Source organism: Pongo pygmaeus, chromosome 13 (assembly GCF_028885625.2).
Source record: "Pongo pygmaeus isolate AG05252 chromosome 13, NHGRI_mPonPyg2-v2.0_pri, whole genome shotgun sequence".
Taxonomy (NCBI): domain Eukaryota; kingdom Metazoa; phylum Chordata; class Mammalia; order Primates; family Hominidae; genus Pongo; species Pongo pygmaeus.
This window is the reverse complement of record NC_072386.2, coordinates 91,895,641-92,183,998: the sequence shown is the minus strand read 5'-3', so window position 1 is coordinate 92,183,998 and position 288,358 is coordinate 91,895,641. Positions and strand designations below refer to the sequence as shown.

The 288,358-nt window shown below is 38.2% G+C and overlaps 3 protein-coding genes and 1 long non-coding RNA gene across 8 annotated transcripts; 3 read left to right on the top strand and 1 right to left on the bottom strand.

Moving 5' to 3' along the window:
- Positions 1-53,378: 53,378 nt before the first annotated feature.
- Positions 53,379-235,253, top strand: GRIN3A (glutamate ionotropic receptor NMDA type subunit 3A). 2 transcript variants are annotated; one of them, XM_063649768.1, is made up of 10 exons: positions 53,379-54,747; positions 105,051-105,655; positions 120,303-121,350; positions 163,943-163,996; positions 164,756-164,901; positions 169,012-169,127; positions 178,457-178,608; positions 212,873-213,037; positions 220,565-220,641; positions 224,873-235,253. In XM_063649768.1, the coding sequence occupies exons 1-10, from the start codon at positions 54,049-54,051 to the stop codon at positions 225,210-225,212; spliced, it is 3,402 nt and encodes a 1,133-aa protein (XP_063505838.1). In that variant the 5' UTR covers positions 53,379-54,048; the 3' UTR covers positions 225,213-235,253. The 2 variants fall into 2 exon arrangements, with proteins under 2 accessions (XP_063505838.1, XP_054358112.1); XM_054502137.2 differs by lacking the exon at positions 163,943-163,996.
- PPP3R2 (protein phosphatase 3 regulatory subunit B, beta) lies at positions 196,808-197,805 on the top strand. Its single transcript, XM_054502139.2, has one exon. It carries the CDS (start codon positions 196,960-196,962, stop codon positions 197,479-197,481), a length of 522 nt encoding a protein of 173 aa, XP_054358114.1. The 5' UTR covers positions 196,808-196,959; the 3' UTR covers positions 197,482-197,805.
- Positions 234,974-266,594, bottom strand: RNF20 (ring finger protein 20). 4 transcript variants are annotated; one of them, XM_054500137.2, is made up of 21 exons: positions 266,221-266,282; positions 265,862-266,049; positions 264,664-264,817; positions 259,864-260,031; positions 259,597-259,744; positions 259,259-259,441; positions 255,998-256,116; positions 253,917-254,063; positions 253,670-253,747; positions 253,366-253,485; positions 251,087-251,266; positions 250,000-250,135; positions 249,557-249,678; positions 249,067-249,437; positions 247,705-247,822; positions 246,969-247,118; positions 243,638-243,850; positions 240,340-240,465; positions 240,036-240,176; positions 236,307-236,408; positions 234,974-236,072 (listed from the first exon to the last, which is right to left on the bottom strand). In XM_054500137.2, exons 3-21 carry the CDS (start codon positions 264,790-264,792, stop codon positions 235,896-235,898), a joined length of 2,928 nt encoding a protein of 975 aa, XP_054356112.1. In that variant the 5' UTR covers positions 264,793-264,817; positions 265,862-266,049; positions 266,221-266,282; the 3' UTR covers positions 234,974-235,895. The 4 variants fall into 4 exon arrangements, with proteins under 4 accessions (XP_054356112.1, XP_054356109.1, XP_063505839.1 ...); XM_054500134.1 differs by lacking the exon at positions 265,862-266,049 and having other exon boundaries at positions 266,275-266,594; XM_063649769.1 differs by having other exon boundaries at positions 265,862-266,284.
- LOC134737920 (uncharacterized) lies at positions 266,427-274,124 on the top strand. Its single transcript, XR_010123351.1, has 3 exons — positions 266,427-266,614; positions 268,625-271,671; positions 272,680-274,124. It is a non-coding gene; the product is annotated as an uncharacterized LOC134737920 (long non-coding RNA).
- Positions 274,125-288,358: the final 14,234 nt, after the last annotated feature.

Below are 288,358 nucleotides of genomic sequence, written 5' to 3'. Positions count from 1 at the left end.
ATGAGAAAATTCACAGTAAGCATTTAGTGAAAAGGAAAAAGAAAGAAATATAGAAATCTAATGTTTATTATATGTCAACTATTGCCAGATAGTAGGTATGTTTCTTCCCTACATGGCTTCTAATTCTCACACATGGTAGGCATGATACTTTCAGCTCAAAGGTTACGAGCCAAGAGTTCAGAATTGATTACTGATTGAAGTGCACACATACAGCAGTTGGTATAGTTAGGATTCAAGCCCAGATTTTCTAACTCAAAAGGTTTTTGTTTCATTATACTACAGTGCCTCCCAAGCAGGACAAACCAGTTGTGAATGTGGGCTTCTTGCCTTTATAGGGTTATTTGTGATTGTTTTAAAAAGATAAAAAATCTAAAGGGTTTAGACTAGTACTTAACACAGAAAAAGTACTCATCATCACAATCCCATTTTGCTTTCTAAAACCCTGGTGGAGAGTAGAATTCTGTCTTCCATACTCAAAATTGGTCAGTCTCCACTAAGCTATTTTTTGAAGTGTATCAAAGTAGAAATTCTCATTCTGTTTTAAATACCATGCAATATATAATATCATAAGTAAAATAGATGATACTGCTTTCAGTATTTCATTATTTTTTCCCAAATATACACATACCTCAGATTATCCTGTTACTTCAAATGAGCCAAGCCTGCGGGAATATCTCTAAGTAAAGGAGCCACTAGATTATGCAGATTAATATAAAAATATGAGGATAAAAATAGAGAAAGGGTCCATACCATCCGCAATATTTAATATATCTGAATTTGTTAAGATACTAGGCATTGAAATACATTTCAGAGCACAAATCTGGGTTTTTTTTCTTTTTCTTGTTTGTTTTGTTTGATATGATCTAGATCAGTGGTTCTCAACTGGTGGTAACAGTATCCCTCAGGGGAATTTGACAATTCCTGGAGAAATTTTTGGTTGACATAACTTGGGGGATGGAAAGTGCTATAGGCATCTAGTGAGTAGAGGCCAGGTATGCTGCTAAGCATCCTCTAGCACACAGGTCAGCTCCGTAACAAAAAACTATCCAGCCTGAAATGTCAATAGTTCTGAGGCTGAGAAACCCTGGTCTAGATCAGTAGTTCTAAACTGTGGCGGCACATGAGAATTACCTGGGGAACTTTTTTAATGGCAATTCTTCAGTAACCCCAAACCCATAAATTTGAACTTAAGTGGTCTGCGGTGGACCTTGCATACATGCAGCTGCCCTAGTTCCCCAGGTGATTCTAATGTACAGTGCAACCAGGATTGTGAAGCACTGGCGTAAATAAAGCTAACTAGTTTTAATAAGGAAATGGAAAAAATGGTTACAATGAGAGGAAATCCTTACTGGGATATTGCCAGAAGGATACCTGCCTTTCTCCCTCTCTAACTTACCAGGAAAGTCCTCAATTTTTTCAGAGATCCTACTAAATTCACTATTTGTTGTAGCATTTTCTAAAACAGCATTCTGACTAATAAAAATAAATCTTATTTTAAAAGAGCCAGACTCAAAAAAACAAAAGCAGGAAACTAGACCTCACCCACACACAAAATACCCCACTGCTGACAGCACCATGTATACAGCTTTTATGCACAATCCTTCCTGTGAACAGCCATGAGGTTAATTTTTGTCTCAAAAAATGTTTTTGTTTACCTCTCTTAACTTGGATCTGCAATGTTACTATCCTTCTGCAAATTCATTCTGTCCTTGGCTCTTTCTTCCCAGGTTCTCTTTGACCCACTGCTTCATTATCTCCTGCTCATCACAGAAACAAACCTCTTCCAGCTAGATTTTCTCGTGGGATCCTAAATCAATGTTCAGTAGAATGTGAGGTCCCCATTAAATTAAATATCAGTGGTTCAGAATCTCTATAGGATCTCCTCTCTGTACCAAAAGTAGCTTATTAAATTACCAGTTATTTTTTAATGGAAAGCCAAAAGGTATAGAATAAGAGGTTATTTAATTTCTCTAATTTCAGTCTATCCGCACAGATTGACTTAGAAATCTCACCATGCTGAGTGAAAGATTTAAAAATATACTATGGAAGATGATTTCAGGCACATTTGTAGTAGGGTTGATGATTGTATACAATAAATATACAGGTCATTCCTTCCTCTGGATAACAGCTTTGCCATCGGCTGCTGGAAGTCCAATTTCTGCCAGAGAAGGAAGGTTATGCTGAGCTACTTGACAAAATGGTTTTAACACCTAGAAATAAGACAAGATACTCTAATGCATATCAGCTGTAGACTTTACTGCCTTCTCATGTCACATGCTTCTGCAGAGTAAATAGAAAACTCCTACACTATATGGAACTTAGATGTTTTCTGTTTTTAAAAATGGCAAATGTAAATGGGAGAAGCAACATAGTTAGAAATTTCAGAATTCTGTTGGTTGCCATGCAGCCAAGGTAATCTCAGTAACACATAATAAGGAGAACACAGCATTAAAAATAATGTGATTTGTAGCATAAAACTATTGATCATTAGTGCCAAAGAGAATCTGAGTGTTTGAACAAGAAATAACTTGGAGTAAATAAACACCCACACTCATGAATTACAAAGGAACTATCCTTTTCTTAGCAATTTTATCTCTAAGCTCTTTGAATTGGGTAAACCTGAAAGGTATTATTTTATAGCAAAGGTCTTTTCTGTAAAGGACCAAATAATAAATATTTTAACTTTTCAGGACGCACTGTCTCTGTCAAAACAACTCAACTCTGCCACTGTAGTATTAAAGCAGGTACAGACAACACATAAACAAATGGGCTGGAATGTATTCCAATAAAACTTTGAATGTGTTCCAGTAAAACTTTATTTATGAACACTGAATTTTGAATTTCATCTAATTTTTACACGTCATGAAATATTATTCTTCCTTGATTTTTTTCCACCCTTTTAAAATGTTAAAATCATGCTTAGCTCACAGGCCATGCAAAAAGTAGTAGTAGACTCTTTGGCCCATGGGTCCTAGCTTGCTGACCCCTATCTTGCAGTATTTATTTACCATTATTGAATTTTTGAAACGTTTATTAAAAGTTGTTGGAAAACACTTATGGGACTTCCACTTCCGGCATAGGAGTATTACAGAGATGCTAAAAATATCCTGACACTGACACCTAAAAATGTGTAGGCAGAATTTTAAATGGTAGAATGAGGGAAAGAAATATGTTAAATAATTAAATGAGCCTACAAGAAAATAAGGAAACCTGATGAAGTTAGGAACGCAGTGGAAACCTTAATCAAGGAAAAAGCAAGCACAAAATCCACTGGAATATCCTGAAGAAAAATACAGATCCCTGGGTATACAGAACTTTAAAGTATGAGAGAGACTGGGCACAATGCTTCAGGCTATAGAAACTTGAACCAAGCCACACAAAGCTCACAAGTGTTTCACCTTCAGGAAAAGGGAAATAGAAAAGAGAGAAAGAGGCAGTCAGCAAGAAAGATTGACTTTCCAGCCTATACCTGTGTGAAAACAACAAAAAATTCTCACCAGTAACTTGCAGACACCAGCCTGGACATAGGTGGATTTGGGGACTGAATATAGACTATCTAATGGTTCCAAAAACCGCAAACTAATAATTGTAACTTGCAAGTTTGAATTAGTAACTGGCAGAGGCAAACACAAACCTTGGCAGTAGAACCCATATTCAGAGTTCACAGAATTCTCATACATGAAACTTCAACAAATAATTGCAATTATAGTAGTTTCTCATGATAAAAAAAAGATTTACAAAATGCACAAGGAAACAAGTCACAATAAGCAAGAAAGAGAGAAATAAAATATCATAGATATATATAATACATAAAGAATTCCCATATTCCTAGAAATTATCAGATAATAAAAGATAAGTAATGTTATTAGGTTTAAAGCAAACAAAGAAGGAATTGAAAGCAGGATCAATCAGTGAAAAGAGTCTCAAAAAATGACCAGGAAGTTCTTGAAAATGAACAAAATAGGATTTTAAAAAACAAAAATGTTAATAAACTGAAATTTAAAACTCAATGAAGGGATAAGATACAGGCAAAGAGAATTAGTGAACAGTAAGGCAGATTTTAAGAAATTGTTCAGAATATAGTACAGAGAGACAATAATTGAAAAATATCAGACTGCTATTACGTAACATGAAGAAAGAAGGAATAAATTCTAATAATTATCTAGCCAAAGACCCAGGCTGTCTGGATAATAGATATTATCCCTTTTATTTATGAATCCAAAAGATAATAAAAGTGAGTTTTTCAGAATTATTCAAAGATATCATTCATTGATTCAAGAAGCCCAGTAAATCTGAAGAAAGATAAACTTTTAAATTCACAAATAGATACAAAATGAAAACTTTCCTAAAAGACAAAATATGAAACAACTAGAAATCAAAGATAGATGGAATCTAGTGTCCAGATTGTGCTTAGATTTAAGGGTTCAAAAAATTCAACTCTAGCACCAGAAGGAAAAGCCAAGTATATGGGTGTACACGTTGGTGGGTGGGGAGATGTGGAAGAGGGAACTTGTACAATTTCTATTCTGAGAACCACTCTCTCCATACAGTTGGAAGCAAGGTCACCAATGGAGAGTAAGGTATAGATTGGTGGAAGAATTGGGGAGGGGGTTAAAAAAGTATGGAATTGTTAAAAGAGTTTAAGACTGAATAGAATTGGAAACTATATTATGAGTGCTGGCAGCATTAATAATCTTCCTGAGGTTTGAAGTCATTAATTTTAAGTAACATCATGTAGCTTCAGAAGTACAGGAAGAAAGTAGGCAAAGAACTGGATTTAACAAGGGGTGGGTTTTGACAATGTGAATAAAATGAATTAAGATAGGAATAAGGAGGACAAAGCTGTTTACAATGGAGTGATTATAATGATTTGGCTAGATAAAGAGAAAAGTGAGAACAGGAAATGGGTGAGAGGTAATTAAAATATGACCAAAACTGTAAATTGTAGGTGTTCATAGAGTCACATAATTGGAATCAGAAGAGGAAAGAGCTTGGAAAGACAGAAGGCAGTGGCCAGAAAGTGGCCTACTCAGAACAGTTTATGAGGGGCTTGTAGTTAGTGTTCATAACAAAGAACTTCTAGGAGAAGACTGTGGGGTTGATGAGCTGGGAGGCAAGTTCACTAATAGGAAGAACTGAGAGGCCAAGAATGTTGGAAAAATTTTCTATGTAGATATTGAAAGCAACAAGAACTAAGATGGAAATTTCTGGAGAGAATGACAGTGAACAAGAGGTAAATGTCCTAAAAATGAGAGGAAATGACCTAAGAGATATTAGGTGACTACAGCATAAAAAGACAGTGGATGTTAGAAATAGTTGACAACAGTTTCAAAGCTGAATTTTAGTGAGGAGGAATGGAGAATGGTCTGTATATATCAGTGAAGGCTGCTCTGTGCATTGTAAGATGTTTAGCAGCATTCCTATTCTCTATTGCCTAGTTGCCAAGAGCACCCCCTTTTCCCAGTTGTGACCATAAAAATATCTCCAAACATTAGCAAATGTCCCTTGAAGAGGAAAATTGCCTCAAATGTTCTATAGGAAAACCTCACACCAAGTTCATCATGCTTGCTCACTTCAATTCTTCTCTTGCTACTTTCTCACAGTTTTCTTATCTGTCATTCACTTCCACCACTCCACTAAATGTGCTTTTATTAAGGTCACTAGTGACCTCCCCATTGCTAACTTCAGTGTTCACTATTTGGCCTCCCTTATATTTCTCCAGGCATTTGACGGAGTTGATTATTCCCTTTTCCTTGAAACACTTTCTTCACTTGATAACAATATGCTTCACTCACCCAATTTTCATTCTCCCTCAGCAGCTTCTCCCTTTTACATTCTTTCTCAAACCTAAACTTGTTGGTGTGCCTAAGATTTGATCTTTCGTGCTCATTCTCTTTTCCAGTCTCACTTTTTGGTGAGCTCTTCCAATCTCATAGATGTTACCACGTACATATTGATGACACCAAGTCTTACGCCTCTAGCCAAGTCTTCTTTACAGCATGGAGACTTATACAGCCAGTTACATGACATATTCACTTTCATATTTAATTGGTATGTGAAATTATGTCAAAAATCAATCATCCAATATTTCCCTCAAACTTGTCTCACTGACAGCCTTTCCCATCACAGGTAATGGAAATCCCTGTCTTTCAGTGACTCTGGTCAAAAGTCTTGAGTCTTCTTTACTCCTCTATTCTTCCATGCCACCTCCAATCCATCAGAACATTCTGTTGACTTTAATTTCAAAACATCTATAATATAACTGTATTAGTCCGTTTTTCTGCCGCTAATAAAGACATACCTGAGACTGGGTAATTTATAAGGAAAAAGAGGTTTAATGGACTCACAGTTCCACATGGCTGGGAAGGCTTCCCAATCATGGTGGAAGGCAAAAGGCTGGTCTTACATGGCTGAGGCAAGAGAGAATATGTGCAGCAGAACTCCCCTTTATAAAACCATCAGATCTCATGAGACTTATTCACTATCAAGAGAATAGCACGGCAATAACCCACCCCCATGATTCAATTACCTCCCATTGGGTTCCTCCCACGCATGGAGATTATTACAATTCAAGGTGAGATTTGGGTCTGGACGCAGAACCAAACCATATCAATAACAAATTTCCACTTCTCTTGTGTCTACTCTCAATCCAACACATCATCTTCTGGGATCTGAATTATTTTAGTAATAACAGTGAGCAATAGTTTCCCAATGAATCTCCCCTCTCTCTACCTCTGCACCATACAGTCTATTCTAAATGCACCAGCCAGAGGAAATCTTTTAAAACTTAACTCAAATCTTGCCACTTCTCTGTTCAAAGCCCTCCTATGGCATCCCATCTCCTTCACAGCAAAAGCCAAATATGTTACTATAGCCTACAGAGTCCTAAATGATGTAGCTCCTTGTTTCTTCTTGTACTGGGTTGTAGAGTGTTTCCAAAAAATTCATGTTCACCTAGAACTTCAGGAACTGACCTTATTTGGAAGTAGCCTTTGCAGATGTAATTAGTTAAGATGAGGTCATACTGAAGTAGAATGGGTCCTAACCTATGACTCATTATATTAGAAAAAATAGAGAAAAAAAAAAGAGAGAGAGAGAGACATACAGGTGTGTGGGTGGGGGAGGAAGCTGGGAATGCCATGTAAAGATAGAGGCAGAGATGGAGTGAGGAGTCTACAAGCCAGGAAACACTAAAAATGACTAGCCCCACCAGAAACTAGGAAGGAGGCATGAAACAAAATCTTGCTCAGAACCTCCAGTTAAGGAATTAATCCTGCTAACACCTCTACTTCAAACTTCTAGCTTCCAAGACTGTGAGAAAATAATTTTATGATCCTCGGTACTTTGTTATGGCAGGCTTGAGAAAATAATACATTTCTTTTATCTTTTTATTTTCTCCTCTTTCACTTCCTCATTCTACTCCAGCTGCAACCTACTTGCTAGTCTTTGAATACCTAGGCATGCCTATGTCCCAAAGCCTTTGTATCTTGTGTTTCCTCTGCCTTGAACACCTTTCCCCCAGATGCTTTGATAGTTCCTCCATTCCTTCCTCGTGTCTATTTAAAAGTTACCTTTGCCTGGCTGGGTGCGGTGGCTCACGCCTGTAATGCCAGCATTTTGGAAGGCCAAGGCGGGCAGATCACGAGGTCAAGAGTTCGAGACCAGCCTGGCCAATATGGTGAAACCCTGTCTCTACTAAAAATACAAAAATTAGCTGGGCATGGTGGCGTGCGCCTGTAGTCCCAGCTACTTGGGAGGCTGAGGCAGAAGAATTGCTTGAACCTGGGAGGCAGAGGTTGCAGTGAGCCAAAATTGTGCCACTGCACCCCAGACTGGATGACAGAGCAAGACTCCATATCAAAAAAAAAAAGAAAAAAAAAAAAGAGTTACCTTTGCCTGATGTCTGATATATTTAAAACTGCTACAGCATTCCCTTCCTTCTCCCCACCTTTATTTATCAATCTGAAAGCTTTCACCTCCCAACAGTCTATGTAATTTAGTTATTTCTAAAATTGTCTATCTCCTTTTATCACAATGTAAACATAATGAGTGCAGGGATTTTTGTCTAGTTTGTTCACTCACATATCCCCAATGTTTATAACTGTAAATGGCACACAGTAACATGTACAGACTATCTGTGATACTTATCACTGATGATATTAATCTTAATCACGTGGATAAGGTAGTGTTTTCTGTGTTTTTCCACTTAAAGTTATTTTTACTCCTTTTCATTGTCTATTCTTTGGAAGCCAGTTGCTAAACACAGTCCACATTGTTGGGGGAAGGTGGTGGGAAGGGAGACAAGTTAAGTTTCACCTCCTGGAGGTAAGGTACTTAGATAAATTATCTGGAATTTTTCTCTAAGGAAGCCTCCACCATTTATTTATTTCAATCATTTATTTGTATCAGCTTGTACTCATGCAGATGTATTTTATACTCTGAGTTGTAATCCAATACTACATTGTTTATTTTATCGCTCAAAATGTCCTGGTTTGAGCCATCAGAAGCTCTTTCAGGATGGCCCCTGCAATGGACTACATTGTTTGCATTCCCCTAATGTTTATATGTCAAAGCCCTATCCCCCAATGTGATGGTATTAGGTGGTGGAGACTTTGAGAGGTAATTAGGTCATGAAGGTGGAGCCCTCATGAATAGGATTAGTGCCCTTTTAAAAGGGACCCCAGAGACCTATCTCACCTTCTTTCCTCCTTGTGAGGACACAGTGAGAAGAGAGTCATCAGTAAACAAAGAAGTGGCCCTTACTAGACACCAAATCTTTTGGCACCTTGATCCTGGACTTCCAGCTTCCAAAACTGTGAGAAGTAAATGTTTGTTGTTTAAGCTACCCAGTCTATAGTATTCTGTTATAACAGCCCTTATTGACTAAGACAGTCTCTATGACTTGATAAAATGCCCCTATCCTTTTGTTCCTTACTCTCTAGAACTATAGGATGCTCCAGTGTTGCATTTTCCTTTTCCATTCTTAGAGTCAGCCATATATCCAAGCACAGTGGGAGAATTTCATATATCTCTCTCAATAATTGGAAAAGAAAAAAGATAAAAGTCAGTAAGAATATAGAAGATGTGAACAGTGTAATAAAGATGCTTGATCTAATGGACATATATAGAATATTACAACAAAGAACTGTGGCTTTTACACATTTCCAAGCATGACAGAAATATTTATAAAGATTGACCAACTACCAGGCCACAAATATAGCTTTAATAAAATTTAGATAATTGTATCAAACAGATCACATTTGCTGAACACAGTACAACAAATTAGAAGATTAATTACAAAAATATGACTAGGCAATCTTATACAGTCATGAAAATTCAAAAGCATTCCTTTAAATGACTCATAGGTAAAAGGCGAAATCATAATGGCAACATTAAAACATTCATAGCTGAACAAAAATTAAAATATGATCTATTACAACTTGGATACAACTAAAATAGTTCTTTGGGAGAAATATAGAGCCTTAATCATTTTAAGTAGGAAAAAAATTTCAGAGTTAATGATCTAAGCATACACAGTAACACATTAGAAAAAGAGCATCAAAATAAAGCCAAAGAAAGCCGATCGAAAGAAATAAAAATTAGAACAGAAAATCACATGCTAGCAACCAAACATGGAATAATGAGATCACTAAGGCAAAATGTTGTTTTTTGGGGAAAAATGAATAAAACTAAGAAACAAGAATAACCAGAGAAAGTGAAAATGTGCAAAAAAAAAAAACCACAACAAAATTTTTAAGAATGAAAAAGGAGACATACCACAGATGCCGTAAGGAATAAACATATAATAAGAAGGTATTAGGAACAATTCTTTTTTAAAACATAGATGAAATAGACAAATTATTTTCAAATATTAACTGGCCAAAACTGATTTAAGAAGAAACAGACTATCCTAATAGTCCTATAACCATTAAAGAAATTGAACCAGCTAAAAATCTTTCTATGAAGAAAATCTTTCTATGAAGAAAACAAGAATTTTAGGTAGAAATTCAGGTGACTTCTAGCAAACATGCAGAGACAGGTTTTCCAGTCTTACACAAACTACTCCAGAGAATAGGAATAAAGCCAGAGAATAAGAAGAAAGGGGGAATTCTCCAACTCACTTTATGAGGCTAGTATAACCTCGATACCAAAACCTAACAAAGACGGAACCAGAAGACAAAATCGCAATTTCATTATGAACATACACATAAAAAAGTTTAAACTTTAGTGAAACAAATTAATAACACTTAAAAAAGATAAAAAGATAACTAATCATGACCAAATTGGTTTCTCTCAGTTCTACAAGCTAGTCTCATATTAGAAATCAAATAATGTAACACACCAGGAATAAATTAAAGCAGAAAAGTATGATCATCTCAACATATAAGAAAATTACTTTTGAAAACCTTATTATCTTTTCAAGATATTAAAACACGTACACACACATACACACACACACAAACACAGAGAGAGAGAGACAGAGAGAGAGAGAGAGAGAGACAGAGAGAGATAGAACAAGACTAGAAGTAATCATCTTTAACCTGATCAATGGTAGTTATCAAAAATCTACCATACATAAGGGTGAAATGTTAGAAACATTTGCTGTACTGTAAAATCAGCAACAAAATCTACAAAATCAATAATTCTATGCAGTTTTATATTAGAAGTCCTTCAGTTCAGAGTTTAAGATAAAGTAAATAAAAGTTATAAAAATAAAAAACAACCAAATTGCCAGTACTTGCAAATGCTATAATTATTAATAGCTCTGTAAAAAACCTGGAATGAATCTACAGACAAATTTTTGGAAATACTAAAAAATTTTAATAATGTTGCTCAATGTAAAATCAATACACAACAATCAATTGCATTTTTTAATACCAACAACAGTTTTTAAAATGTGGCTTTGAAATACAACCATTATTCTAGCAACAAAAATATAAATAGGAATAAATCTAGGAATAAAGCTAACAAAATAGTTATAAATAGAACTGTAAAACTTTATTGAAAGCTATTAAAAACAACCCAAACACATGGAGTAATAAACCATGTTATTGGATTAAAAAAACTCAAAATCATAAAGATGTCAATTCCCTCAGGTTGATCTATAGATTCAATGCAATTCCAATTAGAATCCCAACAGGTTTTTTTTTCTCTCTCATGGAACTTGGCAGCTGACTCTAAAATTCATATGAGAGAGCCAGAAGCCAAAATTATGTAAGACATTCCTATAGAAGAAGGCAAGGCTACAGACTAACAATACTTTATCATAAAGCTATAGGTATTAAGACAGTGTATGCTTCAGTACAGCTAGAGAAATAGACCAACAGAATAGGAGAAAGAGCCCCAAAACAGACCCACACAGAGATAGTATTGCAAAGCAGTAGAAAAAGGATAGACTATTTAATAAGTGGTGCTGCAACAATTGCTTAGTCATATGGAAGAAATGAAATTGGATCCTTATTGCATATCATATATAAAAATCAATTACTAGAGGATTAAAAATAAGTGTGAAAAGCAAACTCATAAAATATTTAGAAGACAATATAGGATAATTTTTTATGAATGTGTGATAAGACAATATTTCATAAAAAAGTAAAAAAAAGCAAACTTTAAAAATAAAATATAGATAAATTTGACCATTTTAAAATTAAAATTAAGAACTTCTGCTGATCAGAGTTAAAAAATATGTATACATATGTGGGTACACATAACAAACAAAAGTATTAAAGGATAAGTAGGCATAGAATATAAAACTCTCCAAATTGTTATGTAAAAGACAACTAAATTAGGGGCAGAAGGGAATGTGATGAAAACATGAACAGGTGTTAAATAAAAAAGAAAGCACAAATGGCTCATAATTACATAAAAGATTCTCTACCTCGTTATTCATAATTAAATGTAAATTAAAATCACAAATCTAGGCTTCATATTTAATATATTATTTGATATGTATGATAAAGTTCAGAAAAGCTTATTTTTTAAAAGTCACTCAGTAGCAAGGTAAAGAATTTGCTGCAGAAAAGGTAAGCCAATAGATTCACAATATTACTACCCTAAGCAAGAAATAATGAATGACTAAGCTCTTAACATAATACTAATGAGAGAAAAAGGAGGAGACATGTCAGTGAATTATATTAAGGAAGACGTTACCACTTTTATTCATCATTTATCCCTAGTAACTAGAGTAGTAACTAAAATACAGTAGATATTTAATGGATATTTGCTCAAATAGCAAATAAATGTAATGATTTATATGACACAAGAAATATAAGAAGTGAAATAACCGAAAGGATATATAGTAATGTCAACTTATTTTTTATTTTGTTACTTTTATGAGTATAAAATTTTACCTCCATACTTTTTGGTTTTAATTTTTGTACCTGAATAAATTAAGATGTTGAACAGTATTCCATATGTTTCTTTTTTTTTTTTTTATTTTCACTAATAATTTTTTAGTGTTTAATATACACCGTTTCTTTTTTTTTTTATTATTACTATTATTATTATTATACTTTCGGCTCTATGGTACATATGCGCAACATGCAGGTAAGTTACATATGTATACATGTGCCATGCTGGTGCGCTGCACCCACCAACTCGTCATCTAGCATTAGGTATATCTCCCAATGCTATCCCTCCCCCCTCCGCCCACCCCACAACAGTCCCTGAAGTCTGATGTTCCCCTTCCTGTGTCCATGTGATTTCATTGTTCAGTTCCCACCTATGAGTGAGAATATGCGGTGTTTGGTTTTTTGTTCTTGCGATAGTTTACTGAGAATGATGATTTCCAATTTCATCCATGTCCCTACAAAGGACACGAACTCATCATTTTTTATGGCTGCATAGTATTCCATGGTGTATATGTACCACATTTTCTTAATCCAGTCTATCATTGTTGGACATTTGGGTTGGTTCCAAGTCTTTGCTATTGTGAATAATGCCGCAATAAACATACGTGTGCATGTGTCTTTATAGCAGCATGATTTATCATCCTTTGGGTATATACCCAGTAATGGGATGGCTGGGTCAAATGGAATTTCTAGTTCTAGATCCCTGAGGAATCGCCACACTGACTTCCACAAGGGTTGAACTAGTTTACAGTCCCACCAACAGTGTGAAAGTGTTCCTATTTCTCCACATCCTCTCCAGCACCTGTTGTTTCCTGACTTTTTAATGATTGCCATTCTAACTGGTGTGAGATGGTATCTCATTGTGGTTTTGATTTGCATTTCTCTGATGGCCAGTGATGGTGAGCATTTTTTCATGTGTTTTTTGGCTGCATAAATGTCTTCTTTTGAGAAGTGTCTGTTCATGTCCTTCGCCCACTTTTTGATGGGGTTGTTTGTTTTTTTCTTGTAAATTTGTTGGAGTTCATTCTAGATTCTGGATATTAGCCCTTTGTCAGATGAGTAGGTTGCGAAAATCTTCTCCCATTTTGTAGGTTGCCTGTTCACTCTGATGGTAGTTTCCTTTGCTCTGCAGAAGCTCTTTAGTTTAATTAGATGCCATTTGTCAATTTTGGCTTTTGTTGCCATTGCTTTTGGTGTTTTAGACATGAAGTCCTTGCCCATGCCTATGTCCTGAATGGTAATGCCTAGGTTTTCTTCTAGGGTTTTTATGGTTTTAGGTCTAACATTTAAGTCTTTAATCCATCTTGAATTGATCTTTGTATAAGGTGTAAGGAAGGGATCCAGTTTCAGCTTTCTACATATGGCTAGCCAGTTTTCCCAGCACCATTTATTAAATAGGGAATCCTTTCCCCATTTCTTGTTTTTCTCAGGTTTGTCAAAGATCAGATACTTGTAGATATGTGGCATTATTTCTGACGGCTCTGTTCTGTTCCATTGATCTATATCTCTGTTTTGGTACCAGTACCATGCTGTTTTGGTTACTGTAGCCTTGTAGTATAGTTTGAAGTCAGGTAGTGTGATGCCTCCAGCTTTGTTCTTTTGGCTTAGGATTGACTTGGCGATGCGGGCTCTTTTTTGGTTCCATATGAACTTTAAAGTAGTTTTCTCCAGTTCTGTGAAGAAAGTCATTGGTAACTTGATGGGGATGGCATTGAATCTGTAAATTACCTTGGGAAGGATGGCCATTTTCATGATATTGATTCTTCCTACCCATGAGCATGGAATGTTCTTCCATTTGTTTGTATCCTCTTTTATTTCCTTGAGCAGTGGTTTGTAGTTCTCCTTGAAGAGGTCCTTCACATCCCTTGTAAGTTGGATTCCTAGGTATTTTATTCTCTTTGAAGCAATTGTGAATGGGAGTTCACTCATGATTTGGCTCTCTGTTTGTCTGTTATTGATGTATAAGAATGCTTGTGATTTTTGCACATTGATTTTGTATCCTGAGACTTTGCTGAAGTTGCTTATCAGCTTAAGGAGATTTTGGGCTGAGACAATGGGGTTTTCTAGATGTACTATCATGTCATCTGCAAACAGGGACAATTTGACTTCCTCTTTTCCTAATTGAATACCCTTGATTTCCTTCTCCTGCCTAATTGCCCTGGCCAGAACTTCCAACACTATGTTGAATAGAAGTGGTGAGAGAGGGCATCCCTGTCTTGTGCCAGTTTTCAAAGGGAATGCTTCCAGTTTTTGCCCATTCAGTATGATATTGGCTGTGGGTTTGTCATAAATAGCTCTTATTATTTTGAGATACGGCCCATCAATACCTAATTTATTGAGAGTTTTTAGCATGAAGCGTTGTTGAATTTTGTCAAAGGCCTTTTCTGCATCTATTGAGATAATCATGTGGTTTTTGTCTTTGGTTCTGTTTATATGCTGGATTACATTTATTGATTTGCGTATATTGAACCAGCCTTGCATCCCAGGGATGAAGCCCACTTGATCATGGTGGATAAGCTTTTTGATGTGCTGCTGGATTCTGTTTGCCAGTATTTTATTGAGGATTTTTGCATCAATGTTCATCAAGGATATTGGTCTAAAATTCTCTTTTTTTGTTGTGTCTCTGCCAGGCTTTGGTATCAGGATGATGCTGGCCTCATAAAATGAGTTAGGGAGGATTCCCTCTTTTTCTATTGATTGGAATAGTTTCAGAAGGAATGGTACCATCTCCTCCTTGTACCTCTGGTAGAATTTGGCTGTGAATTCATCTGGTCCTGGACTTTTTTTGGTTGGTAAGCTATTGATTATTGCCACAATTTCAGCTCCTGTTATTGGTCTATTCAGAGATTCAACTTCTTCCTGGTTTAGTCTTGGGAGGGTGTATGTGTCCAGGAATTTATCCATTTCTTCTAGATTTTCTAGTTTATTTGCGTGGAGGTGCTTGTAATATTCTCTGATGGTAGTTTGTATTTCTGTGGATTTGGTGGTGATATCCCCTTTATCATTTTTTATTGCATCTATTTGATTCTTCTCTCTTTTTTTCTTTATTAGTCTTGCTAGCGGTCTATCAATTTTGTTGATCCTTTCAAAAAACCAGCTCCTGGATTCATTAATTTTTTGAAGGGTTTTATGTGTCTCTATTTCCTTCAGTTCTGCTCTGATTTTAGTTATTTCTTCCCTTCTGCGAGCTTTTGAATGTGTTTGCTCTTGCTTTTCTAGTTCTTTTAATTGTGATGTTAGGGTGTCAATTTTGGATCTTTCCTGCTTTCTCTTGTGGGCATTTAGTGCTATAAATTTCCCTCTACACACTGCTTTGAATGCATCCCAGAGATTCTGGTATGTTGTGTCTTGGTTCTCGTTGGTTTCAAAGAACATCTTTATTTCTGCCTTCATTTCGTTATGTACCCAGTAGTCATTCAGGAGCAGGTTATTCAGTTTCCATGTAGTTGAGCGGTTTTGAGCGAGATTCTTAATCCTGAGTTCTAGCTTGATTGCACTGTGATCTGAGAGAGAGTTTGTTATAATTTCTGTTCTTTTACATTTATTGAGGAGAGCTTTATTTCCAAGTATATGGTCAATTTTGGAATAGGTGTGGTGTGGTGCTGAAAAAAAATGTATATTCTGTTGATTTGGGGTGGAGAGTTCTGTAGATGTCTATTAGGTCCGCTTGGTGCAGAGCTGAGTTCAATTCCTGGGTATCCTTGTTGACTTTCTGTCTCGTTGATCTGTCTAATGTTGACAGTGGGGTGTTAAAGTCTCCCATTATTAATGTGTGGGAGTCTAAGTCTCTTTGTAGGTCACTCAGGACTTGCTTTATGAATCTGGGTGCTCCTGTACTGGGTGCATATATATTTAGGATAGTTAGCTCTTCTTGTTGAATTAATCCCTTTACCATTATGTAATGGCCTTCTTTGTCTCTTTTGATCTTTGTTGGTTTAAAGTCTGTTTTATCAGAGACTAGGATTGCAACCCCTGCCTTTTTTTGTTTTCCATTTGCTTGGTAGATCTTCCTCCATCCTTTTATTTTGAGCCTATGTGTGTCTCTGCATGTGAGATGGGTTTCCTGAATACAGCACACTGATGGGTCTTGAGTCTTTATCCAATTTGCCAGTCTGTGTCTTTTAATTGGAGCATTTAGTCCATTTACATTTAAAGTTAATATTGTTATGTGTGAATCTGATCCTGTCATTATGATGTTAGCTGGTTATTTTGCTCATTAGTTGATGCAGTCTCTTCCTAGTCTCGATGGTCTTTACATTTCGGTATGATTTTGCAGTGGCTGGTACCGGTTGTGCCTTTCCATGTTTAGCGCTTCCTTCAGGAGCTCTTTTAGGGCAGGCCTGGTGGTGACAAAATCTCTCAGCATTTGCTTGTCTGTAAAGTATTTTATTTCTCCTTCACTTATGAAGCTTAGTTTGGCAGGATATGAAATTCTGGGTTGAAAATTCTTTTCTTTAAGAATGTTGAATATTGGCCCCCACTCTCTTCTGGCTTGTAGGGTTTCTGCCAAGAGATCCGCTGTTAGTCTGATGGGCTTCCCTTTGATGGTAACCCGACCTTTCTCTCTGGCTGCCCTTAACATTTTTTCCTTCATTTCAACTTTGGTGAATGTGACAATTATGTGTCTTGGAGTTGCTCTTCTCGAGGAGTATCTTTGTGGCGTTCTCTGTATTTCCTGAATCTGAATGTTGGCCTGCCTTGCTAGATTGGGGAAGTTCTCCTGGATAATATCCTGCAGAGTGTTTTCCAACTTGTTTCCATTCTCCCCGTCACTTTCAGGTACACCAATCAGACGTAGATTTGGTCTTTTCACATAGTCCCACAGTTCTTGGAGGCTTTGCTCGTTTCTTTGTATTCTATTTTCTCTAAACTTCCCTTCTCGCTTCATTTCATTCATTTCATCTTCCAGGGCTGATACCCTTTCTTCCATTTGATCGCATCGGCTCCTTAGGCTTCTGCATTCTTCACGTAGTTCTCGAGCCTTGGTTTTCAGCTCCATCAGCTCCTTTAAGCACTTCTCTGTATTGGTTATTCTAGTTATACATTCTTCTAAATTTTTTTCAAAGTTTTCAACTTCTTTGCCTTTGGTTTGAATATCCTCCCGTAGCTCGGAGTAATTTGATCGTCTGAAGCCTTCTTCTCTCAGCTCGTCAAAGTCATTCTCCGTCCAGCTTTGTTCCGTTGCTGGTGAGGAACTGCGTTCCTTTGGAGGAGGAGAGGTACTCTGCTTTTTAGAGTTTCCAGTTTTTCTGCTCTGTTTTTTCCCCATCTTTGTGGTTTTATCTACTTTTGGTCTTGATGATGGTGATGTACAGATGGGTTTTTGGTGTGGATGTCCTTTCTGTTAGTTTTCCTTCTAACAGAAAGGACCCTCAGCTGCAGGTCTGTTGGAGTACCTGGCTGGCCGTGTGAGGTGTCAGTCTGCCCCTGCAGGGGGGTGCCTCCCAGTTAGGCTGCTTGGGGGTCAGGGGTCAGGGACCCACTTGAGGAGGCAGTCAGCCTGTTCTCAGATCTCCAGCTGCGTGCTGGGAGAACCACTGCTCTCCTCAAAGCTGTCAGACAGGGACATTTAAGTCTGCAGAGGTTACTGCTGTCTTTTTGTTTGTCTGTGCCCTGCCCCCAGAGGTGGAGCCTACAGAGGCAGGCAGGCCTCCTTGAGCTGTGGTGGGCTCCGCCCAGTTCAAGCTTCCAGGCTGCTTTGTTTACCTAAGCGAGCCTGGGCAATGGCGGGCGCCCCTCCCCCAGCCTCGCTGCCGACTTGCTGTTTGATCTCAGACTGCTGTGCTAGCAATCAGCGAGACTCCGTGGGCGTAGGACCCTCTGAGCCAGGTGTGGGCTATACTCTCCTGGGGCACCATTTCCTAAGCCCATCGGAAAGGCACAGTATTCGGGTGGGAGTGTCCCGATTTTCCAGGTGCCATCTGTCACCCCTGGAAATGGAACTCCCTGACCCCTTGCGCTTCCCGAGTGAGGCAATGCCTCGCCCCTGCTTCGGCTGGCGCACGGTGCACTCACCCACTGACCTGCGCCCACTGTCTGGCACTCCCTAGTGAGATGAACACAGTACCTCAGATGGAAATGCAGAAATCACCCGTCTTCTGCGTCGCTCGCGCTGGGAGCTGTAGACCGGAGCTGTTCCTATTCGGCCATCTTGGCTCCTCCCATATGTTTCATAGCTAATGAAGTAGAAATCTCCCATATGTTTGTTTATATTGTTTCCCTCTCTTGTATGAATTATCTTTTTATGTCATCTGTCAATGTATTTATTGAACTTATATTTTGTATGATAATGTTGATGTAAATGCTTTGTCTTCCATTTTATGCAAAATGCCCAAATTCATTGATTTTCATTAAATCAATAAATTTATGATGTTATTTTAATTTTAGTCTTACAAATGTTTAAAATGTTTATATAGTTGAACTTGATTATATTTTTCCAAGTAATACATAGAAAAGTATTAGCTTTCCAAAATTTAATTCTGCTCAACTCTAATCAAAACTGAGTGGGTAAGAATCTAGATAGTCTTTGGCCTTTATACTTATTTTATCTATATACTTACACATAAACTTAGGTTTACAATACAAGGTGTGAATCTGAATTTTTACCCAGACTTCCAAGCTTTTCCCAATTCCACTGTATTGTCAGACAAGAAATTATTATATAAAAATCAAAACCATTTTATCAGTTTTCTGTGTTAGTACATTAATCCACATCTTTATTTTTGAACTTAATTGTAACTTTCCAATAGATCGTCTGATACCTGCTCTCTGTTCTCTCTTCTTTCCTAAAACCTCCTCCATTTTGCACTTTAAAATAAGCTGTTCACTACAGCTTTCTTCTCAGCCCACTTATTCATCCTGTGTATTCTCCTACTGTCAATCATATCTTGGGGACACTGACATTAGAATCTGTAGCCTAAATCTTTTTCTGAGCTTCATATTCATGGATCAAATGATCTACTGGGCATTTCTTCAAGATGTGCTAGAGGAACCCCAAGAGTAACACGTTCAAATAAAATCTGTTTTCCTTTCCTTTTTCTGCAAACATCTTTTTTCATACATTTTCTTTTCTGTGGAAGGTAGAACCTTTGCTTCTGTTACTCAAGAGAGATCAAAAACCTGGGAATACACCTTTATCTACTAACTACAAATGTCCATGCCATCACAAAGTTTTATCTATTCTCTCTCTAATTGCCTTTCAGATAGTAAAAACAAAACCAGCAATATATTTATTGAGCTCTAGGTCAATGACATGTTAAGTATTTCAACATATTATTTCACTGAACTATCATAGAATCTTATGACATGGGGATTAATTGAAAAAATTAAGACTGAAAGACTGTGTCAATTCAGTTCCCCCACAAGCTGGCATCAAGACAAGATTAGCAAAGGATTTCTTGGGAAAATCACCTGTGAGGGGGAAAATGGGATGGGAGACACAGGAGGCTGGGAAAGGTGTCAGATGAAGATGTCACTTCTGCAAATGAAGGAAAGAAGAAAGGAAAATTGAATAGGAAATTCTTAATACTGCACCGCAGTTATAAGAAGGTTTTGAAAAGCAGATGGAGAGTTCCCAACCTAAATTCACTGTCCAGAGGGGCTCACATCTTCAGGAAAGGGCCTGTTTTAGTATCCCTCCCATGCTCAGTCACTGGCCAGTGAAAGCCCAGGGAAATGTGGCCTCAGAGGGAATGCAGTGATGGATTCAGATCACAGTGGTTGGGGCTGCTACCCTCCCTGCAAGTCAGAGATATAGCACGCACATTTTGTAACCACCGTGAAGAGTGTAAATAATTTGCCAAGATTTCACAGATAAAACATATATAAAGCCAATATTCTACCCCATGCAGTGACTTCACAACTCAAACTGACTACCATGCAAATCTCCTTCCATCATCCCCACTTCAAAGGATGTTGGAACACTCATCTAACTCATTTCCCTGCTTCCAGCCTTGTCCCTAATCCATCCCTCCACACAGAAGCTAAGTAATTATTATGAATGCTACCCACCTTCTCAAAATTATTTAATGCCTTCTACACTCTCTCAGAATAAAATCTAAAGTTTCTAACACAGCATACATCCCTAATGATCTGGTTTCTGTCTACTCAAGTCTTATTTTCTGACACTTCCACTGTTTTTCAGCTCTACAAAAATATTCACCTCTTCATTCTTCACTCATCCGCTCAATAAGCATTTGTGGAGCATCTATCATATGTGACGAGTCTGTTTTAACAACAAGAAATTTCTCAAAGTTAGATTATGCCCCTATTCCCTTTAGTGAGATAATAAGTAGCAAAATTAAGAAATTCAGAGAAGGATAAATGCTATGAATCAAATGAATCAGAAAAAAAATTGTTATAGGAGTAACAAGATTGGAAAGATGGTCCAGAAAGGGCTGAATGATCATTTGGAGGGAGAAGTTTCTAGGAGAGGGGATGAAGATAAAGACTCTGAAGAGGAAGGAGGTCAGTACCTTCAAGGAACAGAAAGAAGGCCAGTGTGTCAGAAGGGGAGTAAGCAGGGGGAGAGCAGACCAGGAGAGACAAAAGGGCTTGACATTGTGAAGCTAAAAGAGTGTACCACGCAGAGGAATGACATAAAAATACTTTTATGTTTTAAAAGGAGCACTTTGGTTGCTGGGTCAAGAGTGAATTATAGGGAACAAATACAGGAGCTGAATTTGTAGGTTCCTGGGCATACCACGTTTGCTTACTCATCTCTATTACACCTACAGAAAATTTTTGCTCTATTACACCTACAGAAAATTTTTGCTCATACTTGAAATATCAGCCAAAATATTAGCATCTCTGTGACATCTTCTCTCATTCATCTAGGAAGATCTAAATACTTCTTCTTCTAGAATTCCACTGCATCAGGGGGAGTTCTAGCAAACTGCTAGAACCCATTATCCTTTGAAGAGACCAGAGAATCGTGTAGACTTCTGGTATTTGTACTATTTTTTTTTATATACTAGAGAAAATGCTGGTACTGTCACTGTGCACCAGTTAACTCTGGCTCCCAAGTTGTAGTTGGATGAAACAATTAGTCGGCCTTGGCCAGGCATGGTGGCTCATGCCTCTAATCCCAGCACTTCGGGACGCCGAAGTAGGCGGATCATGAGATTAAGAGGTCAAGACCATCCTGGCCAACATGGTGAAACCCCGTCTCTACTAAAAACACAAAAATTAGCTGGGCGTGGTGGTGCGCACCTGTAATCCCAGCTACTTGGGAGGCTGAGGCAGGAGAATCACTTGAACCCAGTAGGCAGAGATTGCAGTGAGCTGAGATCACACCACTGCACTCCAGCCTGGTGAGAGAGCAAGACTCCATCTCAAAAAAAAAAAAAAAAAAAAAAAAAAAGAATTAGTTGGCCTTTTAAAGAGATCATAATAATTTCTATTAAAACCAACATATATAAAAGGAGAACTTACCAATGGTAAACGCTAAAAGAAATGCCTATCTAATAACTAATTTTGATTTTTTGTTTGTTTGTTTGCAGCTTTTAATACTGATTTCAGCATTATATAACAGATGCTGTCTTGGGCATCTACAGGCATTATTTTATAAAACCTTTCCAATAGTCCTGAGAGGGAAGTCTGCCCTCTGTAATCATTACCAAGTTGATTTCTTTCAAATGCATCACAATCTTGACATATTTATAAAATTAATGCTTCCCAATTTTCAAACTCAGTCTTCAGCAAGAAGTAAAGTATATCCTTGATAGCTCCTTGTAGTAGAAATATTTTTCCTCTGACATTTTAACAAGTTTTCTATTTCACTCTCTTGTCCTCGGAATGCTGCCTTGAGGATTTTTTCATCTTCTAGCCATTGTCAAACCCTAATCCTTCTTACAGGCTTCAAAATCTATATTCCAAACCCATAGATAAAAAGCAATTTCTTCCTGAAGTTTCCTGATGGGAATCACGGTGGACTCACAAGAACCCACATTGGGAAGTATTATGGAAACCTATGAGGCATTACATTCTTTCCTCCAAGTCTGCAGAAAGTCTAAAAACAAATCAATACAGGTTGAGTGTCTAAATGCCTTCCTGCCAGCCAGTTTCTTTAGGATTAAAGGGATTCTCCAACCCCCTCCTTACAAAAAACAAGTGAAGAGCTGCACTGAAACTCTCTATGTCTAATTGACAAATGCATTACAGTGGGAATTCAAGTTCCTTGATTAACATGATGCTTCCCTTTCACCTGCCTTCTAATGACTGGGCCATCCATTGCTTCATTGTCGAATCGTTGCAACTTTGAGTTGCCACAAATGAGAAGTCCTTTGCATAAACACAGTTCCCTAAGTAAGAAAAGCAGCATAGACTCACCAAGTTATTCAGGGCCAGCTGTCAAATCAGAGATGAAATAACTGATTTTTTAGAAGTTCGCAGAGCAGATGAGGAAAACACTTTTAAAGTGCTGTCAAGGTGCAGCTGTCCTTGAAGAAATGGCTTCCTGACAGCTCCTGGTGCCTTCCTTCCTGCCAATGTTTAATTTCTCTGAGAGAATGAGGGCTTTAATTAGGTTCCTAGGGCGGCTAGCTCTGTATCTTTGACCTTATCAAGGATGCAGGATTTCAAAGCACAGGCTTAGATAGGTCTCCCTTCATTACTGATCAAAAGTCTCCCTAGGAACCCTCCTGGGCTCAGACTTCAGTTCCTCAGAAACCAAGGCTGCCTTTTTGTGCTTTCTTCTAAACGGTAGTCTTACACCAGCTTCCCTGACATCGCCAGACTCTTCAAGGGAGAAGGAAGTGTTCAGGTAGCAAAAATTAGATGCAATTCATACAAGAACTTTTTACGTCTAAATCTACTCTCATACATCATTGTGAAGGCCTTCTAAATATTGGAGGAGGTTTACATCTGGTTTACTGACTTGATTTTCAAATGAATAACACTCTGAGCTTAAAAAAAAAAAAAAAAAAAGCCTTCAATTGAGTACCAAGATTTACTTTCAACCTGATTGAGAGTATGTAATTCCTCTAAAAAAGACAGATGTTGAATTTTAATAATAGAATTTTTTGGCACATAAAATTAAGCATAGAGCATCTGCTTTTACAATGCCAGCATCTGTTTCTTTGACATCTCTGCCTTCCCTTCTGCTAATCCAACTGTGAATTTGGTATAGAACCTGATATGAAAAATAGATAAAATTGTTCATGATATGCTAGATTCTACAGGGCCAGCATAAACTAGGCAATCAGAATTAGACTGTCATTCTAAAGGAATAAAATCTTGTGAGTCACTCTTGCTCATGATACTCAGATTTCCAACTGAAATCAACAAATGCAATTTTTTTTAAGAAAACAGTGACGTAATTTACAAATGACATTGTGTGTTCTGGGGCTTTCTTTTGGAAAGCTTTTTGAAAAATTATTTAAAAGGCAGCAATTTAAGACTGCCATTAATACTATCACTCATTATATGTTATTCACATAACATCAAGAAAATTCACTCAAGGAAACAAAATTCCTTGATGATAATCTTTTAAAAAGGACATTCAGAAAGACTAAAATCACTTAAAATGGAGCATAGTTGTACAGTAAGAAGAAAATTATCATTAGATAACCATAATGATCTTCTATTGAAGGAAAACAAATACTTGGTTTAATAATGATACGCCAGACTCCCTATTCCTACATCTCTTTAATTCCCATGTATATATTTATTCATTAATCAGATGTTATTAAAAACTAATTCTGTACCAGCAAGGTTAGATATTAGGCATATAGAAGCTACTAAGCCAAAACTTAGGCCCTGAATGTAAGGTCCAGAGGGGAAAACATAGACTTCACATACAAGTAAATACACAATTTAAAACTCTGTTATGGGCGTTGAGTAGAAACTACAAATTATTCTGACATAAATTAAAGAGGGTAGTGTATTTTAGAATGATTAGTTAAGGAAGACATTCAAAGAGAAGGATGCTTAACTCAAAACCTGAAGAAGAAGTAAATGTTAATAATTAGGAAAGAGTAAAATCATCAGAAGAAAAAGATTAGAGCAATACTTAAGAAATTTAAAAAAAAAAAATCCAATGCAACCAGAAAGTATAATTAGTAAAGGCAGGGAAGATGAGATGAGACTGGAGAAATACAACTGGATCCACGTAGATTCCAGCAACAGTCTCAATCATGCCCTAGGTTCCAAAGCCAGTGTTGTTTTTGGTCTGGGAGAATGAGGAGACCCAGAGAAGAGAATCTCTGGCCCACTGAGTAGTGGCATGGCCTCACTGCTGGAGTCACACTATTCATGTGCCCATGGTCACAAGTCCAGCTTTACAATAGCTCACCTATCACTTTCTCCTTAATGGAGTTTTATAGTTAGGATTCTCATCAAGGTATCCAGCCCTGCTTGCCATGAGGTCATCCCAGCTCTGGCAATGCCCCGAGCTGGTCTTCAAACCTTCTACCATGGTTGAGCATTCTTCCACTATTTCTGTTATCAGAAACAGCAATTCATTCAAGTTCCTGCAAGCAATGGAAGTGGCACAGGAAAACCTAGACATACAGGTTTCAGGAACAGCAGAAACAAGAGACTTGTTTCTTGGTCTGTGGCAGCTGTATGAATCTCATGCCTTTTTCAAGACTCGACTAATTTCTCTCCCTCCTGCATCTCCCTGCTTCTCCACTAGCTTTGCTGTCCCCCAGTCCATAGCTTTTCTATACCTCCTTGTGCCTATTATCCATGGCTCCTGCTCCCTCATAACTGCGGCTCTACACGATTCTGCCATTTCCTCTCAGCATTCTCCAGAGATAGAATCTAATACACTCAATTTATCTTCTGCATTCAGGCCAGTTTATTGATTGGTTGATTTTTGGATTAGTCTCATCCCTTAATCCCATTGACTATGTCCCCAGGGCATAGAGCCTGAGGTCAAAAACATTGCTGCCAAGGGGTTATCTATTCAACATAGATTGTATTGATAGCATGGCTGCTTAGAAAGATCTGTACTGATTAAACACTTTTTACCTCAATTTCTTTATTTGCAAAATGAAAGCAATGCCATCTTTATCTCCTTCAAAAACATATTATGATTATAAAACTCCTATACTCGTGCCTACTAGGGAGGCTGAGGCAGAAGCAGTGCTTGAGCCCAGGAGTTTGAGGTTACAATGAGCTATGATCACACTGCTGCACTCCAGCCTGGATGACAGAGTTAGACTCTGTCTTTAAAAAATCATAAATAATTTTTTTAAATGTGATATGGGTTGTAAAATCACTTTAAGAAGTTAAAACTCACAAACTGTAATTCAGGTATTATACCTAAAATATTATTATCATTATCAAATTTAAAATATAACAACAGAATTCCATCATATTGCTATGATACATTAAGGAAGAAAGATATTTGTGGCCTTCAATATCTACTTTCAGCATCATCTCTCTCTCTTTTTTTTTTTTTTTTTTTTTGACAGAGTCTCTCTCTGTTGCCCAGGTTGGAGTGCAGTGGCAAGATCTGGCCTCCCTGCAACCTCCACCTCCTGGGTTCAAGTGATTCTTGTGCCTCAGCCTCCCAAGTAGATGGGACTACAGGTGTATACCACCATGCTCAGCTAATTTTTGTATTTTTAGCAGAGACAGGGTTTCGCCATGTTGGCCAGGCTGGTCTCCAACTCCTGGCCTCAAGTGATCCACCTGCCACCCGCCACAGCCTCCCAAAGTGTTGGGATTACAAGCGTGAGCCACCACACCTGGTTTTTATATCATTGTTTATATATCATTTATATCATTTACTATAATATAAGTTTATGTCCTTACTTTTCTCTACTAGATCCTTAACTTGGCAAATATTTCTTATTGATCCAGACACTATGCTAGGAAATCAGCATGCAACAGCAGGAAATATAGAATGGTCTGAACTAAAGTTGCTTATTGTCTAGCCAGAAAGAGAACTGAAAAGCCATACCTACAGACAGTGATAAGCACATGATAGCTTTATATGTCCTCATGAATAGAGAGCACCTGTTCATGGAAGGTGATGACCATGCTAATTCCTATCATCATCCCTTCCAGTAGATAACATCGTCTTGTCACCTACTAGGGCATAATAAGTTTAATAAGTTCAACCTTCTGGAACCCAGCCAGGAAAAGCAGAGTCCAGTCTGGAATTGAGAGAAAGAAATCTCAAGGAGAAAACCTTAGTCAAGGTAGAGGCCACTACCAAAGAATCAATTGCTCAAATCAAAGAAGTGATCAACTGGGTAGCCATTTTGGAAATATTGAACAGAAAGGACATAGAAGTGATAAAATAAAGGTCAAACCACCACCAAAAAAAAATGGAGATAATGGTAAGTAGAGGGCATTTTTCAGATTACTAACTCAATACTAACTCAAAACAGTCAAGCGCTAAATTTCTTTAATAGCGTTTTTCTGACACAATACGTGTGTGTGTGTGTGTGTGTGTGTCTGTGTATGTATTCTATAGAGAGTAATAGGCATATAGTAAGTAGTCAATAAATATTAACTATCATTGTTATTAGTAGTAATATTGCCTCTGGACTACAAATATGACATCATAGTGAAGAACTAAGCCAAGCATTTAGAGGCTTTTTACATTATATTATGAAAGCTACAACATAAACTATGAAAAAAAAGCAAATTATTTGACTCACATTATAATTGAATCAAGGCTAAAATGAGATCTCTCCTAGTGGGGGCTACAAAATCATTTTTATTTCCCTGATTGCCTTTGAAAATGATCCTGTAAATGTATGATAGAAACAATTAGGACAAAGAGGGAATGACCAAATGAGTTCTATTTTGTAAAAACAATGAATGCTCATTGTTTTTAAATTTCCAGGAACGTTATACATTGCATAACTATTGTTTTGCTCTCATTGAATTCTATTAAGTTTGGAAGATTTTTGGTTGGTTATGCTGAATGCTTCTCTTCATTATCCTTAGAGCACAAATAATAATTTGATTTTCAAACTACAAATGCTTTCTTTTTAATCAAGCTTTTGCAACAGCAGAGCTCAAGTTCAAGAGTTGTTATTACTTTAAAAATCTGTTTTAACAACACACATCACCATGGTTTCTAAACACTCTATTGCCTCCAAGTCGTGTTAACATGTGCACCCGGAAACTTGGGTTTTGGGCCAAGTCTTATAAATTTAAACAAAGAACAAAGCAAAGTTTAATGACTATAGCTTGAAAAACAAATATTATGAGTGCCCTGGTTTTAAACACTTTTGGTTATTTTAAAGATCATACAGAAAAATGTGAAGATATTTTATACATAATTGTTCTGAAATTACTAGTTCTGAAGAGTACAAAGAATATCTTTATTGGACATTGGCATGTATACTGATTTTTAAAAATTATTTTATAAGAATAAGATCCTCACAATTTAAGAAGACATCATATGAATAATCCTTTGCCACTATTGAACTTGGTTGCGTGGGAGATTTTAGGGTAACAGAACTCAGTTAATGATTAGCCTAGGATCTACTACCCAAGTTAATGGTACATTGCATTGCTTTCTCCAAAAATTCAAAATATACTACACCATATTTGACAACTCTATATGATTTTTGACTAACACTGAGAACTTGATGATTCTAAATTCTGAGATTGCAGGTCTCCCTGTGGCATCATCTAGGGTTTCCATTTTATCTGATTCCTGAATCTTCCCCATAACACCTTGAGAGGCAGTCATCCTGCCTCTGTTTCAACAGCCCCCAAAGTAAGGTGATTTCTACTGCTAAAGATAGCTATATCTGAAAACTGTCTCCTAAACTAAGCCCAGAACCTCCAGAGCTTACCTATGGAAAAAAAAATGTCCAAACAGGATCAGTGATTACATCTAGGTTCTCCTTAAGTTCTACCTTTCCCTCTTGGATCTCACCTTTGGACTTCTGCAGCCACCACCATATCAGCTGTTGGAGATCATACTGCTCTCTCTGGAGAAATATAATTGGATCTATTTAGATCCATGCAACTCAGGAATGGATGACAACCCTTCCCTACAATATCTCTAGGATAGCTGAGCAGTATGAGGATTTCAAAATACTCCCTAGTGTACGAGATAAGTGCACAGAGCGTACAAAGGTTGCAGTCTACATCTTTTTACAGCCAGTGCTCTTCCTGCTCCTTTTATACCAAGCCCAATAAGATGATGCTGTCACGTCTTCCTTCTGCTTCCATCATAATAGACTCTCAGGAGCAACTGGACAGCTTCCAATGCCTACAGAATAAAAAGGAGGCCTGTGGGCTATGAGGCCTTCAGTACAACAATCCTACTGCTACAAAGCCAAAATTGGTCATCATATTGAGAGAAGGGGAGAAAAAGGAGAACATTTAATGGAGGACTCAATGGCAACAATAAAATTATGACAATGCCTATAAAATAGTGTGTCATGATCATACTTGGTCTGGGAAACACATGTGTCATTTAGAAGAATTATTTAGGTCACTTTTGCAGCCATGTCCCATATTCTGGTTTTTAATTACCATAAGTATTTCTTGTGTTTTTCTCATCAATGTCTCCAGCATCACTTTCACTGTGTTTCCAGCTTTTTCCCAGGAAATGTCTGGCCTGGAACCTGGGAAACACATCTCATGTTATTCCCACACTGCTTTTTTCTCAGCTATTTAGTTCCCATACCTGTCCATTTCAGTTGACTGCTTCTTCCTTTCCCAAGTACTTGAGTTCCTTTGTAATAGTTTTCGGAAGTTCACAGTATTCAGAAGCCTGCCTGGTCTGCTTTAGAATCATGGTTTGTCCTGAGGTCAGAAACACAATATCATGGACAATCAAAGGGGCTATCAATGAGCTCTCTACAGGAACATTGAAAACTATTAAATAGACCACTGGAACATCCGGAGTCCAAGGCTCAGCCTATTTGGCATTCAGATAAAATAGCCAGGTTAAGGGAAAATAGTAGATTCAACATTTAGAAGGCCAAGCTAGGCAGCAGAGCAATATAGATAAGAACAGTGGGACTTAGGGCTTGGAAAATTATAATTTGATAAAGCAAGTTTCAGCTACTACTCCATTTGGTGTCTACGTGTATGGCATACATGTCCATGTAGAAGTTCATAATGTTGTGTTTCTTTTTTAGCTAAATTGATGCCTTTATTTGTCTTTCTAAAATTTGCTTTTTCAAATTACAGTGTATCTTGTGGATTTTCAAATGTCAGCACATGTGTATATTTACCTGATTGTTTGAAATTGTGAAACACATGGTGTTCTACTGATGTGAGCACTATGATTTATTCAAATAATTACCAATTGATGGATTTTTCTCTTATTATTAATGCTTTGGCACACATCTTTCTATTTACCTTCTACTACTGATTACTTCTCTAAGATAGATACCTAGAAGTGTGATTGGCGCTTTGAAGATTATCCATATGTAAGTTTTTATTAGATGCTGCCAAATTGTCATCCAAAAGGGCTGTACCAATTTGTACATCCAGCAGCAAAGCATGTATGGAACATTTCACTCTATAACTTCATGGTTATCAATCTTTCAAAATTTTGCCAATTTTTAGGTGAAAAAAATATTGTCTTGCCTTATTTGCATTGTCCTGATTATTATTAAGGTTGAGCATTGTTTTATATGTTTATGGAGCATTTATATTTCTTCTTCTGAGTCATGATACTTTTTATTATACATTCTCTATTAGCGTTGTTTTTCTCCTGAGAAGACAATAAAAGAACTGGGCTTTGAGGGGAAGAATGATATTTCAATGGGGAAATGAGTTCAGAGAAATGAAGAAGAAACTGTAGACAAACACATCTTTCATTGTTACTGAATTCTGTACCCAGAACCACTTCGACCAAGGAGAGTCAATGTCATCAATGACTGAATAGATTTAATGCACTAATATATAATAGTTAGAATGCTATGTGAGTTTCACTTAGTAGTATTTGGTAACCTTTGACAAATCACTTAATTTCTCCGTAGTTCAGTTATCTCATCTGTAAAATGAAGACAATATTACCTACCTGATAAGGTAATTTTAAATATTAAATGAGTTTGATATGTATAAAGTGCTTGAAATAGTACTTGGCACATAGTAAATCTATAGAAGTATTCATTATTATATTATAATTTCAGAATGAAAAATGTATAAATGTATAAATCACTGCACATACAGATTTTATGTTTTTTAAAAAGGTGATTTAAAAAGAGCAATGGCAGTCAACAAGCATATGAAAAAAGTTCAATGTCACTAATTGTTACAGAAATGCAAATCAAAACTACAATGAGATGCCCATCTCACACAAGTCAGAATGGCTGGTTTTTAAAATCAAAAAATTACAGATGCTGGTGAGGTTGCCAAGAAAAGGGAATGCTTATACACTGCTAGTGGGAATGTAAATTAGTTCAACCATTATGACAAGAAGTTTGACAATTTCTCAAAGAACTTAAAACAGAACTACCAGTTGACCTAGCAATCTTATCTTTGGGTACATAACCAAAGGAATATAAATCGTTCTGCCACAAAGGCACATGCATGCGTATGTTCATCGCAGCACTATTCACAATAGCAAAGATATGGAGTCAACCTAAAGGCCCATCAACAATATACTGGATAAAGAAAATATGTTACATATATATCACGGAATACTATGCAGCTATAAAAAAATACATGAAATCACGTCCTTTGCAGCAAGATAGATGGAGCCGAAGGTCATTATCCTAAGCAAACGAACATAGGAACATAAAAACAAATACCACATGTTCTCACTTACAAGTGGGAACTAAATATTGAGTACACATAGACACAAAGAAGGGAACAACAGACCCAGGGCCTACTTGAGGGTGGAGGGTGAAGATCAAAAACCTACTTATCAGGTACTATGCTTATTCCCTAGGTGACAGAATAACGTGTACAACAAATCCCCATGACACATAATTTACACAAACCTGCACATGTACCCCAAACTCAAAAGTTTAAGAAAATAGAAAAATAAAGTTAATAAAGTATTAATAACAAACATACAAATAAAACAAAGCAGAACCATCAAGCCATTTTAGACTCACAGCATCCCTCCTCCTTTTCACAGGCTGGTTTGCCTTCATACAAAGTAACACCCTGGCATCCACCTTAAAATAAATAAATAAAATGTAAAAATAAAAAACAGCAGTGCATGAATGTTAAAAATGTGTTCTTTTAGCAATTTTGAAATACACAATTCATTATTATTAACAATGATCACCGTGCAGTGCAATAACTTATTCCTCCAGTCTAAATGAAACTGTGGACGCTTTGATCTGCATCTCTCCCCATCCCTCCCTCTTTCCCACAGCCTCTGGGAACCACCTTTCTACGCTCTGTTTCTATGAGATTGACTTTTCCTACCATAAAAAAAACTAAGTTGGTGAGGTGAGGGATATGTTAATTAGCTTGATTGACTCTTTCTATAATGATGCATCTTTCTACATAGATCAAAACATCACATTTTACTTCCATAAATATACACAACTATTGTCAATTAAAAATAAACATTTTTAAAATAAAATAATTTTAAAAAGAAAGAACAAAGTAATGCAATAATAATATAATAATAATATGTATATGTATATATACATATATGAAATTATCATTATGCTAGTGGGAAATGGGGTAGTGAGGAATGATTATGATCCCCTGAGAGAGGAACAGATATCTAAGAAGTCTGCCTGATGCTGCTGTATTTGTCTTCCTGGGCTGCAGGTAAGTAAGTCAGTGGGAGGGCAGAAACAGCAATTAGCACTGGATATCCCAGGGAGAGCCAATAACACGACCAAGCCATCAAAGCCAATATCCTTGAGGGTGACGTGAAAGCTAGGAGCTCCTCAGACACAATGTAAAGAGTAGGAGAGAATCAGTCCAGTGGCAGAAACTGGACAGGAGTTGAGTCAGAACGAGAACAGACAGTGATAGGAGAAGAGGAGGCAGGACAATTACATCAAATTTGTTGGAACTATGTGCTTCACTATTCTGGGTCAGTGGCTGTTAGGGAGGCTTAAATGCAAAGGACGGAAGGGTTCACCTAAACCAAATGGAGAATGAATGATCATGACATAGATGGACTAAATTAGAACCACTACTACCTTGAATTTGTACATGGTTCCTTTGTGCAAAAGGTATGATATGCAGCAGGCACTCTGGATTCAGGGCTCTAATGACTCTGAATATGACCCTAAATATCTCTTCATCACACTAGAGTCTAGGGTTCAAAAACATGGACCAATTTTATCAGGTATCTAACCGATGGAAAATCCTACATCACCTTATTTCTTCTGCTCAAAGGAAATACTCCACCCCCAGTTGAAAAATGTAAATACGAAAATTATTTTAAAGCTGTAAATAATAAGAGGCTTCTATAACTAGAAAAAAATGGATACTAATGAGCGAGCAAGAGATTGTAGTTTCCCTAGGCCACGAAATGAAATAATTATGAATTCTCCCTAAAGTAAGACAAACACAGTGAAAAGTGTGCTTTTATGCCCTTCTCCTGTCACTTCTAGCCTATGCTTTGTATGCGCAGAAAGGTATCTTTTTTATTTTCTTTTTAAAATTCTGTCTTCATATTTCAGATTGACATATCCCCTGAATTATTTCTAGAGACTCATACTGGTATTGTGACCTTTCACATTTTGACATATTTGTGTGTGATTGCAACCTTCCAGGGGGTTTCCATGAGTTTAATTTTAGTTGTGGAATTAAGTTTGAGTATCAGGTTTATGCAATTGTAAAATTATATCAACAGTAAAATTTTTAACAGGAACTTGCCTATATTTTGTCAGGGGAAGGAAAGAAGAGACAGACAGGAAGCAGGTTGTAGGAAATTTGGGGTCAAAAGATCCATGATTCAGACAAGTATCAACACTTACCAGCTAGACAAATCACTGAGTCTCTTTTCTTATAAAATGAAGAACTGCGAAAGGGATTAAAACGCTCAAGTGTGTGAAATTTTCCCATAATAAAAGCTAACACTTCGGAGTGCACACTGTGTGCCAGGAACTCAGCTAAGTGCATTACATGGATCATTTCATTTAATCCTCACAACAACCCTGTGAAGTAGGAATTATTAGTTGCATCATTTTACAGATGAACAGCTTAGAGAAGTTAAATAACTTGCCCAAAGTTACAAAGCTTGTAAGCTTAGTAAGTGGGGTTTCAAGCTCAGCACTAACTCCAAAACTAAACTTAATCACTGTTTTATATACTAGTTCCTTCAATGTTTTACTGGCTCCTAATACACATGTCAGCACAAACTAAGTTTTAGCTGCTGTGCCAACTCTGACTCTCTAGAGTTCTATGTTTGGCAAGGAATTTTCTTAATAAACTACTATTGCTCAATAAAATTCTGTGCTAAGGGCTTTGCATATGTTTTCATTTAATCTTCAACAACTCTGTATTGTAAGATTATCCCCATTTTACAGAGGAGGAAAATGAAGCATAGAAAAATTAATTGAATTCTCCCAATCACATAGCCAGTTATGAGAGTACTGTGATTTGAGCCCAAGTTTACCTGACTCTGGGGTCCATTCAGATAAGGAAAATACTAAATGGAGTTACATCTTATCTGGAGGTTAAGTTCTAAAGTGAGCACATAAAGCAAAAATTGGATATAATCAAAACTAAAATTAAAAATCCCTTTAATCATGGATGAAGTACCATGCATGGTTGTATTCTATGCTACATTGGAGACCAATAAGATCAACACCAGAAATCTTCCTCCAGGATTTGAAAAGATTGCTATTTCTTCAATTCACCACAGATAAAATAGTTCATGTTGAAAGGCCATGTTTTGGAAAAGTAAGTATCTTTAACATAAGAATTATACCCAGCTCAATAAAGTGTATATATCATAAGAAGTAAATGGAAACTGAAGTCAACTGACTGAACAGCAAAGTAATATCTCCCATTTCATGCTCTCTTCAGGGCATATAGCCATTGAGTGAGATGGCTTGCTTGTATTACTAAATTTTTAGATTTTAATGTTTCTACTACATTCTGTGAGGCCACATTAAGAGTCAGGGGAAATAGGATCATCATTAATGATTCATGTAGGTTATGAGTGCTGGAGTGGCAGTTTTGGCCATAACTTTAGTAGGTACTTAAGTATTACCTAAATTTGAAACTCACTTTTTCACATAGTTTATGTTTCTCTTTTATAAAATTTAACACACTTTTCTTATTTGATCATAAGTTTAAAAGTGCAGGAACAACAACTGTCCTGATAATCACTTTATTTTGAAGTCCAAGAGAATAGATGGAACATAATAGCCCAACTCAAAAGTTTTCATTGGATAATGAATGAATAAACAAGTAAATGATCATGTTCTCTTTTAAAGTTAGAATCACGCTGCAATGTCAGAAGAACCCATAATATTTTATGGAGTTAATCTTCACCCAGTTTGATTATCTCATTGAAAAGTCATGGAGAACACAATCTATTTGATTTCCTGGACCTCTACATATCAAATACACATAGAACTTTATTATAGATAATGTTCAAAAAAGGCAAGAGAACAAACTCAATAGTCAATTTGCCTGTCAGTGTGTCTCAGCATTTAACTGACCTCTACAAGCCTCAGTTTCCTCATCTGTAAAGTGAATGAGACAATAATTATAACTAGTATTTAAGTATAAATTATATGATAGTTTGTGTGTTATTCCATCATAAATGCTTTTTACTATTAAGCTCATTTAACATTTCCAGATACTCTGTGAGATAGCGTCTCTAAGTTAAAGGATCTTGTTCAGGGTTGCACACCTTAGAATCAGGAAGCTATGCTGCTATTTTTTACCCAGGCACTTTGACTCCAAATCCTGAGTTTATAACCAGTTCTTTCTATTGCCTCACACAGTGATCATGCTTAAAGTGGCTAGCTTCATACAGCATTAGGCACAGTGCTCCATGCATAAATATGTCTCAATTAAATGCATAAATAGGTCAAGTTGTTAGCTCTGATCATTAATAAATAGCAATAATAATATAATAATTGTGTGCTCTGTATGCTGTGGTCAGGCCATCCTAGTCCTCCTTCAAAACAGAGACCTCATGATCCCAGCGCACTAGTCTCCAAAGAAACAGAACTAATAGGATGTACAGACAGTCCCAACTTACCATGGTTCAACTTCATGATTTTTCAACTTTATGGTGTGAAAGTGATATGCATCAGTAGAAACCATACTTGGAGTACCCATACAACAATTCTGTTTTTTACTTTTAGTATAATATTCAATAAATTGAATTAGATATTTAACATTTTAGTATAAAACAGGCTTTGTGTTAGATGATTTTGCCAAACTATAAGCTAATGTAGGTGTTCTGAGGATGTTTAAGATAGGCTAGGCTAAGCTATGATGTTTGGTACCTTGGGTGTATCAAACGCATTTTCAACTTACAATATTTTCAACTTACGATGAGTTTATGAGGACATAACCCCACTGTAAGTTTAGGAGCATCTATATTTATTATGAGGAATTGACTCACATGACTATGGAGGCTGAGCAGTCTCACAATTTGCTGTCTGCAAACTGGAGACCCAGAAAAGCAAGTGGGATAGTTCAGCCCAAGTTCAAAGTCCTAAGTATCAGAAGAACAAAGGTCTCATGTCTGAGGACAGGAGAAGCTCAAGTAGTCAAACAGAGAGCAAAGTCTCCCTTCCTCTGCCTTTTTGTTCTATTCAGGTCCTCAACACATTGGATGATGCCCACCCATACTGGGGAGGGCAATCTGCCTTACCCAGTCTACAGATTTGATGCTATTATAATTCAGAAACACTCTCACAGACATACCCAGAAGTAATGTTTAGCCAAATATCTGGGCACCCAATGATCCAGTCAAGTTGACACATACAATTCACCACTACACCAGCTATCGGGAATGCTGATGGCTGATAACTCATGACCAAGTCACACTCTGAGAAATGGCCTCTGATAAAGGGATCAAAGTTGCCCAAGGCTCACACCCTGTCTCACAAGACAGCCCTTTTCCCGTGTCTGCTTGATAGGAATGGTTGTGGGGAGGAGCAAAGGGCCTATCCACTTGCCTCAATTTGGGCCAACTCTTAATGGCCCGTCCTGTTGCAGAGCTCCCTGTGGGATCTGCTGAGGCTTCTGTTGCACCTGCATCAGCTTCTCCTTCTGCCTAATCCTGCTTCCCTCAACCCCAACAGGTGCTGCTTCTGAGCACATTTCCCAGTAAACTTCCCGCAGGCAAATCTCCATATCAGAGTCTATTTCTGGAGAACCAGACCTAAAACTGTAACAGAAGAACATACAGTGTCTCACAGCTTCCTGAAGCCATAAGGAACTCCATAAATGCACGGTTTCTCACAGAGAACTGTATTCCAGATCTCTTACAGACTAAGGAGAGTGGGACTCTTCTGTGATAGACCAACTATCTTACTGACCTCATCTTTTCTACCTAGCCTGTTACATTTCTACCCAAACACCTTTCCTAACCCACATGTCTCTCTATCCTCATATTCCAATATTGACATGGTCATAAATTTTTCATTGAAAAGCTGATAACAAAAGTATACAAAATTACTTTGAAAGCATAATGATATAGTTTGGATGTTTGTCCCCTCCAAATCTCATGTTGAAATGTGATCCCCAGTGTTGGAGATGGGGCACAGTGAGAGGTGTTTCAGTCATTGGAGTGGATCCTTCATGAATGGTTTGGTGCCATTCCACTTGGTGATCAGTGCATTTTCATTCTGTTAGTTCATGTGAGAACTAGTTGTTTAAAAAGCCGGGCACCTCCTCCCTCTCTCTTGCTCCCTCTCTTACCATGTGATACACCGGATACCCCTTTGCCTTCCACCATGATTGTAAGCTTGCTGAGGCCTCACCAGCAGCCAAGCAGATGCTGGTGCTCTGCTTGTACAGCCTGAAGAATTATAAACCAAATAAACCTCTTTTCCTTATAAATTACCTAGCTTCAAATATTCCTTTACAACAACACAAAGTGGACTAACACATATAGTATCAATTCATCTACTATAATAAAAATAAATAAATAAATGAAAGCATGCAAAAATTAGTTTCCAAGGTAGTGTAAAATTTTATGCAATTTAATATGTCTTTACATTTGTTTATTAAGTTTGGTGCCTAAATTGGAGCATCATCTTCAAAGTAATCTTGATTTGATGTATGCACAAATATTAGCTCTCATAACTTAAAAACTCAACTTTGTGTTATTAACACAGTTAGTAAATCATGTAATTTTCCTAATTTGTACTGTAAAAACAGAATCTCCATCTCAGATTAGTCCTTAATGGAGCCCAATTTAGGCGGCAATTTTATATAATCTGGGTTGGCCAAGTTGAGCTTCTGTGACCTGTGTTTAGCTGATCATAGAACAGTTGTAACCTGCTACAATTGCTGCAGGTTATACAAAGAGTTAAATATAGGCTAGTGGAATTAACACAAAGAAAAAAGAAAAAAAATCATCATTCTTCAATGCCTGAGTAGAAAAACACAATGATCTACTCTTAATTATGGCTGAAGATTTATGTGAGTCAACACATAATCTTGAGCAACAACACTTGCTCTGGCAAGTGATATAGTTTCACCTGAAAATTGATCAAGTCTGATTGGAATATTAATTTTTAACGGATCTTGTATTGATGTTATTCAGAAAATAAAAAACCTGTGTATTTTTATCTGTATCCAAACACTTCCTCATATGATAATAAAATAATTTTACACTAATTGGCTAACTGAACATGTGATGTGCTGAAGCGATACTAACAAATAACAAACCAAGAGAAAGAAAAGAGCAAACACAAGCTGTCGTCTCAAGATGCACTTTCAGAGAAAATGCAGCAGACATTTGTCCATGAAGAAATGCCCATGGTCTTCCACTTGGGGTAGACCTCAGCCTATTTTTGGTGCTGTTATAAATTTAAGTTGGGAGACACAAGGGACATTTTGCAGAGAGTTCTCACATCTAAAGATCTCTTCTCTAAACATCCCGCGGAAGCTCTCTGAAGGAGTAGTTTAAGTCTACCTAAAATAAATAAGTGAAGCCTTTCTGCATTTCTTTATCAGAGGAAGGGAATGTCACAACCATTTACATATTACTCAAGATTTCTTAGAATGAACTCTTTACACAAGGCAATTCATCTGACAAGGCTCACTGAATCAGGAATTGGATGATTCAAAGGGCAAGATTCTACAACAGCAACTAACAGTCTCAACACAGTCCAGTAAACCCAGCTGTGATGACTGCCCATTTCTACACAGAACCAACCATAACTATCAGTTTTATTTTCACTGGCAGCTACTTTTATGATTCAGATGTCCCCAGTTTCTCAGTTAGGTTTTCCAGGGCTGCTAAACAATCTTCCTATATTGTCTGCAACCTGACTGGGTAGCAGGGGAGGTGGGGCATAAGTAACTTAAAAACCACCATGAACTTTTGCTATCCTTTTCAGCTAAGCATGTACAGGTCATTTTTCTTGGGATTGTTTGCCAAGTTTATAAGTTTTTAAGCTTACTATATTTTGAACTCCGGCCCAAATTCAAATAATAATGAAATAAATTGCTGTACATTTTTTCAGAGTTGATGATCTCAGAAAAGCTTACAAAGGCAAAAATTAGATGTTATTTTTAGACAGCAAATAACTCTTATCTACCAGCACTTAGAGAAATAAAAAGTATTTAGAAACAAGTGGTTTAAATGAACCTTAGGATATTTACAAGTGTATAAATTATGGGAAAAATAAAAGAGATTAAAATACTTTTAGTTAAAATGATTTGATTTGCTGTGATGCACATTATCATTATTGAACATTTCTATCTTAATTTCAGTGAGCCTGTTTTTAATATGCTTATTTATCACAAGATATAAAAAATGGAATTATACTCTAAGCTCTGCAAAATCTTTAGAAAATACTATGCCAATGAGAATGCAAAAGCTAAGAGTCAGATTGAAAATGTAACTAGGTGACCTCCAAAATCCTTTCAATCCTAGCAGTTTAACATCTAGAAGTTCTTTGTTTGCATTCTGATTATTTTCCTCATCAGATTTAATAAATTTAGATAAATGCATAATGTGTTATTTGCACACTTCTTAATTCTAAGAGAATACACAGCATGGAATTGATATATTGATTGACTGAATTTCTGTTTACTCTTTTCCGTAAAGGACTTGAGGCAGCTGGCAGTTAGAAAAAGTGGGAGGGGTTGGGGAAGCATGAAATGCAGTAGCAAAATATACATGAATATAAAACATAAAATCGAGAAATTAATACCAAAGGGAAAAAAGAAAAAAATAGTGTCAATATATTTGGTTTACCTGAATTTCTAAGTTGGTCCTGAGCTTCCTGGTAAAGATAGTGAAACAGGTAATCAGAACCAATTATATTGCTCTTTTTTTTTTCAGAAAGGAGGGAGTATTATAGTTCTTAAAAGGAAACCGAAGTTTTTTTAATAAATTATTTCTAAGAGAATTGCTCACAGAAAATTTTGTATTAGCACACTAAGTTAGATAATAGAGAAAATCTTCAACCTCATTTCCAGCAAATGCTTTAGCATATTTTGTCATAAGACATGTGTAATCTTAACTATAATTTATGATGTGCAATTCTTCAAGAGAATGAACTAATGCAATCCAAATGTGCAGACTTGCAGTGATTCAATCTAATTGAAAAGGAAAGTAAACTGATCTTTGCCCTCTATCACACTCTATTGAAATGCAGCGATGATCTCAAAGACTTTTGAGTTGTATAATACAATTTGCCTATACACTGAAGCTCTATACTTTTCACAGTTCTCTTTTGGGGAAGGAGATTTTATGGTATCAAGTTTCTATTTTCAGTTAGTAATAATAATAGCTAATATTAATTAAGTGCACGCTAAGTGCCAATTTGACAATTCAGGAGTTCAGAAGTTTGATCCATTCAAAAATGTGAGCCTTCTCTCTTACCCATATGCTAGGGGTAGGGCCTAATGTTGATATATGACCCATTCCTTTCCCTCTGCACATCACATGAGTGAACTTTCTTGTTCTAAATTTGCCAAAAGTACCAGGAACATTCCCCAGCACTTGTCACCTTAACACAAAGAAATATATATGTATTAGAACATTTAAACCTGTTTGGGTCCCAGCTGTGGCTTAGTTGTCTATTTGGCCATAGTCTTAAGCTCATCAGTGTATCACAAAAGAGAAGACAAGGATGAGAGATTGTCAACATCTGTAGGCCCTGACCCCAGTAGCTTTTACCAGGTACTTGTTTGTTTGTTGGTGTGGGTTCTTGTTCTGTTGTTGTTCTTATTGTTTTGTTTTTGTTATGAATCAGTTTTATATTCTTGCAGATTGGGATGACGGGTGGGATGAAAGACCAGAACTGGAACCCCTAGTGGTGCATGTACCTATTCATTCATCATTCCAAGTATGTGGTATATCTATTTTTCTAATTGCCAGAAAGTAAGTAAAATACGGCATATTCAGTTATCACATAGTCTTCTGCAAGCAAGAAGGTCTGAATTTGCCATTAATTATTGCACGTCTGTTTAGTATCATACACCAGTTTGGAGAGGTACCAAAGAGTTAAAGCTTTACTTATCATCTAAGGAAGAGTGGATCCCATTATCTCTTTAGGCATACAATCAGACCTGCTTTCTTGGAATTAAAGTTTAGCTTATTAAAACAAAGACATATCAGAAATGCAGTACAATGCATTAAGGTAGTAAATGCCAAGGATGTGTGGTGCGTGTGACCGTGTGCACTTGTGTGTGCTGAAAAAAATTAACAGCACCAAATTATTTCCCTAAGCAGACCTTTTGTGGGTCCTGGATAACCTAGAAAATACCAATTAACCTGGCCAAAAGAACCTTGGAAAACATTAAGTACCCCATGAAGCCAAAAGACAGCATGAGAAGGAATAATGCGATGCCTTGAGCTCACTTCAAAGGAGTGCCATTTGACCCAGGTTAATATAGATCACAGAAGTCTTTTCTCATGATGGAAGCTTTTGATGTCCATTTTTGCAAGCCTTGTCTTCTTTGTAAAATCCATGATATAAAGCAGCACCAAGTAAAATTCCAGAAGTTTCCACTTATTGAGCTTTTCTGGCATGAAAACTGGCACTTTTATGTGAAAAATCTCAGTTTTGCCAACTTTTTTATGCCATGATTGGAATGAGAACCATGTAAACTAAAAGAACTGTGAAGACACAGAGTGGCAAGGATATTCTAAAAGAAAGAAATCAATTTCTATACAAATGTCCATTACAGTTATTTTTTCTTAAAACAATTTCAAACCCCGAAGTGGACATATAATAAACTGTTTATTCAATTTGCAAGCTAGAAGATGCAGTGAAAGTAAAGAGATTAATTCAAACTTAGAACACCTGTATTTAAGTTGTATGATCTGGGGCAAAGATACTTAACCACACGTATTCTTCTGTGAGATGAGCACAATAAAAACAACTCAAAGTTTTTGTGTGAATGAAAGGGAATATTTCATGTGAATGCACTTCATATAGTATAAGATAATGTATAGATCTTATTATTATTAAATTTCTGAGGTTTGCTCCCTCTCTTTTGATTATCTTGTTTAATCTCCTATGGTTTAGGAATCATGTTTGTTAGAATGCTCTGAGTGAGAGTTGGATGTGTTCTTCTACAAATAAAATGTGTGAACTTCAGAGCATTGACTCCAATGTATTTTTTGGCTCATTTGATATATATTTGTTTATTTTCTAGTTCCTAAATATGTTTTAAATATGAGAAGTAGCTGGGTAACTATTTGCTAGATTAGCTACACTTTAATTTGCTTGTTACTGTTTCATTTTAAATTGTGTAAATGTGGTACTACTAATGTTTAAAAATGGTAACCATTATTTTTATATTAATATTTTTCTGACCTCCATGTGTAAATTAAGAGTTGACATACAGAATTATAATCAAAGTATATGCAATTCATAGTTAATTTTTTTCCAAGGTGATTTACAAAAAACTAAAATTTTTATACTTATCATTTTAACTGACTGGGTGAAATTACATAGAACTAAAATGCCATGAATAATTATTCCCCTATCATTAAATATTTATATTGTTGTCCAGTTTTTTACAATGTTTGAATTGTGCTGTTATAAATATCTTTCTATATACACATTTTAGTGTTTTTTTTCTTTTTTTTGTATTAATTATCATGAATAGGGTAATTTTAACAAAAGGGATCAATAGTTGTGGGGCCCTTCACATGGGTTGATAGCTTGATTTTATTATCAGCATGGGAGTATTCCTATTTTTTCAAATCACCAACAATGTAACTCTGAGCTATATATTTTAATGTTTTTATGTGATTATACACAGCTCCTTAATCTCACTGAAGCATATTAGGTAAAAAGTGAGTTTTCTCAATGTTGACATGTAAGCTTCCAAGAAGCAGTCATTAAATGGTAATAACTGTCCCCACTGTTGTTATGCCTAGTGGGCAAGAATTATACTTTCAAATAACACCTGATATATTTTCCCCTCTTGATAATCAATTTTTTTTTAGTTAAGCAACTATTCCACCATTAAAACTAGATGGAGATAAAGTTTATTATTTAATTTAAGAGAGAACAAAGAGGATAAAATCATACTATTGACATTTTAGGTTCTGAGTATACTTTTGCAAAATTACAGCAAAAGTGATCACTCTTAAAGCCCAGATTTTAAAGAGCCAGGCTTGACACAGAAAAGTTTTGCTGTTGTATTTGTTTTGGAATTCTACAAACCTTAAAAGATCTAGAACCCAACCCCTGGAAAGGTTGTAAATTTTTTTCATAGATGGATTGAAGAAAGTATACATGATGATTTAGAAGTTAGCTGAGGGAAGAAAAGCATTACCGGCTAACAGGAAAGGGAGAATTAGAGGGGTTATGACTATACATTTTCTGCAGTGGGCCTCCAACTGTCGTCAGTTCTCCAACTCATTTTGGGTTTTGTGGTGAATAGACTTCAGAGTGGCTCCCATAATCCCCACATCTTGTGTCTATGCCCTTGAATACTCCCTCTCCTTGAGAGAAGGCAGGTCCTGTGACTTGGTTCTAACCAATAGAATATAGCCAGTTAACAGGATGTCACTCCTGTGATTAACATTTTACAGCAAAGGTGGTGAGATATCTCTCCTGTGATTAGGTTATATTATGTATTACATAAGGACTGTGTCTTAATAGAGACTCTCCTTGAGGGATTAATGAAATAAGTGGCCATATTGGAGAAGCACACATGGAAAGGAACTCCAGGTGGCTTCTAGAAACTACTGCTGGTCTCTAGTACCTAAGGACAGCCAGCAACCAACAGTCAACAAAAATCTAAGGCCCTCATTTTTACAATACCAAGGAACTTCATCCTGCCAACAACCTGAATGAACTTAAAAGTAGATTCTTCCCCAGTTGAGCCTCCAGGTGAGAATACATCCTAGCCAACAGATTGATTGGTAACACCCTGAGAAGAGTACCCAAGGAAACTGTACCTGGACTCTTGACCCATGGAAACTATAAGGTAATAAATGTGTGTTAATTTAAGCTGCTAAATTTATAGTAATTTTTTATTACCATTAATAGAAAACTAATACAGGGTTGAAATTTTCAAGGGAGAAACAGATGGACTACATAAATATTCAATTAGGCTAAGAGAAGCCCACATCAGAAAGAACTCTCCTCCAGCAACTTAGAGCACAGCTTATAAGATTGAAAGCCTTGTAGAGAAACCTCAAGTCTACAAATCCCCTAAGCGTTAGAACAGTGGCTCAAGGAAGCACCTGATTGAGGCCTAAGATCAATCTCCTCAAGTTTCACACTACCCAGTGTTGAATTGATGAGTCTCAGAAACTTCTCATCACTCCCTTAGAGAGATGTAAAAGTGACTGAAAGAGCCAATGGCCCAGAGAAGTCAGGAGTTGGAATAGGGAGGATACAGTACTTAAGGTTTCAACAGAAGGTGCAGGCCCACATCAGGAGTCACCATAGCAAACAAAGAAACCTCAACAAAGTCAACTCCCTTCCTTACACACAAGGACAATTCATAAACCCACTTCCATACTGCAGAAAAGATGAAGGAAAATGAGAGTGAAAGAACCCTAAGGGAATTTGTTTAATCCAAACAGACTAAATGTCTTTATATTTATCTATTTAAGTTTTCCACCATCAGTAGAAATGGATATTTGAAAGGTAAATTAAATTTTAGTTACAGAGAAGTAAAGTGGCATTTTTGCAACCAAAAAGGCCATCCACTTGGGGACTATATAATTTCGAAACCACTATATTTACTATGACAAATAGAAAAATATATATTTATGTATGCATACTTTTATTAATGGTATATTTTGTCTCTATTTTATCCTATTATTCTAATTTATGATTTCTGGCCTATGCTGTGATTTTCCACTATCCACCATCTTTTTTTCATTGATTCTTTTATGTTTGACATCCATACAAAGAACCCAATTGCAATTAAGAATGTTTCTTCTATTTCAAACCTTATTCCTTTATTCCTGTTGGAATGATAAAATTTTCCAGCACTAGTGAGGCTTCCAAGCAGGGACCTTTTTATTTATTTCTGAGTTCTACACCAAACATCTATCATCTTCCTAACACAGAGCTGATTTAGTCTCCACAAGTGATGTGTCGACAGTTATTAAATTATGCGTGTTCTCAGCCTCCATCCTAACCCAAGACACTAAGGAAGATTCTGGCTTGAAGTCCTCAGTCTCCTGTCAACTGAATTCAATCCATTCTCCTGAGGTTTGTTATGCAGAATCAGGAAGAAAGCTAGAGACAGAGAAAGACTGGGAGGCCACAGGCTACAGCTGGGGAAATCTTTAAACACGGAAAGGTTTGAAGATTATAAGTAAAGTTTAGAATGAAAAAAAAATGTAAAAGCAGTTGTAATGAGTAAAGAAAGTGCATGAGAGAAAGAGGAAAACTATTTTTAAATTACTGTGATACATGTATTTTTCTTTGTGCTATCTGAAAGTTACAAATAAAAGATTTTCATTTTAAGATTATCTTGTGACTGGATGTGTTTATTCTAAGCTAAATACCACTTACTCTAGGCACTATATGAATGTATGGAATTATTCTTAATAAATACAACATGCTGAGTATGTTCATTTCTTGATGGTTCAAGATCTCCATTGTGTTGGGTCATACAAAGATCATGAATCTGCACTGTATAAGGTTACAGATGTAAATATAAGTTCTTGGACTGCACATGGGCCATCTAGAATATGTCATAGAATGATTTGAAGATTTTTTCTTAACCCCCAAGTCTCTGATTTATCTTTGGACTATTTCTCCTAAAAGTGAACAGAATGCATCTAATTAAACCTTTTCCCCATAGATTTATACATGTAGATCAGTCACTTTGCTGCATAATAGAGAACCACAAAATATTGGGGATGTAAAACAGCATTTATTTCTTGCTTACCAGCCTGTTGTCCACTAAGGTCAGTTTGACTTGGATCTAAGCTGCAGTTGGATCCAGGTCTATTTACATGTCTCTCAAGGTCATTGGACTAGCAGCTATCCAAAGAATGTTCTTTGAATGCAAGGCAGGTGCTCAAGAAACAAAGCCCAGCTGTGCAAGTACGTTTCAAGTCTTTGTTTGCATCATGTCCACTAAAATCTTATTGGTCAAAGTAATATTCATTGACCAATCTTCAACTCAAAAACGGAGGACATACACCCCACCTAGCATAAGATTATACTACTACTATAGAGGAATGAAGATGTGAGGCTAATAATTCAACATATACGTTTTGCTAAATTACATTTTATTATACATATGGCATATTTTTCATTATCTTGAAGTGAAAACATTGCTAATGCCTTTCCTAATATACTCATAGGATTCCACGTAATCTTATCATTATCATCATAATTTCTGCTCTTGTGAAAAATATGGCTAAAGGTCATATTCACTAGTTTTATTTCTTAAAACCATATTCTCTGGCTATAAAAACAAATAAGACTTGTTAGCATTAGCATCATCAGTATAAAATGATATCTACAGAGCCTATAGACATTGTCAGCCTCTTGAAAACTGTATGTAAAGGAAAAAATGCTGTAGGCAACTTCCTGTACCCATCCCATACACCTGTCTGTGCCTGTACCACCAACTGTGGATGTTGCTTCATACTTATTTCTGATCCCCCACTTTTGGAGTGAAGGTGACTTTTGGCATCAGTTTTAAAAAAATCTTTAATAGCAAATTTAAACCCCATGATAGAGAGGCTGATAAACCCGGAAAATCACAGCTTGATTTAGAAAGCAGCAGGGAACTAGTAGGGAGACTTAAAGAGAAAGATTGAACTGCTGGTACAATAGAAAAAGAAGACTGCTTTTGCTAAAGACCATTTTTGAAACTCCACAGAAACATGACTGTGTCACCAACCAGAAGAAGAACTTCAGGAAAAAAAAACATACCAAGGCAGGAGGAAATTGCAAATATCCCGTTAGAAAGCATGAATGAAGATTCAAGCAGATATGGCCATTATAAACAAATGGACAGTCAGTGTTTTTATTACCAGAAAAGCTCAGCCACCAACTTAACAGCATTAAATGTCAGAATCAGACTAGGATCTTGGCTGAGAGCAGATCAAAGAAGAAACACCAGTCTACATAGTACCCACTTCTCTAGCAGTAGTAGCAGCAGCAGGAGCAGCAATAGTAAAGATTGCCTCCCAGTTTTGACTGGGAGGAAATTTAAGTTCTGCATCTGTGGAAACTTGGGCTATCCATTTATTGACTTTGTCTCAGGTACCACCTGTTAATAATTTATTTAAAACTACATAAATAGATTAATATGTCTACCCTCTTCTTACCAGAGAGAGATTAAGAAAGAAATCTGCAAAAACGTATTAAGCTCTTCAAGAGGGGTTTCAGCCCATCTCAGAAGACAGTAATTATTATTACTTACATTCTGTCTCTTCCAAATCTATCTCATTACACCAGTATTTTTTTTAACAGAGGAAAACGTTTTCCCATTGAGTTCTTGGTTGAGTTCCATGTGGTCATAAGCTAACCACTACTGCTGTTGTTTCAGTCTTCTTCAGTCTGCTCACCACTGTGTATGCTGCAATGATAGTACTGTTGGGGTTATGGGTTTTTTAACCCAATGATAGCACCCCAAATGAAAAAGATACAGGGTTTTTTGATGGGATTTCAAATTCGGAAAGAGGTCATTTCTCCTTCAACAACAATAACTAGATGACTAGCTCTCATTTCAGAGTGGCTTGGTTCCCAGAAGATACAGCCTACCCATGAGATTTTTTTCCAGCACCTAGAAATGGCAAGTCTGTTTAGCAAAAGCTCACACTTCATGATATAAAGTATGTCCAAGCTCATTTTTGAGTAAACTAGTTTATACCATGCAAACTCTTCAATCCTTTGATACAGATAAAAGTCTGTCAATTAGAGTATGTAAATAAGAGGCTACAGTCTACCTTATAGAGAGTAAGGGCTCCCCTAGAATTGAACTTTTTCCAGTGAGAACATTCCAGAAGCACTATCACAAATCATGCAGATTTTCACATATTAAAATATTTCTTCATATCCTGAGTATGTGGTTGCTGCACAGAGACCCTAAGGAAAATAATAAATTATGAGATCATATTGTCAATGAGATTAAACTGTAGCTAAGGTAGGAGTCATCACAGATGAAATGAACAAATGACATCTGGCTGTATGTTTTGTGGCCCAATAAGAAAATAGAAAATGATGATGATTTATGCCTATTTGTATTATTAAACAATAAGGAAAACTTTTTCTGAAATCATCTTAAATATTATAACTTTGAGTTTTCATTTGTATACTCTGATAAGTAATAAATAATCAAATAACTTTGTAATTATGTTTATCCCTGTACACTAGTCAGATAATGGTTCTACAGTCAGCCAAGACCGACATAATGGTTCCACTCATGCTGGAAGTAGAGATGAAAAAAGCATGAACTTTGAAGAAAGAATATAAAATCTGGCTTTGCATCCCATTTCTCAGCAAATGAATTGACCTCACCAACCCTCAGTTTCATCATCTATAAAATAAGGAGAGCTGTCTATTCATGAAATTAAGAAATCATGTATGCCAAGTACCTGGCATAGATGTCACTCAAGATAAAAGCTCTAGAATAATGAAGACTGCATAATTCTTGAACATCATCTGAATGTCTTTCTTGAAGTCTCTTTCTAAAGGACTAAAAACTATGTTTCTGTAGACTAAATGTTTTTATACATGCAAGGCATAAGATCCATGAAGGCAAATAAGCTTTTAGAAAATTTCCAAATTCTTTTGGCTGCAGTTATAAAACTAGTTCTGCAAATTAAGCACAAAAAAAAGTCCTTAAAAATGTCCCAGTCTGTGATGGGCCAAGTTTTATACCAAAGCTCATTTGGATAAACACTAAATTGGAATGATTATCACACACACAAAAAGAGAGTGATTGAGAAAGGCTGCCATATTAGCTTCTCCAATCCCTATCTGAGTTCCCTTTAGTATGTGGTTTAGAAAAGAAATCAGGAAATCCAAACACTCAGCTAATAATCCTGGTGGATGTTGAAAAGGCCAAGCACTTGTCACAGCTGATGACCAACTCCCCGACAATAAGTAGATTAAGGATACCATAATGTGCTTTTTCATAGCTAAAAGGTAAACAACTATTGGCAGATCCTAATTTACAGATAGGTAATAGCCCTGGCCTGAATTTGGTTTCTTGGGTGTAGGGGATTATGTGATGCAAAAGAAAAGACAGTATCCTTTGTGTTTTCCAGCATAAGGTCAAAGCATAGGCAATATTTTGAATTGGACAAAACAGACTAGATTTTTGCTTCCTCTTTGTCACCCTATTTCCTTAGTTTCTAAGGTCCCTTTTCTCCTGTTTCCAGTTTCTCAGTCTGCCTAGAAATTATTCAGGGAAGTTTCACCTGGATCCTGTATACAATGTGCCTGGTATGTAGAAGTTACTTAAGATAAAAGCTCTAGAGTAATGAAGATTTGTTGCACACCTTCTGAAATTCTTCCTTAAGATCTCTTGTGTTCCCAAAATCCTTTATAATGCAAAATAAACTTCTTTCCCTTCTCTTCCTCCAAAAATCCCAACAGGATATTAATTTTATACCAATCAGGATAAAATAATTTATACTAATCTGTGATTGACTGATAGTCCCAAAATCATGACAGTTATTTGCATTTTTAAAAGACAATAATTGCTGCCAAAATTAATGCCTAATTAGTAGGATGTAGAACGGTGGTACAAAGTATTGAGTGAATGTAGGCTTATTTTTAATTGGGGGAATGAGAAAAATTATTAGGCTTTGGACAGATGAGCCCTCAGGGTCTGCTCCTCTAAACTGACCTAATTTTTTCTAGATTCATTCCCTCCTAAAATTCTGCACCATAGATTCTCTAAGAGCTCCATGTATTTTTTGTTTGTTTGCTTTTATCCAGGAAGATTCACATGACTACAAGGTCCTTGGCAATAGAAAGAAAGGAGCCAATGTGGAAGACAGCATAATTGGAGACTCTGGATATGCACTAGCTAGGGGAGAACACATTTTTCATCTGAATATTGATAAAAATCTACATAATTACTATTGTAAAAAAAAAAAAGGCAGACCCAGAATTGGGGACATGCCATTTAATATTATGGCCATTTACAAAAACAAAGATAGATGTGAATGCAACTTGTAATAAGTTAAGGTATAGGAAAAAACACAAGATAGTTTTCCAGACTCACCAGAAGCCTCCCATTCCCATGGAACTTGGAAAGATTCACAGGAGGCTGCATACTGTTGCATCTATATAGCCAACTGTCAAGATCTGTCGCCACAACCACAGTACAGAGGAGGAAGCTTCAGCTGTAAGAGGTTAAATGTCATTTCCATAGGAAAAACAATACTGAGAAGAGAATCTAACTCCTAATTCCCACAGCATCCTTTACTGTAGCCTTTCCTTGGCTACCACCACAGCAATATATCTCAGCTTTTAGTCCATCCATTGCTGGTACCAGAAAACACAGACGTGAACAAAAGCACATGTTAAATTGCGAGCATTTGGATTTGTTCTGGTTTGACTCTCCAACATGGGTTCTTAGATCAGTAGTTCTCAATTTGAATCAGATAATAATTTTTAAAAAGCTTCATCTCTGAGTAAGCCAATTTTGAAATTTGACTGATTTTAGCTACCAACCACACAGCTGAGATGAACTTAAAATATTGAAGCCACAATGCCACTCAGTATATAATGATTTTGTGCAAATAACTCAACTTTTCTCAAATTCAATGTCCTCTTCTTTAGAATGGGGATGATCACAGAAACCTATTGAGGTTGATTTCTATGATTTGACAGTAGTGTTAATTTTCATGTGGCTTATTGCAATAGCCTCATCTCCTTTTCTCATCTTCTGGCTTCCACTCTTAACCACCGTTCATCTATTAGTAACAAAACAACTGTAGCGATCCCATTAAAGTATTAATTCTATCACTCTTCTGCCCAATGTCCCTGCCCTCATGCCTTCTCATCTCATTCAGAGTAGACGCCAAAGTTCTTCATTTGGTTACATTGTCCGCCACCTCTTCATTGCCTCTCTGACCTGACCTGCCACCACTTTCACCCTGGATCATTTTGCTCCAGCCACTCCAGACCCCTCATTATTCTTTAAACCTTCCAGAAACACTCAGAGCCTTGGCATGTAGTTTCCCCTGCTTGGGAATTCTTGCCTAGAGTATTTGCATGAATCACTCCCTTACCTCCCTTTACATCTTTATTCAAAAGCTGTCTTCTCCGAGAGGTCTTCCCTGGCTTTCTCACCTAAAATTACAACCCATCCTCTTCCTAATACTTCCTCTACACTGCTTTCTTTTTCTACTTAGCACAAACTAACATACCCCACATTTATTTACTTATTTGTATATTTTGTTGTCTCTTTCACACCAGAATATAAGCTCTATGTTAGCATTTTGTTCACTTATTGACTATGTGATGTTGTGGAAAGGGGAAAACTCAACTTTTATAGAGTTTATTCATCTGTTTCCAGGATGGTCCTACAACAATGCTTGACACATGCTAGGAGCTTAATAATTGGTTGTTGAATTTAAGTGAACTTTGAAAATGATCACCCTTGACACACGAAAAAGGTGGACAAGAAGGAGAAAGGGAAAAGGAAAAAGAAGATTTGGGGAAAGGAGAGAGAACAATTTTGTCAGATATGCTCAGATCACCATGATATGGACAAAGAAAACCAAGCAGCAAAAGGAAAACAGGAAGGATACCAGTGAATTATAATGGAAAAGCCCGGAAAGGAAAGAAACAAAAGGAAGCCCAAGAAGGGAGAGCCATTCTTCGTTGTTCACTCAGTATTCACCAGGTTTAACTAGAGTTTTATCACAACCTGGTGCAGTATTATCCTCAGAAACTTGGGAAGGTCTTCTGTGTAAGAGCAGTTCAGTTACTCCCTCAAGGTAGTCATGAACTTGTGAAAAACCTAATGCATATACAGTGATTCTAGGAGGCTATTAATGATCAGATCAAACTATTCTCCATCATCATGTGTTTTCTTGGGAACCTAATCTGAACATAAGTGTAATGCCAAGGACAAAGAGTACAAGGACTAAGCATGGTCATAACCTAGAATGTTACACATTATATTCTTCAAAACACACACTCGAGTACAGACAAATATACCTCCTTACTATACAATTAGTAGATACCCAATCTTCCTGCAATGCAAGGACCTCAGACTTCTACACTTTTATTATTCAGATCTCAATCAGTGGAATCCTCTGGAACAAGGGGGAATTTCCAGCACACTAGAGGCAGCTTTTCTCCATTCATGGGATGTTGTCTCAGGCTTCAGGAGGGTTTCTTTCCCTCCTCATTCAGCCCGCTGCTATGATTTTCACTTTTCTCTCATGGGAGACTTTTCTTCTCTAGCAACCCAGTCTTGCAAAAACGATGCTGAATGTCTGGTAAATTCGTTCTGAAATACCTTTAAAGATCTGGGCTGGGGAAAACAGCATTCACTTTGCAACCTTCTTGGGATTTTTACTTAACTAGGGTCTCTTCATCCCAGGATTTAAAACATGATGGAAACTTTAGCTCATGAATCAAAACAACCCTCCAGAGCTAAAAGCCAGCTGTATTTGCATAACAATTTAGCAGATCCAAACAGCAGGGCAAGGTCGGGTGAAATAAATTGCCAAGGTCATGGTCCTGAAGTCGTATTAGACTCAGAAAGGCTGATCCCCAGTGCTCCCTCCATTCCATGGATCTCTCCCACCCTCCTTCTAAACGATAATGTGGGATAAAATAAAATTAATCTACTGTGTATGTGCAAACCACAGGCCTGCCCTTAACTCTTTCCTTACCTTCTGGTTTCAGATTATTCAAATCACGGAGGAAAAGATTAGATGACAACACGTTGACTTCACTGTATTACCATACAAATGAAATAACTTAGTACAAACTGTGATCTGGGGACTCTTGATCTAAACTGGGAACTGCTGTTGACTGCATTTTAAACTCTAAAAGTATTTTGAAACCCTTTAATTTCTTGAACTAAAAAAATTGCTTTGAATTCACTTTGTTTTAATTCTGAGAACCTAAAAACAGGGATTCTTAAAAAAAAAAAAAAAAAAAAATGCAAAGGCCCACATGCCAGAGAGAAAGAAGCTGAGGAGATAAAAATGTGTAAATAATTCTTACTTTAATACCCTTAGCTGGAAAAACCTTAAAAGCGACACATCCAGAAGCTCGTTAAGTCACAGCCTCTTTGAACCTATTTCAGTGAATCGCCGAATTTCAGATCCCTCAGGTGCGACTCCGAATTCAGAATTCTCACCGGCTCAGAGTCTTTTTTTCCTTCTTAGGTTTTAGGGAATTTTGCAAACTACGACGCCCAGCCTTTGAGGGGAGAGGACTTTCCAGGGGCGCGGGATGTGCCACTCGGGAATCTCACCAACAGTGGGCGTTTAGCGCAGCCAAGCGACAGACAGGCGCCAGGGCTCAGCTACAGGGAGGCGCTGGCTGAGGCGGGGAGAACTTTGGCGCTCGGAGCAGAGCCACCCTTTGCTGGCCAGTCGCGTTGCTCCTCCTAGGAAGCAAGCGGCGGTGGCGACTCGGTGGAAAAATAACGAAAGAAAGGCAGAGAGGAAGTAGAGAGAGAAGAGAGAAAATGAAGTCAGCGCTGGGGGAGCCTGCAGGAGGGTGGCCGACAGTGGAGCAAGGTGGATTTGGCTTCTTTTCCGCACCCCGGGCGTGAACGCCCTCTCCAACGCGACCCCAGGAAATAAGTGGGTCTCGCCTGGGCAGAAAAGGAAAAGAATTCAAGCGAGAGCGCGTCGCTCCTCTGTCACTGCTGCCCCCGAGGAACTCCGGCTGCTTCTCAGCCCGGCCGCCTCGCGGGGCCGGACGCAGTGCCCGAGGCGCCCTGCAGATGGGGCGGGCAGGGAACGGGCGCTCCAGCCGCGGGTGACAGGGGCCGGCCCGCCCGCCTGCCTGCTCAGTGCAGTGACCGGGCGGGCAGAGGATGCCAGGCGGAGGGACCTGGGAGCGGGATCTGAGACTGCCGAGGGCGCGCTAGGCTCCAACTTGCATGGCCTAGAGACCGCTCCAGCTCCTGGGACCGCTTCACCGAGTGGAGTGAAGCTGCGCGCGGGACCTGGAGGCGGAGACCTCAGGCAGCGGCTGCAGAGGGGCGAGCCAGGCGCAGGAGGGGGCGCGCTTTCTCCCTGCGGGTCTCAGTAATGAGGAGACTGAGTTTGTGGTGGCTGCTGAGCAGGGTCTGTCTGCTGTTGCCGCCGCCCTGCGCACTGGTGCTGGCTGGGGTGCCCGGCTCCTCCTCGCACCCGCAGCCCTGCCAGATCCTCAAGCGCATCGGGCACGCGGTGAGGGTGGGCGCGGTGCACTTGCAGCCCTGGACCGCGGCCCCCCGCGCGGCCAGCCGCGCTCCGGACGGCAGCCGAGCAGCAACCCAGAGGGATGAGCCGGAGCCAGGGACTAGGCGGCCCCCGGCGCCCTTGCCGGGCGCACGCTGGTTGGGGAGCACCCTGCATGGCCGGGGGCCGCCGGGCTCCCGTAAGCCCGGGGAAGGCGCCAGGGCGGAGACCCTGTGGCCACGGGACGCCCTCCTATTTGCCGTGGACAACCTGAACCGCGTGGAAGGGCTGCTACCCTACAACCTGTCTTTGGAAGTAGTGATGGCCATCGAAGCAGGCCTGGGCGATCTGCCGCTTTTGCCCTTCTCCTCCCCTAGCTCGCCATGGAGCAGTGACCCTTTCTCCTTCCTGCAAAGTGTGTGCCATACCGTGGTGGTGCAAGGGGTGTCGGCGCTGCTCGCCTTCCCCCAGAGCCAGGGCGAAATGATGGAGCTCGACTTGGTCAGCTTAGTCCTGCACATTCCAGTGATCAGCATCGTGCGCCACGAGTTTCCGCGGGAGAGTCAGGTGAGAGGAGTCTGGCGCGTGGAGTGGAGATGGGCGCTTCTGGGGGCCGGGGCCATTGCATGAGGGGAGAGAAAACGGCTGGGTAAAGTCGAGGGGAGTTGTTGCTTTATAACTTTGATATTGCTTAACGACTGGGCCATGTTCGTAGGTGGTAGGTAGAAGGACCTTAGTAGAAGTAGAATAGAACATTTTAAGCGCGGATGGAAATAAAACGCACAGTAAGGTCGCGGCTGGAAGGAAAGAAGTGGGGAGAATATGAGTGAAAATCATATTTTGACCGGCGGGGAGAAATCTAGTAGATGCCCGACGGGAAGTAGAAGTCGAGGTTCAGGACCGTGGAGAGCGGTCAAGGTTCTGAAGAAGGACAAGAGCAGGGTATGGGGGTGGGGTATCCCTGACTCCTGGCTAGGTGTCACACTCCCAAGAGGAACTCTGACAGCATGTGTCGGAAAAGCAGCATCTGCTCTCTCTGACTTCTTCGGAAGGTGTGCCTGAGCCTTAGGCAATGGTGTAAGGAAGAAAGCACATCGCTCTGAATTCCTTTGGGTAAACAGAAAATCTGCACCTAGTACAGAAGCCATAGGTAAAGAAGAGTGGTCAATTAGTCTCGGATATTGGAAAGCATTAGAAATATATAAAAGTGTAAAGATGGACGGGGAGATTTATTTGGGGATTGTTTCTTTGTCCCTACTTTCCTTCTATGTAATGTGGACTCAGAGGCTGGTATTCAGTTGCTGTGTTCAGCCCATTTCTCTCCCCATCATCTAAGAATTTTTAAAAAAAAGGAATTAAATGATTTAGTTTCTTATTGATTAAAAAAGCTAAATATACTTTCAATGAAAGAGCTATTTGTGAAGTTGACGTTGACAAGTAATAATGAGGAGATGAATATTTAAGGACAAGACAGAGTCCTTTTAGTAATGAGTTTTCTGCCTTTTATATGTTACTTTTATCATAATCTCAAGCTGTGTTAAGCCTTGCATAAAGTATCTATGAAGCAAATAGGTAACTGGCATGGGCCCATTTTAAAGACTGAGAAACTGAGAAAAGTCCGGGGACTTGATCAACATTGGTCAGTGTACTAGTAAAAAAGTCCACATTCTGGAGGATTTCTGACTCTACATCATTTTCACTCAACTCTTGCAGCTGGAAAAATATGTATTTCCAATCTTCTTCCACTTCTATGTGCCGAGATAAAAACTAAAATGAGTAAAGGCAATATACAATGAAAAGTTTGATAGAATCTATGCATAAATTGTCAAGGGAGTACTAAAGATTTCTTTTTCTAGAAAAAAATAAATCTTACATTTTTAATCTTAGGAAGGTTGAGTACAAGCCATATTCAGCAGTTGCCCGGAAGATTCCTAGCCGAACTACAGAGATTTGATATGTACAGTGCAGGCTAATTAACTTTTATATAAAATATTTCTGTCACCTGAACCTGAATGGTGTAGGCAGCAGATGGGAAGGCATGGAAAACACAGGTACACAATGCTGCCAATGACCAAAGTGTTATAAACATGAAATTGCATCCATAGTGTGCATCATTATTAATATACATGCAGAATCAGATCTAACACAATGCAGGAGTCAGCATCACTTGCTTCTCATCATTGCTTCTTTATTACCTAATACTTCGTAAGTGGCCAATAGTGGTCACAGTCTCCAGACTCCTTTTCATTTGTAGATTGTTTGGCAAGAGTCTTAACTAGCAAGAATTCTTCACCAAAATTCATGTTCCTTAGTTAGAAGGGAAGTTGTGTTCTAGAATGGATGTGTGCAGCATACAGCACATTACAACAAGGGGACCAGAAAAACCATGAAGCAGAATCCAGAATCTGTAAACTTCAAAGCTCTAAGACCAGGGGTGGTGGGGGTAGGAATAAAGTCCTCCAGGGACAAGCTGACAATAAAATAAATACTCTGTCAAGCACATTTGCTTCTGTATTTCAACTCAGAAACATATTTTAAATCACTGTTGTCACTGTTACTTTCATAGCACACATCTTGAAAGGGAGAGATTATTATATTAACTCAGATCTAGTTCGTTCAACTGACTACATTTTCTTTCATCTCCCTTTTTATTTTAAATTCAAACATATCTAACTTGTCTTACTTTTGGTATATCATTTAAATGTCATTCTATAATATTCTGTATTAAGAATGTTCTGGTCAATGCCAAGTCACTGTAATATGTAATTTTAAGATGACCATAATCTGCTTTCAGTGAAAATAATAACTGATCTTTCCCTTGCTTCTCTGGAAAAGTGGACCTTCCTCTAATGCAGTGATGTGATTTTTAAAAACTTTCTACATATAAAAGGATGTCAAACTCATTTTACACGTTAAATAAAATTGACTTAATCTAGCCACCATCCTCGGAGTCTACTGCCCAGTGACTTAATTTGTTGGTTGTGTGCCACTCCCTGAATAAAGGATTCGAGAAGAAAGTGGACTTTTTCACACAACCAAGTAAAATGAAATTGTGTCTCTTACTTAAATCAAAATTGCTTTCAGAGCAAGAGCAGCAACAGCTGTTTTCTCTCACTTTCTTTTGGGCTGCTGATTACATTCATCTGAAGGTTTTAATTAAAGAGCAATAGTTTTGGTAACATCCTGCCACAACTCTTAAATGGAAAGAGCTGCCACTGAGATGGACCAACCCCTGAGAAATGCATAATAGTTTTATTTCAATAGATTATGTATTCAAAATAAGATAATCACATAAGATCATCACCTTCTAGGGGATCAGCTTCTTTCAGGTAGGGAAATTCATTAAAAGTAAGTTAGTTAACTACATAATTTTGGAAAACATATGTATAACTGCATAATAAAAGCTTAATAAAACATTAAACATAGGATGGAGTCAAAGTAGTTTTCCATCAAAAGAATTCTGACTTCACTACAACACTCAAACCCCACTTGAGGCTAACCTATTTTATTAAAATGATTACTTCTTTGTTCTAAATTCTATTCTTATGACCTTCAAATAATGATGCTGAATATGAACCTAATTCCATTTACACTTAAATTCCTGCAATTATACTTTCTTTCTCTCTCCTTTCCACATGACTTTTTCTTCTACAGGTTTTGTGTAGTTTCTTCAAAGTTAACTCCCTAAAGTTTACCTGCTGAAGTAGTCACAAGTATATATTTTTTAAAAAAATATACACCTCACGTTAACTTCATATTGGTTCTATTAGGCAGAGTTAATGATGTAATATAATTGGCTTAGATCCAAATCCATGCAATTCAAAAGTGACTGCACAGCCAGGCATGGTGGCACCTACATGTAGTCTCAGCTGCGTGGGAGGCTGAGGCAGGAGGACTGCTTGAGCCCGGGAGTTCCAGACTACCCTGGGTGACATAGTAAGACCCCGACTCTTAAAAATGTTTTTTTAATTAAAAAAAAAGGGATCACACTACTATTTTCAACACTTTGTTGAATACACCAACCACAACTTTGCCTGCTTCATGAGCGATATGTACTAACAAATTAATATATGCTTCTTTCATGGAAATACAAGTGTCTTAGATTGTGCATTTTCTCTGACAGTACAGGACTAAGCACTGAATCCTATTTATTAGAATTTGGCTAACACAGCACTATTTTTGCATGGCACAGGGATACCTCATGAGGGGAGCAGTAAGGGATATTTATTTTTAAAACATCTACTCTCAACTGTGTTGGTTTTCTTTGACTTGCTCTATGCAAATCACAGCTCTTTCTCCTCTGGGAGAAATGTATTCTGCAATTCATGATGAATAGCTGATAGTCGCATCTAATTGTTGCTGACTTAAAGAGAAACAATTTCAAATTAAATGTCAAGTGATGCAAAACTTTTTAAAGCAGTGATCTTCTACAGGTTCCTCTTGAAGAACAGAGATCTAGCATTAACTTGGAAGTATTTTTTAATTTAGTTATTTACTTACAATATGTATTCATTTTTCTAGATAAGTAGAGCAAAGGAGACTAGCAGGCACCATTTATTGAGCAATTAGTTTGTCTTTCCCACTTTACTTTGTGCTTGCCAGAAAAGTATCACTTAATCCATGAAGAATATATTTGCTCTTGATTTTGTCTGACAATTATATCTTAGAGTTAATTTATGATCGAATCAGCTGAGGTATCTGAAGACTGATGCCAATTTCTAATTCCTCGTATTTTATCTTCTGGTGCTGCAGAAGGCACCATGGATTTTGTACCATTAGATTTTATTTTATAAATAAACCCCCAGTCAAATTCCAACCACAATAGTTAAAAGAGCACAATGTAATGAAAAGCATATGAAATAGTGGCCAAAATGTTCCCAATCTGCCTCTTTCATTGCAGATGTTCCCAATCTATCTCTTACTAGCTATGTAATTTTGGGCCAGTGACTATCTCTGAGCATCTACACTTATCAATCAAAAGAAGGTACTTTACCAATCTGACAAAGATGTTGTGAATCAAATGAGAAAGTAAAAGTACTTTGGAAGAGTTATAGTGTTACCCAAATAACTAGTGGAGAGGTGTTGGTCATTATCTGATAAGAATCACTTAAGTGTTAAAGTTCAACTAATTTTCTATTAGAAATTACTAATCAAAATGAGATATGATTCACATGTAAAATGTTTCCATTCCCCCTCACACCTTCCTCTTTACCCTCTCCCTCATTTTTTTCTCTTAAAAAAAAGTGGGCTTAGAAATAAACAAAAAACTAGGTTCCTAAGTAGGTTGCACACTTGCCTGGAAAAAGAAGACATGCCACAGTACTGTTTCTGTATTAACAGCAACTTTTAACCTATGGCACATCTAACACAGCTTCTAGAGCCTTAAGTCCTGCCATAGAAATATCATTAAGATGCCCAAGATATTTGAGAAATGTTGGTCCTTCACATTGCTCATAAGTTTTTTCTATAGGCAAACTATCATTCAGGAAATTATGACCATACAGAGTCTACCCCACTCTCACTCCTATTCCGCCAACTACACCACAAAGCAAACATCCAAATTTTTTCATAGCAAGCTTTCTTGATAAGGAAAGCAGTGTGTTGATTCATGCTGACCTAAGCTCCTTATCTCATCATGGATATATAATTTACAAACCAGCTACTTTGAGTCCCATTGCCCTAGATAACTGTATACTCTCTTAGGAAAGTATCGCTCATTTTAGTGGCAACAGTAAATATAGAGATGAGAAATCTCATTGTCTTTTTTTCTGCTAGCTCTGGCTATTGCCACATATACACAAGAGTAGAGGACCTATGTAGCACCAGAAATATGATGCCAAATCCATATCTAGGCAAGAAGAAAGAACATCTCTTAGCATCTGCCATATTACTTTTTGAGTGGATGTATGAATGACAAACTAATAGAAATTTTTAACCTCTCAGTTGTCTTTTGCTGATATTTTCTCTATGAGATCACTGGAGAAAAGAGCAATGGGGAAGAGGTGAGCTAAGAGTAAGCCAACTCTCTCCATTTCCTTCTCCTTTCCTCAACCTGACACCTCAGCCAAATTCTCAGATATTTTGTTTAATTGTGTAAGATTCATGCACTTTCCGGGAGACTGTCAACTGTATTTGATCTCCTGCCTTGAAAAAGTGGGTTGACCCCTGACCTGGCTGGCATTATGTCATGAGGAGTAAACTCTGACATTGAAAGGCTGGTGTCTGATTGGCCAGGGCTGGTTTGTTTATGGAGATGAGCCTGCAAGGGTTCATGTGGTAGAGAATTAAGCAGGATGACTCCTTTTTTAGTCAGGATGAATTACACCTCATCGTTATTCATTTGAAGCATAGATTTAGGAAGAATTTTAATCGTATATATTTTTGCAGCATTTATGTTTTTCAAGGCTTTTTCACAAATGTGCTTAAATAATCTCCTAACAGCCCTGTAAAGTAAATGACTATGTATAGACAAAATATGGAGAAATAGAAAGAACTATGCATTGTAGGAAGTGAGAAGCCATCCAGAAGAAAAACAGACTAATAGCACCTTCTTAACTTAGTCTATTTGTCAGCCTTCAAGCAAAAACAGATTGGATCCATCACAGCTTTTGTAATATCCCATAAAAAAAAGGGATAAAAGAGAGAAGTATCTACTTCCAGGCTGGACTATTAAAAGCATATTATATAATAATGTTCAAAACAATGGGAATTTAATTAATTGAATCATAATTTTTTAACGGAGTACAATGTACTCATTCAAAATGAGGATATATTTGACACAGAAAAATAGAAAAATTTTACAAAAATGTATGTAAAGTGTGACCTTGTTCCTGTAAAATATGAAGTTTAGAACTGTATTTATAAAAATCTTAACAGGGATTATAGAGGGTAAAAGTCTACATTTTTCTCTATTCATGCTTCTATTTTTCTAAAAATAATCATTTTTACCTACAGAATTAAAAAATAATAAGAGAAAGAAGATAAGTTGTCTTTATACTTTCTCATCTAGACTTTCAATACTTCAGTATGAAAATACATATTTTAGAAAGAATAAATTGTAGTGTATGTTTAAATGTATCAAAGCCCTCTCTCATCTCTCTTATAATTTTATCTTCACAGTTACTTTGTGAGGAGAGCCAGACAAATATTATTACCGTTATAATGTAAATGAGGTAATTATAACATATGATGGCGGAAATATAAGGTGGGAGTTAAGAGATTACATTTTTGAGAAGCTCAGAGCTATGTTAAAATCTTGGCTGTACAACTTTTTAGACATCCTACCTTGGAAAACATACCTGATGTCTCCATGTTTCAATTTATTAAGTCATAAAATGTGATTATCTTATAAGTTTATGGTGAGGACTGCACCATATGTACCTAGAGTAGTGTGTTCTTATGATGTTGATAATTGTTCTTTTAGCATAAAGTGTTGATGTGGCAAGATTCATAAAAACTAATGAGAAAAAGAACTCAAATATTCTACCTTATTATGCATTCGCAATGTGTCTATAATATTCAGGCTTAGGACTTCCAGCTCCAGCAAACTAACCCTGAGAAAAATGAAAAAATCTGATGTTTTGAAGTCCCACTTAGAGTTCTGGTTCACTGAAGTGTAGCTGCAATTTAAGTGTGTGCAAAGTAGGTCAGCAAAGAAGTGAAGTTTGAAGTCCAGTTTTACCTAGTTGCTCCTTTATATGGGTTCAGGGTGGTTGGAGTTTTGCAGCAGTTACATCAAGGTTAAGAAGAAGCATGTTTTGGTCTATTAGATGATCTTAGTGAGGAACTCATAAGTCTTTCCTATCTATTGCTATAACTTCTCCTAGGAGGCTCTGAGGAACTAAACTCAGGGAACAATAGAACAGAAATGAGTTTCATTTTATTAATAAATGCATTAATGCCCAGTGCCCTGCTGCATAGGTCTTTAGAAAAAGATTGAGTTGGGACATATGACTTGGGCTTCAGGTTTGTGTGGCATTTCTTAATTCTAAATCTTGATCTTCCATCTCAGCAAACAAAAGAAAGAAGTGGCAGAAGAGATGGAGGACAACAGATATGAGCTTATGAGATAGGAGTGAGCTTGTTTTGGTGTGGTAGGGCTGAGTCCCTGAAAGAGTTCCAAATCTGAATCCTCAAAACCTGTGAATATGTTATTTTTTTATGGCCAAAAGGACTTTGAAGATGTGGTTATGTTAAGCATCTTGAGATAGAAAGGGTATCTTGGATTATCCAGGTGTACTCAATGTCATCACAAGGATTCTTATAAGAAGGAGGCAGAAGAAGTCAAGGTCAGAGGACAAGGCTATGTGACAATGTGATAAAGGAAGTGGAGACTGGAGTGACACACATTGAAGATGGAGAAGAGGCCATAAGTCAAGGAATACAGGCAGTCACTAGAAACTCAAAGGCAAGAAAATGGGTTTTCCCCTCAGAGGCTCCAGAAAGAATGCCACCCTTGACTGTAGCCCAGCAAAACATATTTCAGACTATGACCTCTAGTCACAAGTAATAAGAGAACAAGTGTGTGTTGTTTTAAATCACTAAGTTCTTGGTAGTTTGTTACAGCCACAACAAGAAATGAATACAATTGCCCACACAGACTTATGCAGGGAGGAGGTGACAAAAAGATAGAAAGGGATCTAGCCCACCTTATCCTCGGAAGGCAGGTTCCATTTCAGCTTATACACTTTGCATCTGGAGAAAAATGTCGAGCAAGGTTAAGCTTGGTGATTCCACCCACTGGTAAGTACAACCCAGCTGATATCTGGGGATTCTTGTTAGAAAGGGCAGAGTCTACCTGGACATGGATTGAAGGTTCAGCAGTCTCCCCTTTTTCATACGGGCTTTAGCTGTATCAAAGTAACAATATGGCTTACAATAACCCAAAGATTAAGGGAAAGTAGCACTGCTATAGGCCAGGGCTTTCAGAAATGGGACACCTCATGAAGCAAAATCTCCATGTTTTATTGGATGCAGACTATATCAAAATTGATGCACACAACTTCATGGGACTTTCTAGATGCATATTGCTTTTCTGATTATAAAAGCAGTGCCCATGCACTACTACCTGCGCATTTACACAAATTAACCCTGAGTCGCATTTAATGCTTTTTATTCTTTCAAGGATAATGGTTTAAATTTCAGTAACAGTGGAGTAGAATTAAGAAAAACCCTGTTATCACTCTAACTGGGCACTGGCATCAAAGAACAGGAGAAATAAACAAGTAATTTTTTAAAAATTTTCTGAAAATGCAGATTTAACATGGCTTTTGAAACTTGAGCATTATGCTATTTCTATTTAAAAGGCAGGATTTTCCTTTGTGTTTGCAGTCTATATTTTCATCACACTGCAAGTGGCTGAGTCTCTACGGTTCCAAACAATAGCTCAACTTGTACCTTTCAAAAACATTCTGAGGAGTAACTTAGAAATGGATTGTCACTCCTCTCCTCGCCGTTAGGGGTGGTCATTAGCTGAACTTACTGAACATTTGGGGCAGTAGCAAGCACTTTGATGGCAGTACAACCTGCATGCAATCTATGGGTGTTTTTGGATAGAAGGCCTCAACTAGAAACCAAACAGAAGTTGTGTTAATACTCTCCAGATTGAAAAGAAAAGTTTTTGTTTTCATAAAGTTCAACATTCAGCATGTCTTTGTCTAACAGAATCACAATCTGGCTTAGTTGTGGAGTGCTATTTTTTCAGTCCCAACCATACATTCTTAAACAGAGATTCCTTTAAACAAATAATTTGCTTCTATATATTGTAAATGTAATAATGGGAGCAGATATATACACAGATCCACACACAGAGAGAAGTTATTGTGTTGCTGATACAGGAGGAGTTAATTTGAGTCTTCACACATTGTGTTATACACATAAAGAAATGCTTCAATGTGTACCTGAACATGAATGATAAATCTAGATCCGAATTTATCTAATGTGCCTTCACCTGGCCACAGACACAGAGAGCCATCTAGTGGTTTCCAAAATACAGCTTTAGGCTGAAGCATCCTAGGAATCCAGTTTCACAAGACAAGAAAGGATTCCAAGCAGCTATTAGTTCATTCCTGGTCTTTTGACTGTGGAAAATGTAGATTAATTCACCAAAAAGAAGATCTTCTTCTGCCTTCTACTAAGAAGAAGTTTCATCAACTTCTGCTGTACTGCCAGCCTATCTATAATTGCAGTTAACAACTATAAAGCAAGATATCTCAAAGTGTGTCCAGTGGGGTTGGGAGAAAAATGAGACAAATTCTTACTAACTTTAGAAATGTAGAGTCATTAATTCTTAGTAGCTGTATTTGCTGTCACTTTCATTCATAAGGCAAGATAAAGAGATGCAGCCATTTTATTGTGCTAAGCACATCATTTATTCCTTTATTTCTGATTATAAAAAAATCTGTGCTCTTTGTGGATAATTCTAAGATTTAATAAAATGCCAAAGAATTCAAATCACCTATAAATACACAACCAAAAGATCTACTCATATATGTGTGTTATAAAATTGGGGCCATCCTACTTTATGGATTTTCCTAGCATATTCACACATTATAAATGGCTTCCCATATCGCAAATATTTTTCTCCATTATTCGTAATGGCTAGATAGTTTGCCTTTGAATGGGTTATTTCTTGATTTGTTTACCTAGCCCTTGCTGTTTAAAATCAGATTTGCTTCCATTAAAAAAGAAAAAAACACTGTTACCGAAGGGATTTTACTACACTCATCTTCCTCAACATTTTGTAGTTACTTGTGCTGCGGAACACCCTCTACTTGAGTTTTGTGACACTGTCATTGTTTTCCTTGTTTTTTTCCCCTGTCCTTTCATTGTCTTTTACTGATTATGCTTCTTGTCCTTGATCCCTTATAATAATCACCATTGTACTATGCTGTCTAATATTATAGCCTCTACCCAAATATGGATACTTGAATTTAAATTAAGATTACATAAAATTTGAGTCAGTTTCTCAAGCACATGAATCACATTTCAAGTGTTTAAAACATCTTATGTACTCCATAAATATATATGCCTACTATGTACCCACAAAAATAAAAAACTTTTTAAAAATTTAAATTTAAATTTAAAATAAATTTTATTTTAAAAATTTAAATTTTAAAAAAATTTTAAATAAATTTTTTTTTTAATTTTAAATAAAAATTTTTAAATGGGAACATATGGGTAGTGACTACTATATTGGACAACACAGATATAGAACATTTTCATTTCCATGGGAAGTTCTATTGGATTGTTATGTCAAAGGATGTTCTGTTGTAAAGGAAAAGAAACTCCCACCATGAAGCTCAAAAGCAGGGAATTTGTGCTGCAATCTTACAGGAAAATGACATGAAATAGAAATGCATGAAGTATAGCTGAGCTGTACCACCAGAAGGTGTTTGGGTAGCACCTCTCTTTTTCCCTTGCTCTGGGGCCCAATGGCTCTTCTCTCAGTTTCTCACTTCACATCTGCTACAAACTCCTCTCGGGATACCAGCTGATTCTTCTGCCTTGCCATAGCTTCTCCATGGATGTGGTTCTTATGATAGGACTTAGCCTGACTCTATATGACTTTACAACTCTAATCAACTTATCTGACTACATTTCTTATATCTCTTAGTTCAGATTATCCAGATATCTGATTGGTTTAACCCATATTGGTTTCCCCCATCCCAAATTATATGTCCTCCCTTAATCCAATCAGAAATGCCCAGATTCTTAGGTTGCATGCTCAATATGAGACTGACTTAGAATACAGCAGTAAATAAAATAGCAAAGCCCAGGATCTCAAAGAACTCCCATTCTAGCAGGGAAGATGGAAAATAAGACATGCAAACAAATAAATATGTAATATATTATCATTAGACAGAGACAAGTGCAATGGAGAAAAATAAAGCAGAATATAAGATTAGAGAATGACTACAGTTGGTAAAGTAAGGTCTGTCTGACCATGGCATTTGAGAAGAGAATGAAGTAAGGAGTGACCCATAAAATCTTCTAAGGAAGGAGCATTGCAAGCCAGGCCAACAAAAAATACAAAGACCCTGAGATAGGAATGAGCACAGTAATAAATAATTGTTGAATAAGTGGACTATTCTTAGTACTATCCATAACACAACTTTTAGTGGGCACTATTTCAAAGGAGGTATCAATAGTCAACCAATAACCAGATCTAGTACGCCCTTTCATACAGGCCTTTTCCATAGTGTCAGCTACTGAATTTATCTCTTTGTGTGTGGCAAGGCCAGGAATTTCTAACTTGAAATTGTGGTTATATCTCCAATTCTCACCTTAAGTTAAAAATACTTAAAGATGTCTTGAAAAAGTGTTTTTCTCTCACCTACAACAAGACTTTTCATAACATCTTTGACTTCACCCTTTTCTTGTTACCAGGTTCTGTTGCTTTCCTTCATATATTTCTCATAGCCCCATTCTTCCTTCTTATTGTCACATTACCTTCTTGCATCAATTCTTTTGAATAGCCTTTTAATATCTAGCTTCTTTCCACCAGACCATTCTGCACACTGCTGCTAGATAAATTTTCTTAAAGCAATTTTTATTCTTTCATTCATTCATTCAAGAAATACTTATCAAATATAATGCCCTGAGCATCATGCCATTCCCTTGCTCAAAAACCATTTTACTATAACAATATTCCCTTTCTTTTTCCATGACCCAACACTTCTGTGGGGTGAAATACACACCTTAATAACAATGACTCACTACAGCATTAATTCACAGAATTGGAGTGGGGTGTGCCACACTCAAGAAACTGTATTAAATTATCTAGATTTTGAGAGTATAATTCAATAAAGCATTCCATCTCCTACTGACATGCCAAGATTCAGACATGCTCCCCATAAAGTCAGAGAAATATAGGTTAATAATCATCAGCAAGTTATAGAATCTGGCCCTCAAGGCCATCCACAAACATGTACTGTATTAGTTCATTTTCACGTGCTGATAAAGACATACCCAAGACTGGGGAAAAAAAAGAGATTTAATTGGACTTACAGTTCTACATGGCTGGGGAGGCCTCAGAATCACAGCCGGAGGTGAAAGGCACTTCTTACATGGTGGTGGCTAGAGAAAATGAGGAGAAAGCAAAATCAGAAATCCCTGATAAACCCATCACATCGTGTGAGACTCATTACTGAGAGGTGACAGCGTGCTGGCAGTCCTCACAGCCCTCGCTCGCTCTCGGCGCCTCCTCTGCCTGGGCTCCCACTTTGGCGGCACTTGAGGAGCCCTTCAGCCCACCGCTGCACTGTGGGAGCCCCTTTCTGGGCTGGCCAAGGCCGGAGCCGGCTCCCTCAGCTTGCAGGGAGGTGTGGAGGGAGAGGCGCGAGTGGGAACTGGGGCTGCCGGCGGCGCTTGCCGGCCAGCTGGAGTTCCGGGTGGGCGTGGGCTTGTTGGCCCCGCACTCAGAGCAGCGGGCCAGCCCTGGGCAGTGAGGGGCTTAGCACCCCGGCCAGCGGCTGCGGAGAGTGTACTGGGTCCCCCAGCAGTGCCAGCCCACCCTCGATTTCTCGCCGGGCCTTAGCTGCCTTCCCGCGGGGCAGGGCCTGGGACCTGCAGCCCGCCATGCCTGAGCCTCCCACCCCCTCCGTGGGCTCCTGTGCTGCCAGAGCCTCCGCAACTAAGGCCACCCCCTGCTCCATGGCGCCCAGTCCCATCGACCACCCAAGGGCTGAGGAGTGCCGGCGCACAGCGCAGGAGTGGCCGGCAGCTCCATCTGCAGCCCAGGTGCAGGATCCACTGGGTGAAGCCAGCTGGGCTCCTGAGTCTGGTGGGGACGCCGAGAACCTTTATGTCTAGCTCAGGGATTGTAAATACACCAATCAGCACCCTGTGTCTAGCTCAGGGTTTGTGAATGCACCAATGGATACTCTGTATCTAGCTACTCTGGTGGGACCTTGGAGAACCTTTATGTCTAGCTCAGGGATTGTAAATACACCAATGGGCACTCTGTATCTAGCTCAAGGTTTGTAAACACACCAATCAGCACCCTGTGTCTAGCTTAGGGTTTGTGAATGCACCAATCGACACTCTGTATCTAGCTCCTCTGGTGTGGCCTTGGAGAACCTTTCTGTCCACACTCTGTATCTAGCTAATCTGGTGGGGATGTGGAGAACCTTTGTGTCTAGCTCAGGGATTGCAAACGCACCAATCAGCACCCTGTCAAAACAGACCACTGGGCTCTACCAATCAGCAGGACATGGGTGGGGCCAGATAAGAGAATAAAAGGAGGCTGCCCGAGCCAGCAGTGATAACCTGCTGGGGTCCCCTTCCACACTGTGGAAGCTTTGTTCTTTCACTCTTTGCAATAAATCTTGCTACTGCTCACTCTTTGGGTCCACACTGCTTTTATGAGCTGTAACACTCACCGAGAAGGTCTGCAGCTTCACTCCTGAAGCCAGCGAGACCACGAGCCCACCGGGAGGAACGAACAACTCCAGACGCGTGGCCTTAAGAGCTGTAACACTCACCGCAAAGGTCTGCAGCTTCACTCCCGAGCCAGCGAGACCACGAACCCACCAGAAGGAAGAAACTCCGAACACATCCAAACAGCAGAAGGAACAAACTCCAGAGGCGCCACCTTAAGAGCTGTAACACTCACCGCGAGGGTCCGCGGCTTCATTCTTGAAGTCAGTGAGACCAAGAACCCACCAATTCTGGACACATTACTATCACGAGAATAGCACGGGAAAGACTGGCCCCCATGATTCAATTACCTCCCCCGCGTCCCTCCCACAACACGTGGGAATCCAGGAAGATACAATTCAAGTTGAGATTTGGGTGGGGACACAGCCAAACAATACCATTCTGCCCCAGCTCCTCTGAATCTCACGTCCTCACATTTCAAAACCAATTATGCCTTCCCTACAGTCTCCCAAAGTCTTAACTCATTTCAGCATTAACCCAAATTCAAAGTTTCAAAGTCTTATGTGAGACAAGACAAGTCCCTTCTGCCTATGAAGGTGTAAAATCAAAAGCAAGCTAGTTATTTCCTAGATACCATGGGGATACAGGTATTGGGTAAATACAGCCATTCTATATGGGAGAAATTGTCCAAAACAAAGGGGTTACAGGGCCTATGCAAGTCCAAAATCCAGCAGGGCTGTCAAATTTTAAAGCTACAAAATAATCTCCTTTGACTCCAGGTTTCACATCTAGGTACCGCTGATACAAAAGGTATGTTCTCATGGTCTTGGGCAGCTCTGCCCCTGTGGCTTTGCAGGGTACAGCCTCCCTCCCAGCTGCTTTCACAGGCTGGCATTGAGTGTTTGCAGCTTTTCCAGGCACATGGTAAAAGCTGTTGGTGGATCTGCCATTCTGGGGTCTGGAGGACGGTGGCCCTCTTCTCACAGCTCCACTAGGCAGTGCTTCAGTAGGGACTCTGTGTGGGGGCTCCAACCCCACATTTCCCTTCTGCACTGCCCTAGCAGAGGTTCTCCATGAGGGCCCTGCCCCTGCCACAAACTTTTGCCTGGGCATCCAGGAATTACTATACATCTTCTGAAATTTAGGCAGAGGTTCCCAAACCTCAGTTCTTGACTTCGGTGTACCCGCAGGCTCAACACCACATGGAAGCTGCTAAGGCTTGGGGCTTCCACCCTCTGAAGCCACAGCCTGAGCTCTACTTGGCCCCTTTCAGCCACAGCTGGAGCAGCTGGGGCACAGGGCACCAATCCCTAGGCTGAACACAGCACAGAGACCCTGGCATTTTCCTCCTGAGCCTCTGGGCTTGAAATGGGAGGGGCTGCCATGAAGGTTTCTGACATGGCCTGGAGACATTTTCCCCATGGTCTTGTGGATTAACATTAGGCTCCTTAATGCTTATTCAAATTTCTGCAGCCGGCTTGGATTTCTCCCCAAAAAATGGGTTTTTCTTTTCCACTGCATCATCAGGCTGCAAATTTTCTGAACTTTTGTGTTCTGTTTCCCTTTTAAAATGGAATGCTTTTAACACAACTAAGTCACCTTTTGAATGCTTTACTGCTTAGAAATTTCTTCTGGCCAGATACCCTAAATCGTCTCTTTCAAGTTCAACGTTCCACAAATCTCTAGGGCAGGGGTAAAATGCCTCGTCTGTTTGCTAAAACATAACAAGAGTCACCTTTGCTTCAGTTCCCAACACGTTGCTCATCTTCAACTGAGACCACCTCAGCCTGGACCTTATTGTTCATATCACTATAAGAATTCTTGTGAAAGCGTTTCAACAACTCTCTAGGAGGTTCCAAACTTTCCCACATTTTTCTGTCTTCTTCTGAGCCCTCCAAACTGTTCCAGCCTCTGCCCATTACCCAGTTCCAAAGTCGCTTCCACATTTTCGGGTATCTTTTCAGCAACGCCCCACTCTACTGGTACCAATTTACTATATTAGTTAGTTTTCATGCTGCTGATTAAGACATACCCCAGACTGGGAAGAAAAAGAGTTTTAATTGAACCTACAGTTCCACTTGTCTGGGGAAGCCTTAGAATCACGGCAGGAGGCAAAATGTACTTCTTACATGGTGGCAGAAAGAGAAAATGAGGAAGAAGCAAAAGCGGAAACCCCTGATAAACTCATCAGATCTTGTAAGACTCATTCACTATCACTAGAATAGAATGGGAAAACTGGCCCCCATGATTCAATTACCTCCCTCTGGGTCCCTCCCACAACACGTGGGAATCCAGGGAGATACAATTCAAGTTGAGATTTGGGTGGAGACACAGCCAAACCATATCATGTACTCTTTCCAATTCATGGCATTCTGTTGAGATATAGGTACACAGAAAGCACAGAATTTCTTTTGTTTTACTTCTATTTTAAGTTCAGAGGTACACGTGCAGGTTTGTTACATAGGTAAACTTGTGTCACGGGAGTCTGTTGTACAGATTATTTCATCACCCATGTATTGAGCCTAGTTTTCATTAGTTACTTTTCCTGATCCTCTGCCTCGTCCCACTCTTCACCCTCCAGTAGGCTCCAGAGTCTATTGTTCCCCTCTGTGTTTCCATGAGAAAGCACAAAATTTCTAGAAACAGAAATGTGTGTATGATTTTTTAATCAATACATATAAATCATTATATTAAAAAGCATTTTTCTATTATATATCTATATGGAAAGACAGATATATACCCAAGTTGTCACAATTTGCAGATGAATTATTCTCTAATTCAAAATTGATTTTTCCATTGAAACAATGTTATCTGTGCTTGTTAAGACCTCAGGCCAGGCCTCAAAACCCTGTTTGACCCATTATATAGCGGAGTTCTGGTATTAATAATTCTGTAGACACTAAACATCATCTGTAACAGACTCTTTCTGTTTGAGACCAAGGGGATATGGAGTGGGGAGGAGAACCAGAGACCTGGTTTCAAATTTGGTTTTAGAATCATCTGTAGAGCTTTGGGAAACCTCTCTGAGCCTCAGTTTATAAATAGTCATTCATTAAACAGGTTTTTATTGAGAGCCTACTGTGCCATTTAAAAAACTTAATACAGACTTCAGTGAATTAATACACATAAAAGCAGTTTATAAATTCAAATTTTAAAAATAGATGAAAGGCATTGTTATTGAAACATCTTCTTCAGGAAAACACACTCCTAGCTTCAATTCTGGAAAGTTAGGACATATCTTCCTTGGTACTAATTTGGCAATAGGAACAACCCATCCTTGTTTCATCCTTGTTTCAACCCATCCTTGTTTCATCCTGTAATGGACCAACACAGTCAAACTGTAACTTCTAAATGGTCAGCAGCAGCTGGAAGGGGAGGAAAAAAGAGCAGGGTTTCATAATTCCCAAACGGGGACTTAAAAATGTGTTTATCATGGATGCTCCCATAGTCAGGGAGAAGAACCCAGGGTGCTAGGCTGTTCACCTTAGGCCTGAGGAGGAAGAAGGGAGGTTGGGGAGCCATCAGGATAGGACTACAGCCAGAACACAGGTTAAAGCAAGAGACACTTGGGAAGTCAAGTATTAAAGCTAGGATTGCTAGTTTGTATTCATAAAAATATATTAAGATTTAAGATTGCATCAGTTTCTAAATAGTACTGGGTAGTGGGTTGAAATACTGGAAATGATCATATCCTATTCATATCCTATGAAGCTTACTTCATTCCAACTCTGCCTTTAACACTTGCAGGGCAGCAGCCACTTAAAGTCCTTTCCATCTCCAGCTTTCAGAACTACTTCAGGATTTAGCCCTGAGCTCAAGCCAGGGGAACCATTAGGTTCTCCTTGCAGAATGAGAGACGGAAGTAACACTAGGAGAGATCAGTAATAAATCAGCAAGCTTAACCATGGCCATACCATCTCTGCCTACAGTATTTCAATGGCTCCTAACTGACTTAAGAGGCCATTGAAACACGGAAATGTAAATGGCCTCCTAACCCATCCTTTACCACCTTTTTTTTTTTTTTTTAAGACGGAGTCTCACACTGTTGCCTGGGCTGGAGTGCAGTGGTGCAATCTCAGCTCACTGCAACTTCTGCCTCCCAGGTTCAAATGATTCTCCTTCTCAGCCTCCTGAGTAGCTGGGATTACAGGCACATGCCACCACACCTGGCTAATTTTGTCGTATTTTTAGTAGAGACGGGGTTTGACTATGTTGGCCAGGCTGGTCTCAAACTCCTGACCTTGTGATCCGCCCGCTTCGGCCTCCCAAAGTGCTTGGATTTCAGACATGAGCCACTGCGCCCGGCCCACCACTTCTATTCTCTTGTCCCAGCTTCTGTCAGAAAGAGAATCAGTGTACTAATCTGCTTAAACCCTTGCACTACTCCCCTAAATGGCAGCAGTATGTCCCAAACTTCAGGCATTCAGGTACTGCCCTCATAATTTTTGCCATAACTCTGCATCATCTACTGCTATTAATGTTTTAAATTAACTTGTTGTTTTACCTAAATAAATGCACTTTTAAAAATCTTTTCATGACAACATTAATGAAATACCAGTACCACTTGCCGTAAATAGAAATTAACTATAAAAATAAATACGCAATAAAAACTAAACAATTCTAGCTAGGTACCCTTGCCTGCCTGAGGTCTGAATCTAAGTGCTTTTTTAAAAGAGGACATTTCCAGGTGTTATAAAAGTGTTAAAGACACACTGACACCAAACTGAGGCTTTCCACTTGACTAAACAGACGGATTAAATGCTAATTGAAAAGGGATTAAGTTTCTCACCATGTGATTCAGTGTTATATTAATGTAAAGTTTCTGAACAACCTAAAATCATCTCATGAATCACCTACACTCTGCCAAACAGTAACCTATACGGTGAATTCTAAGCAGCTTAGCGTAGCATTCAAGACCCGTCATTATCTGATCCTCACATCACTCCTCTCCTCATTTATTCTTCATACTAACCCTTGCCCTTTGTACTTTGTGCTCCAGTAATGCCTAAATGTGCAATAGTATTCCAAGCGTATGCACATATTGTTCTCACTGCTTGGCATACCATTTCCCCTTGTGTCTGCCTGAAATTCAATCTTCATCCTTTGCTCTTCTGTGCATGGTACACTGGCCACTCTCTCCCTACCACGATTAACAACTTTCACTTCTATGTAACTTTTCTACAGTCATCTTTCTAGATCTGTCACACAGTTATGTAATTATTTGTTAACATGTGTCTCTCTCCTCCTCTCTCACTAGAACAAACCCTGTGCTCCTCACACAATGTCTGGCTCATAATAGATGCTCAATGCCTATTGGTTAAACTGAATTAATGGTCCACTTTCATTCATTCTAGTGTAACCGCTAAATCACACCTGTGGAAAATCCACCATCTGTCAAGGTGTGGGGATGGGAACCTAAGAGAGTGCAAGGCCCTGTGAAAGAGGGTCCTCATTCACTACGGTGGACAGAATTCCTGACCACCTAGAATTTACCATGTTATAAGATGTAGAACAAAGCTGGAAAAGTAAGGCCTTGGGGAAATTGATTTTGTAATAAATAGAAAACCTGTTTCTACTACCCCATTAAACTTTTCATATTTCCTTCATTCTCACCAAGTCATTTTTCAATTTGCCACAGACCACAAACGACAGAACTTGACATTGTTCTCATATCTTTGAACCACTGCTTTCCCAACTCCTCATTCCCCTCTTCTGCCAATTTCTCTATATTTTATAGCCAGAGATTCGTGACATTTAAAATTAGAGAAAGTCAAAGTTGATGAAAAGTAAATTTACTGGAAATAATCATCAGTGAGAAAGGAAAAGCCTGGAATTGTATTTTACCTTGTTATCTCCTGTCAAACAAAGTATCAGGAAATCAGACAAGAGTTCAAATCTTGCTAAGATTAGCCAACTCTATTCCTAACTTCCCATTTTACTCACTGCTCATCTGTCATTAAGTATGATTCTTTAGGTTTCAGCCACCGGGTGTGGTAGCCATCTGTTCGTTAGCAGCACCCAGATAATTTCAAAATATAGATTCCCAGATTTATCAAATCAGAACTCCTGAGGTTGGAGCACAGAAATCTATTTAAAAAGCAAACAAACAACTTCACACGTGATCTGAGTATCATTTGTTTTTTAGACCACATTATCCTAAGAGTGTCATCCAATGTGATTTTCAAAATATGACCAGGAACCACCTGGAAAAAAAAAATCACATTTGGTAGTTTTTAAAGTATAGAATTTTAGCCTCACTGAATTCCACTATGTTATATGCTATGACCTCGTATCTCTGTTTTCTTTTTAACAAACTCCTCCAAGTTATTCATATATGCACAGTACAGTTTGAGAATCAATGACCTGGGGGAGAGGTCTGAAACTCAGATGCCTTTTAGAGGCCATGAAGGTAATGGAAATGTCCAAAACAGTCCCAAATAATACAGTAGGGAGTAGCGATATCATACGTCACCGAAGAGTGCCTGGCCTTTCTACAGCAGCCAGCCAGCTACTACTCAGCTGCAACCAGCTGTTACTCAAAGGGAACGTTGCCAGATATTCTGACTTTTCAAGGGAAGCCAGACTAGATTTTTTAAATGTAAAAATCCCCTTAAATGTTGACAACTTACTCACTTTTTAAAAAACAAACTTCATGCCTGCTAGTGCTGGAGGGTTACCAGTTCAACACTTCCTGGACTAGGAAATATCGAGGGATTTGTAAAGCAGACAAGTAGTAGCCAGAAATGCCTCACTGCCTGGCTGAGTAATGGCAGATGGCATAGGATAGGGCTGTAGTCATAACAAGTACAGTTCCTTTAAGGTACAGCTAGAAAGAGCTAGAATAAGTATATAATGTAGAGGACAGGTGGACACCCTCATGTGAAAGCAAGAGACAAGAAAGAAAAAAGGCTCTAAAAGATAATGAATATAATCCATTCTATTCATAACGTACCCATAAATGAACCTTAGAAAACCTTACTCATAAAATAGAAATAATGAGATAATGGTAACTACTCATAGTGTTTGAGGTATTAATTAAATAGAATAGCTTATATCAAGTGGATTAACGACAGCAGCTGACATTGAATACGTGTAAAATGTATTCAATTTTTTTAAATGTGAGTTCTTTATTTTCTGTTTCCTCAGGCTTCTGTTCCCTCACACTAAAATTCAAGAGGCACTAAAGAAAAGCAATCTCATGGCAAAAAGCTAACACACTTTCTTTATTTCCATGTGTGTGTTTAAAAAAAAACTGACATTTCTATGATGTGATAATTAACAAGATTGTGAAGACAAAGCCATTCAGTCCCCTCATTGTCCTTTCCTCTCTTAATTCTGCTTCTTCCTTCCACTCTTTAGTGTTTCCAAATTCTATGCGAAAGAAGTTGCTAAATAAATGGACTTGAGAATTCTTCCGGATGATTTGGAAAAAGTGGATAAAGTCTGGGCTACGTTGGTCTACAAAGATTGCTTTCATTTTATTGCATTCTTGATATATCTACTTTTTTAAATATAATTACTTGTATATAAAAACAATGTAATGGTGATGTTTAAAAATGTATTTACAAGGCAAAAGATTCACAGTTTCACCACTTTAACATATATTTCCTTCCAATTTTTGTTTTTCTGGGAGGTTACTGTTTTCTGTTTTATTTGCCATTGTAATTCAAGGGTCCATTACACTGTTGTGCTCATAGTAATCACTCAGATATTTGTTAAGTAATGAATGAATGAACCCCTGAAATTGTCATGTACAATTGACTTTGTTTTCTGCTTGCTCACTTTCATTATGTCATGAAACTTTTATGAGTCTCCACAGACTTCAAATGAATCATATCTCTCTACCTGTTTTGCTGATTTTTTTCTAATGATAAAAATTAAAAAAAAGTGAAACTTTACAAAAGAAATTTTAATCCCACTATCCAGAGACAATCACTCTTAATTTGTTGAGATATTTTATCCTAGCATTTGTTATATAAAACTTTTTCTTTAAACATGGAGAATTTTGAACTCCTAGCCTTAAGATGCTCCCATTTCAGCCTCCCAAAGTGCTAGGATTATAGGCATGAGCCACCATGCCCAGCCTTAAACATGGAGAATTTCTATTTAGATTATTTCATTTAATATGGCATTGCCAGTATTTCCCATGTAATGGGATGCCCATGGTCCACACCATTATTTTATTAAATGCTTATTATTCCAGGCTCTTGGATATGCATAGAGTGTTGACATTTTCTTTTTTTTACCATTTTTGTAACAAAATGTCCCATGATAAAGGTCTTTATTCACAGGCTTTTATTTCCTTATCATACATTCCTGGAAGAGGAAAATAATACTAGTTGATTGAAGAATGTCCAAGGATCCTTCTCATATTGAGTATATGAATGGCATATTTTCTACATCCTTATGTATCCCAGCCTGTCTTTGTTATTTTTCTTACAAATAAAAGACAGATCGACAGGGCATAAAATTCTTTCCCAAATAAACTCAGTTAGATATCACTTTACGATCATTGGACATTTAATGTAGCAGAACCGAGAAGCCCATGGTATTTACATTTATCCCTTTGAAGATTACCTTTTTAGTTTTCTTTCTTCCTAAATATTTGACAGTTTTTCTAATTAAAACATTTTGTCAGACATGTCTATGAATAGTTCATTTGCATTGATTTCGTCAAGATTAATTTGGGTCCTTCAAATTGACATTTTTTTAATCCCAGAAAAAAATTTATCTTGATGTATTTTTCACTAGCACTTCTGTTTTTGTAATGGCTTCTTTCTTAGGGGCATAATTCTTAGGTTGGGGATCTCTTGTTTATCCCCTATACATTGGGTGGCCAAATAGTTTATATCCAACCAGAAAAATGTTGAAAATTAAAAGGGAGAAGTGCTAATAATTACAGGGGACAATAGGAATAAAAGAAGAGCTGTCTGAGTTCTAACTGACACACACAGCCACTTTCCCCTCTTTTCTCTCACTGTTTATAGTTGTTGATCCTTTTGTTCTATATCCTGTAAGATTTTCTTAATTTTGTCTTCCACTTCACTAATTCAATGTTTGCAATATTTACCATGACTTTTATGTTTCCAAAGCATAATTCAAAATCTATTATTGGATTTACTTTTCATGTTTCTTTCCATATCACACTATTTCTTTTCATTCCATCCTATTATTGCCTATCTCAGCATGCTCTCTCGTGAATTTTTCATGTTTCATAAAAATCAAATTATCCTGTTTGTTATGTAAATGTCAGGTTTTTTCTTTTCCAGTTTTCTTTTGGCTTCTAAAGTAAATCATTTTCATAATATGTCCTTTATTTTCTTTGCCTTGTTCTACAGCATTTAGTTTCTTTGCCTTGTTCTATAGCATTTATAAAGGGCCCATGTTGCTTCCTTGTTTTGTTTTTAATTTTTATTTTTCAGAGACAGGATCTTACTCTGCTGCACAGACTGGAGTGCAGTGCCACGATCATAATTCACTGAAACTCCTGGGCTCAAGGGCGAATTGTTTGTTTGTTTTTACTTTTTATTTTTATTTTGTAGAGATGGGGGCTCCACTCTGTTGCCCAGTCTGGTCGTGAACTCCTGGCATCAAGCAATCCTCCCACCTCTGCCTCCCAAAGTGCTGGGATTACAGGTGTGAGGCACCATACCCAGTCTTGGTTTTGGTTTTAATTGGCGGGAAGAATTCTTATTCTAAAAACAATAAGGAACCCATCTATACCCTCTGTTTACCAAGCAATAGGCTACTTGGACTGCACCATCTAACTTAGGATTCACTTATGTACTAGCTAAATCCCCTTCTAATAAATACAGATAGACACTAAGTTACCATGCACATTGCCTAAACCAAATCTCAGTTGTCAGCAGCCATCAGGCATGTGGTGTGATTCTGCTAACCCAAGCTGGAATTTGTTTATCCTCTGCTGCATTGCTTTCTGATACACAGTTCCTCTACCTAGTCATCTTTTACAGAATACATACCTAGGCTCTATCCTAGACTTCCTGGTTCAAAAATCTTAGAAGGCATCTGCTTGTGTATGTAACAAATTTCCCAGGTGTTTCTGATATGCCCTTTTTGTTGGGAATCACTGATCTGAACCAATCAAGTACATTTAAAAATAACACAGCTGTCAGTTCCATGTCCGCTGGGGTGAATGTCTAATTCTGCTACCTCCTATGGTGTTTTTCCTGTGGGAATTAAACCTCTCCCAAACACGTTTTTCTTGGAGATGCCTATATTAAATAATAAAAATGTTCATCAGAGCGGGGAAATGATTGAATGTCATTCTGACTGCCCCAAAAAGCAGAGCCCATGCAGTAGAGGAGCTGTAGTGACTTTTCCAATTGAACTAAATGGACGAAGGAAAGGGATGGAAGTCTTTAAAGGAATTAAGAGCCAGAGGACCCAGATTACCTGGGTTTGAATCCCATCTCTGCCAATTACTAGCTGAATGCAATGGTTAAGTCACCTAACCTCTCTATGCCTTAGTTTCCTCATCCACAAAGATAGGAATCCTAATCTTAATCTTTTCTCATCCCATAAGATAGAAATAATAGGGTCTGTCTCATTGAGTTTTAATAAGGATTAAATGAAATAATTTCTATGAAGTGTTAAGAATTGCCTGGTCCATAATAAGTGTTTCCAGGAATATTAGTTATATCATTGTTGCATGGAATAACAATCTCATATTTTTTATTCTGTTTCCACTGGCTGGTAGTTTGTGCAATATCCTTCTGTTCTAGCAATAAGCTGATTATTAGTAGAAGTTTTTAGAGTGGTGAGCTTTCATATTTTTATGTCTTATTTGATATTTTACTGGGAAGTTGAGAGACACTTCCTCAGATCAGTTCCTGCATTTTAGTGGAATCTTATGGATGAGTTCTAGAATGGTGATCCATCACTGTAATTTGGGGTTGAACAAGAAGTCAGTCATTTCATTTCCATCCATGCTTTCCTGCTATTTCCTACTCACTTGTCTACCTCATTTGTTCTTCCACTTAGTTCTGTAACTTTGAAGCAGCTCTGAAGTACAGTGAAACCCATGACCTGCTTTGAAGCTAGTGAAGTCCAGGAAGAAGTTGCACTCTGTAGTTCAAAAGTCTCTTCTGGGTGATAGTCATTAAGAGAGAAATTTAGCACAAAACCAAGATCTTTCTAGGTTTTCCAAGTAATTAATTAAACCATCAGATAGTAAGTGTATTGGTGAGACTTAGTCAGTTACTTGAAGAGCAAAATTTTAATGAAAAGAATTGTTAATTAAGTACAAAGTTGTTAATTAGGTAGTTGGAAGGATAATAGGAGAACTTTATGATATCATGAATTTAAATTCTCCAAGCAGTTGCCATTCATTGAGCTGAGGAAACAACAAGAGACTGGAAATAGAAATACTTAGAGGCTTAGAGGGGTAGCCCCATAAAGCTGAAATTCAGGCATCTGAGGAAAAGGGGTGTTGCTCAGCTGGTGATGGAATCGTTGAGCTCCAAGGAGGGACCCTGAAGAGCTCAGGTTCAGACCTTTACCCTGCTGGTTGATGTTGGTATCTCCGAGGGCACGGAATAAAGTGGTTCTACAAATATCAAAAAGTAGCTACTGTCTCTCATTAAAGGTTTTTTGAAAGTCGAGACTTGGAGCCTTAATTATCTTAGCTCTCTAGTTTCCATTCACCCATCCCTACTCTGTCCAGCTTTCCAATGCTCATTTCGCTATCAATTATCCCCAGTTTTTAAAGACAGCACTAGATTCAGCCACTGCCCTGGAAAAGAACCACTAACAAGTTGAAGAAGTATTGCTGGGGTGATGCTTACAGGAACCTAGAGCAGTCAGGTAATCCACAGAAAGCAAATCAAAGACAGGCCAGAAGCAGCAAAGCCTTTCTCTTCAGTCTTGCAGTCTCCCCCTAGTGGCCTCTACTGGCAAAGCCCGCCAGAACCAGAAACGTAATGGGTGGAATACAGTAGTCTCCCCCTTCAAGGTTTTGCTTTCCAAGGTTTCAGTTACCCATAGTCAACTGAAAATAAACAATTCATAAGTTTTCCATTGGACGCTATTCTGAGTATCATGATGAAATATCCCACCATCCCACCCTGACCTATCGGGATGTGTGAATCATCCCTTCGGTCAGTGAATCCAGGCTGTATGCGCTACCCGCCTGTTGGTTATCAGCATCATCTGCCCCTGACATCCAACCATAGATGTCATCATGGCTCGATGATCCAGGATCTCCCAAAGCAGATGGTCCTCCTGACGTATGGTCAGAAGTTCAGTAGTAGCCTAATGCTCTGTGACAATGCCAATGCCATTCATCTCACTTCATCTCATCACATAGGCATCTTATCATCTTACATTATCACAAGAAGAACGAGGGTGAGTACAGTACAGTAAGATATTTTAAGAGAGAGAGGCCACATTCACAAAACTTTTATTACAGTATATTGTTATATTGTCCTATTTTATTATTAGTTATTGTTATTAATCTCTTCAATTAATTTATAAATTGAATTTTATTATAGGTATGTATATGAGAAAACATAGCATAACTGCTCAGAGCTGTGGAGACTGCAATTTTCCAATTCATCTGAACTAAACAGTCAAAATCAGACAATTCAAACTTTAGCAGAAATCCGTTAATGTGAATGATTTGCTTTAGCCATCTGCTTTGTCATTCAGAGTGCCTAAAACAATGTCTGGTTGCCAGTCGACTCTGTACCACATAATGTCACTGTAATTGTTTGGCAAAATTTCCACCTGGGATACCTCATCTCCAGAGGTTGACTTTTCTCAGTAGTCCCTCCCTTAGGAAAGCAACTTGAGTAAACTGATTATATAATTTTGCCATAAATAGAAATCCCTGAGTCACAATATGAATCCACAGAACAGGGTAGAAATTGGAAGGTATCGGCCTATTGCAGATCTCTAAACTAGAGGAGTTCTCCATCCAAAGACTAAATTATTACCCTTGAATATGGACTTGGGGCATCAGTCATCTGCCAAACCTTAATATATACATTGATGCCACTGATGTCTGCAAAAGATTACCAGTATTTGCATATATGTGACATTCTCTATACAACAATAAGTGAATTTTTATCTTAATTTGTATTTATGCCTGAGGCTCAATGAGAATTCTCCAAAATAGAAAGATTTGTTGGAATACCAAATAGCTACTATCTGTCATTTAAGATTTTTTGATAGTTGAGACTTAGAGCCTTAATTATCTTAGCTCTCAAGTTTCCACCCACCCATCTCTACTCTGCCTAGACTCCCAATGACTATTTAACTATAATTACCTCTCCTGTTCTTAAAGACAGAACAAATCTAATTTCTGTATTTCAAATCTAATCTTTGTATTTTCTTCTCCCAGACCCCAAAATCACTGAGATTCACCCAGAGTTCTCTAAAACAGGATTTCCAGGAAAAACAATTTAGAGAATAACAGTAAAAGAGACAAATTTTATGTAGAATAGGTTTACGTTCAAGGCATCCAAGCAACACTTTTTGAAATGTTCTTTAAGCCATCATGTTGATAGATCAGAAAATGACATCTATCATTCTCTGAGTCTTTCATAACTGAAAAAGGAATAAATGCAGTGTAGAGTCAGGCTAGAGTGTTTCACTTCTTTGGGGCCTTGGGTACTTGTATAATAATTTTTAAAACATTTTTGTACTTGTATAATACAAATAATCACTCACCTTGATATGCATTTTACAATTTGCAAAGTAATTTCAGTCACTTAACCTTGCATATACGTAAAAACCTAAAACAACTTTGAGAGGAAGGTATTATTCTCCCAAATTACAAATGAAGAAACTGAGCCTTGGGTAATTTATTTTACCAAGCAAGTATTAAAATAAAATTTTCTGATTTTAAGTCCAGTTCCTCTCCTCTAAATCACTACAGATACAGAGGTCCTTCTGAGACCTTGGACGGCAGTGTGAGCTGCTACAACATCAACTTCGGAAATTCATAGGTCCTAACTTCTCTCCTGACGCATTAATAACCAGGCTCTGCTGCCTCCACAAAACCAGGTGTATTCTACCAAAGGTCCCATAAGCAGAAAGTTGTACTCTGTTTCAATAAATGGTTTATTTTTTAAAGCTGCCTTTAGATTACCCCCTTAGCACCTTGAAACTTTATTTATTATCATCTGAAGCTGGTGACATAGATAAATAATGAATCTTATTTCTTACCAGAAAAGGTCATTTGAATTTCCTGAGACCTATTTGACCTCAAATACACATTAACATATTTATCATTAGCTTCCTTTATCATGTCCAGCCTCTAGAAATGGGTAAGCATCACATCTTCCTAGAAAAAGTCAATTTCAAAAGAGAAGAAAAAAAAACAAAAAGTTAGAATACAGGTTATGGCTGGGAAAATGTGAGCAGGCTGCTTAAAGAGTGAGTCCATTGCCAAGGGTCATAGGAATATTTTGAAATTGCCTGTGTGTTACGATCATTTAGAATCCTTTCCAAAGGTTTCTGAAAACATTTACAAGAGTTAAAGATTCAATCTTGAGCTTTCTACTATTGTGTGGGATTTATAAAATATGTCCTATGACATATTCCTATGTTGGAGATTTACTGCGAAATTTTATGTGACAGTCTGCAAAGTTACTTTGAGGACTTTTAATAAACATCTGGGAGATGTTAGCATAGACCTTATAATGTGAAAGGTAGATGCTCACTCATCTAGCATAAAAATGTCAGGCTAGCCATAGAAACGCATAAGACAAATCACTACTCCATTATTTCTGAAGACTTATGCTTTGAACAAAGATGATAAATTTAATTTTGGATCTCTTAGCCAAAATGACCCATTACCATACTTCTATTACTTCTATAATATAAACAGAACCCTATCATGGTAGGGATCATATACGTATTTCCTAGACCACATTAATATCTATGACCTTGATCTCATTTGGGGGGTTGGCCACAAGACACCATCTCTCCTTTCATATAGCGCTTTCTACTATAATGGCTTAGCAATGCTACAAAATAGTCCCCTAGTGCCAATGGAAGAAAATATGCTGTAATTGGCTTTATCTATAAAGCATCACAAAAACCACATTATCTTATTCGAAAAGATATATAAAAGACATGTAATTCCAGTCTCCTCAACACTGGACAACACATTGCTCCACATAAATAATGTTAAATTCCTGAGAATCATAAAATCTAATTTGGTATTCAAGTCTTAAAATCAAGATCACATTAGTTACTTAGTGATCCATTGACTACTATTAGCATTCATTCACTGACATGGCCTCAGGACCCTTTTGATTGAAAAATATTTTATTCTTAGCAACTAACTCATTTTGCACTCTTCATCTAAATTGTAGCATTGTTCTCATTCTCCTTTTCTCTAAGTCTATTACATATGTGGTGCTTCTGTAGACTGGCCCTTACCCCCCACGGAACTTTTTGCAATGAGGAGTTCTCTTTTTTTCCCCACTTGATAATCAGCAGGGTGCAATGAGTCAACATAAAAAGGAAAGCCTCGCCAAAGAACTATCAAGAGAGAAGTGAGCAACTTCAGCCTTCATGCTCCTTTCCACTCCCCTCCCTAGCAGAAACATTAAGCTTGAAGAATTGTAGCAATGGCCTTTCCCAGGAGAATTCTGAAAGGGAGTATTCCAAAAAGGAAGCCAAACTTCGCTATCCACTAATCCCAAATCCTAATTCCTTAACTGTGGTTGCTTGCCACAATTAAGGGTACAAATAATTGTCTCAATATTGTCTTAACATTTTAGGCATATATAGTGTTAGAAATGTGTTTGTTATTAATGGGAGCAATGGTAAAAGGCTAAATCAAAACAAAATCAATGTTGCTTAAACTATAGAGATGAGTGTATTAAAAATAGTTTACCTTTAAAATAATATGACCCCCCTCTATATTCATTTCTTGCTTCTCAGAAGCTGCCAATCTAGAATACTTCAGAGGACATATGAAGAAGGCATTACCAGGGCAACCAAAAGGGAGGTTTTTCTTGACTGTTTCAAATGTATACTGCATCAGATAATAAAGTAGCCGTAAAGAAAAGCAGTCAAATGGATGCTTTTTGGAGTTGGATTTGGATTCTATCATTTAAGCTTATTAGATATAAACAATAATTGGTGATAGTAAATTTATCTAGCCAGCATGTCTGCAGTTCAGTTCATTACACCATTATCATGGACAAAGAAGTACAGACATTTCTGCTGATGTAGCTACAACCCTGGGGCTACTTACGGACTATTGTGCATACTGCTACACTCCATAAGAAAAAATACTTACTGCTGGGAAATTTTGCACTACATTTTTAACCTGCTGTTTGCACAGTTGACATTTCAACATCATGATTGTTTACTCTCCTGGGAGATACTGACATCTTTTGCAAATTTTAGCGGCTGTTGAATAATTGCTGTTAGGATGTTTTTTGCTTCTCATTTGCTGATTTAGTCTCACCACCTCATTACAAGACTGTGGTTTCTTTTCTGAAATCTGTGACTTTCATCTGCAAGTGAGAAGGGAAAAAAGGGAGATCAATCTCCTTGACTTGAGAGACTATAAAACCTGGCCATTTGACAACACATTCACTCTCATTATTTCTCTCCATCTCCCTTGTGTGCAACGTTCCACATTTTTAGGTAAGTGCTGGGGTGAAGAAAGAAATCTGTGTCCAAGGAACAAATTGAAGCTTCCTGGTCCATCTGAGAATTAAATGAGTGGTTGCTTGAAAAGAACCTGTGATGACTTCCTCTGGTAGCATGCTCTAGTGCTCTGCCACCTGGACAATGAGGAAGTTTCTCCTAATGACCAGCTTTAAAAGGGGAGGCATTATTTCCCTGAAATGGTTTACTATATAAGTGTCATAAATCAAATGCAGTAATATCAGTCTTTCCAGCACACTGATTGCATAATCTGATTCTGATATTCTTAAATACCTCCAATCCCTCTCTAAACAATGGCTTTATTTGCAAGTGACTAGAATGGGTCACAAAAGAATCAATACTAACATTATTCACATCTTAAGGTTGTTATTGAAGCTGTCAGAAATTCATGTTCCTCCTGAAGACAGACCATGGCCACCCATGGGAGTCATTTAAGTGCATCTGACCCATATGCATTTGTTCTAGCTTCACATTATGTTAAGCAACAGCAGAGACTGATTACATTGCAGGAAGTGGAAAGGTCATAAGAATGAATTAACTACCAAATTGTCAATGAGGCACCTCTATCTGTATTTCTTTGAAAAGGAAGTTCAAGTAGTATTAGGTAGGGCAGAACAAGGCTAAAGGGAATAAAATATAAATTCATTAAATCATTTCCATCTCAGTTCTGACATCTAAGAAAATCTTCCCTGATTCCCCAGGCTAAGTCACTTCTTATATTTCTTACTTTAGGTCCATGGAACTTATTATTCTAATTATGAATTTACTTGAAATGATTCTTGCTTCTCCTTTTTTTAACAGTCTCACCAGACAGTGATGATTGAAAATATTGCCTGTAGAGCTTGATTTTGAATTTCATCTTTGCTTCTTACCAGTGATGTGGTTTTAGTTTCTTCCTCTGTACAATGGAGCAACTAGTAGTTACTACATCATAGAGTTGTTGTGAGGATTAAATGAATAAATAATTGTAAAGCACTTAGGACAGTGTCTGGCACACCATAAACGTGCATCCAATAAATGTTAGCTAATTTTTTCACACTCTGATCCCCCTTGCAGGACGTGTGACAGGGGTGTGGCTTGTCTGTTCGGTGGCCGCTGTTGCTCAAACCCCTGAGACGAGGGGGAGCACGCAGATGAACAGGTGCCGGAGCCCAAGTGAGTGTGTGTTACAGTGTGCTGCTTTAGTCTTGCCATCTAGGGACGGCTGTTAACCCCCGGATTCTTGTCCGGCATCCTGGACCAATCAGATCACCGAACTGTTTAAAAGGTGATGAATGCGGAGACTTTATTGAGCAGTGGATGTGGCTTTCAGCGGGATGGGGAGCTGGAGTGGGAAGGTGGAGGCGGGAGAGGTAATCTTTGGAGTTCCGCCCTTCTTCTTGGCGGTCAGCGTGGTTCAGACACCTCTTCCCTCCTTCTCTGCGGCGCTGCCCTACTGTTCTCTGCGCTCTCTGCCTCTCTCTTCTGTTCTCCGCAGCTCTGTTCCTCTGCTCTTCTCAACATTCAGCCGCTTGTGTGTGTGCCCGCTAAGGTCTCAGGTTTATATGGGCACAGGATGGGGGTGGAGAGGCGTGGTAGGCTAGAGTGGTCTTGGAAATGCAACTTCTGGGCACAAAAACAGGAGTGCCTGTTCTCACTTAGGTCTATGGGCACAGGCCCAAGGGTGGAACCCTTGCCAGGGACCTAGCCCTTCTTTACCCAGCATTTCCCTGCCCCCCTTCCTTATCAAATGTATTATCTTGTTAATATCTGCCTCCCTTTTGAGACTCCAGGAAGGCAGAGAACATGTCTGTTTTGCTCATTGCTGCTGCATTCCCAATACAGATGCCCCTCAACATACAAAAAGGTTACAACCCAATGCACACACTATAAAATACACATACCATAAAAATACACACATCATAAAACATCTTAAATTAAATTAAAATATCTTAAATTAAATTAAAAATGCATTCAATACACCTAACCTACCAAACGTGCCTAGCCTAGCCCACGTTAAACATGCTCAGAACACTTCTATCAGCCTATAATTAGGCAAAATCCTCTGGAAACATTGCAGAGTATCAACTGTTTACCCTCCTGATCGTGTGGCTGGACTGGGCGCTGCAGAGCTCACTGCTGTTGCCCAGCATGGCGAAAGAGTGGAGAGTATTTCACCTCATATCACTATTGTGGGAAAAGATCAAAATTCAAAATTCGAAGTATGGTTTCTACTGAATGTGTATTGCTTTTGCTACATGGTAAAATCAAAAAATCATTAAGTCAAATCATTCTAAGTTGAGAATTGTCTGTATATGTCACAGTGCCTAGCACATAGTGGGGATTCAATGCATATTTTCAGAACAAATCAATAAATCTAAAATATATTGCCTAGAAACATGAGTTACTCTGGAAGATAATATGACCTCAAACATCAAAGGATTGAGTTGGGCCTCTGTATAATATGACATGAAGACATGGAATAGACTAGCCCTATTTTACCAGGAAATCCTAAGTGAGATTATTTTAGGATCTACAGGATATCCAATTTTGCAGTAAAGACCTGTCCCATAATGATTTTTTTTAAATAACAGCTAAAACATCTCATCTTTTGAAGAAATTAACTAAAGCAGCAAGCTGCTTGGATATGATGATAATGGTTTCTAATGCTTAGTAAATACAGTTGTTTGCCATTATTATGCTCATTTTAAAGGAAGCCCTTTTGCTTGTGTTTAAACAAAAGAGAAATACAAAAATAAAGCCTCAAAGGAACTAAATGTTTAGATAAAGATATTAGAGACCAAGATAGAGATAAGATCAAGATGGAGATGTTGATAAAGAGACAGTAGTGGAGGTAGAGGGAGTATCAGACTGGGATGGCTCGAGACAGAGGCAGCAAAAAAAGACAGATTTCTACAGGTCAGCCAAAACGGATTAATAATAAACTCCAGAGTAAAGATAATAAGCCCCCAAAACAATTCCACAAGGACAATTTCTGAGAAATGTGTTATCAATCAAAATGTGAGCTCTTTAGTAGAAAGATAAATTTTAATGCATGATACAGAGACATCCTGAGTCAGTAAGTCAGCCACCAAATGCCACTGAACGTTTTCCTAGGTCCTGAGATTATAGTGAGGAACAAGTGTCTGGACCCTCTAGGGACTTACAGTTTAGTAGTGAGGAATTGTTTAGCAAACTCATGAAGAACTAAGTAAGATAATTTCAGCTATTGACCGTGCTCTGAGGAAGATAAAATAGTGTCATAAAAAGAAAATATGCATTTGATGGTGGGTGGTGCTGTGAGGAGATTGCTAATGTCAGGGTAGAGAGCTCTGAAATTTGAGCTGAGACCTGAATGTGAAGAAAGAACCAGCCACATAGTGATCTAGAGGAAGAGGGTTCCAATCAGATGGAGCAGCAACTACCAGGCTCTGAGACAGGAACTAGCTTGAACCTCAAGGCTTTGGGACCATGTGAGTGGAATAAGTGAGGTGAGAACAGTAGGCAAGTCCAGATCAATTAGGGCAGAGAGTAAAGAGCTTGCATTTTGCTTTAGTTGCAATGGGGAAGCTATTGAAGCATTTTAAGCAAAGGAAAAATGTGAATTTAGATTTTTTTCTAAAAATCACTCTGCCTGCTGTCTGTGTGTCACACTAATTACTGGATAGGCAGTGGTGGAGGCAGGGATACCAGTGAGTCTGTCACAATAGTCTGTCACCGTAGACCAGGTGATAGACATGGAGGCTTACTCTACAAGCAGGGAGATGATGAAAGTGATTGAATTCAGGATATATTTTGGAGTGAATGGGACTAACTGATGGATTAAGGAGTGACAAGAAGAAAAAGAGAAATTAAAAGCTGATTTCTTCGTTTTTGGCCTGAGCAGTTGGTGTGAGTGATGGTGCAGTCATGGTGACTTGAGAAGGGCTTTGAGAGAAGTGAATTTGGCGGGGGTATCTAGAGTGGGGACAGAGAAAAGAAAGTAATACATTTGTCTGGACTTCTTAAGTTTCAGATGCCTAACAGCAATCCTAAAGGAGATATTAAGAATGGAGTCCAATATATAAGGTCTCTATGTTGAAGAATAAGGGGTATAGATGATATCTAAATTTAGTGAGAGTGCAGATAAGAAGAGAGGCAAAGACAGTGGCCTGTGGGCACACCAAACTTAGAGAAATGACAGACTGGGAAGAATCAACTGCTGAGATCAGAAAACAAGGCCTATGAGACTGAGAAGCCTAGAGGATGAGGTATTTCAAGAGAGAGTGAACAACTGTGCTGAAAGGTATGTAGAGGTGAGTCATATGTACACTGAAAATCAAACTTTTCAGCAAGATTTGATCATTGATCATTGTTATAAAAGTTGTTTGGATGGATGGTGAGTTTCAAGGCCTGACTGGATAAGAAAATGTAAAGTGAATAAATAAAAAAAATTTTTTTTTGAGATCAGAGTCTCACTCTGTCAACCAGGCTAAAGTGCAGTGGGGCGATCTCAGCTCACTGCAACCTCTGCCTCCCAGGTTCAAGCAATTCTCGTGCTTCAGCCACCTGAGTAGCTGACATTACAGGCATATGCTACCACACCTAGCTAATTTTTGTATTTTTAGTAGAGACAGAGTTTCACCATGTTGGCCAGGCTGGTCTTGAACTCCTGGCCTCAAGTGATTCACTCAATTTGGCCTCACAAGGTGAGCCACCATGCCCAGCGAAGAAATGAAGATTTTAAGTAAAGATAAATCTCAGGCTTGTACTGAAAAAAAAAAAGTCTGTATGTAATAGAAGCTGAAGGAGGAAAGTAGATGATACTAAGAATATCTGTAAGCTGATGGGAGGTCTCAGGATAGAGAGAGACTGCTGATACAGATTCCAGAACAAGGTCATTGGGGAGGTAAGAGAGAGGAATGAAAAAACTCCTGATCATCTACATAATTGAAAGTTTGCACAAATTTTCTCCTATTCTGTATGTTGTCTGTTTACTCTGTTGATAGTTTCTTTTGCTGTGCAGAAGCTCTTTGGCTTAATTAGGTCCCATTTGTCAATTTTCGCTTTTGTTGCAATTGCTTTTGGCATCTTCATCATGAAATCTTTGTCCATGCCAATGTCCTGAATAGTATTGTCAAGGTTTTTTGTTTGTTTGTTTGTTTTCCTAGGGTTTTCGTAGTTTGGGGTTTTACAGTGAGGCCTTTAATCCATCTTGAGTTGATTTTTGTATATGGTGAAAGGTAGGGGCCCAGTTTCAATTTTCTGCATATGGCTAGGCATGTTCTCACTTACAAGTGGGAGCTAAATGATGAGACTACATGGACACAAAGAGGGGAACAATACACACAGCAGCCTACTGGAGGGTGGGAGGATGGAGAAGATCAGGATAAGCAACTAATGGGTACTAGACTTAATACATCAGTGATGAAATAATCTGTACAACAAACCCCCATGACACATGTTTACCTATGTAACAAATCTGCACATCCTGCACATGTACCTCTGAACCTAAAAGTTAAAAAAAAGAAAGAAAGAAAGTTACCAGGCACTTCAGAAACTAATTCTGGGCCCATCTCACTTAGATTCATAGTAATCTGAGCTTTATTTCCCTGTGAAAAAAGTAAGCATTTCCAACATATACCCTTAGTGGCAAATCTGGGGCAAGAAGAGGGGAGAAGTTTCGCGGTAGTTGTCCATGTTTCCTTCTCCCATCCTCCATGCCATGAGTAATTGTGTCTCTAACTCCAAGTAAACAGAGGTCTAATTGCTTTCTCTTTTATGCAAAACACTAAGGTACTTTCTAGGATGCATAATGATAATAGATGTGTTATTTTAGCATTTAAAATCTTGATAAAACTTCTGACATCTTTCTTTGTCTTCTTCTTTCTCTTAACATTTTCTTCTTTATTTACTGTCATTTCCATTTTTAATTCATTAGGATACCATTCTATGTGGATCACTGAAATTTCAGTTATGTCTCCAGTTCTATAATGGTACCTCACTTTAGATAGCAGATAAATAACTGAAAGGTTGACACAACATTGACACGTTCCTATATTGAATTATTTTAAATATATATCAGTGTTGAGCATTTAAACAAATTCTATTTTGAATAATTCATAATAATTATATTATGAATAATTTATAAGGCACAATAAATATTTTCCACACAACCATCTTTAGTATAAAGTAAATGAAGGACACATATTGAGTTTGCACATATCATGATTTGACTGTATTTCCAGCCAGTGCCTCAGACATGTATACACTTGAGCAATTTTGTGAATTCTTTCAGCATTCAGGTTCCAGTTTTCTGATTGACATCAGAAAAGATCTGCGCCATCTGATAGAATATGATTTTATGGAAAAGCAAATCATAATTACTCTTGCCTCTAGGTAGAAACCATATTTGTCAACTTGGAAGGAAAATGACTCATAAAAAATAGACATACTCTTCAGCCAAAGGTCAGCCTTCTTCCTGTAAATCTAAACTACACACCACCGTTTACCCATTTATTCATTCAATCAACAAATCTCTTCTGTGAGTCTGTCATTTTCTGGACACTGTTATTTGGAATTTTACTATATAAAACAGCATCTCTGTCTTCTAAACAGTCCAGAGAAGGAGAGAGATGAGTAGGCTGATAATGACTATACCATGTAATAAGTTATTGGGGGTTGTACAGAGGGTGATGGGGCAGAAGATGAAGAGAGACAGGTAATACACCTTGAGAATGAGGCAGGAAAGGGATGTTTAACCGCATAAGAAACCTGAACACAGCCTTGAAAGTTGACTGGGAGTTGACGATGCAAAAAAAAAGAGGCAAAGCAAGTTCTGGGCAGAGAAAATGACTTACCTGGGGATGTAGAGGCAAGAGAACTTGGAGCACTTGGGGAATTCCAAGTTTTTTTGGAATGGCTTTGAAGGTCATCAGAAACTAAGATATATTTAGACAATTGAACAAACAGGACAAGAAACACCACTGTTGTTCTTCAAAGAAGATAAGCATGACAGCTAGAATACATGGGGATATATAACAGTCTGCTGTGATGGCTCATGCATAGTCTGGGAAGGGAGGCAAGACATCCTAAGTCTTCAGGATCATCCACGACCCGGACAAGAAAGATATAAAATAAATCATCAACATTATGAATTTAGCATTTTGAGATGCTAGACTATGATATAAGGGCTGGTTAGCAATTCTCTCTTTATCCAGAAATACAGTCATGTGCTGTATAACATTCATGGACCACATATACAACAGTGATTCTATAAATCATAATGGAGCTGAAGAAAACCTATCACCAAGTATTTACTATACTGTTTATTGTTATTTTAGAGTTTATTCCTTCTACTCATTTTTTTTAAGTTAATTGTGAAACAACCTTAGGCAGGTCCTTCAGGAGGTATTCCAGAAGGCAGGATTTTTATCATGGGCAATGACAGCCCCATGCATTGTCATTGAAGACCTTCCAGTGGGAGAAGAGGTAGAGGTGGAAGTCAGTGATATGGATGATCCTGAACCTGTGTAGGCCTAGGCTAATGTCTGTTCGTACCTTTATTTTTAACAAAAAGTTTAAAAAAAAAAACAAATTAATAGAAAAAAGCTTATAGAATAAGGATATAAAGGAAGAAAATATTTTTGTACAGCTCCACGATGTGTTTTATACTGTGTTATTTCAAGAGTCAAAAGGTTTTTTTAAAAATTAGAGTTACATTAAACTAAAGTTAATTTACTATTGAAGAAAGAAAACTTTCTAATAAATTTAGTGTAGGCCAGGTGTGGTGGCTCACACCTGTAATCCCAGCACTTTGGGAGACCAACGTGGGCGGATCATGAGGTCAGGAGATTGAGACCATCCTGGCTAACATGGTGAAACCCCATCTCTACTAAAAATACAAAAAAATAGCTAGGCGTGGTGGCATGCACCTGTAGCCCCAGCTACTCGGGAGGCTGAGGCAGAAGAATCGCTTGAACCCAGGAGCTGGAGGTTACAGTGAGCCAAAGATCCCGCCACTGCACTCCAGCCTGGGTGACAGGATGAGACTCTGTCTCAAAAATAAATAAATAAATAAATAAATTTCGTGTAGCCTAAATGTACAGTGTTCAGATATGTTTAGATACCATTATGTTGTAATTGACTACAGTATTCAGCATAGTAACATGCTGTTCAAGTCTGCAGCCTAGGAGCAATAGGTTATACTATGTAGCCTAGGGGTGTAGTAGGTTATACCATCTAGGCTTGTGTAAGTGCATGCTATGATGTTCATATGATGAAATTACCTAATGACAGTACCCTCATCGTTAAGTGACGCACGACTGTAATAAGGATCTCTCAAGGTCCCTGCTTTCTTTGTCAGTCTGTGCTCACTGGACTACTCTAGGAAACGTAATAATTGTCTTTGGAAATTCTTTCCATTTTAAAGTCTAAAAGCTTTTGGTGTAATACGCAAGCATCTCAGAGAAAATAACACCAATAGATGCTAAGTAATGCTAACAAAATGAGCATATTAAATAGCAAACAATTTCAGGCAGAAATAATTTCAGGATTCTTACAGTAAATCTTACATAAACCCAGAAAATGTATTTGACTACATTTGGACTTTTTTTGCATTAACTATATTAGTAATTAATGTTTCTGTCCTGATAAGACATGTGATTGTATGTTTGTCACAGTGGAGAAGAAAAATTAGTAACTTCATAAATCAATGTGTTCTTTATTCCTCTCTTATAAATGGCAATTATTTATGGCTTAAGCATTACAGAGAGGTGTTAGAGTGTGCATGTTTTAGCTAAGCCAGAATCTTTCCTTTAAAATTCAGGAGGTAAAACTAACCACAAGTATCATTTATACATATTAAAATTGAGTCATACTCTTTAAATATTATATTGAAGACAGCCGATCTCAACTCAACAAATTATTAACCTTTATAATAGAAAGAGACATACCTCTAATTCACTCCTGCCCCTTAATTTGTGGCATTCTATAAACTGTACAAGAGTTTGAGATAGGTGAGCTTTAAGTTCCCTTCCAAACAAATGACAAAGTCATAAGTGCACTAATTGGTTTCTGGTGGATTGTTGAAACTAAATATTTCTGCCCTTTGTGATTATACTGGGCTTCAGGGGATGCAGGCAATGATTTGACAAGTGAGTTTACAACAAGGGCCAGATGCAACCCAAATGTTATATTTGAAAAGTAGCCAACCAGCCATTTTTTTCATTTCTTATTCCGTAACAATGCTCACGTAGACCTTCCTGAAAGACACAGACCTGTTCATTCAGGATTTATTGTCCTGGGCCTGAGGTCATCAGAGCTGCTTGAAGAGCCTTTGAGTTTGATTACTAATTCATGGGAAAGTATTGCCTCTGTGACCAAAGACTTTGAGAACTAAATTCAACATTCTCAATGTCTCTTTACTTTCAGCCGTAATTTGAAAGGTACAAAGAGTTAACTATGCTGATGTATTCCACAATTAAAGTGAAATAAAATGTCATTGCAGCAAAGTGTGATCATAATTAATAGATCACAAGTTTTTTAATAAGGTGTTAAAATAGAAATGTATTGAGATACTGCTTAATGTCATGCTAATACTATTTCTAGTGTTAAACTCGTCAGTGTCAGGTAGCAAGCAATGAATGTGAATCAATAAAAAGTGTTTGAATTCTCAAACAAAATAAGAAGCCATTATACAGTAAAGCTGATTTAATAATTAGGAAATTATTCTGAAGTGATAAACCAATATATATAAAAGGCATATTACATCACAATTAGTTGAACTGTGATTTTGACATACAAAACATCCTTATATCAATGTTTTAAATGTCTTGAGAGTACGGAATTGAGAGAAAAAGTTTATGTCAACTATGGTATCAGTTCTAGAGGGTCTTTAAAATAAAAATAATCAGCATTTAGCTGAGTTTTCATTCTTAATGCAATAAAGCGAATTAGCATGTGACCTATGCCATCTCTTAATAATAGTTGCAGGCTGCATTGACATAAAGTAATCAAATTTCTATAGGGAATTTAACTTGCACGCTAGACAGTTTAATTATCTGGTGCATATTTCAATAGTTCCCATTATAAGAAAATATGTCCAAGTTTGTCACAGAGAATGTCTATAACAATGATTTTAATATTCAATAAATTTTAATTATCTGGTAAATCATCTGCCTGTGTATGTTCCTTCAGATGTTACTTAATTTGACTAAAACCAAGGTGGTGAATTAGGAACTAAAGTCAGTCCTAGAGCAACATCTTTATTCCAAAAGTTCTTAAAATTCAACAAATAATCTTACTCTTTATAATATACAGATTAAGAAGTTGGCATCGGATTTGAAAATTATATCTAACTTTAACATCCTACTGCAGAAATGCCTCTTTCATCCCTGACTGGGTTATTGATTCCACCATTCCTACTGTCCAGGAAACAGATACGCAAATGCATTATGTCTTCTATTTTTATAATATTCTCCACTTCATAAAGCACTTTCACATGCATAATACCATGTGGTCCCCACATCACTCCGAAGTAGTTGTTTGACAATTAATATTATTCTCCTTTCAAAGTTGAAAAACGCAAGTCCAAGTTCCCAACAAGAGTCCGGATCTCTAATCCAGTCCTCACCCTCCTCAATGCTACTAATGCTGGTCTATTTCGCCTATGAGATAGTCTCTGATGTATTTTACTCTCATAAAATGAAATTGTAACATGCTAGGTAGGCTTTCTCTTTAGTTCAAAGCATATTAAAAGAGACTGCAAGGGAGTAATGAAGGTAGGCACAGTGACATAGCAAAAGGGATAGCAAGTACCTAACACTGGCAAGAAAGAGAGAAAATGCATTTTCTAAAGAGGCTCAAGAGCTCCAGCATTTCCAAAAGCTTGGCTCCACTTGGTTCAGTCGACATGAAAACCAGTTGTCTCTGTAGCCCCTGAGCACATTATGGTCTGGCTTCCAGGCATAATGACTGCTGTTGACATCAGAATACTATGAGTCATTGGGAAAGGATCAATTACGCCAGCACGAAGAAGTTTGCTAATGATAATTAACAATAGTAATAATAAGGCTAATATTTACCAAGCACTTACTACGTGTCAGGCATGTGATGAAGCTTCCTTAATTGTCAGGTTCTGCTGTCACATTTCCAGCCACCTCCTCTCTTTCCACTCATCTATGGTCCTTTGACCTCCACCTGCAGACTTGGTCTTGCTCTAGTAACCAGGGCTAGTCTAAAATGTAGGCTGGAATGAAGATATTTGTCTCAAATCTAAAACTCAAAAACTACATCACCATTCCTTTTAGACTGGCTCAAACTGGGGGCCTTATTTCTTGTCTGCTACTGTCTTATTCCTAATCTTGTCCTCAATTTGTTTCCTGGTGCTGATAATACTGCCCTCTAGATTTTCAAATCCTGAAAGAAAAGACCGTATTGATTATTTTCACTACTGTAGTCTCAGCAATCAGTAGCCAGTGCCTGACACAAAATAGGTACTCAAGTGCTTGTTAAATGAACTGAATGCACCACCCCTCTAGCTCTTGCACATCAGGTCTCTTAGTGTAAACTTCCTAATCTCAACATGGTCACCATCATTATAAACTACCACTTTCTGGGTATGACTGTACTGATGCTTTGCATACATGCTATTCAATCTTTACAAAACTTATAAGGTAAACAGTACCATTTTCATTATGCAAAAGAGGAAAATGTTTTTCACAAGGTCTCACATACATAATTGGTAAATCAAAGAACAATAATTCAAATGAAGACGTGAGTGACTCCAAATAAAGTCACCTCCTTCTAGACACTCCTAAAGATTGCAGTGACTCTCTGAAGTTCTGACCAAGGTTTTGGATTTCATTGCTTACTAATAGTCTTTCTTTATGTCAAATGCCCACATTTCTAATGATTATCTGTTCTTGGATTACCCTTCCCCATGTTGGAACATCTTGCCTGAACAGACTGCCCTCCTAAATCACCATATGACAAATATCTTCTGCAGCCATGCCCTTTGATCAAAGCTCTCTCATTCCCAAGTATGTTGGTGGCATTTTTTAAGCCCCAAAAGTTTTATTTGTATGGGGCATAATTTATATGAGTGGGCTGGGAGAATAGGACCCAGAGAATGAGTGAGTCAAAGGCTTTCAAGATTACCAAGGGTTGGGTGAGAGAAACAAAGTGTAACCATACTGAACAAAAGGCAGAAATGGGATGATGTGTAGATGAATGAGTTGGGTATCAATAATTAGGTGGAACTATCATGGGAAAAAATCCATGATTAGAAGCTTGGTGCAGGTAGCTTGAGTGATTATCACCAATCAACCTGTTATGCCGGACACTCCTTTCTGTAAATCATCCTGGGGCTCAGAAGGATTGGTTAGCTCAAAGAATGTAATAAGAATGTAATATGCATGCTTCTGCTATTTCTTCTGCCTGAAGACATGCAATTCTCTATGGCCTGGTATATAATGGACTTTAAAATAATTTGTTGTATGAATAAATAAGCTGGCTGTCTTTGAAGACGGTGGTGTTGTGCATGCCAACACTTTCTTCTAATTGTGTATACTCTATTTTAAGAAGTGGGCCCTGTTCCAGATCACCAAACCTTTCAGCCTTTCCAACACTGCTGCAATGAAATAGACCATACCTAGCATTGCCAGCAATATTATGTCAACTGCACCATGCAGTGATAATCCTGCCTTCTGAAACATTCATTATATTGTGCTACTCTGTTATATATTCTTTAATATATCAGCCACTCAAAAATCCTGAGAGATATGTGCTAAGATCTTTGCTGACATCCCCATATGTGGTGTTTGAACATAGTCTAGAATATAGTTTTGACCACGAAATTCAGTAGAATTGAAATGAAAACTTTAGGTGAGCTTTTCCAAACTTGCTTACTCTACCAAACACAAAACTGATGTCATTAATTATGCAACTATCATTCTTTTTTAAAGTGTTGTTCATGAATAAATACAAGTTTCCTCATTTCACAAGAATTGCTACATATGGGAGGATGAGTGAAGAAAGCAGCTGGGAAGCCATGTGCACACTGGGCAACAGGCTGGAGACTCTCCCTAACTCCCATGGCCCAGACACACAGGGAATGTCATTCTAACTCATGCCTCAGACACCTTAAAAGTGGCTTTATTCCATGGGCCTTTAGGATTACTGGCAAATAATTGGAAATTATTAAATCTACAAATGTCAAGGATCTACTGCACATGTTGCTCTTATCAAGTAGAGGGAACAGTATAGAATAATGGTTAAAAGCACAGGCTTTTGAGTCCAACAAATTGGGGTTTTGAATCCAGGCTTTATTTTCTTTTTTCCTTTTAGACAGAGTCTCACTCTGTCACCCAGGCTGGAGAGCAGTGGCATGATCCTGACTCACTGCAACCTCTGCCTCCAGACTCAAGCAACTCTCGTTCCTCAGTTTCCTGAGTAGCTGGGATTACAGGCACGTGCGACCACTCTGGGCAATTTTTTTTTTTTTTTTTTTTTTTTTTTTTTTTTTAGCAGAGACAGGGTTTCACCATGTTAGCCAGGCTGATCTCAAACTCATGATCTCAGGTGATCTGCCACCTCAACCTCCCAAAGCACTGGAATTAAAGGCATGAGCCACTACGCCTGGCCCAAGCTCTATTTCTTAGTAGCTGTGCCACCTTGGGAAAATTACTCACTTTTTCTGAACCTTGATTTTGTCTTCTATTAAAGGGGGATGATCATTGCAGTCACCTCATGAGGCCATTGTAAGGATGAAATAAAATAATATGCATAATGCACTAGGGACATCAGTAGGTATTAGCTCTTCATTTGTATAATTATTATTTAAATTACAATTTCTGGGCAGGGACTACACCTTATGCTTGTCTGTGTCCTCAATGTAACCATAAAAACAGTTAATTTATTTAAAAGCCTGGGCTGCTAAAGGAATAATCTTTAATTTTCAGAAGAAAAAGTCTTCTGTATAATATAGGTCAAATGAGATGTGAGATAATGAGAAACAGAAAACCTCCTGCAGCCTCTTTGGCTGAGGAGAAGTGATAGCTGTGTAGAAAGCCTGTTCTGAGCCTCTCAAATGTATTTAGTAATCAGCAGATGGATGAAAGCAAGGAAATTTCATCTGTGGTAAAAGCAGTGGAAACATTATACTCACTTGAGCTTTTTGGGCTTTGACCTAGTTCATTTGGTACCCCTTTCCCAGGAAAGAGCTGAGAGAATTGCATCTTTTGTCTTCTCTTAAACCCAGCCCCGTCACCTCTTTTATTCTGTCAGGGAATATCTCAAAGCTCTGTGGCAAACTCTTTCCTGCCGGCAATCCTGTTTTTGAAACTCTTACTAATCCAAAAACTAGCAGAATCTGTGCTCTCTGAGAGAACAAAGATTGATGAGGGATCTCCAGGAGTTGGCGCCAAGAATTCCTTAACTTGCATGCTGAGTGGCACTGGAGCTTGTTACTAAAGAAAGGAGAGTTGGGGGCGTGGGGAGGACTCTAGTGTGAACATAGTATCTCCCAAATAAACAGCCCCTCCCAACATGATACAGAGCACTTCTGTTTTCCCGCTGAGAAGTTGGTGTAATTTACGTTTGTAAAAGGTATCTATTGCTGGGACCATTGTATGAAAATAGACAAGAAAAAGGAGAAGGAGCAAAAGCAAAGAAAAATACTGTATTGCAGTCAGTCACTTCCAACAGTGACTAAACTCTGTAAGTCAATTGTAACAACTACTACTTATGGGCCCTCACTCTGTGCCAGGCACTTTCCATGCATTCTCACATTCTTACATTTAATTCTCAAAATGAATCCATAAGTTAGGAAGTAGCATTGTCCTCATTTTAGAGATGAGGGAGATATGACTCAGAGATGCTAAATGACTTACAGAAGGCCACATGGCGTATAAATCATGGAGACAGAAATTAAGCAGAGGTTGCCCTGACTACTAAGCCCTAACCACTATACTGCTTCTCAAAAGAGGACAGAAAAGCCCAACTGCTGAAGAAGACAGTGGCCCCGCCAGCAAGGAAAACTTGGAACTTAAGGACACTGTAGAACCTGCTGAAGAAAACAATGCAGAATCACACAGGAAATATAGAAGCAGGTGGTGGCTCCAACCATTTATCTGAGACTAGGAAGATAGTACCCAGTCAAAGAAGAATGGATGGTCAAAATGAGACTACATTTTTAGTTAAATGTGTTTACTTTTATAAATAATTATATATATTTACCTACATAGTGATCAGTTGTTTTCAAATAAATCTCATTTTTTCTTAAGTCCCAATTAGAGAATGCTTTTATAGTACAAATACTCGTCTCTCCCAACCCCTACAAATCATAATTACTAAATTAATATTTCCTAGTTTCTTCTTCCTCTCCTAGTTTTGCCGAACCCTATTATTTCATTTACAGTAATTTTCATGACTTCTAGTTACAGGAAGTGTTTATTCGTCTAGTTAGTTACATATTGTCTATCTCTCATCCACTATACAGACAACAGGAAATGCTATGCAGAGGTCATAGCTCAAGGTAGGAGCTTAAAATTATTTTTCCTGATTGAATAAGTGTTCAGTAAAGGATTCTATTTCCTTATTGACTAGTAAATGTTCTATACATTTGGTGAACATTAACTCTTTGTCTACCCAATTTATTACTAATATTCTCTTGTTTTTCATGTTCCTTTATTTTTTATGATAGGTGTTTAAAAGTAAAAATAAGGTGTGCTATGATAATTTAATGTTTTCCTTTTATTATAGTAATTTCTGATACATATTTACCTTTTGGTCTATCTTTTAATGATTTGATACTGTACTTTTAGCTCTTTAATGGCCTGGAATATATTTTTAATATATGATGTAATGAGAAATTTAATTGTTATTTTTCTAACTAATCTATTTTCTCAAATTCTAATCTCCTATTTCCTTCCCTATTTCTTTATTATTTTAATTTATAACATAATAATTTAATATATTTAATTGACTTACTTTTTTATACATTAGCATTTGCTCCATTTATTTACCTATTAGTACTTCCCTGTTTTAATTATTATTGCTTTATGAAAATGACATTTTCTAATGTGTTCTAATATCCACCAAAGCAAGGCCTATCATTTTCTTTTTCCAAATACTTTTTACCACTCTTGCTGGATTTTTCTGTATATGGAACTTTAATATTTTTACAGTCTGATCCATAGCAGGTTAAGCAATCTTCTCCCACACCACTGAATGATTTTTTGATGCTTTGAACCAACTTCTTGGTGACTCCTCTCTCTCTGCAGCTCTGCACTTACTTGGGATTTCATTCCACGAGTGCATGGCAGCATGCACATTCCCCAGCCATATTTCCTGCCCTATTCTTTTGGAAATTTCAGGCTCTGAAACAATGTCTAACCAGATTATGATGGAACAAAACTCCCAAAATCAATGGGGTAGAGTGGAGTGTCATCTCCACTAGAAATGAAGATTCAATTCAAAGTGTAGAAAAATTACATTTTAAAATCTTTTAAATTACCTATTTAGCTTGACATATATGGTTTTGTGTATACAATATGAATAATAATATAGCTACATTAAAGTATGGATAATATAAATAATATACCATAATATAATAAATAGCACACTCATTTAAGGGAATGAGAATTATCAGTACTATTTAAATTCACATTTTCTCCCTCCCACCTCTCTCTTCTGAGCCTGTATATTTTAATATATATAAATTGAATGTACCTATAAGGCAGTTTCACTCTATCTGCATGATAGAGACAGGCTTCCTGCTTCTTGAGTTGTTCTGTTTCTGGATCTCTGATTTAGGAGAAAAACAATGTGGAAATTACTTTTAAAATCTTTATATCTTCTTTCAGGCCATGAGTTTGCTCTTTTGCAAACAACAAACCATATGTAAGACACAGATTTTCCTTTTCAATTTTACTCAATAGGTCTTGTTTAATTTTTGTCCTGGATTTTGACAACAATTTTACTATCAGGCTTGAATTTTAGTGTTATAAGTTTTCATAATCTTTGCGTGTGTGTGTGTGTATGTGTGTGTGTGTGCGCACGTGTATGCATGTGCATATGTGTGTGCCTTTGTCCTTATATGGGGAGAAATTGGAAAACACTGCATCTGAGGCTGCTAAATAAATAATATATCATTAGATGCTTCTAAACTATCATTTAATAATTTTCTGAAGAAATATGTCTCAAGTTTGCGTGAGGATTAACTTCAACATCTGAAATTTCTCAGTAGAGTTGTTTGTAGGGGTGAGTGTGATTATATGCATTAATCATTATCCATTGTGGGGGTCTTCATTTCACTCCCATGTCTCTCTCTCTCATGCCTATTGGATTTGTTTCTCTGTCTAACACTAAATGCTCAATATGATTAGCTAATTCAACTTCCTATTTAGAAAGAAAGCAACAATTTCATCCCTGACTCTTAAGCCATACTATTGATTTTTAAATCTGTCCTATGGGTGATTCGGAGGTTATGGTGCAGGAGAATGATATGGTCATATTTGTATTTTAGGAAGAAAACTGGCAACAGAATAGGGAGCTGAAGCCAAGAAAACAGTTGGGAATAATTTGTTCCTGCTAGCTAAATGTAGAGCTTGCCTTCCATTGCTTTTTGCTTCTAGAAGAGGATTAAGACAGAGGAGGAAATAAAAAGGAAGAAGGAAAGGAAGAAAGCTAAAAGAGGAGGGCAAAAGAAAACACGGGAGCAATTTATACAAATCAAAATGAGGAGTGAGGAAATGAAGCTTCCGTTTCTCTCACCTCAAGATCCTGCTGGCGGCTCAAGCCTGGACACCCAGAGCTACCTATTGGATCCTGTCTCCTGGTTTTTGAGACCTTTCTCTCTTTTGCCTCTCACATCTGATCTTGTCACTAAATCCTTTTTATTTTATTCTATTCTATTTTTGAAACAGAGTCTCACTCTGTTGCCCAGGCTGGAGTACAGTGGTGCAATTTTGGCTCACTGCAACTTCCATCTCCCAGGTTCAAGCAATTTCTGGCTAATTTTTGTATTTTTAGTAGAGACGGGGTTTCACCATATCAGCCAGGCTGGTCTTGAACTCCTGACCTCAAGTGATCCTGCCTCGGCCTCCCAAAGTGCTAGGAGTACAGGCACAAGCCACCGTGCCTGGCCAATCCTTTTTAATTTTAAAAAGACTGTTTTTAATTACCCTCCCTACCATGAACAGCAGTAGAACACTTAGCATGTAATCAAGATCCTGAGGGGCTTCTAATTCCCCATCCCTGTTGAATGCTTCCCAATGATGATTTTTCCAACGCTCTGTTTTTGTCATTACAAGCTTTGCTCAAAAGCTTAATTTGGAAGGACAAAAGACAAATTCTCAGAACAAATTTTAAGAATAAATTTTAAGACTCCATCCTACCTACCATCATGAGTACCTATGGTCATAGTTTTCCTCCTGTAAACCTCTGTGGAGTCCTCATTTTTTATTCTACACATATCAAAGTCATTTAAATCCTTCAGAGAGTTTAAAGTGCAGCATAAATTCTATTTCCTGTTACACATTTTTTGGTACGTAGGGACAGGCCACACTTCTTTGTTTCATACAAGGGCTTGAGATTTTACTGAGAAAGCCTTCCTCATTTCTCAATGCATATTATTGAATGTTCAGCAAGCTCTTAAAGTAAACTATCTCAAGGACAAAAAACCAAACACCGCATGTTCTCACTCATAGATGGGAATTGAACAATGAGAACACATGGACACAGGAAGGGGAACATCACACTCTGGGGACTGTTGTGGGGTGGGGGGAGGGGGAAAGGATAGCATTAGGAGATATACCTAATGCTAAATGGCAAGTTAATGGGTGCAGCACACCAGCATGGCACATGTATACATATGTAACTAACCTGCACATTGTGCACATGTACCCTAAAACTTAAAGTATAATAATAATAATAATAAAACAATCCAATAGTTCCCAAAATAAACATAGTTAGTTCAACTCCACCAATATTTATTGTGCCCCTAACATATATAAGACATTGTGCTAAACATTGTCAGGATGTCAGATGCTTGCTCTTGAGGACAACAATTAACAAATGTATTCATTGGAAGACTATTTCCACTTCAATTATATGACTAATGATTTGTAACTTTTCAAATAAGTTTCTCTTCTTCCATGAAGTTTGTGAATTCCACAAGTAGATAAAATTGTGATAGAAGTTACATAAGCGTGTTTAATGGCACAGATTTCACTTTTCACAGCAAGAATCCAGGTTCAGAAGATACAGAAAAGTAATCAAGCCTTTAACATTGCACTGCACACTTAGTTTTGATGTATGTATTGAAAATTATTCTGTACTTATTAGAAGTGTCTTCCTCAAGGGGCTGGAAGTTTAGGAAACTATGATGCATCCATCTTTCACATCATCCTTATAAATATACCTGCATTTTGCTAAGATTTCCTACCATTAATTTTTAAAAGAAGCAAAAGTAATTTCTTCTCATTATTCCATATGAGATGAAAGTTTAACAAATGAGGTCTTAATAGCGATACCAAGAAATGGGAAGCCATAAATGAGACTGCCTATATGGCAGTAGATAAGCTTGACAAAAATCCTAAACCAAATGTATGACTGTGTTACTTCTGATATTCACACCAAGAACCATCCGCCCTCTGGTACTCTTAGCAAAAATTATTAGGAAATCAGTTGTTAGGAATCAATCATTCCATTAGACAGGAAGCACAGTTTTCCAAACTGTGGGAATTTTATCCCAGAAGTATGTGAATATCACAGTGAAATTAAAGGATTAAGCCTCATAAGAAAGCAAAAGTACCCTATGTTAAAGTCTTTGGCCAATGCATTCTAATTCTTCTTTTTCGTATCTTTAAATACAGAATCCCCTTCACCTACAACTGAGTTTAGAAAATTCATTAAGTTCTGATGCTGATGTCACTGTCTCAATCCTGACCATGAACAACTGGTACAATTTTAGCTTGTTGCTGTGCCAGGAAGACTGGAACATCACTGACTTCCTCCTCCTTACCCAGAATAATTCCAAGTTCCACCTCGGTTCTATCATCAACATCACCGCTAACCTCCCCTCCACCCAGGACCTCTTGAGCTTCCTACAGATCCAGCTTGAGAGTATTAAGAACAGCACACCCACAGTGGTGACGTTTGGCTGCGACATGGAAAGTATCCGGCGGATTTTCGAAATTACAACCCAGTTTGGGGTCATGCCCCCTGAACTTCGTTGGGTGCTGGGAGATTCCCAGAATGTGGAGGAACTGAGGACAGAGGGTCTGCCCTTAGGGCTCATTGCTCATGGAAAAACAACACAGTCTGTCTTTGAGCACTACGTACAAGATGCTATGGAGCTGGTCGCAAGAGCTGTAGCCACAGCCACCATGATCCAGCCAGAACTTGCTCTCATTCCCAGCACAATGAACTGCATGGAGGTGGAAACTACAAATCTCACTTCAGGACAATATTTATCAAGGTAGGATGCAAGGTCTCGGTTATATCCCCATTCATAGGGCCACGACAGAGAGTAAAATTCCCCTATCTGTCCGCTTTGCAGAAATCTTGACTCTGAGTAGCTTTAAACTTTAATAATATTTCTTAGAGGATTTCTGGTTATATAGGCTAGTATTTCATGATCTGCTGTCTGTAATTTGATCTATAAACTTGTAAGTACATGGTATAGTGGGAGTGCTCAATCCTGCTTTTAAACCTTGGTTTAGCTTCTTACTAGCTGTTGTGTTCTTAGAAAGTTACTTAAAAGCTCCAAGCCTCAGTTTTCTAACTAGCAAAATAGAATAATGAATAGCTTGGTATAGTATAATAAAGATACCATGAAATTTATATATGAAAAGTACCTAATACCATGCTTAGCTTATAGTAGATGCAAAATAAATGTTTCTTTTCCTACCCACTCTTTTCCATACCAATAAAATTAATCAAATTTCTCTAAATCTATACAAAGAAAAAAATTAGTCAAGCAAGAAATGGACTTTTCTCTCTCCTCCCTGGCCTTGATGCTTAAGGCAGTATAGAGTAGTAAAGGCAAAGACTCTTGAACTCAAGTTCAGACCATCTGAACTTGAAGTTTAGCTCTGCCACTTACTACTTGAGTGACTTCATCAAGTTACTTAACTTCTCTGAGCCTTAATTTCCTTTGTTCTATATTCATTTATGTAAAATGGATATAACAGTAGATCCTATTACCCATAGAATCATTGTGATTGATGATTGATAGAGATAATAGATGATAGATTGGTAGTAGACAAACAGGATACATTAATAGAACTAAGAGTTCCATAAGAGTATTATATATATGTATAATATTATTTATTTGTTTATACATTCATAATTATATCTGTTTATTTTTAAATTAAATACATTTCTGCTCCGGTTCCTCAATATGATTCAGAAACTAGAATGAAAATGTCCATTTAAAATAGAGAATAACACATCATATGGAAATGGTTTTAGTGATTCCCGGGAAAGGGGGAATATCCTTAAAGGGTATTTCATTAGGGCTTAGACTTTCTTCTGAAAAAGGACCACCTGTGGTCAGAGAGGCCAAGTCAGAAGATTATTATTTCTTCAAAGATGAAGGTTTCCCTGTAGACTTGGCCCTGTTTTTAGGCCATCCTGGAACAGTGGTATCTGACTATGTTGAGGACTACAAGGCAACCTCATAGCTTCTTACCTTTAAAAAAGACATGATAAAAGGTCAAGGGGTGCAAATAGTTGTACATTTAATTATATATATATATATGTATAAATTGAGCACCTACTATGTACAAGGCAATATGCCAAATGCCATATGTAAGGGAAAAGTGAAAGACTGAACACAACCTGTAAACTTAAAGAATGTTGTTAATAACATAAAATTTTTCAAATATATTTACTACAAATTTATTAATAATAAAATTAGATGTTCTATCATCATCTGAACTTTCCCTTTTTCCCATATTATAATTTCCACAAGATTAAAATCCATGCATATTTTATTTTATAGCCACTCTCCAGATTTAATCTACTGTTTGCACGCTAGCACATAATTAAGGTTCAGAATTTTATCTAAGACAAGAAACATTCTCCTTTACAACAAAAATACAAGCAAAGCTTTGATTTGTAATTTCAAATAGTCATTGTTTTGGAAGGACAGTCATAAACAGCAGCCAGGAAAAAGCACTTATGAAAACTACATTGAGTTGCTTAGCATCTTTTTGTCTCACGTAAAAAGGAGAATGCAAGAAAAATGACTCTGTTTGAATCCTAAAAACGTTTAGAAACTACAGAGAAGAATATTTGTTGACTTAAGTTGTATATACCTTAGGGTCTCATTTTACCAAGATCAAACTGATCTTTCTGGCTCCTCAAGATTTAATTTATATTAAAATTATGTTCTTCCTTCCACAAGGATCCCATGGCATTTTGTATATAAAATTATATAATGGTACTTGGCCCATTCTATCATCATTATTTGTCTATGTATCTGACTTCTAAGCTAGAATATAAATTCTGTTAAGTGAAGACACTGTTATTCAGCCTTATCCAATGCCTAGCCTATAGTAGGCACTTAATAGATATTTATCAAAATTGACATAGAGGCCAGAGGTGGTGGTTCACGCCTGTAATCCCAGCACTTTGGGAGGCCGAGGTGGGCGGATCACGAGGTCAACCGATCAGACCATCCTGGCCAACATGGTGAAACCCCGTCTCTACAAAAAAAAACAACAACAAAAAAATTAGCTGGGCGTGCTGGCACCGCGGCTGTAGTCTCAGCTACGCGAGAGGTTGAGGCAGGAGAATCGCTTGAACCTGGGAGGCGGAGGTTGCAGTAGCCGAGATCGTGCCACTGCACTCCAGCCTGGCGAGACTCCGTCACAAAAAAAAGAAAGAAAGAAAGAAAAAGAAAGGAAGAAGGAAGGGAAGGGGGAGGGGAGGGGAGGGGAGGGGAGGGAAGGGAAGGGGAGGGGATTGACATAGAAAGAAAGAAAAGTAACTTTCTGTTTTATTTACATCCTACATTATATGTTGCTGTAGAAGAAACGGGTGGTTGGTAGATATTGTCTAAATTAAGTACTTTTTAATTTTACATAAATACTGGATGATTTCTGTTTGGTTTTCTTTCTCTCTCGCTCTCTCACTCTCACTCTCTCTCTCTCTCTCTCTCTCTCTTACTCTCTCTCTCTTTCTCTCTCTCCTCATGGTGGGATGTTAGGTTAGTATATAAACTCTGCCCTCGTGGCTATTTATTCCACAAATTTTGAAGCTGTAAAAGAAGATGGTGAGGTTTGAAGCCCAGCAGTAATTTACACCGGGTCAGTGACAATATTTTCATCATGATGAATGTGTTTGAGAAATGAACCCAAAGAACTTCAGGAAGTATGCCTGAGACTTTTTAAACTCCTGAGGGATACAGGCAAAGAGAAAGTTTGAAAAGTGTTCAGGAACAAGTCAAGGGAAATGAGCAAAACCCAGGAAGGAGACTTTATAATGAATAACTGAAAAGCTGCCTTAAGCCATAAAACATCTGTGGATTTTCCATCATCCTTATTTATTTTGTTTAATACAGTCTTTCAGAAAGTTACTTATTCTCAGTCCATAAGTCACATCTGCATACAGTAATTTTCTTAATTGTTCTTAAATTTTGTAAGGCTGACCCCACTTCTTCACTGCATAATGAAAGTCGGGGGGATAATGAGCCATGAATAGCGGATGTCAGAGTTATGCAAGTTTTCATTTCTCACACAGTCATTTTCAGTTTGGGCTGACAGAACTGTTAACATCTTAAAATGTTAATGAAATCACCAAAAACATGGCATTTTCAGCTAGGCTTTCAGATGAGAAAAGTCATTTCTCATGGCAGACTACATACACATAATTACAGGTATTAGAGATTTTATTCTTCCTAGGTCCCCACATGCCATAGCAAATGTCCATCATAACTAAATGTAGACGAAACATTCAGGGACCAAGTTCATTGCATGATCTTCAACAATCTTCAACAATATACTTACAAGTTTTTTTGTTTTTTTTTTTTTTTTGAGACGGAGTCTTGCTCTGTCGTCCAGGCTGGAGTGCAGTGGCGCAATCTCGGCTCACTGCAAGCTCCGCCTCCCTGGTTCACGCCATTCTCCTGCCTCAGCCTCCCGAGTAGCTGGGACTACAGGCGCCCACCACCATGCCCGGCTAATTTTTTGTATTTTTAGTAGAGACGGGGTTTCACCGTGTTAGCCAGGATGGTCTGGATCTCCTGACCTCATGAGCCACCCGCCTCGGCCTCCGGAAGTGCTGGGATTACAGGCGTGAGCCACCACGCCCAGCTACAAGTTTTTTTTTTTTAAATATTAGTTAATTGGAGCAATTATTGGTGGAATATTATTTTGAGAATAACTTTATAAGCGCATATGAATGGATGTTTTTGCCTAGCCAATGACCATGTGTTGAACTACGGTCGGGTAGACAAAATGAAGACTTGAATTCTGACATTTAGGAGCTGACAGTCTAGTGAATGATGTCGAAATGTAAGTAAATGGTTATAAAACAATGGGATGAGTGATTTATAAGAATAGAGATATATTCAGTTATACAGAGGGAAATAATTAACTCTTCTCAGATATTTGGTGATGAGGGAAAAACACTGGAATTGGATCCTGTAAATGAAAAGCGGTTTTTAGGTTTGGAACAAATTCACAGACAAAGGAAATGACATGCAAATTCACCAAGACCTGAAAGATAAATTTAGTATGGCTGGAGCATTAATTGCATATGAAAAGGATTTGAGATGATTCTGGAAAAGTAGTCAACTTGATAACATACCACACAGAGCTTGTATGCCAAGCTAAGGCATTTGCATTTTATATGCAGAGCGGATGTCAACTGAATGGCAGAACATTAGCCCTGACATATTTATAAAAATCATAATCCTGTTACAAATTAACCAAATAAAGTAATACAGTATAAAAGCTTTGCAAGTAATTTTTTTTAAACATTAGGATATAAACATTGTTTTTATTTCTTAAAATTGGTTTTAGCCTTGCCCACATTTACTCCCTTGCTCCATTCCGAACATCAGACTCTGGGGAAAGTGAATAGGAGTTTGAGAATTTACCTGCTGTTCCCAGGATTACGATTTGCCCATGCTTGCCTAAAGGCCCTAAGTGCTGATAAATTCATTGTTCCTGCAGAGAAAGCTCCATGGATTGGTCATAATCTGGTCATGAGCACTTATCTTTTCTTTAAGAATCCCAAGAGTCTGGACACTGACAGACACCTTCTTGCTCTTGGCCTAAGAAGTGCCTGACCCTTTGACTAATTAACCATAGTTCTGATAGTTTATTCTAGCTTCTAATCGGGATGTAGAATCCTGCCTTTCTTCTTTGAATAGCTTCTGCAGTTCTGTTCTGTATCCCTTGAGAACTGAATCAAGTAGGCAGTGATTAATTCATTCCTTTGTTCACATATATTTGCTGAAGTTAACTAATATGAGGTCAAGCCCTCGTCTGGAGACACAAGGAATAGAATGTAAGAGGCCGTGCTGTCAGGAAGCTAGCAACCCCCTTCTATTCTTCCACCAGGAGAAGACATGCTCATCTAATTATTCATAGTTTCATCCATTTTCCTTGATCTGGCTATTTGGTTATTTTTCTTCACTGGGATAACACCCTTTATACCAGTGATTACACTCTGCTGGTGCTAGCATTTCTAGGCCTCCCTCCTCAGTTGACCCTGAATTATGATTCAACACACTAGAGACTCTTTTCTCTCCAAACTATGTTTATCTTTATGCTTACACAGTCAAGCAACATCAATACTCACTGGCCTTTTATTAATAATAAATGTTTTCATTATTGATTCTGCATATATTGTTAAGAACCTGTTATGTGCCAGGCATTGTGAAGAATTAGAAAATCTTCAAAAAAATGAATCAAACAAATGTCCATTCAAAAAACCCAACATACAAATTGATAATCATCGCAATTTATTCCTGAACATTAGCAGAGTTCCAGAAGAACTTGAGGCTGAATGCTATAATTCTAATTTTGGATATTCTGTCCACTGTCACCATAACTTAGTGGCATTGTGACCATGTTAAAGTTATTTAAATGCCATAAACTTTAATTTCTTTAACTATAAGGATACCTATCTCAAAAAGTGAAGTAGTATGCCTAAGGTCATTCAGCTACTACTTTGTAGGGGAAGATTTAAACCAGTTTATCTAAATCCATATTCCAGGCTCTTTCAGAATTAGTATAAGCCTTCCTTAATTGGGATCCTATTACTTTTTAATTTATATTCTTTCAGCCTGAAGCTATATAAATCACATCTGCATACAGTAATTTTCTTAATTGTTCTTAAATTTTGTAAGCATTCTTTTCCTGAGGACCTCTACCAACACAAACTGGTTAACCCACGTATTTCAACATGTACTTAAAAGAAATGCAGTTGCATTAAACATGCAAGCCAGGGGTTGGAGGCTGCTTAGCACTAGCTCCCTGGAGTCCCGAGAAGAACACATTGCTTATGGCTGATCCAGTATACCTAACTATTACTCCCAGGTTAACTTTCTCTGCTAGAGCTACTAAGGTGTTGATACTTCTAGAAAAGACATACTTGGGTTCATGAATCTCAGGGATCAACACTTAAGGTCTGTGTGTTCAGATGTTTTCAGTAGGAACCCTTGTCAGTGGAATCATTTGGCTGGAATTCTTTGAAATTACCTCTGCTCCAGGTCACTTAAGTCATGCCAAGAGATGAGTCTAAAATTTTCCCTAAGATACCGTGGGGCGGGGTGGGGAGGACTCACATAAGGGACACTGGAAAATGTATATTCCCTCAAGACTCTAATTTGATGAATACAGCTCAAATTTACTTAATCTAGGATTCAGCAGATTTTAAACTGTGGAATGTTTCCCAATTAGGAGAGCTTCCAAGCTTTTATGTGCCCGAGAAGGAACTGTATTCTTGGTTGACTTTTTCACTTTATATGCATCTACTGTAAAATCTGGAAATCTGCCAAAAAGTATGAAACTATGCAGAGTAATACTGAAGCTCTACTCTGATTTTCACATTTATCTCTCAAGACCACTTCAATCTGCATACCCTACAACCCTTAGGATAGATGTTTGACTGGTAAATACTGCATAATGTCTTATTGCCAGGGCTATGCCAAGGCAATACTTGAAGGGACACCAACACCTTGGCTAGCACTGGGGCCAGATCCAAAGAGCCAGAATGAATTGAGTTGTGATGTTTCACAGTGTGACCAGGAACAGTTCAAGGGCTAGGCAGAGATCATAATTGTATAGAAGAGTCAAGGTTCATACTAAAAAGCAAAAGGTAAGGACAATGATATAGGGGTATGGAATAAATCAAACTGTTAGGTAACATATCAGAGAAGAAAACACAGAGAGAAAAAAGTGCCAGCTTGCCAGTGACAACTCATGGAAGCAAGAAAAAGAGATTACCATGCTTGTGTGTTTGACTTCTTGATGTAGCAAGCCCCTCATACACACCAATAGTAACACAGCACAAAACATGTATTAAATTATGACCCCACCACATGGATTAGTATTGTTCTCTTCTTGGTGAAAACTTCAAGAAAGGTAGGAGCTCTCCTTCCACCCTACAGTTTCACCTATAAGTAATAGAATTTTGCAGATATTGACAAAACATAGACCCAAATGATTCAGATATGTGTACATATATGTTTAATATATTACTAAATTGCTGTTGACCATTAACTGATAGAAATATTTTTTAAAAGATGAGCCTTGTATGCAACTTTAAAAGATGGCATAATCAGGGATTATAGTGTGCAGGGCCTTCTGTTCTGAGGATGGAAATTTAGCAATTTCCAAACCCTGTTAAACTCCTTCTCATCAGAGAGGTTCCCCATTGAACTAACTTCAATTTTTTATACTCTCCATTATTCAGGAGGAAAATGTATTGAAAGTTTAATCCTTCAAACAATTTGCAAATTACAAATGCAAATGTTTCCTGACTTAGTGAGCCCCATTCTTCTGGCAAAGTGATGAAGATCGCTGTAAGAGATACATGTCTGATTTGAGCAGAAGACATGTGTTTAATTGCATTTACCCCAAAACATTACTGAGCAGTTACCCTGGCCAAGCACTGTGTTGTGCCTAAGAGTCAAAGATGACTCAGTGAGATAGGTACTTACATAAACGCTGAAGCCTCTTTCAGCTTGACAGCCTGCAGTGTTATGAAGCAGAGCAGTGGGGAAGGGAGAACAGCAATTCTGTGGAAGATGCTGCTCTCCAAATCTGGAGTAGGTCCAAATCTATGCCTTTGAGGGCCTTATAGTCTAAAAAGTCAAAGATGAGATAAATAAACTGCCAAATTCTTCTACTTTAGGATAGTAAGAGGAGTCAAGGAGTCATTTTACATGTAAGCTCAAGAAATCACCCACATTTAATGTTTAATTTGGAGATCTGTCCCATATATGGAGAAGAAAATCAAACAGAATTGGACCACAGGTAAGCTCTGTGGCTAAAATGGACAAATTCATGTTATCATAAAAGGAAGGCAGATACCACAGGGCTCGGCTTTGGTGAAACAAGTCACAAAATGAAAGCTGAACTAGTAACAACTTGCCATCAAGTATAGAAAGGTTCCCTAAAGCTGTAAGAAAAGGGAAAAATGGTAAAAGAGACATAAAAAAAAAAGGGAAGTAAATAGATGGATCTCAGAAGGCAATGGGAAGGGAGCTGGAATGGCGACAAACAGTAAATTAACTAACGATGGTCAAAGAGCTGCTTTAAGACAAGATCTCCCACTAACAGGACAGAATATTGGCATTTCCGCTACACAAAAACCACTAAAAAGAAAAGGGGGAGAGGGAGGGAGGGAGAAAAACAAAAAATTCAGAAAAAAAAATAAGAGAAAGAGTATTAAAGAAATAATGAGCTAACTGTAGATTAACCCACATGCCAGAAACAGTGAGAATACTGGAGGGAAGGGAGCCAGAGGAAGAGGTGTAAAATGAGAATAATTTAGGAAAACAGAGAGTTTAGGGGAAAGCCCTGAAAAATTAAGAAATACACACATGGAAAAATACAATGTAAATTATGTATAGTAAATAATTCAGATAACTGGAGGTCTGTGGACATTGTGAAATATCAAAATTGGCTGTAAGAGTTCTAAAAGACAATCCAAAGAGAGAATAGCTTGGGGCTCTTGAATGAGAAAGAGCAGAAAAAAAAGACTACATAAGTGTGAACTTGTGACATGCAAAAGTGTAGAACTCTGGAGAATGTGAGTTTTTAATTAGAAGATTCATCATAGATATGAATCACATTAAGAAAAGATAGGATTACTGAACATGTATCTCAAGTTTCTCTTTCTCCCAGAAAAAAAAAAAAAAAGGAAAAGGGGAAGGTTTAAGAATATTCCTTTGTCTCATATGAAAAGGACTTTATTGAGCTGGGTTTTCTACTACATGCCAATAGTTGGTAGATCCAAAGCTAAATTAAAAGTAACCGAGAAGCAAATATTTAAATTCCATGTATAGGAGCAAGTAATCCTGACAAGTAAACTCAGTAAACATAACAAGAATTAGGTGATGCTGGTAGGAAGGGAGTTTGAGGGAATGTTACTAGTAATAATATTCTTAAAGATTCCTAATCAGGCAAAAGCAAAAAATCAAAATGAAGTTCTCACAGAAAAAAAAATTGATAAGAGCTTTATGCAGCATGAGTAAATCCCTCATTCCTCAGGGAGGAAATATCAAATATAATGAGATGATCATGGGAAAAGAAATTCAGCTTAGTTTTCAAGATATAAGAGAAAGAGGATATTGATATGTTTAATGATACAAAGACAGTGCCCAGGGGGAAAAATTAATTTTAAAGCCTTGTAGTACAAAATAGATATTCACATAGACAGATATGATTAATGGAAGGCAATAAATAGGGGATAAAAGAAAAGGTAATAGGGCAATTTAAAAGAAAAAAAAAGAGAGGTAGATATACAAAGAGACAAACTGATGAATGAAAAATGATTGAAGTAGAAATAAATATATGATCTATAAATAACTAGGTCATGAAAGAAGACACTTGAGGATGGTGATGCATTTAAACAACACAAAAGTGATTAATATGTAGCCAGAAATGAAGGCTGAAAGCAATGGAATTATTTCAGAGCTATTTCCACAGCAAGAAATAACACAAATTCATAATAAACATAAAAACATAATACTAATAAAACTTGATGTGTCAAATAAGACAAGAAAAATCAGGGGGGCAACAATTCTTAAAATCTCTAAGAAAAGGGCAACATTATTTGTAGTGGAAGATTTTTATTTAACTTTAGCAAATTTTAGAGCAAGTTACAAAAAGTAAAAATAGCACATGACTAATGTAATTAATACATTAAGATAATCAATATTAACTGCAGTTAACATTTCACAGAGAATGTACACCCATTTTGATTAGTACATAGAATATTTACCCAAAATGACAGTATTTCAGCATCCAAAACAGGCTATAAACTTAAGCAGCAGATTTTTATATGTGTAAAATACAATAAATCAAAGCTCAAACCTTTTAAAATTACAAAAAAAAAACCCTTCTATGTCAACATTGTGCCAGGTCTAAATCCTACACATATTACCTATTTATCATATGTATTCTGTCTCCTTCAATAGAATATAAGCTGCATAGATTGTGGTCTTAATTCACTGCTACATCCCCAGCACCTAGGACAGTGCCTGGCACATAGTGAGTATTGTGGAATAAAATAGATGATTGAATGTGTGATGTGTTGCTCATTTTATGATGAATAAATAAGAAAATACTTTAATTAGGATGTCAACATTTTGCATGCAAATATGCCTTCTAAAATATTTCTTAAATATATTAAATATTGATCTTGCTTATACTGTGAACTATCTCAAAAACATTTTCTAAGTAATTTGCAAAGTGCAGATTTTATCTCAGCTGTTATGCAAATAAACACATATTCTTAATTAGTGACATATTGGGAGATTTTAATAAAGAAAAATTCATTAGTAAGCCTCATTCTTTTAAGGAGAATGGTATCTTGGGAGTTTTGTTGATAAAAAAGATGAATACCTGAACTACTTTGTTAAACACTCACTAAACAAGGTTCTCACTCATGGAGTTAGATTCAGGCCCTTATCAAACCATAGCAAAGATATTGTAAGTGGTCTCTTAGTCACCATTTTTCTTTCCTATATGTGCATTTTACTTGCCTCCAGACCAATATTAACTAATGTAGATCTCTGTTAAGGTCATTATGCTACTCAGTAATCTTCATGGTTCCCCTTTTCCTACTAAAATAAAATCCAATCTCATAAAACAGGTACATGAGGCCTCTATAGTCTAGTTTCAACCTACTTTCCCTATGTTATTTTCTAATATTTTTCTACCCTGCTCTCCAATCAGATTATTATGCTTACTACCTCGTCTTACATTTTCCACCTTCTTACCTTTCTTCATAACATTCCTGACTCTGGAAGATTTGTTTAGAGTTCATATCCAGGCTGGAGCAGTTATCTGATCAGCACAGAGAATGATAGTATTACTGTTCCCTTTGATCCAGGCTCTAAATTTTTATTAAAGGAACTTAAGGTTACTTTTTTATACCCATATTGCTATATGGGCTTACATTGAGTTTATATTCAACTAAATACTAACAGGTCTTATTTATATGACCTTCTGTCAAGCTGAGTTCCACACATTCTTAGTAAAGTTTGCAACCCTGTACATTTGGCCCTCTTAAATCACTGCTTTCCTTTTTGAAGACACAATATCTCTTGATTATACCATCTCCTCTCCATTTCTGCTACAGCCTTAGCCCTTACCACCTTAAGCCCTTTATGAAACTAGCAGAGAGAGAGTAAGAGAGGAAGCAAAAGAAGGAAGAAGCATTGTTCCTCACATATGGACTTATGTTCAGTCCCCTCCTCCTTCCAAACTATGTCCTATATAACTAGCAAGGAAAAAAATCATTGTAAAATTAAATCGAATGATCATGTCTCCCCCCAGACAAATTCCCCTCAATGCCTCCTTGTTGTCTTCACTGTAGCCTCAGATCTGATGTAATTCATTTCCCATCCCCATATCCCTCCTTATTTTTCATCTTTTATTGTCAAACAGCTCACACTCTCTGTCTCTGGCCTTTGTATTTGTATCTCCTTGAGATGACAACATCATTTCCCAGCTTCTCTTCCTGGCTTACTGTAATTCCTTCTTCAAGACACAGCTCTGGCACTTCCTCCTCTAAGAAGCTTTCCTTGGCACCCTATAGTAGAATGTGCAGGTGCTCTTGCTCTCTGTTCCAGTGACACCAGATTTACCTCTATCATGATGCTCATTAGGCAGGTCTGAATTGCCTGCTCACTTTCTCTCTCCCCAGAATTAGACTTTGAGCTTCTTGAGCTCCTTGAGACCAATGAGTTTGTCTTTCATCCCTGTAACTCTAGTGTTGGAACAGTGCCCAGGAGTTTGTCAGTTTATGGTGCCAGTAAAACTATTCCTGATTTTTCTTCTTGTTTATCCAAGAAGAGTAAAGGGCAAGATAAAAAAGGAATGTGATGGAATTCAATTTAAGCAAAATCAGGATTTCAGCCTTTTGATATTTTAACTAATTTAGTGAGCACTTAAATTTTGTTATGCATTGTCATTCCATTAGTACAGGTGACTATAACTAAAGCTTTCATGAGATTATTTTGATTCACCCTTATCGTAAGACTAAAAATGAAGCAGACACAAATAATCTGTCATAAATGATGATCCTCTGGGACCCAATTTTTTGGAGCCAGTAGTGAAACAAGCATTGGATTTTCTGGGCTGGGAAAACTGGAGACATTCAGGTCCCTATTGATTTGCCTTCTTTGGAAAATGACTGGCTCGAAGACAACTGGGCCTTGTCCCTGTATCATGGCCATCTTAAATGTTATTTAATACCAATAATCAGTAATAGGTTTTACTGGAATGATGAAGTTGTGTAATCTCTGGAAATTTTCTGAAGATTTCTAGTGCCTTTTTCTGATATGGTTTAAGCATATATTTGGTCAAAGGTAGTCTCTCAAGGGTCCATCCAGTTAAGAATCTATAATCATTAAGCCTCAAACATTCTTAAAATAATGAAGGGTTCCTCTTTCCACAACTTCCTCTTTACTTTCCTGATCAGTAAATTGACCAGAAGAAATTAACCTACTTACTACTAACTGTTTATTTCTTATATCAGCAAGTATGTATATGTGTGTGTTTTAACAAATCTAAAAGTAGATTTCTTATAAACAAGTGTATCAGCTTTCCCTTACAGTACCTAGGTAATTATCAATTGATTAATCTGTATATTTTAATGATTTGGTTCCTTCTCTAAAGAAGCAGAAAACTATTTCAAAATCTAAGATAGCTGAGACTTCATTACTTGTTGCAAAATAGAATTTAAATGGTAGAATCCCACTGGGGAGTACTAACATGAATAATTACCATTACACACAATCTTCCAAAATGAACAGTTTCACTGCATTTATTGATAGTAGCATCTTCAAATGTGATTTACATTTATATCTCTAATGAAAATTAGTACATACTTCACACTTTCTGATTTTTCTGTGTCCCTTCTGTGGCAACATAATGTCTTATTACTTCTATTTGCATTTGTAAATTATAGAGTAATATTTGTGACAGGCAATGGGTGAATGTGTTTTGCTAAGAGCCTACACTTACATCACCTGATTTTTCAAAATACCTACTGTGTTCCACTCTACGTTTCAATTTAATTTCTTTTAATTTGAAATGTATCTTGAGTAACTGCCATGGATTTATCATAATGCAATACTTTGTTTCCAACTTTTAAAATTTTATTAAAATTATTGGAAAAAGTAACCTGGAGACAGCCTTGACTGAAAAAAACTTGAATGACATTAAGTCAGAGTTACCATATCTGGAATATTTGTTCCATGTTAGATGTAGCATGTGCTTTACATAAATTATTTCCAACTCTTGTAATGAAGGAAGTATTTTCTCTATTTTGCTGGTGACAAAACTAAAGCATAGAGTTAAGTAAATTGTTCAAGGGCCATGTTAGCAGGTGGCTAGACCAATATTCAAATGGGGGTGGATCTGATGCCAAAGCCTGGGCTTTTATTCCAACACAAGGCCACAAGCCACATTAATCTTTATTATTGCCATTAATACGCCACAAGCTTATATGTTACCTCTTACTGTCTAGTGTTCCCAGACTCAAGAAAGACAGAGGCTAAGACCAAGCCATATTAGTCTAGTTTTTCTGTCTAGTCCATATCAGAACATATACTGTAAGTGCCCTAGTTCACAGGGTTAGGAATCACTATATTATTTAGTTGGTAATTTTCCTTTCTGTGGCTTCTGGCATAAGCTCTCTCTAGAACCAGGGCCAATTGTTTCTCTCTAATGACTTGGAGGGAGGCTAGCCTGAGGCTATCCTTAAAACTGCAAGTTGATTTATCATCTTTTTCTTTGTTCCATGGATGAGATCCAACATGCAGCTTCAACTAGCCTCACAGGGACAGATATGTTAACTGATTTCATTCTACAAGAAGAAACATTGGTAACAAGATTTGGCTATTTCATAATGTTATGGATGCAGTGTTTAAGCAATTATTAAAGTATATGCATACTTTTTAATCTCATTCCTTGTGCCAAATATCTAGATAGATTGATAGATACATAGATAAATAGAAGGTGTAGCTACAATTGAACATAGTCGACAATAGAAGTAGGATATGTTAAAGATGCTGAAAACCTCCATAGCTGAAAAGTTGTGAGAATATGCAATTAACAGTTTACAACAGAAAATGGTTAACACATCTCTTAACTAGGAATTAAAACATTTGGAGTAAGACTAAGAGTCAAGCACCTGGCTAGAATATTAGAACCTGAGAGTGAAATCTCATTTGCTTAATGCAATAGGACTTTACTCCTATAATAGAGAATGAGTCCAGCTTATTAACATCTGAAGAAATTATAGGCACTGTCGTTTTAAATAAAAATTCGAATTTATTTTTATTAAGACAAGGAAGCAAAGATGAACACTGCTTCCTATCTTTGGCCTCACTTCTTTTCTTACTTTTTGCCTTTGCTCCTCTTTCCCAGGTTTCTAGCCAATACCACTTTCAGAGGCCTCAGTGGTTCCGTCAGAGTAAAAGGTTCCACCATCGTCAGCTCAGAAAACAACTTTTTCATCTGGAATCTTCAACATGACCCCATGGGAAAGCCAATGTGGACCCGCTTGGGCAGCTGGCAGGGGGGAAAGATTGTCATGGACTATGGAATATGGCCAGAGCAGGCCCAGAGACACAAAACCCACTTCCAACATCCAAGTAAGCTACACTTGAGAGTGGTTACCCTGATTGAGCATCCTTTTGTCTTCACAAGAGAGGTAGATGCTGAAGGCTTGTGCCCTGCTGGCCAACTCTGTCTAGACCCCATGACTAATGACTCTTCCACATTGGACAGCCTTTTTAGCAGCCTCCATAGCAGTAATGATACAGTGCCCATTAAATTCAAGAAGTGCTGCTATGGATATTGCATTGATCTGCTGGAAAAGATAGCAGAAGACATGAACTTTGACTTCGACCTCTATATTGTAGGGGATGGAAAGTATGGAGCCTGGAAAAATGGGCACTGGACTGGGCTAGTGGGTGATCTCCTGAATGGGACTGCCCACATGGCAGTCACTTCCTTTAGCATCAATACTGCACGGAGCCAGGTGATAGATTTCACCAGCCCTTTCTTCTCCACCAGCTTGGGCATCTTAGTGAGGACCCGAGATACAGCAGCTCCCATTGGAGCCTTCATGTGGCCACTCCACTGGACAATGTGGCTGGGGATTTTTGTGGCTCTGCACATCACTGCCATCTTCCTCACTCTATATGAATGGAAGAGTCCATTTGGTTTGACTCCCAAGGGGCGAAATAGAAGTAAAGTCTTCTCCTTTTCTTCAGCCTTGAACGTCTGTTATGCCCTCTTGTTTGGCAGAACGGTGGCCATTAAACCTCCAAAATGTTGGACTGGAAGGTTTCTAATGAACCTTTGGGCCATTTTCTGTATGTTTTGCCTTTCCACATACACGGCAAACTTGGCTGCTGTCATGGTAGGTGAGAAGATCTATGAAGAGCTTTCTGGAATACATGACCCCAAGGTAATACTTCCTTTTACTTTAGCTTTCTTGATTGTCCATTATAATTCCATATGTTGTATCTTCTGCTGTAGTACGCTCATGTTCTTCTATCTAACACACGAATATTCTCTCAGCCAAGTATAGAGACTAGTCCAAAAGCCTGTTGCCTGATTGAACTAAATATTTCATTGTTTGTTTCATAAATGAAACAAAAAGACTGAGAAGTTTTGGGGAGTGTCAAGAAAATTTTGTCTATCCAGGATACCCTTGATATCCTAGACATCTGACCCTAAGGGTAGAAGGAAGAGGAAGTGTAGGGTGCAGGTAAATAGCCAAAGCAGGTAATACTTAGGTAAGGACAGCCGTGTCCATGTTCTCTCTGGATTGAACCAGGGCCCCTCTAAGTGACCTGGGGTAGGGAAAATTAGTCCGGCCCAATAGGACTAGAGAGAGGGGACTGTCAGGGACCAAGGCAATTAGAACAGAGCTTGAGGGAGTACTGCAGTCCTGATGGGAAACAGAATGCAGATCTGAAGCTTCAGTGCATTCCAATATGTAGGATACATTAAGCAGAGATTGGAGAAAGGTTCAATTCAGCAGGCACACTCAGGACATAGCATGTTTAAAGCAACTTGAGCTAAGCTGAGCCTTTCCAATTATAAAATATTCACATGCTTTTCCAAATGCCCCTTGTCACACCAAGTCTCAATGTATTGAACTATTTACTATAAGTTACTATTAAACATTTAAAATTAATTTCATAGAGCATCAACAAGTAGGACATTTGTAGCTATCTTTACTAAATGATAGAATGCCCCTGAGGGCTGGTGGCAGCTTTAAAGATTTTTCATAGATGGTTTCAATTGGATTTAAGTTCTGTTTTGCAACCAAAAGAATGTAAGAAATTTGACCCATATATCGCAAACCTCCTGATAAGTGACACGAACCTCATGAGAGGATTCAGCCAACAATGCCTCATTGACTAGGCAAGAAATTTTGTAACTTCTCAATGAATACTCAGGGCTTTATGTTATGAGCTGGAATTCAGTGAACACAAATAAAATCATTAGCATAAATAAATGCATCACCCTAAAGGGAGATGTTGGTGATGCTTCTGCATTCACATTCTGCACTAGCATCAGCAGCCTTTGTTTATTCTTTGCCCCAGGAGTCCTGTAAATCTTCTGAAGGTTTTCAGCCTCACTGGAAACTTAGATTATTTGTGAGAATCTCAACAAAGTGACTCCTAAATTATTAGCTCAAAATTAAAAGTATTTAGTCTGATCTAGTAAAAAAAAAAAAAAAAAAATCTAATATATGCCTGTTGTGGAGATTTCAGGCCATTACCTTATGTAAAAAGATGAACACAATACTAACTAGCGTTTCATTTATCAGAACCAGTGATTGCCAAAATTAAGCCAGGGATGCTATGCATGAAAAAGCTGTAACAGTGATTATGCTAAAGTATTAAAAATAAAATTATAAAGACAAGCTATATGCAGCAGTAAAATTATTTTTAAGCAAAAAGAAATAATCATTTCATCTCTGACTCTACCAGAATAAAGAGGTGAAATTTTTTAATAAGTCTAACCCAGTCCACAAGACAAAGCCAGCAGAACTGGACAAAGTCAACTTTGCATTACAACTAGTGAGTTCTTAATGAAATGAGACAAACCTAAATCTAAACTATTTTCAATTTGAGATAATAAATGAATTTCCACTAAGTTTCCTAAAAATGTATATGTGTGTACTAGCGTTGTTTCTATGTTAAAATATCTCTTTTGTAGGTTCACTTCTTTCCATAAAAAGACACCCAGGTTACTTAGCTAAGCAACGCTTGACCCCAGGATTTAGGAGGAATAATTGTGATAGAATTTTTTAGTTTTCATCCAAATATGTCGTATTATGTGGACAACATAATGTCCTCACTCTCAAACAGAGATACAAGATAAAAATTATTTCCACATCCCTCAGTCACTCAGAATGTACTCTTATTATGCTGTAGTTACTCACAAGAGTGCTTTTCTCTCCTATTAATGCTAAATTCCTTGAGGAGGGCCTATACCATTTCTTATACTAAATGATGTAGAGCAGTTCAGAGGTAAATGCATCAAATTGTTTGACTTCAATCAATTTGGGAAGAAAAGACATAAACGAAAGGAGAAGCAACTTAGAAGGTTATAAATATGCCAAAGTTTAGCAACAGATGAAATACTGTCCAAGTTCAGGGAAAGAATGATCACCTTCAACTCATTACAATAGAAGAAAGTTTAATTAATAAGGTAATATTTATGCCTATTCTTAAAGAATAGTAAGAATTCAGAATGCGTGTCCAGGAAGGAGAAATGGACATCCTAAGTGAAGGAGCAGAATGAATTGCTTGGAGGTAATACTTTATATTACCTATAAAGTATACATTACCTATTGTATAATGTAATGTATTACTTCCAAGTAATTCATTCTGCTCCTTATAATATAAAGTATATAGGTATAAAGTATAAAGGTAATATGAAGTATAAAGCACAGGCAAGATATGAGGAATCCAATTTAGCTACAGCATAGGTTGCAGGAGTGAAATGAGATAAGATCCAAGTCTGGAAAAAGTAAGCTTAATTGAGACAACAGAGGATCTTTGATGTCAGGTTAAGAAGAGTGAACTTCAATATAGATCCATGGCCATTTTTGAACGATAGAATAACACAGTATAGTGGTATCCATTTAGGATGGCTGCTTCAGCAGCAGGCAAACAAGATTACAAGAGAAAGAAAATGAACAGAGCTGAAATTATAGCTTTGGTCACTGATGTAGATTTGGTCATTGAAGAAAGGATGTGAGAAATATTGTGTTCCAATCAGCAGGACTTGGCAATTAATTGGTTAGGAGAGGCAACAAAGAGTCACACCTTCAGAGCTGCAGGCCTGCGTGTCTGAGAAGATGCTGGTACATTCAAGGAAGCAGAGAAACAACAGTTCACGGGCTAGAAAATATGGCAGTCAGTTCAGTTTCATGCACAGCATTTTTTAAACTTTTAATTTAAGTTTAGGGGTACATGTGCAGGTTTGTCACATAGGTAAACTTCTGTCGTGGGGGTTTGTTGTATAGATTATTTCCTCACCCAGGTATTAAAACTAGTACCCATTAGTTGTTTTTCCTGATCCTCTCCCTCCTCCCACCCTCTACCCTCCTATAGGCCCCAGTGTGTATTGTTCCCCTCTATGTATCCGTGAGTTCTCATCACTTAGCTCCAACTTATAAGAAAGAACATGCGGTATTTGGTTTTCCCTTCCTGTGTTAGTTTGCTAAGGATAATGGCCTCCAGCTCAATAGCATTTTTAAATCTGTTTGGAACATTTAGGTTAAATCCAACAGACATTTGGAAACATGGAGCCAGAGTTCAAGAGAGAGAAGAAGCTAGTAAGAATCCTGGCAGAGGGAGGCAATACTGTTTATTAAAGCCCTAGGGGAGTATGAGATCCCCAGGGGAGAAGGTGATAGGGAGAAAAATTTCTGTTTGAAGGAATGCACCCTGAATAAGGAGTCCCAGGACATTGGTGTATAGGATTTGTGGAGAGATGAGGTGAAAGATAAAGAGGAAAGGAGACTCATAAATTCATGCAGTTCCACAAACGCCACTCTACAGTTTAAATTCTAATTTTTTGAGGTGACTATGGGAATCATCCTATCTGCCATGCCTACCTTCTTGTCAGTGGTTATCAGAAAAAAATAGAGGCAGATTCATGCCCAGAACAAACCATGAGAATTAGCATGCATGCACACATGCATGTGTCTTAATGTCTGATTAAACTATTAAGTTGGCGCAAAAGTAATTGCAGTTTTTGCCTTTGAAAGTAATAGGTTTATGTGATTTAATTTTTTGAGTATTTTTCAAAATTCCCTTTTCACTTTTCAAATTCACTTTGATAGCATTTTAGTTTTAATCAGGGAGAATTTAGTGCCTATGGAGGAGTCATAGATCTCTGTGGTTCTTTTGGGACATTTGTTTTTCTGCTGTAAGCCAAAAGTTCCCCCAATCTCAATGGGAGGTGACATTTTATATGGAGTAATGGCCACACTCTAAAGAGTCTTCCACCACTGACTTACTATCTGCTTTACTTCTCTTCATATCCTTTTATCTACTGGATATTAGGATGGTTCCCCTTATACCATGTTGCCATTTTCATCCCCTTTTCACTACATAAAACTCACTTCAGTTAATTCATCTCAAGAAAGTTTTCCTGTGCTTCCCCATTAATGCTCTTGAACAGCTGCCTCCTTTCTCCTTTAACTCTTCTTTGGTTATCTTGAGATAATCTCTCCAAGTCTTTCTGTTATAATTGTGTGCCCTAAAACTTTGAAAATGATAGAAGAATTTTACTAAGAAATGTGCTCCAAGGAATTGATGTTTTTACCTCTTAGAGACGATCTAGGCACCCCAAATCTAAAAATGAAACTCCCCAAAGTTCTATCTACTATTTTCTTAAAACTATATTTCTGTTGCATATGATATTTTAAATTATAATAACAGTGTTTTCTTACTTTTGTGTAAATAGTTTATATTTCTAGCTCAAAATTTAAGCTGTTTTTTTGGTATTAGTCTTGGAATCTAAACACCACTTATAAAATATTCATATGGGAAAATATGTTGGGATGAAAAACCTATTGACTTAAAAGGTAAGATTTGTGATCCTCTGTATTTATACACCATCTGTCTGCAAGTTGAGTCCTGGCTACGTATCTGTAACCCTGATAGCAGATAACTTACAATGAATGTAATAGCTCCATTTTTCTTCTTGATCTAATTGTTTAGAATGCTGGCTATATATTTAACACAATTAATAAAACTGTTAAGAATTAAGAGGGTGAATATTTTATCACCATTTTAGGGCTGAAATTCATTGGTTTAACCAAATACTTTGAATCAGAAATAAAATTAAAAGCAAAAGCCTGTGCAAGAAAGATAAATTTATGATTCACTACATGTTGCAGCAGCCACAAGAGGTTGAAATTTTTTTTTCCTGATAGGGGGTCAGAAGAAAAAAATAATCTTGTTCCTGGCTGCTCTTGCAGATAACCCCAAGGGAGAGGAACTGGCCTGCTGTGCAAATGAGATTGAAGAGGATGATTCTATCCTCACTTAACTCTTTTTGCTAGAATAATTTATTTTACACTAAAAGTAATATATGTTGCTTCTCACGGCCTCCTACCAACTCATCTGGGAAGCAAGCTCCACGCTTCAGAGTGGGTGGGCTCTTGAAGCATGAGACCATGAAAGCAGGAACTTATGAGTGATATATTTAATAGAACTTATTTGGATATTTCCTCAATGTAAAATAGCACTATTCATTATAGGCAATGCAGAAAATAAAGTAGACAGATGGAAGCAAGCATCTACTACCTCATCATCCAAATCATGTTATTTTAGCATTTGGGGATGATTGACAAGTGGATAGAAACTGCAGCCGTGTTTTTATCCAGTGAGGTTTCTCTTTGGGTCTGCAGTCTAAGGAGTGGATCTGGGCACTCATAGGACCTTTCAGCCATTGGCATCTGTTCTGCTGGCATCTAAGATGGGATGAGAAAATAACTTCACAGAACATAGAGTTCACTGGAATAAAGCTCCACTTCCCCTTATGGAGTTGAACTGGCCCAGCTGAAAGGATACATGAACACTCAAAATTAGCTATTTGCTGATTTTAGTGGACTTTCTAGTACTTCTTTTCCAGCTTCTCCCCTTTTAACCCTGAGAAGTATCTAATAAAAAAAAAAACGAAAAGAAAAATTCAGCTCTGTAGAGGGAACAGGAAGCTAGTGTCATTGTGGTACAGGCAAATGACAGTACTGTTTTAGAAACACAGTCCTGGTGAACATTCAAGTAAATATTAAAAATTAAATAGACATGCTGTGAGGGCAAGGGCAAACTTTAACCAAAAATATTAAAGCAAAGGACATTGGCATAGCCCTAGTAGGAAATGAGAAGCATTTCCCAAAATAAGAAAAACCACCTTTATTGATCGTCATATAACAGCTTGTGGCTGCCCAATAAAACATATGAATTCATATAATAAAAGCTGGCCATGAAGAAGGGAAGGATGCCATAACTCCAAGGCAAACAAGACACTGAAAATGGAATTTGAGGTGAGAGGAAAGAAACTGAGTTACACCAAACCACTCATTCACTCTTTCTTAATTCATCCAATAACAGCAACTTCCAGCCCAAGCACCATGCGAGGTGCCTGGGAATTTAAGAGTAAGCAAAGTAGACACTGTCCTTGCAACATGGAATTTAGTAGGAAAGAAAGACATTAATCAAGGGAGCACATAAATTAGTCAATGATTGATTTAAGCCATGCTAAATTACTGAGAAGTAAAATACAGCGTAATCTAGGAGCCTGGCAGAAGACCTGATCTGAATGGGGAAAGAAGGTCTGGCTAAGATCTGAATGAGATAAATGAGTTAAAGGGAAGTTGATGAGGATGTTAGAGAAGAGCATTTTAGGGGGATGGGGCTGCAGGTGCAGAACCCCCGAGGCTAGAGAGAGGGGAGTGCAACTATCTCATCAACTATGACATTGGAAAGCCAGGAAAATGGGAATGAGAGTCAGACAAGTAACAAGATAGAGGGTTTTGATCACTAGACATTCTAGATAAACCATTTCTCAGAAGAAGAAAAATCCAAAGAATGTCATATTGTAGGGAGAGCTGTACTTCCTACAGGCTCCATGTGCTTCCAAATAGAAAACATAATAGAAGAAATATCCTATTCAGTGTAGCAACAAAAGTTCATGATAGATCATGGAAATGTCCTCTATAAAAATTGGGTTAAAAGAAAAAATTTGTTAATGTACCAACACATAAAAGATAGTTGGGATAAAATAACTACCATATTACCAAGTTGGGAGACTGAATACTTAAAGATGTCAAAATTCCTTGATTGGTTTATAGGTTTGAGGCAACTTCAATCAAAATCCCAAAGGACTTTTTTGTTTCTTTGATTAATATTTTAAAAACATATATTAGTATATTTACATATAATATATTAATGTTAATCTTTTCAAAAAGGCTCAAGGTATTTACTTTTCTAGATATTGAAATGCTTAATATTGGTAATAATAAAAGAAAAGCTAATATTCATTGACCATTTCCCACATGCCAAGCACTATTTTAAATGAAGTCAATATAGCACTCCCACCTCCATTAAGTAGTTACAGAGATTAAATTAAATAATTCAAGTAAAGCACCTTGCATAGTGTCTGACACCTAAGGGGCACAAAACAATAGTAACAATAGTTAAAATCTTTTCATATTTTAATACCAATAATTATATTTATCTTGAACAATCATTCTCCCTACCCATTGTCAAGGTGAACACAGTAAGTGACAAGATTCCCTCACTGAGCTAACTTATAGAGAGGAGTTTGGAGACAAATTTCTTGCCTACTAAAAACAGATTAATTGTCATTGTGGTATGCATTTTAAGCATCATTCCTGACTTTGTATTTCTTTCTTAGTTCACTCTGTTTTAATTTTTGCTACCTTGTATGTTATGCGACCTTTAAGCTGCCTTAAATCTTTTTGAGAAGATAGCAAGGTATATATAAGTAATGTTAAAATCAAATAAATAAAGAATAGTAACAGTAATTCAGGAAATAAATAAATGCAACAATTAATAAAGAAATTTAAATCATACTTGTAATTAAAGAAATGCTAAATTAAAACAGAAATGAGACATTTTTGCCCATCACATTAGATATTTTTTATTGATATTTCTCAACCTTAGTGGAAGCACATTAAGATGAGCACCAGCAAACACTATTACTGGGAAGCTGGGTTTATGCAATGCTCGTAAATCATTTTGGCCATTTGGATCAAGAGCCTGAACAGGGTTTATGCCCTTTCGCCCTTGACTTTCACTTCTAGGAATCTACCCACATAATATAGTATGTGGACAACAACTTATTGCAAAGACTCACTGCAGCCTTACTTAAAATAGCAAAAACTTGGAAACCATATAAGTGTCCAATATGTAGCACAATTACTAAATTATAATATTCCATATGCTATAAAATGCAGCCAGAAGAAATGATATTGAAGAGCCGTTTAAGGTGTCAAAAAATCAAAATATAATGTTAAGTGAAAAGTCAGGATACAAAACCACATACTACATTTTCAATTTTGTAATGTACGTATGTACATGCTACAAAGGGACATGACTGGAAGGAAATATCATGTAATGCATATAATGCAATGTGTATAAAATATCACAGCACTGATATCTGGGCAGTATAATTAAGGAAATATTTATGTATTATTTCTATCATATTTTTTACAACATTCATGTATTATTTATGTAATGGGAAAATACTTAATAACCCAAGTAAGAATTAGAATATTTCAGACATGAGACAATAGTGGTGACAATATCACAATAGCAATATTTGCTCCACATGTGCTGCTGCTGTCTGCGGCCTCAAGTGAGATGAGTACCTCAACGAGTACCACTCCCACAGCAAAAATTTTTACATTTTAAAGACACTTATACTGTCCACAGAGGCTTTCAGGAGCAAATTTTCATTTCCACCCAGTTTATTCCCCTCCTAGGACTTAACACAATCTGTAATTGTCATGCAATCTGTTAACTGTCCCACTTTATCTTGCTTAACACTGTATCCTCAGAACCTTGCAGAGTGCTGGGTGAACAGTAAATATTCAGTAAATGTTGTTCGACTAATGAATGAAAAATGGCAGCATCATTGGAATAAGAGTATAGTGCTCTGATGTGATTACTTTGAAATCAATGTTTTTGATATGACCTTTCAAAATCATTCTTATACTAGATGCTGTGGAACAAATAGGAGAAAAACCCCTGTTGGGGGCAATGTAGTATGCTATAAAGGACAATCTGGCATTGGACAGCTCTGTTTGATGTCTGATTCCATTATATATTAGTTTTGCAAAGCTCTGCAAGTTACTTAGCCTCTCATGGCTTCTATCTTCTCATGTGAGAAGATTAAAGAAGATAACGGATGTGAAATATCCAGCTGAAGTTCTGATTCTATCCACCACTAGACTATAAACTCCATGAGAGTAGAGACTAAATCTTTCTTATTCACCCTGTTCCTAGGGCCTAAGCAAATGGCAACTCCCCATTTGGATAACTATTGAGTAAGTAAATGGACTTGATTATGACACCTATTGAAGCAGAGGTGGCCAACATGAGACCAGTAGGATTGAGGAAGAGGGTGGGAGCACCTCTCATTTGCAGTTGAAATTATGTCCAAAGGTGACCCAGAGTGTTGAGCCAGGACATTGTATATAATTATTGTATGTATTTTGCATATATCACTGTATATAATTTGCTTTCATTAAAGCAAATAACACCTAAGACCATGATGCCCATAGTGGAACCAAGTCTCAGAGATGTAGGATCCTTGAGTAGGAAGGCACTGTGAGGGAATACGAGATAGATGATGCTGCCCCAGCCTAGGTGGTTCTGGATCCCTGGTGGTATATTATGGAGTTGGAATAGAATCATTCAGTGGGTCTTATATGGATCAGACACATAGTACACGACAATGAGTGGAAATTGGCGGGGTGGGGGGAATGGTATATTCTTTCCCTTCCTGAATGTTCTCCAATTCAAGAAACCATAGGAAAATCATCAAGGCTTTGCTAATTCAGATTGATAAGTCAAAAACTGAACAAATATACATGTAACTTATTTATTTATTTATTTTCTCACCTACTTCTAAAATAATTTTGAGGTGGCATCTTTACAGAACTTTTAAAATAACTGCAGTTGTATTACTTTCAAATAGATACAGTAATTCATATTAAATACAGCAAAGTGTTTTCAATTAGATACCGTGCTGAGTTTGCCTTAATGAATGTCTAAGATCATTTCCTTTATTTTAATACAAACAGAGAATATGTCAAATTTTTGCTGACCTTTCTCTTCAATTAAGGGAAAATTGGCTTATACCCTTGTTTACATTATTAACCTTCTTAGCAAGTATTAAGATATTTGCTATACCAATACATAGATACTTTCTACGTATAAATAAATACATAGATACATACTTTCTATGCCAATGAATGTGTCATAGGATATCTATGAATATTTATGTGTGTGTTTATATACATATATATCTTGGGTAATTATAAACAATTATCAGCATACATGTCTATTAACTCTGTGTTCACATAGACACATTACTATTATTTTAAAAGTTCATGTAGGTTAAATGGACTCACATTTGGAATACAGAGAACTAAGTTAATGATGGTTTTCTCTGTGAAGAATCTTATTTTCATGCTCAATAAATATTTATCTGTGTATGAAGAAGTTGCAGGCAGTCCCCCAAGAGGGCTCCTTTTGTGTCTAAAATATACGTATTTTAGCTCCACAGGTACAGTGTAAATAAATTAAGTTGAAAGTTGGATTTTTATGATTTAGCCTCAACTTGATATTTTGATCTCTAATCAGATCAGAAGCTAATGTGATTCAACCACTGGTGTATCCAGTGGCAAGTCAAGAATCTTAACAGAGTTCAGGTCTGTTGTGAACTCAATATGGGAAATTTGGCCAGTTAGGACTCAATTTTCTCAGTTGCAACTGAATACGAGCCAACTCCAGCCAATTGCACAGATAGATAGATAGATAGATAGATAGATAGATAGATAGATAGATAGACAGACAACATGTATATAAAATATATGATGTTATTCATAGCTTACTTTCAGAATAGTTTGTCAGATTATTAATCTATTAATATTTTTCAAACTCAAGAAGTGAGTTTACCATGATATTCTATCAAAAAACTGCTGCCTAAAAAATGCCAAAAAAACAGAAAATTTTAACAATGCCAACTAAACAAAACCTATCAATGTTTCCTTAAATTATATTTCAACTAGGTTTTTTTCTGTGCATGATCTGAAGGCATATAATTAATGGAGGTAAATCAATTGGCAAATAAGAATGTAAATGAATATGGGTATATATTTATCTCCTATGGTTTGTGTTTTAAATGATGATTAACCATCAACCTAAAGGTGATAAAAGACTTATTTCACTTCATGGTAAGACCATAGATATAATTTCAGGAACAGCAAATAAAAATGTCAATGTCAACAAATAATAATATTAACATGTATTACATACCTGCTATAGTCTAGGGACTATGCTGTCTGCTTTAAATTGAATTTTCCTCACTTAAACTTTACTGCATCCATACAGATGAGGAAATTGGGCTAACAGAAGGTAGATGACTTGTCCAAAGCCATATAGCTAATAAAAGGTAAAGGCAGGATTCATACCCAACAATATCTGATGATAAATTATTCCTACTCACTATTTCATTAACATATGCAGTAAAAATGTTCTCCCCTACCTGATTTATTCCAACAAGCCATTTCCTCACCTCTGGACTTAGGCTGCAAAAGCTGCTCATACCACAAAGATGATTGAAAAGCAGAGACTGCTGCTAAGGCTGTGATATTTGAATCTTTGCACAAATGGTACAGGATTCAGTCTGGGATGAAGAAGCGAAAGAGACACAGATGCAGGCAGGAATAACTCCCACACCTCCACCACCATTACCATCACTACTCCCTTTCCCAAGGAAGTACTGTGGCAAGAATATATCCTCCGGATACTTAATAAACTAAAAAGAAGGAGTTGCTTATCTGCATAGTGTCTTCCATCCACCAACCACTGTGGCATGCTGTCAGTCTCAGATACTGCCCCACTCTCCTGCCACCACCCCCTGTGAAATGGCAGCTTCCCTTCCTTCTCTTTCCCCCCTGCAGTTAGACATCTCCAAATGAAGCTGTAGTGTCTCCGTATGAACTCTGGTGCCAATTAATATTCCCACTGTTAAATCTCTTCATTGTTACTCCACTCTACCTTCAGCACTGCTAATGCTTAACTGACATAAATTTTGCTCAAAGCATGAAGTCCTTCCCTGTTCATTGAAATACTGTTTACACTATTGAAAGGCTAGAAATAATCCATAGTCACCAAGAGTAGCTGGGTTAAATAAAGCAAAGTACATTTCTTCATCGGAATATGGTATTAGTATTAAGGAAAGAAATTGAGCAGGTTGTGAATTATCAAATTAAAAAGTAGATTGTACAAAATATGAAGCTATAATAAAATTCCATACAAAACCATTGTACTAACATTTTTTGTTTTACTGAATTGGCACTCATGAAAAAGGGTTGCTCACCACTAGAATATAAAAATATCAGAGGCACCTCAAATCTTCTTCCTGCCACATATTCTGGAAGTACCCCCAACAGTCATTTCTTGGAATAAAGAATTTTTTCTCCAGAAGGCCCCTACATATACTGCTTACATTTCAACATAAGACAAATGTTATCTGAAAGAGATGATACTCCTGTTTTCTATATGGGTTACTAATTTAGGTGATTTGATTTTGCTTACATAGAGAACAAGGGGAATATATATCACTGGGCGATTTGATGAATTTCAGGGAGGAGACACAAATTATCAGATCTATAGAAGAAGAAACCAGAAAAAAATGCAGCTGGCACAGCTTCCTGCCAAGATTCAAATCCCTGTCACTCTCTACTCCTCATAGGTGAAGCTGCTTCTCCCTCATTTTCAAGCACTGACTTTTTCCTTGTCTTTCCCCAACAAGGCTCAGGAACCAATCCTGTTCTATCTTAGGGAGAATTTAAGATGCTATATCTGGATCCTTTCTCTTCAGAAGTTTGGTTCAAGGACAAGCAGTTCTGGCATCTCCAGGAGCTTGTCAGAAATGTAGGATCTCAGACCCAATCTCAGGCTCTGCCCTAGACCTACTAAACCAGAATCTGCATTTTAACAAGATCCCTAGGTGTATTCTGCACAATACAATCAGAGAAGCAAAGCTATAGGTCAGTTTCCATATGACCCAACAACAGATCACTACTGCTACTGGCCCCACTCGTATCTTTCACTCTTGAATCTGCGACATTCTAGGACTACATCTAATAATTGGTTCTATTCCCTCTTAACAAGCTTAATGTTCCATTGACTTCCACACTGTGATCCTGCTTAGCTCTGGCCTTCTCCCAGCATCTGGGAGATGCTTTGACTCAGAGTCCTAGCTTGCCAGCTACAATTTTAGCCCAGCTGGTTGACATCTTGGATAACGGACCTACACAATTATCTTTTTCATTGTTCACCTAGAATTCTCCCATCCCACTGCTAAACTGATCTATGCTACCTCTGTGCCAAACCAGCACAAATCAGTCTATCCTCTAAAGAATTTCAGAAAAAATTCCTTTTGCAAGCCTTTTTACCCTTGTTCTTTCCCCTGTGGAGATAGTAAGCAGCTTTATCAGCTTCTTTGTTGAACCATTATTAACCCATTTCTCACTCTACTCTTCACATTTTGTAAATCAGTTCACAAATCACTCTTCCCAGCTTCTCTGAAGAAATGAAAGATGCTGCCCCTGTATTCACATAATTTTATCATCTGCACACTTTTATACAGGCCTCTCATCTGTGATTGAATGCTGTAAGTGGAAAAAGTGTTACATGCTGAAAATACAAGTTTTATCCTAATCCCATTATTTTCTTTTCATTTTTACAACCTTTTAGAAAATGACTCTTTTGCTTCACTAACATGACAAATAATTATGACACACATCATTTGTAAAGTCCTTCGTTGCCTCCCAAACACTTTCACTTCATCATCTCAATTGATTCCCTATGTCTTTGTGAAGCAGAAAATGCATCTGCTGTTGGAGGAGACTGAGGCTCAGAGGAGTTAAGTGATTTTTCCAGCGATCAAGCTGCTACTTAAACTCAAGTTTTAATTTCAGATCCATCATAATTTTTGGGACAATGTGCTGCCTCATATTAAACTATATTCAAAACATATTAAGCATACAATGATAGGAATGCTCACAGCTCTCAAAGCTTTGGTCAGCATTTCGAGAGTGTAGTTTGAGAAGAATAATTATCAGAAAAATAAATTCATAATATGCTCACTTAATTATTGCTCAATGCACATCTAGTACTTGTGAATTACCATAAGTTTTTAGATAGTTTAACTTTCAAGGAGCTGAATATCTTGCAGGTCAAATATGAAATCAAGTAGTCAATCTACCGAGAGCCAAACTGAAGTCCAAAATTGCAGAATATATTTTGCTTTATGTCATGTACCGAATGACTAATAGGCAGCGAAGGTTTTCAGGATTATAATTTTAGCCCAAGGCTCTTGTAACTACATGAAATCTTTGAGTGGTTTATGATACCTTAAGCTGAAATTATAGCTCCCCATGGGCAAAAGTTGTTGAAATGCTTTCAGCCATTGAGTACTGTAATTAACCTGTCCTCTATAGCAATTATAGGAAAAACTATATTGAATGCCTAGTCATAATGACTAACGACTTTAAGTATACACATTACTTTTTAAACGAGAATGGCAGGAAGGAAATTCATTCACCCATCAATTCCATGAATATATATGTCAGCATATATATTTTGTCTGTTTGCCATTAAGATAAAGGCTAGGAATACAACAGCAGACAAGTCATATCCCTACCCGCCATTTCCAAAATCTTACACTTTAGCAAGATAATTAGACCTTAAATGACCACACCCATGAGATGAGTGTTACGATGAAGAATGGAATATAATCCCAAATATATTAACAGGAACCTGGCAAACTGGGCTGGATGTGAGGAACACAGTCAGAGAAAGCCTCCTTGAGGAAGAAAACATGAATTCTGAATGATGAATTAAAATTATGAAGGGAAAGAGGAGAGGAAATCTCTCTTAATAGGCAGATAAAGTAAATGAGGAAAAAAAAAGAGACCTTGAAGGGAGTACACAGGGAATCAGTCTCCCTCTGAATGATAGGAAGAGCTGTGTGGATATATGAGAGGAAAAAGTGGGAAACAATCAGAAAATAATTTGTATAAAATAACATAGACTAGACATCAACAAGAAATATGTACGTAAATTTCACATTATGTTACACATATATATGATATGCATATGTTATATACAGTATATAACATAGAGTATTTGTATATCATACATGTATATATTATGTATAATATATAATGGAAAATATAAAGCGTGTATAATATAGTACATATGTATATTTGATATGTGTGTGCATAGGTATATATATGTGCATGTGTATGTACCAGAGCAGAATTTGTAATGATAAAACATCAAGCCATTTTCTATAAAATGCCTCATCTTCAGTCACAAGAAAAAAAAACTTAAGACTCAAAGACTAAGATAATATTCAAAAGGTAACTAATTAAGATGACAAAATCAGATAAGATAATAAAACACTGTATTGAATGAAAAAATAGGTACACAATTTTAAAAGAGACCAAGAGGATTCAATGTGAAATATTTACCTGCTAAAGATGTAATTCATTTTGGAGAATACAAAGATTGCCACCAAATGGAAAAGCCCAGAAAGAGCTCCTAACCACACAAGTCAGCTCTAAATATTTCAATATTACTTCAAACAATTACATTATATTATTATTTTCAGTGATAATACAATTTTCATTTGTATTACACTTGACAATATTTTTTCAGCTTAGTGATGAGGTACACATACAATAGAGTTTTAGCATAGTTAAATATAAATTATCAATCATACATATAAAATGAAAAATAGATACAAGAAAGATTATGTTTCAGAACATCAAATTGTATCAATAATAAGCAGAAGGCGAAAACAAAGTAGAGACACAAACCAATAGAACAAAATATTTAAATATGTGCCTAAAGTTCTAAATAGCAGTTCTTAGATATAGGACAAATTGGTTTTTGGTTTTAGGGTAAGTATTAATCATTCTACTCCCTAAAAGTTGGTTTTACTAGGAAAGCAACATTATTTTTAAAAGTATTTTATCTGTCACACGACAGAGAAAATAAAAAATAATAGGATTTTTGAAGTTTCATCAATGTGCAATTTACAATGGACACACTTAAAACAGACGTAAGCTAAAAAATTAAAAGCTTAATTAACATAGTTCAATAAGTATAGAAATTATTTTGAAATGTATTTTGTCACTTTAGAGTTCATCATAAATTCAAAAATAGTAAAAGTAACCTAAATATTTATTTTCTCTCTGAAAAGCTCTGTGCTAAGTAAGCATTACAATGATATTATGAAAATAATTAAAAATCTTAGGCATTTTTGCACTAAATGCTTCAATATAGTTATAAAAAGAAAGAAGCTAGTCCTTGGCAATTATAATTCTTTTAAATCTTGCTCAGATGAAATTCCTGACACAAGTGGCATGTGATGACTGAAGTTTTAATAACCATTCATACTTGGAACATTTTATGCATTAATAATACTTGGAGTAAAAATGAACAGCATTTTCCAAATACAATAACTCAAAAATAAACGGAAACGTTTGTGAAAATGTTTCATTTTTGAAAATCTCCTTGGGCTGAGTCGAACCATGGAAAATTTTAGCCCAAACGAAAATTCTTCCTCTTTCCCAGCCCCCCTAAAAAAAATCACAAGGATGTGAAAACAGGATTATAATGGAAGCTGTCTTGCAACATTAACTGCAATGTTCATTCTCATAAAAGCCATAATTCATGGCTGCTCCACAGCCCTTTTCTTTCAGCAATTATGCATATTAGAGGAAAGTTTGAATACATAAAAACAAAATGCTGATAGAAAAGCAAGCCTCATAAAAGACGCATTTACTCAACCAGTTTTCCCCAAAGGAAAAATGTGAAAGCTAACTAGGCTGCCCCAGTCCAAGGTGTCCCTAGTTCAAGGGAGTTGGAGAAAGCATGAAAACTACAGCTGCGGGGCATTATACAGGGCCTACTGCCTGGGATTTTTTGTCAACGCATTGGCAGTCAACTCCATCACTGGAGGACAGCACCTTTGGTGGAAGGAGGATGTTGGGACCTACTACTGGCTCTCCTGGGAATTTAATGCAAAGTTGCTCTTTTAAAAGGAGAGTGCCAGAAGAGTACCTCAAACACACTCTTTTTTCTTCATTCCTTTTTTCTTAATCCCTGTTTCTTCTGACTTTCATAGGATGTCATGGAAAGCACCACATGAGAACTGCCCATGCCATTTTGATGACCTTCCTATTTCCAGAATCTAGTACAGAGACTGGCACTTGATAAACATTTGCTGGAAAAAAAGAATCAAAGATTTCTAAATCCTGTTTCAAGTCAGAAATCTTGGGTTTGAATTTTGTTTCTGTTCCATAACTGGGTTTTGTGACCCTGGGAAAGTTACTTATACTCTGAACCTCAGTCTCCTCACCTAAAAAATAGAAATGAAAATTATGACTCCTCATGGCACCATCCCCAGACAATAATGAAATAATGTATGTAAAACCTTTTAGCACAGTAGCTGACCTGTTTAAATGCTCTGTAGTTATCTGTTAAATCCAAATTCTTCATTTTGCCTATAATTCCAGAGTTGTAGGAGACTAAATGAATGAAAAAGACAGATTTTATCAAGTTTAAGGGCTCAGAATCCACTCTAGTGATTTTTTCTGATACTTCTAATAATAGGCCAAAACTAAATGCATCCTTGACTTCTCTAGGAAGAATTACAGCCAACATTTATAGCATTCAGGATTTATGCTTTGATATATATCTTTAAAATAAAGCCTACTGCCATTTTTAAATGGGAAATCTCAGAAGAAGCTCAGAAATATTAGCAAGAATTACAAAATTTATTTATAAAATTTACAGACTTATAATAACCCTCCAAGCAAGTAGCATAAATTTTAAAATCTGAAAGGATGACCACACACACACACACACACACACACACACACACACACACAATGGACTTATTGCGTACATCTTCAGATTAAACAATCAACCAGCAAGCTACTCTTTGTGCATAGGGTCTGTGGAGGATACAAAGAATAATGCACACAATCCTCATCTTCAGAAAATGTGTAATCTAATTAACATTAAAATACTGCAATAAAACTAGGAAAAGCAATGCGTTCACCGGAGTATCAAATAAGTATGTTAGTATCTCTGACCACTCTTCATCAAAAGTAGCCTTCCCACCTGACTTTCTATCACATCATATCATTTTTCCGTTCCTTTCTTTAATTTTGTATTATCTGTAATTATCTGGTTTGCTTGGTGGTGTTTTTCTCCACAGGAGTAGAGACATTTTCTGTATTATTCATAGGGATTATCAACTGATACAGATTATATATTAATGGGGTCTTTGTTCTTGAACCTATCACTGACCCAAGGACCCTAACTAAGATGGCAGTTAAGACCAAATCAGAAATATGCCTGAAACATTTCATTAAAAAATCATTCATTTCTTCTTCCATGTTATTTTTATATCAATTAATATAACTCCAAAGATATTAATAAGGCACTATGACAGATTCTAAAAAGACTTCAGAGAAACATATTTCCTTGAGAAATACATACAAGTAAACAAATATTTATACTACATTGTGACTCATGAAATAATAAAAAATAGATAAAAGGGAAACATAGTACCCACAAGGATGGCTAACTCTTTCTTGGGAAGATCACAGAAGGTTTGAGAAAAAAGATGATACTTATTGAGTTTTAAAGATACTTACTGTGTTTACCCAGGAACCAAACTTTGAGAAAAAAAAAAGTGTGTGGAGGGGTGGAATTCCAGGCAGAGGTAACAGCATGTGCAAATGCCAAAAGGTAAGACTGGACCAAATGACATGAGTGCTGGGATTAGTGACAGAAGATCTTGGTTTAGTTTCTGGATCCTCATGTATAGTTGTTACCACATTATCAGTCACCTATTTCTACAATAATATTGCAAAACAGACAACCATAAAATATTGGCATACAACAAAAAGCATATATATAGCTCACAAGTTTTGCCAGGTTTGGTTGACCTGGTCCAAACTTACTTACCTATTTTGGGATCAGCTGGCTGTTGGATGATACACAGTGGCTTCAATAATTTGCTGCTGTGATGTGGCTCTGTTCCACATGTCTTATCCTCCAACACACTCATTTGGGCATGTCCTTCTCATGGTAATAACAGAGGGCTATGGCACAAGCAAAGATGCAAGCACTTTTCTAAGAGTGTGCTTAGAACATGTTTGCTAACACTCCAGTGACCACTGGCAAGTCACATGGCTAGGACCAGAGCTAGAGGGGAGGAGCCTAATAGTGACATGACAAAGGGTGTGAAACAGAAAGCAGAGAAGAGTTGGAGCCACTAACATAGTCAGTCAACTGCACCTACTTAATCTCTAGAGTTTGGGTTCATTTTCTATAAATGAAGAACAAAACAATTCTTCCCTCCTGATATTCCATGGTTGTTGGGAGGAAATGTATAGGTGTTTTAGAAGTACTTTAGCTGAAAATAAACAGGTAAGTAGCCAAAAAGTTGTCATGGAAATCTAAAAGATTGGTGTTACTCTGTTCATGGTTTCCACATCAGCTAGCGACACATTTAAGTTTCAACTCCTATTCCATTGCTGCAAACAGTGCTCCGCTCTTTGAATCCAACTCACTTCAGGTGGTTCAGCCATGTTAGCACTCTTAGAGACAGAACAGACAAAATGCACTATACTTGTTTGAGACTACGTTTTGTTCCAGAGACAAGGGTCATACATTTTCTAGACTGCAGTCAATAAAAGACATCTAGGTTAGGCCCTGGTGTGCATCAGTGACATCAGCAAAATGGCATAATAGAAAGTTTCCCAGCAAAACTCTCCCAACAAAAATACAGCTAGAAACTATTCAAAAACAAGGATACCTCCCTGAATACACCAGAACTCATAGGAGAAGCACAAAAATCCCCTGGGCCCACAGAACTGAGACAAGCTGCAACCAATAAGAGAAATAGTTATTTCAGAATGCACCACTCTTCCCTCAAGCCAGCATAACACCACTCAGAGAATTTCCCTAGATCCATGGTTGCTGATGTGAGAGGAGAGAATTGGAGGTGGAGGTTCATTCTCCCCACCAGTCTGGAATCTTCATGAAAAGCCCACTCTGGCCCTGTCCCATGGGAACCATTGGGAGTGCTAATATGGCTGAACCACCTGGAGTGAGTTGGATTCAAAAAGCAGGGCACTGTTTGCAACAACTGGTGCACAGATCTTGGAGGTTACTTGGCACTCTAATCAGCAAAGACACCATGTGGCTGATGCTACAGTGCTGCAGGGGAAACAACAGGCAGGGAGGCCCAAACCCTAGCCAGATTTTCCACAAATACCATGTGCTCACATGGAGAACTCTCCTGACCCGGAAACAACTATAAGGCAAGGATTAAGTTCCAGTGCTCATTTTAGTCTTCGCCAGACTGTGAAACAATGGCAGGGCAGCAATATAGTTTTATGGCAGCTTTTGAGCTCTGGTGCTCTTGATAAGTTTTCCTCAGAATTAAAAACAATGGAAAGGCATCAATTTAGTTCAAGAGTAGTATTTAAGTTCTGGTGTCCATTGTAACTCTTCCTCTGATGGGGAAACAATGACAGGGCAGTGACTTAAGTTCAATGCAATGTTTTAGTTCCAGTGCTCACTATAAGTTCTTCCCATAATGGGAAAAAACAACAGTCCAGTGTTTAAGTCTGACATTAGAAGTAAAGTTCTAACACCACCAAACAACACCCACAAAAACTGGAAGAGATGGCTGTCTCTTCACATGTACAGGCATTGAAGTAAAGATTCAAAGATTGTGAAACTTGTGGAAATATTAGATCACCAAAAGAAACTAACAAAGCTCCAGCAGTGACAAAAAAAGGTCATTACATAATGATAAACGTGTCAATTCAGCAAAAGGATATAACAATTGTAAATACATGTGTACCCAACACTGGAGTACCTAAATATATAAAACAAATATTAATAGAACAAAAGGGAGAGATTAATGGCAATACTTTAATAGTGGATATTTCAGGATCCCACTTTCACCAATGAACAGATCATCCAACAGAATATCAACAAGGAAAAATTGGAGTTAAATTACACTCTAGACCAAATGAACCTGATAAATATTTACAGAACTTTCCATCCAGCAGCTGAAGAAAACACATTTTCCTAATAGCACATGGAACATTCTCCAATATAGACCACATGTAAGGTCACAAAACAAGTCAACAGATTTTTAGAAATCAAAATCATATTGAGTATCTTTTCTTACCATGATGAAATAAAACTAGAAATCCATAGCAGAAGGAATGTTGGAAACTGTACAGATTATGGAAATTAAACAACATGCTCCTGACCTATGAATGAGTCAATAAAGAAATTAAAAAGGAAATTTAAAAATTCCTTGAGACTAACAAAAATGGAGACACAACACATCAAAACCTATGGGATACAGCAAAAGCAGTTCTGAGAGGAAAGTTTACAGCAATAAACACACCAAAAAAAGCAAGACTTCCAAATAATGCACCTCAATGAACTAGAAAAGCAAGAATAAACCAAACCCAAAATTAATAGAAGAAAAAATGATAAATATCAGAGCAGAAATAAATAAAATTGAGACCAAAATAAAATACAAAAGATCAACAAAATGAGTAGTTGGATTTTTGAAAAGGTAAACAAAGTTGACAAACCTTTAGCTAGACTAAGAAAAAAGAAAGAAGATGCAAATAAATAAAATCAAAAACAAAAAAGGAGACATTATAACTGATACCACAGAACTACAAAGGATCAATCAACAGAGACCGTTATTAACAACTATACTCCGGCAAATTGGAAAACCTAGAAGAAATTCTTGGAGGTATACAACCTACCAAGATCAAATGATGAAGAAATAGAAAACCTGAACAGACTAATAATAAGTAACAAGACTGAAGCAGTAACAAAAAGTCTCCCATCAAAGAAAAGCCCAGGAGCTGACAATTTCGCTGGGGAATTCAACCAAACTTTTAAAGAACTAATACCAATTCTACTCAAACTATTTTGAAAAAATTGAAGAGAAGGAAATAATTCCAAACTCATTCTACAAGATCAACAGCATCCTAGTATCAAAACCAGACAAGAACACAACAAAAAGGCGAAAATTACAGGCCAATATTTCACTGATGAATCTAGTTGCAAAAATCCTCAACAAAGTGCTAGCAAACCAAATTCAACAACCCCTGAAAAATATCATTCACCATGACCAAGTAGGATTAATCTCAAGGACAGAAGGATGGTTCAACACACACAACTCAGTAAATATGATACATCACATTAACAGAATCAAGAACAAAAAACATATGATCATTTCAAGAGATACTGAAAAAGCATTCATAAAATTCAGCATCCCTTTATGATAAAACTCTCAACAAACTGGGTATAGCATGAACATGCCTTAAAACATGACAGATTCGCAGCTAATATCATACTGAATGGGAAAAAACTGAAACCCCTTACTATAAGATCTGGAACAAGATAGGGATGCACACTTTTACCACTTTTATTCAACATAGTACTGGAAGTCCTAGTAAGAGCAATTAAGCAAGAGAAAGAAATAAAAAGCATCCAAATTGGAAAGGAAAAAGTCAAACTATCCTTTTTCACAGATTTTTTTTATATTTAGAAAGCCCTAAACACTCTACAAAAAAACTGTTAGAGCTAATAAATTAATTTGGTAAAGTTGCAGGATACAAAAATTAGTAGCCAACAGTAAACAATCTAAAAAGGAAACTGAGAAAGCAATCCCATGTGCAGTAGCTACCAAAAGAATAAAATAGGAATAAATTTAACCAAACAAAGATCTCTAGAATGAAAACTATGAAACACTGATTAAAGAAATTGAAGAGGACAGAAAAAAATGGAAAGATATCCCATGCTCATGGATTGGAATAATTAATATTGTTAAAATGTTCATACTACCCAAAGTGATCTACAGATTCAATACAATCCCTATGGAAATACAAATGATATTCTTCAAAGAAATAGAGAAAACAATTCTAAAATTGTAATGTAACCCCAAAAGACTCCAAATAGCTAAAGCAATCCTAAGCAAAAATAGTAATACTGGCATCAGCACACTACCTGATTTCAAAATATACCACAAAGCTATAGTAAGTGGAAGCACAATACTGACATAAAAATGGACACATAAACCTTGGGTAAGCAATGTATATTGTTTCAATGCATGTTGAAGAAACAGTCTCTTCAATAATTGGTGCTAGTAAAACTGGATCTCTATATGGAGAAGAATAAAAATAGACCCCCATCTCTCACGTTATACAAAAGTCAAATCAAAATGGTTTAAAGACTTACATATAAGACCTGAAACTATGAAACTACTAGAAGAAAACATTAGGAAATGCTTCAGGACATTGGTCTTAGCAGATTTTTTCGGTAAGATCTCAAAAGCACAAGCAACATGAGGAAAAATAAACAAACAGGACTACATTGAGCTAAAAGGTTTCTGTACTGCAAAAAAAAAATCAATCAATATAGCAAAGAGACAAAATAAGAGAAAATATTTGCAAACTATACATTCAACAGGGGATTAATAACCAGGTTATAAAAGGATCTCAAACAATTCTGTAGCCAAGAAAAAGCAAATAATCTAATTTTAAAATGGGCAAATGATCTGAATATATATTTTTCAACAGAAGACATAGAAATGGCCAGCAGGTACATGAAAACATGCTCAACATCACTAATCATAAGGGAAATGCAAATTGAAACCACAATGAGGTATTGTTTCACCCAGTTAAATGGCTTTTATAAAATATATATAATATATAACATATATAATAGATAATATATAACATTTAATATATATATTTTATATATATAATCTATATATATGCCATCAAGGATGCAGAGAAATTGAAATTCTAGTACACCCTTGGTAGGAATATAAATTAGTACAGCCACTATGGAAAACATTATTGGGGCCTCTCAAAAAACTAGAAGTAGATCTAGCAATCTGCTGCTGATCCAGCAATCATACCATAAGATCCAGCAATCGCACTGCTGGGTATATATCCAAAAGAAAGGAAATCAGTATATCAAAGAAATGTATCTGCACCTGCATGTTTCTTATAGTGCTATTCACAATAGCAAAGATATGTAATTAACCTAAGTGTCTATCAACAAATGAGTGGATAAAGAAAATGTGGTATACACAATGGAACACGATACAGCCATAAAAAAAAACTTGTTATTTGCAGCAAAATTGATGGAACTGGAGGTCATTAGTTTAAGTAAAATAAGCCAAGCACAGAAAGTCAAATATCACATGTTCTCATTCCAACATGGGGTTAAAAAAATCGATCTCACAGAGACAGAGAGTAGAATGATGGTTACTAGAGGTTAGGAAGCATGGGGGGAGGGGTGATGAGGAGAGATTGCCTAATAGGTACAGAAACACGGTTAGAAGAAATAAGTTATAGTGTTTGGTAGCACAGTAGGGTGACTGTAGTTAACAATAATTTATATTATATTTCAAAACAGCTAGAAGAAAAAATTAGGAATGTTCATAACACAAAAAATGATAAACATTTGAGATGATTAATAGCCTAATCATCCTGATTTGATCATTACACATTGTATGCATGTCTCAAAATATCACATGTACCCCATAAATCTGTGCAATTATTTTGTATTAATAAAAAATAGAGGGAAAAGGGACATCTAAATAACAAGCTCTGCCCCAGAAAATGGGGGCATAGAGAAAGTGAGATGAACTCAAAAATGCTCATGATGACCACTAAAAAATCAACAATGGCTACTTCTGAAGAAGGCTATAGAATTAGAGAGGAAAAAGAGATAATACATTTGTTTATGCTATAAAACTTGTGTTTGAGTTTTACAGTGAGAATGGAGTCATGTATTACTTGTCAGATTAAATAAATGAGTGTGATTTTGAAGAATTTTTATGAAGAACTAGTTAAGTTTTTCCATAATTTCCATTTCAACGGTTCAAACATTGACACAAATATTCAGGGTTATTTTTATTCCATTTTACCTTTACCGCATACATATCTATGTATTCACACTGTGTTTTTGTTTGAGTGACTAATGTAATTTCAAGGGGCCAGGAACTAAATTCTGATCTCACCTTTTCAATAATCCAGTCTTTGATCTTGAACAAGTCCTAACATCATCAGTTCTGGTTTCTTCATCTGTAAACAAAAGATTTTTAATTAAGGAGTAACATCACTTTAGGGCTAACATTCTATAATTCTAAGAAGAAATAGTCTACCTGGAAATGAGCCAGTTTATCTGAAAATTATCAGAAAATGAAGAAAAGAAAAATGAAGAGTTGATTTGGAGTTTAATAAGTAAACACATTTAAAAATCAATTTTTATTTATTCATTTAAAAAATGAAAATTATATACATTTAAGTTTTCTAACATGTTTTAAATATGCGTACATTGTGAAGTGATTTTTAACTATTTACGTATCTATAACCTTATACAGTTACTTTTGTTTTGGTATAGTAAGAACATTTAACAACTACTGTCTCACCAAATTTTACATATACCATATACTATTATTAACTACAGTCACCATAGTGTACATTAAATTCCCAGAACTTATTCATCTTACAACTGAAAGCTTGTACTCTTTGACCAGTATCTTGCCATCCTCTCCACAGTTCCTGGCAACCACCATTCTACTCTGCTTCTACAAGTTTGAATTTTTTTTCTTGATGCCACATAGAAGTGGAATTATACAGTATTTGTCTTCATGTGTCTGGCTTATTTCATTTAACATAATGTCCTCTAAGTTCACCCATGTTGTCATAAACAGCATTATTTCCTTCCATGTTAGAGCTGAATAATATTCGTGTGTGTGTGTGTGTGTGTGTGTGTGTGTGTGAGAGAGAGAGAGAGAGAGAGACATTTAGGTTGCTTACATGATTTAGCTATTGTGAATAGTGCTGCAATAAACATGAAAGTAGAGATATTTTTTCAAGTTACTGATTTCAGTTCCTTTGAATATATACCCAGGAGTGGAAGTGATGGATCATACAGCAGTTCTATTTTTAGTTTTTTGAGGAAACTCCATGCTGTTTCCCATAATGGCTGTATCATTTTACAATACCTCTGTCAGTGTACAAGGGTTACATTTTCTCCATATCCTCACAAACACTTGTTATTATTTAACTTTTTGATAATAGTCATCTTAACAGGTATAAAGTGATAACTCATTGTGGTTTTGATTTGCGTTTCCCTGATGATTAGTGATCTTGAGCACTTCTTCATATACTTTGTGGCTATTTGTATATCTTCTTTGGAAAAATATCTATTCAAGATCCTTAGCACATTTTAATTGTATTACTTGTTTTTGTTTGTTTGTTTGCTATTGAGCTGACTGAGTTTCTTATATATTTTGGATATTAGCCCCCTATCACATATATCAGTGGTCCCCAACCTTTTGGCACCAGGGACCAGTTTCATGAAAGGCAATTTTTCCACAGATGGTGGGGAAGGATGGTTTTGGGATGATTCAAGTGCATTACATTTATTGTGCACTTTATTTCTATTATTATTACATTGTAATATATAATGAAATAATTTCTACATTATGATACACAACTCATCATAATGTAGAATCAGTGGGAACCCTGAGCTTATTTTCCTGCAACTAGGTGATCCCATCTGGGGGTGATAAAAGTCAGTGACAGATCATCAGGCATTAGATTCTCATAACAGAATCATTAGATTCTCATAAGAATCTAATGCGTGCCACCTAGATCCCTCACATGCGGAGTTCACAATAGGGTTCATGCTCCTAAAAATCTAATGCTGCTGCTGATCTGACAGCAGGCAGAGCTTAGGCTGTAATGTGAGTCATGCGGAGTGGCTGTAAATACAGATGAAGCTTCATTTGCTCACCCACCACTCACTTCTTGCTGTGTGGCCAGTTCTTAACAGGCCATGGACCAGTTGGCCTATGGGCTGAGGATATGGCTTGGGTATATGGCTTGCAAATACTTTATCTCATTTCGTAGGTTGCCCTTTCATTTTGCTGATTATTTACTTTGCTAGGCAGAAACTGTTTAGTTTGATGGAATCCCACTTGTTTTTTTTGTTTTTTTGTGTGTTTTTTTCGGAGTTTTGGAATGAGAGATGAATTTATTAGAGAGTATTTTGGGTAGAAAATACATGGAGATTCGGAGGACCTCCAAAACATAAGGATTTTTCCCTTCAGTTCCCTTTACCCTATCACTTCTCTCTACCAAACTGAAAATATATATCAATAATTATTTATAAAACCAGAATTTTTCATTTAAATGATCTACTTTAATATTCATAACAACCTTATGAATTATGTAATTCTTACACATGAGGAAGTTAAGTCTCAATGAGCTGTTACAATTTAGACAATGATTTTGAGGCAGAAGCAGGATTCCATCAGTCTATTGTATCTGACTTTAGAAGGCATAATATATCAATGGTCAAATATTGGGAAATATTATTATTACAATATATTACATGCAGTGTTTCCTAGAAAGAATTTTTATTTTTTCTTTCTAAACTAACAACAAAAGGTAAAGTCATGTTACAGAGGGTGAGAATGGAATAAGCAGAAATAAGAAATTTCAAAGATTTTGGATATCTTCAATTTAAATGATTAAGAAAATGTGGCACATATACACCATGGAATACTATGCAGCCATAAAAAATGATGAGTTCATGTCCTTTGTAGAGACATGGATGAAATTGGAAATCATCATTCTCAGTAAACTATCGCAAGAACAAAAACCAAACACTGCATATTCTCACTCATAGGTGGGAATTGAACAATGAGAACACATGGACACAGGAAGGGGAACATCACACTCTGGGGACTGTTGTGGGGTGGGGGGAGGGAGGAGGGATAGCACTGGGAGATATACCTAATGCTAGATGACGAGTTAGTGGGTGCAGCGCACCAGCATGGTATATGTATACATAGGTAACTAACCTGCATATTGCGCACATGTACCCTAAAACCTAAAGTATAATAATAATAAATAAATAAATAAATAAATAAATAAATAAAACAAATATGAAGCCACTCAGATTAAAGGATTTTAAGTAACTAGTCTAAGGTCACACAGGTAGTATGCGAGAAGTTATGGCAGATGCTTAGGGTACTTAAATCCAGAGCCGACACTTATCCAAATATGAAATAAAATTTTAAAATGACAGGAAATACTGACATATTTTTAGGAATCCCATTTGTCTAATTTTACTTTTGTTACCTGTGCTTTTAGAGTCATATTCATAAAGTCATTGCCAATACCAATGTCAAGGATCTTTTCCTCTGTGTTTTCTGGTAAGATTTTTATGTTTTCAGGTCTTATATTTGACTCTCTAATCTATTTTGAGTTGGTTTTAATGTATGCTGCAAGGTAAGGGACCAATATTATTCATTTGCATATGGATATTCAGTTTCTCTAATATCATTTATTGAAGAGACTATCCTTTCACTATTGTGTATTCCTGGGACCTTCATTGAAGATTAGTTGACCATATATGCATGGATTTATTTTGGGGTTCTCTATTCTGTTCTATTGGTCGATGTGTTTGTTTTTATGCCAATACCATACTGTTTTGATTACTATAGCTTTATAGTATATTTTGAAATCAAGTATTATGATGCCTCTAGCTTTGCTCTTTTTTCTCAAGATTGTTTTGGTTATTTGGGTTCTGCTGCGATTACAAAATCATCAAATTTTTAGTTACTTTTTAAATGAATACTGGCGTAACAGATGATGATTATCAAACAATCAAATAGCTACCACTCACACTTACTTTTTTAAACCAATGAAATACATTTAAGTGCAATTGTGTAAACTAATTAACATCATGAAGTTTTAGGTTCTAAGTCAACTTTTTATTTTTTTTCTTTTTCTGTGCTTTAGGCTATTCATTCATCCAACACTTAGTAAGAATTTACTGATACTATCTAGTCACCAGAGAGACAGTTCATAAAGCTCATCTGCTCTTTCAGTTTTCACTTAGCCTATTTCTCCACATGAATTGTAAACTCCACATTTCATGTTTAGTCTGTGTATTAGCCTGTTTTCATACTGCTGATAAAGACATACTGAGACTGGAAAGAAAAAGAGGTTTAATGGACTTACAGTTCAACATGGCTGGAAAGGCCTCACACTCATGGTGGAAAGCAAGGAGGAGCAAGTCATGTCTTACATGGATCGCAGCAGGCAGAGAGAGCGAGCCTGTGCAGGGGAACTCCTCTTTATAAAACCATCAGATCTCATGAGACTCATTCACTATCACAAGAACAGCATGAGAAAGACCCACCCCCATGATTCAGTTACCTCCCATTGGGTCGCTCCCACAACACATGGGAATTGTGGGAGTTACAACTCGAGATCTGCATGGGGACACAGCCAAACCATATCAGTCTGTTTGCTGTGAGGATTACACAAGGTAGTGGAAACAGAACTAACATTCTGGTTATGTCAAATGTATGTAAGCCATAGTTCTACTTCACTATCTAATCTTGGCCAAATTGCTTAATCTCACTAATCCTCATTTATCTCAACTGCAAACTTTACAAATCATTGCATGTGTTTTTTGTTACTGATGCATGAAAATTTTCTCAAATTTGCAAAGAAAGAAGAAGGAAAGTGTCTTTTTTACTCAGCTGACTGCTGCCTTCAGATGCTTGGCTCACAAAGCAAAATGCCACTTTAGTTGTGCTGCTCTTGTGATTCATGTAGCAGAAGCAAATGTGCTGAACAGAAAAGAAAGATAAGCAAACACTAGATTAGTCACAAACTGGGAGATGGTCTCAAGTGGAAATGCTGGGTAGAAAGCTACAGGCTTTATACTATATACTATACAGTATATATAGTATATGTATACTGAAGGAGGCGGGGGAGAAGGGAGGCATCCACTATTCCTAAATGTAGTTATTCAGAATAGATGCCTGAATCTTTGAGGCTTCCTCCATAATAATGGCTCACTCACTGATTCTCTGAGCATTCCAGAACAAAGACAAATTGACTATTTAGCCATGACAAACAAAATTATGAGATACAGCCAAGTCACCCCCAAGAGCTAGCCTAAGAGAAAAATAAAGCAAGAGGAAAGGATTTTTCTTTTTATTGTTATTCAGTAGTTTATCTTTCTGTTTGTCTGATGATTTGCTTTTAGGAGCCTGTGAGGCTGGTTTCCTGGGGTCTGTGCTGTATAATTGCTTACCTTTAGGTTAAACCTTCTACTGATATTTTTGTACCCAGCCCATCTTGAATGAAGGCCAAATTGGACATGCTTTAATATTTAATCCTTCTGAGTTATCTAATTAAGTAAAAACTGGCATTTTAAAAGTTCCCATGCCATAAGGATTTGAGTAGCTGTGCCAAAAGGCTTACATCACTAGACTGGAGGTAAATTTATAGCTGTTTTTATTCATTTGCATTTCATCAGCCCAAAATTGCTGACTCTAGGTTCGGCAAGGACTTTACTACCTGCTCAGTCTGCAGGGTATAGTACACTGCTGGTGATGGGCAATGACTCAAGAGAGAAGTTTGAGTTCCACAGTCCACAGGTCATTTTTCATCTTGAAGTTTGGCTGTATAGCAAGTCAATTATATAAACAAAAAGCCGGGGTTATTCTGATACCATGGGCTGAAAGGGATCCTCCTTTTTTTTTTTTTTTCTGTAAGAAGCTCTATAGCATCAGTTCTGACCTCAGCTGACCTAGTTCAGCCCCAGTCCTGACAATTACAGTGAAATCACATCTTAAGGTGAATAATGGATCTAAGGTAATTATATTATGATCATAATTACCTTTAAAAGTCTCATGTAAGACAGTATCGTACATGGTAGTTGGGTTCTAGAATCAGCTTATAAGTATGTAAAACTGACTCCAACAACATAGGCTGAAGAGCCTGGAGAAAGTTATCTCATGTCTCTAAGCTTCATTTCACTCATGCTTGAACTGGAGTTATTAACAGAGCCTACCTCGTAGGGCATAGGAAGTCTGAAATGAGATGACTAATGTGGAGGGCCAAGCACATAAACCAGCACAATCAATGATAGCTACTAGTATTAACAGATTGTTATGGGCTAGTTAAACTCCTAAAGTGGGTTTTTGGCTACATGTACAATGGCTGAAGTCTTTCAATTAGCCATTTTACAGATAAGGGAACTGAGTCTAATGCCAAGCAATTAAGGGGATAGCTAGTAATGCCAAAAACTTGTTTACTGTGTACTATAGTAATCCAGGTCGCATACAATAGAACCAGCTCTGCCCAGTTTTGTCATTTACTGTTTCCATAAACTTACAGAAGTTTATATCACATCCTAGAATCCTTAGAATTTTAAATCACATTGCAGCAGAATAGCAATGATTCCTTTGTTGAAATTCTATAATTTGTTGGCTTGGTCTCCGTAGTATCTAAAAGTAGACAGATACTTCACTTGGAGACCAGGATGATAGTCTCTACTCTTTCATTACAATAAATGAGACAGAAAAATACTGAGGTACATCCAGAGGCTCAGGAAATGAGTACTGCAGAGCTATTTCACGGATGTGGCTGAGCAAATATAATTCAGAAAATTTTTCCTTAGAAAAGAAAATAAAGACTAGAAACTTATTTTATAAATAGTAGATGGGGTGCATGTTGAACATAGGATACCAGAGAGAAACAAGGAACAATTATTTTTATTAGCCATATTCATGTGGGGAGGAGACAGATTGTATTTAGCCCTGAGTTAGGATTTTTCAAACTCACTCTTACATTACTTTTTGTGACCTGGAGCAAGTCCCTTCTTCACACTTATTATGGGCCTAAATCGCCTTCCTGCCTAGATCAGGAAGCAGTATAGTATAATGTTTACATATAAAGGCTCTGGAATTAGATTTAGTTCAGAACTCTCCTTTATGCCTATTTCCTGAGTTATCTGGGACACGTTAGTTAAATTCAAGCCTCAGTTTCTCATGTGAAAGTTGGAGATTGTAACTAAATATTGCTTATTTAGTATCGTTGTTAGAGGTTTAAATCATATAATTCACGTTAAGGTGTTAGCAAAATGCTTGAAATATGGGAAGTACTTAATAAATGGGAAATACTTAATAGATGGAAACTACCTGTATTGTTACCTATAAAAATAAAAGAATGGACTAAAACATCTGTAGCATCTCCTCTAGTTACTCATTGTTTACTCTAGCCCATGCTCCATATTTTTACAGCCTCCCAACTTTGACATCTCTCTTCTAGTTTATTCCCTAGCTCCCACCTGTAAACCGAGTGGAAAAAAGAAATGCTAAATGTCCAGTGCTTTGGGAGGCCGAGGTGGGCGGATCACAAGGTCAGGAGATCGAGACCATCCTAGCTAACAGGGTGAAACCCGGTCTCTACTGAAAATACAAAAAAATTAGCTGGGCGTGGTGGCGGGCGCCTGTAGTCCCAGCTACTCAGGAGGCTGAGGCAGGAGAACGGTGTGAACCCGGGAGAGGAAGCTTGCAGTGAGCCGAGATGGTGCCACTGCACTCCAGCCTGGGCGACAGAGCAAGACTCCATCTCAAAAAAAAAGAAAAAAAAGTCCAGTGTAGAAGCAGAAATGTGTATGAAGGAAGAAGGAGCAGGTCTCAGTCCTCCTACAGCCACCACTAAGATTGCTAGAAGTTGAATATAAATGTTTGAACCCCAAAGGGCACATAAGGAATGTCTTGTTTTAGAAAATATAGCCGATATATTTAGCTTGTTTTTTACCTTTTATGAATGAATAGGACACGGAAGCCATCAGACTGTTTGTGACTTGTGAATGAAATAATATGCATGGATGCATTGTGTAAACAGCACTGTTCAAATGGTGCTGTTGTTGCTGCTGGTGCTATAAGTGTGATAAGCATATTGTTTATAAACCCAAAGGTTATGGGCTATTTGTCTTATTTCTATAAACTGGCACTAGTTTTTTGGATTAAATTATCATTAGGTTTGAGTAATGCCTATCTTATCTACAGCTTCTCTAAGAAGAGAAACCTTTCCTGGAGGCAGTTATATATTAGAGAAAAATTTAAAATAATATACTCGAGATAACAATATATACTAGAGGTAAGTAAACTAGAGATTAATAGTGCAAGTTCTCAGGTTTCTGGATTCATGTCCTTGATCTGCCACATTCCGGTTTTGTGGCCTTGAGCAAGTTGCTTAATAGCTCCAAGCTTCAGTTCCTCCATCTTTAAAATGGAGAAAACAACTGTGTGTACCACAAAAGAATGCTGTGAGCATTCAACAAAGCAATGAATTTAAGATCCTGGCACAGTGCCTGGAATGAAGGAGGCACCCAATAAAGGTTAGCTATTATCATTATTAAAATAATAGAAGACATAATATAGAGATAATAAATATCTCCACTTTAATGATATGGCAGATACACAAAGTCTGGACGAAAAGGATATGGAATCGAGGAAAGTGGCAAAGAAGAAGTTGGAATGAATAAAACTCAGCTAAAGTGAGTGCAGTGGCTCACGCCTGTAATCCCAACACTTTGGGAGGCCGAAGCAAGCAGATCATTTGAGGTCAGGAGTTTGAGACCAGCCTGGCCAACATGGTGAAACCTCTTCTCTTCTAAAAACACACACACAAAAAATAGCTGGGCATGGTAGTGCATGCCTATAATCCCAGCTACTTGGGAGGCTGGGGCACGATAATCGCTTGAATCCAGGAGACGGAGGTTGCACTGAGCTGAGATCGTGCACTCCAGCCTGGGCGACAGAGTAAGACTCCATCTCAAAAATAAATAAACAAATAAATAAATAAAGTGAGTAGGTGGGCCACTGGCCAATTTTTATAACCTCAGACTTACGGGGTCTGCTCCAAAAGCATCTGTCCCTGGGATAGAATCTAAAATCAGTCCAAATGTCATACTGTTGCTTCAGTTTGAAATTTTGTGACCAGAGTCTTCCTATTTCTAGTCCTAAAAAGAAGCAAAGAGCTGCAGTAGTCAAGACCTCCAGCAGGGAGACTGATACTCCAGCTCAGCTAGAAATAAGGTGTGTCATCACACTACAGCCTAAATCTGGACAGTGCCAGGAAGCCTGCTGAGATTTGTTAAACCTTACCTCTGTTTATTTACCTGCAAAGATGACTCTTTCTAAGTGCCCATTGGATTTTAGAATAGAGAGAAAAATTTGAAATATGGGAGTCAAGAAGCTAGTTAGATTCAAATTGTCTATATCAGGGGACAGCAAACATTTCCTGTTTGGGCCAGGTGGTAAAGATTTTAGGCTTTGTGGGCCATATGGCTTCTTTTGTACTTACTCACCTCTACTGTTGTAGTGTAAAAATAGCCATAGACAATACATAAATAAATGGGCATGGCTGTGTTCCCATAAAACTTGATTGACAAAAACTGGTAGCAGGCTAGATTTGGCCCATAGACCATAATTTGCTGACCCCTAGTCCCTACAAGAAACTTGATGCAATGACTCAAGTTGTCAGAAGAACCTGGGCTAAGGCTCATATAAATCAAACATGATGTCGAAGAATGTTGTTGACTAGAGATTAGCTGACCTAACGTAGAAGGCTTCAGAATGAAGAAGGGAGAGGCAGCAGACTGCTTAAATTTAAATGGAGGAAGCAGCTTCTGTGGAAGAAAATAGGAATAACACGAAAAAGAACTGCAGCATAAGATGTACTTAGTAATTCACATTAGAAAAAATACAGGGTGGACCTCAGCAACACTCTTTATGGCATTGTTTTTCTGTATTCTAATATTCAGAGCATGAGTAAAAACTAGGGTAAACATACATACTTGTTTTCCAGGACAGTCCTAGTGTGTTTTTTTGTCTTTGTGTGATCATCAATAGTGTCCCCCTTTTAGAGAACTGTCCTAGTTTGCACTATAAATTATATGATCACAACTATAATAATTGATTCTGAAGTTGCAGCACAAATAGGTATATATTAGTTGGTATATATTAGTTGGATAGGTATATATTAGTTGGATTTTCACAAGACTTGGACAATAATACAAGTCTATAAATGCAGAGTGTAGTGCTAGATAAGGGTATGTTAAGAACTTCAAGTCAGGGTTGATTTTAAATCCAACTTTATCACTTTCTGATCATCTTAGACAAGGTGTTTAATCTCCCTGAATCACAGCTCTTCATATGTAATAATAAATGATAAAAGTAGCAATCTCATTAGATATGAATTTATTAGCATATAATAAATATTATAAAATATTAGCTGTTATTTTATTATGACTATATATTCAGATAGAATCAATTGGTTGTGTGGAGACAAAAGTCACCTTTCATTTACAGAAGATATGCCTCAAGAGGAGTAATTTTCTTTTTTTTTTTTTTTTTGAGATGGAGTCTCGCTCTGTCACCCAGGCTGGAGTGCAGTGGTGCGATCTCAGCTCACTGCAAACTCTGCCTCCCGGGTTCACGCCATTCTCCTGCCTCAGCCTCCCGAGTACCTGTGACTACAGGCACCCGCCACCATGCCCAACTAACTTTTTGTATTTTTAGTAGAGACAGGGTTTCACCGTGTTAACCAGGATGGTCTTGATCTCCTGACCTCGTGATCCACCCGCCTCGGCCTCCCAAAGTGCTGGGATTACAGGCGTGAGCCACCATGCCCGGCCAGGAGGAGGAATTTTCTTGTCACTGGAGACAGTCAAGCAGAGACGTAACAGGCACTCCATAGGAATATTATAAGTAAAATCTTGCTACTCAAAGCCTGGTCCATAAACCATGACATTTGCATCAATTAGCAGCTTGTTGGTGCAGAATCTCAAGCTTCCACCTAGACCTACTGAATCAGAATCTACATTTTGAAGAAACCTTAGTCAGTACATTTAACCTTGCTATAAAGCAGCAGTCCCCAACCTTTTTGGCACCAGGGACCAATGTTGTGGACAATTTTTTCATGGATGGGTTGGGGGTGGGTAGTAATGGTTTGGAGATAATCCAAGTATATTACATTTATCATTAGATTCTCGTAAGGAATGTGCAACCTAGATCTCTCACATTTGCAGTTCACAATAGGGTTCATGCTCCTATGAGAATCTCATGCCGCTGCTGACCTGACAGGAGGCAGAGCTCAGGCCATAATGCTCACTTGCCCATGGCTGTGTCACCTGGTTCCACCAGACCAGGGACCATTACCTGTCCATGACCCAGGGGTTTGGGACCCCTGCTAATCGTCCACTGATGACTCAGACATTAGTGGATGATTAGACTTACAAAGCCCCTTCCATCCCTGAGACCACTTGATACTATAGCATCCACAGGTTATAAGTGGATAAAGTAATGCCATGGAAGGGAGCTGTGAATTCAATACATACTATATCCTATTCCATTAGGCAAGTTAGGAATAGCCCTTTCCAACCAACTCCAAAGTACATAATACCAAGTCCAGTGACTATATTTCACTGATGAATTAAGTACTAATCTCAGATGGGTACAGATGAAGACCTTAAGTGAGTATACTCAGCATTGGGATTATTTTTTAATCTGCAGCATTACCTCTACCTTGGACATAGCAACTTGATTATTTCCTGAGTTTGCCTCATTTTGTTTTGAGCCATTTCTCTGCTTTCTGGGGAATGTCTGTTTGATTATTCTCCACGTAGGTACTCTGTGTAGAGTTCAGTATTCCATTAATACTAAACAATTCACCTACAAATAGACAGTTTAACCTTAGATATTTCCCCAAGGCCTAAAGAGGTGGATGCAATTATAAACAGAATCGGAAGAGCTGGTGAGGTATTTAGCTGAAACTTTAAAGAAATGCTTCTCTCACTGGGACTTCTTGGTGATGGTTGTAATGCACCTCAAATGCTTAAGCTGTTTGTACACTTTTATCCTTTTTCCTTGATGCAGGCTTTCTGACATCCCTGGCTGTCTGAATTACACACAGGGTAGACTATCCTGGCCCACTGGGTTGCATCAATAGCTTCTTAGATCCCTTTTCTGATTCTATTATTTTGTGACTGCTGAGTAGCCCATGGTTATTTTTCAATATTATCTCACACACAGAAAGAAAGAAAGAATATATCATTTTGAAAGAATTAAAGTAAAAAAAGAAAAAATTAATTTTAAGGAGAAAAAAGACAGCACGAGGTGTGATAAAAACCATCAAATTTTTAATGTATCTAACCTAAGGGAATTTCATTAATTCTCTTGATGATAATTCATTTATTATGTCATTATTTATCAAGCATATACTATGTGCTAAGCACTGTGTTTATTGCATAACAATGATAATAATAATAGCAGCTAACATTTGTTAAAGACTTACAACCACATGAATGAGACCACTATGGGCACCATCCTTATGGAAACTTACAATCTAGCAGGGAAGGCAAATTATAAAAATAATTCCAAGTGTTGTCAGTGCTATGTGAAACTGTAGGTATAATGGGAGGGTGTTACAGGTCTAGGGGACAGTGAAGGTTTTCCTCAGGAAGTGACATTTAAGAGTTAGCTAGACAAAGAAGCAGGGATGAGGAAAAAGTGTCCCAGGCAGACTGAAGACTATATGCAAGAGCTCTGATCAAGCAAAATGTTTGTTTTGGAAATGAGAGAACTGGCCAAAGCTTGGAAGGCCAGGAGGAGAACAGGATGACAAGGCTAGGAAAAGGAAGGCAGGAGCCAAACATGCCGAACCTTAGAGGCCATGTGAGGAGTTTGGACTTCATCCCAAGGGCCATGGGGGAGCCATTGATGGGCATTAAGCAAGTGAGTGACATGATCAGATTTGAATTCTAAAATTTCTCTGAGTGGATCAGAAAGGAAGAAAGGGAATATGTGGATGACAGAAATGATGGTGACTCAAATAAGAGCAGTGGCAGTGTTTGCAAAACATCTCCATGTTAGAGTGAGGTCCCTGTCAGGCTAATAAGATGCTTTCTCTCCTGGAGTCTGCTTATTTGCTAATCCTTGAAGGAACTTTCCATTCTCAGAACCTCAGAACCTTTGCCTTCACAGAGCCAATAAGGCAGATATGGGAGCTGATGAGCAAATACAAAAGAAAGTCATGCAAAGGAAAAACACAAAGAGACAGTCCTCCACCAGAATTCTGAGCCTGGATCTGCTGGTTCCCTGATTCCTTCTATGCTTTGGAAAGGAACGATGTGCTGGTGCATTCAGAAAAGAAAATGAGACCCAGAAAAGCAGGATTTCCCTAAAAACAGGTCATAGGCCATAAAAGTATTATCACAACATAATGTAAAGAATGTACTTCTGGAAGGAATTCTGTTTCTATATGAGAGAAAGGTATTTTAATTAATGATTCTACAGCCCTTTTACCTTAAAGAGAGGGTTTATTTAGAAAGCTTGAGTTGTAAGCTATACTGTTAGCATAGTTTGTGCTAAGTGAGATGACAAAGCTGTCACCTTCCTCTAAGTTCAAAGAATAGTTATCAATTAATTACTCATCAAGTATTTTCTTGAGCAACTACACAACGAAAGGCATTAGAAATACAAGGATAAATTAAAATTAACATTATTCTTGTTTACATGGAGCTTCCAGTTAGTGAAGAAACTGAGAGTCTAGACTCTAATCACATGATACCTAACTAAATTTAAAACTGCAACTGTGATAGATTCTACAAAAGATAGGTATGTGTACTGTAAGGGCTTACGAAAAAAGAATCTGGCCTACACAATAAGTTAGGGAAGTAATTACTGAACTGAGAGCAGAAGAATGCATATAAGTTAAATGGATAAAGCAGGATAGAAAAATAGACGAGATAAAATGAATTAACTTGACAAACAGATATAGACTACCTGCAAGGTGCCAAACGTCGTGATAGGTAACTGTATTACACAAGCAAATGAAACTTGGTCTTCAAGTTACAGAAAATCAGATGGGCTGAAGCTTGTTCATTCCTAGTTGTGAGAAGTTGGTGTTACTTTAACTATCCAAGCCTCAGTGTTTTAATCTGCAAAATAAGAAAATAACATCTATCTTGTAAGATTATTGTGAAAATTTTAAAAGCCCTTAGCTTACTGTCTGGCATACAAGTAGCAAATTTTGTAATGACCAGACAGAGGGAGTCAGTATGATATAGTATCAGAAGCAGTGTTCCACAGTTGTCAAAAGCTGAATGTCTTTGATCAGGCTGAATTCAAATCCCAGGTACAATTACTAGCTTTGTGACCTTGGACACTTTCTAATCTTCAGTTTCTTTATGTAAAAAGATGATAGACATACCTGCCTCACACTTCTTGGTAGGATCAAAGAAATTAATGCACGGAAAGGTCAAAGATTGCTTAAATAAGTATTTGCCTACATATTTTATATGTACAAGCTACTATATCAGCACAGATAAATAAGTAGTTATGTTTTTCTATTGTTGTTGTTTTGGGTAGGAGGGTGAAGCTAGACAAGACCAAAGGCTTCACATAGAAAATTTTCACCTAGGTCTTTGCCTACATATTTTATATGTACAAGCTACTATATCAGCACAGATAAATAAGTAGTTTTATTATTGTTGTTGTTCTGGGTAGGAGGGTGAAGCTACACAAGACAAAATACTTTACATAGAAAATTTTGACCTAGGTCTTGAAAAATTAATAGATGTTGGACAGACAATGCTGATAAATGTGCCTTGCGCAAGCCATACGACTGCGATTTGCTACTATGAGAACAGCCCTGGGGGTTCAAGGCATAAGGATGATATTTTTAAAAGCCTGGTGAGTTCCTCCTAATAAACATCATCACTTCAGTTGTTGTCATGAGCTAGAATGCAAGATGATGTAGTAGATAATAGCATATGCTTTGAAATAAGATAGACATGTGTTCTGAGCCAGTCCCTGCTACTTACAGCTGCATGACTTTAAGCCCATTACTTCACTTCTCTGAGCTTCAGTTTACTCATCCCTAAGAGGAAGTAACAACAGTGCCCTCTTCACGAAGCTATTATGAAGATTCAGCACAATAATGTATGTAAAGCTCTAAGTATCATGTTTGGCGCATGATAAGTGTTTAATAAATGTTAAATATTGTTATTATTGTTGATGTGGCATTAAGGTTATGCTGGCATAAAACATTAGAATTTGTTCAGTGCATGGAACAATTACATTAAACTCAGAGTAAGCTGCATTACTTACTTAACAGTGGAATACCAAAGAAATACAATGAACAACCAGGTTTTAAGAGTTCCTATATGGGATGGCTGGGTCAAATGGTATTTCTAGTTCTAGATCCCTGAGGAATCGCCACACTGACTTCCACAATGGTTTAGTTTATAGTAACAATGTAAAAGAGTTCCTATTTCTCCACATCCTCTCCAGCACCTATTGTTTCCTGACTTTTTAATGATCGCCATTCTAACTGGTGTGAGATGATATCTCATTGTGGTTTTGATTTGCATTTCTCTGATGGCCAGTGATGATGAGCATTTTTTCATGTGTCTTTTGGCTGCATAAATGTCTTCTTTTGAGAAGTGTCTGTTCATATCCTTTACCCACTTTTTGATGGGGTTGTTTGTTTTTTCTTGTAAATTTGTTTGAGTTCATTGTAGATTCTGGATATTAGCCCTTTGTCAGATGAGTAGGTTGCAAAAATTTTCTCCCATTCTGTAGGTTGCCTGTTCACTCTGATGGTAGTTTCTTTTGCTGTGCAGAGGCTCTTTAGTTTAATTAGATCCCATTTGTCAGTTTTGGCTTTTGTTGCCATTGCTTTTGGTGTTTTAGACATGAAGTCCTTGCCCATGCCTATGTCCTGAATGGTAATGCCTAGGTTTTCTTCTAGGGTTTTTATGGTTTTAGGTCTAACGTTTAAGTCTTTAATCCATCTTGAATTAATTTTTGTATAAGGTGTAAGGAAGGGATCCAGTTTCAGCTTTCTACATATGGCTAGCCAGTTTTCCCAGCACCATTTATTAAATAGGGAATCCTTTCCCTATTGCTTGTTTTTCTCAGCCATCCAGCCATCCCATTACTGGGTATATACCCAAAGGACTATAAATCATGCTGCTATAAAGACACATGCACACGTATGTTTATTGCGGCACTATTCACAATAGCAAAGACTTGGAACCAACCCAAATGCCCAACAATGATAGACTGGATTAAGAAAATGTGGCATATATACACCATGGAATACTATGCAGCCATAAAAAATGATGAGTTCATGTCCTTTGTAGGGACATGGATGAAACTGGAAATCATCATTCTCAGTAAACTATCGCAAGGACAAAAAACCAAACACCACATGTTCTCACTCATAGATGGGAATTGAACAATGAAAACACATGGACACAGGAAGGGGAACATCACACTCTGGGGACTGTTGTGGGGTGGGGGGAGGGGGGAGGGATAGAATTAGGAGATATACCTAATGCTAAATGGCAAGTTAATAGGTGCAGCACACCAGCATTGCACATGTATACATATGTAACTAACCTGCACATTGTGCACATGTACCCTAAAACTTAAAGTATAATAATAATTTAAAAAAAGGGAAGAAAGAAAGAGGAAAAATATATCAAAATTTAAAAATGCAAAATCAAAAAAAAAAAAAGAGTTCCTATATGGCAGTTGTTATAGGTATTTATCTTTGTCACCCTAGTAACTTGGAGAGCTATACAGAGTAGGCCTTCAATAAGTGTTGAATAAATGAATGAATTTTCTGATTTTAAAATATTTTTTTCTACTTATAAACATGGTAAGTGTTTCTGCAGATAATCTGTAAATAAAAAATACATCTGTAATTTCAACACCAACGTGTTTTCTTCCAAGGTGTGTGTGCATGTGCGTATGTGTGTGTGTGTGTATAATATATATGGGAAATCATAGCATTTAAATAAATGTATACATATTTAATTTTGATCATACCATATGAAAGCTTTTTTCCACTTGTCATATGAGCATTTGCCTTGTTTTATGAAACATACTTTACAAACATGATCTATATGTTGCATTACACTCTATAAGAATATGCCATACAATTTATTTAACTATTACCATATTGTTACACCTTTACTGTGTGCCAAAACTAATTCCTCTCAAATATATGTTATTTGTCACCACATTCAGTGAGTTCTTAATCATTTTTAGGGTAAACAACTTAAAAACCTAATTATTAAAAAAAGTACTCTGTATTTTCTCCCTCCTAGATGAAAATTACAAACACATTTATAAAAACTATTGCCTACTATTTCAGGAGGTTTATAGACTCCATGAAGCCCATCAATAGATTTCCGTCCCCAGGGATTCACATCAGAACTAATTATATAAAATGTTAATATCAAGCCAAACAAAAATGTGCAAAAACTTGACTATAATTATTGTGGACATGTATAATCTCTAAAATATTGCTGACTACAGTAATGTGGCCCAATCCCAGTTCATTCTTATTTTTTAAATAGTGCTTTAGATTACACATTAATGCTTCTCTACAACTTTCATTGAATAGTAATGTTTCGTGTGATATATCTTTATTCTCCTTAGTGACAGAAAGTCTCTGCAGGACTCCCTGTGCACAGTCTTTTCTCTTTTGGCTGAGTCCCCATCCAAATATCATCTTTAATTGTAGTTCCCATAATTCCCATGTGTTGTGGGAGGGACCCGGTGAAGATAATTGAATCATGGGGTGATTACCCTCATGATTTAGGTTACCTGTTCTAGTGACAGTGAGTGAGTTCTCATGAGATCTGATAATTTTATAAGGAGCTTCCCCCTTCATTTGTCACTCATTCTCTCTCCTGCCGCCCTGTGAAAAGGTGCCTTCTGCCGTGATTTTAAGTTTCCTGAGGCCTCCCCAGCCGTGCAGAACTGTGAGTCAATTAAACCTCTTTTCTTTATAAATTACCCAGTCTCAGGTATTTTTTCACAGCAGCGTGAGAACCAACTAATACACGCGGTGAGGTCTTGCATCCTGGAAACCTATGAAATTATTAGGTCTACTCCTGCCACCGCCCCCGTGTCGCTCCAAGTTATCTTAAATACCATTCCATTTGAGCAAATACACAGCATGACTCAGCATTGGATAATACAGTTATCTGAAGGAAAGAGAATATTTTATGACAACACCAAAAATAAATGCAATAAATAAAATGTAATATAGCCTAAATGTGGCTAAACACAAAAGTGATATAGTCACAGCATTATGCAGGTTTATTGTAATCTCAGGATGCAAGGTTTTAACTTGGCCTTTATGTTATTCTAACCAAGGAGTATCATAATCTTTATTATGAATGTACACTTTGTCTGATATGCAGTTTACAATAATGAGACTAATTCTACATGCCAATTTGCACAGCTTCTAAAGAATTCTAATAGGTTCCAATATAAAGCAAAAAAAATTGTTTTGTATTTTTTGTTTGTCATTTCCATCTGTTTGCTTCTAAAGATAGAACAATTTCTGATGTAAAAAGCATGTAGCCATGTCTGCACATTTCTATGTACATGTTTCTGCCTGTGGGGGTTAGAAAAGTTCCGAATTACTTTTAAGTTTCAAAGAATTATGAAAAAAAAGTTAAAAAACACTTCTAAGAATAATTTTTATTTAAGCCCTTTCTTTTTCTCCCTCATAGTTACATCATCCCTCCCAAGGATTCCGCTTTGGAACTGTCCGAGAAAGCAGTGCTGAAGATTATGTGAGACAAAGTTTCCCAGAGATGCATGAATATATGAGAAGGTACAATGTTCCAGCCACTCCTGATGGCGTGGAGTATCTGAAGTGAGTGTCAACCTCTTGGGTCCAAAGAAAAATTCTCACTGAAGAGAAGTAATCTAGCTACTGACATAGTGTATGTTCGTTTCTGAAAATGACAGATGAATATACCCACGTTGTGTTAAGTAATACTTTACACTGTGTGAGATCCCAGAAGACAGTGTGAAATAGTGTGTATTTAATTATGTGACCTAGATTACTTGTGACCTGCATAGTCTCAAGTTGGTAGTAGCTTTGTTCAAAGAGCCAGTGGGGCCATTAGCATAGCAGATGGTAGAGGAAATAAATGTTGGCTTTATATCACTTGAGAAAACAATGGTGCTGAAATAGTCAAACACACAGGGAATATGGCCAGAAGATAAAGTGTCCCAAGGCAACTTTTTCCTTCACAGTGAATATATCTCTAAGCCCATGGAATACCTCCTCTTGCCATGAGGAAATGGAATTTATCTTAGAGATTTCCTGTAGAAAGGAAATAAGATAGAAGACAATGATTCCCATGCCTGCATTCTTCTCATTAGAATTTATGAGAAGCAATCATGAGAAATCACACTGCCATGGCAGATTATCAGAGCCTGTAATTCAATGAAGTTGAATACAAAGGCAGACGGTGCAGTGATGGGTCTGCTCTGTCTAGTCTTCCTGAGAAAAGGGAAAGAATGGTTCCTGAAAAACAGGAAGGCATGAGGGTGAGCAGTCCTCTCCCTCCTGCTCGATGGAATCAAGATAATAGCAGACATCCACACCTCCAATTCCTAGAATTGTGCAGCATCAGGAAACTGGTTTCTCCATGGTCAGCATCAATAATCTCCCTAATGGACAGCAGGACCTGCCACCTCAAATTCTTTTTTAAGAAAGAATAGAAATAAACAAATAATTTCATGGAACACAAGGGTTTTGTCTTTCTCAACAACTTTAGAAACATGCCACTTAAAAAATTTTATGGACTTTTAACTATAGCTTAGAGAAAAAGCCTTGTTCTCTCATATTTGCAAAATTATATATGATGCGTAAGTATTATGAAATGCCACTTTTAATTTTGTAGGAACATCAACACATTACAGTCTCTCTCTGACATGAAGTTTAGAGTCCCTTTGCCTCCCGGATCTTCTTGTGTATTCTCTTCTTCAGGCGAATTTATGGTTGAGAGAAACAATAAGATGTCAGAGTAGCAATGGCTTCCAGCTCAATAGAAATAGCAGACAAACTAGGCTCTGCAGACAGTGTGAAAAAGGATGAGATGAGCTACTGCTGCAGTCCCCAGCAGTTCCACTCCACTCAGGGCATTCATGTAACTCAGGAGCTTTACCTGAGAAGGCCCACATGCCCAGCACTGGCTCTGCCCCAGCCTGAAGAGAAGCAATCTTCAGGAAAGCAGCCACAGATGAAGGCCCAAAACAAGTCCATTTTCCTTGGTAATACAACTAGTGAGTGGCAGAATCAGGACTAGGACCAGATCTCTGGAATCCAACCACTGCTTCAGACTAGTCTAGGAACCATGATGAAAGAGTAGGCCCTTGATATTTGCAGAATAGTCCATGTTCCAGCAACATCTATGTTCCAGTTGGTATCTGAAAGCTAGTTAGAAATGCAGCAACTCCAGCCTTATCCCAAACTTACTGCATCAGAATCTTCATTTTAACAAGCTCCCCAAGCAATTCACTGATTGAGGTGAAACTGGAATCTAGGCAGAGCTTATCATTAATGCCCTCTCACCACTTGTCTCTGGGCCTTAACTCTCCACTTTCAGCCTAGTCATTTCCTGTGCCCTTAGCCACCACTTCCCGCAACCACAGTCTTCATGTTACCTCCCTGGCATCCCAGAGCTCTGACCTACAAGGCACAACCCCTAGCATTGCCTGTGCAAGGAAGTTTTCTACATATTGAACCTGTCCTTTCCCTCTCCCATCAAAATTCTGCTGGACTTAATTCTGCTCTCTCAGGGCCCTGCTTTCTCATTAACAGTTTTCCAAAAAAATTAACTCCCACTAAAATGCTTATTCCTTTTATTATGTTAATATGTGACTGGTTTTCTTGTGGTGTGTGATATGTATTTTTAAATAATGCTTAAGAAAAGACAGGGCATGATTCTATAATAGAAATAACCATTGGGGGCCCTGCGAACCGTTGTGATTCAGCCAGTCTAGAAGCTACTTGTAACTGGATCCCACTTGGCCATTTCCTCACCAGTGACTCAGGGTCCCATGGGAGTCTGAGAGCTGACTGCTTTTCGCCTTTTCGCGTAATTGAAATTTATCATAGCTATCTGCACTTTGCAGTCCAAAATCAAGAGTAGTTATTTAAGGAAGGATCCCAGAGACATTAGGCTTTATGAATTACTGCTTTTAAAAAACTGAAATGAACCTCATCTTTTTTATTGTCATATTGCTACCACAAATATTTGTGGAATATTGGCAAGTGATAACTTGTTGCTAGGTAGCTGTCAAGGTACATTGTGGTACTGTGGCAGCTGAACTTTGATTGGAGGAACAGCTTTCAGCTCAATTTTTATTTTATTGCCAGGATTCCATTAAGATTCCTTATCAACTTCTAGGAGACAATCCATATCCCCAACACTTTCTAAAGCTTCCCATTACTGTAGAGCTGGGAGGTGTTTCATTTTGGTTAAAGTTAAATGTGGGCCTCATTGTAACTTAAATCCAATACCCCTTGGAAAAGGGGATGCATTTTAAATTGGCTGTTTCACTTATTTGAAGAGTAGAATAAGAAAGCAATGGTTATTGATACCAAAAAGGGAAGCTGACCTGCCGACTATGTGTCTATACATGACCCAGACAAAGCCATTCATGTAAAGATGTGTTTCCTGCCCACTGATGAATCTTCTGGGTGTCTAGGGATATCTTTCTCTTTTTGATTTTCTATGAATCCTAGTCATATTCTCCTCTGTTTAGAAGCCACACTGTGTTAAAAATTAGAACAGCCTCACCACTGGATCTAAGAAAGGAAGGACTGAGCTCAGAAGGGATAGAAAAGAGTTATTCTTTTTGTAAAGCTGTTTGGACAACTCTAAGGGTAAAAAATCCTTTCTTTTTTTCAAATTAATAAATATTTTTATTTTTAAAAAATACCTACACCTGCACAATAAAAAGGAACTGAGGTAGTCATTGCATGAGATGGAAAGAAGTGTAATACAGAGTTCTTATTCTCAAGAAACTTACACTTTAACTGGGGAGATAATATAGTGCACAAAATGGTTGCTTTTCTGGTCTTCACAGAATATATTCCCTCTTTTGGGTCACAGCATCCTGCATTCCTTCATCCCTCTTCTACTCTCACTGATTTACATGCGATGAACCCCACCCCTGGCTCCAGTTGACACCACCTAGCCAATAAGAATAATAGTCCATTTCCATGGTAACAATATCCAGGGATGGGCTCATGACATAGTCACAATAAAAGCAAATTAGAGTAAGAGTGTTTCTGAAACTTTTGCTGATAGAAAATCCTTTCTTAAATGGATGTATGTCTTTCATCTTTCCAAAAAGAATTGGAAGTGGCTGAAAACAAAGAAATCGTTGCATGTATTTTAGACAGTTATTTCCTTTTAAAACTTCTCCTTCCTTGCCCTCTTTGTAGGTGGAAGTTCAGCCTATGCTGAGACTCACCCTTCATTTGAACCTGGTCCCAACACTTACTAGCTGTGTAACCTGGTTTAAGTTACTTCAACCGTCTGAGTCTCAATTTCCTCATCTGTTATATTACAGTCATTCTGAGTGATAAAAGGTATAGAGAACAATGAATGCAATGCCTAACAAGAAGTCACTCTAATAGTGTAACAAGAATAAACCTTCTCTATGCACTTCCTATTCAATTCAGAGTGGCTCTGGCTTTACTGATGGATTTAGAAGTAATTAAAGGAGCTGGTAGATAAAACCATTGGAAAGATGTCATGCTCTCTTATAAGAGTGCCTGTCTCCCCTGGTCTGTAGTCTAGAGGTCAGTGAGAAGCCAAGACAGCTAAATCAGCACCTAGGTAGCTTGTGCGGCCCTTAGTGTCCAGGTTTCTGTCCCCTAAACAAAAGCCAGCTGTCAGCCTTCATGCTTCCTTCCCATTAATGAATCATTTTTACTTTTCTCCTCTGGTCTTAAATATAGGAATGATCCAGAGAAACTAGACGCCTTCATCATGGACAAAGCCCTTCTGGATTATGAAGTGTCAATAGATGCTGACTGCAAACTTCTCACTGTGGGGAAGCCATTTGCCATAGAAGGTATTAATCAGTCACTCTTGATTCACTTTTACTCAGGATGTGCTCAGTTTGCCAACCTAGAAAGTCACAAATGCCAAAGTCAGAAACAAAGAGCGATGCATCTTCCCTTGTTTTCATTTTCAACTCATAAGCACTTAGCTATTAAGTTGCTGAAGTTAGGAATTTATTTTTCACCTATTCAACAAATATTTATTTACCCAATTGTTAGGGGGAAAAAATCATTGTTACCCATATGATGTTGCTTCAGATATCTGGGAGTGGTGGTACAGTGTAATAAATTTTAATTTAATCTGTATTGTGTGTGTGTGTGTGTTTTAGTGGCAGGGTGTTGCTATGTGCTATGTTGCTCAAGCTTGTCTCCAACTCCTGGCCTCAAGTGATCCTCCTGCCTCAGCCTTCCAAAATTCAGGGAAATCTGTATTTTCTAACAGCCAAATACTCTAGCAAATCTGACAGAAAAACTAGAATGATTACATTTTACAACTGGGAGGGCCCCAATATCGATCTAATCCAATCTACTCATTTGATAAACAAGAAAGCCCAGGGACATTACATAACATTTTCGTAATTGTACAATTAGATGATAATACTGGGACTGAAATCTAAAGCTCATGGTTCTTAAATAAGTATTCTTCCACTAGTTGGAAAATAAGTAGAAAAAAAACTCATTCTATAGTTTAATGCCCTTTAAGGTCCCAAACAAAACCTTGGGATCCTTGTTTGGGATCGCAGGTCTTTTTCTCCACTGGCAGCAAATGTTTCCTTCTAATGTGATCACCCAATCAATCAAACTTCAGAACCAAAGAAAGATTGCTTTGTCAGTAGCTCCTTTCATTCTGAATGACAGTTGATATATGGAGCTGATAGTTTGAACCAGCAAATTTCACTTCTCCCAATTCCCAGCTTCCCTTTCCTGATAGTGCATGCTGGCTCTCGAGACAGCCATGCTCACTTGACAGAAAACACTTCGGCTTAAAACAATCCCGTGGGGGTGCCCAACTGCTATTTCCAGAAATCTGTACTTTCCTGTATGTTAACTAGGATATCAAGACTATTCTGATTTCAATTTCCCAACCACAGTTAGTCTCTGTCTCCTCTAAATGTATCAGCAGATTAAAATGTTTACCTCTGTCTTTGTTTTCATGATAAATGAGAATGTTACAGCTGATGCTATTTCTCCACATCTTCTCCTAGCAGAAATCAGTCGCCTCTCCAGGCAAAGTCACCCCCACCTGAAGCAGGGATGGAACTCAGAAAGAGAGGCAATTAGCAGTAGTGGTCTTCTATTAAGACTACCGTCTAAGATAGCAAAGGGAGAAAAAGAAAAAGCTAGAAAAATAAACAACATTCAGTATATAATCCCATTTTAATGTAACAATGAAAAATTTCTCCTTTTTTGTGGCATCTGGGGATGTTACATTTTATTTCTGTCCTAGATGCACTGGGTAACTGAGATCCCTTCTGCCATTAGGAGCTACTAACAATGAATCATGGGTAGAGGACATAAGAATGAGGGGCTCCATTTTCCATCTTTATCTTCAGGGGACAACTCTATCTTGTCAAAAGACAATGGTAAGATGGCTTGTTTGCCTCTGCTGGACCCTAGTGCCAGATGCCACACAATTAACTCCCCACTGGTTTCCTGTTTACATTTCCATCTGTGTTCCTGAGACTTAGTGTCTTGCAGTTCCCATCATCTCTAGACATCACATTGTTTTCAAAGGAGATGATCACAAAATGGTGCATGGAAAAGCCCTCCCTGCAAGAGAGTAGAAATACTGTGGGTTTTAATTGAGAGATTATTGTTATCATTGTGAGGTTATTCTCAAAATGGATGGGGTACACATCAGAAAATTAATTCAATTCTACTTCTGACAATAAGTTCATACCCCAAAAACATAACTCAGTAAAATACAAAATGATACGTATAAATTACACAAAACAATGTGGTAGAAATACTAGTCAAAGTCTTGATTGTTACTTTTCTTAAAAATATGAATTTCACAAGTTTTTTTTTATTTATTTTTATTTATTTATTTATTTATTTTGAGACTGAGCCTCACTCTATCGTCCAGGCTGGAGTGCAGTGGCACAATCTCAGCTCACTGCAACCTCTATCTCCCAGGTTCAAGCGATTCTCGTGCCTCAGCCTCCCAGGTGGCTGGGATTACAGGTGCCTGCCACCACAGCCGGCTAATTTTTGTAGTTTTAGTAGAGATAGGGTTTCACCATGTTGGCCAGGCTGGCCTCAAACTCCTGGCCTCAAGTGATCCTCCCGCCTCAGCCTCCCGAAGTGCTGGGATTACAGGCGTGAGCCACCTACAGTCTAAATATTAAAGCTCACATTTTAATAAGTTTGAGAAACTTAAATGTTATTAGAGGATAGCATATATTTTTAACAATTTAATTGAGAGAAATAATTTCATGAATTTTTAAGAAAATATTTCTCTCAGTTAAATTGTCAAAAATATATGCTATCCTTTGACAACATTTAAGTTTCTTGAACTTACTAAAATGTGAGCTTTATTATTAAGTTAGACTGTATAGGTATAAAAAATCATCAAAGCGGTTTATGAGCAATACTTGGTCATTTAGGTTACAGAAATGTTTTATATGCTTACCCATATCTTTCACAGGGCCTAGTACAATGCTAGACATATAACATTAATGTAATAAGTGATGTATTACCTATTAAATAACTAATTAGGTTTGAAATAAGTATCTAATTCACTCACTTAGGTAGTTAATAGCTTGTACTTATACTTTCCCAAATGCTTAAACGTACTTAGGAAAGAAAACAGAGTGCAACGATTCCTTCATGCTGAATGTACCATCACTGTATATAGTAGTAACACACTCAGTACTATACGTGTGACACTCAGTGTAACTACTGCTGTGGTCTGAATGTTTGTGCCTCCCCAAAATTCATATGTTGAAACCTAATCCCCAAGGTGATGATATTAGGTCATGAAGTTTCCACCCTAATAAAATGGAATTAGTGCCCCTATGAAATAGGCTCAACGAAGCTCATTCACCCTTTTCAGCATGTGAGGACCTAGCTACACGGCACCATCTATGAACCAGAAAGAGGCCCTCACCAGACACCAAGTCTACCAGTGCCCTGATCTTGGACTTTGCAGCCTCCAGAACTATAAGAAACAAATTTCTTTTGCTTTTAAGTCACCCAGTCTATGATATTTTGTTATAGAAGCCTGAACAGACTAAGATAACTATTAACTATCCCTCCCAACTTCACCATTCTGCATTTATTTTGACTTAAAAGGGAAAATAAGGCAAATAAGAAACAGTGGCTCCACACTGAGTTTGAAACCCTTTCATGAGTACTCATTGGTACAGAGTATATAGCAAAGCAAACCAAAACTATTAAGGATTCGAAAGCATGTGGAAAGCCTTTGGTCGAATGAAATACCATAAACCAGGGGCACAAATACATATTGTGTGCAGGGGAGAAAAAAAAGTGTTGAGATAAATGAATACATGTCTCCAATTTGTGCATTGGAGTTAGCTGACAATAAAGCCCAAACAAGGAGAAAGAGTAATGTAACTGCACAATAATGATGTGTGATCTTTCTGCCAAAGATCTTTGCCTGCTTTTGAGTTTGTTCTTTTACTTGCTTTCCAATAATTATTTAATACAATGCTTGGAACACTGGCTCTGGAGTCTGAGTACTTGGGTTAGGATAAAATTGCTGTTATTAACTGGCAAGTTATCTAATCTACTCTTCAGGTTCCTCACCTGCATAATGGGGAGATGAATAGGAAATTTATGATAGAATTGTTGTGAGGATTAAGTAATACATATAAAGAATGTACTGTAGGAACTTGTTTGGCACATAAGAAGTGCTCAACAAATTATTGTTATATAGTATATTGATTAATACATTGAGACCAATTAACTGTAAAATTCTTCCAGTATAGTCTTCATAAGTCTCAACTTATCCCACACATTTCTCTCCCCACTTTGATGTGCTGAGGCTAAGGGAAACCCATTTTATAGTACTTTTATAGTTGGGACCATTACAGTATGTTCTCAACCATTATGCCAGAGTAGCTAACTATGGTATTCCAAGGACAGACTGCAAAATTGAATAAATCTTTCACCCTGAAGCCTTTTTAACCCTATCTGAGATGCTATTTTCAAAACATCTCTTTTCCAACCACATTTTGGAAGATTCTTTTAGTCTATGAATTTCTAACTATACATTTGCTAGCTAAAATATATTTCCACCACTCTTAGCTGAATAAAGCTGATTTATCCATGGTGAAAAGATCAGGATTCTATTCTGAAAATTGTTCTCTTGGGCTATTAAGCTGTATCCAATTTCCAGGATGCCTGATGCCTTCATCTTTAGGGTTGAAGGATTCCATTTTGCTTCATTCATCAACCACAAAATAGTCAACCCTGTCTTTATTGCAATGCCATGTTTCTAATAATAATGAAAGCAACTCAGGCTGCTAAGTTGAGTCAGCAATTTAAAAATGAGAATTCTTTGACCAATGAACACTAGCAAATTTGAAAAGCAACTATAAATGGGGACAGAAATAAAACCCTCAAGGTTTTATTATTTTACGTTTTTGAATAAAATGGATTTTTATCTCTTTTAACAAATAAGTCTTCTCATCATCACATAATTTATTTTCCTATTTTTCCCATCATTCCATATGCATAGTTTGTTTTCATTAGCTAAAGATGATTATTATTGCTAGAAATCATTAAAATATCAATATTCAATACATGTGTTAAAGCAGAAATTTTAAAGGGATAGCAATCTGTTTTTAGCAACTGCAAATTAACCTAGACGTGATCGAGTGGAGTGATTTAACATTTATTATTTCTTGTGCAACATTTTTTATAAATGTCTCTGAAACTTCAACATAGCTTTTTCATTAGGGAATCTTAACACTTTTGTTGTAGTGCCAAAATTCTATTCTTAGAATATGTAGATTTATCATAAGTATGAAGTTAAGAATTTAAAACTTTCTTATCATATACTTTTGTCTTATCTACCAAAAATATCACAATCAAGAACCAATTCAAGATGCCATCTTTGATCCTCTCCTCTGGTACCAATCTCTTGTTCCTCTGAATTTTCACAGAGCTTCGCCTATCCTCATTGTGTCCTAGGCATTATATTTTACCTAGAATTTATGCCTCACTAATCTTTTTTTACCAAGAAAAGTCAACTAACTTTCTACCAATTTGTGTAGTTTTTTTTAATGTATATCTCATTTCATTCATGCCACCATAAGCTTCTTATGGACAGACTCTGTGTCCGCTTTAACTTGGTAACCTCCATAGCTTATGAAGGAGTGCCTGACACAGAATAAGCACTCAACACATGTTTATGGAATTAATCAATAGATGAATAGGTGAGCAATAAATGCTTATCAAATGAAAAACAATTCTGCAATGATTACATTAATGTGGGTTGGAATGATTAGCTTTAAGAGGGTTTTAGGAGAAACAATTAGTGAGTGTCCTTGCTAGTGAATTTTCTCATATATACAATCATACACAAGTTAGAGCTGTTCTCACACTATTTCTACATAACTTATTGAAAAGTTTATAAGTAAAATCTGCCTGTGAATAATGTATATTTATGTTTATTAGAAACAAACCAACAGTTTAGATTATTGTGTTTTTTAAATGAATTACCTGGTTTAAGGCATTACATCAATGTGAATATAGTGTTGAGGCCTGCATTAAAGGGAAAGAAATAAGTATTTCCTTGACATGGTCACATGTTGTAACGGACATGGTGGGAAGAGCATGGGTTTTAGAATCAAACAGACCTACTTTAAAATGCTAGCTTTGCCAGCTACTAGCTGTGTGACCTTGGCAGTTTATTCATTCAATCTTTTTTTTTTTTTTTTTTTTTTTGAGACAAAGTCTTGCTCTGTGGCCCAGGCTGGAGTGCAGTGGCGCAATCTCGGCTCACTGCAAGCTCCACCTCCCGGGTTCACGCCATTCTCCTGCCTCAGCCTCCAGAGTAGCTGGGACTATAGGTGCCCGCCACCATGCCCAGCTAATTTTTTGTATTTTTAGTAGAGACGGGGTTTCACCATGTTAGCCAGGATGGTCTCCATCTCCTGACCTCATGATCCACCTGCCTCGGCCTCTCAAATTGCTGGGATTACAGGCATGAGCCGCTGCTCCCGGCCTATTTATTCAATCTTTAAGTCTCCAAGTAATACACATTCTGGCATGGGTTCATGTAGGGATACATGTGGAATAGTGCTTGGCACACAGTAGAGCCCAGTATGTCCTAGTACTTATTATTAGAATCCAAGGATGATTTAACCGAGCTGTGTGCCACAATCTGTTGTTGTTGTTGTTGTTGAAAACTATTGACCCAGGGAGGAAAAACACACTGATATTCGGCAAACCTGGCTAATTATCCTAACCATCAACCCACTTCTACCAGATAGTAGCAAGTCCTCCTACACTTTGTTCTTATATGGCCCAGTTCTCCCTTATGGTGCCTATCTCAATTGTAATGAAATAATAATTATGCTGTGTCTTGTTTAATATCTGTCTCCCCTGTAGAGTGTACATTCCATCACAGCAGAGACCATATCCACCTTGGTCACTGCTAAGTCCTGACCACTTAACATGGTGCCTATTTACTCAGGGAATATTTGTTGCATGAATAAATGAGTGAATGAATAAATGAATGTGTGAGTGAGTCAGTGAATCAGTGAATATTATGATATGCTTGTGCCTAGTATTGTGCCCGATGTGCAAATAAGTCCTGAATAAATGTTTGTGCAGTTGAATTGGCAACAGCATTCATTATGTTTCTAAAAAAAACTGATTACTTCCTTCTAATAAATTATCCATTATATTTTAAAATGTTATTTCATAATAACATCAGCAGAATCAAAAGCTACCCATCCAAACTCTTTTGTTTTCAGTCCTGCCTTTCAAACCAAAACTACTAGGCATAAAACAGGCACTCAAAATAGTTCTTTGAATGGAAAATTCTAATCATGCTTTTGACATTGTCATCATTTTCTTGACTCCCTATTGCTAAGGAACAAATAATGTTATTAGAAAAAAAATACAATCCATTAAAACTCAGTTTTTTATGCATTATTTCATCTCTTTTATTGGTTATAAACAAAGCTCAAATCTTTTTTTTTTTTTAAAGAAAAAGATTGTGTATCTGCATTAAAAAAGGAACAAAAGGGTCGGGCGCAGTGGCTCACGCCTGTAATCTCGGCACTTTGGGAGGCTGAGGTGGGCGGATCACAAGATCAGGAGATGGAGACCATCCTGGCTAACACGGTGAAACCCCGTCTCTACTAAAAATACAAAAAATTAGTCGAGCGTGGTGGCCGGTGCCTGTAGTCCCAGCTACTCTGGAGGCTGAGGCAGGAGAATGGCGTGAACCCTGAAGGCGGAGCTTGCGGTGAGCCGAGATTGAGACTGTCTCAAAAAAAAAAGGAACAAAAATCTGTGTTCTTGAAATTGAATTGTAAGATAGAATAATTATAGGAGATATTTGTTTCCGTTAAGTATCTTTGGATACTTGACAATCTTTTAGTCTTTATCCACGAAAAAGGAACTATATTTTTAATCTCTCTTCCTCAATCATGTTGAAGGCAAAAAAAAAAAAAGTTTGGGTTTTTTTTTTTACTATTCTGTCCAATAGCTGAAACAAAATGTAGCTAATTAGCTTCTTTGACATAGCTCATCAAAGAGATTAACAGTATAGTAACATTTTGGAAAGGAAGTAAAGCTACACAGTGTGAGGCTACAGAGTCTAAGTTGACTAATAAAACTCTGACAAAAATTAACTCCATCTTTATGTTCCTCCCTCATTCCTTCCCCTGCCTCCCTTGCCCTGCATTACCGCCACCCTTTCATTTATCATATCCTTGGTTTGGTTAAAAATAATAATAATAAGTATTATCACAGGCTGGGCACGTGGCTCATACCTGTAATCCCATCACTTTGAGAGGCTTAGGTGAGTGGACTGGTTGAGTCCAGGAGTTCAAGACCAGCCTGGGCAACACGGTGAGACCCTATCTCAACAAAAAATACAAAAATTAGCCAGGGTGGTAGTGTGTGCCTGTGGTTCCAGCTACTTGGGGGGCTGAGCCGTGAGGATCACTTGAGCCCAGGAGGTCAAGGCTGCAGTGAGTCATGATGGCACCACGGCACTCCAGCCTGGGCAATAGAGCAAGACCCTGTCTCCAAAAAAAAAAAAAAGAAAAAAGTATTATCACATGTATATGCATATATATGTATTCCTAAAACTCTATTGTTTGGTTTTGAATGTTTTAATATTTACACAATGAATTCATGCTGCAAGTAATCTTCTGGAACTGACCTGTTTCACTCAATGGCATATTACTAAGGGTCATCCATATTGTTGCCTCTAGTTCTAGTTCGTATAGTTTTGATTATGTAATATTCCATCTGTGCAAATAGTCCACAGTTTCATTACTCATTCTCTTGTCAAAGAACATTTGAGTTGTTTCCAATTTTTGCTATTATGAACAGTTCCTCTAAGAACATTTTTGTACATATCTCCTGATATGCTTGTGGCTGAGATCTTTGGGAATGGACTCAGGAACAGAACTGCTGGTCTTAAAATACGTAAATGTTCAACCATATAAAATAATACCAAACTGCTTTCCAAAATGTTTGTATCAATTTTCAGTTTGTATTACAGCAAGCAATATATAAACAATCTTACTGATCCTCATCTTCTCTAACACTTGGCATTACTTCTTATTTATTTATTTTTGGACTATTTAAGTTGATTTTTATAAGTACCTGTTGATGTTTTAGTTCTCATACTGTATTGTTTATTCACATGGTTTTATTATATAGTTCAAAAATTAAAAATAAATTAAAAAATTAAGAGAGGGTCATGCATTAACACCGATAAGAGAATGTCGTCAACCACAGACTAAGATTAATCTGATTTTGTGTATTTAAGGTTCAGAAGAGGGGTTCTGGAAGAGGTAGATAGGAAATCCTAGCCCTGATAAAGACCTCAAAGATTACCTCGAAGGAAGGTCTTAATGGGAAAGGCAGAAGATCTTAAAATTTTTCACTAATACACTGTGCACAGCCCATTCCTCTCCTTTTCCAACTCAATTCATCTACTCAGAGATGCAGCTGATTTAAGGGTAATCATGACTAGGAATGTCTTTGAGTGCTTTGAAAGAAAGTTGATGAAAACTCATCGCGCCCTATTTTTTGGTCTGATGGCAGTATCACACAAATATGTACTGTGGTGGCAATCTCTCAGGAAGGGTGTAAAAAACTCATCTGAGATTGTATTTTCTCCTAGGATACGGCATTGGTCTCCCACCCAACTCTCCATTGACCTCCAACATATCCGAGCTAATCAGTCAATACAAGTCACATGGGTTTATGGATGTGCTCCATGACAAGTGGTACAAGGTGGTTCCCTGTGGCAAGAGAAGTTTTGCTGTCACGGAGGTATGGAAAGACTGCTGAAAATGGTGACAAGTTGTATAGCTGTACCTCAGAGAACATAAGGAAATGCTATTACTTGTGCCTCATCATCTAGGTTATTGCATTTACTAGACTCTTGCATAATATTTGAATTATTTTTTACTTTGCCCAAAAAGAGTCCATTCCTATAGGAATTTACAGGGAAGTGGGTTTGTCTTAGATTTAAATGCGATGCTATTTTGATGAGTAAATATCTAAATTTCTGCTTTTCCCCATAACCTCTATCCACAAGTGCAGAAGAAATGCTGTTCTGAATTACAGCAATAGTATCTGAGATTGACATGAACAGTGTTGAATTTAATAGTTAATTGATGGACATGATGTGTACTTCAAAATATCCTGCAAAATCTAATCAAAACATTGCTAACTTACAAGTGGTTACCACCTAAAGATAAAGCCTTTGTGGATGTAGAAAAATAGACATACCTTAGTGAGTACTTCTTAGATTACAGAGTTATAGATTTTTGAAACTGAAAACAATCAATTCCCTTCTTTTATAGTTAGGAAAAGAATACCCAGAGATAATCAGTGGTTTCCCCAAGGCACACAAATAATCAGAATCTCTTTCTATTGCAGTACTCTGACTTTACAATGTAATTAGAAAGAAACCTATAAAATAAGGCAGAAATCGGATGATTAAAATTTGAGACTGGAAGGTATAACCAGAGTCACAGGCTCAGATATTTAAAAGAGGAGCCAAATATACCTGAACAAGTTCAGCTTGACAATTAAAAAAAAAAAAACCCCACCTAAAGTGAATAATAATGGTTTCAAGTAGTCTCTATTTGCCAAGAACTCCCAAATTTGTATTTCAACACAGACCCTTCTTCTGAGCTCCAGGCCATATATCCACCTTCCTATTTGACATCTCCACTTGAATATCCTCCAGGCATCTCAAATTTAACTTGTCAAAAGCTGAACCTTGATCTTCCCTCCTAAATCTATTTTTCCTCCTGTGCCTCACATCTTGGTAATGGCTCCTCTGGCCATCTAGTTACTCATTCTGGAAACTGGCAAGGATTCTTAATGCCTCCCGTATCTCATCTTCCGCATTCATCAACAAGCCATGTCTTTTCCTTCTATAAAATATGCCTCGAATATGCCCATTTATTGTCATCTCCACCGTTGTCACTCGAGTCCAAGCCATCATTCTTCACCTAGACCACTATAAAAGTCTCCTAACTAGCTCTCTGCTTTCACTCCTGCCTCCTCAAATTTGTTTTCCATGTGGCAGGCCATTCTTCTGCTTAGAAGCCTGCAGTGGCCTCCCATGTTAATGGGACGAAAATCTGAAATGTTGGCACGGTCCACAATGCCCTGTGGGACCTGGCCCTGCCCACCTCCCAGCCTCATCCCAGCCACTTTCCTCCTGGCTTCCCTGCACATGCTGTTGCCTCCTCTTCCTCAAATACTCCATCCTCTGACACTTGCTCAGCTGAATCCTTTATATTATAAACTCCCAGCTGAAATCTCCCTTCTTCAGACTCAGATAATCCCAGACCAGTATGAATCATATCTCCCTTTATAATCTCATATATCTCACATTATTTCATAGCACTTGTCATAATTTATAAATCATACTATTTCTAAACATATACTTAATTGAGTTTTTGTTTTAGTGTGTCCCTTCATTAAACTGTAAGAACTTGGTGAGGGACAAAGATTTTCTTTACAACTGTATTGTCAATGTCTCATATATAGTAGCACTCAGTAAGTGATTGTGGAATAAAGAATTAGAGAAATTGAACAGCATACCTGAGAAAACATTGGGGAGCAGAAGGCAAAAGCATACCTCAGAAGTGAAATTGGTAGTGTACTGGGACAAATAGTGTCCCCCCAAAATTAATGTCTGCCTAGAACTTCAGAATGTGACCTTATTTGGAAATAGGGTCTTTGAAAATGTATTTAATGAAGTTAAAATGAGGCCATACTGTAGTCAAGTGGGCCCTAAATTCAATTATGGGTATCCTTATAAGGAGACCCTGTGGAGAGACACACAGGGAAAAAGTCCACATGACAACAAAGGCAGAGACTGAAGCGTGCAGCTACAAGCCAAGGAAATGCTAAAGATTGCCAGCAATCCTCAGAAGCTAGGAGAGAAGCATAAAACAGGTTGTCCCTCAGAGCCTCTAGAGGGAACTAACCCTACTGACACCTTGATTTCAGACTTTTGGCCTTCTAAGCTGTGAGGTAATAAATTTCTGGTTTTTTTGTTTGTTTGGTTGGTTTTTTTGTTTGAGACAGAGTCTCACGCTGTAACCCAGGCTGGAGTGCAGTGGCATGATCTCGGCTCACTGCAAGCTCCGCCTCCCAGGTTCATGCCATTCTCCTGCCTCAGCCTCCCAAGTAGCTGGGACTACAGGTGCCCACCACCACACCTGGCTAATTTTTTTTTTTTTAGTAGAGACGGGGTTTCACCGTGTTAGCCAGGATGGTCTCGATCTCCTGACCTCATGATCCACCCGCCTCGACCTCCCAAAGTGTTGGAATTACAGGCATGAGCCACCGCACCCGGCTAAATTTCTGTTGTTTTAAGCCACTAAGTTTGTGGTAATTTGTTACATCAGCCCTAGGGAGCTAATACAGATAGCTGATATACATCTAGATGATAAGGATAAAAATGTAGATAGATAGATGATAGATAGATAGATAGATAGATAGATAGATGCAAGCTGATCAATGCCCTTGGTAATTAAGTTTACTTCTGATTATCCTGGAAGCCATGACAAAAAGGAATATAAGATGGGTTGGAAATGTTTTTAATTGGAAAAAGAAGAAGAAGTTAACCTATCTTTAGTTCTAGATTCTAAAATAATTCTTTTTCAAAAATAACATTGAGTAACAGAGTTAGCAATGTTTACAAGTTGCAAAAACATTTCTCCTCTGGATAACTTTTATATTGATCAAATGTTTGAAGGAAGTATAGAGGAAAATGGGGACTTAGGGAGCTAGCACGTTCTGTTTCCTGCCATGTGATAGAAACCATACAAGGAACATTAACTTTGGTTCTCACTACAACCCTGTAAGGTAGACATTTTTATCTTTATTTGGAGAGATTTGCATGGCTTTTACTAAAAGAAATGAACTTGGGCCTATACCAGTCAATTGAGTTAATTCAACCAAGGAAGGAAACAAACCAGTTGCCTAACCTATGCCAAATAACAATCACTTGGTGTTTTCTGTCATTTGTTGTGACCATAGCTGACTCAAGTTAACATCTTCAAGTGATTCAGAATTGACAGCAAGACAAGGCTGGGTGCAGTGGCTCATGCCTGTAATTCCAGCGCTTTGGGAGGGCAAGGCAGGCAGATCATTTAAGCCCAGGAGTTCAAGACCAGACTGAGCAATGTAGTGAGACTCTACCTTTACAAAAAAGATTTTTAATTTGAAAAATTTGAGAGCAAAGCATTAAGAGAAAAGGAGCCTCCCAATCCTGTCCTCAAAGCCAGAATTACTGAATGATTTCAACCTCCCTGATCACATGCAAGCCTCTAGGCTGTTGTCATTTCAGAGGATCATCTGACCAAGACTTCAGCTGGAAGGACCATATGATTCCTAGGTAGAGGAGGACAGACAGCTCTGCAGACTCAGAACCTAACTCTACCTGGACACACAGAAGGGAACACACTATTGGAGACTTACCAACACAATTATTAACATAAACCTATGTCAAATTTATTCCAAAGTAAAAGTAACTAACCTAAAACAAGATACATTTGAAGCCATACATTTCTGGATTTGAATCCTGTCTCTATCAATTAACAGCTGAATTACTTAACTGCTCTTAAGTCTGAGTTTCCTCATCTATGAATAGGTATGATAAAACCTGCCATCCCATTTTGTTCTAAGAATAAGAGGTCATTTATGGAAGCACAGCATGGTGAATAGTAAATAATAGAAGTACTAATTCTTCCTCTGCCTACATTAGGATATCTTCAGGTGCCTTTCTATGGCTCTTTTTAAAGTAAAGAAATATTACCAGAAATCCTCCATTAGATTTCCTCATATTTCATTGGCCAAAATTATATCTTCTGCCTATGTCTAAGCCTATCATTGGTGAGGGAATGGGCTTGCCATGATGGATTAGGCCAATCATGACTCATCCCCTAGCATTGGCAATTGCACAGCCTCCCTTGAAACACAGGGTCAAATCACGAAGTGTGAAGGCCTAAACAAAAACAGGATTCCCTTAGGAAGGAGGAGACAGAAGAATACATGTTGAATAAGCATCCAACCACTTCTACTCTCACTCTGCAGACTTTGAAATCTGCTTCTTCTCTCATCCCACCTACCACTAGCCGTCTGCACAATGAGGTATTTTGATTTAATCGTCTGCAAAGCAAGTCCTCCCAGCTTTGATACAGTGATTCTGGCTTCCCTTAATATTATCCTAAAATACAAATATTCAGTATTCTATACAGTATAGTATAATGGTTAGAAACATGGGCTTTGAAGACAGTTCTATATTTGAATCCCAGCTCTACCAACTGTGATAACAGGACATATTATTTGAGCATTCTGAGGCTCAGCTTCTACAAACTGGGGAGATAGTCATATATACTTTATAGGATTGTGGTAAAAATGAAGTTCGATAGTGCTTTTCAAATATTGAGCATATTCCTACATATGATAACCACAAAGTTACCCATGTTCTTAAGGATTATGAGGTTTCACCATATATGTTACAGGGCTATATGGATTTATCAGCAATTTCAAACAAAATCAAATTAAGTATAGACCAAGAAAAAGATGTTTTGAAAAACAAGTATCAGTGAAAGCCGTAAACTGTTGAGATGATGCATCTAAAATACAGCAAAATTTTTTCCATTGCAGTTTTTAACAGGCCAAATTCAGAGGAATGGCAGTTAGGAAATTCTAGATATAGTCAGCTGGAAGCATTGAATAAGAGGCTAATATCAGGATCAAGTTGTGCTTGTCAAGGCAACGTTGGGCCCACATTCCAGGTCAGCTAAATTTGAAAGAGAACTAGGAATGAGAAGAATGGAGGAAAGTTGTGCCCTTACTGGAACTTCAGAGACAGAAATAACAGAGTTCTGGTAACATCAGTGTGTGTAGAGATCGAGGGCCACACACACACACAGAGCTCTTCTTCCTCAGGGATGGTGGTCAGCTGTATGGTGTATCTTGGTCTATGGAATAGGAAACTATTTTGTAATGATGCTTACCTGGGTACATTTAAACAGCAATGCGTATTCTTGTGTGACATTTTTGTTTTGAACAACCTAAGACAGAATTTCAGGATTGTCCTTACAGAACCTACAGATAGAACATAAAACCAATCTTCAGTTCATTGACTGAGCTTGGTCTCCTCTGCACAAAGACCCTCTGCCTGCTGGATTTCCCATTGCTCAATACATTAAGTCTCCAACTGCTATTTTTTTCTCAACTTTCTCCCAGAAAAGGTCAGAAGGAGAAAGCATACTTAATAATGCTTCGCTTGCCATCCCTTTTGCCTCAAATGTCATACACTGCCGGGCTCTGTTAGTGTGGGGAACCAGGATTAGCTTTGAAGTCAGACAAGCCATCCTTGAAGCCTACTTCAACCACCAACTTACCTTTGGCGAGTGCCTTAATTCAGCTCAGCTTTAGCTTCTTCATCTCATCAGTGGCTCTTGTGTGGAGTAAATAAAATGATGGTCTCATACACACGGCCCTGCTCCTTCTCCCTGCTCGGGGGGTAGAGTGCAAGGCACAGTGCGGAAGAACCAAGTAAATACTCCGGTGGTTCCCCTCCCAACAGGTGCCCCGACCCCTGAGGATTCCATTCTTCGGTTTACTTTTTATCTTACATACCATTTTGCTAGTTATAGTTCGTGTGTAAGTCTGTTGCTGTAGAGCAATTAAACACTTTCTTTCACTCTGAAAAAAATTCTAGTTTAGATAACAAATTATATGGTCACCTAGTAATAAAATTACTAGGTGCCTTTTTCCCCCATTTCTGGCAGTTGGACATTAGTACTTGGCCCAATGTGAGAACCTTGACCTATTCACCTTCCATCTCTTTGCAGCCCCAGAGCTATCTAGCCGCAGTTTCTCTGGAAGATAAACTCACTTTTTTTTCTTGAATTCCAGGGCTTTATCTGCTCCCCAGAGTCACTTAGGAAATTGCAGGTCCAATTCTGCTGACCAGACTCTGGCAATTTTCGAAGAGGAATTTTAAATTGACCTCAGATGTTTCCCCACAGTCCTCCCTGCACACCTGTGCCTCTGCCCACAGTGGACTCATTGTCAATCAGTGCCATCAGGGAAAACATATGGCAGGGTGTAAATTTCCTTCGTTTTCTTTTGATTCAGCAGACAAAAAAAAAAAAACGTAATTGTTTTCCACTCCCCAAGTGAATTTAAGAGCTCCAGAGCAAGAGTTTTATGACATCGCTTATTCGCAAACCAGGAAAGCAAGGCAGCAGACCACAGTTTAGCAACCTCTAAAATTCTTCAAGGGATTACTAACATATCCAGATGATAACTTCTTGCTTTTTGCAAGCCTCCTTTAAATAATAGTTTGAATAATGCACTTTTTTACCAAATGGAACTAGTCAGGAAGAAAGAGGAAACAGTGGTCTTGGTGGGAAGCAGATAGAACACTCCAATGATCAAAGGAGAATTTTAAAGAAACTGTTTGCAAAAGTATGATTTAAGGAAACCAGTGAAGATACTACAGTCTCCCAGGGCAGGTGAAGTGAGGGAGCCATTAACACATCTAGGTTCAAAGAGAAGAATTAAGAGAGCCATTTCTAGAACCCAGGGAGAAACGGGAGAGGGCTTTCTAAGAGCCATGGCCATTTGACCAGGGGTACAGCCATCCCACAGCGACCTGCCTGGAAGACACCCAGGGAATAAATACCTGAGTTTGGTCTCCTCCTACCCTTGCATCTTCTACCTCAAGTCAAGGGAGCCTGTCAATATGGTGCGGAGAGGTCCACTTCCCACGGCACAAAGCAGGAGGAAGAAAGGTGGAGAGTAGATCTGGAAGGGCAGAAGAATGTCCAGCACCGTCCCTCATGGCAGATGAATGTGGGATGGGGTCAGCCACAGAAAAGTGGCTGCAACCCAACCAGCTGAGAGTGTGCAGCCTCTGCACCTCCAGACAGGGGTCCAGCCTGCAGGGAAAGAGACCATGCCTTTGCACACTTGTTGGGAAGGAGAGAGAAGTACAATCAAGTCCATTTAAATGACCTTGGTCTTGGGAGTCAGACCACCCTGGCTCTCCCATCACTATGAGGAGGCAGCTCTATGTCCTTGAGAAAATTACCTAACCTCTCTGAGCCTCAGTTTAATGCATATCTTACTTGATTGTTACAAGATTTTCTTGCTGAATCCAGGGATCTCCTCTGTTGTTATTAAGTACTGAGGGAAACAAATACATACTAAGCGAGAAACCAAACATTAGAGTGAAAACTCTAACCTTGGAACCCAGAGACCTTGATTGCATGGGATAGGGAAAAGGAGAAGCATATTTTGAAACAGTCCAAAAGTAAATCATTCAACTCTCCAGTGATTTTATTATCAGGGGAAGTGCGCAGCAGGAAACAGTGCCCCATATCTGAACTTTCCCCATCTTTTGCCTCACCCTATTCCTGAAACCACCAGCCTCCATCTGACCTTCAGTCCATTCTTGAGCTTTCCTATCCTCCCTTTACCTTCACCCACTAAAAGATGGATCCATAGGGCACGGATGGAGTGAAGATGTCTATTAACCTCGTTATGAGGTAGTTTTAAAAATGGAAGTTTAAATGGTTTGTTTTTAAGGAGCATGGTATAGGTGCAAAAGTAAAAATAACCATGGTATCAAAACATTCACATTAAAATGTCATGAACACAAATTGCTTAACCTCCCTGACTTCCCTACACTGCAAAACTGAGATATTTTATGTTTCTGGCTTGGTATAAAGAATAGAGAGATAACATACATCAAAGTGCCTGACACATAGTAGGTGCTGAATGGATAGTGTTAATCATATTTGTCCTGACACTGCTGCGAACCAGTTCCATGACCTTTGACAAATCACTTCACTTCTCTAAACTTGTTTCTTTGCCTTAAAATAAAGGACCATGTACCATGGCCAGCAAAGAGACGCTGTGATTCTCAAGTAGGATTGTTTAAGAGGATTCCTGGCCTAACTAATTGAAGATATGGATCCCGGGGTGCAGAGGAGGACAGTGGACTGACCGGCCTCCAGCCTGGGCTGCCCATCCCTGGCCAGGGACCCAGACTTGATTCCCAAGGACCACCAAAATGCATATATGATATATTAATATGTGTTTACCTATGAATATTTATTGAGAAAATGGAGTTCTCTCACAGCAGATCCATTCTTTCCTCTGTTAACTTCTTGGAAGGGGAAAGGGAAGGGTTAGTCAACTATACATTGAAAGCCAAAGGGAATCCCACAAGTCACATTGAGAACCTTCAATGCCAGTTGGTTTTTTCTGACCAGTTTATCTTTAATTCATATTAAAAACTCAAAGGGAATGGTTAGGGCAGTGGGGGAGGGCAGTTTTAATGCAGTATTTTCTGCTCTTGACAGCTAGCCCACATCTCAACACCCTCCTGCCCCTTTCTCATTCCTACCCCTTCTCTTTTCCATTTAAAATGTCACCGTCTGCTATTCAACCTGATGAAAGTTATGGGGAGGCAAGGAGAGTTAATGACTGTAGATTGCTTTAAATTGAAAACTCGTGTATATCAAGAGCCACCTTGACAGCTGAGTGCTTTCCTTAGCATAGCCTAAGTAATTAAGTTTAATATTTAAGCCAAGCATAAGGTCAGATGGAACCTATCCAGGTAGTGTGTTCTGAAAACCCGAAGAAGCACAAAGTTGTACGTGTATTCTTTTATGACATGGAGTAAAATTGGGCCTGAAGAAAGGGAAGCCAGTCTGAGAAAGACCTCATCTTCATGTGTCTTGCTACAAGAACAATTTCCAGATTGATTCGTTCTTTCTTTTGCTTCCTTTCTTCCTGTCTTTCTTTCCCTTTTCTTCCCTGTCTTTATTTTCCTTCCTTTCCTTCATTCCTTCCCTTTCTTTCTTTCTCTCTTTCTCCCTCCTTCCCTTCCTTCCTTCCTTTTCTTTCTTTCTCTTCCTTTTTCCCATCCATCCATTAGCAAAGATGTGTTGAATTCCCACGTACCATGTCCCATGCTGGGTGCAGCCAATGCAGAGATGAATGCAGAGCTCACAAGCAGAGAGCTCATAGGAGCTCAAGAGAGACTTGTGAAAAAAACCCAATTCCACACCACCACAGGGGCAGCAATAGATGAAGATATAAGGTAAGCTGTGACACAAACAAGGCCATAATTCACACATGGAAGAGCTAGAAGAAATCAAAGCAGGCTTCCTGGAGGAGGTAACCCCTGTAGCGGAAGAAGCCTCCAGGCAAAACCAGAGTAAAACACTGAGGCATGAAATTGTAAGCAATGCAATTTGGCCTTGCCTTTCAAAGACACTGCACCCAATCATACTGGATTGACAGAATTATATGCCCTCTTAATAGTAGTGCTCCTTCCCCAGGAATTCTAAAATTACAGGTGGCTGATTTCTTTGGCCCGCTTGTTATGCAGTCACAGGTGGACCCACAAGTAAATTATAGGCCTTTACTTTTCCTGTGCTCAGCCTTGTAGCTTTCCTACTACCTCCTCAAAGGCAGGGACATCTTTTCTAGTCTTATATGGAAGGCAGTCTAGAATACAGAATAATTTCAGCTCTGGAAGCAACATACCAGGACTTGACTCCCAGCTCCACCACTGTGTGTCTGTGCAAGCTGTGCAACTTCCAAAACTTCAGATCTTCCTCCAAACCCAGGAATAATAATAGGGCCTGCCTGAAAGTGTGAAATATATTTAATGAGATCGTTTATGGTGAACACCTGGCTTGACAAATGTTCTCTCCTCCTTCCCTGATTATAGAACCATGCACGCAGAAAAAATATATATATTTGGTGAATAATAAGCATAGACAAGAAATTACAGTTGGTGCACCCACCCTCTTAGGCCCGTCTTGGTCCCATCTCGAAAAAAGCAGGAGCATCTTATCATTACAAGCACCTTCTAACTCCGAGATAAACACTCTTTTATGTATTGCTTATGTATGTTATAGAACCAAATAATTTTTTATTGCAAAATGAGAAATGCATGATTCTGGAACTTTCTACTTTTCACAGTGCTGGTTTAACTAACTTTTGTAGTGTTGTTTTCTTTCTTTCCTCTAGCTCAGTGTCTAAGTATGAGTGGGAAAACGTGAAGATGCTTTATACAAACCATTAGGCTGCACTTAAAACAGATCTTTACAGAAAAAATGGTAACTTAGTCTTTGCATGTAGTCAATTGTATTTCGAAGTTAGGCTCCTGTGTGAACAGGCCCAAGACCTACAATTCTCTAGTCTTGTTTTCCCCTCCCTCCATATCATCACAAGATTAGGGCTGCTTCTCTGTTGATTTCTGGCTACTATAAATAACACAAGTTTGGATTCTGAGAGAAGGAAAACTAATTTCAGCAAGTGTCTCCTTCACCCTTGCTAATGACCAAGTAAACAGATCTCTCGGAATAAGAGTCCCCTCTTTTATATGCCAGAGATACTTGGGCATAAATTACACCCAAGACCACATACTGTTAAGAGTTCTTGCTTTTCCCCTGGTTAAATTCAGCAAACTCATGAATATTTATGAAATGCTGTTTACTATGCAACTAAAAGGTATGAACGGTGCTCAAACTGATTAGGACTATTGTGAGAGACAGTCTTCCTTCCATTTTTTTAGACTACCATGCACTAAAGTCTGTGGGGGATCACAGGAAATGGGACTCCTCACTCATCTCTATTCCCTACGCAGAGGAGTTGCCTCTGTGCTCTGAGGATTTGGGCTTGAAGAAAGCAGAGTAAGCATGGAAATGTGTGAAGATTGCCATCTAGTGGCTCTTGATGCGAGTTGTTACAAAATACTGCAAAAGCCATCTTTTTTCTTTCTCACAAAAGGCAAAAACCAAGTCTAAAATTGTGAGAAATTGCCCTGACATTTCCTCCAGGGTATCTGAGGACAATTCCTCCCCATGCGGCTGTGGGAGTTGGTAGAATTTCAGGATGTGTTGGATGAGAAGGCGACATCATGAGAGAGCCCTGGAGCCTTTATGGAGATGCCCCTCTTCTCACACAATATAGGTGGCTTCCTGCAACATGAAAGCTTAGGGCTAGCTGGCCGGGGAAGCCAATGCACGCACATTTGGGGCCTCCTCTGAGCTCCTTCCCTCTGTCCTTCTATCCAATAAGACTTCAGCCTAGTGTTATGGGTTGGATTGTGTCCCCCAAAAAAGATATTGAGGTTCTGAGGTCCTAATTCTCAATACCTCAGAATGTGTTCTGGTTTGGAAATAGGGTCATTGCAGACATGATTGGTTGAGCTGAGATGCAGTCATATTGCAGCAAGAGTGAACCCCGAATCCAGTATGACTGGTATCCTTATAAGAAGCCATCTACCACACAAAGACAGAGACACTCAGGGAGAGCACCGTGTGATGATGAAGGCAGAGACTGGATTTATGCATCTGCGAGTCAGGAAGGCCAAAGATGACCACAAACCACCAGGAGCTAGGAGGAGGCAAGCAAGGGTTGTCCTACAGGTTTCAAAGGGAGCATGACCCTGCCAACTCCTTGATTTCAGACCTCTAGCCTCCAGAACTAGGGGACAATAAATTTCTGTTGTTTAAGCCACCCTGTTTGTGCTGCTTCATTACAACAGCTCTTGCAAAATTATTAATACGCTCCACATTTTACTTCTAGTGCCTCTTGCATCCCAGCTCAGGCTCTTCTAGACAAGCATTTGTAGTTGTCATTGTTTCCTAGCTGCTCTCCCAGATACTGGTCTCTTGTCCTGTTCAATCTACCCACAATGCCAGATTAATCTCTACAAAAATAATTGTGATTTAGTTGTTCTTTTGATAAAACTTGTGCTTTCCCTACTGGGTAGAAACTAAATGTCTTAGCCAAACGTTCAAAACCCAGCTTCATCTGGTTCTGTCTAGCTCATCTTCTGCTACTTTGCTCAAGTACTTCAGCCATTATAAGCAACTTGCTAATATCTACACCTGCACTCTTTCCCACTTCTGTGATTATGGCACTTGTTCCCTTTTCTCCCTCAGGATCAAATACTTCTTGAAAAAAGAAAAAAAGTCTTCCTCTATTGTTCCCAGCAAGAAGTAATTTCTCAATTCTCTGAGTTCTTATAGTTCGTTTCCCTTACCTCTCTGATGACATGTTTTGTTGTCCATCTTGTATTATTAATTATAACTCTTTAATGCCTCAATTCACTCACTGATCAGTAAGCTTTCTGAGCAAACACCATCTCTGAATGTCCCAATGCTTTACATGTTAAAACATGATTGAATAAGTGATGCCCTATAAAGAATAATTGAGTAAATGTTGTCTTTTCTTCAGTGTATGGGGAATGGTCAAACCATCTTATCACTTCGTCCAATACCATGCTCTCCCTTGACCTCCCTATCCAGTCACACTGGCATTCTTTCAGTTCCTCCTACTTATTTTGTTCCTCCTGCCCTAGGGCCTCTTTGCACATGGAGTTTCTTCTACCTGGAACACTCATTCCTTCCCAGAACATCTAGTTAACTTCTTCTGCTTCTTGAGATTGTAAATCAATCATCATTTCCCCAATAAAAGTTTCCTGTTGTCCAAACTCTCCAGGCACCATGTACTTCTCATCTGTAACACTCAAGGCAGGTGCTCCTTTACATCTATGGACGTGATAATTTGGTTAATGTCCATCTTCCTATCAAAACTGTAAGCTCCAGGAGAACAGAGACAACAAGAAAAGTATCCACTTTAGGTCAGTATTATATTCTTCTCACATAGTAGATCCTCAATAATTATTTGTTGAGAAAACAAATAAATAGCTGAGTATATCTGTGTGCATGTATGCATACAGTCTATTTGAGTTTTTAGGCAAGCCTAAAGTAGGTAATAATTATAATCTGTACCATTCCTGTACCTACTATGTGATAGGCATTGAGCATACTTCTTATAATCTATCTCATTTAATCCTCAAAGTGATGCTATGAGTTAGTAATCATCATCCTTGTTTTACAGATGAGTGAAAAGATTCAGATAAATAACTCTGCCCAAGATCACAAAGTGTTTAAATAGCAAAACTTTGATTTAAAACCATACATGCCAAAATTCATTAAACACCATCTCAGTATTACAAAAGAAAACCAAACAGATGACAAACCTGATGCTCAGAAACAGTTTAAACTCGGGCTATGTGGTTCCACAGTCTAAACTGTGGCTAACGTCAGTACACTTAGATATTAAATATGGTGACCAGCAATGCTACAGAAAGGTGAGAGCTTCCAACCAAATGTCAAGGACCACCTGCATAGCTTCTAGAACAGCTGTGTGACCTGGTCTTCTGACTGGCTTGAAAAATGAAGCCTTATATGAACCTCAGGTCTCATTTCCATTTCCGTTGGTTTGATTTTCCAATGTCAGTTATTTTTACGTGTGACCTACTCATATTTCTTTATCTGAAAACTTTTGAGGGAAAAAAATGACACGCTGAAATAGAGGTGCCATCAAGGCTCCTGGTTTCTTCCAAAACAGTTAGTCAACCCGTTTAATTTACTTGCTTCAGTGAATGTCCTACAGTCCACATCAATCCACAGTGATGAACAGAAAAGTAACAAATAGTGTTTTCCATGGAAATTACTAAGAATCATTTACAGAGAAAATCAAAACAATGGTGTTGAGTCCCATAATAATGCTGAACTACATAGTTTATGAAATGTAGAACAATGGGAACTCAACTTCACATTGACTAAAACTCCAGATCTAGCATAATGTTACATCCTCTATAGCACAGAGTAGAATGGTTCTGCTTGTACACCTGAATTATTTCAGTGAAATGGTACCATCTTCCCAATACTGTCTGTGTAGCCATTCAATATTCCTGTGACAAGATTTCACCTCTTACATAACATTTCTATATACGCTACCTCATCTGACTCTTACAATAACACATCAGTAGATACAGCATGTGTAAGTATTATTACCATTTCACAGATGAGGATGTTGAGGCTGGTACAGCAATGGCTTCACTCAAAGGCTCACAGCTAATAAGGTAAAAAGCTGAGGCTGGAACCAACTATTTACCTCCTATGCTCTCTCCATTACCCTTTCCTGCCTCCTAACCACACACTCACATAGGGAAATACAGCTGACTAAGAGTTTTCACACTGAGAGCTCCTTTCTAAATGACTATCAAGGAATTACTCAGGAGAATGTCAGTGAAGAATCCAAAAGAGTGCCTGATGGGCCAGTGATGTTGGTTACTGCGTTTCTCAAGTCTGCAATGGAAGGTCTGTAATCAGCCCTCAAAGAGTTTTGAACTGGAGGAGCCAACTTTTACACTGGTATAGTGTGTGAGCAACCTGTGGCATACTGTAACCAATACATGAGGAGTGTTGTTAAATGGCTATATGTACACTTAAATTTCCAGGGCAGGCTGGTATCCTTTAAGACTTCATCTGTACTAGCAGGGTTAAGTAACAATAAAATTAGTAATAGTAGCAATAATGATAATGACATTATATTGACTAACATTAGCTTTAATACTCACAAAAATGTACAAAATATGTATTATTAGCCCCATTTTTCATATGGGAAAACTAATGTCAAGCAACTTGTCCAAGGTCTTACTGCTACTAAGTGGACCGTTAAGATTTGATGTTGGGTTGTCCCATTTTGAATCCTTTCTACCTTATAATATAATACCTAATTAATAATACCTAATAATACCTCTTTTTAACCTAATTAATTCAGTCAATTGGGCTAATAATTCAACCATCAAATATTTTAGCCTCTAAATCTTTCCTTTTCCATTAAACTGTCTAGATCTGTGCTGTCCACTATGATGGCCACATGTAGTTACTAAGCACTGGGAATGTTATGAGCTCTAATTGACATGCTGTAAATATAAAATACAGTACAAAAAAGTGTAAAACAACTCATTCATAAATGATAATATTGATTACATGTTGAAATGGTAACACTTTGGATATATTGGGTTAATATAAATATATTATTAAAATTCACTTTTTTGCTTTTTAATGTTACTAAAAATTTAAAAGTACATATATAATTAGACAGCACTGCTATAGATTATTATTTCAAGATTCATCTACTTTATCCCCACATACAGATCTCACAGAGAATCAACCATTATGAAAATGTTTTTGCTGTTGAATTATTCTCATGGCTCATGAGCCTATAACATAAGATATCAAAACACTACATTCTATAGTATATGTCAGACTGTCTTTATTTTTTACCATAATCCAAGAAAATATGTCATATTGCAAACCCAGAATGACCTGGTATTCCTTTATCATATATATACTATATTTAGTTTTACAACTTTATGAAACTTTTTACAACTTTATAAACAACTTTATGAAGTAATAGTACTTCCCCTTACTGATTATATTTTCTCTTCAATTATCTGCTGTTCTATTTTTTTGATGTTGTTTGTAACTCACTAAACCAACTTCATCACTCACTAATGTGTTGTAACCCACAGTTTGTAAACACAAGAGTGTCTGCAAGTGAGATACTAATTCTATCTACACAGAGGTGAAGGGATTTTTTAGCAAATAATAAGATGGACCTGGCAGTAATGAATGAGCTAGTGGAGGCCTGTAGCTATAGCAACAAGATCTGTGGCCTATTCAGTTGGCAAAACTGAAGGGAGTTCAAAACGCTTCCTCTCTCCTATAGAGTCAGCACTAATGGACCTGTCTAATGCCCATCTGTTGTTCTGTCTGCTCAGCATTACCCTGTTCTTATAAGGAAGAGCATGTGCTTCTTTTGGTACCTGCTCTTCCTACGCAGCCCCCAATTCCCCCTGACCAGCTCCATCCATGAGGTTCAAATGGAAGCTCCCATATGTTATAAGCCATGTCTGATGGCTCATAGGTGGGAACTCAACCCAAGTGAGACCAATCAGAGCCTGTTCCTGGGATTTGTGGGCATCTAACTAGAACAGGGAAAAGTTATCCCCAAAGTCTTAACTTGGAATCTGTCAGTGGTTGTGTCCTCTGCAATGTGGAAGAATTGCTTTATCATAGGAGAGAGTGAAGGAAAGAGAAGCAGAGGTGAAAGGCACGGAGAGGTCTACGGGCCCAACTCCTTGCAGGGTCAGCTTCATGGGCATGTGGCCCATGCAGTCTCATAAGGTCCTATACTTGGTTTAATGTTCTGCTGTGGACATCTTGAAGCTCTCAATCATTTTCAAACAAAGGACACTGCAAATTACATAACTGGTCCTGAGGCATTGGTTCCAATTTTTCCTTAAACCCAGAGTATCCTCACCCTTCCTAAGACTGAATCATTCAGCTCTTCTTTAGATTATGTGAGATTCTTCCAACAAATTATCTTTTGTGCTAAGCTTCTTAGAGGTAGATTCTTTTACTTGCAGCCAAGAAACTGGACTACACTGTGGTCAAAGTCACAAGATGAGAGAAATAACACAGTTCTAGAGGCTCCCAGCCCCACTGCATGCCCAAAAGATAGAGTTCTGTCCTTGCCCCTGAGGTTTCTGATTTTTTCAGAACTGCACCTGCAGGGCCTGGATATTTCCCCCAGAGAGTCCAGAAAGGTCTTTGTGCTTTAGAAAGAACACAGGCTATAGTGGTTGGTATCATTTAGAGACCAACACTGATTTTAGGCATCTTGTAATATAATTTAAGGTGGTATCCTTAATATTGCAAATTCAATAGGTTTATATGCAAACTGTACCATGCTCATTTCTCTGAATAACTGAAATGCAAGCAAATAAGTAAAATAAAACACATTCCAATATAACAGTCTAATTGGGAAAGGGGGTTTCATTTGTGTAATGCCCATAATCAGCTTTAAAACATATCCATGGATTAACATTTGTTTATAGAGGAAAGTAAAATGGCCAGACCTAATGAAAAGGTGATCAGTGGCTTAGTTTTGCTAATTCCAGCATGGTTATCTTTAGACTGATATTTTGCCTGAACTATAGAACACAGAACTTGCCAACATTTTTTAAAGCGAAGGAGTGTTTGCCTCTTTCAGTTTGATTTAGTGGCCTGAGGTTCCCCCAAGACCCTTTGAACTGTTTGCTCTTGAACCACATTTGTTTCTTATGCATTTGGAGTAATTGATGTGCTCCTAAAGGAAGAAGGAATAGGAGGGAGCATGTGAGATTACTCTTCAACAGAAAGAACAAATCTAGTTGAAACAAAAGGAGAAAAGTGAGATCATCCAGAGGCTACTGTCACTCTCAGCACACACAAAAGGCTTCTTTGGGCACATTGTAGACGTTCCTCCAAGGTATTCTGCAGAATAGCCACCAGGCACCAACAACAAAGATGTGACTTGGGCATGAGGTGATGGATTCGAGGGAACAGAGTAACGGAGGTTGTGTTCTTGAGACCTGTGTCATCTTGAAAAACGCCCTGAATTCAGCATCGTTTATATTCCTCGGGAATATGTTAGTGCCTGTAGGTGATCCATGTAAGAAATTCTGCGTGGTATCTGCCTGGTCTCTCACAAACACTCTGAATCCTATGTCCTGAAAAAGGTACAGAAGGATGTCAATCCCGGCTTCCCCTCCCAGGGAATCGTGGAAAACATACTATATCAATGCCTTGATGGTGGTGCTTGGGTGGTGCTTGTAAGAAGCACCTTGTTTCGTCCTTACACTAGGTCTGTAAAGCAAGTATACAGTGTCCTTGGTTGCAGTTCAGTCATTCGGCGTATATTTATTAAGCACATACTGCCTGTGAAGCACTGTGCTTCTGGGATACTGCAGCGAATAATACAGATGCGACCCCTTCTCCTTTGGGGTTTACTTTCTCAGAGGAAAAATAAAAGGAAATAAGTAGATAAAATAATTGCCAGGGGAATTGGGGTTATCATGGAAAGGTACAAGGAGTTTGAGAGAAGGAAAAAGAGAAGGGGCAGCCCAGCTTTCCACCTCTGCCTCTCCCGGGCACCCCCAGGCTCCATTCTCTCCTCCCCTATACCCCTGCCCAGACAGCACCCACCTCCCCTTCCGCCCCCTTTTCCCTCCTTCTTTCCCTCCTCTCTCCGCTCCCTCTCTGACCTGCCGCCCCTCCCTCCGCTCCTCTGCCCTTTTGCTCGACCAGGGCCCCCGAGAGCCCTCTACCCCCACCCCACGGCCCAACCGTCCGGGCACGCGCCCCGCCCGAGCCCACCGCCCCTGCTCCCTCCTCCGACCCTGTGAGCCGTGGCCGTTGCCAGATGTCCACAATGGGAAACGAGGCCAGTTACCCGGCGGAGATGTGCTCCCACTTTGACAATGATGAAATTAAAAGGCTGGGCAGGAGGTTTAAGAAGTTGGACTTGGACAAATCAGGGTCTCTGAGCGTGGAGGAGTTCATGTCCCTGCCGGAACTGCGCCACAACCCGTTGGTGCGGAGAGTGATCGACGTCTTCGACACCGACGGTGATGGAGAAGTGGACTTCAAGGAATTCATCCTGGGGACCTCCCAGTTCAGCGTCAAGGGCGACGAGGAGCAGAAGTTGAGGTTTGCGTTCAGCATTTACGACATGGATAAAGATGGCTATATTTCCAACGGGGAGCTCTTCCAGGTGCTGAAGATGATGGTGGGCAACAACCTAACGGACTGGCAGCTCCAGCAGCTGGTCGACAAAACCATCATCATCCTGGACAAGGATGGCGATGGGAAGATATCCTTTGAGGAATTCAGTGCTGTGGTCAGAGACCTGGAGATCCACAAGAAGCTGGTCCTCATCGTGTGAGCCTTTTTCTTACAAGCACTACCCAACAACTTCTGCTTTCTTCCCTATCTCTTTCAAGATTTGCTCAAGACGTCCAGCTGTCTCTCTGACTTATCTGGAAGTATTTCTTTTTGTGAAGCCATATGTCCTAACAGGAGCTTCATCACCAACTCAGTGCTATTAATTCTCCTTCTCTGAATGACTCAGGGTACCCTATAGGGGGAAGAGCAAGTCAAATGAGCATAGTGGGGAAAGAAAAGGAAATGGCTTTTATAAACATCTTTTACTTTGTTCTGATTCAAAGACCAAACTAGAACTTTAAAAGTTCAAAAATAAGAAAACATACATGTTTGCTGTTACTTCTCATCATTTTGTATGTGGGAGGAAATTTATAATTTGCATGGGTGTTAAGTGAACTGTTTTCATTTGCTTGTGTTCAGATATCTTGCCAGATTGTTAACTTCCTGTTGTAGCAACAGGGACAAATATATTTGTCTTTGCTGGGCATCTTCTAATCACTTTTCTTGGGGGACAGAATCCCATCTTTTCCTTCGGCAGATTGCAGCCCCATTCCCCACAATGTATCCAGAAATCTCTGTGCATGTTTGAGGGGTAGGAGTTCATTTGGCCTCCTCCTGACTCATTGCTCCAGCTCCTGAACAGAAACTAGCTTCAGGGCTCTTATAGGGCATGCTAAGCCTGGACTAAGTGCCCAGCTCAGCCGTCATCCTCATTGGCAGTGGGTTTCCAGGGTTGGCAGCCCACACCAGGATTAAGTTCAATGAAGGGGACCTCCAGCTAAATAGGGCAAGGAAAGTGTTCTCCCAGAAAGTGCTCTCACCTCCGACACTGGTCCCTACCCCCAGGTGGAGAGAATGGGACATTTAGTTAGTTGTCCCATGGAGGGAGAGGCAGTAAAGAGTCAAGCTGCAGTGGAATCTCCCTAGGATGCCGAAGTGGCATTATGTCTGTTGCTCAGAGATGCAGAGACTGACAATTGTGTCTCCACAGCAGAGGTGGATGCTGGCTACACTAGCTATGCTGATTTTGAAAATCAGATCTGGAGCCTAGCAGAGAAGCTGAGAGCTCTCTCATTCCAGAAAGCCTTTTCCCTAGTGGAACATTCAGCGCAGAAGTCCTCACACCCTAATAGATCTCCACCATTGGGTGAGCTGCAGCCTGTGGTTCTGGGACAGATCAAGAATGCATGTGTCTCTTCCCGCTCATTTATGTCATGTTGGTAGCTTTAGATCAGCCATGGTGAGAAAAGAACAAAAGCTTTTAGTTGTTCTTGTTTTGTTTTGGAGAATCGGTTTACCAGTAAATACATCACTGCCTGTACCCCAAATGTTACCAGCTCCCTGACGTCCCACATACTATTGTCAGTTCTCAGACCACGAACTGTCCGCAGAAGAGCAGGGCTAGGACTTGTCCCAGCATCTGTGGCTCCACACCAATCCTCTTTCTCACAGAGAACCACTTTCCATATAAGACGCTTAAGGCTCTCAAAACAGCAGAACAATGAAACATATTCTCCCTACACTTGCTTAGCCAAGGGATACCACTCAGGTAACTTTTTTCAGGACATGGAAGATCTGTTTCAAGGAGATTTACTGCTATTTTATTTGGAATACGCTGGCAACTGGTCTTGACCAAAAATAGAAAAAAAAAAAAGTCCACAAATGTAATTACTTGTAGGGAACCCATCTATCAAGGCACCCTACCATATACTTTTGTATTTAATAGATTACTTAGAAACCACAAAAATAGAAATCCTTACCCCTTCAATTCCTGTTCAACCCTAAAAATTGTGATAAATGCTCCCAACCCTGTGGTGATCAGGGTTATGCAATGTTCAAAGATTCAGACACACCTGGGTTTGGATTCAGTTGCAACTGGGTTGTTATCACACTCACTTCTTTTTAGCTGTGTGAGCATGAATAATTTTCTTAGCCTCTCTGTGTCTTTCCACCTAATTAAAAAGAGGAGTCATCCCAGGGTTATCCTGAGGATTCAAAAAGGCATGCAACACACCTGGAGCACAATTCCACTTTCATTCAACTAATTCCCTTCCCTTCCCCCTTCCTCCCCTTCTACAAGATCAATATGTAAAGGAGACATGAGGCTTACTGGTTACTTTTGAACACTTACTTAGTTCTTAGCTACACCCACACTAAAATTAATGGGACATTTGTGTACAGCCCATGTCCAAGCCCAGAGAGAAAACAATGGGAACAATTTCAAGGTCCTCCCCACTCCTTCATTTGCAGAGGAGACAACAGACTTTCTGACTTTAGAACTGGAGAATTTTTAAAAGAAAATCTCTCATTCCAGCCCAACCTATTTAACTTTTTGTGGAAGAACCTTATATGCAGAAAGTGAGCACATGTCATGCTAGCCAGGAGGACATTATTGTCATTAAAGAGAGACATTATTTATATACCCTGCAATGTGCACATTAAAATATGGAAATTTTAAAATTATGACCAAGGGTTTAAAACATATTGGATTACATGCTTACATTTAACAAAGAGAGGAAATATATTTCAGTTTCTGGAGTGGCTGGAATTTACAAGCTAATTGTTCAATAAATCTACTCAAGATAGTTACCTAAGGCTTTGTGGCAATGACCTTGAACTGAGAGCCTGTATCTGGATTTAGCACTGGAAAGATCTAACTGGATATTTGGGTTAAAAGAATCACATTTATTCCCAAATCAGAATGCTTTATTTTTCCTGTCAGTTAATTGCCAGTTGCCAACAAATCTAGTTCTATACAGTTTCTTGGGATGATGATAATAAACATTTATTGAGCAATTGTCCCATAACTTTTGATATAACCTTTGTTATACATATCATTTAATCATCATAACAACACTGTGAGTCTGGTCCCGTTATTTCAGCGTTACAGATGATGCCATGTAGAGATCTAGCATCTTCTCCAAAGTCACCCAGCTGGTAAGTGGCAAAGTGTGGATTTGAACCAGGCTTTCTGACCCCAAATCCTGAGCTTTATTTCTACCTCTCTGCATTTATCTTATTTTTATAGCTCCTATATCTACCTGTTACAAATTATTTATTGTAGTCTTAACCATGTAATCAAGCCTCAGTTTTCATAAATGATGAAACTGAAGCCCAAAGAGGTAAACTGCTTGTCAAAGAACAAGCAGCCTCCACCTCTTTGGTTCTATGCATTGCAATGAAACAGATGTTAGACAAGACAGTTTTAAACCATGTTCCACCTTTGGCTCATCTTGAGAAACAGGTGACAGTATTTAGATTAAACTGATAACACAAACCAATATGCTCTGAGGCTATAGAGATCAGTCACAATATGTTGTTATGAATCCTATGTTAATGGATTGTGTCTGCTCTCTACCATATGTTGTAATCCCTAGACCACTAGACACTCTTTTTGAAACAGAGAAAAATATGGCCTCAGCAAATTCAATTTAGCTTTGGTGTATATTCTATCATGGTTTAGAAACATTCTCAAGGAAAAAGTATCTTCCAGACATTTTTAATTACAAATTCCTAAGCCACTGTCTGAGGAACAGTATGAATTTTTTAAATGAAAACAATTTTTTTATTTAAAAAATTACAAATTCCATTCTCCATTTATACTACTGATTCTCTCTGTTAAGAGATAGAGTAGGTAGTTAGTCTGCTATGGTGTTATGTCTATTTTGAATACTTTGAACAGGAGGAGGCTCGGATGTTTTTAAAAACAGAGTGTCGGCCAGGCACGGTGGCTCATGCCTGTAATCCCAGCACTTTGGGAGGCCGAGGCAGGCGGATCACGAGGTCAGGAGATCGAGACCATCCTGGCTAACATGGTGAAACCCCGTCTCTACTAAAAATACAAAAATTAGCTGGGCGTGGTGGCACGTGCCTGTAATCCCAGCTACTCGGAAGGCTGAGGCAGAAGAATCGCTTGAGCCAGGGAGACAGAGGTTGCAGTGAGCCGAGATCGCACCACTGCACTCCAGCCTGGGTGACAGAGAGAGACTACATCTCAAAAAAAAAACAAAAAAAAAAAAAACAGAGTGTCATTTTGGTAGAGGAACAAGGCCACTAGACTGAGAATCAGACTGGACTCCTCTGCTGTTGTGTGAACTACCATACCTACCCCCGTAGCCAATGACTGTGAACTGTAAATCATGAATCGTCAGGAATTAGCCGATTCATAATGAAAAATTATAACACTGAAAGGTCACCGTAGCAGCAATAAAGTTGTGTAGATCAGAAGACAGTCTGACCACTCACAGGCTAACTCTGACATACAAATGTTTGCTTTTGTTGTTACTGGTTTTACATGGTGTTTGTCCTCACAATGCTTTTTAAAAATTACCAATATTTTAAAAATCTGAAGATTTTAAATAAAAACCTAAATTACTACAAAGAAATGCAAGTCACTCTAATATGGAGGTAGCCTTTTATTGACTAAGGAGTCTCTGAAATATTGAGATGAAATTAAGAGTTTCAGTGAAGAAAAATTAACATAGTTACACTCTTTGGCACAGAAGTTCGAAACGGACTGAAGTGTTCACTATTTTTCAAAAATATAACACTGGACACAAAATATTTATTCCCACAATCAATATTTTCTAATGCCTGAAACAGTAGAAAAATGTACAATAATCAAAATAAGTATAGCTGTGTAAAATTTCAAACTTTTATATAATAAAACAAAGATAAATATATCTTTGTTATCTCCTATGTTTAGAACTCTGAAAAATATGTGTGCATATGGTCATTGTTCAGAAGAGAAAATGGAGAATTGAAAGTAATTGTTTTATAGTACAAGGATTATGGGTAATCTCACATTTAGTTTTTAAAAATATTTTTCTGAATCGTTTTAATAATAAATTTTTCAAAAAACTGCACAACAGAGCTAATGTGGCAAATTAAGTACCATTTCAACCCTAATAAAACAAAATAAAACAAAGATAACAAGAAAACATAAAAAAGGGGAAACAACATGTTAGCAAAAGGGTTAGCAGTTTTTCAACAAAAAGCCTCACTGTGTCTGATATGCATAAATAAATATGCAAAAAAGTCATATGATTCATACAAAAGGAGATAGGTAAAACAAACATGGAAAAATAGCCTTGCTAATTGAATAAATACAAATTACAATATTTAAAACAGGAAAAATGATTAATTATAAAACAGAATTGGCAAAATTAGAAGCCTTCTAGGCATTGCAGTATCTTTGGTGGCATTAGGAACAGCTTCCACCCTTTTTATGGGTCATTTTACACATCACAAGTCATCAGAACAGTTGTATCCTTTGACCAGGTAATCTCACTCATTGCAATATATATCTCAAATAAATAAAAATATTTTAAAATGCTATACATGGCCAGGCGCGGTGGCTCATGTCTTTAATCCCAGCACTTTGGGAGGCCAAGGTGGGTGGATCACTTGAGGTCAGGAGTTCAAGACCAGCCTGGCCAACATGCTGAAACCCCATCTCTACTAAAAAATACAAAAATCAGCCAGGCCTGGTGGCACATGCCTTTAGTCCCAGCTGCTTGGGAGGCTGAGGCAGGAGAATCACTTGAACCTGAAAGGCGGAGGTTGCAGTGAGTCCAGATCGCTCCACTACATTCTGCCCTGGGAGACAGAGTGAAACTCCATCTCAAAAAAAGAAAAAAAATTGCTATACACAAAATTTTTATTGTAGCAATATTTGTCGTATATACAATAAATTATAATATTTAAAAAATTAAACACCTACAGTTTGGGAGTAGTCAAGTCAATTATAACAAAAACAATAGGTGATAGTATTAGGCCACTAAAGTTAATAAATAAAATAATATTTAGAAAATAATATTTTTAGAAATTAATATTAAAATAGTTTATTATGTTAGAAAATAAGTTCTGTTAAAAGCATAATGCAAACTTGTTATATCCTACGTTTAGAACTCTGAAAAATATGTGTGCATATGGTCATTGTTCAGAAGAGAAAATGGAGAATTAAAAGTAATTGTTTTATAGTACAAGGATTATGGGTAATCTCACATTTAGTCTTTAAAAATATTTTTCTGAGTCGTTTTAATAATAAATTTTTCAAAAAACTGCACAACAGAGCTAATGTGGCAAATTAAGTACCATTTCAACCCTAAAAGATGGTCGCCCAAGCTTAGAAGAGATGGGGGCTCAAGAATCCCAAGAAACAAGGAGAGAGAAGCATCTTCGCAGCAACATGGGCAGCACCATGTTGATGAGCCACTAAGCAGTTTCCAGGTTAGAGAGTGCTGTCAAAATCCTTGTTTATTCAAATGTGTGAGCACTACTCACTTAGGCTCATGCAGTGTCTCCCTGGATTTTGTGTTAATAAATTATCTCCTCTTCTGTTTCTTTTTTTAAGTGTGATCTTTCACTATGTCTTGGTTAATGAGAAAATTCCAGGTTCTCTGAATGAATCTTTTTTCTCCCTCTTCATGATTCTTGTTAAATATATATGTTTTAATTTCAAATGATTGCACCGCACAATCTTACCTAACTCGCTTCAACCAGAGTCTCTCCCCTGGGAAACTCTGTCTTTGGTACATCTGGAGCCCACATTTCATGTGGATAGCATTCTCCTACTTCTCCCCAACAAGGGGCCATATGTATAGACACAGCAATGAATCTGCCAAGTTCTTTTGAGCAACTAACTACTCTTCTGGGCAAAATAATCAGGAGGCAATCAATAAATAAATAAATAAATAAAATAGATACCAGGTCTTCAGAATTAGAAATAGCATTTGCTTCTTCCTTGTCCTGCTTCCAAGCATCTATGAGTCATCCATATTTCAGAAGCACCATAGCCTTTTTCTTTTCCTTACCTGTCATTAAAATCATTATTCCTCCTCCTGCCACCAGCTCTCTTATTAAGGAAAACAATTTTTGAACATCAGTATTTGGCTATGCAGATCCAGAGAGGAGATGATACAAAGCTTAGTGCATTAGGTCACTGAAAAATACAATTATTTTCCCAGGTTCTTGCAGTCATTTTGCTCTGGGGAAAAATATTTAATAGGGAATGTCAGAGTAAATGTAATTAAGTTACTTTTCAGACATGTGCTTTTTATTTTTTATTGAACACTTACTATATACTAGGCTGCTGGAGACAGGCAAAAGCAACACAGCCTTACCTTTAGGAAGTCAGAGAAGACTTCCTAAAACAGGCTCCACCCATTCATTTCTGAGATCTGCGTCAGGATACAGTCTATCTCAAAAGAAGTTATATTCACACCTTGGAGCTAGAGGACCTTAATCCCTTAAACAGTACATATATTGAATCAGATTATTTGGTTGCAAGCAACAGATTTTTTTTTTTTTTTTGAGATGGAGTCTCACTCTATGACCCAGGCTGGATTGCAGTGGCACAATTTCAGCTCACTGCAGCCTCTGCCTCCTAGATTCAAGCAATTCTCCTGCCTCAGCCTCCCGAGTAGCTTGGACTACAGGTGTGTGCCACCATGCCTGGCTAATTTTTGTATTTTTAGTAGAGACAGGATTTCACCATGTTGGTCAGGCTGGTCTCAAACTCCTGACCTCAGGTGATCCACTTGCCTCGGCCTCCCAAAGTGCTAGGATTACAGGCGTGAGCCACTGCGCCCGGCTGCAACAGACTTTTAAACTTAAGCAAAAACCTATCAAAAGAATAATGGGAAAGCTCAATGTTTTGAAGTAAGAAAGAGAGTAACAGATGAAGCCTCAAACCACAGCACTCCAAGGATGCTAGTGCAGGAACTAGGGGACTGTCTTTGGGGCACTGACATTGGAAATGACTCATCTCCAAACACCTTTGATACCCAATGTTTCTGCTTCAGATTCACATTGGCTGGGCTTGAGTCCCATGCTTTGCCTGGTGAACAGGGAGCAGGGAGTCTGTGATTGGTAGACACATCAAAACCACGTGAAGCAGGAAGAGGGCAGTTCCCCAAAGAAAGTATCCTAAGAAAACAAAATCAATACATTCCACCTGAAATTTTTGCATTCAGTTTCCAATGTTTTACTTCAGTAATTCTAAAAATTTTTTGTTCCAGTTTCAACAGTAAATCCCTAGATTGGTGAATATTAGCATGATCAGGTCAGGCTAGCAAAACTGGGCCTTGTTTCTTCTCCTTTTAATTGAGAATGTCCATCTCCACCCTTCTCTCTTAAAGAACTGTTCTAGGAAGCTTCTGTGATATAATGAGACTGTTTGGGATTGGGGGTGGGGGGAATTATGCAAATTTATTTTATACAAAAAAATCCTAGTTTTCATATGCTTTCATTCATTCATTTAATGACGAGTTAGTGGGTGCAGCACACCAACATGGCACATGTATACATATGTAACAAACCTGCACGTTGTGCACATGTACCCTAAAACTTAAAGAATAATAATAATAAAAAAATAAAATAAAAAAATATTCACAGTGCTGAGCACTGTTCTAAGCAATTAGAGTGTGTATCGAGCAAAATGGACAAAACTGCTGCCCTCCTGTAGCTTACATTCTACTTTGGTGGGGAAATAGGCAATAAACAAATAAACACATATTATGTCAGGAAAGAAATAAAGCAAAGTAAGAGAGATAGATTGGATCTGAAAGAGGAGGGAAGGGGGAAGAGAATTTGCCTTTTTAAGCACAGTGATTAGAGTAAACTTCATGGATAGGTGACATTTGAGAAGAAACCTAAAGAAAGTGAGGGAAGGAGAAATGTTGATTCCTGGCAGAAGAGTTTACAGGCACAAACAGAAAATGAAAAGACCCTCAAGTGGCAAGTTGCTCAAGAAATTTAAGGAACAATAAGGAAGCCCAAGTGGCTGAGCAAAGTCAACCAGTGAGAGAGAAGAAGGGTATGAGGAAATAGATCTTGTAAGGACTTGTAGCCCATTGCAAGGACTCTGATATTTACTCTGCAAGAGACAGAAAACCATCACCAAGCGTTGAGCGCAGGAGTGACAGGACAGTCATTCTCACTGCTGTGAAGAAGACAGAAGGGGTTAGGCAAAACAAGTAGAAGGCTGTCTCAATAATCTAGGTGAGGTGAGAGGGGATGGTGGCTTGGATCAGGGTGGTTGGTGGAGGTGTCAGGATGTTGTTGAATTCTGGATATACTTTGAAGTTCTGTTCCACCGTATTTGCAGAGACACAGGGTAAAGGGATGCTACAGAAGGAGAGGAATCAAAGGTTGTTCTATTTTTCCCTGTGTCATGGCAAGGATGGAGGTTCATTGAGATGAGAAAGACTGTGCAAGCAGCAGGTTTCAGAAGGAAAATTAGGAGTTTGCTTTTAATATATTATCTTTGAAATATCTATTCATTACCTAAGTAAAGAGGCAGAGTAGGGAGTTAGGAAAGAAAAGCCCCCAACTCTTGGGAGTCATTGACATCTGGGTGGTATTTAAAGCTAACTCTGAACGAGAACATGAGTGTAGCTGAAAAACTGAAAGCATGCCTATGTTTACAGTGAGAAACATAAAGAAGAAAAGCAAAAGAGACGAAGGTACAACAAAGAGAAAGAAGTATCACAAAAACAAAGTTAAGAAACTATACCAAAGAGGATGGAGTAATCAATGCCATCCAAGCTGCTGATACATGAATAAGGTGAAAACTGACCATTAGATTTGGCAATATGGAGACCATTTTTTACTTTTACAGGAATTGTTTGACAGGTGATGGGAGGGCACAAAAGTCTGATTGAAGAGGGTCTAAGGGAGAATGGGAGAAAAGGAATTAGAAGCAATGAGTATAGACAACACTCTAGAAAACCAGAGAAATCAGGTGGTTGCTATGTGTTGGGAGGTGTGGAATGGGCACAAGGAAGGATTAGCTGCATAGATCTTGATTAGTAACATCAAAAACAAATGATGAGTGAAACACTTTATCTGCATTTCTTGCTGGAGACTTGAGAACTAGTCACTAATCGAGCCAGCTGTCAGATGTTTCAAGTGATGACATCTGAACAAAATACAAAGCAGGGTTTGGGCAACAACAAAGTTTATAATCTTATCCTCTACATGTTACTGATCTGGTCAGAGACCACACCTATGATAGTACAAACATCTCCTTTTATCTGAATTTGATCCATTCCTAGAAATGTGTTGGCTAGTAAATTTATAGATGGTGGAAGCCCTTTCCATTATTTCAAATGGAAAAAATAATAAAGTATTCCTATTTCATCCAAAAATCTCAAGCAGTTTCCCTAAATTTGCTAAAATACTCTTAGACACCTATAGGCATTTAATATCTAATGCACAATGTATGGATATGTGACAATCTACAAAGAATTTCTGCATAATATAAAGCATTTAAAACATTAGTTGTATAGCGCATAATTTGTTGGTATTCCTCAATGCAACATGCAGAGTACAGTATCAGATACAAACTATGTTTTTTCTTCACAGTGTAGTAAATATATACTAATGTAAATTAAAAATAAAATGCTAAAGAAACATAATGAATATAAATAACCTTTAGAAAAATGAAATACATAAGCAAGGCAATTTTTTGAATGATTACTTACTAGTCAAAGAGTTGCCTAAGTGAGATGGGGTGGGCTAGAGTAAGTCTGTGAAGGACCGAGTGGAGCAATAAATGCCTGAGATTTGTCCCTGGCTCAATCCTGGGACAAGCCGGGTGCAGTGGCTCACACCTGTATTCCCAGCAATTTGGGAGGCTGAGGCGGGCAGATTACCTAAGGTGGAGAGTTCAAGCCTGGCTAATATGGTGACACCCTGTCTCTACTAAAAATACAAAAATTAGCTGGGTGTGGTAACACACGCCTGTAATCCCAGCTACTTGGGAGGCTGAGGCATGAGAATTGCTTGAACCCGGGAGGCGGAGGTTGCAGTGAGTCAAGACTGTGCCATTGCACAGTATGAGCCTCAGAATGAGACTCTGTCTCAAAAAATCAAATCAAATCAATCAATCCTGTGACAGCCTTCTCTCCTGGGCCCTTGAGTCTCTGGAAGTGTGTGGCTATGAGCTAGCAAATGAAACTGCAGCTGAAGCAATGGGATAAAGGGGGAAAAAACAACAACCTCAAAACGTATGTTTGTTTGCATTCTTTTTGCATTCATTTACATGGCTCTTGACAGCATGAGACTGGACTTCTGCTTGCACTTCCGAATGTGCTACCACTCAAGTCACTTGCAGCTGCAATTATCATTTTGTCTGCATCACCTGAGTGTATTTTAAATATTTGATATTGAATATTCATAACTCCTTATTTTCTTCCTCTGACCAATAATGAGTACCAAGTTGAGCAGTTTTTTACTAGAAAGAAAGTTTTCACTTGATAATATGGGGAAGATGCACATATGCATAGCACATTTAAACAATGTGATCCTAGGGGAGGAACCGCTGAATTACAAAGGCAGCTGTATATCTTGTCACTCAGACTCAGACACAATTGAAACATTTTCTCTGGTGTTCACAGGCAGATGATAGTGGATTTTCCATTCCAATGTGAGTTTTAAATAAAAAATTGTGATAGTTGTTATAGTGAATAGTGAGGATTCAACTAGAAAAGGATACCTTATAGGTATGGCGATTGCTTGAGAAGCATTGTAGGCTTTGGTATCAGACAGTCCTGGATCCGCAGCCTGGATCCTGACTTAGTAGCTTGCGTGATCTTGGCTAAGTAAGGTTATTAACCCCTATGAACCTCTGCTTTCTCAAATGTGAAATAAGGATAATAACACAACTTACAGGGTAATTATAAGATCATAATACAGGTATATTGTATCTGGCATATGTATTAAATGCCAAATTTAAAAACAATAACTACTTCTGTTAGTCTATCAGCATGTGGGTATAAATAACAGAAGTTTAAAGAAAAAAATGTATAATATAAACAATACGGCCTATTTGTTATTGAGGTACTAAGAGAAAAATAAGACTAATTATTGTTATGCACAAGAAAACAGAGGGAGCCATGTCCATAAAGGCAAGATGACTCACTGCGAGTTACATCTTTCCTCCTCATCTTGGCAGTGTCTTTTATATAAAAAAGCAGTGCCCATCTGCTCAGAGTTTAACTGAATGTTTGATGATGTTACAGTCCAAACTAAATTCTCCCAGTCTGTTCTTAATCCACAGCAATAACTCACTGAATCCTTCATATGATAGCCATATCCTGTACACATTAAAATAGGCCTAGGTCAAGGACTATTTTCAGACACATTTGTATGTACTTTCTGCATGTCAGGTTTATATAACTAGTCACCATTTGCACAGAGATGTCCCAGGAAAATCTCTAGTACATCTGAAGCCCTTGGAGTCCAATGTGCTTCCCTACCAAACCCTTTCCCAGACCAGCATTCCTTGTTTCGTAGGGCTGGGCTTCGGCCTGCATTCCCAAGTCATCTGCCCAGTTTTCCTGCCTTGTGCCAGTCTCCGAGCCCCTGCTCAGCTCTAGTCTTTTCTTTTCTAGGGACCCTAACACTGGTCTTTGATTCACAGCCTGCAGTACTGGCATGGAGGGCAAGAGATTTCCTGAGTTAGGCTCCAATACAACCTGAAATCTCTGAGCTTTGCTTCTGAGTCCTGACCCCCAGATAGACTTCCCTATGCATCCTACGCCTGAATCATGTCTGGCCGGCTGTTTCTCCAGAATCGAGGTAGAGAGAGGTGGGGAGAATGAAAAGAAAACCTTTAAAGAGAATGGGAGGATCATTCATATCAGACAAATGAGTCAGTGAAGACTGTGGGCTCTGAAAACAGACTGCATGGGTTTGAATCCCAGCTCTAACCTTCACGAGCTATGTGACCTTGGACAAGTTATTGAACTTCTTTGTTGCTCAGTTTCTTCACTTATAAAATGGAGATTATACCAGAATTTACCTTATAAATTGTCATAAAGATGAGGCAAGTTGCTACATTGATAAAGTGCTCAGAATTGTGCCTTACATATATTCAGTGCTAAATAATTATCAATGATAATGGTGACCAAAAGCTTCCAGCAAAGGGATAACACCCAGGCTCCTTAGTACGGCGTCTGAGGATTTGCCTAGTGTGGCCCTGTTTCTCTCTCACTGCATATCTTTGTCCATGTGTGCCATTATAACAAAATACCTGAGACTGGGTACTTTATAAAGAAGAGAAGTATATTCCCCACAGTTCTGGAGGCTGGAAGTTCAAGATCAAAGCACCAGCAAGTTTGTTGTCTTAGTAAGGGCCTGGTCTCTGCTTCCAAGATGGCACCTTGTTGCTTGTCCTCCACAGGGGACAAATGCTGTGTCCTCACATGGTGAAAGGCTGGAAGAGCAACAAAAGGGACTAGCTAGCTTCCTCAAGCCCTTTTATAAGGGCACGCATCCCTTCATAAGGGCTCTTAATACCAACCCTTGGAGTTTAGGTTTAAACATATGAGTTTGAGAGGGACATATACATTCAAACTATGGCACTATTCATGCCTTGTATACTCTTCCTTCAGCCACAGCAGTCAGTTTCACAACACTATACCACTGTCCAGGAAAGTCATGTCTTTTTTCCTTTGTTTATGCTACCTTCAGGTTAGTATATTCACTTTTCCCACCCAACCTCCCCATCCTGCCTCTCTTATTCAAATGTTATCTCATGAGCCAGCTTCCCCACAAATCCCAGGAAGCATGGATCAAAAGTGTCATGGAGGTATATGTTTGTTTTCTCCCTAGACTCAAGCTGTTTAAAAGGAAAGATATAACTTCCTTCTATCTCCATCCCATGGTATGCACAAGAGTGCCTGGCACCTAGTATTAACTCAATATATTAAGTATTTTTACTTCTACAGGATTGACTCTTGTCATTGATGTCAATGGCTAAATAATGGCTGTTTTAGACTATATGTGAGGGTTTTCTTAATCTACACAAATCACTTAGCAAAGTACTGGCCACAGATATTTATTGTAGCTACTATTGTTGCTATAACTGCTGCTGTTTTGGTGTATAGCAGTAGAGCAGAAAGAGCCCAGGCTTTGGAGCTGAACAGAAATGGACTGAAAGACCAACCTTGCCACTTAAAAGCTGCAGGAACTCCACTTTCCTTAGTTATAAAATCGAGGTTATAATATCTATTTTAAGGTAAAACACTTGGCAAAAAGTAAGCAACCAATAAATATCATTAGGTTCCTTCTCTTTCTCTTCTATGCTTATTTTTGTGGCTTGGCTCAATTTACTACACTTCTCTGGTCTCACTTTCCTCCTCTGTAAAAATGAACTAGATGATTTCCATGTTCCCTACCAGATCCAAATTCCAAAGTCACTGAACTCACCATCTTTTTCCCCTTAAATCTACTCATTCTCTTCCCTGAGGGACGTTCTTTCCTTGATATTTACCCAGTATATTAAATTGTTTCAATTCTCTATCTCTCTCTCTCAATCTCTCTCTAAGAGACCATAAGGTGGTCCAGACCCAGGGCCTTGGCACAACTCCAGGGGCCATTTGCACAGTGGATTAACATACGAATAGCACCTGTCAACTGAAGAATCATGAGCTTCATAAATTTGGCCAGGAGATCTTTATTTTTCATAAAGGGTTGCAGCCGGCAGGCCAGCCATCCTGCAGAATGGGAAGCATAGCTTCAGCAGAAGCTGAGAGCAAGCACTTCAAGGGAGGGCTAAAAGGGAAGAGGAATTTATGCTGAGTGGGGTGGCTGAGTATACGTATTGAGTAAGCTATAGGAGGAGTCATACATATTTATGAAAAGAGATACATGCACATGTGCAGTTGAGCTTCATGCCTCCTCCTGGGCCCATGTTCAAAAAATGGTGGTGTTAGCATGACCCGAGGGTGGAGATTTTGGTCTTCTGATGTCCAAATGTGAAGCAGAGGACATGAAAACCCTCATTATGCATCCCCCACAAGTTGGCCAAAACCATCTGGAGATTGTGGTCATTTTTTAGGAAGGGTGCATTGGGAAACTGGTGAGCTGTCACACTGAAACTGCAAAAAGGGAGGGAGAATGTGGTTATGGCCTTAGATGATTAGCTAAAGGTGATAAAGCAATGAGTTACCGGTTTCTTGTTTTCCAGAGCTAGCTTCTGCTTACTTCTTAAGAAAGAATTATGGCTAAAGGTTAATAAGGAAGGGACATACTGAGGCATGACAGACCTCCCATCCTATCAAGGCCAGGAACTCAGTTTTTAAGGTTTCTTCGGGGTCCCCATGGACAAGAGAAAGTTCATTCAGTCGGTTGGAGAGCTTTTAATTTTATTTTTATTTCTCACCCTCTAGGCATTGGGTGCTCCTCGGCAGCCCTCAGTCCAACCCTGGCTGAATTTCTTTCATGATATATAATGAAGGTCACAGAACACACAGGGAGAAATAGTCTCCAGCTTTCCTTGAGCCCAGAAAAAATGAATATCCATCCGAAAACCAAAGAGTACACAAGCATTGGGCCAGGTATATCATTGTATTCACGGCCTTTTCTTTCCTATTCTGTCACAGACTTTGCAAATGGGCATCAAACACTTCTCTGGACTCTTTGTGCTGCTGTGCATTGGATTTGGTCTGTCCATCTTGACCACCATTGGTGAGCACATAGTATACAGGCTGCTGCTACCACGAATCAAAAACAAATCCAAGCTGCAATACTGGCTCCACACCAGCCAGGTGAGTGCCACAGGTGTCTTGCTCCAAAATTCCTAAACTGTAGAATTCCTAGTGATGGGAGGATCCAGAGCCCTATGTCAGACTAATAAGTTATGTTACCACAATAACGAGGGTGGGGTAGGCACTCTCATTAGAGCAGAAAGAATTCTCTCTATCCCATTAATTCACTTTTCCCTTTTTTTTTTTTTTTTTAATCTCATCCATTTGTTTTATAGAGCATTTTAGTAATTTTTATACAGTAGAAATTCTTTACTGTTGATACCCAACCTGTTTTGTTTTCTTTTTTTTTTTTCTTTTTTTTTCTTTTATTATTATTATTATTATTATCATTATTATACTTTAGGTTTTATGGTACATGTGCGCAATGTGCAGGTAAGTTACATATGTATACATGTGCCATGCTGGTGCGCTGCACCCACCAACTTGTCATCTAGCATTAGGTATATCTCCCAATGCTATCCCTCCCCCCTCCCCCCACCCCACAACAGTCCCTGAAGTGTGATGTTCCCCTTCCTGTGTCCATGTGTTCTCATTGTTCAATTCCCACCTATGAGTGAGAATATGCGGTGTTTGGTTTTTTGTTCTTGCGATAGTTTACTGAGAATGATGATTTCCAGTTTCATCCATGTCCCTACAAAGGACGTGAACTCATCATTTTTTATGGCTGCATAGTATTCCATGGTGTATATGTGCCACATTTTCTTAATCCAGTCTATCATTGTTGGACATTTGGGTTGGTTCCAAGTCTTTGCTATTGTAAATAATGCTGCAATAAACATACGTGTGCATGTGTCTTTATAGCAGCATGATTTATAGTCCTTTGGGTATATACCCAGTAATGGGATGGCTGGGTCGAATGGAATTTCTAGTTCTAGATCCCTGAGGAATCGCCACACTGACTTCCACAAGGGTTGAACTAGTTTACAGTCCCACCAACAGTGTAAAAGTGTTCCTATTTCTCCACATCCTCTCCAGCACCTGTTGTTTCCTGACTTTTTAATGATTGCCATTCTAACTGGTGTGAGATGGTATCTCATTGTGGTTTTGATTTGCATTTCTCTGATGGCCAGTGATGGTGAGCATTTTTTCATGTGTTTTTTGGCTGCATAAATGTCTTCTTTTGAGAAGTGTCTGTTCATGTCCTTCGCCCACTTTTTGATGGGGTTGTTTGTTTTTTTCTTGTGAATTTGTTGGAGTTCATTGTAGATTCTGGATATTAGCCCTTTGTCAGATGAGTAGGTTGCGAAAATTTTCTCCCATTTTGTAGGTTGCCTGTTCACTCTGATGGTAGTTTCCTTTGCTGTGCAGAAGCTCTTTAGTTTAATTAGATCCCATTTGTCAATTTTGGCTTTTGTTGCCATTGCTTTTGGTGTTTTAGACATGAAGTCCTTGCCCATGCCTATGTCCTGAATGGTAATGCCTAGGTTTTCTTCTAGGGTTTTTATGGTTTTAGGTCTAACATTTAAGTCTTTAATCCATCTTGAATTGATTTTTGTATAAGGTGTAAGGAAGGGATCCAGTTTCAGCTTTCTACATATGGCTAGCCAGTTTTCCCAGCACCATTTATTAAATAGGGAATCCTTTCCCCATTTCTTGTTTTTCTCAGGTTTGTCAAAGATCAGATACTTGTAGATATGTGGCATTATTTCTGACGGCTCCGTTCTGTTCCATTGATCTATATCTCTGTTTTGGTACCAATACCATGCTGTTTTGGTTACCGTAGCCTTGTAGTATAGTTTGAAGTCAGGTAGTGTGATGCCTCCAGCTTTGTTCTTTTGGCTTAGGATTGACTTGGCAATGCGGGCTCTTTTTTGGTTCCATATGAACTTTAAAGTAGTTTTTTCCAATTCTGTGAAGAAAGTCATTGGTAGCTTGATGGGGATGGCATTGAATCTGTAAATTACCTTGGGAAGGACGGCCATTTTCATGATATTGATTCTTCCTACCCATGAGCATGGAATGTTCTTCCATTTGTTTGTATCCTCTTTTATTTCCTTGAGCAGTGGTTTGTAGTTCTCCTTGAAGAGGTCTTTCACATCCCTTGTAAGTTGGATTCCTAGGTATTTTATTCTCTTTGAAGCAATTGTGAATGGGAGTTCACTCATGATTTGGCTCTCTGTTTGTCTGTTATTGATGTATAAGAATGCTTGTGATTTTTGCACATTGATTTTGTATCCTGAGACTTTGCTGAAGTTGCTTATCAGCTTAAGGAGATTTTGGGCTGAGACAATGGGGTTTTCTAGATATACTATCATGTCATCTGCAAACAAGGACAATTTGACTTCTCTTTTCCTAATTGAATACCCTTGATTTCCTTCTCCTGCCTAATTGCCCTGGCCAGAACTTCCAACACTATGTTGAATAGAAGTGGCGAGAGAGGGCATCCCTGTCTTGTGCCAGTTTTCAAAGGGAATGCTTCCAGTTTTTGCCCATTCAGTACGATATTGGCTGTGGGTTTGTCATAAATAGCTCTTATTATTTTGAGATACGTCCCATCAATTCCTAATTTATTGAGAGTTTTTAGCATGAAGGGTTGTTGAATTTTGTCAAAGGCCTTTTCTGCATCTATTGAGATAATCATGTGGTTTTTGTCTCTGGTTCTGTTTATATGCTGGATTACATTTATTGATTTGCGTATATTGAACCAGCCTTGCATCCCAGGGATGAAGCCCACTTGATCATGGTGGATAAGCTTTTTGATGTGCTGCTGGATTCTGTTTGCCAGTATCTTATTGAGGATTTTTGCATCAATGTTCATCAAGGATATTGGTCTAAAATTCTCTTTTTTTGTTGTGTCTCTGCCAGGCTTTGGTATCAGGATGATGCTGGCCTCATAAAATGAGTTAGGGAGGATTCCCTCTTTTTCTATTGATTGGAATAGTTTCAGAAGGAATGGTACCAGCTCCTCCTTGTACCTCTGGTAGAATTCGGCTGTGAACCCATCTGGTCCTGGACTTTTTTTGGTTGGTAAGCTATTGATTATTGCCACAATTTCAGCTCCTGTTATTGGTCTATTCAGAGATTCAACTTCTTCCTGGTTTAGTCTTGGGAGGGTGTATGTGTTGAGGAATTTATCCATTTCTTCTAGATTTTCTAGTTTATTTGCATAGAGGTGTTTGTAATATTCTCTGATGGTAGTTTGTATTTCTGTGGGATCGGTGGTGATATCCCCTTTATCATTTTTTATTGCATCTATTTGATTCTTCTCTCTTTTTTTCTTTATTAATCTTGCTAGCAGTCTATCAATTTTGTTGATCCTTTCAAAAAACCAGCTCCTGGATTCATTTATTTTTTGAAGGGTTTTTTGTGTCTCTATTTCCTTCAGTTCTGCTCTGATTTTAGTTATTTCTTGCCTTCTGCTAGCTTTTGAATGTGTTTGCTCTTGCTTTTCTAGTTCTTTTAATTGTGATGTTAGGGTGTCAATTTTGGATCTTTCCTGCTTTCTCTTGTGGGCATTTAGTGCTATAAATTTCCCTCTACACACTGCTTTGAATGCATCCCAGAGATTCTGGTATGTTGTGTCTTGGTTCTCGTTGGTTTCAAAGAACATCTTTATTTCTGCCTTCATTTCGTTATGTACCCAGTAGTCATTCAAGAGCAGGTTGTTCAGTTTCCATGTAGTTGAGCGGTTTTGAGTGAGATTCTTAATCCTGAGTTCTAGCTTGATTGCACTGTGATCTGAGAGACAGTTTGTTACAATTTCTGTTCTTTTACATTTATTGAGGAGAGCTTTACTTCCAAGTATATGGTCAATTTTGGAATAGGTGTGGTGTGGTGCTGAAAAAAATGTATATTCTGTTGATTTGGGGTGGAGAGTTCTGTAGATGTCTATTAGGTCTGCTTGGTGCAGAGCTGAGTTCAATTCCTGGGTATCCTTGTTGACTTTCTGTCTCGTTGATCTGTCTAATGTTGACAGTGGGGTGTTAAAGTCTCCCATTATTAATGTGTGGGAGTCTAAGTCTCTTTGTAGGTCACTCAGGACTTGCTTTATGAATCTGGGTGCTCCTGTATTGGGTGCATATATATTTAGGATAGTTAGCTCTTCTTGCTGAATTAATCCCTTTACCATTATGTAATGGCCTTCTTTATCTCTTTTGATCTTTGTTGGTTTAAAGTCTGTTTTATCAGAGACTAGGATTGCAACCCCTGCCTTTTTTTGTTTTCCATTTGCTTGGTAGATCTTCCTCCATCCTTTTATTTTGAGCCTATGTGTGTCTCTGCACGTGAGATGGGTTTCCTGAATACAGCACACTGATGGGTCTTGAGTCTTTATCCAATTTGCCAGTCTGTGTCTTTTAATTGGAGCATTTAGTCCATTTACATTTAAAGTTAATATTGTTATGTGTGAATCTGATCCTGTCATTATGATGTTAGCTGGATATTTTTCTCGTTAGTTGATGCAGTCTCTTCCTAGTCTCGATGGTCTTTACATTTCGGTATGATTTTGCAGTGGCTGGTACCGGTTGTGCCTTTCCATGTTTAGCGCTTCCTTCAGGAGCTCTTTTAGGGCAGGCCTGGTGGTGACAAAATCTCTCAGCATTTGCTTGTCTGTAAAGTATTTTATTTTTCCTTCACTTATGAAGCTTAGTTTGGCAGGATATGAAATTCTGGGTTGAAAATTCTTTTCTTTAAGAATGTTGAATATTGGCCCCCACTCTCTTCTGGCTTGTAGGGTTTCTGCTGAGAGATCCGCTGTTAGTCTGATGGGTTTCCCTTTGATGGTAACCCGACCTTTCTCTCTGGCTGCCCTTAACGTTTTTTCCTTCATTTCAACTTTGGTGAATCTGACAATTATGTGTCTTGGAGTTGCTCTTCTCGAGGAGTATCTTTGTGGCGTTCTCTGTATTTCCTGAATCTGAATGTTGGCCTGCCTTGCTAGATTGGGGAAGTTCTCCTGGATAATATCCTGCAGAGTGTTTTCCAACTTGTTTCCATTCTCCCCGTCACTTTCAGGTACACCAATCAGACGTAGATTTGGTCTTTTCACATAGTCCCACATTTCTTGGAGGCTTTGCTCGTTTCTTTTTATTCTTTTTTCTCTAAACTTCCCTTCTCGCTTCATTTCATTCATTTCATCTTCCAGGGCTGATACCCTTTCTTCCATTTGATCGCATCGGCTCCTGAGGCTTCTGCATTCTTCACGTAGTTCTCGAGCCTTGGTTTTCAGCTCCATCAGCTCCTTTAAGCACTTCTCTGTATTGGTTATTCTAGTTATACATTCTTCTAAATTTTTTTCAAAGTTTTCAACTTCTTTGCCTTTGGTTTGAATATCCTCCCGTAGCTCAGAGTAATTTAATCGTCTGAAGCCTTCTTCTCTCAGCTCGTCAAAGTCATTCTCCGTCCAGCTTTGTTCCGTTGCTGGTGAGGAACTGCGTTCCTTTGGAGGAGGAGAGGTACTCTGGTTTTTAGAGTTTCCAGTTTTTCTGCTCTATTTTTTCCCCATCTTTGTGGTTTTATCTACTTTTGGTCTTTGATGATGGTGATGTACAGATGGGTTTTTGGTGTGGATGTCCTTTCTGTTAGTTTTCCTTCTAACAGACAGAAACCTCAGCTGCAGGTCTGTTGGAGTACCTGGCCGGCCGTGTGAGGTGTCAGTCTGCCCCTGCTGGGGGATGCCTCCCAGTTAGGCTGCTCGGGGGTCAGGGGTCAGGAACCCACTTGAGGAGAGTGTCAGCCGGTTCTCAGATCTCCAGCTGCGTGCTGGGAGAACCACTGCTCTCCTCACAGCTGTCAGACAGGGACATTTAAGTCTGCAGAGGTTACTGCTGTCTTTTTGTTTGTCTGTGCCCTGCCCCCAGAGGTGGAGCCTACAGAGGCAGGCAGGCCTCCTTGAGCTGTGGTGGGCTCCACCCAGTTCAAGCTTCCAGGCTGCTTTGTTTACCTAAGCGAGCCTGGGCAATGGCGGGCGCCCCTCCCCCAGCCTCGCTGCAGACATGCTGTTTGATCTCAGACTGCTGTGCTAGCAATCAGCGAGACTCCGTGGGCGTAGGACCCTCTGAGCCAGGTGCGGGCTATACTCTCCTGGGGCACCAGTTCCTAAGCCCGTCGGAAAAGCACAGTATTCGGGTGGGAGTGGCCCGATTTTCCAGGTGCCGTCTGTCACCCCTGGAAGGGGAACTCCCTGACCCCTTGCGCTTCCCGAGTAAGGCAATGCCTCGCCCCTGCTTCGGCTGGCGCACAGTGCGCTCACCCACTGACCTGCGCCCACTGTCTGGCACTCCCTAGTGAGATGAACACGGTACCTCAGATGGAAATGCAGAAATCACCCGTCTTCTGCGTCGCTCGCGCTGGGAGCTGTAGACCGGAGCTGTTCCTATTCGGCCATCTTGGCTCCTCCCCCCACTTTTCCCTTAAATTAAGCTATCCCACAGTGCTCCTTCCTTTCCTATAACCCTCTACTGTTGCTCATAATAGAAGAAATAGAACTTTTTTTAACCAGGTTTCACTTAATAGTGACAGTCTGAAAAGATGGTGTGAAAGATTTATTTCCTAGGTTCTTTTCTTGCCAAAATTGAAACCTATTACATGAGTTTAAAGTCCCTGGTCCCCTTTAAGTGACCCCACTTGCCCCTGTTCTCTCTGCTTTTTCCCTGGTCCAGAGAGGTTTGAGACCCACTGGGGCCAAGGCCAAGCTTCATAAGGCTGCAGCTCTCTCTTGTTATCTAGACATCAACGCACTGATTTACAGGGAGAACTGAAACTGTCAAGCAGACTGGTGATTCAAGCACACTCATTTGCACATCTCTCCCTGAATGAAATTGGCACGGAGACCCAAAATATAGTCAGAAGGCTTCATAATAATGGAAGAACTCTAACAAAGGGAGTGGTTTCACCTGACCACAGCAAGGCTGGATGAGCCATCCTGGTCCCTCCTGTGGTGAGACCGCCTCCTGCCCTCCAGTGTACCATGGATTACCTCCCAGCAGGGAGGCTGTCACTTCTTCTGCATTTACCCTATTCATGTATTCATATACCCTCATACCAAACTCCTCACTTTGGTAACACTTTTTTTTTCTAGATAGGTTACTATCATTGGTTTGGTTACAGTTGAACCCTGTTCTTCCTACTTTCATCCTGGGAAGTATTTGGTCTTCTAGGAGAACGCCGCAGATCTTCCTTATTGTATGCTAATATGATTAACTTAATTCTCAAGAGTCCTCCTTCCCTTCTTTGTTTTGGTTGTCAATAATTGTATACTTTTTACTCATCTTTAGCAATTGTTGAAGGCCTTTTGCTACACATTAGTTATGATTGTGCCTCCTTATATCACATACCGTTTTATAATACTGAGCTTTCCATCAGAATACTTTTTTGTTTCTCCAGGTGGAATAATAACCTCTAATTAGAATTTTTGTTCTCTTGAGATTTGAGGCTGAATGTTGATCTATTTTTAGACATTTCTGGAATTTGTTTAAAGAGGCCAAGGTTTGTAACGACTACATATACTGTTAAATCTCAAGTGGTTCTTTGTTCCCTGACCTATGTGTTTCTCATAATTTCTACCTGTGAATCTGTTTTCTCCACCAGAGATTACACAGAGCAATAAATACATCATTTGTAGAGGAAAAGCAGCAGCATTTCAAGACCAAACGTGTGGAAAAGAGGTGAGAAGGGGCCAATGGCAACTGTCTTTATGTTTGTAAAATAATATTTACAGATCTAACTGTGTAATTATTCAGATCAAATCAGGGCAATTTATCAAAAGAATCAGTATAAATAGAGGGAAATAAAACATAAAATAAAAAATGTATATGGACACTAAAATGCAGTGTACACAATATACTGTCATGGTTAGAAGTGTAGTCATGGACTCTAGGATCAACTCTCTGGATCCAAATCCTGTCTCCAAGACTTATGATTATGTGTTACTTTGTGTAAGTCACTTATTTAATCTCTCTGCACCTCAAGTTCCTCATTTGTAAAGTTGAGATAAAAACAGTACCTATTTCCTAGAGTTGTTGTAAAGATTAAATGAGATCATACATGTACATCTCTGAATGAAAGGAAATGCCTAATAAATATTAGCTATTATTATGTAAAAAATACATGTAAGAATTAATGAATACTGCAGGCAATTAATTCCATGTTTTACTGTCTTTTTGGCACATTTCCACTCCCTACTCCTTTCTAGCACTCCTAGGAACAGAGTATTGGAAATACGAAACAGACATGTCATGCCTAATTCATTTCCTGGCACTTTTCTACAAACTCCCTAGCAAAGAGCATCTTATTAATAGGAAATAACAAACATTAAATGCATTGATGACATCTGAAAATCGAAGCTCTTCACTCTCACCACACCAGGCTGTGGATGACTGTTCTCTATTTCATGGTGACTAAAGATGTCAGAAGCACTTGGGTCTGGTTCCTGGCTGGTCTCTGCTGCCTGCTGCCTAAGGCAACCCTATGACTCTTTCGTACGCCCAGAGGACTCAGATGAGGGCACACCTCTCATCATAACAGAAGAAAAAGGGATGGAAAACAGGATTCTTTTTGTTTGTATCTCCTCTGGGACTGCTGCAGTCCCCTTCTACGCAGTCTCCATCTAGCTTGTGGGAATCATTTCCTTTATCTCTTGAAGTATCTCTTTCCAGTCAATGAGCACTCTCCCCGCCCCTCTCAGTCTGTGGTATTCCTGCATCATATTGCAAGTCTGTTAGTGACAAGCTGTATACTAGTCCAGTCACAGCTGTTCCATGACATGTTACATCTATTTTTTCTATTTTTAACATAAATTTTTAATAACAGTAACCCAAGAAGACATAGCAGCAAATGTATCATCTTACAGTGACAAAATATTTGTTTTCCAGCTATAATAGAAACAGGAAGCCCAATGATCCCACCTCCAACTCTGATATGATTCATATTCACATCTTTCTCACATAAATTGAAAACCATTTGTGTCTTTTGATGCAACTTACCCAGTTTTCTTGGCAGATTCCCTTCCTGAACCCCTTATTTTCAGCATCTAAGGAGAACAGGTGTTCATGGTTTAGCTTGGGCTCACATTTCCTGTGCCTACCTCTATACAACCCAACATTAGCAACGTGTCAAACACAATGAGTGTTTGGGGTACCATAGTCGTCATGTCTCTTTGGAATAGTCCAGTGGAGTATTGAACCTCAGCGTTACATAATTGCTCCAAGGAAGCCTATTTTACCCATTTTTAGTGTTAAATACAGCTCACTCACTGGTCATGTAACACTCTAAGACTGAAGAAGGCTTGAATCAAAGCAAAGCCTAAATGTTATTGAGGCTAGGAGTACAACACCAGCCTTGGGTTATTTTTTCCAAGTAGACACTGAGTCTTACACTCAGCATTTGTCACCTTGCACTCATAGGTACCCACATCAAATATCAGATGCCTGGTGATACTAGCAACTAGAATTTGGCACAAAGTCCAGCATTTGTTTATTCTTCTATATTATATTACCAGATAGATATACAAAGCTCTGGAGAAGACCAGTCCAGCTATCTTTACTTATCACTGTGCCTGTCTAGACAGTCGAAGAAAATGTGTAGATGCTCTACTCTCAGGTTTTCCCTGCTATGAACCATTGTAGGGCATTAGAATGCTCTCCCTCTCTTCTCTTGGAAGTATATCTATGCAAATGCTCATGCATGCTACAACTTGACATCCCTCCTCTGTGCCCCATATTTACTGAACAAATAAAAGAGCAAATAGATAAATGAAAGAATTATTAACATGAGTTTGAGGAAATGCTTGGAGAAATTTTGGGCCATGATATGGAAGTTGGTATTGTCCTTTTTTCATTCAATGCAAAGAAAATAAGGTACATATTGCAGGAGACGATTTATATATAGCCCTGGGTTTATTCAACATGTGATTTCACATAAGGTTTTGGTCTATCCTTCATCTCTCTGGGTTCCCAATCAATACACACCACCCCCATTTTCCCTTTCCTCTCACCCCAAGACACACAAAAATTACAAACTACATAACAGCACAACCAAGATTACTTTAAGATTATTCGAATTCAATAGGAAAAGATTTTAAGAAAAAAATTAAAGGGAATTATAACGCTAGAAGGAAAATCTCCTCTCTGATTCAGGTCTAAAGCCAATGGAACTATAAATGGGTTCATTACAGAACTTTTACCCAACCCAGGATACAAGAAAACTGAGCTCTGGTACCCTCTGCTCATTTATATAAAACTTAGACTATGAGGCATGTTAAAGAACCACAGGGTGGTTTGGAGTGTGTGTTTCAATGGCTTGGGTCATGTATAAGTTGGTCTTTGCTACGCGATAAATCATCCCAATACTTAATGTTTTAAACAACAGCAAGTTGCTTACTAATTCATGGATCAGCTGTGCAGTTTGTTGATCTGAGCCAGACTTGGCTGAATTTGGCTGGGTTTGCTCATATGTCTGTAGCCAACTTTGGGGGATGGGGAAAGCAGCTAATGGCTGTCTGGTCTATGATGGCCTCAGCTGGTCAACTGGGAAGCCTGAGGATTCTCTCCATATGGTCTACCATCATGCAGCAGGCCATTCTGGACTTGTTCACATTGCAGCAGCAGGGTTCCAAGAGGGTGGAAATGTGCAAGACTTCTTAAAAGTTTAGGCTTGGAACTGCCACTCTGATATGTCTGCCACTTTCTGTTGGCCAAAACAAGTTGTGAGAACAGTCCTAACTGAAGCGGGGAGGAAAGCAGATTTGACATAGCTAAGAGCTACAAAGTCACATTACAGAGGGCATAAATGAAAGGAGAAAAGGTTTATGGCCACTTTTATATAAAGACTTTATTATTCTTCTCTCTCCCCTTCTCCCTCCAGATTGTCCCCTTCTCCTGGCAAGTAAGAGTCCAGGAAAAAAGTCAATTCAGTTACATGAATGGGAACAAAAACACAATGGCTTGGTAGGGTGTTTCTATTCAGTTTTGTCCTGTGGCAGATTGCAAAAGTTGTCATAACCCTCCTACTCCTCCTCCTGCTTCTTCTCCTATGGTGGAAAACATCAGCAGCTATGCTGCTTAAGGCTCTAATCTGTTCTTGTAGTGAGAAACTCTTCTTATCGCATAAGTGTCAAAGTGTATTTCAGAAACAGGATCAGCCTCCGCCTGTGACTATTTGGCAATAATTCTCATGCTGTCTGTAGCCATCTCTCCACGATGGTAGTACGTCATACGATGCAAGCCTAAAACAGGATCGCAAATTCCTTTCTATATGACTTTCATTATCCCAGCAAGAAACTGAGGGCTTTCTCAGGATTTTTTTAAGCATCGGACCTGATCTGTCATTCTCAACTCACATAAAAATCATCCCTATAGTAAGAAACACTTTGCTGAGACCTGTGGCTTATATGTTTTTATTCTCCCCAAAATCAAGTAGTAAACATCAGGATGGTCCTGTGGGACTAAGGATGAGCCATGTTATGAGATCTGTCAGCAGGCTGATGCTCAGAACCCAACAAGTGAATAAATAGATTTTGCTTTTATTAAAGCATCATCTTTCAAATCATCAAACGTTTCAAGGTGTGGCTAGTTTCTGAGCTTCCCTTGCAGAAAGGAAATTAAAAGCCACCTGAGGTTGTTCGCAAAAAAAAAAAAAAATGTGCCATACCCCGTCCTATCATCCCTTCAGATGACACCCAATTCCAGTTTCAGAGCAGCATCGGACTTGAACTTTTGTATATTCATGACTCTTTATTGCCCCATGACACCCTAGCAGGTAGTCTGTCCATGGCTTTGTTACTTCATCTCTAAATGCACACCCAGTTCCGTATTATTGACACAGGAAATGGCTAACAGATGAAGACAGCACCTTGAGAGCTGCAGAATGGAAAGTGAATCTAAAATTTCTGTTTCCTAGGTCTAATGTGGGACTCCGTCAGCTCACCGTATGGAATACTTCCAATCTGAGTCATGACAACCGACAAAAATACATCTTTAGTGATGAGGAAGGACAAAACCAGCTGGGCATCCGGATCCACCAGGACATCCCCCTCCTTCCAAGGAGAAGAGAGCTCCCTGCCTCGCTGACCACCAATGGGAAAGCAGACTCCCTAAATGTATCTCGGAACTCAGTGATGCAGGAACTCTCAGAGCTCGAGAAACAGATTCAGGTGATCCGTCAGGAGCTGCAGCTAGCTGTGAGCAGGAAAACGGAGCTGGAGGAGTATCAAAGGACAAGTCGGACTTGTGAGTCCTAGGTGACCACACTGCTTCCCTTTCTCAGTTCCTGACCTTCCTCTGAGCCCTTGAGACACTTTGTAATGCTCTTTTGTAACTATCAACAAAGGTGTGGGGAAGCTGAGGTCTAGGTCTTCTTAGAGGTCAAGTCTGCTCTCCCTAGCCTAAAGTGCAACAGCAGCTCCTCTCAAGCTCACTCCCTAGGTCTCCAGGGTAGGAGTGTTTTTCTAGCAAGAATCTTAGTCAGGAGTAAGCTCTGTGTGAGAGATCTGTGAATAACCAGATAACCCCAGCTCCCATTAACCTTTTCACCAGGTGCCACAGTAATATTTCTGGTTTTTAGCCCTTTCTCTGCACTATCAACAAGAGATAAAATTGTTACTCATACTTATGTCTTACTGGGTTGTTGGTTTTCATCGTAACACAGAACGAGGTTATCTAGGGTTGTAGCTTTTGATACAACTCCCTGATCTAGATTTATTCCTACATTCTGAATGGGGAGCAGGTAAGAGCAGAGCACCTCCCGCTGGGGGTGGGGTACTTAAAAATTAACTCATTAGTATCATAAAGGTCAAGGACTGATTGTACCAGGCAAGAGCCATGTTTTTGAGACGGTTCTGGATCTCTGACTCCATCCTGACTGTTTAGTAAGAACATGCTTACATGCTACTGTGAAAGGGGGAGGGGATGTGGTAAGCGGGAACAGAAGACAGCCAGCAGAGGCATTAAAAATGCATACCATGCTTTCAGAACAAAAGCTCTGGGCCAGAAAGGCAATTTGGCTAAAAAATGAATAAGACTACTTCTAATATAACTAAGCATCTCCACTATGGTGTGTGCCTTTTATAAAGGAAAAGAGAGAAAAAGGCAAAGCAAGGTTGTGGCCTTAGGTTGGACCTGGAATATCCCTGCTTATTGCCTATTATGGAATATGTGACACTGTCGGTGAAATGTTCTACACACCACACACTAGGCCATTTTCAGATCAGCAGTCACCCATCGCTTAGCATAGAAATCCCAAAACCTCCAGCCTGGGAACACTACAAGCTTTGACCATTCAGGAATCTGCCCTGCGCTTTGCATATCTGTATAGAAAATCAAGTCAATCCCCCATCCTCACACCCACTCATCTCTGAGGAGCTATGAACTGGTTTTGGTCCCTCTAATGATCCTCCAGCCTCATCTAATGCCCCCCAAAGACTGATACAAGTAACCGCCCCTCTGCTTAGGTGCCGCTTTCTCAGCATATCATGTTTAGGCAGCAAGGGAAAGGAATATGGGTCAGTTCTCAAATGTCAAGGCAGACAAGAGTCATCTAGTAGAGAACTCATCAGAGTGCGGATTGCCAAGACCCTTCTCCAGAGATTATGGGGTTGGGGGTGGAGGTCTAGAGGTGAGCTCAGAAACCTACTGTTAACAACCCCCAAGTGACTGACACAGGTGGTCTAAAAATTACTCTTCTAGAAACACCATTCTGGAAGTTTGGCTGCCCACAAGCAGGAGGAGCAGCATAAAGAGAAAACCTGTTTGAGAAGTTTTGTTTTGTTTTGTTTTTTAATAACTTTAGCACACATCTGCTGATTCTCCTTCAACATCCTCACCCCCACCCCTGGGCACCATTTAGGACAAGACTTCCTTATTTATCAATTACTTGATTTATCTTCTCAGGACTCATTGTTCCACCCCCAACCAATTTGAATGCCTACAATAAGTTCAGGAGCTGTGCCAAGCACTTTCCTCTTTTACAGCTGGAGATCACTGGAAAGGTGTCTCAGTCACAAAACTTCTCCCTCTACTACTGGATGAAATGTCTGCATTTCCACCAAAATCCACCCAGTTGCCCAGGGAATAACAACTTAAGCTGTAGTTAGATAACACCTAGTGATTAATTGGCTGAGAAAAGCCTGGAGGGGAAGGAGGCTCCGAGATACTGATACGGATGTGGGAGGGCTCTAAAGTTAGAGGTCACCAACTCCACAGATGAAACAGTTCAATAATGAGGAAACAGGTGAGCCCTGAAAACACAAAAGGACAATTCTGTGTTGAAACACCCCATCCCCTCACGTTCTCACCCCAGGCCCAGAAGTAGGTTGCAACTGCCTTTGGAAAATTTTGCCCCTTAGCCATCCCCACCCACTTGTACCAGCTAAGAATGCTGGAGACTCTGCCACCATGCTCTGCGTGCCCCTGAACCTCTGTGCAGCCCAGAAGGCTGATGTACAGGTGTACCTCAATCCACATTACAGCCATGCTCCTAATGTACATTTTTGTAACTCAGCTCATATTCTGACTGTATTTGAGAAGTTGGCTGTTTAAGGGAACCCAGAAGTGAATTCTTTTGTAAAGTAAAGCACCCTTTTGTAATGCAATTAATTATCCCTTAATGTATCTGTTTTGTAAGTCTGAATTTTTGTATATCGGGTTTACCTTAAGCTTCTCTAGTGAGGCATTCTGAGCAGTGGTGATCACATGCCAGATCGCCCTGCCTATCCACAAAGTAGATGACCAATGCACGCTCCTCAAACATCTTTGGAGGAACTACCTGGCCAAAACACTGGCCAGGATGCAGCAAGCAGCAGCAGGGGCTGACAGCAGGCTTACTGCCATCAACATTGCTTGAAATGCCTCTATGTTCTGAATAAAGAAAAACCATAATTGCTTGTGGTGAAACAAAGCAGTCTTCATGTTAAGTAGCAATGGTTATTTTTATTGGTAGTAATTGAACAGTGTTTTGCAATTTGTGAAACAGTGTATTGTGTTTTGTAAAATGATGTCATGAAATGGTGGGTCCTTGGAAACCTCCTTTCTGTTCAGCTCCACCTCTGTTCTTTCAACTCCTTTCAGGCTCAAAAAAAACAAAGATCAGAAGCCTTCAGATAGAGGGTGGTATTCTGGTAAAGAAGAAAGAGATAAGGGATGCTACCTTGCTTTTCTGGCACAGGAAGCACATAGTAAAGCATGCTCAGATGGGCTGGAACAGATACAGCTACCTGGTTCGTGTAAATAAGAATAATAAAGGCCCCAGAGTGTGTATGCTTCCAGGTGGAAGAGAAAGGGGAATCTCCCAAAATTTAAAAACAAATTGGAAGAATAACCAGGACAGCCAAGTGAGGCAGCCACAGGGATCCAAGCAGTTGAGGTCTTTAATGTGCCTGGAGATGACTCTCCACTATTCATGAATCTTGCTGTTGCACAAACCCTATCAGGAGCTGCTGCTTCCCTTCCAGCCAGAGAAGTGGTAAGCGGAGCAAGTGCCCAGTAGAACAGACCTTATCATCTGGGTAACAGACTTCTCAGTGTTGGTGCTGTGTCTGTTAGAGCCTTAGAGCAAGTTAAGCTCTTCCTTGGTGTGGGTAAAGAATAAAGGGGAAAGAAACTACTTTAGAGCCTCTTTTACTCTCAACTCATATTTTTGATAGGAAAAACAGAAAACCCATCCAGTTCTTCAGAAATTGCTTCCTAGGCATTAATACTACTTTACTATCTATACTGTTCAGTTATTCCTTTCTTTACCCACCTAAACTATCCATCTAATCCAGGATTCCCTCACTCTTTTTTTAGTTAGTTACTAATCATTTTATGAAAATAATGTATTTATAAGTATTTTCTTAAGGTTTGTGAAGAGTATTTGCATTGTGTCTTCATTTTAATGTGTTTGCAATCGCTCCGCTCCAGGAAGAACGGAAATGCTGTCTTGTGAGCATGAAGTGAACGGGCTGTTTTGCTCCAGCCACTTTTCTTGTACAACCACATGGATGGATTAGATGTCCTCAGGTCTTTTCCATCTTCAGTTTCTATGACTGTGGAATAAATGTTCAGATAGAAACTTCACTTTTGGATGTACTGCTGGCTTTGTCTTTGGGGATTCAAATGTTGACATGATACCAGTTCCTTCCTAACAGGACACCCATTAATGCTATGATTTATGCTTATTTCCTTGCTATAGTCCAAAGAAGAAACACAAGATATGCTGAGAAAACTCAGAGCTCAGGCATCATGAAGTAGAACCGAAATGGCTTCATCTGAGATAGACATTCTAGGAAAAAGCACAAGTCCAGAGGTCTCTAAAATCCTGTACTGATCACCCTCATTAGTAATTCGACAAACATTTGCTAAACAGCTTCCATGTACGTGCCAAGTGCTGGAGACACAATAGTGAAGAAGATAGGTATGGTCCTTAACTTATGACCTTTTTTTTTTTTTTTTTGAGATGGAGTCTTGCTCTGTCGCCAGGCTGGAGTGCAGTGGCGTGATCTCGGCTCACTGCAACCTCTGCCTCCCGGGTTCAAGTGATTCTCCTGCCTCAGCCTCCCGAGTAACTGGGACTACAGGTGACTACCACCACGCCTGGCTAATTTTTTGTATTTTAGTAGACATGGAGTTTCACCATGTTGGCCAGGATGGTATCGATCTCCTGACCTTGTGATCCACCCACCTCAGCCTCCCAAAGTGTGAGGATTTCAGGCATAAGCCACCGTGCCCACCCTCAATCTGACCTTTTTACAACCTATAAACAGGTAATACTATATAACAACTAACATATATTGGGTACTTATTATAAGCCATGATCTCATTTAATCTTAACAACCCCACAAGATAGGCACTATAGATGTAGCCTTAAGTAGGTAAATGAGACCTCCAGTTTACAGATAAAAAAATAAGAGTCAGAGAAACTATGTAACTTGCCCAAGGTTGCAGAACTAGTAATAGTAACAGAGATTAGTACAACCATACAGGATTCCGGTCACTGCCTCACAATTTTCTATTCTTCCTTGAATCCCCTTTTAGTCTTTCTGCCTTATTGCTTCTTTCCCATGCCTTGGCCTGGCCCCTAGCTCCACAGAACAGAGAGGGAAGCGGATATTGTAACTGCACCTTCATTGGTCCATTTAACTCAACACTGTAATACCTATGTCTCATAAAAATAGCATTTCAGCATCTTTTCTTTCTGCTTTCTAGCCCAACCAAGAACTGATGCAAACACAGTTACAAATCAGCAGCAGCCCTGCAGTCCCAGACATACTGGCAGTTTCTGATAACCCAAGCAGTTTTAGCTGCAGGCAAATTTGCCTTCATGAATCTGCTAGCCTGTTGCCTTCTTCACACACATTTTTTCTGAATAGAAACAATCAAATCTCATGAAAATGTAAATCCACTATAACTTAATTCAACTACCTACTTACCTAAGGATGTTTTTGCATTACTCAATCATTCATATTTTGGATGCCTATTTGTACCCAGGCATTGGGGCCAGTTGCTGGAAATAGACAGATAAAAAGAGCAGATTCTGATCCCATAGAGCTCAGTGTAATGAAAGGACACAAACTGACATTTTATGGTGTGTACTCTAATAAGGAAATGCACATCGGGTACTATTGGAGCGAAGAAAACACTGTGTTATGTGTGCATGTGGGTGTAGGTGTGTGAGGTGAAGAGACTCGGTGGAGGGTAACAGGCAACTAAAGTAAAAGAAAGCATGTACGAAATTCCAGATTTGGGAAACCATGGCAATCAAGAAACTGGGACCTTCGAATCATTTAATATAACAGAAACACACAGCTTAAGGTGGATGACAAACTATACGAACTGGAAAGAGAAAAGCAGAGGCAAGATCACTTGTGCTAAATTGTGTCCTGAAGACTACAGAAACCACCAAAGGATTTTAAGCTGAAGAGACAACTAGTAAAAGAACAGGATCCTCACCACTAGGTGGAGCTGGATGTCACTCACATGCATTTTAGTTGTAGGACAGTGAACAGATAAAGTTAACTTTTTGAAGTTTTGGAATGAGTTGGCCATGACATCATTTACCAGGACAGGCAGACTAGAGATAGACAGACATGGATAAACATGTGTCTTAGATTTCAGGGAGGATGTCAGTGTTTTGTTTTGTTTTTTTCCCTAGAAATAAGAAGAAAATGTAGGTAGAAACAAAAGTTGATCTATCGATTTCTTTATTTGCTCAACAATTATAAAAGTTAGCATTTGCTGAGCATTTACTAGGTGCCAGGCGCTGTGCTGAATGTCTCCTGTACAATGATTCATTTCATCCTCCATACAATCCTATGATGTAGTTATTATTTTATAGATGAAGAAACTGAAGCATAGAGACATGAATTAACTTGCTAATAAGTAGCAGCGCCATACCCAGGCAAGTCGGACTTCATGAGAAATATATTTAACACAATGCCTGGAATCACAATAAGCACTCAGCAAATGCATATGATTGGGACAGCAGGAAGAAATCTAAGATCCCTTGATTCAATTCTACTCTACAACAAGGTGCTAAAGGAACTCAGTGAATTCAGAAACAAAATGTGGTTCTAATCCAGGGCCTGGCAAAGAGTCTAGTTAGATTAGAATGATCAAGGATAAGTATAGTGGGTATATATAAGTCTTTAGAAGACTTCAAAATGACTCAGAAAGTATTTTCACTTATTATCTACCTGATGACATGTACTCTATTAGTACAGGTCTCCAATTGGGATAAAAGAACAATGGAGGTCTCATAGTAGCATTTCAATCCTGTGGCTAACCTGAGTGGCCCTGGAAGCTATTTCCTCACTTCTAAAATAAGGACATGGTCTGAGTTCCCTTTCAGCTCTAATATCCTCAGAGCATATTATTATTTTATTAATGTGAATATAGCTTCCCTCAAAAAAAAAAAAAAAAAAGGTTAACTTACAATAAATGAAGCCTTTCTGCAGGTTTCCGTAGTGTAGTGGTTATCATGTGTGCCTTGCAGTAAGTGAAGTCTCAGCTATCATGGGCTGCCACTACAGAAGTGCTAGTTTTAGAATTCATAACAATTCCTTTTATTACCACAAAATAAATTAAAACTGTAGTTATATATTTTCGGATAATACAAATTTGAAGGGTTACTTCAATATATGCGGAAAGATTGTTTCTTCTTAGGAGGTGAAAAAAAGAAAGAGTAATAAGGTTTGAATCACACACTGGCACAGTAAAGCAGACTTCGGAAGATCTGGCAGCAGAACCATGAAGCAGAATTAACTTAATCACGAAAAACTTTACTGACTACTATGTGCCTCTGCTAGATATTAGGGATTAGACTGTTAAGACATAGAAGTAGGCTATAAATAAGACCTTAATAGCTAACATTTGGAACAGACCAAACATGGGCAGGAATCCCAGAAGGTAAAGCTCATTCTTTCTGATAGGACAACTTTTAAGTATTTCCAAACTTTAAGATCTAGAAAATTTGTAAGTATTTCTATGCCACGGGTTTCCTATTGTGCAAACCCAATCTAACCTACATATAATCCACCATTTTTCTACTAATCTCAGTGTATCTGTCTTATCATCAGTAAAGCAGACTTCTGCAATAATGACTAATCAAAACTTTTCTGCAGATCCACTGGGACATGGGTTTATCTGGCAGTCCTCAGATAAATCTTCAAAGAACAATATGTAAAGGCATTCCACATCCTAGCAAATGACAATGGGAATAAAGATGAGAGCAGCATATGCTTCCAGCAAGTGTAAGCATCACCATCCTAGTAGGTTTAGAAGACTGATGATTATTTATTGTCTAGAATCTTCACAAAATCAAATCACAGTCATCACTCTAGTGGCATGTACATTAAACTATGTGCATCAAATTCCGGCCGTTGAAGAACAAGGAAGCCTACGGATCTGGACAGAGAAAAAGGAAAAGGAATTGCAATGGAAATTCATGTAAGAAAACAATTGCAGAAACAGCTTAATACCTTTGAAAAAGATCCCTATAGTAAGTAAGAAGATAAGATCCAAGCCATGTAGTTATGCATGCCTCAGAGCACACCTGACTTTGGTCAAAATCACTAAGAAATTTCCAAGGTAACAATGAAAGAAAGAAAAAAGGGAGAGACCATCCCTACAAAATCTGAAATGGTTTTTGTTTGTTTTTGAGACAGGGTCTACTGTGTCACCCAGGCTGGAGTGCATGGCATAATCACAGCTCACAGCAGCCTTAACCTCCAGTGCTCAAGCTATACTCCCGCTGCAGTCTCCCAAGTAGCTGGGACTACAGGTGTGCACCACCACAGCCAGCTAATTTTTGAAATTTTCTGTAGAGACGGGGTCTCCCTATGTTGCCTGGGCTGGTCTCAAACTCCTGGGCTCAAGCGATCCTCCTGTCTCAGCCTCCCAAACTGCTGGGATTATAGGCATGAGCCATTGCACCCAGCCTGAAGTGTTTTTAAGAAATGAGAAGCCTCTAGGATGTCTACAATAATCTTTGAAATTGGCATTTATAAGCACTACCTTAAAGAAATTACCCTTTAAAGTTCATATGGATCAAGGGCTGTGATTGCTAACTAGGATCCAAAAAAGCTACGAATAATGTACATACAATACAAATAAAATTTGGTATGCAGTTTGGGAGTATTCCTAAAGTGCATTCATTGACCTCTTCTGTAGTGAGAGAAGCCAACTGCCAAAAAATCACCATCATTTTTGGTTGTTATCTGAAAATGACCTTGAGAGCTCAATTTGTATTGCCGGGACCTCAAGTCGGTTGGGATCAGGGGCTCCCTGCTCATCTCAACTAGAGGAACTTCCTCTAAAACCAACTTCCCATGGGGCCAGTGGTTTCCTCCACAACATTCCACAGGCCCTATGGTCCCCTGGTGCTGGGCAGCTGGCTTTCTCAGCCAATTGTCACAAACAGCCAACAGCCAAGCCCAAACCACCTGTTGACCAAGCAGTATATCTGCACCCAACCAACAAAGTTATGCTCAAGCTTACCCTATAAGAAGAGCAAGAAGCAAGGGGAAAGTGTCCTATTACTAAATGAAAACTCACTGTGTCCAGAAGCAGGAGCTAATCCTGTCATGATGGCTCTGTCGGGGTGGGGATGTTTGCTGAGCAGGGGGATCAAGGGACCCACGACCTCTCTTGATGACCTAGTAAGATTCTACAATTAGACTCATTGCTTAATTCATACCACATGACTTTGTGGAATTCAGTGCAAATCCTGTTGATTATAGCTGGTGACCACAAAAAGACACAGAATTTGCTCTTACCTGTCTTCTAGGACAGGTGGTGATCAAGAAGGATCCATTTTACACAACCCCTTGCCAGAGATTTATAAAACCTCTGGTTTGCTGGTTACTATAACACATAATGCAGCTGGGCATGGGGGCTCACACCTGTAATCAAAACACTTTGGGAGGCCAAGGAAGGCGGATCACCTGAAGTCAGGAGTTTGAGATCAGCCTGGCCAACATGGTAAAACCCCATCTCTGCTAAAAATATAAAAATTAGCTGGACATGGTGGTGGGCACCTGTAATCCCAGCTACTCGGGAGGCTGAGGCAGGAGAATTGCTTGGACCCAGGAGGCGGAGGTGGCAGTAAGCCAAGATTGTGTCACTGCACTCCAGCCTGGGCAACAAGAGCAAAACTCCATCTCAAAAAACAACAACAAAAAAAACCCACCACCACATGATGCAAGAACTCTTACCCTAAAGCTAGAGGCAGCAATATGCTCCCCCAAAAAACAAACTATAGTCTCTTACCCCACATAATGAACTATGAAAGATAACTGAGTAGTCAAATAAATTAACCTTTTAGGCATAATTTCTCCATAGAATAGACTCAATAAAAGAATTGGGAGAAAAGTGCTTCAATTAAGCAAAGATCTAAATACTTTAAACAAGGCCAACTGCTTAACCTAAGTTGATTACTTCCATGCAAGACAATTTAATTCTATAACTGCAGATATAAAATCAACTCGTAATAATAAAGACAAAAGTTTCAAAGAAAAACCATAAACACAAATGCAAACTGAATCCTGCTTTAATTCAAGCATGTGGAGAACAAAGTCCTACAGAAACATTCCACAGAATTTTCTGGAAAAGAGGGATCACAACAACCCCTGTAAAAAGGAACCGACAGTAATTCATAGCTCACCAAGTTCTCTCCGTATCAAATTCCCAGAATACCCACAAGATTTCTTCACCAGCTCAGTCCTGACACACCCTCTTCAATCTTTATTTCATTAGAAGACAAAGGGTCATATTATTTAAAATTATTCTAGTCTCAAGAAATTTAAAGACTTGAAGTAGTAGAGCATTCAAAACTTAAATAACTTTAACAAGAAAGCCAGCTGATCTTAACAAGTTACTCCGCTAGTAAATGGGAAATAGACTGAATCATCCTAGACATAATTTCATTAGGGCTGCAAAGCACCCAGGGGAGAGGAGCACAATTATACCATTTTGTAATCCACATTCACAAAAAGTTTGCTACCCAAATGAAGAAAACTTTGTGCCCATAGACAACTTATTTTTTAAAATATCACTCCCCAAAAGTAGCCATGTTTCCACTTTTGTTCCCTTCTCCACATCAAAAATACCAACTTGATTTCTTCAGGAGGAATGGACAATCCAAGTTTATACAGTGGGCTGGAAAAAGAAAACACTGAAAAGTCTAAAAGCGCAAAATAAACAAAGCTGGGAGGGAAGACAATAAGAGTTATTTGTTTCTAATTCATTCTGAAACCCAAGGCTTGTATTTACCAGTCCTTTCTGCTAAAGTCATCCAGCTATTGAAGAGGACAGCCTGGAAGTAAAGTCTGGAGGAAAGGTAGTTGACTGATAAACTGTCCTACAGGTGACAGTCAAGGAGAGAAGAGGTAGAGGTTTGGTGGTTAATGAATAAGTTCCTGACTAGCCAGCTCCTCTTCTTCTCTTGACTTAGATCAACCAATGTAGATGCGATGAAAATCATTGGCACCAAAAGCAGCATTACACTTGGGACATTTGCGCTGGCGGGTGTCATAGCGTGTCTTCACACACTCAAAGCAGAAGACGTGAAAACACTTAGTAAGAACAGCATCCTTTTTACGCATGTTACAGCACGGACAGGTCAAGCGTGCCTAAAAAGAAAAGATGTCAGAGTTTGAGTAACCATGAAAGTTTATTATCCAAATGGCTCTCATATAGTACACAACCAAGAAGAAAACCCACAAGGCACTAAAAAAAGAGCATCATTTCCCCCCGCCCGCCAAAATAAACCATTCTCTGGTTACTATCATGCAAATTATTCTCCCAGTCTATTACGCCACTTAAAGCCTTGACAAAAAACAAATCACTGAGGCATTTTTTCTAACCTTGTAATCCTTAATCTCTTCCATCAGAATCTCATCACACTTGGGTACATTGTCTGGTTTCTTTGTGGTCTCCAGCTTCCTGCGAAGTCTAGAGATGTCCTCCTGTGGTAGGATAGCATACCCATTAGACAAACTTACCCAAATCTATCATTTTTTTTTTCTCAGATTTTACTTTTTTTTATTATTATTATTATACTTTAAGTTTTAGGGTACATGTGCACAATGTGCAGGTTAGTTACATATGTATACATGTGCCATGCTGGTGTGCTGCACCCATTAACTCGTCATTTAGCATTAGGTATATCTCCTAATGCTATACCTCCCCCCTCCCCCCACCCCACAACAGTCCCCAGAGTGTCATGTTCCCCTTCCTGTGTCCATGTGTTCTCATTGTTCAATTCCCATCTATGAGTGAGAACATGCAGTGTTTGGTTTTTTGTCCTTGCGACAGTTTACTGAGAATGATGATTTCCAATTTCATCCATGTCCCTACAAAGGACATGAACTCACCATTTTTTATGGCTGCATAGTATTCCATGGTGTATATGTGCCACATTTTCTTAATCCAGTCTATCACTGATGGACATTTGGGTTGGTTCCAAGTCTTTGCTATTGTGAATAGTGCCGCAATAAACATACGTGTGCATGTGTCTTTATAGCAGCATGATTTATAGTCCTTTGGGTATATATCTAGTAATGGGATGGCTGGGTCAAATGGTATTTCTAGTTCTAGATCCCTGAGGAATCGCCACACTGACTTCCACAATGGTTGAACTAGTTTACAGTCCCACCAACAGTGTAAAAATGTTCCTATTTCTCCACATCCTCTCCAGCACCTGTTGTTTCCTGACTTTTAAATGATCGCCATTCTAACTGGTGTGAGATGGTATCTCATTGTGGTTTTTATTTGCATTTCTCTGATGGCCAGTGATGATGAGCATTTTTTCATGTGTCTTTTGGCTGCATAAATGTCTTCTTTTGAGAAGTGTCTGTTCATGTCCTTTGCCCACTTTTTGATGGGGTTGTTTTTTTTCTTGTAAATTTGTTTGAGTTCATTGTAGATTATGGATATTAGCCCTTTGTCAGATGAGTAGGTTGCGAAAATTTTCTCCAATTTTGTAGGTTGCCTGTTCACTCTGATGGTAGTTTCTTTTGCTGTGCAGAAGCTCTTTAGTTTAATTAGATCCCATTTTTCAATTTTGGCTTTTGTTGCCATTGCTTTTGGTGTTTTAGACATGAAGTCCTTGCCCATGCCTATGTCCTGAATGGTAATGCCTAGGTTTTCTTCTAGGGTTTTTATGGTTTTAGGTCTAACGTTTAAGCCTTTAATCCATCTTGAATTAATTTTTGTATAAGGTGTAAGGAAGGGATCCAGTTTCAGCTTTCTACATATGGCTAGTGAGTTTTCCCAGCACCACTTATTAAATATGGAATCCTTTCCCCATTTCTTGTTTTTCTCAGGTTTGTCAAAGATCAGATAGTTGTAGATATGCAGCGTTATTTCTGAGGGCTCTGTTCTGTTCCATTGATCTATGTCTCTGTTTTGGTACCAGTAGCATGCTGTTTTGGTTACTGTCGCCTTGTAGTATAGTTTGAAGTCAGGTAGCGTGATGCCTCCAGCTTTGTTCTTTTGGCTTAGGATTGACTTGGCGATGTGGGCTCTTTTTTGGTGCCATATGAACTTTAAAGTAGTTTTTTCCAATTCTGTGAAGAAAGTCATTGGTAGCTTGATGGGGATAGCATTGAATCTGTAAATTACCTTGGGCAGTATGGCCATTTTCACGATATTGATTCTTCCTACCCATGAGCATGGAATGTTCTTCCATTTGTTTGTATCCTCTTTTATTTCCTTGAGCAGTGGTTTATAGTTCTCCTTGAAGAGGTCCTTCATGTCCCTTGTAAGTTGGATTCCTAAGTATTTTATTCTCTTTGAAGCAATTGTGAATGGGAGTTCACTCATGATTTGGCTCTCTGTTTGTCTGTTATTGGTGTATAAGAATGCTTGTGATTTTTGTACATTGATTTTGTATCCTGAGACTTTGCTGAAGTTGCTTATCAGCTTAAGGAGATTTTGGGCTGAGACAATGGGGTTTTCTAGATATACAATCATGTCGTCTGCAAACAGGGACAATTTGATTTCCTCTTTTCCTAATTGAATACCCTTTATTTCCTTCTCCTGCCTAATTGCCCTGGCCAGAACTTCCAACACTATGTTGAATAGGAGTGGTGAGAGAGGGCATCCCTGTCTTGTGCCAGTTTTCAAAGGGAATGCTTCCAGTTTTTGCCCATTCAGTATGACATTGGCTGTGGGTTTGTCATAGATAGCTCTTATTATTTTGAGATACGTCCCATCAATACCTAATTTATTGAGAGTTTTTAGCATGAAGGGTTGTTGAATTTTGTCAAAGGCCTTTTCTGCATCTATTGAGATAATCATGTGGTTTTTGTCTCTGGTTCTGTTTATATGCTGGATTACATTTATTGATTTGCATATATTGAACCAGCCTTGCATCCCAGGGATGAAGCCCACTTGATCATGGTGGATAAGCTTTTTGATGTGCTGCTGGATTCGGTTTGCCAGTATTTTATTGAGGATTTTTGCATCAATGTTCATCAAGGATATTGGTCTAAAATTCTCTTTTTTTGCTGTGTCTCTGCCCGGCTTTGGTATCAGGATGATGCTGGCCTCATAAAATGAGTTAGGGAGGATTCCCTCTTTTTCTATTGATTGGAATAGTTTCAGAAGGAATGGTACCAGTTCCTCCTTGTACCTCTGGTAGAATTCAGCTGTGACTCCATCTGGTCCTGGACTCTTTTTTGGTTGGTAAGCTATTGATTATTGCCACAATTTCAGATCCTGTTATTGGTCTATTCAGAGATTCAACTTCTTCCTGGTTTAGTCTTGGGAGCGTGTATGTGTCAAGGAATTTATCCATTTCTTCTAGATTTTCTAGTTTATTTGCGTAGAGGTGTTTGTAGTATTCTCTGATGGTAGTTCGTATTCTGTGGGATCAGTGCGGACTTAATAGACATCTACAGAACTCTCCACCCCAAATCAACAGAATATACATTTTTTTCAGCACCAAATCTACCATTTTTGAGAAAAATAAGAGACTTGAGTTTTCTGTTGTGAAAAGAGAGGACTTTCTGTCCTTTTATGGTGAATTATCTTGTAGAAATGTAGAGAACTGCAAACAGCAGGATATTTTCTTTTGTTTCAGAAGAGGCAACCATAATTATATCCCCAAATTAGAATTGCATCTAACTATTACCAATTCAGTCCTGTGAAAACACATCTAAGAGTTTAGAGGATAGTCTATTTTGTTTTATAGTAATTAGTTTTAAGCTGAAGGTAGAATGGTTTAAAATAATTCAGAGACTTATGGATAAGGACAGAAAGACATCATGAGAAACAGCTAGCATGACAAAAATAGAGACATTATACGAGAACTTGAAAATCCTCTACTGCTGCTATGCTGTTACTTCTTTAACAATTTACTAATTCATTAATTTAACAAATATTTATTTTGTGCCTACTAGGTGCGAGGCACCATAAAAGAGTCTGAGGATATGGTAGTGAGGAAAACAGACTTACTCTCTTCCCTCAACAAACTCCCTCAAGTCTAGTAGCAAATGACATACATTGGACTAATGATTCTTTCATGATATGGGTCACTTCCGACCTCAGAAAACACCTAAAAGGTGACAAGAAAAGACAATTGCTTTTACCTGGGCTCGTTTGAAATTGAACATGTCCTTTTCTTTGGTAACACTGTTCTCCACGATCTCATCCTGAAAATCATGTAGCTTCTTCTGAGCCAACTCCAGTTGTGCTTTGAGGTCATCTGCAAGCTGGGCTGCCTCCATTGCCTATGTAGGATGTACAAATAAGTAACACCATTGTATCACCTATTATTCCCAGTGAGGCAAAATGTTAGCCCAAGTTGAAGGAATAAAGTGAACTTATAATCTCAACAGTGTTATACTTATTTGTTCCGCTGAGACTAACCATCATTAGATTAATCAATCATACCTTGCGTTTATTCATCTCTAAGGCTTGGGTCCTAAGACCCAGCTCTTTCTCCCCTGTGCCAATGTTGCTCTGTAACAGATGCTCCTTCTCTTCCAGTTTCCTTACTACCTGTAGCTGGGCATCAACCTTTGAACAGAAAATCAGATTTTAACACAAATGAAAAGATAAAAAAAAGAAAAAAAACTATTCTATTAATCTATAAGCCCACAAAATACAATATGTTAGAAATCTCAAACTATTACTGATTTTGCCCATGAACCCTTCAAAATACATCAAGACTATGATAACTGAAAGCTTTACTTTTAATATAAAATATTGTGGAAGATGCAATAAGAGTCTGAAAAATGACTGAAAAGATTCTTCTCCAAATTGCCAAAAATAGAGAATGCATGCTAATGCTTAAAACCTGGCAATTCATACTATAACATATAAATTAGAACTCAAACAAAGTCCAAGAGTATTTCCTTCAGAATGGCTAGACATTCTAAAAGAGTCTTTTTTGAAATTAATGCACAAAGTAGAATCAAACAATATTAAAGTGTAAAAAGTAAAATCACAAACACCCACCTCCTAACCTCACCCACAACTCATCCCAATATGTGGAGGTAACCATTCTAACAGTTTCTCACGCTGCCTTCAAAAAGCATATCAAAAAGATAGTCCACCATGATCAAGTGGGTCTCATACCAGGGATGCAGGGATGGTTTGACATCCGCAAGTCAATAAATGTGATACACCATATAAACAGAACTAAAAAAAAAATCACATGATCATCTCAATAGATGCAGAAAAAGCATTTGACAAAATCCAGCATCCTTTTATGATTAAAACCCTCAGCAAAATCAGCATAGAAGGGACATACCTTAAGGTAATAAAAGCCATCTATGACAATCCCACAGCCAACATTACACTGAACAAGGAAAAGTTGAAAGCATTCCCCCTGAGAACTGGAACAAGACACAGATGCCACTCTCACCATTTCCATTCAACATGGTACTGGAAGTCCTAGCCAGAGCAATCAGACAAGAGAAAGAAATAAAAGGCATCCAAACTGGTAATGAGGAAGTCAAACTGTCACTGTTTGCTGATCACATTATCATATACCTAGAAAACCCTAAAGACTCATCCAAAAAGCTGCTAGAGCTGGTAAATGAATTCAGCAAAGCTTCACTATACAAAATTAATGTACACAAATCAGAGCTCTGCTATACAACAACAGCAACCAAACTGAGAATCATATCAAGAACTCAAACCCTTTGACAATAGCTGCAAAAAAAATAAAATAAAATACTTAGGAATATACTTAACCAAGAACGTGAAAGACCTTGACAAGAAAAATTACAAAACACTGCTGAAAGAAATCATAGATGACACAAACAAATGGAAACACATCCCATGCTCATGGATGGGTAGAATCAATATTGTGAAAATGACCATACTGCCAAAAGCAATCTACAAATTAAATGCAATTCCCATCAAAATACCAACATCATTCTTCACGGAACTAGAAAAAACAATCCTAAAACGCATATGGAACCAAAAAAGAGCATACATTGCCAAAGCAAGACTAAGCAAAATGAACAAATCTGGAGGCATCACATTACCTGACTTCAAACTATACTATAAAGCCATAGTCACAAAAACAGCATGGTACTGGTATAAAAATAGGCATGTAAACCAATGAAACAGAATAGAGAACCCAGAAATAAAGCCAAATACGTAGTCAACTGATCTTTGACAAACCAAACAAAAACATAAAGTGGGAAGGGACACCCTATTAAACAAATGGTGGTAGGATAATTGGCAAGCCACATGTAGAAGAATGGAACTGGATCCTCATCTCTCACCCTATACAAAAATCAACTCAAGATGGATCAAAGACTTAAATCTAAGACCTGAAATCATAAAAATTCTAGAAGGCAACATTGGAAAAATCCTTCTAGACAATGGCTTAGGCAAAGACTTCATGACCAAGAACCCAAAAGCAAATGCAACAAAAGAAATGATAAATAGATGAAACTTAATTCAACGAAAAAGCTTCTGCACAGCAAAAAAAATAATCATCAGGGTAAACAGACAACCCATAGAGTGGGAGAAAAAAATCTATACATCCAACAAAGGACTAATATCCAGAATCTACAAGGAACTCAAACAAATCAGCAAGAACAAAACAAACAATCCCACCAAAAAGTGGGCTAAGGACATGAATATACAGTTCTCAAAAGAAGATATACAAATGGCCAACAAACATAAGAAAAATGCTCAACATCATTAATTATCAGGGAAATGTAAATCAAAACCTCAATGCAATACCACCTCACTTTGCAGGAATGGCCATAATCAAAAAATCAAAAAATAATAGGTGTTGGCATGGATGTGATGAAAAGGGGAACACTTTTACACTGTTGGTGGGAATGTAAACTAGTACAACCACTATGGAAAACAGTATGGAGAGTCCTTAATGAACTAAAAGTACACCTACCACTTGATTCAGCAATCCCACTTCCAGGTATCTACCCAGAGGAAGTCACACCATGGAACACTACTCAACCATAAAAAGGAACAAAATAATGGCATTCACAGCAATCCGGATGGAATTGGAATTGGAGACCAATATTCTAAGTGAAGTAACTCAGGAATGGAAAACCAAACATTGTATGTCCTCACTCGTAAGTAGGAGCTAAGCTGTGAGGACGCAAAGGCGTAAGAATGATACAATAAACTTTCGTGACTTGGTGGAGGGAGGCAAGGGACAATAGACTACACACTGGGTACAATGTACACTGCTTGGGTTATGGGTACACCAAAATCTTGGTATCACCACTAAAGAACTTATTCATGTAACCAAACACCACCTGTTCCCCAAAACCTACAGAAATTAAAAAAAAAAAAAAGTAAAATCACACATACCTCCTAACCTCACCCACAACTCATCCCAATATCCAGAAGTAACAATTCTAACAGTTTCTCATGCAGCCTTCCAGAAATTTTTAAAATATACAGCACAGGAACACAAGTAAACATACACTTTAACTCAAAAAGGATAACAAAACAAGTCACTTGATTTTATTTCAGACATGTTTCCATATTAGCAGATCCATATTTGACAGCTACACTGTACTCTTTTGTAGGAATAACAGTAGAGATGTATAATTTATTTACCAACACCCTAATGATGAACATTTAGTTTTCAAATTTTTTTCCAACCACAAATATGTGCCACAATAATCATTCTTATATCATCATGTAGAAAGCACCCTATTTCAACAGAATAGAAAGCTCTACTCATCCTAATTACCTGAGTCTTCAGAGTCAACACCTGGTCTGCCAGCTCCTCCTTCTCTTCTTTAAGCAACTTATGGATCTGATTGGACTTGATACGCTCTGACATAAGCTTGAAATTTGCATCATCCTTCTCCCGCAATTGCTGCATCAAACGGATATTTTGCTCCTGCATGTCTTCAAAGGCCTGGCCTGTGACATCCATCTCAGAGAGGAGTGCTTCTTCTTCCTAAAGGATGGAGGAAGAGATTTCATTTTAGAAGAATCTTCCAACTTCAATGGAAGAGCACAAGAAACTAAACTTTCCCACTGTTCATTTAGATATAAATTAATTTAGTGACAGAGTTTTAAGAAGCTGTGTTTTGTCACTAGGCATACAGAAGCTCTATTATCTGAAGTCATTGGCACCAATTGTTGGACTGATACTTATTAGTTGATCTGTACTCAACGTCAGTTAAAGTAGACAATAAGTGTATTTACCTTAATCTCGACAAACGGATCAAGCAGCAATTGGTTAAGAGTACTTTCATCATAACCTCTCACATTTTCTCATGCTTTTCCACAATTAAAATACTGGATCTATAGGATTTCCAGCAGTTGCAAACATCTAAAGCCTTGTAACAATCTGATAGGTGAAGACTGGTATCTAATAATAGGTTTACTTTATATCTATCTCATTATAAGTGAGACTGAGCATCTTTTCATATGGTTAAGACCACTTGTATTCTTTCTATAACCTACTCATTTCTTTTGCCTATTCTTCCATTGGATTCTTGAGTTTTTTTCCCTGTATTGGAGAGGTTTTTTTGTATCAGATAAGCCTTCTTTGTAATAAGAGTTAAAAATATTTTTTACTTTTTGTCATTTAATCTTTTGACATTGCTAACAGTGTTTTTTGCAATGTAGAAGTTTTGCATCATTTTAAAAAAAACTCAAAATTATCAATTTTTTGTTCATGTTTTCTAGCCTTTTATTCATAGAAAGGTCTCCACTCCAAATTATAAAGGAATTTATTAATGGTTTTCTTCTAGCTTTTTGATAGATGCATTTTTTAAAATATCATATCTATGATCCATTTGGAAATCATCCTAGTGTAGAGTATTCAAGTATGTATCTAACTTTTCTCTAATATTATTTTTTTTAATTTTGTCCCATCACGTCACATTTTTTCTTTTTTTTTAATTAATTAATTTATTATTATTATACATTAGGTTTTAGGGTACATGTGCGCAATGTGCAGGTTAGTTACCTATCTATACATGTGCCATGCTGGTGCGCTGCACCCACTAACTCGTCATCTAGCATTAGGTATATCTCCCAATGCTATCCCTCCCCCCTCCCCCCACCCCACAACAGTCCCCAGAGTGTCATGTTCCCCTTCCTGTGTCCATGTGTTCTCATTGTTCAATTCCCACCTATGAGTGAGAATATGCGGTGTTTGGTTTTTTGTTCTTGCGATAGTTTACTGAGGATGATGATTTCCAATTTCATCCATGTCCCTACAAAGGACATGAACTCATCATTTTTTATGGCTGCATAGTATTCCATGGTGTATATGTGCCACATTTTCTTAATCCAGTCTATCATTGTTGGACATTTGGCTTGGTTCCAAGTCTTTGCTATTGTGAATAGTGCCGCAATAAACATACGTGTGCATGTGTCTTTATAGCAGCATGATTTATAGTCCTTTGGGTATATACCCAGTAATGGGATGGCTGGGTCAAATGTCACATTTTTTCTTTTCCCCACTGATTTAAAACTATGTATTTAGCATATAATAAGTATCATGTGTACTTTCATCTATTTCTCAAGTTTCTATTCAGTTCTAATAGCCTGTCTAGTAGTCCTAAGCTATTTCATCTATAGAAACTTTATGTTTTAACATATGGAAGAGATCCCAGTGCTGTTCTTTTTCAATTTCTCTTGTTACTCTTGTTTACTTCTCCACATGTACTTTAAAACCAGTTTGTCTAGTACCAAAATAAACAAAAGCAAAACTTAAATAAAGCACTTTTATGAGATCACATTACGTTAATACATAAACTTAGAAAGACTGAACATTTTTAAGATAGTCATCCTATACAAGAACATAGTGTCTTTCTTTCTGCTTGTTCTAGAACCTATAATAGTATAATTTCCTGATAATTACCTTAAGAGAGAGGGAAGAAAAAAAAAAAAGTGGCATTTATCAGATTTAAGAAAAGTCAAAATTACACTTTTTTTTTTTTTGAGATGGGAGTTTTGCTCTTGTTGCCCAGGCTGGAGTGCAATGGCGCAATCTCGGCTCACTGCAACCTCCACTCCTGGGTTCCAGCAATTCTCCTGCCTCAGCCTCCCAAGTAGCTGGGATTACAGGCATGCGCCACCAAGCCCAGCTATTTTTTTTTTTTTTTTTTTTTTAATAGAGATGGGGTTTCTCCATGTTGGTCAGGCTGGTCTTGAACTCTCGACTTCAGGTGATCCATCCACCTCAGTCACCCAAAGTGCTAGGATTACAGGCATGAGCCACCGTGCCCAGCCCAAAATTACACTTTTTAACAAAAGGAATGTGTATAGGATCTAATGAAGTTCTTCTTTTGAAGGCACTTCATGATCAACTTAACCATTAAACCTACACCATCTCACTGATAGTTTGCTATTTCTTAGAAACAATGAAGGTGTACTAACAGAGAATACATATATGGTTTTTTCAAGCATTTTCAGTATCTTTATTATTGAATGTTAATAAAAATTCACTGGCATTTAAAAATAAATACATATTCATTATGAGGAGGAGAACAATCTCTATAGTTCTATGACCCCAAAATAGCCATAGTTAACATACTGCTTAATCAATGTTATTATATTGGTTAATAGATTATATCCTCATTATATATAAATCACATATTTATAAGCATAGTTTTTCTATGTAGTATATGTACTACATAGAAATATATAATGATATATATTTATAAGCATAGTTTTCTTAGTTTCATATATTTGTAATCATAATGCATATAAAATCTTACATCTTATTTTTCATTTTATATTCACTATAACCCTTAATTCCAGGTCAGCAAAGAAAGACTAGATCTTCAATAAATGTCTGAACAATAGCAGAGAACGACTAGATCTTCAATAAATGCCCATTTAAATAAAAGTAAATTTCTTGCCTCACAAATACACAAAACAAAATAACAGAAAGATTAAAGACTTGAAGGTAAGAATTAAAACACACACACAAAAAGGAAAAATACATATTAACAATCAAAAAAAGACCAAAATAAAAAAGCAAATTTCACTGGCAATAACTTACTGTCAAGTAACATTTACTCAAAAAGTCAATTAAATAAAGAAAGTGAGTCTACCTGCTTGGCCATGGCTAGCTTCTTCTGTAGGTATTCTATCTGCTCTTCCACTGCCCGGATCTTCCTCAAGGCATCCTCATCAGCCATTTTCTTGTTCTCTTTCTTCTCTTTATCTTCCAGATCCTTGAGTCTTTGCCTTAGATCTTCCAACTATAAGAGGAAAGGAATTGCACAAAAATAAAAAGTTATAATACATTTTCAAAAATCAATTAATACTGTGCAAATATAGAGGGTCCATAATACCAAGAGTCTTTACAGAATTATAGAACAAGATACATAATATACTAAAACATCACATAACACCACCTGTTTTAACATTACTCCATTCTTCTATGACATGCTTCTATAAGCAACACTTTTGAGAAGTGCACAGGTACCTTTCTTTAGAATAGTGGTTCTCATCCTTTTTTTTAGGCCTCAAAATTTTAAGAGCAGAAGACATTCCTCCCAAAAGTAATGAAAAAGATTATCCCTGCAGCAATGAATTACATAGGAAAAACAAGGAATAAATACTTTGGAAAGCCTACTCATAACCCCAGTAATTCAGATATATTTTACCATCCCATGGAGCATTTTAAAATCTCTACTTCAGATGGTCTTTGAAAAGGCAGAAAATGTTGCACTTAAACACTTATTTTAAAGATAAAGAAAGAAATTATATCGTTGGCAAGTATAAAGGAAAATCTCACAAATGAAGATTTTAACCAGAAGGATAGGTAATAGCAGACTAGAATACCTCTGCCTTAGACTTCTTCTCAGCTGCCATCAGCTGAACTTTGTCTCTCTGTTCCTTTGGGGCAGAACGGTACATATCCAGCAATAGTTTCATCTCCTTTTGGCTCTCCTGTGCCTTCCTATGACAGGTGTAATAGAGGGAGGAGAACAATGTAACAAGAAAATAAAGGTCATCAGAGCAAGGGAATTTTGATTGAGCAGAATATTTTAAAACAGTTTCATTTTACATTTCATATCACACCTAAAAGATAAAATTTTGCACAGACTATCAAAAGACTTTTGGATATGCTTAGAAAGTACAGAGAAGTAAGCTGCATAAAAATGAATCATTTCTCCCTTCAGACAAAGTCCTCTAACAAAGTTATAAAACAGACATTTGTGTACTTGTTATATAGGCAAATTTCTATGGCCCCCAACCCTGAGTAACTGAGATTCAGTAGGTCTGGGGATGGAGTCCAAAAATTTAAACAAGTGATTTAAACAAGTCACCCAGATGATTCTGATACCACACCAGAAAAAAAAAAAAAAATGCCTTAGGGAGTTCAAGAGGGAGAAATAAAAGAGAAAAATTTGAAAGTCTGAGATATACTGTTAATCCTAGATTTGACAGCTGAGTGATTAACCATCAGCCAAAGACTAAAACTTCGCCTCTTATTAAATTACTAAACCTCTTAACTATACTTTTATATACCAAAAGAGTTCAAGCATTTCGAGCACAGTGGTCCCTGAAGTCCAAACATCAACAAAGGATCAACCATAGAAAATAAGGAGCAAGAAGTAAGCCGTTCTGCCAGAGAAGTTATTGGTTATACAGGAGGAGAAGAGCCAATGCATAAGGTTATGACACAGAAAAATTCACCAAGTTAAAGGTCTATCTTAGTGTGTCAATGTCTATAGGAGTAAATCTCCTAAGAAAGATATGGCATATTCACAAACTAGTTAACTCTCAGGCAAATAGATCAGATATTGTTCAAGTTACAGTGATATATAAATACTTCACTTGATATCATTTAAATTACAATTAACACCAGCAATCTGCTCAAATCCAGTGAAAAGCAGTAGTTAATTTCCAATAATTCTCAGAAGTATTACCTCAATCACGACATTCTTTTCCTTAATTTGGATTCATGAAAAATAAGGCTGCAATCATCGGTTTACTGATACTCGATCACTGAACCAAAGTACTAAACGGCCATGCAAGCGATTTTGGCTGTGCACTTGAACTAGACTTGAAACCAAATTAATTGTACAATCTAAAACATTACAACGATCAGACAAGCCATGCCATCAACCAAACCTTTCATGCATGATGTCTTAATCTTAGCTTTTCAGTCGAAACTGTTACTCTAAATGTGGCTCTTACTTGAGTTCAATCTTCAATTGTTTGATAATTTCTGCTTCCTTTTTCCTTCCATCATCATGTTTGCCTTTCTCTTTATCCTTAGCAGAATCTCTCTCTTTTTCTGACTCTTTTAGCTTCTGCTTCTCTCGTTCTCTCTCCTTCTCCTTCTCCCGTTCTCTTTCTCGTTCCCTCTCCTTCTCCCTCCTTTCTCGTTCTCGTTCTTCTTCATCCCGTTTAGACTTGATTTCATTGGCATCCTCCTGAGATGCCTTTGAAGCTGAGGACTGGGAGGATAAGTCCTCAGAATCTGGTTTTAGCTCTGCAGGCTCATCCTTAGGATCCTCAGTACTAGACTGGGACTGGAGGAGGGCACTACCACTACGCAGACGTGTCTGGGAGAATAAAGAAAAGAAAGATGCACATCTCTTATGATAACCACATTGCGCACCTCATTCAAAAACAGCTTTACGACATTAATAGCAATGATATTTATTCTATTCCTTCTGGTTACCTTGTTCAGGTCAGACTGGGCTTCTCTCAATTTCCGCTTATATCTCAGGACCTCCCCTTTCAGCTGGTGATTGTGATTCTGGAGGCTACTGATGAGGTGGCGCATCTCCCTGTTTATAGGGCCTTAAATACAGGAACAACAATGTTATGAGGAACCGTGGTAAGAGCAAAGGCACAAGGAGAGAAAGAACAGAACACATCAGGAGGCACTGAGAAATAGGGAGAATTACCAAATAAAAGATTCCTTCTCAGAAGATGAAAACAAAACTGGTCAACTTGAGTTAAAAAACAAACACCCAGGCTGTGAACCAAAATGAATTATAGGATTTAAGGTACTTAGGACTTCTGAGTTGAAGTCAGCATGAACAAACCCTGGGGTCTGTGTTGTATCTTTCAAGGAAGGTATTTACAGCAAACTACAGCATGGAGTAAGAATCATTATACCTGCTTGTTCATTGGCAGCAAGGGTCTGCTCAAATTCTATCCTCAGCATTTCATATTCCTTGCGGACCTGGGCCAGTGTATCTTCTAGCTGAATTACTTCAGTCCTCAGCTTCTTATGAAGACTAACCTCATCTCGCTACACACAGATAAAGGAACCAATAAAAAAATCTTATTAAAATGTAGAAATATCATCATATTCTGTCTCCTAAATTTGATCTATAAGAATCTAAAAAGAGAAAAATATATATCAATAACGGATTACTCTGAAAATTTCCAGCTCAATCTATACATAATGAAACCAGATATCTACAAAAGACTAATTTGGAAACTGACAGGATACTGAAAAAATAAAGAAAATGGCCACCAATTCTGAGAATATTAGAATTTAGTTGGAGAATTAAACTATAAAACAGTATATAAACATATGTAAAATAGTATTCAATTCATTTGTCAGGCATATATTAGAAGACCAACTATTATAACCATTACCTTAAAAACTATGGAAGATACAGAAATGAACATATGAATAAAAGTTTCTATCTTTTAAAAATATCATCTACTGGAGCCATTATATGCTTTTTGTTTAAGAAATGTAAGTAATTTTGCAGCTTCTACCCACTATTTTCTCGCATACACGTAAGCTCTAGCCATATTAAACTATTTCTCATGCTCTCTCATACCTTTATATATGCTGTTCTCATGCTGGGAATTCCTCTTCTCCTACTTTCAACTACCAATAATTTATCCTTAATATTCATACCTTACTTTTTCAAGTGGAATCAGGAAACTTCCACAGTCAAATCAGACACTCTTTTCTCATGTATCACATCTTTTGGCTATGCTGCCATTGTACCACATCGCATTCTAATGGATACTATTCTCCCACTACTGCAGACTACAAGATCTATGAGGGCAGGAATTCTGTTGTCTCATCGTTATATGCCCAATACCTACCAGAGTAAAGACCTACTGCCACTCTATGAATGACAGCTGAACAAATGAGAGATTAATTGCACGTGAGGGAGTAAAACTGTAAAATTTAGGAGGCAGGAAAGCTTATATACAAAAGACAAGGCAAGGCTGTTACCTCAATGAGCTCAACCTGGTGCTGGTGGGTTCCCCTGGTGCCATGAAGCAGGGTCCGAGCCTCATCCAAGTGTGCTTTCAACTGTAGGCTCTCATTATACAGGACGGAGAACTGTGACTGCATGCAGCGATATTCTGGAGTTTCCTTAACAACTTGCTCCACTGCACTCCGCAATTCCACCTTAGGAGGGCCCAAAGCAAAGTCATAAGCAGAATCTAGCATTGCCCCAGAGGCTAGACAGGAAGTAAAATTTTGAACTCACTGATGTCCTACACAAGAGAGACAATTTTATAAAGATTATTAAGTTATCTACCCATTGCTCTAATTATGTAAAATCTACCCCAAAATTAAATTAGACTAACTAGGAGATGGTACCTGGATATACTGTATTCTTTCCTCCTAGAATTGTTTTGATATGTGTTTTATATTCTGTGTCAAATGAGCCACCAGAAGAGTGAAATTTGTCAGGATATTTATTTTAAAAACATAGTTGAGGACCCCAGTCACTAACTTGTTCTCTTTAATAACAGTGACAGAGAAAAAAATTGACAGAGTATCAAAAATAGTTATGCCTCTCCTAAGCAACTATCTGCTTTAATTACTCAAACATTTTTAACTGATTTAACTTAGGTTGTTTTTGTTTTGTTTTTTATTTTTCAGTTCAAACATCTTTATTCATATCATTTAACCTAGAAACAAATTATAAAATAGAGATGACTATGATCGAAAGAGGAGTGAGGAAGACTTCCAGAATCTCTTTTCTTCTCCTAAGAACCTAAGAAGAAAATTCTTCTGGGCAGGTTTGAAGACCAACAGGATCACCAATCGTGTTTCTTTCTCTGTTTTGGTAGCAAAAAACTGCAGAGCCAAATCTGTGGAACCACTTCGGTAAGCACTGACATGTGAATGGCCTCCCTTCCACAGTATATATACACCCCCTGCAAACATCTTGTATACAAGCCCCACTTCAATGCATTTTGGATCCTCACCCTAGTTTACCCTACTTCTCATTTTTCTCAACAACTCCTACATTAGAGCACCTTGATTTAGTCTACATATCTTTGTACGTTGCTTTAAATCCTTTTCAGGACAAGGCAGGGTACGTATAATAAGTAAATATGTAAGTAAAGAAGTAGATATATCAACAAAACTTAACATTTTTTCTTTGTTCCCCCCAGCTTTATTAAGGTATAATCAACAAATAAAAATTATACATATTTAAGGTATACAATGTGATATTTTGCTATACATATACACTGTGAAATCATTACCACAATCCACCTAATTAACAAATCCATCACCTCACAGTTATCTTTTTGTGTGTGGCAAGAACATTTAAGATCTACTCTTAGCATATTTCAAGTACACAATACAGCATTAATTACAGTCACTATGCTACACGTCACCAGAACTTATTCATCCTGCATAACTAAAACTTTGTACCTTTTCCCCAACATCTTCCGATTTCCCCAACCCTGGTAACCACCATTCTACACTCTGCTTCCAAGAGTTTGACTTTTTTAGATCCCACATACAAGTGAGATCACGCAGTATTTGCCTTTCCGTGCTTGGTTTATTTCAGTTAGCATAATGTCCTCTAGGTATATCCATGCTGTTGCACATATACACACACACACTCACAAACAAACACACACCACATTTCTTTATCAATTCAGTGTACAGTTCTTTCATCTCCCTGGTTAAGGTTATTCACAATTTTTTTTAATGCTATTGTAAATAGGATTGTTTTCTTAATTTCTTTTTTATATAGTTTGTTGTTGGTATATAGACACACAATTGTTTTTGTATGTTGATTTTGTAGCCTGCAACTTTACTGAATTCATTTATAGTTCTAACAATTTTTTCGTGGAGCCTGTAAGGTTTTCTATATATAAAGTCATGTCATCTATAAACAGAAACAACTTTACCTCTTCCTTTCTGATTAAGAGGCCTTTATTTCTTATCCTTGCCTAATTACTCTGGCTAGGACAAAAGTAATGAGAATGAGCATCTTTATCCTGTTCCTGATCTTAAAGGAAAAGCTTTCAACTTTTCGCCATTGGGTATAATGTTGGCTGTGGGCTTGTTTTATATGGCCTTTATTATGTTGAGGTACACTTCTCTACACCTAATTTGTTAAGAGTTTTATCATAAAAGGTTGTTGGATTTTGTCTACATTTCTCTTATCCCTCATAAATACGCAGATTCACAACTATGTATATACGTGAGTTGATCAGCAAAACGTCTGATTTTACTGCCCTTCAGGGATGCGTTCCTACCTTCAGCTTTTCATTTTGTGTAGTGACCTCCTCAAAGTCTTGCCGAAGTTTCTCCAGCTCACAGAGACGGTTCTGAGCCAACTCTTTGTTCTCCTCAAGCTCTGCATTCATTTCCTCAAACTGGAGAGAAGCAGAAAAATAGAGAATAAATAAGTATTCTTCTTAAATCATTTCTAAGCTTCCTATCTTCACTGATTCACTATTCCAGCAAAATCCCATGATGTCCCTTGTGAACACAATCCTAAGTAGCTAAGCATGAAGGCTGACATAAAGTCCAAAACATGTTCTGAGTCACTGATTTTACCTTCCGAGCATTGATAGTGATTGTGCCGCCATACAGACTGCTCCCCGCTCCATACACCTTATAACCTTTGGAATTCACCTACAGAGAAGACAAAGATTCTTTAGTGAGAGACTCTAAGATTTCAGACTATAACCAATGTACCTTCAAAGGATGAGTTTTTTCCCTCAAGTACCATGCCCCAAGGTGAGTGTTCCTGAGAACACTCCTTAAAATGATTCTAATCTCCAAGCCATAAAACAGCACTGACCCGTTCTAGGACTTCTGCTAAGTGTCGGTTGAGTCGCTGTTCCCTCTTTCGAATTTTGTCAATATCCCACTGCAGGTCATCAATCATGGACTCCAGGACAGACACTCGTGATTCAGCTGTCTCCACTTTACTCTGCAACTTGGAGAACTACATCCCAAAGACAAACATTCAGAAACATATAGCAAAAGAAGACCAAATTCCACAATATTAACCCTTGCTTATGTGTAATTATAGAAAAGAGTCAAATAGAAGATACTTCACCCTCTTCCCAATGCATGATTATAAAAATGAAATCACAGATTCCTCCAACAATTCTGGGTCAGTTATAATCATGCAAACTTTAAGTCTAAAGTCTATGAGAACTCTCACACAAAGAAAAGACCACCTAAGATTCAATAATTTTTCTACCTCTGAAAAGCACCATTTCTCTGGACAGACCACAAACTCATAAAAATTTTGCAATTTTTGAGAGATAAAAGATAATACCTTTTGTTTTGTTAGGTAAATATTTTTTTCAAAAAAACCATTTTTACCCCCAAATTTCTCTCTCCACATTCCCACAAAAGGTAATCCATTCAGAACAAAAGGAAAACTTCCATACTCTTTTTTAAGCTCACCCCAGAGCAATCTAGAGTCAGATACAATACAGTATAGATTATACTATAATCTAGAGTCAGATACTCTAATTAGGAGCTATACACCAGCTAACACTATTTTAGTATTTTAACTACTAAACTATTACATGTTCACATTAATCTATATATACCCTTTGTGCTAGGTTTTAAAACATGACACAAAAATCCTTTGAAAGTCCTCCGAACAAGAGGTGGGAACTTTGTTCCCTCCTCTTGAATCTGGGTCAACTTTAGAGTCCCAGTGGAAATGGCACTACACAATTTTGAGGCTATATCAGAAAGGCCATGAAGGTTCTACCTGGTGATCTTGGGATGCTCACTGGAAGAAGTCAGCCAACATGTAAAAATTCCAACCATCCTGAGACTACCATGATGGAGAGGCAACCTGTAGGTATCCCAGTGGACAATTAACCCAGCTGACAGGCAGCATCAACAGCCAGCCACGAGAGCCAACAAGGATATCACAGTTTAGCAAACAACTGCCCTCCAGGTTAGTAATACTATCTGAGATTTGTCAAAGAGCTAGAAAAGGAAGACCTCTCCATCTTGGTAGCACCTAGTCAATGTCTTAAAACATGATAAAAATATTCTATTTTCTTACTAGACTCCAGTTTATTTATAAGGGCTACTACATTCTAACCCCTTTGAAGGTCCAGGATAATCCATATGAATTAATAAATTCCCCAGATGACATTCACGCAACCAGGCCAGCATGGACCTTAACACTGGAGTTTAGTAAACAAAGGCATATGAAGAACAAGAGCTTTGAAGTCAAACAGACCTACAGTCACAACACAGTTCAATCACTTTCTAGCTATGTGCCCTCAGAATAATCACTAACCTCTTTGAATTTGTTTCTTTGGCAATAAAACGGGAGTTGTTTTGCCATGAGAGATAACATTCATAAAGTGCTTAAATTCTAGGCACTAAGTAAATGGTAACTACTAAATTACTAATTAGCATGAGAATTCAGTGGCCAAACTAAGGTAGGGCAAATTCCAGTAGAATATATTTTGAACTAAATCAAAATGATCATCAGAAGTATCAGAAAAGTCGTTTAAGGACTATCATCACTTTATCTTGATCATTTTGTGTAAATAAATAAATGTCCAAATCTTGGCATGGTTTAATCATGGCATTATTTGCACCCAAGTTTAGACTGAAAATTGACATTCCTCAAATTCCTACGACATCATCAATACAGTAGTTTCTACTTCCCCATTCCCTGTGGAATTTCTACCACACCATTCCTCAATAACATTATACAGTCTTTTATATTTAGGGTAATTCATTATTTGGAGGTTTGGAGTTATGTTGTGTTTTACAAAATCCCCTATGATATGATAGGCCTTCTAGAGTAAGGTAATCTTTGAGGTGCTCAGAATTGTAAGTCAACGTCTGCCACAGCCCACTAGACACAGCCATCTCTCCTTTTTGGTTAAGTACCTCCTGAGACATGGTGCGATGCTTTTCCTGAAGAAGATCTGTCAATTCCTGTAGCCTCATATTCTCCTGTGCGAGGAAAGAGTTCAGCTCCTGCACTGCTTCCTCCACTATCAGAGTATCTGGGGAAGAAGAACTATACTTTAATTTAGCATCTATAGTATCTTTTTTTTTTGTTCTTTTTTTTTTTTTTTAGACGGAGTCTTGCTCTATCGCCCAGGCTGGAGTACGGTGGCACAATCTCGGCTCACTGCAACCTCTGCCTCCTGGGTTCAAGCCGATTCTCCTGCCTCAGCCTCCAGAGTAGCTGGGATTACAGGCGCGTGCCACCACACCGGCTGATTTTTGTATTTTTAGTAGAGATGGGGTTTCACCATGTCAGACAGGCTGTCTCGAACTCCTGACCTCAGGTGATCCACCACCTCAGCCTCCCAAAGTGCTGCAATTACAGGTGTGAGCCACCGTGCCTGGCCTATAGTGTCAAATTTTAAAACTGTGTATCCTTGGCCAGGTGTAGCAGCTCACGCTGTAATCCTAGCACCTTGGGAGGCCAAGGCAGGCCGATCACTTGAGGCCAGGAGTTCAAGACCAGCCTGAATAACAAAGCAAGAATCATATGCTCTTATCACATATTCTCATATCATATATTCTGAAATACTATGTTAGGGGCACTTGTGAAGCTTAAAAACCAAAATGTACACTACTATTTACAAAGCAGGTAGGCAAATCCACAGAACTTATTACACCAAGTTCATATGTTTAAAATTAGAGTTGCAAACACTATAGCTGAAATCCAAATGTTATTAAATGAAACCAGATACTCTCAGGATATATACCACCCGTCAGAGGGAGTTATCAGGAAGAAAAACATGCTTTCTCATATCACCTCTTGGCATTACTCTTAGTATCAATACAGAACAGGTTGGTCATATGGTGGTTTTCATGGTTTTCAAGCTAGGATTGCCCATCAGAATCACTTGTGGAACTTTTAAAATAGACATTTCCCTAGGACCTATCTCATACCTACTTAATAAGAACCTCCACGGGCAAAGCTAAAAATAAGAATATGCTCAGAAAACTCCCAAGGTGATTCTGATTCATAACCTGAGTTAAGAAGTAGAGACTGAATTTTAGTCCTCTCAATATCCTAAGCACTGAGGACAGGGCCTAGAACACAATAAAAGTTCAATAAATGTTTAGTGAATTTATAAACAAGCCCATAAATGCAATTCTTTTGAATCAAAGACCAAACAAACATGTGAGGGGGGATGAACTTTCAAACAAGTTACAACTGATACTATAATTCATACTTTATACATCTTTATCTCTTAGAAAGTTCAGTTTACCAATGGCAATTGCCTTTTGTGTTACAAATAATGGCATGGCTATTTGTAATGTTTCTACTTTTTAACTTAAACCTGACCTTAAAATGCATGCCATCAAATAGTAATTTTAAAGTCATTTGATATACTACTCATTTTATTCCCTTTTTAAATAAAACAATTTTTTCACTTGATATTCATTTATGAAATCAAGTTTAACATAGTCTATGCACATGGCATATTAATTACCATATTACTAAAATTTAACAGTACCTTCTAACTATTCAATTAGAGCCCAAGCAGAAAGAAGCATATGTGCATACACAAAGCACCATTATTTTATATTAGGTGAGAGGGAGGTTCACATTCATTCATTCCCCATTGACTAAACATCTGCTAGATGCCAGACGCAGTGCTAGAAACTAGAGAAACAAAGAAGAGTGAGCCAAACTACTGAACCAAGACACAGTTTAGCTGGGGACATGCAAGTAGATGTAATATATTAATACAAACGTACAAAAGTCTGAGAGGACATAAAACACATTGTTTAGAATGGTTATCTTTGAGAAATGAGAATGGGGAAACTTTTGTAGTCTACTTATTTGTATTTCTGACTTGTATATTTTTAAACGAGTATCTGTTTTCCTTATAATAAAATACACAAATGCATAATCTAATGGAAAAGCAAAAGAAACCCTTGACCAAATTTTCACAGGCCTTCTACAAGCTGCTTAATTCTGTTGACAACTTAGCCCAATTACCCTTAAAAGCAAAATTACAGAATAATACAATTCTTATATGCTCATCCAATGGTTCAACCTCCATTACATTCAACTTATTTCCTTCAGAAATGAAAGGTTAAACATCTTAATGATAAGCAGGGAAATTAAGATATTACAACTAGACCATGATTATTATTGAAAACATGAAATCAAGGCATTTTTTTTGCATTTGAGCAAGGTATTTATGCCACAAATGACTAAAGATGTAACCTAGCTACACAAATACTTTACTATACAAATACAAATTTTTGCATTAACTCTAAGTAACACAATTATTCCAAATAATTATTTTATTTCAAATACTCTTTCATCCATAGAATATTTTCTAACAATCCTTTTAACCATACAGATCATATGTCAACTCTAAAACCTGCGCCAACTCTTTTTGAAAACATTAGAGATAATGAAAAATGAAATAGTTAAGTAAAAATTAACTTTTTCAAGTCAAAATTCTGTAACTAATAAATTATTAAATAATACAGTTGCTATTTAAAATAAAGTATTATCACTGTAAATCAATAGCCTACATACACGATAAAAATATCCAGATATCAGAGCTGTTTATTAAATAATAAAGTTAATTCTGCTATTTACAAAACTGTCATTAATAGAGTGTATCAGTATAGAGCTGATAAACTCTTTCCTCAGCTTATTAAAGGACTGTCATGTGGCTCAAAATGAGAAGCATTGATAAAAGATTAATATGCCATAATGAAGACATTACCAGTAACACTGAAGGTTGGAATTTTTAAAAATTTAATTAAAATATGTAATCCAGGCACAGTGGCTCATGCCTGTAATCCTAACACTTTGGGAGGCCAGAAGAGAGGATCTCTTGAGACCAAGTTTGAGACCAGCCTGGGCAACATAGTAAGACTTCCTCTCTACAAAAAGGTTAAAATATTAGCCAGGTGTGGTAGTACGTGCCTATAATCCTAGCTATTCGGAAGCTGAGGCAGAAAGATTGCTTGAGTTCAAGGATGCAATGGGCTACGATGGTGCCACTGTGTTCCAGCCTGGGTGACACAGTGAAACCTTATCTCTTAAAAAATAAATAATAAATAAAAATAAATACATAAGCTTGCAAACTACAAATTAGCATGCAAAAATGAATTCTTATTCCTCCTCCACTACTCCCGCCCTCCAGGGTCTTGCCTCACCTCCACTGTTTAGTTTCCGGGATAAGAGCTCCACTTTTTCTTGCAATTTATCATAAACAGTCACAATCTGGGAAACGGCTCGGCGGGAAGACTCCACACGTTCCTGCAGCTGAGACTCCATCTCTTCACTGGAACTGCTGGCCAAAGTAGCAAGGAAAGAGAAAGCTGGCTCTTGCCCTTCCCCTGAGGACACAGGGGGAAAAAAAGAAGCCCCCCAAAATTATAAACTGGAAATAACAAAATTCATTTTTTTTCCATCAAATGGAAAGCCTCAAAGCAGAGCTCTACTTCAAAAACCCAGATAGCATGCAGTGATAGAATCCATCACGAACACTTGCCTCTCTCTCGGTCATCTTTACGCTCCTGATTGCTATCAGAGTCTGGTTCTGGTTCAGGCACAACAAGGGCTTTTCGTTCTGTGAGTAGGTCTCCCAAGCCCTGCTCCAGATCATAACGTTTAAGGATGATACGGATGTTTTCATCAAACTGGAGAAGGGTAGGTACAATTATGAAGAAACAAAGAATACAACTTTGGAAATGATGAGAACAGTAAGGAGAACTAAATTGGTCAAATAAAAATCTGAGCAAATAAACAAGTTAGCTACCTGACTCCAGTATCGGTTGACAATCAATAGTGAGGCATCATCAGTGGCCTGTCGTCGTTCCAGTTTTTCAATGTGCTCACGAAGTTCATCTTCAATGGCCTGCCGCTGATCCAACATTTCTGCCAGCTTGCGATTTTTGGTTTGCAGTGTTCGAATGTCTAGCTCCTCCTGCCCAGTAAACCAATCGTATTAGTCTCCACAAAGAAATTAGAAAAATGAGCCGTTAAACTCAACAAGGTCACAATTATTCATTAGTTATTTTCTATGAATAAAGCTATTGACTTTTTAAAAATCTTACAAGTAATTAAGAAGTAGAAGCAGAAGAGATAAACAACAGGTATATGATGGTGTGAGGAAAGAATAATACACACAAATACACCAGAACCTCAACCCATCTCGCTGTTCTAGTCACATGAACATCTACAAAGTAATGCTATTTTAAGGCCACCATCCAGCTAGATCACCTTCGACTCCAATCAACACTGTCATCTATCTCCTAAGCACCATCCTTCCTTCATTAAAGACTTCAGCACCTGGGTCCCTGTCTATCCCAGTTCCTGCCAATATATCTGGTGACTTCACCATACATGTGGACAAACCATCCAATCCTCTAGCATCTAGGCTGTCAGTTTTTCCAGTTCCTTCACTCCAATGATTATCTCCTCCACTGTGCTTCAGCCATGCATTTCAAAAGACACATCTCAGACTTTTGTCATTATCTGGAACTGTACCACATCTGAAATCTTAAATTCCAACTTCCCATTCCCTGAATAACACCACGTCTTTCCAGGTATCTCATGCCCTTAACCCAATATACCAATCCCTTTACCTCATCTAGATCTCCAGAATGTTGAATTCTTTTCTTTCTCCTTTTCGGTCTCCTTCTATCTCTGCTACCTTCCATATCTTAATCATATGCTATATAGTACATTCCTTCCAACACCTGCCTAACAGCCTCCTTGGTTCTCTGCCCTTAATCCTTTTATTCTATCTCTGTGAACAAACCCCAATCTGAATTAATCCAGTTATCTGGCTATTCCATTCCTGTACCCAGTATGCTGAGACTTCTAGAGAAGTTCATCAAACCACCGAAACCGGTGCCTTTACAAAATGAATTCTGAGCCTAAACAGATTTTATAATTGGTCCAGAAATATTTCTTTATCAAGTGAGCTATCACCCATTCTCCACCAAGGCAACATCAACCTCTACCAAACCCTGCTCCCTTTTACATCATACAAAACAGATGACTTTACTTCCTATTTTAATGAGAAAATAGAAGCCATCAGATGGAAAACACTTCAATTCCCCATCTCTTTGACCCATTCACACAATTATGCACACATTCTTAAAACCTCAGCTTGTGCTCAGGATCCTGTTCTCTTCTGTCTCTACAAAACTCTCACTCCATTAGTAATTTCACATCCCTCTCAATATTTTTCTCTCTCCAGCTCCTTCCCTAGGACAAGCCAGGGAGGGGTTGGTGGGAGGTGGGATGGGGGATATAAAAAGCAAAGAATCAGCATGTGGAAAAATAGTCTTACTTTTCTACGGAATTAATGAAATCATTATTTTAAAGTAACAATTGTTTATTACACCACCAATTTTTGTTTCATTTTTCTCTTTTCCATTTTAATTAAAACATTCCTAATATGCCAAAGTAGTCAACAGTTTTCCCACTGTACCAGTTCATTAACACTATTAATAAACTATATCCTCAAGCTCTTCTCTGAACATTGCCTTTCCCTTCTTGCTCTAACTGAAACTTGGATGAGAAACTGTTTCCCTGCAGGCTTCTCCAGTGGTGGCTATTTCTCTTCCACACCCCTTGAAGCCAGAGAGGGATGAATATCCTCCTTATTTTCCATTGCCACTTCCAGGCCATTACCCCACCTTCCTCCCTAAAACCTCCCACCTCTGCAGCTCATGCCATTAGCCTATACCACCTGCCGCCATGCTCTGTTGAATTCATCTGTAAATGCCCACATCGTTTCCTCATATTTCTCAAAGACTTAGCACCTAGCTTATTATCACTCTCCAATACTTTTCCTGTCTTCATTCTTAATGATTTCAATATCCATATAGATAACCTTTCCTGTACTTGAATCATCAAGTCATTGACCACCTCTTCACCAATGATCTTGTCTTCTACCTCCTTCAGCCACCAACTCCCACATTTAGTCTTACTTGTACCTACATGTCCTCTATAAGCTCAATTTCAAACACCTCATTCTTCACAACTACCACTATTTTTCCAGCTCACTCTCTCCAGTTTCCTTACTCCAAAAATTCTTTAACCTCTCCAGGATCTACAATCCATTGGTCCTATACCTTTCACTTCTCTCACCTCCTTCTTTACTGAACTTAAATTCTATGATCAGTCATTATATAGTCATCTACTTTACAGCGATACTCCTTTATAAAGCATTGTCTCTACTCTTTTTCCTAATTCCTCTCCCCTCATATTCTCTTAAGCTCACTGAAAACAGGGTGCCATCTCCACTATTTCACCAACATAGGTGTTTTGGTACCTCCAATGAACTCTCTATTATTAAATATAACACCTCAGTCCTCCCTTTACTCCCTTTGTTCCAACTGAAACCTGAATGAGAACATCAGCAGCACCTAATCAGCTCCTTCTTGAAATACTTTCTTCATTGAGCTTCTGGGAACCCATTCTCTCTTACTACCCTCTTATCTCATTGGTCCCTCTTTGTTTGTATCTTTGATTAGTCCTTTCTCATTCCTTGACATGAAAATATTGTAGTGCCCCAGCAGACCTCTTTATGCTTATTCATTAAAGGAGTCTGTAGTCTCACAGATGTAACCACGACTTACAAAATGACGATTCCCAAATGTACAGCTTTAGCCCAGACCTCTCTCCAGTATCCAGCTTATTAACTACCTATCCATTCAGAGGTCAAATAAATATCTCAAACTTATATGTCTCAAACCAAACCAAACTCAATTCATCCTCCATGACTCCCAAAAATCTGCTCCTCTCATACACTTCTCTAGCTCAATAAGTAAAAACTCCATTACTTTCAAAATCCTGGGATGATCCTCCCTCCTATCTTTCATGTGAGTTATCCAATCCATCAGCAGATCTTATCAATGCTACCTCCACAGTGGTCGAAGCCACCATGATTTCTCATTAAGATTACTGCAAAGGCCTCCTATAGCAAAAACTCTGTGCTAAGTCCTGTCAGCCTGCCAGATTTCAGCACAGCTGTGGTGGACAGCTCCACTTACGCTGCCATTGTTCCCACTTCAAGCACACTTTGGAGACTCAGTTTTTCTGTCCCGCAATCACAGCTGGCTCATAACAGTAATCTCAAAATGCACAGGAGGGACTGCTTTCAATGGCAACCTTCAACCAATTGGAGCGGGGATCAGTGGATACATGCCTCAGATCCCCACCTTTGGAGAGATGCAGTTATAGCGAAAGAGAGTAAAAAGGAGAGAAGAAAAAAGTCTGCTAAATGGACTCTTGTTTATAATCCTTGCTCTTCTATAGTCTCCAAACACAAGTCAGAGCATGTTAGTCTCCTACTTAAGACTATCCAATAACTCCTCATTGCCTCTGGATAAAGTCCACACTGGGGTGTGTGCTATGTGCTTCCCATAAGTATGTGCTTATCCCTGTGAACAGCACATATCCCACTCTAAACAGTCTATTCCCTTGTCAGTGCTACCCTACAAACTAAAGTCTAGGGGCTGTCTTCAGTGTAAAGCACAGTGTCTGGCAAATAACAAATACTCAACAAATATTTATATATTGAGTGAATAAATGCCTTTGGAATGCATGATGCAAGGCAGTGCTAAGACAAAAATTACTTCCTGCCAGCAATATTAAGTACCAGAACCCCAAGCAGCCTCAGAAATTACACTTCATCAACAACTCACTATGAATGTTCCCATTATCCTGACTCAAAAAAAAAAAATAATCAGCCTCTCTAAAATAAACCTCAGCCTCAAAATCAAATAATAGATGTGGTTTTGCAAGCCATACAAATGTAAAGCATTTTAACATCACATCCCCATGTCTGATTTTCAAAAAAGCAAAATCTTGATGTAGATCAAATCCTGTAAACTTCTGATGTCTAACAGATATATAACATTACTATGAGATTTTGGTATATAATACTCATTTTGTCAGCTCCATAAGAGCAAGGATAATATCTATGTTATGCACCATTATATTATCTAGCCCAATACTAGCTATGAATGGCTCACATTTATTGACTATTTACTATATTAAATGCAAAGTGTTAGCCCTTAACAGCGACTCTCATTTTATCTGCATAAAAATCTAATGTAGCAGGTACTCTAATTACGTTTTACAGACAAGAAAACAGGCAAAGGAAGGGTAACACAAGGTCAGCCTGCTTGGAAGTGGTACAGCTCAGAGTCAACCCCAGGCAGTCTGGTCTCAGACTCTCACTCTTCACCATACTCTCCATGATTGCTAAACTGTGTCTTAGAATCTGGTACTGACTTTTTCAGTGAATGAAAAATAAATGTATATCTTCCCACTGCTAAATACCTACAGTTAATGTTGTATCAGGCACCACATTCCCAGATTCTAGAAAGAATACAAGTACACCTTGAAAACAAAGAACTGTCAATCTACCTCTCCTCCAGAACTGACTACCACATCATTTTACCTACTTTCAGCCTGTTTTGTTTCCCTCTTCTTTTCAAATAGCTTCCCCATACTCCAGAAAGCTTCCATGAATTTTTAGTTTCAAGTTGCAACTGACAGAAGAAAAGCACACTTTCATGGCACTGTTTCCTCATACCGTTGAAGAGACACCTCCTAGCTTAATTGTTTCCACTGTGGTCCCTGAATCTTCAACAGCTGCCTTCTTCTCAGGAGGCATGGAGGTGCCAGGTTCTCCAGCTGCTCTTTTATTGCCAATTCCTGACATTTTGGCAGAAGATGAAGCGGTTTTCCTGATAGAAAAAAAAAAGGCAGAAACTGACATAATATATGTAAGGAAAGCAACAATAGAGTAAAACATAGAGTAAAAACTAGCAATTTTTCTGGCCAACCCTTTAACCTGGATCCATTAGTTCCACAACTATCTCCATATTCCTCTTGGAGGAAAAAAAAAATTAAATTGTAGAGTAAAAGTCAAGGCAGGCTGGGCGCGGTGGCTCATGCCTGTAATCTCAGCACTTTGGGAGGCCGAGGCGGGCGGATCACGAGGTCAGGAAATCGAGAGCATCCTGGCTAACACGGCGAAACCCCATCTCTACTAAAAATACAAAAAATTAGCCAGGCGTGGTGGCGGGCGCCTGTAGTCCCAGCTACTCGGGAGGCTGAGGCAGGAGAATGGCGTGAACCCGGGAGGGGGAGCTTGCAGTGAGCGGAGATCGCGCCACTGCACTCCAGCCTGGGCGACAGAGCGAGACTCCATCTCGAAAACAAAAAAGAAAAAAAAAAAGTCAAGGCTAAATTTACATGACTATAAATTTCTAAATAGGATGGTGATAAGAAATGAGACAATGGGCAAAGGGTGAAGAGACCAAAAATAAAGTTCTGGAATCTACCTTCCTGTAATGCCAAAATCAGAAAAGCGCAGTTTGATTATGCCAGAAGTTAATACTACACTGTTGAAAGAATTACAGAGCTGAAAGAGATCTGTGAAATGCCTACTAAAGTCATTAATACTAGACAAGTCAATTATCATCTCTGAGCCTCAGTTTCCTAGCCCAAGAATAAATAACCACAGTACATACTTCCTATGCTTATTATAAAATAAAATGGATGATATAATTATAGAAAGAATTTGGCACAATGCCGAACACAAAGCAAGCACTCAGAAACCCCAGCTCTTCCTTAACGTTTGCAGTGTTTTCCCTATTTCCAAACGCTCTCTCCACTGTTTTGTGCAACCCTACGTTAGTTAGACCTGGGTGCGAATCCCAATTCTGCCTCTCAGAGGCCGTGTTGCTTTGAAACAGTGAATTCGCCAAAAGCTTCAGCTTCCTCACCTGCACAGTATTAACGAATATATTTTTCGTCTGCCCTGCCTACCTCCCAGGGTGCTCAAAGGAGGCGTAATGGATGCTAAAGCACTTTGGCTACTTCAGGAAACAACCCAGCCATCACCGAGACTAACAAGACTACTCTGCTTCCAATTCAAGCTCCAGAAGAGGAGTATCGCTGGCAATAACCTCGCCTGGAGAGAGAAGAGACAGAAGTAGAACAAGGCTGCAATCCAACTCGCGAAAAGACCTCAGCCTCAGCGTGGATAATTGCAGGCCCAGGAGACTGACGGCTCCCAGAACTGGAAAGGGTGGAGACTCCTGAGGCCCGGCACAGACCTGTTGGGCCCTAAGCGTAATCTAACCTAAGTTCTTTGAACTGGCGCCGCGCAGGAACAGAATTCGCAGCAGTTACTCACCAAGGCCCGTGCAGCGATTCCAGCCTTCACCCTTGACCCGCGGCGGGGACTGGGCAGAACTTCCGGGAGGCGGGGCCACGAAGAGGAAAAAGGGAAAGAAAAAAGGAAGTCGCTTCAACCCAGCCCATAGGACTATGAGACCCCGCCGGGCGGAAGTGACGTACGGAGAGGGCACGAGAAGCTTGATCAAGCGCCGCTTCTCTAGCAACCCTGGGCAAGCGCGGGACCCTTTCCTGGCTACGACCTCCAAGAGCACCTGGGCCTCGCTGATGCCCGACGGAGAGCCCTTGGCTTTTGTTGACTTGTTGACCTTTGCTACTGCGATCTGGTTTTTCTGCGGGTATAAAGTTCTTCATTCTGTTGCTTGTCATTGGGGTTACCATCACTCGTTCAGACGGCTGATTGGCTGATGGTCCTGTCAATCTCCGGGGAAATGACTAGCCTCAGACACCTCAGAAAATTGTTCGTTGGTGCCCCTTCGTGCTGAAATGAAGAGTTCTGGAGAGAATATGAGGGATTTGAGGAATTTCAGATGTTGGGGATTTTTTCCCTCGCACAAGGAATGGTATTCTGCCCTGTCTACACATTAGAATCACTTGGCCTGGACAAAAGCTTTTTTAAAAAAGCGTTCCCCTCATCTTCTCCCCCCAAAACCCCACATTTCCACCCGCTAGATTCTAATGCGTAAACAGGATTGACAACTACTGCTCTTGTGCTTTTTTGGGAACAAGAAATTGTCCAGGGAAAAGATAAACGTCAATTAGTCTCTGATCTCAGTACTAATCTATTTTAAGCTAATTAAGCATTGATTTTTTTTTAAGTTTATGACAAACTGCTATTTTCCATTCAGTTAAACTAAATGGGTTTTAATGATAGGACGGTAATTAATCTAACCTATTAATGAAAAGCTGTGTGTCTCACAGAACTATGATAAACTACCTAATGACGTCAGCTAAGGATCTAGAAATGGAAGAATGATCGCTATATCTTTTTTAAAAAATAGAATTTAGGCATCTTGGGAAAAAAAGAACCTAATCTACCCTGGATTTCTGTTAGTGTGAAGACTTTTGTCCCTGTACCTGCTAGGGCTTACCTGTAAATGAAGTAAGATGGTCAACACCAGGAAAACAAGTGTTCCTGGTGCCTGGCAGTAGAACACCTTGACTATCTTGGAAAGAATTAACTGGCCCCAAGTGGACTTCACATCTCATTCCGTGAAGTGGGAGCCTGAGAGCATGTGAGTGGGGACACACCTGCCGAAAAGCATTGTATGAGACAATGACACTCATTCTCTCATCTTCTTTGGTTCCTCTACTCTTAGCAAGCCTTTCATTCATAGAACTACTGAATGGCAAGTAATGATTTCTCTAGCCCAGAGTTTGTAAACTAGAGGTTCACAGACTGCATTTAGCCAACAGTTATGCTTTGTTTATTTTAGACAGTATTGGCTGTCCTGCGTGGTTAAAAACAAGAACAAAAATGAACTTAGTTGCCAACATTTAAAATATGGCTATTTTACATACAAATCCAAATTATCAGTTTCTCTAGAAAATGTTGATGATCTTGCAACAGAAGGGTTATATTTTTGCATGGTCACATTGCTTAGAGCAGAGTAGTGGCTTCTTTTTTTTTTTTTTTTTTTTTTCTTTTTTTCGAGACAGAGTCTTACTCTGTCGCCAAGGCTGGAGTGCAGTGGCACAGTCTCGGCTCACTGCAAACTCCACCTCACAGGTTCAAGCGATTCCCATGCCTCAGCCTCCCAAGTGGCTGGGATTACAGGCACATGCCAACACACCTGGCTAATTTTTGTATTTTTAGTAGAGATGGGGTTTCACCATGTTGGCCAGGCTGGTCTCAAACTCCTGACCTCGGGCGATCCACCCACCTCACCCTCTCAAAGTGCTGAGATGCTGAGATTACAGGCCTGAGCCACCGGGCTCGGCGTGGCTCTCTTTTATTAATGGATCATGTATTCTTGTTTACCATAATCCCCACTATTCTTTACTGGTTCCTTAGCACTAGTATAGTTTAATTTGAGTATCATCACTTGTGTGTTATATTGTGATAAATCAATTGCTGGTACTAGGTAAGTGTCTGGTGGACATTATTGGTGATCTACCCAACATCCATTCCCCTTCCCTCACCTTAGCAGAACCAGGATTTTTTTCATGTATTCATATAGCACTTTGATTCCATAAGTCTTAGGGAAAACTGATTTCACCCCAATCTCCAAGGATTGTCTTAAATACTAAATTCCATTTCCCAGGCCGAAGTCCTAGTCAGCAATTGACAGTTTAATCAGGGTGAATTTCTTTGAATACTAGAACTGAAGCAGTTTTTTATCTTTCAGATCTTTTGTGTGAGGCTGAAACTGTTGGAGGCTTCCTGATACCATTCTTGAGAATGGAGCGACCACATAGGGGTGAGCAGAACCAAGAGAATCTCAGGGAAATGGAGCCACATCAACTGAGTTAGGTCACCCCTAACTTCAACCCACACTTAAGAGTGTTAGAGAAGATTCTACGAAAAGAGCAAACTTTTCTAGTATCTTTCAATTCTCACCATGTAGGTAACCATATTCTCTAGCAACTGGGATATATGTCTTTCTCAAAAGTTCCAATTATCTAACACCTTCACAGGTGTCACAGCTCTCTAGAAAATAAAATCAACTCTGTGTGTGTGTGTGTGTGTGTGTGTGTGTGTGTGTGTATGTGTGTGTGTAGAAAGAAATTTGAGAAAGAGAGAGAGAGACATTTTAAGGAATTGGCTCACAAGATTGTGCTGGCTGGATAAACCAAAATCTACAAGGCAGGTTTGCAGCCTGGAGCCCCAGAAAAGATTTGCAGTTTAAGTCTAAAGGCAGTCTGCTGGCAGAATTCCTTCTTGCTCAGGGGAGGTTAGTCTTTGTTCTATTAAGGCTCTCAACTGATTGGATGAGGACTACCTACATTTTGGAGGGTAATCTGCTTTAGTCTACCAATTTAAATATTAATCTCACCCAAAAAAAAAAAAAAAAAAAAAACACCTTCACAGAATCATTCAGAATAATGTTTCACCAACTATTTGCGCACCGTGGCCCAGCAAAGTTGACACATAAAATTAACCATCATACTAGGTAACCATATTCTGCAGCTACTGGTGAGATCTGTCTTTTCTGAGCACCTCAGTCAGCCATCTGACATCTTCACAGTAGCCTGTCTCACTCTAGCAAATTGGAAAAATAGAATAGATGAAGAGGATTATAGCAGAGATCTCTCTCATTGAACACATTACCCATTCATTTCTGACCAGCCACCTTCTGTTCACCATCTTAATCAAGAGAAAAAGGGACATCCCTGGAAAAATAAGTTTTTCCCCCACTTATGAATGGGAAAACAGCATGAGCAATGATAAAAAGAATACTTAATATTTTATTTCACTTTTAAAGTCTCATTGCTTATATCAAAAGCATAATTTAAGCAAAAAGTAATCTTTTTTAAAAGGAGAAAACAGACTCAGGTTTTAAGTGATTTTTTTTTTCAAATGACTTAATGAGTATTTGTTGAAGGACCCAAGTCATTTGACTTCCAGCCGGTCTTCATTAACTACCCAATTCTGCCACAAGGTGGCATAAGGTGACACGCCTCCTTACCCAGTTCCCCTTCTAAAGCTTTGGTTGCAGAGTACTGTGCATCAGTCATGTCCTGTCTTCACCTTAACTCTTAGAAACCTGGACAGCTACTGAGGGTAGGCTTAATGCTCTCAAAATGGACAAAAGTAAGATATTTTGGATTTTTGTTTATTGTTTTTTTCTATACTCCTTAACAAAAGTTTTGTTCTAAGATTGTTGTATCTGCATGCATTCCATTATTCCATGAACTCTGGATTGGGTTGTGTGCCAGACATAATTCAGGAACTCCCTTATTTTAAACAAGTTGTATTTTACTTAGCATGATATCACTTGTTAAACAGAAACATTTAGATACCATAGCGCTTGCTCTAGACTTGCTGAATCAGAATTTCCAGGGGAAAGCTCTCTGAAAATGCAAGTTCTTACTTTTGTAATTATGCTTCCCATCTGGGCACATTTAAGGAACACTGCTCTAGGTAATGATGTCCAGGTCCACCTGAGAGTGTCCTACAAAAACGAGCCCCCTCCTCTTGTCCTCAGCTTTCCCTTCTCCTACCATTCACTCCTGCCACACCTTTCTCCTTCATTTCCATACCCCTGCCTCCTTCTCCCCAGATCACCTGGCCCACTATACTACATCATACTCAGCCCTCTTACTTTGTTATTTCTGGAGACCAGGGAGGTGGCTTACTCAGGGGAGCTAGAGCCAGGTCTCTCTTTTTTAAAGAGTGAGGACAAGGTGTCCTAACAGTCTATGGAAACATGAGAGCTAATTGGTAGTCACAAATTGTCAGAGGAGCCCCATTTAGTTTAATGCTCTCTTAAAAAGCTGAGAGAAGGCCGGGCACGGTGGCTCATGCCTGTAATCCTAGCACTTTGGGAGGCCAAGGCGGGTGGATCACCTGACGTCAGGAGTTCAAGAACAGCCTGGCCAACATAGTGAAACCCCGTCCCTACTAAAAATACAAAATTAGCCGGGCATGGTAGTGGTCACCTGTAATTCCAGCTACTCGGGAGGCTGGGGCAGGAGAATCACTTGAACCCACGAGGCGGAGGTTACAGTGAGTCGAGATCGCACCGTTGCACTCCAGCCTGGGCAAAAAGAGTGAAACTCTGTCTCAAGAAAAAAAAAAAAAAATGCTGAGAGACACCGTGCAGCTATAAAAAAGAATGACATCATGTCATTTGCAGAGACATGGATGCAGCTGGAGGCCATTATCCTTAGCAAACTAACACAGGAACAGAAAACCGCACATTCTCACTTATAAGTAGGAGCTAAATGATGAGAACACATGGACACGGAGAGAGGACCAACACAAGCCAGGGCCCAGTGAAGGGTGGGAGGAGGGAGAGGATCAGGAAAAATGACTGAGTACTAAGCTTAATATCTGGATGATCAAATCATCTGTACAACAAACCCCCATGACAAATTTACCTATGTAACAAACTGCACATGTGCCTCTGAACTTAAAAAAAAAAAAAAAAAAAAAACTAAGAGGTATCTATGTTACAGTCATATAATTGGTCTCTTATGTCCTTATGCCCAGCCATGTGACAGTCTATGTTTGGGTGTCTAACATTTTTATCATTTGTATTTCTATGATGCTTTTGTGTTTGGAAAGCAGAAGCCAGGTTGTCTTTGTAAATTTTCACTGGGTAGGTCTACTCTTCCATATTACTGTTACTGTGCAACTAGAAACCCACCTGGCCTTGGAGGAGAAAGAACAGCATCACTGAAATGCTTGCGTCAGGCATTGGGGATGGGGATACAGCATGCAATTACAAAGGTAAGATTCGGAATTTCCATTTCCAGAAGCATGGCATGACCATCTTTCAGAAAGCAAGCTGAGGACTAAAACTGGGTTTCAGCTGAGGGCATTTGTCAAACTAGGTAAAGGAGAATTTAGGTTTTCATGGCCTTGGTAGGCAAGCAGAACAGGAGACAAAGCCCAGGGACTATTATGATTGGGTGCATATTAGAGACCCCTCCCCGTACAAGCAAGGCAGAAACAACTACTTCCAACTGAAAGAAAATTGCCTGTCTCAAACTTTGGTATAAATACTTTTGCTGACTGGTACAGAATTCTAGAAGGCACTTAAAAAGAATTTCCAGAAATGTGGAAAAATAGAAGAAAGGCCCAAAGAGGCCATGGGCAGTGCCTATGATCTCATTTTTATTTTTAAAAGTTAAAAAATGCAATAAGTCTTATCCTGACCCTGGGTAATTGTGCTTATTTAGTACAAATCTGAGTACAGATTTTGGGGCAACAGTACCTAATTAGGCATACCCAGGCACACCCTAACTTACCCTTGGAGCTTACAGGAGTTCCAAGAAAATCCACATGGATAGAGATTGAGCATCTTTCCCAATGGGCAGTCAAGATGATGAGATGGATCACTAAATTCCAAAGAATCTATGTCATGCTGTATACACACAGCGAGGAGGGCCTTAATATTAGCAAAACAACATCAAGTGTCACATTAAATAAATGTTGTTAACTTTAAGCTTATTTGGCTCTGTAGCCTTGTTTATATTTAATTTGTAAGCATATTTTTGTTTGTAAGCTGTATAAGCATAAGGCATGCATACCAAGTTTATATTTATACATTTTAACATTGCAATTAAAATATTTTAAGTAAACATTAAATGGCCCCTGAGAAAATTGTTTTCCTTTGAAAGAGGGGTCTGTATATTACTTAAGTTTGTAAAACATTTATTACTTAATTGTGTATCTACTGTCTTGTGTGGCTCATAATTATGTCTAGTCTTTTCATTTTCTTTTAAATTATTCTAGGAACAATAAGGGAGAATTGATATAAATATAACTGATATAGTATATCAGTTTAAACATGTATTGACTCCAATAACTACATGTATTAAGATATGAATTTCTGGTGCCCTAAGGCATGTGGCCAAATTCAGTTAAAAGGAGGTCTTACAGCAGTAGTATACGGCCAGGAATCCACGAATGTTCGGAATCTTGCCTCATCAGCACCCCTTTCCTGCCTCAGAAGAAAGAATAAGGCTGATTACATTGATGACTAATGCAGTTACCTAGAGAGTTATGAATTCAACCAGAATCTCAGCGCTTGTAAAGCCCTTCCAGGTGGGGCTGCCATCCTCGTCAACCCTGTGATACTTGTAGCACTCAGCCAACTCTCTCTTCTCACTGTCACAACTTCAGGAAACACTTTGATCTTAAATATGCACATGCCGATATATAGTGAATTCAAGCTTCATCTTTATTGCAGGATGACAGTAGTATCTCGTCCCAAAGGCATTTATAAAACAGGAGACACATGAGTTAATTTGGAAGAGGTGGAAGGAAGTTCAGGATTTCCTGACATCCCTTCCCTGTTCTTCCTCCCAAGCATAGTTCTGGTTGGTATCATTTACTTTGGAAAAATGGAATAAGTCATTATGCTTCACTTATTGAACTAAAACTTGAAATTACAATTTATGCACAACCCTAGAAGCTGGATTCATTTGCAACATGCACTTGAATAAGGTTTTAAGAGTAACTGGGGCCAGGCGCAGTGACTCATGCCTGTAATTCCAGGACTTGGGAAGGTCAAGGTGGGTGGATCACCTGAGGTCAGGAGTTCAAGACCAGCCTGGCCAACATGGTGAAACCCCATCTCTACTAAATATACAAAATTAGCCAGGCATGGTGGTGCACACCTGTAGTCTCAGCTACTTGGGAGGCGGAGGCAGGAGAATCACTTGAACCCAGGAGGCAGAGGTTGCAGTGATCCAAGATCACGCCACTGCTCTCCAGCCTGGGCGAGAGAGTCAGACGCCATCCCAAAAATAAATAATAAAAATAAATTTTAAAAAATAAAAGTACTGGATGCCAGGGTAATAGGGATTTCAAAAGAATAGAGAGAAAGATACTTTTAATGGACTATGTCCAAACCATGCAGCAAATTTTGACATTACATTGACATTTCAAATATTCAGTTAACCTTGAAGACTATTCCCTTTCTCTTTTTCTGATTTGTGCTTGCTTTTATTAATAATCTAATAATTATGTGGGTAGCCACTTACAACAGAGTGATGGCCAAGCCTAATTAGATGAGTGTGTTTGAAATGTGATCTTAACATTTAGAAGAACAGCAAGGAGATGTGTTTTTTCAACCTGTTAAATGCTAAAATATGTGAAGTACTGAACATCTTGTTTTGTATTTTTTTCTTCTTATGAAAACTGTCCTTTTATAAATAAATGTCAGTTTGTACCAAAAGCCTAAAATATGTCATACCCAATGATTCAGCTATTCCAGGTTTGATTATATGCTTGAAAAAAATAGAATCACATACTTGTTTAAGTATGACTGTACAAAAATGTTTAACATAGCATTATTTATTGCTTAAAATTTTTAGAATCAATTTAAATAAATCATGAAATGTCCTTGAATATAGAATTCTATGTAGCCATTAAAGTTGTGATATAGATTTGTATTTCTTAACATTGAAATATAAAAATATGTTGTTGAATGGGATAAGTAGGTTTCAGGAATATATGCATAACATTTATTTTCTCTCTCTCTCTTTGTTTTTTTGAGACACTCTGTTGCCGAGGCTGGAGTGCAGTGGCGCAATCTTGGCTCACTGCAAGCTCTGCCTCTCAGGTTCAAGTGATTCTCTCTGCCTCAGCTTCCTGAGTAGCTGAGATTACAGGCACCTGCCACCACACACGGCTAATTTTTGTATTTTTAGTAGAGACGGAGTTTCGCCATGTTGGCCAGGCTGGTCTCGAACTCCCGACATCAGGCAATCTGCCCACCTCAGCCTCCCCAAGTGCTGGGATTACAGGCATGAGCCACTGCGCCCACCAACATTTATTTTCATAAGAAATAAAAAACATTTAAAACCAATATATTACCAATTTTAGATGTACACGAATTGTCTCCAGTTGTAATCTCTGCTTCCTCATCTCCTATTCACTCTATTCTCCAAATGAAATATTTCATCAGCTATTTACATGTAAATAAATATGAAGGGGGTTTAATATGTAAACTAAATAGCAAGCACAAACCAAGCTGTTTAAAGAGACGGCTTACTTTAGAAAGCAGTTTGGAGATTTCTCAAAGAACTTAAAAAACAACTACTATTTGACCCAGCACTCCCATTACTGGGAATCTACCCAAAGGAAAACAAATTGTTCTACCAAAAAGACATGCGCTCGTATGTTCACTGGTGCACAATTCACAATAGCAAAGACATGGAATCAACCCAGATGCTCATGAACAAAGGACTGAGATAGCAATCATCATGGCAGATGGGAGGCAGGACTAGAACAGCGTGTGGGGGCTCGCATTATGAATTTTAGCTCCAGATTGACTACAAGAACAAACCAGCAATCCCTAGAGGACCCACAGACCCTCTGAAGGAAGTGGACTACTCCTGCAGGACTCACGAGAGCCCCCTAAAACTGTGAGTGCCCCAACAGTGGAAGTGAGAAAGGGAGACCCTCTTCTGAACACATAACCCCACTGGAGAAGCTGAAAGTCTGTTTGTGGGAGAAGTTTCTGACTTTACCTGGAGCTGAGTCAAGTTAGCCTAGTGAAATACAGGGGTAGAGGAAGCAGCAGTAACGCCCTGGGAGCTCACGGGGTCCCCAAGCAGCCCATTCCTGCCTGGCACCACAGGGATCTATCGGGAGGGTAGACAGAGGAGCAGGGGCTAAAACTCCACAGGGAGAAGGAATTCTCTAGCTGAATTTTGTAACGATTTGAATGGGGTGAGAAGCCTCCTGGCCAGAACTCAGGGTAGGGCAAACCTGGTGTGCAGACTCACAGGCTGAGAAGGAACCAAGCCCTTTTCTTTCGCAGCTGGGAGGTAGATAGCCTGGGGCAGGTTTTCAAGCCATATAGCCCTCCACCTGGAAACAGACTGGGGCTGCTGGCAGAGGACACAGTGGGAGTGAGACCAGCCCTTCGGTTTGCATGGGAGCTGGGTGAGGCCTGTGACTGCCAGCTTACCGCCACTTACCAGACAACTTGCATGACTCAGCAGAGGCATCCATAATCCTCATAGGTACTTAACTCCACTGACCTAGTGTGCTAAGGACCCTCACGGAGTCCATTGCACACCCGACCCCCAATCTCCACCAGAAAAGGCACTAGTATCCATGGCTGAGAGACCCATAGACAGTTCACATCACAGCACTCTGTGCAGACAACCCCCAGGACCAGCCCGGAGCTGGGTAGACTCGCTGGGTGCCTAGACCCAGAAAAGAGATAACAATCACTGCAGTTCGGCTCATAGGAAGCCACATCCATAGGAAAAGGGGGAGAGTACTACATCAAGGGAGCACCCTATGAAACAAAACAACCTGAACAACAGCCTTCCATCCTAGACCTTGCCTCCGACAGAGCCTACCCAAATGTGAAGAAACCAGAAAACCAACCCTGGTAATATGACAAAACAAGGCTCTTCAACACCCCCAAAAAATCACACTAGTTTACCAGCAATGGATCCAAACCAAGAATAAATTCCTTATTTACCTGAAAAAGAATTCAGGAAGTTAGTTATTAAGCTAATCAGGGAGGGACCGGAGAAAGGCGAAGCCCAGTGCAAGGAAATCCAAGAAAAAAAAATGGTACAAGACGTGAAGGGAGAAATATTCAAGGAAATAGATAGCTTAAAGAAAAAAACAACAAAAAATTCAGGAAACTTTGGACACACTTTTAGAAATGTGAAATGCTTAGGAAAGTCTCAACAATAGAATTGAACGAAGTAGAAGAAAGAAACTCAGAACTCAAAGACAAGGTGTTCAAATTAACCCAATCCAACAAAGACAAAGAAAAAAGAAAAATATGAACAAAGGCTCCAAGAAGTCTGGAATTACGTTAAATGACCAAAACTAAGAATGAATAATCAGTGTTCCTGAGGAAGAAGAGAATTCTAAAAGCTTGGAAAATATATTTGGGGGAATAATCAAGGAAAACTTTCTTGGCCTTGCTAGAGACCCAGAAATCCAAACACAAGAAGCACAAAGAACACTCAGGAAATTCATCGCAAGTCATCAGGTTATCCAAAGTTAAGACGAAGGAAAGAATCTTAAGAGCTGTGAGGCAGAAGCATCAGGTAACCTATAAAGGACAACCTATCAGATTAACAGCAGATTTCTCAGCAGAAACTCTACAAAGCTAGAAGGGTCTGGGGTCCTGTCTTCAGCCTCCTCAAACAAAACACTTATCAGCCAAGAATTTTGTATTGAGTGAAACTAAGCATCATATATGAAGGAAAGATACAGTCTTTTTCAGACAAATGCTGAGAGAATTTGCCATTACCAAGCCACCACTGCAAGAACTGCTAAAAAGAGCTCTAAATCATGAAACAACTCCTGGAAACACATCAAAACAGAGCCTCTTTAAAGCATAAATTATACAGGACCTATAAAACAAAAATACAAGTTAAAAAGCAAAAACAAAACACAAAAAAAAAGTACACAGGCAACAAAGAACATGATAAATGCAACGGTACCTCACATTTCAATACTAACATTGAATGTAAATAATGCTCCATTTAAAAGATACAGAACTGCAGAATGGATAAGAACTCACCAACCAACTATCTGCTGCCTTCAGGAGACTCAACTTACACATAAGGACTCACATAAACTTAAAGTAAAGGGGTGGAAAAAAGGCATTTCATGCAAATGGACAGCAAAAGCAAGCAGGGGTAGCTATTCTTATATCAGACAAAAAAAACTTTAAAGCAACAGCAATTAAAAGAAACAATGAGGGACATTATATAATGGTAAAAGGCCTTGTCCAACAGGAAAATATCACAATCCTAAACATACATGCACCTAACACTGGAGCTTCCAAATTTATAAAACAATTACTAATAGACCTAAGAAATGAAATACACAGCAACATAATAATAGTAGGGGACTTCAATACTCCACTGATAGCACTAGACAGGTCATCAAGACAGAAAGTCAACAAAGAAACAATGGATTTATACTATACCTAGGAACAAATGGACTTAAAAGATATATACAGAACATTTCATCCAACAACCAGAGAATATACATTCTATTCAACAGTGCATGGAACTTTCTCCAAGATAGACTATATGATAGACTATAAAATGAGCCTCAATAAATTTAAGAAAATTGAAATTATATCAAGCGCCCTCTCGGACCACAGTGGAATAAAACTGGACATCGACTCCAAAAGGAACCTGCAAAACAACGCAAATACATGGAAATTAAATCACCTGCCCCTGAATAAGCATTGGGTCAAAAATGAAATCAAGATGGAAATTTAAAAATTATTTTAAATGAAGGACAATAATGACACAATCTATCAAAACCTCTGGGATCCAGCAAAGGCAATGGTAAGGGGAAAGTTCATAGCCCTAAACACCTACATCAAAAAGACCAAAAGAGTGCAAACAGACACTCTGAGGTCATACCTCAAGGAACTAAGAAACAAGAACAAACCAAACCCAAACCCAGCAGAAGAAAGGAAATAACCAAGATCAGAGCAGAACTAACTGAAATTGAAACAAACAAAAAATACAAAAGATAAATGAAACAAAAAGCTAGTTATTTGAAAGATAAATAAAATTGATAGACCATTTGCAAGATTAACCAAGAAAAGAAGAGAGAAGATCCAAATAACCTCACTAAGAAATGAAACAGGAGATATTACAACTGACACCACTGAAATACAAAAGATCATTCAAGGCTACTATGAACACCTTTACGCACGTAAACTGGAAAACCTAGAAAAGATGGATAAATTCCTGGAAAAATACAACCCTCCTAGCTTAAATCAGAAAGAATTAGACACCCTGAGCAGACCAATAACAAGCAGCAAGATTGAAATGGTAATATAAAAATCACCAACAAAAAAAAGTCCAGGACCACATGGATTCACAGCAGAATTCTACCAGGCATTCAAAGAAGAATTGGCACCAATCCTTTTGACACTATTCCACAAGATAAAACTAGGAAGGGACTAGGAAACTGGGAAAGGACACAACCAAAAAAGAAAACTACAGACTGATATCCTTGATGAACACAGACACTAAAATCCTTCACAAAATACTAGCTAACTAAATCCAACAACATATCAAAAAGATAATCCACCATGATCAAATGGGTTTCATACCAAGGATGCAGGGATGGTTTAACATACAGAAGTCAATAAATGTGATACACAACATAAACAGAATTAAAAACAAAAATCACATGATCATCTCAATAGATGTAAAAAAAAGTATTCAACAAAATCCAGGATCCCTTTATGACCAAAACCCTAAGCAAAATCAGCACACAAGGGACATACCTTAATGTAATAAAAGCCATCTGTGACAAACTCACAGCCAACATAATACTGAATGGGGAAAAGTTGAAAGCATTCCCTCTGAGAACTGGAAAATGTCAAGGACTCCCACTCTCACCACTCCTCTTCAACATAGTACTGGAAGTCCTAGCCAGAGAAATCAGACACGAGAAAGAAATAAGGGGCATCCAAATCGGTAAAGAGGAATTCAAACTGTCACTGTTTGCTGATGATATGATCATTTACCTTGAAAACCCTAAGGACTTCTCCGGAAAGCTCCTAGAACTGATAAAAGAATTCAGCAAAGTTTCTGGATACAACATTAATGTACACAAATAAGTAGCTCTTCTATACACCAACAGTGACCAAGCAGAGAATCAAATCAAGGACTTGACCACTTTTATAATAGCTGCAAAAATAAAAATAAAATAAAATACTTAGAAATATACCTAACCAAGGAGTCCAAAGACCTCTACAAGGAAAACTATAAAACACTGCTGAAAGAAATCATAGATGACACGAACAAATGGAAACACATCCTATGCTCATGTGGATAGAATCAATATTGTGAAGGTGGCCATACTGTCAAAAGCAATCTAATAATTCAATACAATCCTCATGAAAATACCACCATCATTCTTCACAGAATTAGAAAAAAAATTGTAAAATTCATAAGGAACCAAAAAAGAGCTCATATAGCCAAAGCAAGACTAAGTAAAAAGAACAAATCTGGAGGCATCACACTACCTGATTTCAAACTATAATATAAGGCCATAGTCACCAAAACAGCATGGCACTGGTACAAAAATAGGCACATAGACCAGTGGAACAGAATAAAGAATCCAGAAATAAAGCCAAATACAGTCAACTTATCTTCAACAAAGCAAACAAAACATAAAAGCAGGGAAAGGACACTGTTTTCAACAAACGGTGCTGGGATAATTGGCTAGCCACATGTAGGAGAATGAAACTGGATCCTCATCTCTCACCTTATACAAAATCAACTCAAGATGGATTAAGCACTTGAACCTAAGACTTGAAACCATAAAAATTCCAGAAGATAACATTGGAAAAACTCTTCTAGACATTGGCTTAAGGAAGGATTTCATGACCAAGAACTCAAAAGAAAATGCAATAAAAACAAAGATAAATAGCTGGGACCTAAACTTAAAATATTATATATATAAAATAAAAAGTAAACTAAAGAGCTTTTGCACAGCAAAAGGAACAGTCAGCAAAGTAAACAGACCACCCACAGAGTGGGAGAAAATCTTCACAATCTATACATCTGACAAAGGATATCCAGAATCTGCAATGAACTCAAACAAATCAGTAAGAAACAAACAAACATGGCCAGGCATGGTGGCACATGCCTGTAATCCTAGCACTTTGGGAGGGGGAGACAGGTGGATTGCCTGAGCTCAAGAGTTCAAGACCAGCCTGGGCAACACAGTGAAACCCCATCTCAACTAAAATACAAAAAAATTAGCCGGGCGTGGTGGTGTGCACCTGTAATCCCAGCTACTCGGGAGGCTGAGGCAGGAGAATTGCTTGAACCCAGGAGGTGGAAGTTGCAGTGAGCAGAGATCGCACCATTGCACTCCAGCCTGGGTGACAGAGCAAGAATCCATCTAAAAAAAAAGAAAAAAAAGGGGGGGGGCCAAGGACATGAATGGGCAATTCTAAAAAGAAGATATACAAATGGCCAATAAACATATGAAAAAGTGTTCAACATCACTAATGATCAGGGAAATGCAAATCAAAACCACAATGTGATACCACCTCACTCCTGCAAGAATGGCCATAATCAAAAAATCAAAAAAACAGTGGATGTTGGCTTGGATGCGGTGAACAGGGAACACTTCTACACTGCTGGTGGGAATATGAACTAGTACAGCCACTATGGAAAACAGTGTGGAGATTCCTTAAAGAACTAAAAGTAGAACTACTATTTGATCCAGCAATCCCATTACTGGGTATCTACTCAGAGGAAAAGAAGTCATATGAAAAAGATACTTGCACACACATGTTTATAGCAGCACAATTCACAATTGAAAAATCGGGGAACCAACCCAAATGCCCATCAATCAATGAGTGGATAAATAAATTGTGGTATGTATATACAATGGAATACTATGCAGCCATAAAAAGGAATGAATTAACACCATTCGCAGAAACCTGGATGAGACTGGAGACTATTATTCTAAGTGAAGTAATTCAGGAATGGAAAACCAAACATCGCATGAGACCATTGTATGAGAACATTCTCATCATATGAGAACATTCTCACTGATATGTGGGAACTAAGCTATGAAACACAATGGCATAAGAATCATACAATGGATATTGGGAACTTGGGGGGAAGAGTGGGAGGAGGGCGAGGGATAGAAGACTACAAATATGGTGCAGTGTATACTGCTCGGGTGATGGGAACACCAAAATCTCTCAAATCACCACTAAAGAACTTACTCATGTAACCAAATACCACCTGTACCCCCAATAACTTAGGGAAAAAAGATCGATGGACTGGATAAAGAAAATGTGCTACATATACACTATGGAATATGATGAAGCCATATAAAAGAATGAAATCATATCCTTTGCAGCAATGTGGGTGCAGCTGGAGGCCATTATCCTAAGCAAATTAACGCAGGAACAGAAAACCAAATACTGCATATTCTCACTTATAAGTGGAAGCTAAACATGGAGTACACATGGACACAAAGATGGGAACAATAGACAATGAAGACTGCTGGAGGAGGAAGGGAGGGAGGAAGGTCTGAGGGATGACCTATTGGGTGCTGTGCTCACTGCCTGGGTGATGGGATCATCCATACCTCAAATCTCAGTGTCACACAGAGTTCCCATGTGACAGACATGCACATACATCTCCTGAATCTAAAATAAAAGTTAAAATTATTTTTAAAATAAATACATAAAATAGTGGGCTTTATTGCCACTATTAAAAGACATCCCAACCCCTTACAAAAGAGAAGCTAAATAGAGTCTGGCTTAAGCTTCCGTGGAAGTCACAAATCCTGGGAAACATACAGCTCACAGCAGTCACTGAGCTGTATACCACACCTCCAAAACAAAAGCTAGGGCCCTAACAGTAACTTACACTAACTGTATAGTCTCTCCTGTCCCACTCATTGCCTCCCCCAACGCAACAACCATCATCTTGAATCACATGTTTGTCATTCCTTTGCTTTTATTTTTATGTAGTTTTCTTGTATCTAGATGTACCCTTCTAAAAGCACATATTTGATTTTAGTTGTTTTTAACTTTGTGTTTTTAAAACTTGATATCTTATTTTCCTGCTAATGAAAGAAAAAGTTTAGCATGTTCTCATATCCTTTCCTTCTCCCTCTCTTCTCCCCCACCCCATTAGCTTGTTATAATCTAGACATTTAATTTTATGTGATATAGATATATTTTCCATTTTTCTTTGGTCTCAAATATTTTTCCAAGCAACAAGAAACACTATTTGATCACCTTTATTTCATAAATTTCTTAGAACACAACATCTTCTTCGTCATTGATTTTCTTTCTTTTTTTTCCCATGTCATTGCTTTTCTCATTTCAGCAGCTCATCCGAAATTTGTCTTCACTTTGGAACTTGGTGAGGTAAAGCTTCTGAAATCTTATATACAAGCAGTTCTCATTAAGCATAATTCTGATCAATGCAAATTTCAGTTACTGCAATTTAGTTAAATAACAGCAGACTCTAACAGCAATGGTTCAATTTCAGTATATAGTTATAGTTATTATAACTGTGATTAATTACATAAAATAAAAAATTTGCTCTTTAGTCTTCAATCATCATGTAAATAAGAGATAGATCATGAGCAGTTACCATCCACACCACTCTTTCAAAGTCTGTTGGCGATCAGTCACTGTGCATCTGTTAATCAGGTCAAGTGAAAACAGCAAAGCATGTAGCTGTGTTGCCTCATTGTCTCCCAGTGATAACCAACCTCGTGATGTTTTTGCAAAAATGGATAATCAAATGAAGGAGCTGGCTAACAAAGATGAATTGCAAAAGAAATAAAAAGTGTTAAGTCTGAAAGTGAAATTGGATGTAATTATAAGATTTGAAAATGGCAGCAGCAAAGCAAAAGATGAGAACTAGGTCTGCAGGATGGTACAGTATGAACCATGTTGAAAATGTCTGATAAATACAAAAAATAAGATAAAGTCATATCAACATATTTTAGTTTAAATTGCACCGTTTAACAGAAAGCCACTTATCATTGAAATTGAGCATTTACTTCTACTTTAAAGATATAACAAACAATTCCAATCATTTGGCAAGAATTCATGGCAAAATGTGAAATTAGTTACCACATGGAAAACAAACAGTAATTACAAGGAGAATGAAGATAAAGTCTGATTTCACCATTTCAGAAATTAGCATGAATTGATTAATGTTAAACTATCTGGTGAAGCTACTATTGCAAATAAAAATGTTGCTATAAAATCTGCACTCAGATTCTGAGAAATAGTTAAGGCAGATGGTTATAATGATCAGCAAATATTTATATTGATGAGACAGACATTTTTTGGAAGGGAATATCATCAAGAATTTAGGCAAAAAAAGAAAGAATCACAAAGTGGCCAATAAGGAGTAAAATAGATTAACTTCTTTAATTAGGAGGTAATTTATACATCATAATTTATATGAAGAAAAGAAAGCAAGCATTATTCAAACTACTCCTGATACTTTTTAATTATGATTTTTAATTTACAAATCATAATTGCATTTATGAGACAATGTGATGTTTCAATAAATTTTACAATGTAGAACCACTAAATCAATATAATTAACATATTCATCACCTCACCCATTTTTTTTGTGGTGAGACACTTGAAATTTACTTTATTAGTTATTTTGAAATATGTTATACACTATCATTAACTAGTCACCCTACTATGCAATAGAACTCAAAATTGATTCCTACCATCTATCTGAAACTTTATATCCTTTAATCAAACAATTCAAAGATATGAAAATATCATATTCTTGATATTTTTCACAAAGAAATATGTTAATTCTCAATGTTTCTAAGATTTAAATCATAATATACTAAATAAATACTAGTTTTACTATTTTTTTCATTTCCTAATACATTTATGAATAAGAGTTTTTAATATTTTGACAAAAATTTCTCAAGGGCATGGAACAATTTCCAGTTTTCTGATTAATTATTAATATAGCTTTGCATGGTTTCAGCAAAACCTTTTCAGTCCTGCATTACCATGTAAACTGAGGAGTGCCTATACTTGGAAACATTTTTACCATGCCTACACATCTGAATAACAGTTTGCTGGATATAAAATTCTGGATTCCAAGTTTTCTTCCTTTAATAATTTGAAAACCTTATATGGCAAAAGGGTCTTTGCCGATGTGATCTTCAAAAGGGGAATTACCCTGAATTATCTGGGTGGGCACTAAATGTAATCACAAGGGTCTTCATGAGAGAGAGGCAAAAAGGCCAAAGAAGGAAGAGGTGATGTAACAGCAGAGGAAGGGGAATGAAAGGTGACATGAGTGGGATGATGCCCAAGGATGCAGCAGCCTCTAGAATGCAAAATAAGCAAGGAATGGGTTATTCTTCACAGACTTCAAAAGGAGCAACTCTGCCAACAACTTGATTTTAATCCATAACACTCATTTTGGACTTCTGACCCCAAGAATTTTAGGAGAATAAATTTGTGTTGTTTTGAATCTGTGGTTATTTGTTACAACAGCAGTAGAAAACTAACATAGCACTCAACAAAGATTGACTGGAAAGTTGAATGAATGTAAAATAGCATCACATATATGTACATCCAAATATAACACTTCTCAGCTTCCCCTCCTCAAAGCAGAAACTTAGAGCCAATTGAAGTGTCCCCTGGTTCTTTTGAGGAGTTCCCAACAGATCCTGTATACATACCACATCAGTATAAAGTCATGATGAGGGAAATGGTGCAGATCTGATCAACTGTAATTTGGTTTGTTCCATTTTTGGCTCTGATCAGTGACTCAAACCTAGTTGAGTGGGTAGGATGAGAGAGGTGCCATCTTATTCCCTTTAGTTTCCTCCTTCTCTTCTTACACTCTGCCCCCAACCCAACTCCTCTGTTCTCCTCTACTTGCAAAAGAAAAGCCACAGCATTTCAATAGATGCAAACACACACTGGTGGGAAATTTTGGTGAGATAATTGCCAACTTCAAACAGCCAGAACTGTCCTTTTACATGCACACACACGCACACAGGCACACATACACACATGCACATGAAAACATACAGAATGTGAGACAGAGAAAGGACCACAATGATGTTTAATCTGACTTATAAAATTTTGATTTTCTTTTTGCTTTACTATATTGTTATTTTTCCACAGTGAGAATAAATCATTCGTAAGATAAGTAAATAAAACTTTAAAGCAAAATATTTTAAACAGTTAAACCTGTTTTTAGAAGGACTATGGAGTTGCTGCCAAGAGCTAGACAAAAACATGAGAGACATGAAAGGAATGTAGATTCCAATCATTGCAGCAAAGAGGCTGAATACAGAGCGATGCAAGTTAACTAATGTGATGGCTAATTTTATGTGTCACCTTGGCTGAATTAAGGAATACCTAGAGAACTGGTATAGCATTACCTCTGGCTATCTGTAAGGGTGTTCCCAGTGGTGACTGGCATGAGAATCAGTGGACTGAGTGGGGAAGATTCACCTTCAATGTGGGCAGGCACCATCCAATCAACTGGGGGCCTGAATAGAACAAAAAAAAAAGAAAAAGAAGAGAAAAGAACTTTCTCTTACTCTCTCCTAGAGCTGAGACACTCTCCTCCTGCCCTTGGACATCAGAACTCCAGGCTCTCCAGACTTGGAACTCCAGGACTCACAACAGTGGCCTCCCAGGTGCTCAGGGCTTCAGCCTTGGACTGAGAATTACACTATGGGTTTTCCTGATTCTGAGGCTTTTGGACTTGGAATGAGCCACACTATTGCCATCCCAGGGTCTTGAGCTTGCAAACAGCCTGTTGTGAGACTTCCCTGTCACCATAATTATGTGAGCCCATTCCCCTAATAAATCTCTTATCTATCTGTCTATCTATCTACCTATCTGTCCATCCATCCATCCTATTGGTTCTGTTCCTCTGAAAATCCTAATACAGCTGCCAACTCATATTAGGCAACTAAAATTGTTGCTAAGAGGCATGTACATTACAATCCTCAATCAATAGAGTGGCATTGTAGCTACAACAGGGCACTTAGCATATCTGTGAGAGGTGATGTCCTTGTTTCACCATGTTCTTTTGTTAAAAATTCAAGTGTATGGAGTGAGGGGTCTGACTGTTCCTGGATTCAGAATGTTAGTTTGGGCTAATCAAAGTTTTATTGTGATAAAAATAGATTAGAACATCTTTTGGACTTACCCAAAATGGTGCCTGCTTTTTGTTTTTTTCTCTTTTGTAAGGTTGGAGGAATCACAAGATTAGGTGATGGTTAGAGGGCAGAGAGGACCATAACACCATTTCCAGTGTCCTCTCACCTTTAGGTTTATGAACAATTGCAGATACTTCATTGTGGACAATGAAGAAAATCAAGGGTGGTCAGGCAAGTTATAGCCACTGCTCAGCACACAGTCTGTATGTGTCTTTGATAAAATGTTTGTGGTATTTTGGTAAAGTAATAGTTTTAACAAAGTAAGCGTTAAAATTTCTTATTAAAAAAAGATGTTTCTGCCTATGACTAGTGACAAATGCAGCAACAGGATTTACTTGTTCAATGACACTGAGGTTTCTAGGAAATTTGCATGGTTAATGCTACTATAAAATTCAGTTCCCAAAGTGTCGAAGAGTCAGCTTCCTAAAAAGGTGAGTCAATTTGTGAAACCTTAGAGAATCACTGGGAAATACTCAAAATCCTTGAACATGGAAAATCCACTGAGATGCTTTTACTTTCTTTGCTCCTTTAAAAAAATTGAATGCAAATATTTCCCCCTTGAATCCATGGAAAGGAAATAAGTAGAAACCACATTGATGAAAGTTATTGTCAGGGTTCTAGTTTCATGTTAGGTGGTGGTTTTAACAATGTGTATTATTGTTGTTATTGTTATTGTTAATAGATAGAAGTCCTTATATAGACATTTGATAAAAGCATATCATGAATCAAGAATCATGATTAATCTCTTCATGTACCCTGTTAAAATACAAAGTTTCAACCAATTTAGTTTAAATGTCTAATTGGCTTTTACTAGTGATTCATGAATCAGTCAGCCTCCCATGTAAAAATAGAGGGAAGCTCCACTGGACATGGCAGAACAGTCAGTTTTGTGAGATAGCTTGAGCAAGAACAAGGAAACAGAAAAACACAAAAATAAATGTGCATTGGTTAACATCAGGTTACTTCCGGTCACTTTCTTTGTAAGGGTTAAAGCAGAGAGGCATGTTGGCTCAGGGTAACTGGGCCCTTTCTGATTGGCTGCTGTGAATCTCCTATTTTTAGGAAAAACTGGCCTTTGGGGCGGGCAGGGCAGGGTGTGGATTATCTTGCTTCCTTAACGTTGCAGTTTGATTATGTGGCAATCAGCATGAGTGACTGCATTTTGGTTTGGTCTGTTGGGGTCTAGCAGAGGAGCTCAATCCAAAACAATGGCTTCCTATAAATTTTATTTAACAAACCCCTACTTTTGGTCAGGCTCTCACCCAGGTGAGACTTAGGGCATCAGTGCTACACTCAGTGATCATCATTCTGGATTTTCAGTCTCAACACATTATTCACAGGTTAGAGTGTCCTCATTATTACACATTTCTTTGAGTTTTTGTCATTCTGGCTGGAGAGAGACTATTTGGCATTGGGTGGATGACTGCATGCAGGAATTTAAGACTTTTGAGAGCATGCACCAGGAAGACTATCCCATCCTAGGCCTGACCCATCCAGAAAACATACAGACTATAGCAAGTACATATTGATAACCCATACTTGGTAGGAGTTAATTGAAATCTAATTATAAATGCTCAGATGGGCCTGATGGACAGGAGTCATCCCAGGAAGAACAGAAAGGGACTTTCCTGGCTTCAGAGGTTGACAGATTAAGCACTGATTATAAATACTGTTTGCAATTTTATAACGGTTTCCTCGCCAATACCTACTGATTCTTTGTATCATCTTACCA

Coding starts and splice junctions, on each gene's coding strand:
- PPP3R2 (XM_054502139.2), top strand. CDS start 196,960: ATGTCCACAATGGGAAACGAGGCCAGTTACCCGGCGGAGATGTGCTCC.
- GRIN3A (XM_063649768.1), top strand. CDS start 54,049: ATGAGGAGACTGAGTTTGTGGTGGCTGCTGAGCAGGGTCTGTCTGCTG. Junction 105,656..120,302: donor TCAGGACAATATTTATCAAG/GTAGGATGCAAG, acceptor CCTCTTTCCCAG/GTTTCTAGCCAATACCACTT. Junction 169,128..178,456: donor GAAGCCATTTGCCATAGAAG/GTATTAATCAGT, acceptor ATTTTCTCCTAG/GATACGGCATTGGTCTCCCA.
- RNF20 (XM_054500134.1), bottom strand. CDS start 264,792: ATGTCAGGAATTGGCAATAAAAGAGCAGCTGGAGAACCTGGCACCTCC. Junction 240,177..240,339: donor TAGAGATGAATAAACGCAAG/GTATGATTGATT, acceptor CATCCTACATAG/GCAATGGAGGCAGCCCAGCT. Junction 236,409..240,035: donor TCAATTTCAAACGAGCCCAG/GTAAAAGCAATT, acceptor ATCCTACCACAG/GAGGACATCTCTAGACTTCG.